Here is a 236,242-nt window from a genome sequence, read left to right as displayed (position 1 = left end):
CAGTGGTACATTTGTTACAATGGATGAGCCAACATGGATGTATCATGATCACCCAAAGTCCATAGTTTGTATTCGGGTTCACGCTTGGTGTTGTACATTCTATGGGTTTGAACAAATTTATGGTGACATATATCCACTGTTATAGAATCATACAGAGTGGTTTTACTGCCCTAAAAATTCTCCATGATCTGATTAATCATCCCTCCTTCCCACTAATGCACTTACTGATCTTTTAAATGTCTCCCTCGTTTTGACTTTTCCAGAATGTCATATAGTTGGAATCATACGGTGTGTAACCTTTTCAATTTGCCTTCTTTGGCTTAGTGATATGTATTTTAGTTTCCTCCATGTCTTTTCATGGCTTGATAACTCATTTTATTTTTAGTTCTGAAGAATATTCCCTTGTAGGATGTCCCACTATTTATCCATTCATCTACTGAAGGACATCTTGGTTGCTTCCAAATTTGGGCAATTATGAATAAAGTTTCTATAAACATCCATGTGCAGGTTTTTTGTAGACATAGATTTCAATTCATTTAGATAAATACCAAAGAGCATGATTGCTAGACTGTATGGTAAGAGTATGTTTAATTTTATAAGAAACTGCCAAACTGTTTCAAAGTAGTTGTACTGTTTTGCCTTCCCACCAGCAATGAATGAACATTCCTGTTGCTCCTCATCCTTGTCAGCACTTGGTGTTGTCAGTGTTTTGAATTTTGCCCATTCTAATAGGTGCGTAGTGGTATCTCATTGTTGTTGTAGTTTGCAGTTCCCGAATGACATATGATGTTGAACGTCTTTTCATATGCTTATTTGCCATCTGTAGATCTTCTTTGGTGAGATAGTTCCCTTTTTATAGTTAGGTTTTCCTCATGTCAAGGGGACTTTTCATGTCCAGTCCACACTTTTACATAGATTTTAGTTTCTAGCAAGCTGGTCTCTTTTCCTAAAATAATGCATTCTTTTTATTTGCTTGGTCAGCATTACATAAACCAGTATCATGTCCCCATTAAATATTGACCTGATCTAGCACTATTGGAACCCGTATATGCCTTTCTAGGCCCTAGAAGTGATAGGCCCCTTAAAGGTTTCAACTCCATGCAGACAAGGAGTAGAGATTGTATTGCCCAGCCTCCCTCTTTAGAACATTTGGCTAATACATCACCTTTCTACCTCTCCTCTCTCATCCATCCTAAAGTTGGTAGGGTTCTTACCGTTTTTCATTATAATTTGGCTATCTTACCATTTCACAACTTTCTCTTTTCTTTCTTAATCAAATAGAGACAAATGCATGCCGTATTTTATTAAATGTAAGATGCTATTGATTGTCAGCTGCTTCATTATTGTATGTGCCTCTAGGAAAGAACAAAAACTAATTAAACTATGCCACAATGTCTTACTGATAATCTTACATAGTTGAGGAATCAGTTAAAATAGCCTCTCATTGCTCTGAAATTTCTTTCTATGAGGGACTTGGACGTTTTTCCCATCTTCAGTTGTATTTCTTCACATGTAATAAGAATCTTTTTGCATGTATCTCTGTAACAAAATATAACATAGTTTCATTTACTGCAGGTAGCTTTCTTTCTAAGTCCCATAAAGCACTTAGTTGTTGCATTGGAAAAAAATATGGGAGATATGTTGACATTCCTCTAAAGATGAAGATTTGCCTCACTAATAGCAAATGTACATTCCGCTGCTCTGTTTTATTGCCTTTCTGTGTACATAATATTTCATTTCAATCCCAAAGTTATAGAGGAAACCTTTATTTTTAGACATTTTAAACAGTGGTTTAACTCATCTGTAAAATAACAAACAACAAAGCAGATTACTCAGCTTAAGTGAAGAGAATGGACAGCTGTTACCAAATGTGAACATGCTGCTCTCCACCCAACAGCAATTAAAAGGCCATCTACTGTAGAACCACCTGAATTTCAGAGGTGTTAAAATATGAAAAACAGCTGTCTTGGCCTGGTGCCATGGCTCACGCCTGTAATCCCAACATTTTGGGAGGCCAAGGTGGGAGGATCGCTTGAGCCCAGGAGGTAGAGACCAGCCTGGGCAACATGGCAAAACCTCATTTGTACGAAAAAATACAAAAATTAGCCGGGTGTAGTGGCATGTGCCTGTAGTCCCGGCTATTCAGAAGGTTGAAGTGAGAGGATCGCTTGAGCCTGGGTGGTCAAGGCTTCAGTAAGCTCAGATTGTGCCACCGCACTCCAGTCCTGATAACAGAGCAAGACCCTGTTGGGAAAAATAAAAAAATAAAAAAAAAAAAGCTGTCTTAGAATCAATAAGTGTGTATCTTATAATTTCTATAATTTAACTGTCATATATTTAATAGATGATAGATGGAACACCTATGAATGTCAACATTCTCCTATTTTTAGAGACAGGGTCTTGCTCTGTCTCCCAGGCTGGTGTGCAGTTATATGATCATGGCCCACCGTAACCTCTAACTCCTGGGCTCAAGCAATCCTCTCACCTCAGCCTCCCAAAGTGCTGGTATTACAGGCATGAGCCACCACACCTACCTATTAAAAATACATTTAAAGAATATAGCATATTCCATTGCATTCACCCTTATTTGACATCATAATTTCCTTTTGTTTTTTATTTACTTAAAATCTTTTTTTTTTTTTTGAGATGGAGTCTCACTCTATCACCCAGGCTGGGGTGCAGTGGCACGCTCTGACTGCAACCTCCGAATCCCGGGTTCAAGTGATTCTCCTGCCTCAGCCTCCCAAGTAGCTGGGATTACAGGCACCAGCCACCACGCCCAGCTAATTTTTGTATTTTAGTAGAAATGAGGTTTCACCATGTTGGCCAGGCTGGTCTCAAACTCCTGACCTCAACTGATCTACCCACCTCAGCCTCCCAAAGTGTTGGGATTACAGGCGTGAATCACCATGCCCAGCCCACAATTTCCTTTTTATATAAAATACGTAGATTTTTCCTTTTTGGAGTGGCTTACAGACTCAAGATTTTCAGATATGTAAATAATTTCAATTAGCCATAACTATCTTTTGTTTTGTTTTGTTTTTTTGGATGCTCAAATGACACAAAATGACACAAGTTGACCAGGCCTGCCTTTAAGCTGGCTCTTTTGTCCTTTCAACATTACTCTGATATTTTAAAAACATCTTTGCTTCCTGAAAACATTAAGATATTCTAAGTCTATCTTTATTTTTCTCCCTATCATAGGACATGGCATTAGCTACTTTTAATGGTTACTAGAATTTAAGACCAAATCTGGGCACACACTGGGGTTCCAACTTAGATGGTTCCATTTTAGTATCAGTGTAGCCAGGGCGATAGCACTGCTAGGTGCCAATTTAATGGCAGAGCTGGAAAAGGCATTTCTCTTGAAAATCTTGAGTTCATGTCAATTTCTTCATGTGTAATGGAGAAATATTCTAATTGAACTGTAAATCCCTTTAAATTCTGATCTAATCACAAGTTTTAAATTTGTTTTCTATACAAAATGCTTACTTAAATGTTTAACCTTTCACATATCCATAAGTTTATCATCTTTTCTTTTTTTTTTCTGAGATGGAGTCTTGCTCTGTTACCCAGGCTGGAGTACAGTGGCGTGATCTCAGCTCACTGCAACCTCTGCCTCCCGGGTTCAAGCGATTCTCCTGCCTCAGCCTCCCAAGTAGGTAGGACTACAGGCGTGCACCACCACGCCCAGCAAATTTTTGCATTTTTTTAGTAGAGACAGGGTTTCGCCATGTTGGCCAGGCTGGTCTTGAAATTCTGACCTCAGGTGATCCACCAGCTACAGCCTCCCAAAGTGCTGAGATTACAGTCATGAGCCACTGCACACGGCCCATCTTTTCTTTTATAATTCTTATATGTCTCATTGATCACCAACCTGTAGTAACTGTATTAACACTGTCAAATTTCCTCCGATGTATTTTGTATAAATTAACATTCTCAATGCTCATGCTCCTAGCAGCATTATTTACAGTAGCCGAAATGTGTTAGCCACCCAAGTGCCCATCAATGAATGAATGGATAAACAAAATGTGGTTTATACATGTAATGGAATATTATCCAGCCTTAAAAAGGAAGGAAATTTTGACATATTCTACAATGTGGATGAATCTGAAGGACATGACACATTACATAAGCCAGTTACAAAAAGACAAATACAATGTTATTCCACTTATATAGAGTGCCTAGAGTAGTCAAATTCATACAGACAAAAAGTAGATGGTGGTTGCTAGGGGCTGGGGATAAAGGGTATGGAGAGTTGTTGTTTAATGAGTATAAAGTTTTAGTTTTACGAGATGAATTCTGAAGACTATTTACACAAAATATGAATATACTTAACACTACTGAAGTATACATTCTGTATACCATAAAAATGGCTAAGATGGTAAATTTTAGGCTGGGCGCAGTGGCTCACGCTTGTAATCCCAGCACTTCGGGAGGCCGAGGCGGGAAGATCACGAGGTCAGGAGATTGAGACCACGGTGAAACCCCGTCTCTACTAAAAATACAAAAAAATTAGCCGGGCGTGTTGGCGGGCGCCTGTAGTCCCAGCTACTCGGAGACGCTGAGGCAGAAGAATGGCGTGAACCCGGGAGGCAGAGCTTGCAGTGAGCTGAGATTGCGCCACTGCACTCCAGCCTGGGCGACAGAGCGAGACTCCCTCTCAAAAAAAAAAAAAAAGACGGTAAATTTTATATTGTGGGTTTTTTTTAAAACACAATTAAACCTTTTTTAAAAATTATGCTCTCACCAAGAGGGCATGGGGATACTTATTTCTCCTAAAATTATATTTGCAGTAGAAAAAACAACTAGCTTTATTTTTAAAATTTGAAAGAAATTAATTGGAAGAATTAACAATACTTAACAATATATTAATATAGTGTATGTTCCCCCACCACTGAGAGAGAATCCATCGTTTACATCAAATTTTCAAAAACATATCTGACCCTAAGAGATGCTAAAAAACCATTCTTCTACAGAAATGGAAATTTTCAAGAAGGACTTTGGAAATTAGATCAATATTTTGTCCAATAAAACTATGAGAATGATATTTTTATGTGCCAGAATTAAGATTTGAAATAACTTAAAATATTGTTAAGTAGTCCAGATCTAACAATTTAACAGATAAATATAAAGTTCTGTTTTTTTGTTTTGTTTTGTTTTGTTTAAGATGGAGTCTTGCTCTGTCACTCAGGCTGGAGTGCAGTGGTGCAATCTCAGCTCACTGCAACTTCTGCCTCCCTGGTTCAAGCCATTATCCTGCCTCAGCCTCCCAAGTAGCTGGGACTACCGGCACATGCCACCATGCACAGCTAATTTTTGTATTTTTAGTAGAGACAGGGTTTCGCTGTATTGGGCAGGCTGGTCTTGAACTCCTGACCTCGTGATCTGCCCGCCTCAGCCTCCCAAAGTGCTGGGATTACAGGCATGAGCCACTGCTGTGCCTGGCTGGGAAATTCTTTTTTTTTTTTTTTTTTTTTTGATTCGGAATTTTGCTCTTGTTGCCCAGGCCGGAGTGCAATGGCGCGATCTCAGCTCACTGCAACCTCTGCCTCCCAGGTTCAAGCAATTCTTCTGCCTCAGCCTCCCAAGTAGCTGGGATTACAGGCATGCACCACCACACCTGGCTAATTTTGTATATTTAGTAGAGATGGAGTTTCTCCATGTTGAGGCTGGTCTCGAACTCCTGACCTCGGGTGATCCGTCCTCCTCGGCCTCCCAAAGTGCTGGGATTAGAGGTGTGAGCCACCGCGCCCGGCCTGAGCCAGGAAATTCTTATAGCCAAAAATTATTTATTGTTTGTCTGAAATTCAAATTTAACTGGGCATCCTGTATTTCATCTGTCAACTGTGTGTTTTAGGCATAGTAAGAACTCAATAAACATTAACAAAATCCAGTAACAGTCCCCAACTCCAGTTTCTACATGAGCCCCTCTTCCCTGTGCAAGGCAAATTGCCTAGATAGATAGATAATAGATATGATTGATGATAGATAGATAGATAGATAGATAGATAGATAGATAGATAGATAATAGCTGATAAAGTGGTCTTAGGCTAAGTTCATAGTCATAGTGGTGTCTAGACCCACAGAGCTGAGGTTCTCACTGCCCTCTCCAGTTGGTCACCACGAGCTGTAGTAAAGACCTACAGAGACCGTGCGTGAAGAGATATGACTTCAGGGTGATGGAACAGCTCCCTTTAAAGAACAGAAAACTTTAAGTGAAAGAATCACTGAGATTTCTTCAGAGTTGTACCAGAGCATTAGATGGGAACCAGGTGGAACCATTCCTTAGAAGCAGCTTTCAGCACAATATGAGGAAAATTCTCAATGGTTAGAGCAGTCTATAGAGCCAGTAAATGAAAACCTAAATAGTAGTGAGCTTCTTGCCAATTGAGGCTGGATGATCACCTATCAAATGTGTCATGAATGGGATTTCCTAGCTGAGTGGCTGGATACATGGCCCAGCTGTCCTCAAAAATGCTCTGAAGTGAGGTCGGGCAGTGTTCAAGTTGATAGTGTGGCTCTTACTAAATGGCAGCTCTCTAGCCAGTAATTTCAAAGATGCTTCATAATGATTGATGACAAAATATTAAGTGTAAATCTGTAAATAATGAGATAGCATTTCAATAGTAATTAATTAACAAGCATTGATAAAATGAATTTAAAATTAATCTCAAACATAGTCTGTGAGTGTAAAAACTTTTGTGATGAACTTAGGGTAAGGAAGACAGATAATATAAAAAATGGGATTTGATTCCGGGTGCAGTGGCTCACACCTGTAATCCCAGCACTTTGGGAGGCCGAGGTGGGTGGATCACGAGGTCAGGAGATCGAGACCATCCTGGCTAACATGGTGAAACCCCCTCTCTACTAAAAATACAAAAAAATTAGCCGGGCATGTTGGCATGCACCTGAAGTCCCAGCTACTCGGGAGGCTGAGGCAGGAGAATGGTTTGAACCCGGGAGACGGAGGTTGCAGTGAGCCAAGATTGCACCACTGCACTCCAGCCTGGGCTACAGAGAGAGACTCTGTCCCAGAAAAAAAAAAAGAAGAAGGGATTTGAGCCAAGTGCCTAATTTGACTTGTCAGGAGCAATTTTAAAATGATTTAGATTAATAAAAATAATACAAACTAAAATCTGATTGATCCTAATATATTTCTGATGTTAATTAAGACTTAAAAGGACCTGATATGAATCTCCTAAATAATTTGTAAAAATACAGATGGGGTCTCACTATATTGCCCAGTGCAGTGCTATTCACAAGTACTATCGTGGCACACTGTAGCCTTGAACTCCTGGGCTTGATCCTCCCGCCTCCTCCTCATGAGCAAATGGGATTACAGGCATGCACCACCATCCCCAGATTCCAAACAATTTTGATTTTGATCCAATTTTATTTAGCTTGCCTGAATTTTAAATTCCTAAGCTTAGGCCTACCTTAATGGATCCCAATACATTTCGGCAAGACTGTAAAATGTGGGCTGTGCAAGTCATTCTAACAGTTCAAAGAAAGGAACCATGGCTTCCAGATAGTTATATGATAAAAATAATTCCAAACTATTGTTGTTGCACAGACCAAAATTTTAAACTCCTTTAAGTAATGATATCACGCAACTGAAATTTAACAACACAGGATGGGGGGGTAGCAAAAACAAGCAAGGCACACTTTAAATAATGTAATATAACTGTGGAGTGCTGACAAATAGTATCTTGATGGGAGGGGAAAGTGGAAACCCCACGATTTCTATTTCTACCGTGTTTTCCAAAGACACAATTTGCTTATGTTTATATGTAAACAGGGCTTTATTTTCTAATAGTATGGGTTATGATTTAATCAGGGGAAAAAACTCTTGCTTGGCCTCACCTTCCAGTCTCTCACATTTATGCTAGTGGTTCCCTGTTCTCCAGAAAAGGGAACTCTTGAGTCATTGGCCATTATTGTAAGCCATGTCAAAGGTGTGCGCTCTGCTCAGCAGTTACTAATGATCTATTGTGGGATAGCTTGTTTTTTTACCTTACACTTGCTCTGTTGAAAATATCAACAAAATCTGAGTTTATTTGCTCACCAGTATTCCGTATGACAAAGACATGAAAACATCAAACATCATATTCCTTGATTTCTACCTTGCAGAAACTTTTCAGTAAATTAGGCTCTGAAATTTTCAGATTCTATTTGAATTTGTAATATGACCCTCCTCCATAATTGAAAAGTTTTTCCCCAGCAAAAGGGACCACTGGATTTACTACTTTGACTGTGCCCCATCCCAAACACACACTTACAGGAAGATCCACTGGCTGAGGGATCCCTCGAACTTCAGTCTGATTCTGGGCTTTAGGACTCAAGGCTCAGAGGCTCAGACAGACTCCGCGCTTTGTGGCTTGTTTCTGATTTTTTTTTTTAACCAGTTCTCACTCTGTCACCCAGGACAGAGTGCAGTGATGTGATCATGGCTCACCGCAGCCTCCATCTCCCAGGCTTAGGTGATCCTCTTGCCTCAGCTTCTCTAAAAGTGCTGGGATTACAGGTGCATGCCACCATACCCAGCTAATTTTTAAATTATTTGTAGAGATAGGGTCTCCATATGTTTCCCAGGCTGGTCTGTAATTCCTGGGCTCAAGCAATCCTTTCACCTTAGCCTTGCAAAGTGCTGGGATTATAGGTGTGAGCCACTGCACCTGATACTTTTGGGGAGTTTTGAGTTCAGAATGACCTTGGCATGATTTTATGGGCTAGCCTAGAAAACTGATCTGGCAGATACACATACACATTCCTAATATAATACTACTTTTAAAATAAATTACTTCCAAGCCGCAAACAACTTAGTTACAGATGGCTCTTTGGAAAACAATCCTTTCACTTTTTTGAAAAACAAATTTTGGGTACATGGTTCTTTCATTAGAAACTTATTGGATGGACAGGACTTGAATTTTACTTTTAATAATTCATGTTATATATTACCAAAAATGTGATTCTGGTGATGTCAAAGTCATGCTTTGTTCATTTGAATCTATTAAATAAAGTACTTATATGGGAAATAAAACTTACTTTAAAATTGATCAACAGGTAAATAGATAGGAAAGGTCTTAAATAATCATCAGTAAAGAACTAAAACAAGCAAACATTTGCTTTTCTAGATTGGAGGATAAATTTATCAGAGTCAGATTTTCCTCACCATGCAGAGTTTAAAGGCCGTTTATAATTATTCCTCATCTCCATCCTTTAGTCAATCAGGCCTCTTTTCTAACACGTCTTTGGATGCTTGTCTAACTTCCCACTCTCATCACTGCCAACCCAACCACCAACTCTATCTAGTCCCAGCTGCTCTTACAACCTGCTAATTGAATAGTTTTAATGGCTCTTTTATATATCTGTCCAAATCCACTCCAATCCTCTACTTTGTCACATTCATTCCTGGATTTTTTTCGTTGCAGTTTTGAATGGGCTAATATTTCTATTGAAAATTGTTCTACTCATCCATAAGACGCAAATATTTTACATTATTTTTCCAATTGAGATATAATGGCCATGTTGAACCATTGCTATTGCTTAAATGATGCCTCTAAGCAGAAAAGCTTCATGCTCTAATTAATCGAGCTGACACATTTATAGAATATTAAATGCGCTTACACATTTATATCACACATTAAATATGCACGTCAAATACATTTATAATGTATTTCCAGCTGGCCAGCCCACATTTCTTTGCCTTTATCATTTTTTTCTCTGTTCTTGCTTACCTCTGGTAACTACAGAATGTAGATGAATACTTTCCTTAGTAAATACTTGGATTTAAACTGTGATTAAGAGGAGAAAGACCATCTCCCCTATGCAAGTTGTTCATGTAAACATTTATTGACCATCTACTCTAGGCCAGAAACCAGGGTAGGTACTGAGGATACAAAAATGGACACATCATGTCTATCCACAAGAGACGTTGTCTGGTGCAGTTGTTTCATAATTTAGTGTTCTTATGAGAGTCATATAAGGGTACTAGCCAAAAATGCAGATTCTGGAACCCCTAGTTACCCCACATTTTAATTTTAGAAGTTTGGAGTAGAGCCCAAGCATCTGCATTTTAGCAAGTCCTCCAAGTGATTCTTTATTGTTTTTTGTTTGTTTTTGTTTTTGTTTTTGAGACAGAGTCTCACTCTGTCACCCCGGCTGGGGTGCAGTGGTGTGATCTTGGCTCCCTACAACTTCTGCCTCCCGGGTTCAAGCCATTCTCTTGCCTCGGCCTCCTGAGTAGCTGGGATTACAAACGTGCACCACCACGCCCAGCTAATTTTTGTACTTTTAGTAGATACAGGGTTTCACCATGTTGGCCAGGCTGGTCTCAAACTCCTGACCTCAAGTGATCTGCCCACCTCCGCCTCTCATAGTGCTGGGATTGCAGGCGTGAGCCACTGTGCCCGACCTGATGCTCCAAGTGATTCTGATGCAGGTAGTCCCTTGATAAGACTTTCAAAACATCACCTTGAATACTATTGAATGTTTTATATTTGTGCCTATAGTTCTGTATTTTATCTTTTGGGGGGTATTTTCGGGTTTTTTTGTAAAAAGCTATATAAAAGAAAATGTTATTTAACCAGTTTCCTTTTCCTAAAATGCTTTTTTCTCTTTCATTTTTAAATAAGAAATCTTTTCATATTCAGAGAGATTATCAGTCAAGTATAAGAAGATTGAATGTATGAGTGCTTTTCTAAAAACCTAGAAGTTTATCATATATTTTCCTTATTTTTTTCACCACCATTAGACCATAACACAAAACGTTAACACTGTTGCAATAATATTATTACTTTACAAAAGTTTAGATTTCAAAGTTTGCTACTGAGTATTTTTTTTCTTTGTACTTTCTCCACACTTAGGGTTCTCCTGCTTCCAGGAGGAAAGAAACATTTCGTTTTTCTGGTCCAACTAAAGGCCCAAATTATGACTTACGTGAAATGTAGCTTCTAGCTATATGACCATGAAAAAGACTATGAAAGTAAGTTTAAGCAAAGCAAAACATAAAATAACCTAAGTTTTTAGAGCTATATTCATATAGGCATAGTTACTTTTCTAACTAATGCTTAAGTTTGATGGAATAGTTCTCCCAATCTGTCAACTTTCTTTGCTAACTCACTGTGAAGTCTCTCATAGAACCAGGCTGACATTGACCTCCAGACTGCTGCCTTCAGATACCGTACCATTTTTTGTATTTCCCTTGCAAACTGCTTAGTTTTTAGAGCCCATTGAAGGGATGCCCAAGCTCACCATCCTTCTGCATTGACTTCTCTGTAACCTCTGTCCATGCAGCCGGGAAAGGGTTGCGAGAGCGGACAAAGAAAAAACATAGATACACAGCAAGCCAAGTAACCATGTCAATTTTTTGAGAACATTTTTAAAAAATCCCCATGAGTTTGATGTTTTCTAATTACCAGGAGACAATTATCCACATTACACTTAAATAAAATGAAAAGGTCACACCACTTCTGGCTACAAGGCCTGGTGTGGTGGCTCATGCCTGTAATCCCAACACTTTGGGAGGCTGAGGTGGGCGGATCACCTGAGGTCAGGAGTTTGAGACCAGCCTGGCCAACATGGTGAAACTCCATCTCTATTAAAAATACAAAAATATGCCGGGCATGGTGGTGGGCACCTATAGTCTCAGCTACTCGGGAGGCTGAGGCAGGAGAATCACTTGAACCCAGGAGGTAGAGGTTGCAGTGAGCCGAGATCATACCACTGCACTCCAGCCTGGTAGGCAGAGTGAGACTCCATCTCAAAAAAAAAAAAAAAACCAGCTACAATGTCCCTCCTTTACTTCCTTCCTTCCTTCCTTCCTTCCTTCCTTCCTTCTTTCCTTCCTTTTTCTTTCTTTCTTTTTTTTTTTGATACAGAGTCTCACTCTGTTACCCAGGCTGGAGTGCACTGGTGCAGTCTCAGCCCACTGCAGCCTCCACCTTCCAGGTTCAAGTGAGTCTCCCACCTCAGCCTCCCAAGTAGCTGGGACTACAGGTGCACACGAACATGGCAAGATGGGGTTTTGCCATGTTGGCCAGGCTGGTCTCGAACTCCTGACCTCAGGTGATCTGCCAGCCTCCACCTCCCAAAGTGTTGGGATTACAGGCGTGAGCCACTGCTTCTGTCCTACAATGCCTTTTAGCTCATTGGGATCTCAACAGCAAATCTTATAAATGTAATCATTTTAGGTGTTTATCCACATGCTCCACCAAAATGAGATGTAAGAAGACAATATTTTACAAAATGAACAGCGTTGATTATTTAGGAACAATATACTTAATTTCAGGAACAAAAGACAAGGACATATTTCATTATTTCCCAGTAGAAAATAATATATATTCAAATATAGAGCTTATCCATGGTGGATTATGTTTTTGTTTTTTTTATTTTTTTTGAGACAGAGTCTTTCTCTGTCGCCCAGGCTGGAGTGCGGTGGCGCGATCTGGGCTCATGGCAAGCTCCGCCTCCCGGGTTCACGCCATTCTCCTGCCTCAGCCTCCCGAGTAGCTGGGACTACAGGCACCCACCACCATGCCCGGCTAATGTTTTGTATTTTTAGTAGAGACGGGGTTTCACCGTGTTAGCCAGGATGGTCTCAATCTCCTGACCTCGTGATCCGCCCGCCTCGGCCTTCCAAAGTGCTGGGATTACAGGCGTGAGCCACCGCGCCCGGCCAGATTATGTTTTATACAAGTACTGTATTCTTCTTAGTGTCTGACATCTTGTTAGGAAAAGGGTGTTTTCAGTTGTGAAGAGTGTTTCACATCTTTAAGGTTGAGGGCTTGAAGGATTTCACTAGTTGAATCTTTACTGACAGCAAGTATATGAAAATGCATATCAGAGAAATTTTGCTGCTGACTTCAACTTGCCAGCCACAGACATTCTGCATTTTGAACTGACTGAGGAAAGGGCTGTGTTAGAAAAGGAGCAGTGAATGAGCAGAGTAATGATACGTGCAGTGATTGCCAAGAACCTTGTATTTCAATCCTCCCTCTTTTTTCTAATGTAACCAAATGAATTTTTCTCTTAATGAAAAATAATTACAATGGCTTTTACTTTTTTTTTTTTTTTGAGACAGAGTCTCGCTCTGTCGCCCAGGCTGGAGTGCGGTGGCGCGATCTCAGCTCACTGCAAGCTCCGCCTCCCGGGTTCACGCCATTCTCCTGCCTCAGCTTCCCGAGTAGCTGGGACTACAGGCACCCGCCACCACGCCCGGCTAGTTTTTTGCATTTTTAGTAGAGACGGGGTTTCACCGTGTTAGCCAGGAGGTCTCGATCTCCTGACCTCGTCATCCGCGCACCTCGGCCTCCCAAAGTGCTGGGATTACAGGCGTGAGCCACTGCGCCCGGCCCACAGTGGCTTTTACTTTTAATTTTTATTCAAATTTTATTTCACGGAACTTTTTCTCAACCCCAAAACTTTACTTTGTTTCATAAGAAATGGTGGGGAAGTTAAAGATACATAATAAATGATCAACCTTGCTCATGTATGAGAAAAAACATCACAGGATTTCATAAGATTTCTTTGCATTCCTCTCTTCTTCAGTCAATTTATCTCTGAAGGTATGGAAGATGGAATTACAGTCCGCATTGAAGACTGTTTATAGTTGTTTGGGTTGTGCAGTCCACAAACGGCACAATTATATGTAGCAACCCTGATTGCTGAGGCTCATTTTTCTACACTTCCTAAGTGTTGTGTTCACAGATTAATGTGAACGAGGATTAAAGAAATACATTTCTTCAATGGCGAGCCCCAGCGATGCCCTCCGTGTACTGGTGTGTAAGCCATTTGCTTTTAGCCTAAGAGGGAAAAATTTTTTGAACTAGACGTGCTAAGACAAGGGCAATCCCATTATTAAAACAAAAACAGCCGGGTGTGGTGGCTCACACCTGTAATCCCAGCACTTTGGGAGGCCAAGGCAGGTGATCACCTGAGGTCAGGAGTTTGAGATCAGCCTGGCCAACATGGTGAAACCCTGTCTTTACTATAAATACAAAAATTAGCTGGGCATGAGGTGGCGGGTGCCTGTAATCCCAGCTACCTGGGAGGCTAAGGCATGAGAATCGCTTGAACTCAGGAGGTGGAGGGTGCAGTGAGCCTTGATTTTGCCACTGCATTCCAGCCTGGGCAACAAGAGCGAAACCCTGTCTCAAGAACAACAACAACAACAACAACAAAAATGCCAGGTGCTGTGGCTCACGCCTATAATCCCAGCACTTTGGGAGGCCGAGGCCAGTGGATCATGAGGTTAGGAGATCGAGGCCATCCTGGCTAACACAGTGAGACCCCATCTCTACTAAGGAAAAAATAAAATTTAGCCGGGCGTGGTGGCAGCCGCCTGTAGTCCCAGCTACGCGGGAGGCTGAGGCAGGAGAATGGCGTGAACCTGGGAGGCGGGGGTTGCAGTGAGCCGAGTTCGTGCCACTGCACTCCAGCCTGGGCGACAGAGCAAGACTCCGTCTCAAAAAAAAAAAACAAACAAAAAACTAAGTGATAAAAGAAAACAAAAAAAAAACAAACAAGATTAACAGTCACTATGGAGACATATTTATGTCATCTAAGAAACAACGGCTTTGGTGAGGTTTATGAAGTCCTGGGGGAAGTGATTTTCTCTCCTCCTAAAGTAGACTTTTCATTCTCTCCCAGTATTGATATTTCTAAGTGTGGCTGCTGGCCTCATGTATTTGATTTATGTCAGCATATGGTTGAGCTCACAGATTGCTTTCTTTTACCAAATGTGTGGTTACCAATACTATATAAGTCTGTACCTGAGCAGAAGGTTTTAAAGAGCTAATTTCAACAAGATTTCTTGTAGTGATTTACACCAGCTTTATTGTTAACCAAGGAAAATTAGCAGGTTTTACACCATACTCGTTTAATAGATTCTGTAACTAAAAACTAAAATGTACATATGTTAAAGTATATTGATCTATTAGGCAGCTAATTCCAAATCTGAGAATAATAGCATGGAAACATGATCAAGTAACAACATTTTCCAGAATAATACTCTCTTGTGAACAGGTTCAAGACCCTTCTTATGAATGACTAGAACAATCATCAAGATGTTGGAATTTGAAGCATGTACAGATGGCCCCAACTCTTAAACTATCTCTAACCTTTTGGCCATGACACCTTAAAGTCCAGTGGTTCAGACTGATTTCTTTTGTTACCAATTCTTCTTCTTCTTCTTCTTCTCCTTCTCCTTCTCCTTCTCCTTCTCCTTCTCCTTCTCCTTCTCCTTCTCCTTCTCCTTCTTCTTCTTCTTCTTCTTCCTTCTTCTCCTTCTCCTTCTCCTTCTTCTTCTTCTTCTTCTTTTTTTTTTTTGACAGAGTCTCACTCTGTCACCCAGGCTGGAATCCAGTGGTGCGATCTCGGCTCACTGCAACCTCTGCCTTCCAGGTTCAAGCCATTCTCCTGCCTCAGCCTCCCGAGTAGCTGGGACTACAGGCACGTGCCACCATGCCCGGCTAATTTTTTTTTATTTTTAGTAGAGATGGGGTTTCACTGTGTTAGCCAGGATGATCTTGATCTCCTGACCTCGTGATCCAGCCGCCTCGGCCTCCCAAAGTGCTGGGATTACAGGCATGAGCCACTGCGCCTGGCTCTGTTACCGATAACTTCTAAATCCAAATGCCCTTTGGAAGGTTGCCACTTGTATTATGAAAATAATAATCGTCAGTCCCGGTGGCTCACGCCAGTAATTCCAGCTCTTTAGGAGGCCGAGGCCTGTGGATCACTTGAGCCCAGGAGTTCAAGACCAGCTTGGGCAACATGGCAAAACCCCATCTGACAAAAAATACAAAAAAATTAGCCAACATGGTGGTGTGCACCTGTAGTTTCAGTTACCCCAGTGGCTGAGGTACGAGGATCACCTAGGCCCGGGAGGTCAAAGCTGCAGTGAGCCAAGATTGCACTACTGTACTCTAGCCTAGGCAACAGAGTGAGGCTCTTTCTCCAAAATAATAATAATAATAAATGTGTGTTCATCTATTTAGAGCAAAAATTTTCAAAATGTATTCTGAGGTAAAAAGGATTCTGTGGTCAAATTAGATTGGGAAATGCTGAATTAAATCTGGACCTCTCAAAGCCTTGAAGATGCTATTATGCACTGGGAATCTTCAGAGAAGATTCCAGTATTCAGCATCTCCTCAATTTATTACATCAAAGGATCAGACTTTTTAAACTGATCACAGTTTACAGGACACATTTAGGAAAGTGTATTGGCCTTGCTGGGTAAACCCTTTCTTATGTCTTGGTAGAAAGACTGCTAATATAGGTCAATGACAAAAAGAGGAGTTCTTAGGAAGGCAGTGGGACCAGGGATTTTAGTTTTCAGTGGCAGAAGTAAGATGATTTAAAACTCAGTTTCCCTTTGCTTCCTCCCAAGGCCCTCTCCTGGCTGATGTGAGATGCCTAAAGATGACCTTCACTGAGGAAGAAAATGAATTCAGGGTGTGGCTCAGGAGAAAGGGGTGGGTATATCTGGCCAGTTCTGATTCTGACTTGAGACTCCTGGGGGCAACCAATCCTACTGCCCCAGTCCCTGCAGTAGCTGGGACTGTAGCACACACTACCATGCCCAGCTAATTTTATTTTTATTTTTTTAGAGATGTGGGCGGGGGGGGGGCGGGTCTCACCATGTTGCCCAGGTTGGTCTCGAACTCTTGGCCTCAAGTGAACCTTCCACCTTGGCCTCTCAAAGTGTTGGGATTAAAGGCATGAGCCACCACTCCTGGCTAAGATGGCTTCTTGGTAGGGTTCTTGAGGCATGAGGGCAGATCCTGATTTTATGGGACTTGAAAGTTACCCAATTTGGAGTTAGGGGGAACTTGCTGAAAAGAAGAACATGAATTTTTTTTTTTTTGAGACGGAGTCTCAGTGTGTCACCCAGGCTGGAGTGCAGTGGTGAGATCTCGACTCATTGCAACCTCCACCTCCTGGGTTCAAGCGATTCTCCTGCCTCAGCCTCCCTAGTAGCTGGAATTATAGGCCCGCACCACCACGCCCAGCTAATTTTTGTATTTTAGTAGAGACGGGGTTTCACCATATTGGCCAGGCTAGTCTTGAACTCCTGACCTCAAGTGATCCACTTGCCTCTACCCAACAAAGTACTGGGATTACAGATGTGAGCCACCACGCCCAGCCAGAAGAACACAAAATTAAGGGCAAAAGTGACTATTTAAAATAAGGAAAGAAATCACAACAAATTAGATTTTAAAAACTGATAAATACCATTAAAAAATCACAAAGAAAAACAGTATAAATTTTATAAACTGCCTGACATGTTCCTAAATTTTTGAAACTATTTTTTGCTGCATGCTTTTTGTTTGCCTCTTTATATGAAGCTTTCACATTTTGAAAGAACATTTTACATAGAATAGAAAGATAATCCAGGCTTTCCTCTAGCAAGTTTGTTTGAAATTTGTTTTTTTTTTTTTAATTGGTAATTTAGAAAACTTTCTTTCAGCATCATAAGTTTTCCAACTTATGATGTAATGTAAAATTTTAGGATTATTGTCAAACTTTGGAAAACTTTTACCTAGATTCTCTCATGTATCTGATTTGAGAGCATTTCAGATTTTCTTGTGAGTGACTAATGCAACTCCTCCTTGAATTGAAGACACTCATTTAACAGTTTGTCATCAATGTCCTAGTGTAGTGGCTTGACAGTAAGCTTTATGTTGAGCCCTGTACCCTCACATCATGGTGCCAGGTGAGTTAGCACCATGGGCAGCAGGAGTTTTCCTGAAAATGATTCTTATACCGCCATGGTTGGCACTAACTCAGCTATACACAAAAGTGACTGTGTACCTCCTAAATAGATCCTACTGAATTTCCCCTTAGCTTCATCTCCCAAAAACCCATGCCACTCCAGCAACACTCACTTTATGTTGTGAGGGTGGAGAAGTTCGAATGGAAAAGAAAAGTCATATTAATGATTGCAGCTAAAATATCTTAATTGTGCAAATTTGACAAAAATATATGACCTTGTGAACATGTTGCCAGGGTCTCTTCCTCACTGAGTGGAGATGTCTGATAGATCTCTTTCCATGTTTTAGCTGGCACATGCCTTCTGCCGTTTTTTTTTTTTTTTTTCTTTTCTTTTGAGACAGGGTCTCGCTCTGTGGCCCAGGCTGGAGTGCAGTGGCATGATCTTGGCTCACTGCTTTCTGACCTTTTGATTTTCTTCCTGCTTGGAATTCAAATACAATGCTGGAGGTGGAGCAGCCATCTTGTGACCACAAAATGACAACATGAGGGCAAAAACCATATACAAAGGGAAAGACACAGAAAGATGGAAGGCTCCCAGCTGATGTCACAGCCTATCTTCAGACTTCTTGGTACATGAAAAATATCTGTCATATTTCCTGTTATTTGCTAATGAATGCAATCACAAATTGAAATGCTTCCCATGACAGTGATTTTGAATTAATGATATAGGTAACAGAATTTCTTTTGCCACCCTGTGGGACTTTGAACATTTTAAAAATTGGTTGGCCTATGCAATAAAAAATGCATGTTGTTTTCTCGTCTTTCTCATACTTCTTATGAACATTTTAAAATCAGGAAATATTTGAAATATTAAAATCGTGTTATCATAATCCCAGCACTTTGGGAGGCCAAGGAGGGCAGATCACATGGTCAGGAATTCGAGAACAGCCTGGCCAACACAGTGAAACCCGTCTCTACTAAAAGTATAAAAATTTAACAGGGCATGGTCGCGGGCGCCTGTAATCCCAGCTATTCAGGAGGCTGAGGCAGGAGAATCGCTTGAATCCAGGAGGTGGAGGCTGCAGTGAGCAGAGATCGCCCCATTGCACTCTAGTCTGGGCGACAGAGCAAGACTCCATCTCAAAAAAAAAAAAAGAAATTGTACCATCAATATTTGAGTTGATCTTTCAATGTTATTTAAATTCCCTCTCTATAGTCTGGTTACATGGATATTTCACTTCAGATGTGATATTGATTTAAGATGATTTTCGTGGTTGACTTATAATTCTTATATGTTTACTTTGTCCTTTTGTAAAATGAAAATAATTATTGGTTCTTATTAAGCACAAAGGATGTAAATGAGTCTGTTGTAATGTCTTTGTATGCCATGGATAATGTATCAAACGATTCTCCTATGAGGTATTTTGCTTGAATCTTTTTTTTTTTTTTTTTGAGACAGAATCTTGCTTTGTCATCTAGGCTGGAGTGCAGTGGCCTGATCTCGGCTCACTGCAAACTCCACCTCCCTGGGTTCAAGTGATTCTCCTGCCTCAGCCTCCCAAGTAGTTGGGACCACGTGCCACCACGTCCTACTAATTTTTTTTTTTTTTTTTTGAGACGGAGTCTTGCACTGTTGCTAGGCTGGAGTGCAATGGCACAATCTTGGCTCACTGCAACCTCCGCCTCCCCAGGTTCACGTGATTCTCCTGCCTCAGCCTTCCGAGTAGCTGGGAATACAGGTGCACACCACCACACCTGGCTAATTTTTTTGTATTTTTAATAGAGACAGGGTTTCGCTATGTTGGCCAGACTTGTCTCGAACTCCTGACCTCATGATCCGCCTGCCTTGGCCTCCCAAAGTGCTGGGATTACAGGCGTGAACCATCGTGCTTGGCCTAATTTTTGTATTTTTAGTAGAGATGGGGTTTCACCACGTTGGCCAGGCTGGTCTTGAACTCCTGACCTCAGGTCATCCACGCACCTTGGCCTCCCAAAGTGCTGGAATTACAGACATGAGCCACTGTGCCCAGCCTGCTTAGGTCTCAATGCCCATATTAGGATCCTGTAAAATAGGATTTTAAGTGTTTACAGGATTATTGCTTAAACTAAGAGACTTTGGATTGTTTTCAGGGTACTACTTTAGAATTGATCATATTTTTGCTAAAAGCTTACCAGGTATTCTTCTCCTAGATCTGACATAAGGGATGAGTGAATTTCACTTGACGCTTGAACCATGTTCATGTGTTCCTTATAATTTAGTTATATCTATTTTTATATTTCATGTTTTGCATGTGGATTCCTGCTCCTTGCCCCTCCCATGACTTTGTAATTCAGTCCAGAGTTCATAATCTGTCATACAATCTCCCTTCCCTCAACATGAAGTTTCTTTTTATTGTAGAATATACCACTCTGTTCTTTTATTGGTATATAATTAAATCTCTACTTATAGTAAGTTACTTATTCATCCATTCATTCATTCAACAAATATTTAATGAATGCCTCTATATAACAAATAGAGTTCTAGGCAGTGGAGATGTAGTATAAATAAGGGTAACAAGGTTCTTGTTCTCATGAAGCTGACATTCTAGCAGACGCAGGCAGACAATAAACAATATTTTTAAACTAGTAATAGATCTAGGGAATGGTGGAGAGCTGGCTTCCTAAAAAATCATGTTTGGAGGAACTCAAAAGCCAGTAGCTCAAAAACTATCTCACACTTGACTGAAGTGATTTTGTGCCCCCTTCTTAAAATTCTCTCTAACACTTCAGCTCACGGCATCTGACATTGTTCCCTTAAAGACGAAGTGCTCATTAATAGCTAGAGTTAGAAGTAAGTTTAGGAAGGACTTGTGAAACTGTCATAGACTTTTAATGGCATTGAGTCATAGAATGTTAAAACTGCAAGGCAGATAGTTTAGAAATATTCTTTGGGAGTCACCTGAGTTATCAGGCCAAACAATTAAGACCTTGGACCCTGAAGGAATGAAGCATCCGGTTTACATATTCCAGCGAGGATGTCTATTTCCTAGGATAATGCTAAATTGAGGAGACTCCTAGGAGTGGATGCCAAAATGCAAAGAAGACTCCTAGAGATGGGTGGATTGATGGAAGAAAGTAATGAAGATGAACTTTGCTGTTTCTATTAGAATTACTCTTACCTGGACCAACCAAAAAAAATAAAAAGAAGTGCCTGGATTTAAAGACTTTATTCTTTTCTTTTCTTTTTTTTTTGAGACAGAGTCTCACCCTGTCGCCCAGGCTGGAGTGCAATGGCGTGATCTTGGCTCACTGCAGCCTCCGTCTCCCAGGTTCAAACGATTCTTCTGCCTCAGCCTCCCGAGTAGCTGGGATTACAGGCGCCCGCCACCACGCCCAGCCAAGTTTTGTATTTTTAGTAGAGACGGGGTTTCACCATGTTGGCCAGGCTGGCCTCAAACTCCTGACCTTGTGATCCACTCGTCTCGGCCTCCCAAAGTACTGAGATTACAGGGATGAGCCACCGCGCCCAGCCTAAAGACTATTCTTTTATCATTCATCTTTCATCAATTATATAAGAGACTAATATGGAAGTTACTATGAAAAGTGATTACAAAGTGATTATTTAAGCCCACACAACTTACAAAGTATGATGAGGTGTTCTGCCCACATTCCTTTGCAGTTTCAGTTCAGAGTGACTTTTAGTGCTGGGCTTCTCCTAGCCAATGGGAAATGGTTGAGAAATAAAGTCTGCTTCTTAATTGAGTCACTGTGGGCATTATGGGCAGGATAATTCTTGGTCAGATAGGACTGTCCCACACATTGTAGGATATTTAGCATCTCTGGCTCCTAGACACTAAATGACAAGGGCACTTCCTCCCATCATTATGACGAAAATTTCCCCAAACATCCCTCCAAGGGAGGGGACTGTCTCATCTCCCTGACTGAGAATCACTGGTAATCAGGAAGAGATTCTTAAATGCATCGCTTCCATGTGACATGGTATGTGTGAGGCTGGCTAGATGTTTGTGTTCATTGCTATAGGAGCACAGAGGGAGAGGTATCTCACTGAATCTGGTGTTTCCTATAGGCATTTCGATAGGATTATTCCTATCAAAATAATCCAACAATGCCATTCCTACTCAAAATATTTTAAAGCCTCCCCTCTGGGTTTACTTTTAGAGCCTGAGTCATATTCTTTTGAATTTGCTCAACGGAGGAAAGTTTCTTCCTTTGGAAGCATCCCAAAGTCACTTGTAGCCAAGCCTTGTGAGTAAGATGAGTGAACAAGCTGGACAATATTATTTTTAGTTAAAAACAGTTTCACAGAACATAAAATTATGAGCCAGCACTTAGTAGTTAGTGAATTATGAAAAGCACTTAGTTCAGGTTTTAATAAGATATACCACTTAGTTCATTATTTTTCAAACTCTTATTATCACAAGATTGTTAGCACTCTGTTAGGTACTGCAGATACAGAAATGAAAAACAATTTCTGCCATTAAGGAATTCACTATCTAGGGAGAGAGCAAGACAGAAAGATAAGTAAACCAATAATTGCAATAAAAATGTAAAAGTGTATGCTAGAAGGGGTATATTTGTGCTGCTATGGGAATACAAAGGAAGGGCACTAGCCCAATCTAACAGCAAAGAATGTGAACAGTTTGCCGCAGGAAGTTGGTGCTTTATCTGAGGTTTGAATGTACAGTGCTAATTGGCTTGAAGGAGGAATGGAAGATATTCTAGGCAGAAGCAGCAGCATATCCAAAGATACAAAGGATTGAAAGTGTGGTGCACTCTGCAAGCTTCAAGTTCTTTTGTGTCTGAAGCAGATGGTATCTATTAGGAGATGACACTGGTGAGATAGGCAGTGTCATATATCAATACCCTTTTTATTTGCCATACCAAGGAATTTGGACTCTGTATTGAAGATGAAGGGTGGCTATGAAGGACTCAAAGGGTAGAAATCTGATGATACTTGCATTTTTACATCATCCTAGGAACAGAGTGGAAAATGAACTGGAGGAGGATAAAATCAGAGACAGCAGTTAAGATGCTAGGATACACGGGAGAAATGATGAGGTCCCAAATAAAGAGGTAAGGATGGGGATTAAATGGAGAGGGATGATTCAAGACATTTAAAAACATAAAGTAACAGTGATTAAAACATAGTTATAGGCCAGGCGCGGTGGCTCACGCCTGTAATCCCAGCACTTTGGGAGGCTGAGGCAGGCAGATCACGAGGTCAGGAGATCGAGACCATCCTGGCTAACATGGTGAAATCCCGTCTCTACTAAAAAATGCAAAAAATTAGCTGGGCATGGTGGCAGGCACCTGTAGTCCCAGCTTCTTGGGAGGCTGAGGCAGGAGAATGACCTGATCCCAGGAGGCAGAGCTTGCAGTGAGCTGAGATCGTGCCACTGCACTCCAGCCTGGGTGACAGAGCAAGACTCCATCTCAAAATAATAATAATAATAATAATAATAATAATAATAATAAATGGTGAAAAGAGATCCTTTCTGATAAATGGATCAGGATAGAGTTCAGAAACCAACATTGAAAAGGCATTATACATACAGTAAGGATGACATTTTAATTTAGTAGGAAATAAATGGAATTTTTTTTTAGAGATGTTGGTTAGAAAGATATACTAGTTTTCTTTTTTTTTTTTTTGAGATGGAGTTTTGCTCTTGTTGCCCAGGCTGGAGTGCAATGGCGTGATCTCCGCTCACTGCAACCTCTGTCTCCCAAGTTCAAGTGATTCTCCTGCCTCAGCCTCCCGAATAGCTGGGACTACAGGCATGAGCCACCACACCCAGCTAATTTTGTATTTTTAGTAGAGATGGGGTTTCTCCATGTTGGTCACGCTGGTCTTGAACTCCTGACCTCAGGTGATCTGCCTGCCTCGGCCTCCCAAAGTGCTGGGATCACAGGCGTGAGCCACTGTGCCTGGCACTAGTTTTCTAATTATCAAATTATCAAAAACCTGATGGCTTAAACAATATAAATTTCTTATTGTTCAGTAGGTCAAAAACCTGACATAGGTCTTATTGGGCTAAAATCAAGATGTCAGCAGGGCTTTCTGCTTTTTGGATTCTCTAGGTGAGAACCTAGTTCCCTGCCTTTTCTAGCTTCTAGAAGCCACCCTCGTTCCTTGGCTTTTGGTCCTTTCCTCAGTCTCCAAAGCCTGTAACATCGCATGTCCCTGACCATTCTTCTGTAGTCACATCGCCCTCTGACCACAGCTAGGAAAGTTTCTCCACTTTGAAGGACCCGTGTGATTAGATTGGACCCACCTAGACAATCTGGGATAATCTTCTCATCTCTACAATCCTAACCATATCTGGAAAATCTCTTATGCCATGTAAGGTAACATATCCACAGGTCTTGGGTTTATGGCATGGACAACTCTGTGGAGCCATTATTCTGCCTACTACAGATGAAAAAAATGTTAATTTAGAGTCCTACCTCATGACATAAATGAAGAATAAATTACTGATGGATTAAAGATCTAAACATCAAAACTAACAAAGTATGAAAAAAATGTAGGAGGATATCTTTAAATAAGGAAGACTTTCCTGGATAGGATAAGAAACCCAATGGTCATCAATTAAACTATTGACAAACTTGGCCCAATATTTAAATTATTTAAAGCATCCATACAATGAAAGACAAACAAAAAGTTACAAAGTTAACAGGCAAGCACCAGACTAGAAGACAATATTTGCAACATATATATATATATGTTATATATATATATTATATATATTATTATATATAATTATATATTATATATATTATTATATATAATATATATTATTATATATATTATTATATATAATTATATATTATATATATTATTATATATAATATATATTATTATATAATTATATATAATAATATATATATAATAGACAAAGATAATATCCATAGTATATAAAGAGTATCAAAAAATCAATGAAGAATAAAACCAACCAGATAGGAAAGTAGACAAAGGATAAAACAGATGATTTAGAAAAGAAAAAATAAAAGTAACTAATAAACAGAGAGTAAGAAAGCTAAACCTCTTTCACTATCAGGGAGTATTAGGAATTTCTACATATGTGGTAAATCTTTAAAGAAAAGCAAGGAAATGATAAGATATATTCAGGATATATCTTATCCAGTTTAGAGTTATCTGTGGGTGGAGAGGAACACACTGGGAGCTTTAACATTATTGACAAATTCTCTATTTCTCAAACTTAGTAGTAAATTCATAGATGTTCATTTCTATTTTTAAATGTCATTAATGTACATATATTACACTTATTCTTTTTTGTGTATGTAATGTATCATGATTTTTAATATGGAAAAACAGGTTTTAAACTTTATTTTCAGACAACTTATTTGAAACAACTTGAAACTTACAGAAAAATTGCAAGAATTGTACAAATAACCCCCATAAACTCTTTGTCCTGAGACCCTATTCAAGTTTGTCCAGCGTCACAAATGTTCTTTCTTTCTTTCTTTCTTTCTTTCTTTCTTTCTTTCTTTCTTTCTTTCTTTCTTTTCTTTCTTTCTTTCTTTTTTTGAGACAGGGTTTTGATCTGTCACCCAGGCTGGAGTACGGTGGTATAATCATAGCTCTCTGCAGCCTTGACCTCCTGGGCTCGAGCAAACCTTCCTGCCTCAACCTCTGGATGAGCTAGGACTACAGGGATGTCCCCACCATACCTGGCTAATTTTTTAATTTTTTGTTGCGATAGGGTCTCACTGTGTTGTCCAGGCTGGTCTCATACTCCTGGGCTCAAGCAATCTTCCCGCCTCAGCCCCTCAAAGTGTTGGGATTACTGGTGTGAGCTACTGTGCCTGGCCTCAGTATATTCTTTTTGCTGTAAAGCAAAAGGATCCATTCCATGTGTTGTACCCAGTTAACATGTCTCTGTAGTCTCCCACCCTGAAATAGTTCTTCAGTATTTCCTTGTCTTCCATGGCCTTGTAGAATGTCTCTCAGTTTAGACTTATCTGAAGTGTCCTTTTGATTTGACTTAGATCCTGCTGGAACATCATAGACGTGAAGCTAAGTTCTTACTGCATTCTAATAAGTAGCACACAATGTCAATATGTCCCATTTCTGGTGGTATTAATTTGATCAGTTGATTAAGATGGTATATGCCAGGTTTCTGAGAAATTATTCTTCTATTCCTTTGTAATTAATAAGAATTTGGGGGAAAGTACTTTGAGACTGTGTAAAATTCTCTTCCTCATTCTACTTTCACCCACTAAATTAGCATCCATTGAGGCTTTTTCTGAATTTTTATTATGCTGATTGCCAAAAAGTGATTTTCTAATTCCATCTACATTTGTTAGTACAGACAGTGTGATTTCCATATGGCCCTATTCCCAGAGATAGTCATCACTAGCATTCCTTTTTGATAGTCTGATGTGGATTTTTCTCTACACGCTCAGGTACAGGAGTGAAAAGCCAGTGGTTGGATTGACCCAGAGTAGGTTCAGTGAGTGATCTTTCGAAGGAGTAAACAAGTTAATTGTCTTGGCAAGAGTAGGGTTGAAGAGATGGATTGTGGGGCATAGCTGGATAAGGAAGGAAGTAAAGCCAGAGGCAGCTGACAGATTAGGAGGAGATGGAGAGAGACAAGGACTGCCATAGTTTGAATGCTCTACCTCTTCGAATCTCACATTGAAATTTGATCCCTAATGTTGGAGGTGGGGCCTAATGGGAGGTGTTTGGGTCATGAGAGTGGATCCCTCATGAAGAGATTAATGCTCTCTCTGTGTTTAGAGAGGAATAGGTTATTGCTCTATTAGGTCCCTTAAGAGCTGGCTATTAAAAAGAGCCAGGTGCCTTTCCCTCTCCTTTCTTCCTTTCTTGCCATGTGATCTCTGCACACAACAGTTCCCCTTCACTTTCCACTATGAGTGGAAGCAGCCTGAGGCTCTCACCAGAGGCAGATGCTGGCACCATGCTTCTTGTATGGTCTGCAGAACCAGGAGCCAAATAAACCTCTTTTCTTTATAAATTACCCCCCTCAGGCATTCCTTTAGAGCAACACAAAATGAACTGAGATGAGGACGTAGAAACTCTTTGATGCTAATATGTTAGAAGGGAAGCTTTAGGATGTACAAAAAAATTAGAGCACTTGGGTCCTGGCTTGGTTTTTTACTTTGGATTTCTCAGATGCTTCAGAGTCTTTATATGGACACCTCATTGATGAAGCACATGGAATGATTCACACCAATTGAAGTTAAGAAACAAGTTTCACTGTTTCACTTGTGAGTCTGACAATTTTGGGGTCTTGGTGATGGTGTTTTACAACTACCAGCTTTGAAGTTTTGTTTCAAGATCATTAAAGAAACATTGAATTTTGTTTCAGCTACTGTTTCTCTTAATGAGACATTAATTCTTCCAGCTTCTGTTGAAAGATCAGAACAAATGGCAAACCTTTATTGTTTTTGTTCATTATACAAACAGAAACTTTCTTGTGCTCAAAGCTTTTTACAGAATGAATCTGTTCTAACTTTAACTCCTCAACCATCATTATCAGAGTTAATCATATTTTAAAGCCCCAAGTCTCTGAACTTTTTAACATTTGCATTAGACCTATAGTTTTACTTCTCATGAAGAGTCACCTTCTCCAGCTTTGAACATTATGCTAAAGTAAAAAAAAACAAAAAAAAAGCATCCTCTTAACATTACTTGTATGCCCATATAGTCCTAACATGTCAAGTGACTCATTTGCAGAATTTACATGACTGAAAACGTAGTCTCAAATCAGTGTCTCAGTAATAGTCACTCATTTTAAAGCGAATGCAGACAAACCTCCTGGACTACTGAAACTTTATAACATCAGCACAAAGCTTCAAACACAGCAAATACAAACTACGTCAGTACTCTGGAAAGAGTCACTCTAACCCAGGGCACTGAAGATGCACTGAATTATCCAATGCAGTAAAAAGTATATATAAAATTTAATAGTCATCAGTGTAAAAGGCCATAATACTTGAAGTAGTTAAAACATGCTGTAGTCTTCTCCGTTCTGACAGTTCCTCTTTCATTTCCGGGAATCATAAGGAGAAAACAATTGGTCTCCTTACTTTGTAGCACTCCCATATTGCTAATCTGTGATTTCAATTATCCATACTCAAGAAGAGCGATATCAATGTGGGTAAAACAACTGATAATATGCTAAGTCTTCCCTTCCTATCAGCTTAGGATCTGAATTTTGATGACAAATACTGCCTATTGAGACACAGGGACCCGGGGGGCAGTTTTTTTTTTTTTTTTTTTTAGACGAAGTCTCGCTCTTGCTCTCGCTCTGTCATCCAGGCCAGAGCCAAAGTGCAGTGGCCCCGAGTAGCTGGGATTACAGACGTCCACCCCTGTGCCTGGCTAATTTTTTTTTTTTTTTTGAGACAGAGTCTCACTCTATCACCCAGGCTAGAGCGCAGTCGTGAGATCTCAGCTCACTGCAACCTCTGGCTCCCAGGTTCCAGTGATTCTCCTGCTTCAGCCTCCCGAGTAGCTGGGATTACAGCCACATGCCACCGCACCCAGCTAGTTTTTTTTATTTTTAGTAGAAATGGGGTTTCACCATGTTGGCCAGGCTGGTCTTGAACTCCTGACCTCAGGTGATCCACCAGCCTCGGCCTCTCAAAGTGTTGGGACTGCAGGTGTGAGCCACCATGCCCGGCCTAATTTTTGTATTTTTAGTAGAGACCAGGTTTTATCATGTTGGCCAGGCTGGTCTTGAACCCCTGACCTCAAGTGATCGCCCGGCCTTGGCCTCCCAAAGTGCTAGGATTACAGGTATGAGCCACTGCACCTGGCTGCTCCTGCTCCTTAATGTCTCCTTTACTTATTCCTTATTTGTGAATAATGAAATTGATAAATAGAACAAATACCGTCTGCTTGATTGTCAGACCAAAAACTTCTTCCTTTTTCTCTTCTTCGCTTACTCCTTCTCTTCTCATAAAAGGAATAGAAGGAGCTAACTGCTTAAATGTCAGACTCATAGCAATAAAGAGCCTATCATGTTTCAAAACCTCTGAACGATCTCTAGAGGACAAATAGGGGGCATTGGGGAATCCACACCTTCTCTAACTTTTTTCTTCTCTTAGCCAAGATTCCAATTCATGTCTGTCTGATTCTCTTAACTGCTAGATTATGAAAAATTAGGTCTTTGAAATGAGAATGAGAAAGAAAAAAATGTCATCATGTATATTTATTTCATTTGGGAATAAAAGGGTGCCCTGTAATTTAGAATAAGAGACAGAGATGACTCATTACAACTATGAGGATTATTAAGGAAATGAATAAATCAATCACACCACTCCAACTGTACTTGTCATCACAGTAGCATTGCCAATTTCCCTATACAGTTGGTAATTGTTATTCCATATCTTCTTACATGGAATATAAGGCCCATTCTGGTGTAACAAGAAATATTAGAATAGTCTTCAAACCCATCATTCGATGAGGCTATAAAAAGCACTAACTAGAGCAGGTGCAAGCTACCTCAGAACCCGGGAAAGAGTCATTCAAAATTACAGCACCGAAAATGCACTGAATTATCCATAGTAATAAAAAGTATATATAAAATTTAATAGTCATCAGTGTAAGAGGCCATATACTTGAAAATTAAGACTGTTTTGATAATGTTAAGTTAAATTGATACCCCAAACCAGGAAAATGGTAGAATGCCTAAACTAACATTTAAATTTCTGTTTAATAAGTCTATAACTGCTTAACAAAAAGAATAAGAGCAATATATATTACAGCAGCTTTGTTTGACTCTATTTAGACAAGTAAAATCTTAAGCTTCCCTGTAGTTTTCCTTATAAAGCTGACTGATTCTCAGTTCATTTCAGCTAATGTTTTGCTTGATATGTCTTCATTGCTTTGGTTGTCAGGCTTGGAGTTACTTTTCCACTGCTGTTTTTGCCTGCTCTCTAGCCGAGGTTACTATTGTTGTTATGAGGTGTCTTCACCCAAGCCTATCTGTCTTATACTGAGTCAATGAAGAGAGAAGATGGAGGAGAAGAAAGGGTGAGAAGCCAAAGAGCTTCCCTTAGGCTCCTGTCTGTAACTGAAAGTTCCATGACATTCCATCCAGAAATCAAGAAGCATATCTGTGGAAACTGAAATAAAGGCCTATGCAGAACAGTTGAGAGCACAGACTTGGCCTCAAGCAGACCTAGGTTCCAATCCTGGTTTCTTCCCTTAATATCTGCATGACCTTGGACAAGTTCCCTAATCCCTCTAAACCTGAGTTTTACTGCTTAAAAAAATGAGGACAATATTATCTATCTTATAGAGTTTATTGATAGGAGCAGATTAAATAATGCATTTAAACATTCTGTACAGAACCTAGCATATATTAAGCATTCAAAAATGCAAGGCCGGGTGCAGTGGCTCACGCCTGTAATCCCAGCACTTTGGGAGGCCAAGGTGGGCGGATCACCTGAGGTCAGGAGTTTGAGACCAGCCTGGCCAACATGGAGAAACCCAGTCTCTACTAAAAGATACAAAATTAGCCAGGTGTGGTGGTGCATGCCTGTAATCCCAGCTACTTGGGAGGCTGAGGTAGGAGAATCGCTTAAACCTGGGAGGCAGAGGTTGCGGTGAGCCAAGATCACGCCATTTCACTCCAGCCTGGGCAACAAGAGCGAAACTCCATCTCAAAAGAAAAAAAGAATGCTAGATAGTAAAATATGGATGCTATTAATATAAAAGCTTTTTGTTAAAATATGCACTATAGTCTTGGTAGGAGATGCTCCCATATCCTTTTGGGGGCCTTATTCAGTAAGGACCTTGAGTCTAAAAATTGCTGTACTTCTATCACTTTGTTAGTTGAAAAAAGACAGGTTCTAAACAAAATGGTAAAGTATATCTTTGATGACCAGTTCTGTTCCTAATTTGGTTTCTCTTTCCAATAACCACGCCCTTCTCGCCCCTCAAGACACTTAGGATTCTGTATGCCAAGGTCTCTCACAAGGGCTTTCTGTCTTGAGGTAGCAGTACTTGTTCTGTTTGAGGAATAGCTTTAAGAAGACCAATGAGGTGGCTAACGCCTGTAATCCCAGCACTTTGGGAGGCTGAAGCAGGTGGATCCTTTGAGCCTAGGAGTTTGAGACCAGCCTGGCCAATGTGGAAAAAAAAAAAACCATCTCTACAAAAAATTAAAAAATTATCCAGGCATGGTGGTGTGTGCCTGTAGTACCAGCTACTCTGGAGACTGATATGGGAGGATCCCTTGAGCCTAGGAGGTCAAGGCTGCAGTGAGCTGTGATCGGACCACGGCACTCCAGCCTGGGTGACAGAGTGAGACCCTGTCTCAAAAAAGAAAAGAAAAAAGAAAAGAGGGGTCAGGCATACTGGCTCATGCCTGTAATCCCAGCACTTTGGGAGGCAGAGGCAGACACATCACTCAAGGTCAGGAGTTGAAGACCAGCCTGGCCAACATGGCGAAACCCCATCTCTACTAAAAATACAAAAATTAACTGGGCATGGTGGCGGGCACCTGTAATCCCAGCCACTCAATAGGGTGAGGCAGGAAAATCGCTTGAACCTGGGAGGTGGAGGTTGCACTGAGCCGAGATTGCGCCACTGCACTCCATCCTGGGTGACAGAGGGAGACTATGTTTCAAAAAAAAAAAAAACAAATTAAAAAAAATAGGCCGATGAGGTGAAGCAGAGAGTGAGCAAGGCAGAGAATGCTCAGAGAGGAGCCTGAAGATCTAGAACAGAGGCCAAGTCATTGTGGACGCTGAGGGCAATGTAGGGCAGGAATGCAGGAGTGGAAGTAGGGAGACTACGAAGTTATTGTTTTAGCTCAGTAAGAGATGATGGTAGCCTAGACTAGAGTGGTAGCCATGGAGAAAAGGAGAAATGGTAATACTAGAATATGCCTCTAATGCATAGCAGATCAGAACTTAATTATGTGGATGTGGAAAGTGTGGAATCAGACAATTCCTAGGATTTCAGCCTCAGCAACTACTAACTAATGGGGCCGTTTACAGAGATGGGAAAACTGGGGAAAGAACACGTTTGGGAGCAAAAATCAAGAGTTCCATTTTGGATACGTGAGTTATTAGACAGCCCAAGAGAAGCCGTGCTAGCCGAGGTTGGAGCTCAGAGAGTGGTCAGGGCTGGAGACATGTATTCTGAACTAATCTGCACAGAGATGGTTTTTAAACCCATGCAGTGTGCTGCTCAACACTGGTCCCAATTAGAATCACCTGGACTGCTTTAAAACCCTTGATATCCTGACTGGGCACAGTGGCTCACACCTGTGATCCCAACACTTTGGGAGGCTGAGGCAGCCGGATCACCTGAGGTTGGGAGTTCAAGACCAGCCTGACCAACATGGAGAAACCCCGTGTCTATTAAAAATACAAAAATAATTAGCCAGGCATGGTGGCCCATGCTTGTAATCCCAGCTACTCAGGAGGCTGAGGCGGGAGAATCACTTGAACCTGGGAGGCAGAGGTTGCAGTGAGCAGAGATCGCGCCATTGCACTCCAGCCTGGGCAACAAGAGTGAAACTCCATCTAAAAAAAAAAAAAAAAAACCTTGGATATCCTGACTCCAGCCCCAAAGATTCTGATACAAAAGGGGCCTGGATTTGGTATTTCTTTTTAAAAAGCTTATCAGGTGATTCTAATGTGCAGTCAAGGTTGAGAACCAGGGTCCATGGGAGGTAGTTGCGGCCATCAATGTGGGAGGATAGTGTCCCAGAGGTCAAATAAAGACAGAGGTTTAAGAAGGAGGAAGCAATCAGCTGAATCAAATACTGCTAGAAGGGCTAGTTAGATAAAGACTGAGAGGTAACTGTTAATTAGGAATGATGAAGTGTGTTACAGATAGAATGGGAGATAACAAATGGTCCTCCAGTTTTTCTTCATTGTGTATGTACAGTTGTCCCTTGGTATCCATAGGGGATTGGTTTAACAACCGCCTTCCCATACCAAAATTCATGGATACTCAAGTCCCTTATATAAAATAGTGTCATATTTACATACTCAAAAACTTTAAATCATCTCTAGATTACTTATGATACCTAGAACAATGCAAATGCTCTGTAAATAGTTGCTATACAACATTCTTTAGGGAATAATGACAAAAAAGAAAAGTCTGTACATATTCAGTATAGAATGCAACCACTACTATTTCTTTTTTTTTCAAATATTTTTAATCTTTAGTTGATTAAATCCCATGGATATAGATACCACGAATACGGAGGGCTGAGTGTACTTTTTTTGAAACAACCTCACTCTGTAGTTCAGGCTGGAGTGCAGTGGCACAATCATAGCTCACTGCAGCCTTGACCTCCTGGGCTCAAGCAATCCTCTCACATCAGCCTCCCAAGTAGCTGGGACTACAGGCTTGCACCACTGCACCTGGGGCTGATTTTATCCATTTTGTATAGAGACGGGGCCTTGCCATGTTGCCCAGGCTGGTCTCAAACTCCCAGCCTCAAGCAATCCTCCCAACATGTTGGGATTATAGGCATGAGCTACTTCACCCAGGCTTGATTATACTTATTAAGTGAAGTTGGGAGTCATAAGGCATTTTATAAATAAAAATCATTTAAAATGTTAAGGGTAATATTACTAAAAGTTATATTCTAAATCTTCTCATTTGAAAAAAAAAAAAAAAGATGGTGGATCTAAAGAATAAGTAGCTACAGAAAATTTGGGGAATTGAGAAAAGGAAAAAAAATGTTACCCAAAAGACTATTGTGTGAACACGATCACCATTCTTAGTCATTGACTCACTTTCATTTAGTGAATTCCTACTTTGCAGCAGGCTCTGTGCTAAGGATATAGAAATGAATATGACAAAAGTATTTGCCCTCAAGGAACTCAGGGCCTAGTGGAGGAGGTGGACATGCAAAAAATAATTATAAAGCAAAGTGATAAGTGATACAATAAAGATTATACTAGTATGCCATGGGAGCAAGGAGATAGAGAGCTTAATATTGCATGTTAAATAATAATTATGAAGAGTACCTTGGCAAATTAAAAAATTGCTCCGTTTTAATGTTAGTGATAAAAACAAGAAGGAGAAATAGTGTACCCCATGATGACAATCATATAACAATGCGATTCCCCAAAGGTTATCTAGCCAAGGAGAGGCTTGAGCTGCATCTTGAATGGTGAGTCAAGCAAATAAAATTAGGAAAAGGGTGGGGGAAAGAATAGGTAGGAGAAGGAAATTCCAAGCTGGAAGAAGGCAAAGGAAGTGAAACAGAGTGTATAACCTGTTTGGTCACTGTAATAACTTTGGTGTGGCTGCAGTGTGGGATTCCCATGAGAGAGTAACCAGATATAAAACTGGGAAGACAGGCAGGTGATAACAAGATTAAAAAGATGAAAAAGAATCACATAGTGCTAGAAAGACTAGTTGGAAAGTTTTTGGAATAATCCAGGAGGAAAAATAATAAAAGTTTGTACTAAGGCAATGGAAGAAGGATGGATGGATGGATAGATGAATGAATGGGAGGAGATGGATTCAACACACTGTTTAAGAGACACTGTAGTCTTAGGGAGTGGCAAGGGATGGAGGTATGGGAAATGGGGAGCTGGGGGGAAACAAGAATGACTCTCAGTTCTCTTGTTTGGATAACTAACTGGGTTCTTGTCTTGGTTCTTATTCCTGGTCCTGTTTCTACCCAAGATAGTGAATATAGGATGAAGACATTTGAGAAAACTGTGGAACAGGGGAGATGCATAGGGTGGATTCTGAACATCCTGGAGCTCAGGAGAAAGATGTGAGCTGAAGATACAAATTAAAGAGTCATCATTAGGCCAGATGTGATGGCTCACACCTATAATACCAGGCTTTGGGAAGCCGAGCGGGAAGGATGCCTTGAGCCCAGGAGTTTGAGAACAGCCAGGGCAACATAGTGAGACCCTGCCTCTGCCAAAAAAAGCAAAAAAAATTAGCTGGGCATGCTGGTGCACACCTGTAGTCCTAGCTACTCTGGAAGCTGAGGTGGGAGGATCCCTGGAGCCCAGGAGTTTGGGGCTGCAGTGAGATGTGATGAAACCATTGCACTACAGCTTGGGCAACAAGAGTTTGGGGCTGCACTGAGATGTGATGACACCTCTGCACTGCAGCCTGGGCAACAGAGTGAGATCCTGTCTAGCTGTGTACATATGTGATCCAGATGAGTCGCAAGAGTAGATGAGATTGGGCAAGAAAGTTGCATATATATCATTTGTGTGTTTTCCTTTTTAGTTATGTTATTCTAACTGGTATATTTCCTTAGTTATAATAATAGTGAGCATACAATTTTCTGTTTCCTTTTTCATCCTACATCATACCAAAAGCTTTTGTCGTGTTGCACCAGAGTTTTCAAAGTAGTCACAACTGGCTGAATAAAACTATACTAACAGGATATGCTATGGTTATAATTGACTTTGACTCTGTGATAAACATTTTTATTCATAGTATTTCCCCATATTTTGGATTTTTTTCTTAGGAAAGATTCTCAGAAATAGGAATATATGTATGTTATACAGTTAAAGTGGACTATACATATATCCAAATCACTTTCCAAAATGTTTGTACCAGTTTATCAACAAGGTATGAGAATACTAGCATATTAGTCTGTTTTCTCACTGCTATAAAGAAATACCTGAGACTGGGTAATTTATACAGAAAAGAGGTTTAATTGGCTCACAGTTCTGCAGGCTGTACAGGAAGCATGATGCTGACATCTGCGTAGCTTCTGGGGAGGCCTCAGGTAACTTTTAGTCACGGTGGAAGGCGAAGGGGAAGTAGGCACATCTTACATGGCCAGAATAACAGCAAGAGAGAGAAATGGGGGAAGGTGACACTTTTAAACAACCAGGTCTCATGAGAACTCACTCACTATCACAAGAACAGCAGGGAGGAGGAAATTCACCCCCATGATCCAATCACCTCCCACCAGGCCCCACCTCCAATACTGAGGATTACAATCCTACATGAGATTTGGGTGGGGACATAGATTCAAACCATATCAACTAGTTTAACTAGATACTTCCCATAATTTTGTATTGTGTGTGTGGTGTGTCTATATTTTTATTGTATATGTTAAACATTTTATTGAAGTATAACATACATGTACCAAAGTGTACAAATCTAAATGTATATAGCTTGATGAATTTCCACAAAGTAAACGTACTGTGTAACCTGAACCTAAACTAAGAAACAGAACATTACCAGTCACTCAGAAGCCTCCCTCCTATCCTCTCAAGGGTAACCACTGTCCTGATTTTTAACCTATAGAATGATTTGCCTGTTTTTAAACTTTATATAAATGGAATCACATAGTATGTAATCTTTCATGTCTATCTTCCTTTGCCCAACATTATTTTTGTATGGTTCATCTACATCATTGTGTTTAGTTGTGATTTGTTAATTCTCATTTCTGCATAGTATTGTATTATGTGAATATTCCACAATTTATTTATTCTGGTGAGTACTTAGTTTCTAGTTTGGGGCTATTACAAACAGTGCTGCTTTATGAACATTCTTGTACATGTGCTTTTGATGAACATATGTAACACATTTTTATTGGGTATATACCTAGGAATGAAATTGATGGATCACAGATATGGACATTTCAGCTTTAGTGGTTACTGCTACCAGGTACCAACATCCACTTCCACCAGTGTGTGGGAGTTCCCAGTGTTGCACATATTTACTGACTTTTCATATTTTTCATTTTAGCCTATCTGTTGAGTGGTATCTCATTTGCCTTATTTGCTTTGCTGTTGTTGACTAAAGATATTTAGCAATTTTTTTTTGCATTTGGTTATTCTCTTTTGTGAGGCAACTGTTCAAGTTTTTGTTTGTTTCTTTTATATTATCTATCTTTTCCTTAAAGGTTTTATTTGCTTTTTACATATTCTGAATACAAGTCCTTTGTCAAATATATGTATTGCAACTATCTTTTTCTACTCTGTGTTTGCCTTCACTGTCTTTTTTTTTTTTTTTTTTTTTTGGAGATGGGGGCAGTGCAGACTGATCTTGAACTTTCAATCCTCCTGCCTCAGCCTCCTCAGTAGCTAGGACTACCTACAGGTGCATACCACTGCACCCAGCATCCTTTCACTGCCTTTTTTTTTTTCTTCCAGACAGGACGACTGTGTCATCCAGGCTGAAGTGCAGTGGTGTGATCTCAGTTCACTGTAGCTTTGACCTCCCTCCACCTGCCTTGGCCTCCCAAAGTGCTCGGATTATAGGCAGGAGCCACTGCACCCGTCCCCTTCACTGTCTTAAAGCAAGTTTTTTGATGATCAGAAGTTCTTTATCTTAATATTGTTTAATCTATCAAATATATCCCATACGGTTAGCACATTTCATGTCCTGTATAAGAAACCTTTGCCTAACTTAAGATCATAAAAGTATTTTTCTATTTTTTAAGAGCTTTATTTGTTTTAATTTTCATATTTAGAGCTACAATTCATTTGGAATGTATTTTTGTGTTTGGTGTGACTAAGGGTCAAAGTACATATTTTCCCCTCTGGATATCCATTTGACCCAGCCTCATTTATTGAAAAGATTATTCTTTACCCCACTTCACTGAGTATTAATATTCTAAGTTTTTTTTTTTTTTTTTGAGACGGAGTCTCAATGTCGCCCAGGCTGGAGTGCAGCGGCGCGATCTCGGCTCACTGCAGGCTCTGCCCCCTGGGGTTCACGCCATTCTCCTGCCCCAGCCTCCCGCGTAGCTGGGATTACAAGCGCCTGCCACCTCGCCCGGCTAATTTTTTGTATTTTTAGTAGAGATGGGGTTTCACTGTGTTAGCCAGGATGGTCTCGATCTCCTGACCTCGTGATCTGCCTGCCTCGGCCTCCCAAAGTGCTAGGATTACAGGCGTGAGCCACCGCGCCCGGCCTATTCTAAGTTTTTCTTTTTAGTTTAATTGATGAAAAGTAGTACTTCATTTTTTAATTTAAATTTCTTGACTATTTGGGTGGTTTGTCCATTGCATTAATCAAGACAGGATAGGCTATGCTGTAATAGCAAATAAAGCACCAAACAATGTAGGTTTCTTTCTCTATGTGCAAAGTCTGGTGCCAACTTATGGGGCAGCTATGCTCCCTGCAGTGATTGGAAGATCCAGGGCACTTTCGCCTTGTGACTTCGCATCGTTATCTGGTCTCTATAGTCCCTACCAGAGGAGAAGAGAGAGTGTGATGGTGGCGCAATGACTCTTAAGTCTTTTGTCTGGAAGAGACACACCAGATGTCTGCTTACATTCCATTGTCTATACCCAATAATGTGGCCCCATCTCACTGAAAGGGGACTTGAAGGTACAGTTTTCCCATGTGCCCAGGAAGAAGAGGAAAACTGATACAGTGAGGTAGTGGTTCTACAACACTCCCATAGTTACCTAATTTGTTTTCAATTTTGTGAATTGTTGTGTCTATTGACATTTATCTTTTTGTGTATCTCATGTTTATATTAAATCAAAATAATCTTTAAGCTTTGAATTCTATTTTAATCTAATAATGCTTTTTCTAATTTATTGCAGGCTTGCTTACTACATATTTACCTATCCTTTGTAGTCTTTTTGTCTTATTTTATTTAGAAGTATTTTTTTATAAGCAGCAAAGTATTAGATTTTAATTTTTAACACAATCTGGGAGAATTTTTCTATTAATAGGGAATCTACATTTAATAACTAAACTTACCATGGTTAGTCCCACTGCTGCCATGTTTTTGTGCCTTTCTTTTCATGTGTGCATGCTGTTTCTTTTCAGTTTTGTCATTTGCTCTGTTGTTTGCTCTTATTTTCTACTGTGATTTTCAAAGATGGCCATTCCTCTGATTCTGCTGGTGGGTTCCTGAAAGCTTTCCACAAGTACTTTTAAAATCTACCTTTGCTTAATTGAATCAATAAAAAGCCAAACAATAGCTTTTAACTATCTGTGGAAAAGAAGGCACCAAACATTTTGTTTTTCTTCTAGCCCCTGTTAATCCTTCTTTTTCTTGGTCTTCATTAATTTAATCTGGGGTAATAAACTCAGTCATTTGAAAAAATACAGCGTTTTTTTTTCACCATAAAGTACTTGCTATTCCTATAAAACGTTTGGAAAATATTGAAAAGTACAAAGGCCAACAACAAAAATCTGCCATTATTTTACCACAAAAAGACAACTATTCTTAATACTTTGGTATATTTTCAACTGGGCCTGGTGGTGCATGCCTGTAATTCCAATTACGTGGAATAATCCTTGACCCAGGAGTTCAAGGCCAGCCTGGGCAAGATAGTGAGAACTGGTAATAAAAATATTTTGATATATTTCCTTTCATTCTTTTTGTTATACACATTTTATATGATTGAGACTATATTGTATATATATATTTTTTGTTGCTTTATTCACTGAGATGCTCTTATAAGCAAACTATTGCTTTTGGTTATTATAAAATCTTCACAAACATTTTAATGTCCTTATCACATTCTACAAGATAGATGAGCCATAATTTATTACCATATCCTTAATATTGTATATTTAGGTTATTTTAAATTTTATTGTTACTATAAATAATGTTGAATAGAGTTATCTTCGTGTACAAAGAGAAAAAGCACAGACACATTTTTTCTAATTTAAGATTGTTTCTTCCAGATAGATTCCCAGAATGAAATTAGTGGATCAAAAAAAATTTTTTTTTTTTTTTTTTTTTTGAGACGGAATCTCGCTCTGTTGCCCAGGCTGGAGTGCAGTGGCGCGATCTCGGCTCACTGCAAGCTCCGCCTCCCAGGTTCACGCCATTCTCCTGCCTCAGCCTCTCCGAGTAGCTGGGACTACAGGCGCCCGCCACCATGCCCGGCTAATTTTTTTGTATTTTTAGTAGAGACAGGGTTTCACCGTGGTCTCGATCTCCTGACCTCGTGATCTGCCCGCCTCGGCCTCCCAAAGTGCTGGGATTACAAGCGTGAACCACCGCTCCCGGCCTAATTTTTTTTTTTTTTTTGAGAAAGGGTCTCACTCTGTTGCCCAGGCTGGAGTGCAGTGGTGAGATCTTGGCTCACTGCAACCTCTGCCTCCCAGGTTCAAGCGATTCTCCTGCCTCAGCCTCCCAAGTAGCTGGAATTACAGGCACACGCCACCACGCCCGGCTTTTTGTATTTGTTGTAGAGACGAGGTTTCACCATGTTGGCCAGGCTGGTCTCAAACTCCTTACCTCAAGTGATCCACCCGCCTCTGCTTCCCAAAGTGCTAGGATTACAGGCATGAGCCACTGCGCCCTGAGCACACACTTCCAGAATAACTCTCATCATTATAAATAAAATCTCAATGTAACTATATTGTTGTGATAGTTCTATTAACATTTTAGACTTAGCATCAACTTATCCCCCGTTATTGGTGTTTATATTATCTTGTATCTATAGCTAAAGTCTGTTTTAGACACCAGCTCTTTCCAACCCCTATCTTCCAAACTATGAATTCTTTTTATGATTCAATGATTCATGGTTCATTGAATTATGTCAAATCCATGGGAGAATGTTCCTGATTTGCCCCCAAAGTCCAGGGATTACAGGCATGAGCCACCACGCCCTGAATACACACTTCTAATCAGCACCTGGATCATGGAACAAAAAAATCACTTGCAGCTCAGAATCTCCGCTCTTAACTTCATGGTGGCATTTTGAATTTTTTTTTTTTTTTTTAGGAAGAGGAGGAAGAAATTCTCATCAATATTTTACATTCCCATATTGTTTCAAAGTTTCTAAATACATATGAGGTTATATATGTCTCCTTTGCCATGTATCGAATTAAGAAAGATTTGGCATTTAGTTTTTATTTTCTAGGAAAGCATTAAGTAATTATGAAAATCTTTAAACTATGGTGTGGGAAAGATATTGTCAAAGATCAAAGAAGTTTGATATTTTTTACGAAAAGAAACTTCCATTTCTTTTGCCTACAAAAAAATTTATGCTGCAGAAACAATGTCCAGGGTAAGATTTTCGGCATTTTTGTTTTTCCCTCTAATGTGATAAATTTATATTTTGGTTTAATCAGTAAAATTTAGGATGAGTAAAGTGTAACACTAGACTATAATTATAAATTATAATTTATATATTTTTAAATTACTTTTCAAAGTTTCCTGCCTTGTTTAGAGGTACATTGTTGATTCAAAATTTGTAATATGAGCACTGTTTGCTTGTTGTACTTTGTTTTCGTAAACATTTCATAATACCATGTCCTTGGAGGATAGCTTCTAGTGCACTTTTGGGGGAGGGGATATTATTGTTCTGAAGTTGGTTACAATTTTTTAACCTCAGGTGAAATAAATCTAGTAATTCCAGTTTTTGTTTGAGAATCTAGTAATTCCAGTTTTTGTTATGTATAGACCAAGGCTTTTCTTTTTCTTCAAATGGATTGACAAATCTGAGAGAAAACATTTCTATCACTGGAGGGAGCAGAGGAAGTGTAATCTAGCCTATTATATACAAAAGCTTGGAACTATCTCTTCAGGATTTGGAAACCAAAACCTTCAAGTAGTGGTTTTGTGAATTGTACAATGAAGATAGAACCAACTTAATGAAATGAGAATTCTTCATAATCTAATGTAATGGAGCCGTTTGTCTAAGCAACTAATCAAAAAAACTATTGAGGGGGCGTGTTGAGATTGCAGGGTAGGCATTTAAGAGCTCTGATCTGTATTCATACCTTTGGACAAAGAAGGAAACAAAAATTTGGAGGTGAGTCCCGGCAGAGCAGGCCTTGTTGACATTTCAATTCACTCTTATAAAAAGGAAGAAGGCCCAATACTCCTCATTTCAACATTTGTAATGTAATAATTCATACATGTAAGAGTAGATCTAATATATACATGTAGTTTAAAGAGAAAGAATAAGACAAACATACCTCCGTACTCCCACCCAGCTTAACAAGTGGTGCTTTTAGCAGTGTTTTTGAAGTCCCTCTGAGTTCCCATGATCACATGTGCCGTTTTCCTTGAAGGAGGTAACTACTCTGATCTTGGCTTCTCATTTCCATTTTTTTCCTTGTAGTTTAATATATTCCTGAACAATATATTATTTAGTTTTGAATGATTTTGAGTATTGTAGAAGGAATCAAACTGACTTTGTTCTTCTGTAACTTGCTCTTTTTAATGAGCATTATATTTGTGAGCATTTTAATTGTTGTGTAGTATCCCACTGCGCAAATATACATATCTCTAATTTATCCATTCTCTTGTTGATGGACATTTGGGTAGTTTCCAGGTTTTGACTACTACAAACAGTAGTGCCGCGGACATTCTTGTTCTTATCTCCTGGTGCATAGCAGCAAGAATTCCTCTAGGATACATTCTTTGGAACGGGACTGCCAGGTCACAGAATCTTCGTCTTTCATAGATACTACCTTACAAAATATCTTTTTGCTTACTTCAAAAGGGCTTGGGTTGCCAGATTTAGCAAATTAAAATGCAGGATGCTCAGATAATTTGAATTTCAAATAAATAAAAGACATTTTAGGATAAATATAGCCTACACAATATTCACAGTTTAATCTGAAAACCCTAACAAGGTCAGTGAACTTTATCAAACCACAAACATTGGGCAATGGAGGATGAGTGTGAAGGGGTGGTGGGGCATTTGGCCTATTCTTCCCCTGCTAGATGGCCAGCCCAGATGTTTATGAGCAGGTTAGCTCAGGGGACTCCAGTGCTTATTAACCAGCTGTGTAGGTAGTTGGTTGCCTCCACAACTGTATGCCAGGCAGGTGCTAGATGTTGGGTATTAATACAACTGTAACCATTACAGAGAAGGGTCCTTGCCCTCCCTAGGCTTTCAGCCAAGAGGGGGAAATAGAGAACAGAGAACAGTACAGCAATGACAAATGTACGATGGGAGCAGTGGTGTGCTGGTAAATGCTTAATAACTGGCTCTGATGGGGAGAAGCAGCTCTAACTTGCAGCTTTTGCTGACCTAGGAGTTATAAGTATTCTCACCATGGCTGACTTCAAGCTACAATTGTAACATTACTGAATGTGGAGTTGGGAAGCCATGTACATAATCTTCTCCCAGGACATTATGAACAGGCTCCAGTATCCCACTGTATGGGAGTACTCAGAAAGTATACCTCATCCAGTCTCTGGACTCATTTCTTTTTTTTGAGGTGGGGTCTCCCTCTGTTGCCCAGGCTGCAGTGCAGTGGTGCAATCTCGGCTCACTGCAACCTCTGCCTCCTGGGTTCAAGCAATTCTCCTGCCTCAGCCTCCTGAGTAGCTGGGATTACAGGCATGTGCCACCATGCCCGGCTAATTTTTGTATTTTTAGTAGAGACGGGGCTTCACCATGTTGGTCAGGCTGGTCTCGAACTCCTGACCTTGTGATCCACCTGCCTCAGCCTCCCAAAATGCTGGGATTACAGGTGTGAGCCACAGTGCCTGGCCTCTGGGCTAATTTCTTGTTGGTTTGGGGGAAAGGGGCTTAGGTGGCTCAGACACTAATTTTTTCCTTGAATTTAGAAGTAATCAAATGTTAAGAGTATAAAATGCATTTTAGTATGTCTATAATATTGGATGCTTTGTAAATATTTTTACTATGGTATAGAAATAGAAAAGAGTCTATTAAACATAGTTATAAATTATGATCATCCTATAGATGGGGGCTCAGACCTTCACTTTTTGCATCTGACCTTCCATCAGGAGACCCTTGAAGACTTCTCCTGCATTGCCCTTTCACCTGAATCCCAGCTCATTGATCGTCGTCATTCATTAATTCCACAACATTGACAGAGCCCTTGGTCTGTACTAGAGGTTTAAGGCCCTGTCCCCATGGAGCACTCAGAACGTTCTCTCTAGTCTCTTCCTGATTCTTTCTAGGCAGGTTTACTACCTTTTACTTGCTCAGTTCATTTCTGTGTTCTCAAGCTGGCTTTCCCACTGGGAATATTCCTCCATGGAAGATTGCCGGAAAGCTTCCAACGATCTCTTCTTGCTCTTGAGATTTCTTCTTCCTTACAGAGTGACAGGTGTCTCCTTCTGTCTGAATCTGAACTCTTCTGACTTTTCTACATTTTTTCCTATTGTGTAATCTATCACTCTAGCCATCTAATCTTTTTCTTTTTTTTAAATAGAGATGGGGTCTCACTCTGTTGCCCAGGCTAGTCTAGAACTCCTAGGCTCAAGTGATCCTCCTGCCTTAGCCTCCCAAAGTGCTGGGATTACAGGCGTGAGGCACTATGCCCAGCCTTGATCTATTTTTTTATCGGACATTTTTTGAATGCCCATATACTAGCAAATTCAAGGTGTGGAGGAGCTTCTCCTTGCCATTTAAAAGTTTTCATTTATTTGACGTAATCATTTTATAAAATTATGTATTTGCACAACTTACGTCCAGAGGCCTTCTTTATGCTTCAATTACTTCAATTACTTAAAACATATTTATTGAACTTTTTCTGAATATAAAAAGAAATACATGATTTGTTTTACAAAATTTGGAAAAGCATACATAAAGAAATAATAACTGTGTAATCTCACAGCCCAATGCTAGTTATTATTAACTTTTTGGGGCACATCCTTCCAGTTTTTTTTTTTTTTAAGAGATGGGGTCTTATCATGTTGCCCAGGCTAGTCTTGAACTTTTGTGTTCAAGTGATCCTCCCACCTTGGCCTCCTGAGTACTTCCAGTGTTTTTGATGCATACTTAGGAATAAATCCAGATCATATCCATTTTTTCACTTACTATAGTGTGAAAATGTTATCTTCTTTGGTATTCTTTGAAGACATGATTTTAAATAATGGCATGACATTCCATTTTCAGGCTAAGCCGCAGTTTGTTTAAATAACTCCCCATTGCCAGTAGAAGCCTTTTTTTTAAGGTTGGTGAGTGCTGTCTTATCAAAAACTACATGAAGACAGGAATCAAACATTTAATTGTCCTTCTAAGGAAGTATCCACAACAAAAATATAACTAAAGTAACTTGATCATGTATATGCTATAATCCTCTAGTTATCATTAAAAATAAACATAGCCAATCTGCATTAAATATAACATGAGTTAGGCTGGACGTGGTGGCTCATGCCTGTAACCCTAGCACTTTAAGAGGCCAAGGGGGGTGTACTGCCTGAGCTCAGGAGTTTGAGACCACCCCGGGCAACATGGTGAAACCCCATCTCTACTAAAATACAAAAAATTAGCCGGGCATTGTGATGGGCATCTGCAGTCCCAGGTACTCAGGAGGCTGAGGCATGAGACTTGCTTGAATCTGGGAAGCAGAGGTTGCAGGGAGCCAAGATTGCACCACTGCACTCCAGCCTGGGTGACAATTAAAAAAAAAAAAGTAATATGAATTGGTATAAGCGTAACTTAAAAACTTGAAGCTCTGGAGAAGGTTGGGAGAAAAATAACCTACCATCATCAAACCTTTTTGGTTGGGCTTTGTTTACCATTTTTGAGAGGAACTGAGCTCTGTATAGTCTCAGAATTGGTAGGAGCTTTAAAAATCAGTGACTCTAACCTCTTTCTCATAGATGAGGAAATTGAATCAAGTTACCTGCTGAGACTAATACTCAGGTCTCTTAACTTCCTTCCTGTCCCATGTTCTTTTCACCGCAATCTGCTGACTAAGCTTACTCTTAAAAATACAGAAACAGCATACATTTATCAACATGTCATTACAGAAACTCTGTTCCTCTTATAGTGCATGTATTTAGGTATAAAAATCGAATGGCAAGATCCTGGGTATGTATCCAAGGGAAAGAAAAGCCTATGTCCACAGAAAGACTTGTACATGAATGTTCTCAGCAGCGTTATTCGTAACAGCCAAAAAGTGAAAACAATGCTAATGTCCATCAATAGTTTAATGGATAAACAAGTGTGGTACACTCATTCAGTGTAATACTACTTAAAAATAAAAACAAACTATTGATAATGCAACAATGTGGACGAATCTCTCAAAATGATGATGTTGAGTGAAAGAAGCCAGACAAGGCCCGGCACGGTAGCTCAGGCCTGTAACCCCAGCACTTTGGGAGGCCAAGGTGGGTGGATCACCTGAGGTCAGGAGATCGAGACCAGCCTGGCCAACACGGTGAAACCCCATCTCTACTAAAAATACAAAATTGGCTGGATGTAGTGGCACGTGCCTGTAATTCCAGCTACTCAGGAGGTTGAGGCAGGAGAATCATTTGAACCCGGGAGGCGGAGGCTGCAGTGAGCTGAGACGGCACTCCAGCCTGGGCAAAACAGAGCGAGACTCTGTCTCAAAAAAAAGCCAGACAAGAGTACAAATTGATTGGATTGCCTGCATTTATCTAAAATTCTATGAAATGGAAAGCTACCCATATGACAGAAAGCAGATCTGTCGTTGAAGAGAATGGAAGTAGAGTGCAGGAGGAACCACAAAGGGATAGAGGAAACTTTGGAGGGTGATAGATACACTCACCATCTTCCTTGTAGAAGTGGTTTCAGGGATGTATACACATCAAAACTTATCAAATTATACACTTTATTTTTATTTTTTTGGGACAGAGTCTAGGAGTCTCGCTCTGTCGCCCAGGCTGGAGTGCAATGGTGCGATCTCGGCTTACCGCAACTTCCGCCTCCCGGGTTCAAGCGATTCTCCTGCCTCAGCCCCCCGAGTAGCTGGGATTTCAAGCGCGTGCCACTACACCCGGCTAATTTTTGTATTTTAAGTAGAGACGGGTTTTCACCATGTTGGCCAGGCTGGTCTCAAACTCCTGACCTCGTGATCCGCCCGCCTCGGCCTCCCAAAGTGCTGGGGTTACAGGCGTGAGCCACCGCACCTGGCCATAAATTGTACACTTTAAATATGTGCAGTTTATTTTGTCAATTATACCTCAATAAAGTTGTTTGTGAGATGTCCCTCTTAAGTTTGAAAAGCAGACAAGACTAAAAACTCACTGAAGTATCTAAAGCACAAGGCAACTACAATTACTTCTGGAGATAATTGACAATCAAGGTTTTTTTCTAGTACGATAGTTTATCTGAACAAAACATTACTGTGAGAAATGCAAAGTCATAAAAATAAAAAATAGAAACGACATTTTTGTCCCCCTGGTAATCATGCCATTTCCTCATGTCTGTGCAGTAGCGCTATATCATAATCTTTTTAGTGCTCTATTCAATTTGGTTTTCTAAAGAGAAATAACCTTGTACTTTTCCTGAACTAGACTGCTCTTTTATGTACAAGAAGCCCAATCCCTGGTGTGAGTGTACTTGTGTGGGTCTGTAGAAAGCTACACTGTATCTATAAATTTTGGCAAATGCTGTCATTTATTTTGGGATTTTTGTAGTCGGGACTCAGCGGAGACACTAGAAACAAATTAGAAGTTTCTAGAAACCATACCTTCTACAAGATGAACGCTGTATAGTTTTCCTAAATGTGTGATTCAGTAATCACATTTTTCATTTAGATTTTCCACTTACTGTTTTAAAACAAAGAATTGCTAAACCATACAGTCTACAAAACTGGTAATTTTCAATTTCCTCATTAAAGATTCCTTCACTCTTTTTTAGAAAACACGAGAAAGTTTTATTTCCCAACTCTCCCACTACCCATGTTTATTTTCATATCTCTTTTATTCGGTCATTATTTCCATTCTGCAGACGGGGAGGCGCACATACGTTTTTCTGCACAGTACAGAGGGGCAAGAAAGAAGGAACTCAACTTTTCAGTTCCATTTTGAGAAACGATCACATTGAACTCCCGAGAAGCGGCAGCTGAGCGAAAGCAGCAGCATTTCTCCCCGGGTTGGGTGTGGGTCAGGAGCCAGGCGCGCTTCCGCGGGAGACAGCGGGAGTCAGGTGGCAGCGGCGCTGGAGCCCAAGCGGCGCGGCGGGGGCGCGCCTCCCTCCGACCGGCGCGGGGACGCTGCCCCCGCGCACGCGAGTCCGGCAATCCCGGGCTCCCGCGCCGCACGGCGATCCGCGGGTGCGGCAGGGGCGCCCCGGCGCTCTCGTCTCTTCCCTCGCGCGCTCGCTCCTTCCCCATGCCCCCACCCCCCAGCCCCTGGCAGGTCCCTCCCCCAAGCCTGCTCCCGCGGCCGCCGCTGCCGCCGCCGCTACCGGAGGCGCAGGAGCCTCGCGATAGTGTTTGCACAGGCGGCGCGTGACGCCGCCGCCGCCTGTAACTGATGCAGAGGTTACCCCACCGCCTCAGCCGCCACCCACAGCCCGCCGCCGCCGCCTCCCGGGCGACGCCGGGGGCCGACGCACTGCAGAGGTGCCGGCAGGTTCCGCCCGCGGAAGTGTCCTCGGCCGGCGCAGCCCGCGCTCCGCCCGCGCTCCTACCCGGGTCCAGCGGGCACCCCCTCGACGCCTCCGCCGCCGCGCTCCTTCCCTCCGCCTCTTCTCTGGCGCGCCCGCCCGCTCCCTCGCTTCTCCCCCTTTCCCTCCTCCCTGTCCCCTCTCCTTCCCTCACCTCTTTCCTCCCCACCTCCCCTCTTCTCGGTTTCCTCCCCCATCCCCTTGACTCTCCCCTCCCAGCCCTCGCTCTCTCGCTCGCCCTCAGCGCGGCCCCCGCCATGACGGAGGCGGGTGCCGGTGCAGTTGCCGCCGCTGCCGTCGCAGGGGGGGAGTCGGGTTCCCAGAAAGTAGCTTGATGAGTGTCCAAAGTAGCAGTGGAAGTTTGGAGGGGCCGCCATCTTGGTCCCAGCTCTCCACGTCTCCAACCCCGGGCTCGGCGGCGGCGGCCAGGTCCCTGCTGAATCACACGCCGCCATCCGGGAGGCCCAGGGAAGGTAAGCACCGCCGCGCCCGCGCCCGCTCGCGGGCCTCCTCTTCCGCGCCACGGACCCCCGCGCCCCCACCCCGGGACTCCTCCGCCAGACCCTGGGGTGGGGGATGGTGGCGAGGTGGACGCGAGGCTGCCCGGCTCCCCGGCTCTGGGGAGGTAGTGCCCTGGCTGTGGGTGGTGGTTTGCGGGTGGCGGAGGAGACGGACGAGGGGGTGAGCGCTGGTGGGGACGGGGCGAGGCGCACAGACTCGCCTGGGGTTCCTGGGAGCCAGTCCTGCGAGGGTGGGTGGGAAGCCTCCCCCCGGACGCAAGCCCCTTTCTGCTCCATTGCCAGTACACTCAGTACTCTTAACCTCCTGGCCTCCGGTCTCTGGTGGGTTTTCCCTCCCGCTGGAGCCTTCGTCCTCGAGCCCCCTCCCCTTCTCCCGCGCACTCCTCCCATAGAGGCGGTCCCCACTCTGCGAGCTTTGCTGCCCGGGACCTGGAGGATGCCCCTCGCTTGCAGAGTCTCTCCTTTGGGGAGAGACGCTGAAATTATCTAGGCAGACTTTGATCCCTTGTGTGGCCCCCTAGAGCAATTTAAACGACAGACTGACTCGTGGGCAGGCTTTTAAAACCGCTCCTCCAGATGGTTGCAACTTTCTCTCCTTCGCCGTTGCCTCCTGCGTGTTTGTGCGTTATATTCTCTGCTGCAAGTAGGCTACTGTTCTTCTGTGACAGGGTCGTGGGTTTTGTGGGAAATATCTGCGTAAAGGTTATTGCAGACACGCACCAAATTGGTTACAATTGTTTTCTAAGTTTTCTGGCTTCTTGCAAGCAAGTGTGCTGCCACCAGATGTAGCAGTTACACAGCTTGTAAGGCAGCGGCGTGCTTTTGACTAAAATTTCAACTTGCTGTATTTAAGTATACGACATAAAATGAAATTTGGGAGAAAACACATTTATGGGGAATGAATAAATGTGCATGGAATGTCTTTTAACGCTCTTTTGTCTGGAAAACGCTTAGCGGTATTCATCCGCAATTGGTAAACGGGCTGTTCACTCCTAGTTGTCGCACACGAGGAGATTGTAGGCACATTTTCAAATGTCTGGAAGTTCAACAGTCTAGTGAATGTTTTAAAGAAATCAAGAGCTTCGATTTATGTAGGAATCGGTGGGAGTACTTTATTTCGAAAATATCTGTCGATATTTACTATTCAGAGCCTTGACAATTGTTAATCAAGTGTTTTGTGCTCTGAATCCAGTGGTTCAGGCATAGCATTCTTTGTCATTTTGTTCCTGTGAGCATGTGTGAAAGTGACAATAGGCTTAAAGATTGGCATGAATATGCTCAAGAAAATTCACAGAAAGCTTTGATTTATGGGATCCATTAAACATGCGGAATACATTGACAGACGTTTCCCCCTTTCATCTTATCCCAACGCTGAGCTTTCATTATTAGAATGTAAAAGTTTATTTATTAAATGACTAGAAATTCAGTATATCTGGTGATTCTTTTGCACTTGAAAATTTCTAAATGAACGGTTTAAAATGTATTTCATAAATAGAGAAGTTGATGCTTTTGGCATGCTTTTACTTTTGTTTGTAGTTTCATTACGATGTTTAATGTTAGTGTTATGAGTTTAAAAAGACCATTTTATTGTTTCTTATTTAAGGCTATATCATCATTCATTCATTCATTCATTCGTTTCTCGAATATTTATTGAGCCATTACTGTGAGCCAGGCCGTGAACTAGATACTGAGGACATAGTATTGAATTATCTGTTGACATCTGTTATCAGTATTGGGAATTTGGGAGACAAAACATCTAGATTGTGAGTTTCTGAGGTTACTTCAACTTAAAAACATTTTGCACTTTTCGTGATGTTTGAAAATTTGGAGGGCTTGGAATCATTTAGCTTGAACTTCCAAATAACCATAATTTTTTCCGGCAGTTTAGATTACAGTGGGTTTTTATGTAGCCTAAAGTAGTGGGTTTCTGTTAATTCATGAAATCATAGGACAGGCTTTTGTGAAAGTTACACTTCACACCGAGTACCTGTATAGCTACAGGGGGATATTTCTTTTTGACCAACCAGCATGCAAGTTAAAACTATTAATCCTCTCTAGGGTTATATTCATTTTGAAGGTTGGCGATGTGTTCTCAGATTTCACTAACGCTAACAGGAATATGAAGGCCTGAGTATCAAAATGGAGATGTTTTCTGTTGAGCGAAATCTCAGTTTTTATTTTAATAAGTGTTTAGCACCTTTTCCAGGTGTACATGTTAGTACATTATATAAATTGATGAAGTTTTAGAAAGCTTTTTAACTGCTAGTTACTGCTAGTAAGAACCATTAATATTAATGGAACTTGAATGTATGTATCACGGTGAAAACTAACTTTGTTTCTTGAAAAATTGGGCCAGTTTAACATATAGTAATAGAATAATTGAAACAAAAGAGATATACATGTATGTGAACTTACATAAATATTCTATGTGATGAACTCCTTTTAGGCAAACTTAACTTTGAAAATGGGTTATTTTTAAAGATATGCCATAAGCATCTGTAAAAGTTACTTATTTTGAAGTTTTGACATTTGAAACCAAAAACCTAAGATTATAATCTGATTATTTTTGATGCTGTATGTTGTGGTTTTGTTTCTTTTTACCTTATTACCATTATCATATTCACATAGTTTTATTACAAATAAAGTACAGCTCTATAAGATTTGGGAATCTATTAGAATTTAGGAAATTCTGTGATAAATATGGTATAGATTTCTTTCCCCTGGGTCCCAAAGCTTTTCCCTTGTGGTTCTGTTTGAGGTGTTCAGCGATGTAGCTCTAGATTTTCTGTTGAATCTTTTAAACCTATAATCTCCATCCCATTTTGTCTTCTATAATCCTGTGATTAAGGGAGTGAGGAGTTAAAAAGGTTTTCAAGTAAAGGCCAGTTTTGCTTTGTTGAAGTCTGGGAACCTAGTGTCATATTGGCTAGATAAGTAGTTGGGTTTTTTTGTATATCAGTACATGGGTACTTTTGAATGGGTTATTGCTGAGAATCAAATGATTGATTATACAGAACACTTGCATTTTCTTTCCTGCTCCATCTTGCCAATTATAAATAATTTGCTTTACTTTTTTGTAAATAGTGAAAGCTTGGTCAGAAAGATTGTAAGATTGTATGGGCCAGGAGTGGTGGCTTAAGCCTGTAATCCCAGCACTTTGGGTGGCCCAGGCGGGTGGATTACTTGAGCTCAGGAGTTCAAGACCAGCCTAGACAATATGGTGAAACCCTGTCTCTACAAAAAATAGGAAAATTAGCTGGGCATGGTTCAGGAGGCTGAGTTGGGAGGATTGCTTGAGCCTGGGAGGTGGAGGCTGCGGTGAGCCTAGATAGCGTCATTGCATTCCAGCCTGGGTGACAGAGTGAGACACTTTCTCAAAAAAAAGATGGCATGATAGTACGATTAAACTGTAAACTTCCTCTGTTTCCATATTTAAAGACTGCATTCCTTAGAAGAATTAAAGTATTTGACTTCAGATGATTTAGTAATGAGATGTTAAAAACGAAGGTGTACCAGATGGCCCTGTAGGCCTTTAATTTTTTGAAATCACTAGCTGGAGGAGGACAGGGTTATATGTTTAAGGATTCTAGCTCATGAATAGATATGTGACAGATGTCTCCTTTACAATGGCACATTTACATATTAGAGGAGAGAGAGAAAAGAGAGAAACCAGAATGGAGGTTTGAAAATCTTATGAGAAATAGACTATGCTTTAGCCTTTTGGCCTCAGGGCCTCTTTACTCTCTTAACAATTATTGAGGACCCCAAAGAGATTTAGGTTTATGTAGATTATATCTACTAATATTTGCTCTTTCAGAAATTAAACGACAATTTCAAATATATTTATTAAACTGTGTTGTAAATATAATTTTTTATGAAGAATAAATGTTCTAAAACCAAAGAAACTAGACCAGTGGCATTGTTTTATATTTTTGCAAATCACCTTGATTTCTGGCTTACTTGGAGAAGACAGCTGGATTTTTTTGTCTGCCTTCAGTCTGTTGTGATGTTTGGGTTGAGATATGTGAAGAGAATCCAGCTTCATGTAGATATATGGTTGGAAAAGGAAAGAGTGAGTATTCTTCTTCGGTATTATATCAAAATTCAACAAGTGGCAGTTTTTTGTTTTTTGTTTTTTAAGTGACTGATAGTGTGAAAGTATACTGTATTCCAAAAATGCCTCTAGGACCTACAGGAAGTCTGTGGAACATACATTTAAAGAAGAGACTAACGGGTGGGAGACATGATAGCTGTCTCCAGGTATTTAAGAAACCTGCATTTCAGTAAATAGGATTTAAAAACCTGTTAATTTTAATAAATAGGAGGGAGAATAGATCCATTCTCCTGCTTTAGAAGGCAGACCAACAGGTGAAAATTAGGAAGACATTGAGGTCAGTCTAATTTTTTTACCAGAATGTAACTGTATGACAACTAGACTTGGAACAGTGGAACAGTGGAGCAACAATGGAACTCGCAACAACTAACAACAATGGAAAGAAGTAGTTAGTTTTGAGAATTTAAAGTGGACTACAGGGACATATTTTTTGGGGAGGTGGAGATAAATTCTGTAGATTCTTACGATGAGTGCTATTGGATTAGTGACTTAAGGCTTCATCCAATTTAAAAATGTAAACATTCTGTGATTTTTTAAAAATCCCTAAATATAGTTAAACTATACTTATATATTCATTAACGTTTTTGAATGTTCTTTCAAGTCAGTAGTATGAAACTACTGTTGTTGTTGACTTTATTACTATTTTGCATTTTTATTGTGCTTTTCCTCTGAGGATTTTTCTGTCTTTTCTCGTGTCAGCAAGATCGGTCTTCATGAAATCTTGCTAAATTCCCTGTGAAATATAATAAGCTTAAGACATTTTAGAGAACCAAATGCTGTTTATGATACAGTTTAGTAGAGTTGTAATATATTTCAGCACAGAATTTTAGAATACGATGGGGGCTGATTTTCAATTTTGTAAGAGAAACTATGAGCATAGTTTATATAGTCTTTTATTTGTAATTGTTTACGTGATTTCAGAAGTAATATGCTTAAGCTATTCTAATGTTTTTAAAGCTAGAGAGTCTGAAAAGAGGGAAGAAGAAAGAAAAGTGTTTAAATTGATCTCTTTTGAATTTAAAATGCATATTAAATATAACTAGAACATAAAATGAAGAATTTAAATTCTCATCTTATTCCTAGAATTATACCTATAATATGTATCATTACTTATAACAATTCATATTTTAATTTTGCATGGCACATAATCTCCTCTGTGAGTTGGATTTTTAGGTGGTGGAAATTTAAGCATAAATTCTCATAACTTTCTTGGGGTCAATTTAATATTAATAAGTGTAGTAAATAATAATACCCAGCTTGAGACCTCATGTACTTGTTGCATTTGGATTTAAAGCTCATTTCCTATAGAAGAGCTGTAGAAATCAGTCATTTAGTTTCATAAACTCCTTCATGCTTGTTAATAATTTTCAAGAATCTTAGAATAAATTACAGGAATATTGTTATGAGATAGTAGAAACAGTATGGTATAGGGGAGAAAGTGATTGTAGTTGGGATCTGAGGATAGTCTTTACTTTGCTATTAACTAGCTGTGTGACCTTGGGCAAATTGCTTATCTCTGCTTCAGTTCCATAAACTAAGAATTACAGAGCTGAACCGGATCTTGGAAGCAATCTAGTACAAACCTCTCATTTTACAGATGAGGAAGCAGATAATTTGCACAGGCTTTCACTGTAAGACAGTTGGGCCCAAAATTCAGTTTTCTGACTCTCAGGTTGGTTTTTTTTCCCCATTATACTTTACAGCCTCTTTTCATCTGTAAAATGAGAGCATTGGATTAGAGGCTCTCAAAGGTCTCTTCCAACTCAAAAATATTGTCATTCCTGTGACATTAATCCTAATATAATTTAGTAGGGGAAAGTTTGTAGCTTTTATTTATTGGTGAAAGAAATGTTTCTTGAAGAGGCAGTATAACCTTTGCAAGCTTATATTTTGGTTTTTTTTAAGAGAATATCAGGCCAGGTGCTGTGTCTCAGGCCTGTAATCCCAGCTTTGGGAGACCAAGGCAAGAGGATTGCTTGAGTCCAGGAGTTTGAGACTAGCCTGACCCTGTCTCAAAAAAAAAAAAAAAAAAAAAAAAAAAAAAGTTAGCTGGGTATGGTGGCATATGTCTGTAGTCCTAGCTACTGGGAAGTCTGAGGTGGGAGGATTCCTTGATTCCAGGAGTTCAAGACTACAGTGATGCAGTGAGCTATGATCATGCCACTGCACTCCAGCCTGGGCAACACAGTGACACCCTGTCTCAAAAAAAAAAAAAAAAGAGAAAAGAAAATATCTTCGTTAATACCAAAGGGTATTTAAGTTTATGAGCATGGTAAGTAGTGTGATAGGTAGTCTTGTTTTTTGTAAAACACTTATTAATATATTAACAGTATAAATTGCATAAATAACAATGTGATACCCGGAAGTGAAATAAGTAGGTGATTGTTTCTTAGAAAATATTGCTGGAGTTTATTTTATCTGGGACCCCTGTGTTTGCCCCTAGTTAAGTGCCTGTGTTGTTTAGTGTCTCATAGGATTGTCTGTTTCCATAGCATCTGCATCATGCTACTTTTATTACAGTTTTATTTATATTGTCTACTAGACAGAAAGGTCTTGAATTCAGAGACTATATTTTGTTCATTTCCGTATTTTCAGTGCACAGGAGGACATCCTCTACAGAGTTGGCACTCAACTAAAAGTTTTGTCGAAGGACTGTTTCACATACATCATCTCTCTATATGTCGTGGTATGCACATATTTCAGATCCAGGAAGATGCTTATTTTAGTAATTCTTAAGTGAACTATATTTTAGAGGGTGATATGGATAACAGTAACAGTAATAGCTAAAGTTTATTGTGTTCGCACGTTAATTCTTGTATCTCATAACTCTGAGTTACATATAGTTGTTATTCCCATCTTCAGATGAGAAAACTGAAGCACAGAGAAGTAAAGTGACTTACCAGTGTGACCTAGAGTAGTACATGATGGGGATTTGAACCAAGTTGGTGTATTTTAATCACTAGGATATATTGCCTAAAATATGAAAATTTGGTTTTTAGTATTTTAGTAGTTTTTCCTAAGCAAATTTTAACTTACTAATCAGTCTTCCAGGCTTATTCAGTTTACCTCTAAACTTTTGTTAATTTTTTTTTGCATGAGTTTTTATACACGTGTGAAGATAAGATTAAAAAAAATACAGAAACCCCAACCAAACAACCCAATTTAGAAAGCTGTACCAGGTGTGCAAATCTTACATTTCATTTTTTTAAGATAAGTTTTGTCCACTCATGGAAAATGTTGGAGATACATCAATGAAAAATTTTATTTGCATGTTAGATAATCTAATTTGTAAATCCATTTATCTTGATATTTTGGCCTCATAAACCCATTGGAGCCATAACAAGTAAATACTAGAATATGAACAAAAAACTTCCCACTGTCAGTATCGGAGCAGTCTATTTATTGTGGAGGCTTTTTAACCTGATGGACAAGGCTTTAAACTAAATTATAATACTTTAGTGGCAGATCTTTGACTCTGTTAATAGTATTCAGTATGGGCAAGGGGAAGAGGATGTGCAGTCTAGCTAATCTGTAAAAAAGTATTTAAAAAAATACTTAGTTTTAATTCTTTTATTGCTAACAACAACGATAACAAAACCTTTGGTAGCATGTATTATATAGCAAACCTAATTGAGAGGCAGGATTTGAATGGATTGATAGGGATTCATCAGTCATGGAGTGGAAAGATATGCAGAGCAGAGCAGATCCAGGTGGTAGGTTGTCAAACTTGAATTAAATTTTTCCAATGTGGCTTCATCATTAGGTCTGAAATTTAATGAATTTCAAGAAGGCAGTTTAACCTGTATTTAAATAAAAGTGATTATATTCTACGTAGATTCATTAACCAAATATAAATGTTTTTGGGGGATGACTTAAAATATTTTTTCCTCTTCATCTATATGGATTGTGAAGAATTGGTTATACTCATAAATTTGTGCCTTTCCTTGAAAACTAATTAGCTGGAGGAAATAAACTACTAGGTTTAAATTCTACTGTTAATATGATACGTTGTGTGACTTCATGATTCCCCACTGGACACTTAGGTAAGTGCTTCCTATCTGAGGATGAATGTAGTTCCTCTGGGGAAGGTCAGAGGGGTTTGTGTGAGGCTAATCATATTCATCTTGTCTCCTGAGACCAGAGACATGCTTTAGTTTTTTCCTTTTTTGATACTGTATATTTGCCTCATAAAAAATATAAAATTTCCCTTTTCCTTGCAGATTTCTTTTAAACATCTGTGTAAATATATAGTTTAGCTCAACTTTGTATACTACTCTGTTACTTATTTACTTAAAGATACACATATTTATTAATGCTGGACACTATTCCTGGCATGTGTAAATAGTAACTCATTTGCTTCTCCTAACAATCACATGAAATCCTGTTATTATCCTTACTTTATAGATGAGGAAATTGAGGCATAAAGAAGTTAAGTAGTGTATCCAAGGGCCAGGCACAGTGGCTCATGCCTGTAATCCCAGCATTTAGGGAGGCTGAGGTGGGCAGATGGCTTGAGCTCAGGAGTTCGAGACCAGCTTGGACAACATGGTGAAACCCTGACTCTACAAAAATATACAAAAATTAGCCGGGCGTTGTGGGGCACGCCTGTAGTTGCAGCTAGTTGGGAGGCTGAGGTGGACTGCCTGAGCCCAGGAGGTTGAGGCTGCAGTGAGCCATGATTACGCCACTACACTCCAGCCAGGGCAACAGAGCGAGGCCTTGTCAAAAAAAAAAAAAAAAAGGTAATGTACCCAGGCACACATAGAGAATATTTAGCAGAGCCAGGATTCAGACTGGGCTGAGTACATGCTCTTAACAGTTACACTATTCTGTCAATGTTATTTCCTTGAATGGATGCACTATAATTGGTTAACTACTCTTTAGGTAGGATGTTGGTCATACTTTTGGTTACACGTGATAACACAACTTCATTAAGTTAAAAAATGAGTGTATTGGTTCACATACTGGGTATTGTATGGGGAGGATGATGGAATAGCTTTGGAAACAGCTAGATCCAAGGTTGCAAGTAATGTCATTGGGTTTCTTTGTCTCCTTTCTGGGTTTTTCTAGCCTCTTGCTTCTGGAGCCCGAGACATACGCCTTTAGCTTAGCAACCACACTTGAAAGACAGCTTCTCTTTCCTGATGTCCACATGTCAGTTCTGTGTTGTTGGTAATCAATTCTGATTGTCAGTTCCTTAACCAATCATTGGAACCTGGGAGATGAGCTACAGCAAGGGCAGCCACTGTGGTGGCTGTGGTTAGGGTGAGTTGGGGAACCCACAGAAAGCCATGATTGACAGTCCCTTTGAGATGACAGACATGAATTGGATGAGGTGTAGTTTTCCTGAGGAAGGGATGATGATGAGCAAAAAACAACTATAGCGAATCATTTAGGTTATGTCTTTTTAACTTTATGACTATCATAGATAATGATACAGTAACTGAGTAAAAGCCTTTTTTTTTTTTTAAATACTAGATTTTCAGTGATGGAATTACCAGAGCAGAGTATAAAACAATTTTAGGGCTTTTGATAAATGTTGCCAGATTATTTTTTTGAAGGATACGTGTACTTAGCTCACATACCAACAGCATGCATGAGATGAGCATGTACTTTTGAACCAGGTAGGGTTCAACTCATCTTAGAAATACTGTACTGGGCTTAAATATTAACACATGCCTTGCACTTAATCAAAGGGTTGCAAACTTGACACTGAGCAAATATCTAATGCAGTTTATCAAATGTTTCATTGTATTTTATCTGGCTATTTTTTATTTTCATTAAAAAATTTTTATTATACAGTTTTCTTTCCTTCTTTCCTTCCTTCCTTCCTTCCTTCCTTCCTTCCTTCCTTCCTTCCTTTTTTCTTTTTCTTTTTTCTGAGACAAGGTCTCACTCTGTCACCCAGGCTGGAGCACAGTGACATGATCACGGCTCACTGCGGCCTCCAACTCCTGGGCTCAAGCACACTTCTTCATCGTAGCCTCCCAAGTAGCTGGGGCTACAGGTGCGTGCCACCATATCCTGCTGATTTTTTAACTTTTTGTAGAGACATGGCCTCCCGATGTTGCCCAGGTTCAAGACCCCCTGGGCTCAACCAGTTCTCCTGCCTCTGCCTCCCAAAGTGTTGGGATTACAGACATGAGCCATTGTGCCCAGTCTATTGTATAGTTTTAAACAACAAAACCAAAAGGCTAATAAATGGCACCCCTTTGCAAGCTCTTCCCCCTCCTTTCTTTTTCCTCCCAGTGTCTCCTACTTCTCTGACCTAGTTGACAGCATTATACTTTTCTGGATGTTGGTAGCATGTATAAAGTACATTATTACATAACAAGTTAATATAATAGTTTCAAGGGTTTTGCCACTTAATTATACTAAGTTACTTAACCTCTCAATGCCTTATCTGTAGATTTTGTTTTTGATAGGGTGGGATAGTAATAGTAACTACAAGTTTTCACAAGGTTGTGAAATTGAATGAGAAATACATGGCACTTTAACAAGTCACTATGGATTTTTTCATTTCTTTTCTTCGTCTCCTGCTGCTGCTTCTCCCTGCCCACCCCTACCCTTTTTTTAGAGACAGGGTCTTGCTATGTTGTCCAGGCTAGAGAGAAATATAATTTATTTACTCCCAGTAAGGAAAATCTTAGAAATGTAAAAAAAAAAAGTAATTCTAGGGATGAAAAATGACTATTTGCATAATATTTACCACAGTATTATATATAAGGATGAAAAATGACTATTTGCATAATATTTACCACAGTACTATATAGTGAGAAGAAATGAGACCAACAACTATGATTAAGTTTTGGTATACATATCAACTAAATCAACTAAATTAACGTGATATATGTATCATGATATATATATCACACATACACACACACACGCACATATATATATGTATTTTCTTTTTTAAGACAGTCTCACCCTGTTACCCAGGCTGGAGTATAGTGGCACGATCTCGGCTCACTGCATCCTCTGCTTCCAGGGTTCAAACGATTCTCACATCTCAGCCTCCTGAGTAGCTGGGACTACTATGCATCACCACGCCCGGCTAATTTTTGTATTTTTGGTAGAGAGAGGGTGTCACCATGTTGGCCAGGCTGGTCTCGAACGCCTGACCTCAGGTGATCTGCCCTTCTGGGCCTCCTAAAGTGCTGGGATTCCAGGTGTGAACCACTGCGCCCAGCCTTGTATACATTCACTTAAAAAATAATTAGGGGCTGGGCACGGTGGCTCACGCTTGTAATCCCAGCACTTTGGGAGGCCGAGGTGGGCGGATCACGAGGTCAGGAGATCGAGACCACAGTGAAACCCCATCTCTACTAAAAAAATACAAAAAATTAGCCGGGCGTGGTGGCGGGCGCCTGTAGTCCCAGCTACTCGGAGAGGCTGAGGCAGGAGAATGGCGTGAACCCGGGAGGCGGAGCTTGCAGTGAGCCGAGATTGCACCACTGCACTCCAGCCTGGGAGACAGAGCGAGACTCCGTCTCAAAAAAAAAAAAAAAAAATTAGGAAAACTGTGCAATATGGAAACCTGTACAAATGACAGAACGTTGCCTAAAAGTTACTTTTCAATGACTCCATAATATTAGCTTGTTTTTTGTTTCGCCTTTCTCTCAAAAGAAAAAATACACCACCAAGAGCAACAATGACAAACAACATGCCCAAAGTCACACAGATGAGAAGTGATTGAAAAAAGCATGCGAACCCAAGTCCACACTTCTAATCCCTATACCACACTGCCTATGTTCCCACTGGTAAACACACATTATTAGGCACCTAGTGCACATAAAGCACTCTTTCTCCTTGGTACTAATAAGAATACACAAAATAACACAATATAGGCACCTTTCAAAATTTGCAATATAGTGCTTTAAAGTATGCAACTGCTGCTGGGTGCAGTGGCTCATTCCTGTAATCTCAGCACTTTGGGAGGCCGAGGTGGGCGGATCATGAGGTCAGGAGATCAAGACCATCCAGGCTAACACGGTGAAACCCCATCTCAAGTAAAAATACAAAAAATTAGCCAGGCGTGGTGGCATGTGCCTGAAATCCCAGCTACTTGGGAGGCTGAGGCAGGAGAATCGCTTAAACCTGGGAGGTGGATGTTGCAGTGAGCTGAGATTGCACCACTGCACTCCAGCCTGGGCGACAGAGTGAGACTCCGTCTCAAAAAAAAAGGAATGACTGCATACCAATATAAAGTATAAACACTGCTAATCCAAATCTAGTGCTTGACGCTTAAATGGTATAACCATGTCTCATACATGTGATCAATTCTAAAGCCACAGAAAATTACAGGCACTAAGATGATGAAAGCAGCAATTTAGGATATCATTCGAAATCTACATCTGTGAGCTACAGTTCTTCAACAGGCTGGAGAAACAGATCATCTAAGTCAAGCATGCTGTGGCTCTAAGGAACATTTATTCCGATAGTATTTAGTCCCTATTCTTTGCCACATAATCAGAGAGGAAAACATTTAAATTCTAAAGTATCATTATATCCACACATAATAGTGATAGTTAAAACATAAGCCAGGTGCAGTGGAGCATGCGTGTAGTCCCAGCTACTTGGGAGGCTGAGGCAGGAGGATCATTTGAGCCCAGAAGTTGAAAGGCTGTACTGTGCTATGATCACAACTGTGAATTACTTTTTGTTTTTTACATTTTAAAGATTTGGCTTACTGGGCAAAGGGGGCCAGTATTTTTATGTCGTTTAATCTCTATTGTCACTGTTGTTTTCTTAGTGGGATAACTGGGATTTTAGTGTATTGTTCTCTGAGATGAATCAGTTGTCAGAGCTGTAGAGTTTTATAGAAACCTTATTGGCATAGTTTGTTCATTCAGCAAGTATTTTTGGACCTGAAGCCTAGTAATGAGGAAACAAAGATAAATATGATGAAGTTAGTCCTTGCTTTCTAGGAGCTTGGTCACAGTCTAGTGAAGAAGGATAATTTCTAACATTTAATTTATACTTTTGAAGAACACCTTGTGGGTTAGATAAAACAACCCAAGTTGCCAGTTTTCAGCTTCTGAGATAAGCTATATCAAGGTGTTATATTCGTTGGCCATTTGGTTGCTAGAAATTAACTTAAGCAAAACAGATTTATTAGTAGTAGAAGGTTATAGAGCTGGGTATCCCTTAGACCCCAGTTAGGAATTAAGGAGGCCTACTGAAGTAGAAACTGGAAATTTCAGGAATCACAGTATCGTTCTCTTGTGGATCATTGAGCAACTGTTTCCAGTGCTGTGAAATAAAGTTTTCTAAAAAGGAGAAGTGGGAAGGAAGGAAATTGTATTTCTGCCACAGAGGTTATGAATAAAGTACTCCCTAGAGAAGGGAGTTACACAGTTTTCCTCCAGTTTAACTGCTGTTAAATGGTATCTTGTTTCAGTTGGTATGTCTTGATTGGTAGTGAGATTGAACTTAATATTTTTATCAAGAGCCCAAAGTCAATTTTTCTTGACGTTTGTATCTTAGACATGAGAATATATGGTAGTGATGTTAATTCTTGTTACATTTGGTGAAACTATTTCCACCATCATATTTTTTATTTTATATATTTGAATGTTTTCCATTGTATAAAGTTTTATGCTTTTATTGAATTCAATACCAGTTTTTCTTTATATTTTATTTATTTATTTTCTTGTCAGATGGGTCATATGCCTATGTCATAACAAGGTTTGAGAGAGGCACCTCTGGTGTGTGAGCACCCAGTCATCACACTTACGAACTACAAAAGGATCACATTCTTCCAGAGTCTCACTCTGTTGTCCCGGCTGGAGTATAGTGGCGCAATCATAGCTCACTGCAGGCTTGAACACCTGGGCTCAAGTGATCTTCCCACCTCTGCCTCCTAAATAGCTAGGACTACAGGCACACTTCAGCATGCCTGGCTCTTTATGATACTTTAATGAGTATGTCTTTAAAAGTTACTGCTTTCTGAAGTTCAAGTACTCTAATTTTAGTGTGATTCAACTGATTTTATTTCTAAATTTTATATGATATTTTATCTTTCATATTGAAGCATAACACATACAGAAAAGGCGCACAAAGTAGTGCTCAGTAAGTTATTATAAACTCTGACCTGTGTAACGACCACTGAGACAAGAAATAGAATATTGCCAGCACTTCAAACACTCTCCTTCTCCATCAGTCACTACCTTCTCCATGCTCCCCAAAGTAACCATTATTCTGATTTAGTTATGCCTGTTTTTGAGTTTTATATGAATGGATCCATGCAGTATATATTTTGTATCTAGATACTTTTGCCCCACATATTGTTTGTAAGATTCATCCACATTATTTTCTGAAACTGTAATTTTCATTGCACTATATTACTTTGTGTGAATGTACTACATTTTATACTTTGTTGATTGGCATTTGGATTGTTTCCACTTGACAAAATATTAATAATGGTATTATGAACACGTATATACCTGTCTCTTCATACATTATATTTGTTTTTTTTTGTTTTTTTTTTGAGACAGAGTCTCACCCTGTTGCCCAGGCTGGAGTGCTATGGCACAATCTCGGGTCACTGCAACCTTCGCTTCCCGGGTTCAAATGATTCTCCTGCGTCAGCCTCCCGAGTAGCTGGGATTACAGGTGCCCGCCACCATGCCCAGCTAATTTTTGTATTTTTAGTAGAGACAGGGTTTCACCATGTTGACCAGGCTGGCCTCGAACTCCTGACCTCGTGATCCACCCGCCTTGGCCTCCCAAAGTGCTGGGATTACAGGTGTGAACCACTGTGCCTGGCCTTTTTTTTTTTTAAATAGTCAGTGTCTTGCTCTGTGGCAGTGGTGCGATTTCGGCTCACTGGAACCTCTGCCTCCTGGATTCTAACGATTCTCCTGCCTCAGCCTCCCCAGTAGCTAGGACTACATGCGTGCATCTCCACACCTGGTTAATTTTTGTATTTTTGTTAGAGACGGGTTTCACCATGTTGGCCAGGCTGGTCTCGAACTCCTGGCCTCAAGTGATCTGCCCATCTTGGCCACCCAAAGTGCTGGGATTATAGGTGTGAGCCACCGTGCCTGGCTGTAAGATGGTATCTGTGGTTTTAATTTTTTATTTCCCTGATGACTAAGGATGTTTACCACTTTTTCATAAAGTTTATTGGCCTTTTCGTTATCCTTTGTGAAGTGCTTGTTCAACTCTTTTGTTCATTTGTCTTTTGTGTTTGTCTTTTAAAAACCATATTTGAAGGCATTCTTTTTGTATTTTGGATGAGAAGTCTTATTTTTTATTAAAAACTTTTTCCCCCTATTCTGTGGCCTGCATTTGTCTCTTTATGGTATTTAAGAAGCCTTTTCTTATCTCAAGTTCATGAAAATGTTTTCCTATATTTTCTGTTTTTAATATAGGCATTATAGCTGTAAATTTCCCTCTAAGCACTGATTTAGTTCATTCTATAAGTTGTGATATGTTGCCTTTTTGTTTTTATTCATCTCGAGTATTTTCTAATTTTTCTTTTTATTTCATTTGACCCATTATTTGTTTAGGAATATGTTAATTTCTACATATTTGTGAATTTCCCGATTTTTTTTCTGTTACTGAGTTCTAATTTAATTCTATTGTGGTGAGAGAACATACTTTATATCCTTTTTGTCCTTTTCAGTTTGTTGATGCTTGTTTTATGGTGTAGCATAGATCATCTATCCTGGAGAATGTACCATGTGTGCTTTTTTAGAAAAATGTGTTCCTTGTGTTGTTGGGCAGAATGTTCTCTATAATCCATCTAGTTGATTATATTGTTTTTTCTGTTTCCTTGTTGATCTTCTGCCTAGTTGTTCTATTCGTTACTGAAAGTGGGCCATTTAGTTCTTCCAACTGTTGTTCTTGGCTTGTCTATTTCTCCCTTTAATTTTGTCAGTTTTGCTTCATGTAATTTGGGGCTCTGTCATAAAGTGCAAATGATTATAATTGTTATATCTTCCTAATAAATTGACCCTTGTTTTAAAATGTTTCTCTTGACCTCTCAAAACATCAGTTTTTAAAAGTTTGTCTGATACTAGTATATTCATGCCAGCTCTTTTGCATGGTATGTTTTTTTCCATCCATTTACTCTTATCCTGTCCCATTTGTATTTTTGAATCTAAAATATGTCTTAAGTAGACAGCATTTAATTGGATCTTATTCTTTTAAAACCCAATCTGGTAATCTCTGCCTCTTGAGTGTATTATTTAATCCATTCACATTTAGTGTTACTGACAGGGTTAAATTTGTCTGCCACTTTCTGTTTTGTTTTCTATAGGTCTCATTTTTCTTTTGTCCTCTTTCCCTCCTCTACTGCTGTCTTTTGCATTACATGAGTATTTCCCAGTGTAACATTTTAATTTCCTTAATCATTTTAAAACTATATTTGAATTTCTAGTGATTACTGTAGGGTTTACATTTATATATCTTAGCTTGTCAGAGTCTACTTCATAGCTACATTAGTTCCTGCAATATATAGAAACTTTAGTCCTGTATAGCTCTACTATTCCATCTCCACCCCTTCCCCCCCTCTTTTTTTTTTTGGAGGTAGACTCCCATTCTTCTGCCCAGTCTGGAGTGCAGTGGTGTGATCTTGGCTCAATGCAACCTCTGCCTCCTGGGTTCAAACAATTCTCATGCCTCAGCCTCACGAGTAGGGATTACAGGCATGTGCCACCACACCCAGCTAATTTTTTGTATTTTAGTAGAGATGGAGTTTCACTGTGTTGACTGGGCTGGTCTTGAATTCCCGACCTCAAGTGATCCTCCCACCTTGGCCTCCCAAATATATCTTTTGATGAAACTGAGATAAGGAAAATACATACATCTTATAGTTTTTGTACTAACCTTACTTGTCCATTTACCATTTGATATCATTTCCTTACTTTCAGTAAAGTTTGTCACTACTGACCCCTTTGTCCATTCGTGCCTTCATTCATTCATTCATTCATTCAGAGACAGAGTCTCGATTTGTTGCCCAGGCTGGAGTAGTGGCATGATCTTGGCTCACTGCAACCTCTGCCTCTGGTTTCAAGTGATTCTGGGTTCAAGCAAATCCTTCCCGAGTAGCTGGGATTACAGGTGTGAGCCACCATGCTCAGCCCTGATTTCTGATTTGACTCCGCTCTAGTAAGATTTAAATCCCTAAGACTTAAGTTCTTGGAAATTCGAGACTTGCTTTATAGTTCAACATATGGTCTTTTTGGGTAAACATTCCTTGTGTACAACAACGAAATATTTATAGGCTACAGTTGTTAGATGTGGTATAATATGTTCTATCAAGTTTGTTTCTGTTTTAAATTGTTAGTGCTTTTGCATTTGTTTGCTCCTATTCAAAGGTTTGTTAAAATATCCCCAAATGATTATAACATTTGTCTGTTTCTCTGTTTAATTTGTCAGTTTTTGTTTTATATATTTTGATTATGTTAAAGTGCCGACAAGTCAAGGTTTTTTTAAATCTACCTGGTGAATCAAACTTTTTATTATTGTGACGTGTCCCTCTTTATCTCAGTATTACATTTTACCTTGTAGTGTTCTTAATCTAGTGTTAAGACAGATACACTAACTTTCATTTGGTGTTTGCATGCTACAGCTTTTTCCATTCTTTCAGCTTTCAAGTTTTAGCCATATCTTGTAAGTTGCATATATTAGTTTAAAGAAACTAGTTTGACCATGTTTGTTCTTTAATTGGAACATTTAGTACATTTACATTTAATATACTTGCTGATATATTTAGGTTTAAATTGATATTCCTAATAAATGATTTCTGTTTATCCTGTTTGAACTTTCTCTTATTCTCCTTTTCTGCTGCTTTTGGGATTATTATTATTTTTTGTTCCAAATACCCCCCACCCCCCAACTTGGCTTAATAGTTAGACCATCTTTTTTTAAATTTGTTTTTAATATTTATCCTAGAGATTACAATATGCTTCCTTTCTGTGTTAAAGTGTGATATAAGTTAGCACTTTTTTCTCTTTCTGGTCAGTGCAGCAATGTTAGAAAACATTAATTGTACATTTCCCTCTCCAGAATTATATACTATTGTCAGATAGTTTAGTTCTCTATTTTAACTCCCCACAAGATATTATCATTATTGCTTTATTCAGTAATTATACATTTAAATTTGTTTATATACTCAGTTTTTTCTTCAATCTTTAGTGCATTTCCAGGCTTCTAGCTGGGTTGATTGTCTCTCTCTGAAAATACTTTCTCTTTTTTTTTTTTTTCTCTATTTGGGCCTATCTGTTGAGGAATTCTTTTTTGCTTATCTGATAATGCCTTTTTTTTCATTTTTATTCTTGAAGGGGTTTTTTTGGGGAGAAGGAGCTGGATACAGAAATCTTGGTTGGCAGTTTTTTCATTTGTCATGTTGCAGCTGTGCACAGTGCCCTTGAGACCTGATTTCCAGAGTTTCTGTTGAGAAGTCAACTATCAGTCTTATTGTTGCTCCTTTGACTGTAATCTAGCTTGTAGATCTCTGGTCACTTTTTGTTTTTGTCGGAGTGGGGGTGTTTATATTTGGTTTTCAGCAGTTTTACTGTGATATGTCTAGGTGCAATCTTTTATTTGTTCAGCTTGGTGTTTGTAGGACTTCTTATATCTGTGACGTAGGACTGCACTGCCCAGTGCCAGCCACTAGCTGCATGTAACTATTGATACCAATTAACATTTAAAAAGTTAAAAATTCAATTCCTCACATTTTAAGTTCTCAGTAGCCAAATGTTTCTATTAGTTACTGTATTGGCAGATGGAGAACATTTCCATCATTCTATCAATAGAATAGAAAGTTCTGTTGCACAGGACTGATGAGCGCGTTCGTGAGTTTTGGAAAATTCTCAGACTATATCACTTCAGATAGTGCTTCTGTCATCTTCTTTCCTCCTGGTACTCCGGTTATACATGTATTAAACATTCTTAAATTTGCCATATGTTTCTTACATCCTTTTTTGTATTTTTTATCTTTTTATTGCTGTGTGCATTTTTAAAGATAATTTTTCTGACCAATCTTCCAGTTCATTAATTCCCTTAGGCTGTGTCTAATATGCCATCAGACTCATACACTGAGTTCTTTAGTTTATTTTACTTTTTGGTTCTAGAATTTCAATTTTATTCTCTTTAGTTTCAGGTTTTCTGCTAAAGTTCTCAGTCTTACTACTCAGCATACTTATTTGAGAGTCTGTGTCTGATAACTTAATTATCTAGATCCCTTTGGGTCTTGTTCCATGTTTCATTTGCATTTTATTTGTGTTATTTTCTTGGATTTCTGGGGTTTCTTTTTATTGTGTATGAGACATTTGATGTGAAAAACTATAGAAATAATTTGAGGCCTAGAATAATGGTAGTCTTCCATGACATAAAATTTACATTTAATTTTGACAGAAATATAGGGGCCCTATAAATCTGCTTTTCTTAATTCACTTTTAAGGATTGAGATTATTTGAAGCTGGGCTTTAATTGTATTTCTTTTGCTCTGAGGTTGAGATCCCAACCTAGAGTTTGGGGGAGGCTCAGGGTCTCATTTTTGTCTGGCTAACCCAGTGAGGCTGTCAGATGTTTTGCTTAGCTTCCCAGCCTCACAGTCACTGCTTAAATCAGCAGATGCCTGTAGGGGAGAAGAAACCTGGTATACCAGACTCACTTCTGGGGACTTAGTGAATTCTGGCCCCATTTCTTTACTGCCTGATCTCTAGAAGTAGAGTTGTCTTTTTTTAAGCTTAGTTCAACTTTTCACGTTTCTTCAGCCAGAAGATTGGTTTGATGACCTGATCACCATTACTGGAAGGAGAAAGTCCTTGTTTGCTTTTATTTTTAATACTTTAATTGGCTTTGAAATTTTGGGTGAATTTGAATCTTTTTCTCCTCTTAACCATGCTCTTCTTCTCTCACTCTCTTTATCTTCCTTTTGTTTAAGTTATCAGTTGGTTATATCAGGGGTCCGCAACACCAGGGCCGTATACCCGTACTGGTTGCTGGCCTGTGAGGAACGAGCCACACAGCGGGAGGCCAGTGAGCATTCCCGCCTGAGCTCCACCTCTTGTCAGATCATCCGTGGCATTAGATTCTCAGAGGAGCGTGGACCCTATTGTGAACTGCACATGCGAGGGATCTAGGTCGCTCGCTCCTTGTGAGAATCTAACTAATGCCTGATGATTTGAAGTGTAACAGTTTCATCTGAAACCATCTCCACTCCACCCCACCCCACCCCACCCTACCCCTGGTCCATGAAAAAATTGTCTTCCATGAAACTGGCCACTGGTGCCAAAAAGGTTGGGGACCACTGGGTCATATACAGAGTTTGAATAGGACCAACTTGTGAAGCAGTTAACCATCTGGAATTGTAGGTTTAATTGAAAGCAGAACTATTTTTGCCTTTGATGCCTTGAAGATAACCGGTTTTTTTGTTGTTGTTGTTGTTTGTTTGTTTTTGAGACAGAGTCTCACTGTGTTGCCCAGGCTGGAGTGCAGTGGTGGGATCTCGGTTCACTGCAACCTCTGCCTCCCAGATTCAAGCGATTCTCCTGCCTCAGCCTCCCGAGTTAGCTGGGACTTGTGTGCCACCACGCCCAGCTAATTTTTGAATTTTTAGTAAAGACAGGGTTTTGCCTTGTTGTCCAGGCTGGTCTCAAACCCCTGACCTCGGGAGATCTGCCCGCCCCTGCCTCCCAAAGTGCTGGGATTACAGGCGTGAGCCACCATGCCCAGCCAGATTACTGTTATTTTAAAAGTTTTTTTGGCAACTGGCTAGTACCAATGTAAGTTAAGTTTGGATTCAAATAAAATCTTCAGAGCATTACAATATATTTTTAAAAGACAGCTTTTCATGAAATAACATTATATATAATGTGTGTGTGTGTGTGTGTGTGTGTGTGTATATATATATATCCTATTTCTTTAATGCTGGGTATTTTCTCAGCTCTGTACTCAATTCTTTGTCCTGTAAGTAAAAATGTGATACACGTCTTTAGTCACTTTGCTTCTTTTAAATTATAACCCTTTGAGCAGTAGTTTAATATAAAAAATGTTTTAGCTTTCGAAACAGACTTTTAGAGTTGCTCATACAGTATAACACCCTTTATGCCTTTGGAAAATTTCATCTTATGTATTGTAGTTACTGTTTCAATTTATTGATTGAGTTATTTAGTCAAAAAATATGAATGTCTTTATAGATGTTACTGTATTGTACGAGTTGTAACTTTAGAGTGCCACTAGCAACATACATACGAATCAGTTTAATGGAAACATTACTGCTCTCATAGTATTTTTAGGAAGTGTTTGGCTTGTTAAGTAGGGGTGGTATTACATGTTATTTTACTTACTACATATATTTGATTACCAAGAGATTAAGCAGTTTTCCACGTGTTTGTTACTGTTTCTATTTGTGACTTGTTTTAAAAATTAAAACAATCTTAAATCTCATCTTGGACTTGTTACTCCTGCTCATTACTGCCAATGCTTACTATAGTATTTACAAACCACAAGGAGTGTGATAGTTTTTATGTTAAGATTACTGAAATTTCTTTGGACTAATTTTCTTCTCTAGCTTGAGAAAAAAATGATTGGGATTTTTAAGAGGGATTACGTTATTTCATACTGTCCTCCAAATGCTGCCATCTGAAATTTGAAGGTTTGCAATATTTTTTAGATAAGTATACCTTGGTATGGTAGCCTCTTTGCTAGGATCAACTTATAGTAGTTATCTACTCTCTGTTTGCTATTATAAAGCCAAAATAAATATATTAAATATGTCGTTTTAAGTATATTAGTATTTAGCAAATTCTGTTCTTCCTTAAATTTTATGTTAATAAGTTAACTGGCTAAAACAAACGTACATGGCCAGTTAGAACACTGTCTAAAACTTCTTGATTTAAGCAAGCATTTTAGTTATCTTTGAAAGCTCACATGATAGATTACAACCCCTATCTCTACCCCCTTGAGCTTGCTTTTAAGAAAGTGATAAAAGTGATGCAAACTTTTTATCATTAGTTCTCAATAATTTTATTGTATAATTTAACTTTTATAGGATGCCTTTTCTAAATTGTATGAAGTAAAAATAACTTTCAGTCCAGTTATTTGAGAAGACAAAGCTGTATAACTGAATAGTTGTATAAATCCTATGTTTATTAAGAGTGCTCAAAGAGCTTAATAACTAATGAAAGTTTATCTTTTTTTTTTTTTTTTTTGAGACAGAGTCTCACTCTCACCCAGGCTGTAGTGCAGTGGCGCGATCTCGGCTCACTGCAACCTTCACCTCCTGGGTTCAAGCATTTCTCCTGCCTCAGCCTCCCAAGTAGCTGGGACTACAAGCACACGCTGCCACACCTGGCTAATTTTTTGTGTTTTAGTAGAGACGGCATTTCGCCATGTTGCCTAGGTTGGTCGCGAACTCCTGAGCTCTGGCAGTCCGCCTGCGTTAGCCTCCCAAAGTGTTAGGATTACAGACGTGAGCCACTGCGCCTGGCTGAAAGTTTATCTTAAAACTGAGGCTTACTCCAGATACTAAAGGTATTAAACAAGGCATGTGTGCATGTGCCTGGGTGTATATGTAGATGGCTTGGGGGTAGAAATAAAATAAAAAGGCACAGAAAAGTCTATGGCTTTTTATTTTAAAAAAATCATTGAATCAACATTTTAATTTGTTGGTATTCTTTTTTGAATTTACTTCATTTTATTTCTGCTCTGCATCTAATTCCTTATTTTGGGATAAGATATAGAGCATGAGTCAGCAAACTTTTTTTTTTTTGAGACAGAGTCTCACTCTGTCACCCAGCCTGGAGTACAGTGGCATGATCTCAGCTCATTGCAGCCTTGACCTCCAAGCCTCAAGCAATCCTCTCACCTTGCCTGGCTAATTTTTATAATTTTTGTAGAGATGGGTTTCACCATGTTACTCAGATTGTTTTTGAATTCCTGAGCTCAAGCAATCCACCAGTCTTGGCTTCCCAAAGTGCTGGGATTACAAGTGTGAGCCACCACACCTGGCCTAAACTGTTTTAAAAGAGTTGTCACAACTATGACAGCTGCTTGTGTTTGTGTGGTAAAGTGCAGCCATAGACAATATGCTAACAAGTGGGATGACTGTGTTCATTAAAACCTTCCTATGGACACTGATATTTGAATTTCATATTGATTTTACGAATCACAAAGTGGTCTTTTGATTTTTTACCTTATAATATTTAACAGGGTAGTCACTGCTGCCCATCCTTGTATAGAGTAACTTTCCTTGAGGAAGTTCAACCCTTCTAGTTACCCAACTATCGAGGTAGTTTTTGAAAGTTTTAAGTTAAAGAGCAGATGTTTCTCTGACTTTTCATAGATCAAGAAAAGTCAGGGACCAAAATTGTTAGCTGTGTACATACGCAAACATTTTAGCCATTTTTTTTCAAAATTGTAATTGTGGTTAAAAAACACACAACATAAAATGTACCATCTTAGCCTTTTCTTTTCCTTTTGTGTCCTGTCCTGTCCTGTCCTTTTTTGAGACAGGGTCTCCCTCTGTCACCCAGGCTGGAGTGCAGTGAGTGGTGCAACCTCCGCCTCCCAGGTTCACTTGGCTCAGCCTCTGGAGAAGTTTGAATTACAGGCATGTGCCACCATTCCTGGCTACATCTTAGCCATTTCTAAGTCAGTAGTGTTAAGTGTATTCCTGTTGTTGTGCAACTAATCTCCAGAATGTTTTCATTTTGTCAAACTGTAACTTTACACCCATTAAACAACTTTCTAATTCCCCTCTGCCCCTAGGCCTTGCAACCACTATTCTACTTTCTGTCTCTGTAAGTTTCACTACTCTAGATACCTCACAGAACTGGAATCATACAGTATTTGCCATTTTGTGTCTGACTTCCTTCAACATAATGTCTTCAAGGTTCATCCATATAGTGTCATGTTTCAGTGTTTCCCTCCTTTTTAAGGCTGAATAATATTCCACAGTATGTGTGTACCACATTTTGTTTATCCATTCATCTTTTGATTGGACACGGGTTGCTTCCACTTCTTGGGTATTGTGAGTAGTGCTGCTATGAACATGGGTGTGCAGCTATGTCTTTGAGATCCTGCTTTCTATCTAGCTGTACCATTTTACATTCCTACCGACAGTACACAAGGGTTCCCATTTTTCCATAATCCTTGACAACACTTTTTTTCAGTGTTTTTAATGGTAGCCATTCTAATAGGTGTGAGGTGATATCTCATTGTGTTTTTTTATTTACATTTTCCTAATAATTAGTGATGTTGAGCATCTTTTTCTTTTTTTCTTGTCGCCCACACTGGAGTGCAGTGGCGCGACCTCGGCTCACTGCAGCGTCTGCCTCCTGGGTTCAAGCGATTCTCCTGCCTCAGCCTCTGGAGTAGCTGGGATTACAGGTGCCCACCACCACGCCTGGCTAGTTTTTTACATTTTTAGTAGAGATGGGGTTTCACCATGTTGGCCAGGCTGGTCTCGAACTCCTGACCTCAGGTGATCCACCCTCCTTGGCCTCCCAAAGTGCTGGGATTACAAGCATGAACCACCGTGCCTGGCCATCTTTTTCTTTTTTAAGAGATGGGATCTTGTTACATTGCCCAGGCTGGCCCCAAACTCCTGAGCTCAAATGATCCTCCCATCTCAGCCTCCAGACACTATGCCTAGCTCAATTAATATTTTTAATTGGCAAATCATAATTGTATACATTTATGGGGTACAGTGTCATTTTTGATATATATGTATACACACACACATAATGTGGAATGATTAAACCAAGCTAATTAACATATGGTCACCTCCTTTAATTTTTCCAGCAAGACATTTGAAATTTATTCTTTTAGCTATTTTGAAATACATGTCATATATCATTATTAACTATAGTCACCCTGCTGTGTGATGGATCTCGAAAACTTATTTTTTCTGTCTAACTCAAACTTTGTATCCTTTGACCAACATTTCCTCATTTCTCCCAGCCCCTGGTAACCACTATTCTTTCTGCTTTTGTGAGTTCAAATTTTTTAGATTCCACATATAAGTGAGATTATGTGATAGTTGTCTTTCTGTGCCTGGCTTATTTTACGTTGTCCTCTAAGTTCATCCATGTTGTTTCAAATGACAGGATTTTCTTCTTTTTTAAGGCTGAATAGGCCCGGCTCAGTGGCACATGCCTGTAATCCTAGCACTTTGGGAGGCTCAGGTGAAAGGATTGCTTGAGCTCCACCTCAAGCACCCCTTGAGGTGTGAGCCGTGATGGCACTACTGCTCGCTAGCCTGGGCGATAGAGCAAGAACCTGTCTCAAAAAAAAAAGCCAAATAGTATTACGTTGTATATATACCACCTTTTTTTTTTCCTATTCATCTGTTGATGGACATTTAGGTTGATTCTGTATCTTGGCTATTGTGACTAGTGCTGCAGTGAACATGGAAGTGCAGATATCTCGTTGACATTATGATTTCAGTTTCTTTGGATATATAGAAATGGGATTGCTGGATGTGAGCATCTTTTCATTTGTTGGCCATTTATATATCATCTCTGGAGAAATGTCTGTTCAGATTCTTTGCCCAATCATTAGTCAAGTTGTTAGCCAACTATATTTTAATAATACTTTCTTTTCTCTCTTGCAGTGTGTCACAAGTACAATTAAATAAGAAATTAACATAATTTAATCATTACTCACAAAGGTAATATATTGCAAGAATGAGGGGAACAGTAAGGGGAATTTCTGATTTGCTAAATGCCTAATAGAGAAGCTGACCATTCCATAATTGTTTTTAAAGTACATTAACAGCAATCTGAGAGGATGAAATATATATATATAATGTGACTAAAAAGGATATGGGATTGATTTTTATGTGTCATATAGAATTAATCACACCTTGCCTGTATATTATAATCAAATTGTCTGTTAAGCGGATAAATTTAGAGAACCGTTAGACTGCATGGCATTTAGGTTTACATGGTGAGGAAGAAAAAAACTTGAAATGATTTTGGCTGGGCACATAACAATGAATTTTATGGATAAAAAAAATCATCCAGGTATGGTGGCGCATCTCTGTAGTCCCCAGCTACTTGAGAGAAGGTGGGAGGATTGCTTGAGCCGGAGATTGAGGCTGCAGTAAGCTGCGATCATGCCACTGCACTCCAGCCTGGGCGACAGCCTGACACCATCACAATGTATATGAAACATAAATAAATTTTATGCTTAGACTTGGGTCCCATCCCCTAGATACCTCATTATGTACATGCAAATATTAAAAAAAAAATTGGAAGTCTGAAACATGTTGCTCCTGGGCATTTTGGATAAGGGATACTCAACCTGTATTCATCATTGTTCATAGTTAGACACTGTGAACTATTAGTGTCTAAAGCCAGAAAGAAACCATTCCCTTTTCTTTTTTAAAAAAAGCTTATTTTATATTATTTTAGACAGGGTCTCACTCTGTCTCCCAGGCTGAAGTGCCGTGGTACAGTCTCAGCTCACTGCAACCTCTGCCTCCTGGATTCATTCAGGTGGTTCTTGTGCCTCAGCCTTCCGAATAGCTGGGATTACAGGCACCTGCCACCACTCCCGGCTAATTTTTTTGTATTTTTAGTAGAGACAGGGTTTCCCCATGTTGGCCAGGCTGGTCTGGAACTCCTGACTTCAAGTGATCCGCCCGCCTCAGCCTCCCAAAGTGCTGGGATTACAGACATGAGCCTGCGCCTGAATTCAGTCTGTCACCAAATCTTGTTTTTTGTCTCTTAGATATTTTTCTGATCCGTCACTGGTCTAGTTTAGGCTCCTATTTTCTCTTAACCTGGATGGCTGCCTAACATGTCTCCATGTTTCCCCTCTGGAATCTACTGTTAGGCAAAAAGGCAGAAACTACAGTACTTGACAAGTAACAATGTTTAATTTTCAACTTGACTAAAGTAGCTCAGCTTGTGTCCCTTTTATTTTTATTATTATATAGTTTTACATATTGAGCTCCAAGAAATCATAGTTCCTTGGTTTTTAAATAAGATCTGTAAGAGGAGTTTAATCCATATTTAGTGTTGTGTTAATCTTCAAGCCAGTAAGTTAGACATTTATTCTCATTTTACAAATAAAGAAATTGTTGCTGAGTTAACTGTGTGGTGGAGTTGAGATTTAGATTTAGTGTTTTGTTTTGTTTTTTTGAGACAGTATCTCACTTTGTTCCCTAGGCTGGAATGCAGTGGCGTGTTCATAGCTCACTGCAGCCTTGATCTCTGGGGTCAAGGGATTCTCCCACCGCAATCTCTTGAGTAGTTAGGATCACCACACCCAGCTAATTTTTTGATGTTTTGTTGAGATGAGGTCTTACTGTGTGGCCCAAGCTGATCTTGAACTCGGAAGCCGTAGCACCTGGCTAACAGCCATCAGTATTAAACACAAAAGTTTAAGTGTCCCTTTTAGGCTTTTAATTATCTTAGAAAACAGCTATTTGTAAAGAAATTTTAAAAACTTTTACTAAAATACCACTACGCTGTATTATTAGAGTACTAACTAATATGCAGTGAACTTATACAAATACGTAAGTTTATAATTTATCTGAAACTTGTGTTGGGGGGGGTAAGTGTAACTTTATGAGTTTCTGGATATATGACTACTGTTGATATGGTTTAGCTGTGTCCCCATCCAAATCTCATCTTGAATTGTAGTTCCCATAATCTCCATGTGTCGTGGAAGGGACTCGGTGGGAAGTGACTGGATCATGGGGGCACTTTCCCGCATGCTGGGTCTCCTCCCGATGGTGAGTTCTCACAAGATGTAATGGTTTTATAAGTGTCTGGCATTTCTCCTGCTTGCACTCATTCTCTCTCCTGCTGCCCTGTGAAGAGATGTCTTTGGCCATGATTGTAAGTTTCCTGAGGCTTCCTCAGCCATGAAGAACTGTGAATCAATTAAACCTCTTTTCTTTATAATTACCCAGTCTCAGGTATTTCTTCATAGCAGTGTGAGAACAGACTAATACAATGGTAAAGAAAAACAAACCCAAACTGAGAATTGGATGGTTGGAGATTTGGATGGTAAGATCTTTCATTTAGCAATACGTCAGCTAATGATAAACATATCATGTGATGAACTTTCAGGATTTTGTACACATTTTCATAATTGTAAATGTAAAAGCATCTTTGAATGCCAGGGGCTACCACTGTATAAAATGTAATCTCAATTGTTGGGAAAAAAAAAAAAAGTGTGTGGGGAAAAAAGACTGGAAGAAAATAAGCCAATGTTGACATTGGTTATCTTTGGGTGGTAGGACTATGAGTGGGATTTTTTTGGCTCTAATTTTTTGCATTTTTCCATTTTTCTTTACCATGCGTTCATGACTAAGGGTAAGAAGGGAAAGAAGTGAAATTGCTTCTTTCTTGACAGTTTTTTAGGAAAATATCCTTTTGTTCATAAGGCAAATAAATTGTCTTGGGGAAGAAATATGAAGTCAGAAATATTATAATTGAAAGAAGTCTTGGTATAAGTCAGTATTTTTAAGTGACTGTTTGCTGGAAAACTATGGTGTTAATCTGAGGCCAACCAGGCATTTGACTATAGGACTTTGCATCTGCCACTCTGTTTTGGCAGCTTTTAGAGTAATACAAAAAAGGTACGAGAATGATGTGACCCACAATTTATTTGAATCACTAAATACTGTCCCACAATGGCAGTTACAGTAATTTGTGAGGACACTAGGGGATCTGATTATATCATAGGCCATTTTGGTCATTGAGTATTAGGTTGAACCATATGAACCTATTTTATAGATTAAAAATGGTCGAGTGTCTGTAACTTCCTGTGATTTAACCTGTTAAAAATAGTTTTTCATCCTTCATTCAAATTTGATTTACTTAGCTTGTATTATATATGTATCTCTGTTTCTATCTATATATCTCTGTATCTCTCTCTATATATATAGATATATAGATCTCTGTGTCTATATATATAGATACAAAGATATATAGTTATCTATCTAAGTTTACAGGTTGATATGTCCATTAAGGTTGCAGATAAAAGAAATTAGAATCTTAAAATTTTGATTTTGAGGTGATTTGGTCATTGGAAATACGTCTTTCTAGAGGACCATTATGACCTTAATGTGGATTATGTGCTAATTTATGTATCTGGATCCCAAAGCTGGCATTCCCTGGAGTCTTGATAAGCACATGAGAGTTGGGAGTGATGGTTAAAGATTGTTTTAGTTTTCATCAAGCAGGATAACTCAACATGTCTACGTGGACTTGTAGAGCAGGTAGGAGCCCTATCCTACATAGGCTAGCCTGTTTTATTGGAAATCTGGTGGATAAAATTTATTTATTTTTGTTCCTTATTTGAAGGTTTAGGCTAGGTGAGCAGAAAGTAAGTGAGTAGATTGGAATGCTAATATGTTCCTTCTGTTGCTTTCTCTTCTCACGTGATTTACTTTGCATGCATTTTTGGGCAAGTTGCTTATTTTTCTGGGACTTAGTAAAAATCATTTAGGCTGTATGGTCCAGGAACCTGCCAAAACCTTACATGTATTATCTCATTTAACTCACCTTATGGATTAACACTGTGTCCTGCCTGTGAACAACCCTGTGATGGACATAGTCATTACCAAGATTTTTTTTTTCCCCGAGACGGAGTCTTGCTCTCTTGCCCAGACTAGAGTGCAGTGGTGCGATCTCGGCTCACTGCAACCTCTGCCTCCTGGGTTCAAGCAATTCTCCTGCCTCAGCCTCCTGAGTAGCTGAGACTACAGGCATGTGCCCACCATTTCCAGCTAATTTTTGTGTTTCTAGTAGAGATGGGGTTTCACCATGTTGGCCAGGCTGGTCTTGAACCCCTGACCTTGTGATCTGCCCGCCTCAGCCTCCCAGAGTGCTGGGATTACAAGCATGATCCACTGTACCCAGCCGTTATTACCAAGATTTTATAATAACCAGGTCACTACATGGCAAAGCTGGGATTTGAACTCAGGCAGTCTGGCCACAGAGCCCATGTTCTTAACCTTACAGCTGGCTATATTACAATAAATGTCCACAGAAATCCATTTTAGGAATCTTACGACGATATGGTAAAGATGATGTTGATGAAATAATAGGTTGAAATCACTGTATGAATATTTAGAATATTTAGAATTTTACCCATGTTATGTTATGTTATGTTATGTTATGTTATGTTATGTTATGTTATTTTTAGTAACCTATCTATAGCCCAGGCTGGAGTGCGGTGGCGGCATCTCACAGCCCACCATGGCCTCTACCTCCTGGGCTCAAGTGATTTTCCCACCTCAGCCTGGGACTATAGGTGTGGACTACCATGCCTGGATAATTTTTTAGATTTTTTTGTAGAGATGAGGTCTCTTCAGGTTGCCCAGGCTGGTCTCGAACTCCTGGGCACAAAGGACCTGCCTGCCTTGGCCTTCAAAGTGCTAGGATTACAGATGTGAGACACCACTCCTGGCCCCTTGTTGATTTTCATTCATTGCTTTCAGTTGTGCTTTAATATGTAGATTGTATTGAACTTGGACTTCTTACAAAAAGTACTTGCAGCCTCCTTTTTGGTCAGGGATTTACTTACCTGCTGTAAAGGGACTTTGAGAAACACTGTTCTGTGGCCCTTCTTTCACCCTGTATTATTGGGATAGAAGAACAGGCCAAGAAGGAGTACTGTGGAGCAGTAAATCATCACTGTCCTTTTTAAGGTTCATAACAATTGGTTACCTCTCAGGAGTGGGATTTTAGGAGACAAGGAAGTATTGGGACTTTTTACTTTTATATTTTTGTATTTATTTCAAGAAGCACTTATTACTTAGTAATGGGGGAAGGGATGAAACCACAAAAGAGTCTTTAGTACTTAGGTTAGAGACAAGATACCAGTTTACTTTCTGGTAGTGAGGAGAGGGTAGTTACCAGCTCAAGTTTTACCAGATTCCTGTTTTGGAGTTTTCTTAGAGAACATTCCTTCTTACTGCAGGATCAAGTACATGCTCTGTTTTTCTCTGTGTCTTTGTCTGTCTCTGACATGGACACGTGCACACACACATACACATACACACACATACTCTTCCTCTGGACCCTTCTTTTGGGACAGAGATGCTTAGTTGAGTGGATATAAACTGTAACAAAAGGGAGTATAACTTAACCTTTCAGTGTCTCAATTTCTCTATTTTTAAAATCAGGACTATATGTTAATATAGAAATGCAGTCTAGTATAAAATACATCTATATGTGAGTATGTGTATATACATTTGTATGTATGTGTGTGTATATATATATACATGTACATGTATATACACAGTATGAGAGATTGATTTTAAAAATAGCAGATTGTTAAAAGTTTGAGACTAGAGGAAGAGGAACTTGGTTAGTTGTGTTACTACTATATTAGCATAAAGAAATTAGGCATGGAAGTATATGTCATCCTATTACACTTAGCAGGAACTTCTAACCCCAGGAAGAAAGCTAGAAGGGGGCTTATTACATTATATATGCTAATATTTATTGAGCACTTATATTTTAGCATACATATATGTTCACATTTATTGAATGCTTTCTAAGTGACAGATTTAGTTCAGAACTATTCATATAAACTTATATTACTTTAACAACTCTATAAGGTATGTACTTTTATTATCTCCATTTTCTACATAAGGAAGCTAAAATAGAGAGAGATTAAAGAACTTGACCAAACTTTACACAACTTATCGACCTACGTATGTTTTTGATGAAAGAAAAATTAGTTGTCAGAGATTTTTTTATTAGTAAGAATAAAATTGAAATTTAAATTATTTTCATTTTTTAAGGTCATGGCAGTAGAGAGAAGCAGAAACCCTATGCTTTACCTCTGATGCAAGCCATATCTCCTTATATGAATTATTTGGTTTCAGAGTATTTGAATTCTTTGCTGTAAGAGTTGCAACAAAAGTGTTTAAAAAGACCAATTATGTTAAAAAGATTAGGTGAAGCATTACTCTGACTTGGAATGATTCTAGATTAGACCTGTCTTCTCTACCACAGGCTTATATAATTGAACATGTAGACCTAGATTCAGGGAGCTGACACTCTATACTTACTGTTGGCAGACATTTGGGTGAAATCTTTGGGAAGTGTGTGTCTGTGTTTATGTGTGTATGTGCAATACATACATATCTATATATGTAGATAGATGGATAGATAATATGACTCAGAAACATATAGTTTAGTGAAACTATTTAGTGAATAAAGTACAAAACAGACTGATGTTTATGGAATGTGATAACCAGAGAGGTATTTTAAATCAGTGGGAAAAGGTTGAATTAGTGAGAAATTGGGACATTTTCCTTTGGAAAAAATTAGATATATTATATATCTATATATAATTCTAAATGGATTGATGTTCTAAATGTTAATATCTTAAATCATTAGAAAAAAATGTAGGAAATGTGTTTATTGAATTCATGTGAGAGAAGGGTTAGAAAAAGAAATTGGGCTGGTTTTGTGATAGCTCATTTAACTAACATGTTCATTTAACTGCCAAAAAATTAGAATATTTGGTTTTAAAGTAGGGAATCAAACTGTGGAATAAATAATGTAACGTAGTATAGCCAACAAAAGTTATGGCTAAATATGATACAAAATAATTGTCAATGAAAATAGATATGTTCTATTTATTAACCATGTTAAAATGGATGTTTCAAGACAAGATTCAGAAGTAATTCCAGTGTTATACAATATAGACTTCTTGAATTCTTTTTCTTTTTTTTTTTTTTTGAGACGGAGTCTCACTCTGTTGCCCATGCTGGAGTGCAGTGACATGATCTCAGCTCACTGCAACCTCTGCCTCCTGGCTTCAAGTGATTCTCATGCCTCAGCCTCCCAAGTAGCTGGGATCACAGGTGCGCACCACCACGCCTGGCTAATTTTTGTATTTTTTGGTAGAATTGGGGTTTCACCATGTTGCAGGCTGGTCTTGATCTCCTGACCTCAGGTGATCCACTCACCTCAGCCTCCCAAAGTGCTGGGATTACAGGCGTGAGCCACCATGCCCAGCCCAGACTTTTGAATTCTTTTGCTTACGATACTTTCGGGTGCATTAAAAAACTAATGAAAAGGAATTATTTAAGTGGAATATTTTATCTTGGAGAAATAATTTCTTCGTCATAGTGTTTATTTTTAATAAAAGGAACCTCTGCCTTATCTAGTATAATATGGAAAGTATTAATAGAAGAAAAGCTTTAACTTATGTATAAATCAGCTTATCAAGTGTAATATGAAAAGTAGCAGTTAAAATCTGGAGTGAATTAAAATATTTTTAGACTTCAGGAAGTTTTAAATTTAAAACTAAGGTCATGGCTCAGCAGCAATTGAATCTACTATTAGAAAGCTCTTAGTGAAAAAACTCTTTTTCGTCTTTTTGGTAACCAGTATTAACCTTTTAAAAACCTACATTCTAGGCATTTGATTTTATTATGACTGTCGTCAAGGAAGATGAAGACTTAAGGCAACTAAAAAATTATATAATGAAAAAATGATTCCTTGTCATAAATACAGGTGATGTAACTATCATATAAAGTTATGTTGACTAACCGGAACTATTAATATGTTCTAATATATCACCCTTGGATCCTTGGGAGCCCATACTTCTACAGTAACCAACATGTATTGAGTTTATGAGTGTGTGTGTTTAAAGACACAGGGAGAGAGAGAAAACATGTTTATTAAAATGAAACATGACAAACTAATGGGTCAGATTGTGTTCTTTATGTTCCCTAAAATTTTTCTTCATCGTATTGAATGTGATTGATCTCTAATTTGGGTAGTGACATCCCTTGTTATATGTTTTATGTGGTTTTGGATTTACATTTGTAAATTTTGGGAAACAGGATAGTAAGAAGAGTAGCATAATTAAAAGACAGGTCGTTGTGTTTTGAAATGGGCTATTCTTTAAGAATGGTACAATCTTTATAGTGGCTTTTGTCATTTCTTTTTCAAAATTATAAACATTTATTGTAATAAAGAATTTGATGGATTATAGTGAAATTACTTTTTTTCCAGAAAATTTCCCTCTTGAGGACAGAATTTTTTGTTAAGGGTCAAAAATGACAGTTTGAGTCCATAAAAGATTGAAATCTTTGAAATGTGCTTTCTAGAACAGGAGTAAGCAAACTTACTTATTTTTACATGGCTAAAAACATCAAAAAAGAATAATTCTTTCGGTGATGGGTGCCCCAAAATCTCAGAAATCACCGTTAAAGAACTTATTCATGTAACCAATCACTACTTGTTCCCCCAAAACCTGTTGAAATAAAAAATAAATAATTCTTTGTGACATGTGAAATTTGAATTTCATTTTCTATTCATAAATAAAGTTATTGGAACACAGCTGCTTTTGCTTTATAATGGCAGAGCTGAGGAGTTTTGACAGAAACGGTATATGGCATTCTCATTACTTCAAGCTACTGTTTGGTGTACCACAAATTTCAGTGCTGCCGTTATTGCTTGACAGTGTTTTGAGTGCCACATCTGTGACCAGATTGCAATTTTTTATTTTATTTATTTATTTATTACCACTATATATCCATCATGTCAAAAAAAGGAAAGAAGAGAAAAATAAAGACATGCTTTTAAGGCGCATTGGAATGTGGGTTATTTTGTTATTGAATTTAATAGCAAACATTGCTCTTATTATGAAGTGACACTAGAGCTGCAATAGAAGAGTACGATATACATGAAAGTAACTAGCCTAATATACTACACTATGTCTAACTCTCAGGAAAGCAATAGAAAACTTACAAAACTTAAAAATGGAATATCTCATCACAGCATGATTTCTTCATAAAAATGAAAATGAGGCTGCCACCAAAATAAGTTTCCAAGTGGCTTATTTGCCAAGCAAGGAAAGCCATTTACTGATGTTGAGTTAAATTGTATTTTATTGAAGCAGTCAAAAAAATTATGTCCAGAGAAAATAAACTTGTTTTAGGCTATTAGCTTTTTGGCAAGCACAGTTGATTTAAGAGTTGGGGACATTTGAAGCAACATCACTAGTCAATTAAAAAACAAGGCAAATGATTTGGAGTGGTTTTTCTTGGCTCTTGATGAGCCGGCAGATGTTATTGATACAATTCAGTTGTTCTTTATTCAAGGAGTCAGTGCCAAGTTTGAAGTGGCAGAAAAGTTGGCCTCTGAATAGTCTGTGCAGAAGAACTACAGGCAAGAATATTTTCAAAGCTGAGAAAACACTAAGTACAATCTGAAGTGGAATCTGCTAGGATGTGCTGCAAGCAGTGGTGATAGAATACATACGGAGCAGAAAAAGGCTCAGTTGGACTAATTTACAAAGCTTGTAAAACTGAGGAGTTCATAGTTTATGGTTATTCATTGTTATTCATCGGCAGATACTTTGCAGAAAACATTTCCATCTATACATGTGTGTTACTGAATCAGTACTGTCAACTGTGAAGTCAGTTTGCTCTTTTGGACTTAACTAGCATCAGCTGCATTAATTTTTGTTAGAAACAGAGGACGAATATCCTGACTGGCTTAGAAGTGGTAAAGTATTTTTTCGCAATTGTTTGAGCTAAAGGCTGAGATTGAAATTTTTTTTAACAAAGAGACCTGCCCTCAACTGCTATTAAATACTAATTAGCTTTGGAAATTAGCTTTTTGTGAAGATTGGGTGATGTTTTTAAAATGAATTTAACCTAAGATTTCAAGGCAAAATAGTGCCTATATATGAAAGACTGTGGTAAAGTCATTTCAATGGCAACTGATATTCAAATCCCAAATAATTTCAGGCTGCTTTATATATTTCTCAAGCTGTCAAAGAAGTTAGATCGTCATTCCCACATAAATATGGGTGGACGTATTTTCTAGTCTCAAACTGTAGTTCCCACAGCATTTTTCAGAAGTTGACACAAATGCACAGAAAGTTCCATATTTCAAAAATTTGTTTAATTTTGCATTGGAGAAACTTTCTACCTAACCTTGAATTGGAAGTAATTAATCCGCACTGTGATGACATACTGAAAGGCAAATATCAAATGAAGAACCAATGGATAACTGCCTTCCCAGTAATGAATATGCTCAATTAAAATCATGCTTGTGGGTTAATATCAATATTTGGCAATATCTGTTTCTGTTAAAAGACATTTTCATAGACAAATACATACAGTCTCATTACAGATCAATGTTTTTTTGTTTGTTTGTTTTGAAGCAAAAGTGCTCTCATTCTGTGCCCAGGCTGGAGTACAGTGGCACAGTCATGACTCACTGCAAGCCTATACCTCCTGGGCCCAAGCGCTCCTCCTACCTCAGCCTCCTGAGAGCTGGGACCATAGGTGCATACCACCACACCTTAGGTTTTATTTTTTTAATTTTTGTAGAGACGGGGTCTGCCCATGTTGCCCAGGCTGGTCTTGAACTCTTGGGCTCAAACAATCCACCTGTCTTGGCCTCCCAAAGTGTTGTGATTACAGACGTGAGCCCCTGCGTTTAACCTACAGATCAATATTAACAGATGAGGCCAGGCGTGGTGGCTCGTGCCTGTAATCCCAGCACTTTAGGAGGCACAGGTGGGCTGATCACTTGAGATTGGGAGTTCAAAAACAGCCTGGCCAACATGGTGAAACCCTGTTTCTACTAAAAAAAAGATACAAAAATTAGCCAGGCATAGTGGCATGTGCCTGTAATCCCAGCTACTTGGGAGGCTGAGGTGGGAGAATCTCTTGAACCTGGGAGGCGGAGGTTGTAGTGAGCTGAGATTGTGCCGCTGCACTCCAGGCTGGGCAACAGAGCAAGACTCTGTCTCAAAACAAAATTTAACAGATGAGTATTTGTAATAGATTTTGATGATAGGAAACCCCAATTAAGTGAGGTGCTTCTTCTCAAAAAGAATTTCATTTTTTTCATTAGCAAATTTTTGTTTAAAAAAAAGTGTGTGTGTGTGTGTGTGTGTGTGTGTGTATTTATTTATTTATTTATTTATTTTGTCATATAGGGTCTTCTCTTGTCACCCAGGCTGGAGTGAAGTGGTGTGATCTTGGCTCACTGCAACCTCTACCCCCTGGGTTCAAGTGATTCTTGTGCCTCAGCCTCCTAAGTAGCTGGGATTACAGGCACCCACCACCACGCCTGGCTAATTTTTGTATTTTTAGTAGAGATGGGGTTTCACCATGTTGGCCAGGCTGGTCTTGAACTCCTGACCTCAAGTGATCCGCCCTCCTCAGCCTCCCAACATGCTGGGATTATAGACGTGAGCCACTGCACTTGGCCTATTATAAAATATTCTACTCATTATTGTATCTTGAATTTTGTCAATAAAAAGTTTTTAGAAATTGTTTCTGTATCCAGCCTGGGTGACAGAGTGTCTCCAAAAAAAAAAAAAAATTGTTTCTGTCTTGTTATGTAAGTATCTATATGATTTTGCCTATTGGCCAGCAAAGACTAAAATATTTGTGACTGGGCCCTTTACAGAAAAAGTTACAGATCCATGTTCTACAGAAGTACTTCTGAAACATGAATGTATATAGTAATTACTGGGGATCTTGTTAAGATGCAGATTCTGGTTTGGTTGGTTTGTGGAGGAACCCATGATTTTGCATTTCTTATAAGCATCTTGGTGATACAGTTGCTGCTGGGCTCATGCACTGTAGTTTGAGTGGCAAGGCTCTACTGTTTAGGATTAACATTTGCTAAGCACCTGTTATGTGCCAGGAATTACACCAGGGGCTCTTGAGTATATTGCCCTTTAAAATACCTTATTAGGGCCGGGCGCGGTGGCTCACGCCTGTAATCCCAGCACTTTGGGAGGCTGAGGTGGGCAATTCACGAGGTCAAGAGATCGAGACCATCCTGGCCAACGTGGTGCATCCTGGCCAACATGGTGAAACCCCGTCTTTACTAAAAACACAAAAATTAGCTGGGCGTGGTGGTGAGCACCTGTAGTCCCAGCCACTCAGGAGTCTGAGGCAGGAGAATCACTTGAACCCAGGAGGTGGAGGTTGCAGTGAGCCGAGATTGCACCATTGCACTCCAGCCTGGCGACAGAGCAAGACTGTGTCTCAAAAAACAAACAAACAAAAAGTAATTAGAAGGTGTTAAGAATTAAGGAGAGATTGTGCTTTTAAGAGTTTTTGGTTAGAAACCCATTTGTTCTTGGGTGCATAATTTCCTGTAAGACCTCATGAAGAGGGTTGAGGTCCTAGAGGAAGCTATATATCTGAGAAAATAGGAAACAAAATATATTATTATTTACCGATCTAGGTCAAAGCAGGGCCCCATGCCCTCATCTTCCATGGTAAATTTCAGTGTGCCATCAACCAGTTACCAAGTCAAAGAGTAGGCTTAGTATATAGCACATATATGCTTTATAAATGTTTTCTTCCAATCTGTTGTTTGCCTTTTCATTTTGTAACCATGTTCTTTTGAACTAGCACCATTTTAAATTTTTGATGAAGTCCAATTTATTGAATTAAGAACTTGTGAGTATTATTTGAGACAGGTTTTCGCTGTGTCACCCAGCCTGGAGTGCAGTGGTGCAATCTTGGCTCACTGCAGCCTCGACGTCCTGGACTCAAGCAGTCCTCCCACCTCAGCTCCTTAGTAGCTGGAACTACAGATGCTCACTGCCACACCCAGCTAATTTTTGTATTTTTTGTAGAGACAGGGTTTTGCCATGTTGCTCAGGCTGATCTTGAACTCCTGGACTCAAGTGATTCTCTTTGCCTTGGCCTCCCAAAGTGCTGGGATTATAGGCAGGCGCCACCACACCTAATTTTTTTTTTTAATTGTGGCAAAATATAAAATTTACCATGTTAACTATTTTTAAGTGTAAAGTTCAGTGGTATTAAGTACATTCATATTGTGCTACCATCACCGCTATTCATCTGTAGAAATTTTCCGTCTTCCTCAGCTGAAACTCTGTACCCATTAAATACTAACTTCCCATTCTACCACACCCCCAACCCCTGGCAACCACCTTTTGTGACTGGCTTATTTTACTTAGCTTAGTGTCTTCAGAGTTCTCCGTGTTGTAGCGTGCACCCATATTTTCTTCATTTTTCAGGCTGAATAATATTCCATTGTATGTAGATACCACATTTTGTTTATCCATTCATCTGTTGATAGCCACTTGGATTGCTTCTACCTTTAGGCTAATGTGAATAATGCTGCTGTAAATGTGTTTGTACAAATACCTGTTTGAGCCATTGCTTTCGCTTGTATTGGTTATATACTCAGAAGTGAAATTACTGGATCATATGGTAATTCAGTGTTTAATTTTTTGAGGAACCGCTATACTGTTTTGCACAGCGGCCGCACCATTTTATGTTCCCACCAGCAATGCACAAGGGTTCCAATTTCTCCACATCCTCACTAGCACTTGTATATTTGGGGTTTTAGTTTTTGATAACAGCCATCCTAGTGGGTATGAAGTGGTATCTCACTGTGATTTTGATTTGCATTTCCCTCATGATTAATGTTGAGCATATTTTCATGTGCTTATTGGTCATTTGCATATCTTCTTTGGAAAAATTTCTATTCCAGTCTTTTGCCCATTTTTTAATTGTTTTGTTTTTGTTATTGAGTTGTAGAAGTTCTTTATATATTCTGGATATCAGTCCTTTATCAGATATATAATTTTCAGATATTTTTTCCATTCTGTGGGTTGCCATCTCACTCTGTTGATTGTGTCCTTTTAGGCACAAAAGTTTTTAATTTTGATGAAGTCCAACTTACCTATTTTCCTTCCTTCCTTTTTTTTTTCTGACGGAGTCCCACTCCGTCATCCAGGCTGGAGTGCAGTGGTACGACCTTGGTTCACTGCAGCCTTTGCCTCCTGGGTTCAAGTGATTCTCTTGCCTCAGCCTCCTGAGTAGCTGAGATTACAGGCACACACCACCATGCTTGGCTAATTTTTTTGTATTTTTTGTAGAGACGTTTAGTAGAGATGTTGGCCAGGCTAGTCTCGAACTGCTGACCTCAAGTGATCTGCTGGCCTTGGCCTCCCAAAGTGCTGGGATTTCAGGCATGAGCCACTGTACCTGGCCCTATTTTTTCTTTAGTTGCCTGTGCTTTTGGTGTTAGATCAAAGAAACCATTGCTAAATTCAGTGCCACGAAGCTTTATCCATATGTTTTCTTCTAAGAGTTAGAAAGTTTTAGGTCTTATATTCATGCATTTGATCCATTTTGAGTTAATTTTTTTTATATGGTTAAAGTAAGAATCCAGCTCAATTTATTTGCATGTGGATATCCAGTTTTCCCTGCACCATTTGTTGAAAAGACTGATCTTTCTTCACTGAATGGTGTTGGTGTTCTTACTGAAAATCATTTCACGTGAGGGTTTATTTTCTGGTCTCCCTGTTTTATCCCATTGCTCTATATATATGTCTGTCTTTATGCCAGTATCATATTCTTATTTTTAAAATGTGATTTAATGTTTTCAAAATAGTCCTGTGCCAGGGAAGGATTGATAGTTTTTTTTTTTTTTTTTTTTTTTTTTTGAGACGGAGTCTTGCTCTGTCACCCAGGCTGGAGTGCAGTGGCGTGATCTTGGCTCACTGCAAGCTCCGCCTCCCGGGTTCACGCCATTCTCCTGCCTCAGCCCGGAGTAGCTGGGACTACGGACGCCCGCCACCATGCCCGGCTAATTTTTTGTATTTTTAGTAGAGACGGGGTTTCACCGTGTTAGCCAGGATGGTCTCGATCTCCTGACCTCGTGATCTGCCCGCCTTGGCCTCCCAAAGTGCTGGGATTACAGGCGTGAGCCACCGCGCCCGGCGGATTGATAGTTTTTTATAAAGCAAAACTTCAATAGATTGTAAGTTTCAGTGCCAAGCTTAAGACTTTGCAGACCTGGCATATAATAGGTGTTTGATTTGAGAATCATGTTTGAAGCCAAAGGAGATCTGAAAAGAAAACAGAAGGCCGTGGGGAATATTTGCAGTTAAGAGAGAACAAGAAGGTGGTGGGGGGAACAGGTGTAGCTGAATTATGAAAACTAGAACTGTTGATGTTTTTGCTTTGGTTTTTCCTCTCAATAAAGGAATAATACACAGTTTCTGATGTAATAGCAGGAAGAGAAAAAATGAAGCATTGATGATACTAAGGACGATATGGTTATAAACCAGTTTAAGGGAAGAATTAAATGATAGTACAGTAAAATTGAAGCTAAGGTAGACTTCTAAAAAGACATAAGTGAGGGCAGAAGGAGACAAGGAGTGAGTAGATGCCAGAGAGGTAGGGTACTTGTGAATACAAGATTTCTTGGATGTCAAGAAGGAATGAGGTCAAAAGCAAGTGTTAAAAGGCTTTAGCTTTTTAGAGGGATTTACCTCTTTTTTTGAGCTAGAAGAAGTAGACAGAGGAAGGTGTATTTTCAGGTACAGGGATCCAAATAAGCATGAAAGAGTGGCCAGCATCCATCTAGTCCTCTGTCCAGGTGAGGATAAAAAGTAAGACAAGGAATTTCAAAAGATAAGATCTATAGGAGTAGTTGTTAACCTTTAGGAGAGGAATGTCAGGATGTGTGGAAGGAGCTAGTATAGTTCAAAAATGTTCCCCAAGTCATTCTGGATTCTCGTAATATCCTTACCTGCTCCCTTTGAGAGCCATTCATTTATGTCACTTCTGGGGTTTTTGTTAGAAGAGAATTAGCAGACATAGATAAAGTAATTTTTAAGAATTTGTTTGAACTTCATCTAGACTTTGGAGTGCTTTAGTCTACATAATAACAATAACATCAGGGTGTTAAATTTTTCCCCTTAATTTTCAAGGTGGTTTAATAATAGTGTTACTTCAGTCATCTGTGTGTATGGTAAACGTGTCTGTGTTTCATTTACCTGTTGGAAACTATCAACCGTACAAAAAATCTTAAGGATTGTGACAATAATAAAACAGTTCTTTATATTTAAAATGTAGTTAGTTATATAAGATATACATAAAATAATTAAGTGGTAATGTCGCATAGTTACAATTCTGGGTATGCTTAGAATAGGGAGATTACATTAGGAGAGTAGTATTTTTTAAACTATGGACCCATGGTCCATTGTTGGTTTATGAAATCAATTTAATTGCTATTTACTCGTGTCACCTCACCCTTTTATAAGTGGACTAGAATAGGCTAGAAAATAGATGTTGTACAGGACTCTTACTACTGCATTGCAGTAAGATTTGGTATTCTGTGAAATTTTTAAATATATGAATGTTTGTAACTGTGTACTAAATTAGATGGAAAATATATTTCTTTCTGTGAGTTGCAGCCAAAAGTGTTGGAAATCCATTGTAGAATGTTTTGATAAGTTGATGTGTACATTTAAAAATAAAGTCTCTCAATTTTGTCTGCTTGTAGCATTCATTCCTAAATTTTTAACATCTTAACTAATCACATATATATTTGTGTAAGTATAAAGTATACACACATACATATATATGTGTACATATATATTTTTTTTTCTTAATAGGTGCAATGGATGAGCTTCATAGTCTGGATCCAAGAAGGCAAGAGTTATTGGAAGCTAGATTTACTGGAGTTGCAAGTGGGAGCACTGGAAGTACGGGCAGTTGCAGTGTTGGAGCTAAAGTGAGCAAAATTCTCGTCTTTATTTGACAGTCTTTCTTTCTATTAAATGATCTAAAATAGTATGTAAAGGATTCCTAAATATGTGCTTAACAGCAAATGTAACTTTTATAATGTGTAGAATAAGATCAGTGTTCATAAATGCGTTTTTAATGTAGTATACCATATTTCAGGGGCGTTATAATACAGCATAATATGTTTCAGGGATAAAAAGGAGTTTGGTAGATTGTACTGCCTGTCTCCCACTATGTACTTTCTTATCCTGCCTGCCCTTATTATCCGTGGTCCTATCTGTACATCTAATCCACTGTTTCTAACTGCTGCATAAAACTTTAATAGTGTATATCTTTTAGGCCAGGAGTCCTCAACCCCTGGGCCAAGGACCAGTACCAGTCCTGTTAGTAACCTGGCCGCACAGCAGGAGGTGAGCGGCAGGAGAGTGAGCATTACTGCCTGAGCTCCACCTGTTAGATTCGGCAGCGTTAGATTCTCATAGGAGCATGAACTCTATTGTGAACTGTGCACTTGTGAGGGATCCAGGTTGTGCACTCCTTATGAGAATCTAATGCCTGATATGAGGTGGAACAGTTTCATCTCTAAACCATTCCCCACCCCACCTCCACCTTCCCTCTTTTTTCATGGAAAAATTGTCTTCCATGAAACTGATCCTGGGTGCCAAAAAGGTTAGGTATTGCTGTGTTCAGCCTTTCAGTGATAGACCCAGATTGTCTACCTCAAACTGTGATGAGTTTTCATGTACCTGGGCTCTTATAGACCTTTGTGACCGTTTATTTAGGATGTATTCCCAAGAGCACAGTTGCTAGATCATAGAGTATGTATAGACTGAAATTGGATAAATACAAGGTTGCTATTCAGAACAGTTGTACTAATCTGCATTTTCAGCAGAGTGCATGAGTATTTCTGTATTTCCATGTCGCAGAAACACTTGACACCATCCACATTCCTCATTTAAGTATAAAATATCTTCTTGTTTTACTTGTACCATCAATTATTTTGAGCATTTCTTCTTTTTTTTTTTTTTTGAGGGAGTCTCACTTTGTCACCCAGGCTGGAGTGCAGTGGCACAATCTTGGCTCACTGCAACCTCCGCCTCCCAGGTTCAAGCGATTCTCCTGCCTCAGCCTCCCAAGTAGCTGGGATTACAGGTGCGTACCACCACGCCTGGCTAATTTTTGTATTTTTAGTAGAGACGGGAGTTTCACCATGCTGGCCAGGCTGGTCTTGAACTCCTGACTGCAGGTGATCCACCCACCTCGGCCTCCCAAAGTGCTGAGATTACAGGCGTGAGCCACCACGCTTGGCCTATTTTGGGCATTTCTTTGTATGCCTGTTAGCTTATTGGGAGTCTTAGAAATTATTTTAATTCTTTGTCTGTTTTTATATTAGTATTACTTTCTTTTTTGAACCGATTTTCCCATGTTCCATGTATATTCTACATGTTGATTTCTTGTTGACTTCATACATCGTAAGTAATTTCTCCCACTTTGTCATATGTCTCTTACTTTGTTCATGGTCTCTGTTGAACTGGAGTTGTGTGAATTCATAGCACATTGAACTCTCTAAATTTGTTGTAATCAGTCTCACCAATTTTTTGCCTTACGGTTTGTATCTCCAAAGTTTTGACTAACTCTTGGTATTTAACAAAAATAAGCATCACCATTAACCATTTGGGTCAAATAGACCTTCTTGTATTTTTATATTTATAAGTTATTTTACTACTAATTTATAGACACAGGAATGAAAGTATTATGAAAAACAACTTTATTAGATATTTTAATAAGAATTACATTGTACATCTCTTTGTATCAAGTAAATTTTGGCTCACAAACATAAAAGATGAAAGAATACTGTGATGTGTCCTTTGAGCATAATGAGGTCCAGAATATGGTTGCAGAATATTATATAATGCAGTCCTTACTGTGTTTTCTTTTTTCCTTAGAAATATATTGTTCAATTCATTGATTGTTGAATTTGAGAAAATTCGTCTAGCATTATGTTACCTGATTATGTGAGATTTTACAAATAGTTATCACCACCATCAGCTTCAGAGTCTAGACATGCTACTGTTGGTGTTTATATTTTCTGATTCATCTAATAATTGTAAGATGTATTCCTCTGTCATTTTCTTCTCTTGGCCATCGTGGGTGGAAAATGAAAATTTTTGAATTCTTAGGTGGAGTCAGTGAAAGCTAACATTAGACTACAAAGATGGTATTCTAGTCTTTCAAAAAGATTCTTAAAAGGCCGGGCGCAGTGGCTCACGCCTGTAATCCCAGCACTTTGGGAGGCCGAGGTGGGCGGGTCACCTGAGGTCAGGAGTTGAAGACCGGCCTCAACATGGAGAAACCCTGTCTCTACTAAAAATACAAAAAAAAATTAGCCAGGCGTGGTGGTGCATGCCTGTAATCCTAGCTACTCGGGAGGCTGAGGCAGGAGAATTGCTTGAACCTGGGAGACAGAGGTTGCGGTGAGCCGAGATTGCACCATTGCACTCCAGCCTGGGCAACAAGAGTGAAACTCAGGTTCAAAAAAAAAAAGTCTTAAAAGATGAAGCAAGATGAAAGATGATGCAGTACTTGAAGGATAATGGAAGGCAAGAAGAAAACTGAAAGGTGATTTTACTATTGCACCATCCTTTTAGGTTATTAAATCTGTATTTTTCTGTTGTTTCCGTAACAAACTAAGTAAACTTAGGAGTTTGAAACAACACAAATTTATTACAGTTTTGTAGGTTAGAAGTCTGTTACTAGTTTTATGGGCTAAAATCAAGGTGTTTATAAGACTGTAATCCTTTTTGGAGGCTCAAGGGGAGGATCAGTTTCCTTGCCTTTCTTAGTTTCTTTCTTCTTCTTCTTTTTTTTCCCCTCTGAGACAGGGTCTCACTCTGTCACTCAGGCTGGAGTGCAGTGGCATGATCTCGGCTCACTGCACCTTCTGCCTCCTGGGGTCAGGTGATCCTCCCACCTTAGCCTCCCCAGTAGCTGGCAGTACAGGTGCATGCCACCGTGCCTGGCTAATTCTTGTATTTCTAGTAGTGAAGAGGTTTCACCTTGTTGCCCAGGCTGGTCTTGAACACCTGGGCTCAGGTGATTTGCCCACCTCGGCCTCCCAAAGTGTCGGAATACAGGTGTGAGCCACTGCACCTGGCCACTTTTTTAATTTCTAGAGGCTGCTGTATCCTTTGGCTTGGCTATTCCTCCAGTTTCAAAGCCAGCAACAGCCCATCTCCTTGACCATTCTTCCAAAGTTACATCTCCCTCTGACAACAGTCTGGAAAGGTTGGGCCTCTACTTTTATGTACTCATGTGATTAGATTAGACCAACCTAAATAATCTGGGATAATCTCCCCAATTCAAAAGCCTTACCCCTAATCAATTCTGCAAAGTCCTTTTTTTGGCCATGTAAGGTAACATAGTCACAGGCTCTGGAGTTTAGGGCATGTGTATCATTGGGGAAATTATTCTGCCTACCATACACCATCATTCTTCATTTTTTTCTTTGATTTTGTATTTTGTTTTTTAGTATAGTTAGGAATAATTGATGAAAATAATAAGTAATGATGAAGTAATTCCTAGTATGTGATAAATTCAAAATATAGGAAAAATAAGATCTGTAAGATTCCATAATATATTTTAGATTTATGAAAGGGTCCATTTGACATCTGGTAATTGCAAGATGGAATGAGTTTTATTCTATTAACAATAAATATAATTTTTGTTTTTTTGGGTGATCCCTAAGAAAGAATAAAAGTCCTCAAATATCAGTCTTTACAAATAGTTAGAATGGCTCAAAAAAGAAATTCAAAAACTAGAGTTTGATCTCATAGACCTTGATGGTATTCTAATTGTTAAATACTGCTTCTCCATCCCTGGGCCATAAAGATATTCTGCAGTTTCTGTTATTAATATTATAGGTTTACTGTCATACTTGCTCTTTAATCCATCTAGGGTTCACCTTTTATATAATATTGGTAGTGATCCAGTTTTATTTTTCTCCGTCTAGTGAACAAGTTTTCTCCACAGTGCTTCTTAAATCATCTTTTTTTAAAATTGATTTGTGATGCCATCTTTATCATACATATGACTTACATAATTAACACATATATGATCTACATATATATGATAAGTATATGTGGGCCGGGTGTGGTGGCTCACGCTTGTAATCCCAGCACTTTGGGAGGCCGAGGCTGGTGGATCACTTGAGATCAGGAGTTCAAGACTAGCCTGGTGAACATGGTGGAACCCCATCTCTACTAAAAAATACAAAAAATTAGCTGGGCATGGTGGCAGGTGCCTGTAATCCCAGCTACTCGGGAGGCTGAGGCAGGAGAATTGTTTGAACCCAGGAGGTGGAGGTTGCAGTGAGCCGAGATTGTGCCATTGCACTCCAGCCTGGGTGACAAGAGTGAGACTCTGTCTCAAAAAAAAAAAACAAAAAAAACAAGTATATGTATGTGGTTGCCATGTATATATAGTATGTAGGTTTGTCTCTGAAATGTCTCTGATGTTCCAGTGATCTGTGTTCTTGTGCTCCAATATCACATTAAAAATACTATCATATTTTGGTATGTATTTTTTATATGGTAGAGTAAAATCTCTCGTTTACTCTTTTTCTAGGGTTGACTTTGTTCTTTATGGATCTTTAGTCCTTCATAAAATTTAAGCATCTCTATATTCTTGATAGCATTTGGGAATTCTTCTATTATAGCTTTTTTTGTGTCTTTTTCCTTAAAATATTCAAATGTAATTTTAATTTTGAATGCATTGAATTTGTAGATTAGGTACTACTAGCATCTTTGTAAGATTAGGTTATCCTATTTAAGTACATGAAATGTCTCCCTGTTTATTCAGTTCTTCTCCCCATGGACTTCTTAGGAATTTTCTGCTGTTAGATCCTTTAAAGTTTGTTGTTAATCTTTTTAAATTATATTTTCTAGTTGATTTTTGCTGGCTTAGGATGCTTTTAATTTTTATAGTTTGGTCTTGTATCTGGCAGTCTTGCTGTTGTTCTCTTTTATTGGTTGTCATGGTTGGTTCTGTAGATTTAAGGGAAATAATTATCTTCCAAAAATGATAGTTTAATCTCTTATATCTTAAATACATATTTTTTCCTTATCTTGGTCATGACCCTTGAATGCTATGTCTTTTTCTTGCTCTAAAAGAGAAATTGTCTAAGGTTTCTTCATTAAGTGTAAGGTTTGCTCTGGGTTTCGAGTATATAACTGTGCCCAAATTAAAGAAGAGCCTTTCTATTCCTGGTTAGTTAAGGAGATTTTGTTTGTTTTAAAAATTATAAATAGTTTTGAACTTGTGAAAGTCTTTTTTCAATGTTGATTAAAAGACTCAGATTTTTCTCCTTTGGATTATTAATACGATAATTTGATAGATTCTTAAAATGTTGAACCTTGTTTGTATTTCTGGGATAAACCTTACTTGATATGATATACTATTTAAAAAACATTTATCAGGCCAGGCGTGGTGGCTCACACCTGTAATCCCAGCACTTTGGGAGGCCGAAGTGGGTGGATCACGAGGTAAGGAGTTTGAGACCAGCCTGGCCAATATGGTGAAACCCTGTCTCTAGTAAAAATACAAAAATTACCTGGGCATGGTGGTGTTTGCCTGTAGTCCCAGCTACTTGGGAGGCTGAGGCAGGAGAATTGCTTGAACTTGGCAGGCGGAGATTGCAGTGAGCCAAGATCACGCCACTGTACTCCAGCCTGGGCCACAGAGCAAGACTCTGTCTCAAAGAAAACCAAAAACAAACAAACAAAAAAACCCTACCATTTATTGGATTTAATACATGATAAATTATTTAGGATTTTTACATATATGCTTTAAGAGAAATGAATGTGCCAACTGGAAGAATGTAGTTCAGTGAGTTTTGACAAATGTATATACACTCATGTTATCTACATTCCTCTTAAGATACAGAACATTTTCATTACCCTACCATATCTTTTATAATTCACTATCACATTAGCCTCACAAAATGAACTGGGCCCCTTTCACTATTTGTAGTTTTTTCAGCATCCTGTATATGATAGGAAATGTTCATGAGTATATGAGTAGACATGTAAAACTGTCTTGGCCTGGAGCTTGTTTAGAATGGTGCCTTTTTTTTTTTTTTTTTTTTTTATGGAATGCAGGGTCTCACTTTGTCGCCCAGGCTGGAGTGCAGGGGTGTGATCTCAGCTCACTGCAGCCTGTGCCTCCCAGGCTCAAGCAGTCCCTCTATCTCAGCCTCCCAAGTAGCTGGGACTGTAGGTGCTTGCACCACGACATTCAGCTAGTTTTTTGTTGTTGCTGGACTTTTTTTGTGGAGACCAGGTTTTACCATGTACCCAGACTGGTCTCAAACTCTTGACTCAAGTGATCCACCTGTCTTGGCCTCCCAAAGTGCTGGAATTACAGGTGTGAGCCACTGTGCTCAGCCGGAGAGATCTTTTACTGTGATTTTAATTTCTTTAATATTTAGTTCATTAATTCATTTCGTGTAAACTTTTAAACTTATTAGTATATAGTTACAATACTTTAAAAACCTCATTTGTTATTTTCTTTCTTCATATTCCCTTTTTCTGTTCATCTTGCCAAAGCTTTGTTTAATGAATATTTCAAATAAACAAATTTTTGTTTTAATTTTTTTCACTGTTATTTTCTTCTCCCTTTTCCCCAGTGATTTCAGCCTTCATAATTTACTTGTTATTTTGGATTTGCTTCTGTGGCTCTTCTTCCAGCTATTGAGTTGAATGTTTAGTTTATTTACTTGTATATAGAAATAATTAACATACAGTAAAATTTGTAGCTCTTATGTGTTCGGTTATGGGACTTTCTCCCCATGGTTTTTATTAAGGTATAATTATCAGTTAGTAAAATTACCCTTTTTTACTATATAGTTCTGTTGTAAGATTTGATAGATGTATATAATTGTGTAACCACCATCACAATTAAGGTATTAAATAGTTTATTTTGCCAAAAGATTTTCCCCATACCCCTTTGTAGTCAACTCCTCTAGGTTGCCTCTGGCAACCACTGATATGTTTTCTGTTCTTTTGGTTTAGGTTTTTAAGAAATGCTATATAAATGGATACATATTGCAATATGTACCTTTTTGAGTCCGGCTTCTTTTAACTTAGCATAATACATTCATTTGAGATTGATCCATGTTGTTGGATGTTTGACCCTTTTGAATGCTAAATAGTATTCTGCTATATGAAGATAACCACTTGTTTTTAGTCCATTTTCTGTTTATTTATTTTTTGAGACAGAGTCTTGCTCTGTCACCCAACAGGAGTGCAGTGGCACAATCTTGGCTCACTGCAACCTCCACTTCCCAGGTTCAAGCGATTCTTCTGCCTCAGCCTCCCGAGTAGCTGGGATTACAGGCATGTGCCACCATACCCAGCTAATTTTTGTATTTTTAGTAGAGAAGGGGTTTCACCCTGTTGGTCAGGCTGGTCTCAACTCCTGACCTCAAGTAATCCGCCTGCCTTGGCTTCCCAAAGTGCTGGCATTACAGGCATGAGCCACCACGCCTGGCCTTTTTAGTCCATTTTCTAGATGAGGAACATTTGTGTTGTTTCCAGTGTTTTGATAATTAGGAATAAAGGTATTATAACCATTTGCGTATTCCCCCCTCTTAGATTTGGAAATTGTTTCGTGTAAATACCACACAAAACAAAATATAGAACACTTCCATCCCTCCAGAGAGTTTTCTTCTGCCCCTTTCCAGTCAATTCCCTCTTGTCAAACCCTTTCCCCCAACCCTTATCTAATTTCTGTCACTACAGATTAGTTCTGCCTGTACTTGGATTCCATATACAATAAATGAAAGTATGCAGTATTCTTTTGTATCTGGCATCCTTTATTTAACATAGTATTTTTGAGATTTATCCAGGTTGTTGCTGTTTTAGTAGTTAATTCTTTTTGTTGCTGAATAGAATTCCACTGTATGGATATACCACAGTTATGCATTTAGTAGAGTGGTATTTGGATGTTTTCATCTTGCCTGTTATGAGTAAGGTTACAATAAACATTTTGGTACAAATGGTAACATGTTTTCATTTCTCTTGGGAAGGTACTTAGCTGGATAGATGTATATTTTGCTTGATAAGAAACTGCCAGATTTCCAAAGTGTTTGTACCTGTATAAGAACTTTGATTGTTCTGCATCCTCCCTGACATTTTGTTGTGATTCTTTTTCATTTTAGTGTAGTGGGTGTGAAGTAATACCAGCTCGTTTATTTTAACTTTTCTTGTTTCCTGATTAACGCTGTCCCTCCAAGAACTGCTGTAACTTTTCCATAAGTTTTGATGGGTACTATTTTAATTAATGTTCAGATCTGTATATTTCATAATTACCTTTGTTTCCTTTTTAACACAAGGGTTATTAATATAGGATATTTTGAGCTATCTTTTTGTTGTGGATTTTCAATCTGTTGCATTACAGTTGGAAAGTAGTTTGTATGACATCAGTCCCTGAATGTGCCTTATTTTAGAAACATTTCATATCTAATAGCTCTTAATTGTATTTGTTCAGATCTTAGATATCTCCTTACATTATCAGCTTGGTGTATCTTTTTCTGAGAGAGATGTATTAAAATATTTAACTGATGATTTATGTATTTCTACTTGCTGTTCATTTGTTTTTGCTTGATATATTTTGAGGCAGTATTTTTACATGTGTATCTCTTGTTCTATTCTTTTTATGACTGTATACTACTTACTGTTAATTTTAGCTTTCTTTTTGTTTATATTTGTTTTAGGTATGTGGTTTTCTATTTTATTTTTGCTCTTTTTAAATGCGTTTCTTGGGGCTGAGAGTAGTGGCTCTTGCCTGTAATCCCAGCACTTTGGGAGGCCGGGGCAGGTGGATCACTTGAGCCCAGGAGTTCGAGACCAGCCTGGGCAACATGACAAAACCCTATCTCTACAAAACATTAGCCGGGCATGGTGGTGCCCACCTGTGGTCCCAGCTTCTTGGGAGGCTGAGTTGGGAGGATGACGTGAGCTCAGGAGGTTGAGGCTGCAGTGAGCTGAGATCATGCTACTTCACTCCAGCCTGGACGACAGAGTGAGACCCTGTCTCATTAAAAAAAAAAAAAATTTAAATGTTTCTTGTAGACAGCATATGTTTTTTGATACAATAGGAGCATTCGACTCTCTTAAATGGTGAGTTTTGTTTATTACATTTTTTGTAATTATTGTTATTTTCTGACTCGGTTCTGCCATCTATTGCCTAATGTCTTCTTCTTGTACTTTACGTGTTTTCCATTGGACAAATGAATTTTTTTCCTGATGTTTTAAAGTTACATATTCTATCGTAGTGTTATAATGGCAGTATACTCAGTATAGTGTATAGTAGATGAGTATAGAGTGTCATTGTAACACTAAAAATGCTCTCTCAAACTGCATTCCAGTGGGTTTTTTCACCTTAAAATTTTTATTACTTTTTACTTTGAAAATAATCTATACCTATAGATAAGTTGAAAATGTAGTACAAAGAATGCCATCATATTCTTTACCTAGATTTAAAAGATGTAAACAGTTTTGCTTAATTTGTGTTCATGTGCATCTTTACCGTCTCTCTCTGATATTGCTGTGGTCTCCTGGCTGCTGTTGTCGTTTTTTTTTTTTTTTTTTTTTTTTTGAGAGAGGGGGTCTCACTCTGTCACCCAAGCTGGAGTGCAGTGACACAATCTCGGCTCACTGCAGCCTCTGCCTCCCAGGCTCAAGTGATCCTCATGCCTAAGCCTCCTGAGTAGCTTGGACTATAGGCAAGTGCCACCATGCCTGGCTAAGTTTTTTGTATTTTTTTTGAGATGAGTCTCACCATGTTGCCCAGGCTGGCATTTAACTCCTGGGCTCAAGCAGTCCGCCTACGTCGGCCTTCCAGAATGCTGGAATTACAGGCCTGAGCCACTGCGCCTGGCCAGCTCCTTTTTTTATTCAGTTGTTATAATTCATTACTGTCTTTGAAATTCAAATTGTCCCGGATTTGGCCAGTGGAAACTCCTTCACATGGTCACTTTAGAGATCTTTTATCAGTCTTTGGTTTTCAGATACAAGACATTTCTGGCTTACCTCGTCCTTTTCTGCATTGAATATGAGCAGACATTTTCCAAGGATTCCTGGTTCATTTTAATGAAGAATGGTACTTAGGAACCAACATCTAGTTGCTAGTTATACCTGTTGTTATAATACATAATAGTCTCTTAGAAGAATGCCACCTAATGTAGAAGCAGAACACTCACCATTTGACATCCCCAATATAATTACTGATTAAGGCAAGGATCCTATGTTTTCCATTGGACATTTACATTTAGTAAAATGTTTTCAAGAGCAGTATACTTACAGAGTCCTAATGTTTTACCCCATAGATCAGTTATTACAAAAGAGAAATGTGTTTAAAATGGACACCATTTCTCACCACCATAATATGCAAGATCAGACTTTTCATTGGCATATTATGTCAGAGAATCTGACATTGTATGTGCCTCCTAAGGTGGTGCAGTAGGAGTTACACAAATCACCTCTGTTTTTAATGCTGGAAATATTTGATTTGAATTTAGTCATAAGACAATACTCCTGGGACACTGCTAGACAACTGGCCTAGACTCATCAAAGTATTCAGTGTCTTGAAGAACAAAGAGAGGTAAATGGAATTGTTATAGATTGGATGAGGCCAAAGAGACATAGCAATCAGATGTAGTGTGTGAATCTGAATCCTGGTTTGCACCTGGACTGGAGGAAAACAGTTATAAAGGACATTTTTGTGACAATAGGGGAAATTCAAATATAGGTATATGTTGGATGAAGATACTGAATTAATGTTGGTTTTACTCTTTTGTCTTTTGAGTAAGTTGTAATTTTAAAAATTCATTTAAGAACAAATATAGGTGAAGCTACAGAATGTATGACAGTTGTGACCAATGACTCCTGTTGTTGAGAGTGATGATGATAATGTGTTTGTGAGATGCAGTATTATTAGGTAGGCAAATTTTAATGATAGTAGCATCAAGAGTTTGTAATTTGGAAGTAAAAACATTCCAAGGATCAAATTGCTGGTAGCGATGGTGCTCTAGCAGAGAGGGGTGGGGAGAAAGGTAAATACATTATCTAGGAGTATTGATTTATTTCTAGAGAAAAATAGAGCAGTATATTTGCCAAAAGCAAGAAAGTAAGCACAAGCAACAGATACTGTACATACAACCTTCATTTTTTGTTTTTCTGCTTTTATTGTTTTTAATTGATAGAGTAATTGTACATATTTATGGAGTACAGTGTGATATTACATGTAGAGACAATGTATAATGATCATCAGATCAGGGTATCTAGCATATTTGTCACCTCAAACATTTATCATTTCTTTGTGATGGGAACATTCGAAATCTGCTCTTCCAGCTATTTTAAGATATACAATAAATTGTTGTTAATTATAGTCTTCCTGTAGTGCTATAGAACACTCTTCCTATCCAGCTGTACTTCTATATTCATTAATCAACTGTTGGCTGTCCCCTCCTGCCTACTCTTCCCTACGTCTGTTCTGCTCTCTACTTATAAGATCAGCCTTTTTGGTTTCTGCATATGAGTGAGAACATGCAGTATTTATCTTTCTGTGCCTGGCTAGTTTCACGTAACAATGTCCTCCAAGCTCATCAGTGTTGCTGTGAATGAGGGAAATTTTTTTAATGGTGAAATAGTATTCCATTGTGTATGTATACCACATTTTCTTTATCCATTTGTCTGTTGATGGACACTTAGATTGATTCCATACTTCAGCTATTATGAATCATGTTACAGTAAACATGGGAATGCAGACATCTCTTCAGCATACTGATTTCCTTTCCTTTGTATATACCCAGTAGTAGGATTGCTGGATCATATGGTAGTTCTATCTTTTTTTTAAGGAACCTCCATATTTTTTTCCATAATGGCTATACTAATTTGCACTTCTACCAACAGTGTAGGAGGGTCTCCCTTTCTCTGCATCCTTGCTAGTATTTGTTATTTTTTGTCTTTTTTTTTTTTTTTTTTTGAGACGGAGTCTCGCTCTGTTGCCAGGCTGGAGTGCAGTGGCGCAGTCTCGGGGCTCACTGCAACCTCTGCCTCCCGGTTTCAAGCGATTCTCCTGCCTTAGCCTCCTGAGTAGCTGGGACTACAGGCGCACTCCACCACACTCATCTAATTTTTGCATTTTTAGTAGAGATGGCATATCACCATGTTGGCCAGGCTGGTCTCAAACTCCTGACCTCAAGTGATCTGCCCACCTCGGCCTCCCAAAGTGCTGAGATTACAGGCGTGAGCCACTGTGCCCAGCCAAGCATTTTTTAAATATACCTGTTAAAATTTGTGTGGTTTTTGTGTGGTTACTTCTTTCAAGAGATGTCTTTGCCTATTTTTAGATTGGATTATTTATTGTTTTGCTGTTGAGTTGTTTAAGTTCCTTGTAAATTCTGGATATTAATCCCTTCTCAGATGAATAGTTTACAAATCACTTTGTTCCATTCTGCAGGTTGTCTCTTCACTCTATGATTGTTTCCTTTGCTGTGAAGAAGCTTTTTAGTTTGAGAAAATACCATTTGTCTATTTTTGCTTTTGTTACTTGTGCTTTTGAGATCTTCTTCATAAAATCTTAACCTAGACCAATGCCCTGAAGTGTTTCATCTAAGGTTTTTTCTAGTAGTTTCATAGTTTTGGATCTTACATTTAAATCTTTAACCCATTTTGAGTTGATTTTTGTATACAGTGAGAGATAGGGGCTAGTTTCATTTTTCTGCATATGGATATCCAGATTTTAATGTTCCCAGTGCGTTTGTCGAAGATTAGTTGGCCATAAATGCATAGATTTATATCTGGGTTCTATTCTGTTCCATTGATCTGTGTCTGTTACACAAAATCAACATACAAAAATTAGTAGCATTTCTATACACCAACAATGAACTAGCAGAAAAAGAAATCAAGAAAGCAATCCCTGGCTGGGAGCAGTGGCTCATGCCTGTAATCCCAGCACTTTGGGAGGATCACTTGAGGCCAGGAGTTTGAGACCAGCCTGGCCAACATGGTGAACATTGTAGTATATTTTGAAGTCCAGTAGTGTGATGCCTCCAGTTTTATTCTTTTAGCTCAGTATTGCTTTGGCTATTCAGAGTCTTCTGTAGTTTTGTATGAATTTTAGGATGTTTTTTCTCTTTCTGTGAGGAATGTCATTGGTATTTGGATAGGAATTGCGTTGAATCTGTAGATCACTTTTGGTAGTATGTCATTTTCACAGTATTCTTCCAATTCATGAACATGGGGTGTCTTTCTATTTTTTATGTCCTCTTTAATTTTTTTCTTCAGTGTTTTATAATTTTCCTTGTAGAAATCCTTCACCTCATTGGTTACGTTTATTTCTACTTTTGTTTGTTTGTTCTTAGTTCTTATAAATGGAATTTTTTTTTTTTTTTTTTTTTGTGACAGAATCTCACTCTGTTGCCCAGGCTGGAGTGCAGTGGTGCAATCTCGGCTCACTGCAACCACTGCCTCCCAGGTTCAAGCAATTCTCGTGCCTCAGCCTCCCAAATAGCTGGGATTACAGGCGCCCACCACCATGCCCAACTAATTTTTGTATTTTTAGTAGAGACGGCATTTCACCATGTTGGCCAGGCTGGTCTCAAACTCCTGGCCTCAAGTGATCCTCCCAAAGTGTTGGGATTACATGTGTGAGCCACTGCTCCCAGCCAGGGATCGCTTTCTTGATTTCTTTTTCTGCTAGTTCATTGTTGGTGTATAGAAATGCTACTAATTTTTGTATGTTGATTTTGTATTCTGCAACTTTACTGAATTTATCAGTTCTAACAGCTTTTTGGTGAAGCTTTTAGGGTTTTCTATATATGAATTTGTGTCATCTGCTATACATAGAACTTTTAAATTACTGGAATAGAATGTAGAAGGAGGAATATAAAGAAATGTAATTCAACAGAAGAGAAGGAGAAAGAAAAAAAAAGAAAATATTTCATTTTTATCTGCTATTATATAAGATGGAAGCAATAAAGCCAGGCATGTAATTACACAATAAATGAGACTCCATCTACAGGCTGTTAACAAGAAACATCCCTTAAAAAATGATGAACATTGGAAATACCTGGAAAGAAAATATCTCAGATAATCGTGAAGAAAAATAAAGTACAATTAAATATAAATTTGAGGCCAGGTGCGGTGGCTCACACCTGTAATCCCACCACTTTGGGAGGCTGAGGCAGGCGGATCACTTGAGGCCAGGAGTTCAACCCTATCTCAAAAAATTAGCCGGACATGGTGGGACGTGCCTGTAATCCCATCTACTCGGGAAGCCAAGGCAGGAGAATTGCTTGAATCCAGGAGGCGGCGGAGATTGCAGTGAGCCAAGATTGCGCCACTGCACTCCAGCCTTGGTGACAGAGTGTGACTTATGTCTCAAAAAAAAAAAAAAAAAAATATATATATATATATATATATATATATATAAAAATATAAATTTGAGATCAATTTTTTTCTTAACTCAGAACCTTCCCCAAAGTTTCCCATTGCATTTCAAGTAAAATTCATTATGTTCACTGTGCCCCGCACAGATCAGAAGGCCTTCCTCTAAATCAGGAGGCCTTTTGATCTAGCCTTAGGCTAACAACTGCCCCACCACGGCACCCACACTGTCTTATTTGCCACTTGCCTCAAACACACTTCACGCTGACTTCATTCAAATTTCTCCTCTTCAAAGAGGCCTTATCTCACCGCTGTATGTAAGGTAATACCTTTGTCACTGCCCCGTAGTTTTTCCACTTCTTTTTTCTAATACTACAACTTATTGATTCTGTAGGTAATACTAAAATTTATGTGTTCGTTTATATTCTCTTTCCCTTTTCGTAATGGAAACTCCATGAGCACTTGGACTTGAGTCTGTTTTTTTCACTGCTGTATCCCTAGCATCTACAACAGAACCAAGGCCCTCAGTGAATATTTTTGAATGCATGAATGAATAGCAAAGCATTCTTCAAAGGCAAAAACCTTGAATGGTGTACTGATAGACGTTTTTTAAGGACTAAGTCTCTACAAAGAAGATAAGGCAGTTAAAATTTTTATGTATCAAACCGTTTTAGAAATAACGTAATGAATTTATTAAAACCCAGTTAGAATGAGGGATTTTAAATAATTCTTTTAGATTTTGACTATTGTTTTACCCTAAGCCTGTTTCACCTGTTTATTTACTTGCCAGACCCTGATAGCATATGAATTTGTGACTCTCAGATAGAAAGAAGGGTAAATGTTATAAACTGTAATTATGTAAACTTATTGTGTAGTTGTCATGTTGGGAGAAGTTAAGGATATATTTTCTTATTTTACATAATGAGGAGTCATTACACACAGTTTGAACTTAAAAATTATATTTAAGGTAAGGCAACCATTTGAAGAATTAAAAATAAAAATATAACCAAATGTGTCAGAAAGAAGGAGAAACTGTGATGCTAGATAAATTCTTCATCTTCCATGGCAGGGTCAATTGAGGATTTACTACAATCTGGTACATACTCACCTGTTTGAAAGAAAGGAAGTAAAGAAAAAAAGGAATGAAGAAGCTATCTATGTTTTGATTTGGAAATGTCTCCAAGATACATTAAGAGAAAAATATGCAATGCAGTCTGTGTAATGTTATCTTTGGATGAGAAGGGAGGAACCAAAGAATATATATTTAATTTGCTTGTATAGAAATAGAGACTCTAGGAAGACAGTAAGAAAGAAACCAAAGTAGCCTGTTTACATTGCCTATTCAAAAATTAATTAAAAACATTTTTTAAATAAGTCATTGCCTCTCAATAGTGGGACTGATGTGGGAAGGAGAAATTATCTTTCTGTAATGATTGAAATTCTTCTTATGTGCCTGTGTTGCTTTTATATTTTTTAAAACAATGTCTCATGGGTGTTTTTTAAAACAATCTATTCTTTTGAGGGCTTCAAGTCTGTGTATGTGTGCTTGCAGTGGAACATACTATATGAGTGTTTGTATGAGTGATTATATACTGTATTTTGTTGAGCTTTTTTCCTTCTGATTTCCCTCCACTAATGTGAACTTTTAGAATCACTTTTATTGAGATATAATTAACACACCATCAAAATGACTCATTTAACGTATTTAATGGTTTTTAATGTATTCACTTTTTTATGCAACCATCACCACTGTCGAACTCTAAAACATTTTTATTACCCCAAAACTGAAACACACAAACATTAGCAGCAACTTTCCTTCTTCCCTAGCCTACACTGCATTGCCTGGCAACCACCAGTCTACTTTCTGTGTCTCCGGATTTGCCTGTTCTGGACATTTTATATCAATGGAGTGATACAATATGAGTTATTTTGTGCCTGGCTTTTTTTTTTTTTTTTTTGAGACGGAGTTTCGCTCTTGTTGTCCAGGCTGGAGTACAATGGCGCTATCTTGGCTCACTGCAACCTCTGCCTCCTGGGTTCAAGTGATTCTCCTGCCTCAGCCTCCTCAGTAGCTGGGATTACAGGCATGTACCACCATGTCTGGCTAATTTTTGTATTTTTAGTAGAGATGAGGTCTCACCATGTTGGTCAGGCTGGTCTCGAGCTCCTGACCTCGTGATCCACCCTCCTCGGCCTCCCAAAGTGCTGGGATTACAGGTGTGAGCCACCGCGCCTGGCCTGTGCCTGGCTTTTAAAACCTAGCATAATGTTTTCATGGTTCACAGATGTTATAATATGTATTGTACTCATTCCATTATATGACAGACTGTTCCATCATATGGATGTGCCACATTTTGTTTGTTCTTTTGTAAGTTGTTGGACATTGGGTGGTTGTTTCCATTTTTTGATGCAAATGTTATGAACTGTTAGGAACACTGTTAGAAATTTTTTGTAGACATATGTTTTAGTTCTCTTAGGTATATAGATAGGAGTGAAATTGCTGATTTTATGTTAACTCTGTGTTTAATGTTTTGAGGAACTGCCAAACTCCTTTTCAAAATAGCCACACCATTTTATATTCCTACCAGCAATGCATAAGAGTTCCACTTTCTCCACATCCCTGTCAACACTTATTATTGTCTTTTTAAATTATAGCCTGTATGCATCTGCTTGTGTTGCCATAACAGAATGCCAGAGACTGGGTGATTTATAAAGAAAGAGGTTTATTTAACTCTTGGCTCTGCAGGCTGAGAGGTTCAAAGATATGGCCTTGGCTTCTGGCGAGGGGTTTTATACTGCCTCATGTTACAGAAGGTCAAAGGGGAAGTGGATATGTGTGAAGAGGGACTGCGGAGGGGGAACCTTGCTTTATAACAACATGCTCTTGCTGGAACTAAATCCAGTCTTGCCAGAGTAAGAACTCACTCATTACTGCAAGAGTCACACCAGGCCATTCATGAGGGAGATATAACACAAGCACCTTTCACTAGACCTTACTTCCCACACTGCCACACTTTGGACCAAATTTCAACATGAGTTTTGGTGGAGATGAACAGACTATATTCAATCCATAGCATAGCCATTCTGGGTGATATGTGAAGTGGGATCTCATTGTGTTTTTGGTATGTATTTCCCTAATGACTGATGAGCATCTTTTCATGTGCTTATTTTCCTTTCATATCTCTTCTTTGGTGAAGTGTTTGTTAAAATCTTTTTCCCATTTTAAAATTGGGTTGTTTCTTAAATCTTGAGTTATAAGAATTCTTTATACTTACTGGGTACTAGACTCTTATCAGGTACACTATTTACAGATTTTTGTCTCATTCTGTAGGTGTCATATCTAAGAAATCATTGCTTAATCCAGAATCACATATTTATATACCTATGCTTTCTTCTAAGGAGTTTATAATTATAAGTAATTCTTACATTTAGGTCTGTGATCCATTTTGAGTTAAATTGCATATATGGTATGAGGTAGGGAATCCAAAATAATTTTTTTGCATTGGACCATTTAGTTGTCTCAGCAACATTTGTTGAAAAGACTGTTCTTTCTCCCATTGAATTGTCCTGGAACCTTTGTCAAAAGCTAATTGATTGTAAATATATGGGTTTATTTCTGAACTCTTAATTCTGTTCTGATGATCTGTATGTCTATCTTTTTGCCATACCACACTGTGTTGGTTAATATAGCTTTGTAGTATGTTTTGAAACTGGCAGTGTGTATCCTCCAACTCTGTTCTTTTTTCAAGATTATTTTGGCTATTCTGGGTCCCTTGCATTTCAATATGACGTTTAGGATCAATTTGTCAATTTCAGCAAAAGGCCAACTGGGATTTTGTTAGGAATTTTGGTGAATGTCTAGGTTAATTTGGGAAGTATTGCCATCCTAATAACATTAAGTCTTCTAGCATATGAACACAACTGTCAGTACATTCATTTAGGTCTTCTTTATTTTCTTTCAATGATGTTTTTTAGTTTATACTGTATAAGTCTTGCATTTGTTTTGTTAAATTTATTCCTAAGTATTTTATTTTTTTGATAGTATTGTAAATGAAGTTTTCGTAATTTGTTTTTCACATTGCTCATTGCTGTTTTATAGATATACATTTGGTTTTTGTGTGTTAGTCTTGTGTCTTGCAACCTTTCTGAACTTATTAGCTTTAATAGTTTTGCTGTTATTACTGTATTTACCTTTAGTATTTACCTTTTATTTTTTTCTTGCCTAATTTTCATTGACTAGAACATTCAATACAATGTTGAACTGAAGTGGTGAGAGCACATATATTGTCATCTTAGAGAGGAAAGCTGTGAGTGCTTCATAAGTGTCCTTTCTCAGGTTGAGGAAGTTTCCTTTTATTTCTAGATTGCTGAGTGGCTCTTTTTTGTTTCCTTTAAATCACAAACAGGGTGCTGGGTTTTGGCAGATATTTTTTCTATGTCTGTTGATGATCAGTGGTTTTTATTTTTTATTCTATTAATATAGCTGTTGTATGTTGAACTAACCTTGCATTCCTGGAATGAATACTGTTTGCTCAAAGTGTATAATCCTTTTTATATGTTGCTGGATTTGGTTTGCTAGTATTTTGTTGAGGATTTTTGCATCCATATTTGTAAGGGATATTGATCTATAATTTTCTTGTGATGTTTTTATCTGGTTTCACTATCAGGTAATATTGTTTTTCCAGAATGAGTTGGTAAGTGTTCCCTCCCTTCTGTTCTTTGGAAGAGTTTGTGAAGAATTAGTATTAGTTCTGCTTTACATATTTGGTGGAAATTACCAGTGACACCATCTAGGCCTGGGCATTTCTTCAAGGGTAGATTTTTATTTTCTTGTTTTAATTATACTGCTACTATTTCTTTACTTGTACAGGACTATTCAGATTATTTATTTCTACCTTTCTACCCCAGCTTTATTGAGGTATGATTGACAAACAGAAATTATATATATGTGAGGTGTATATGTGATGTTTTGATATACATATACATTGTGACATGATTAACACTATTAAGATAATTAACATGTTGATCACCTCATGTAGTTTTTTTGGTGCGGAAAACATTCGATATCTATTCTCTTAGCAAATTTCAAGTGTACAGTACTATATTATTAACTGTAATCACCGTACTGTACATTAGAGCTTCAGAACTTACTCATTCAGTATAACTGAATCTTTGTACCCTTTTACCAAAATCTCCCCATTACCCCTACCCCCTAGTTCCTGGCAACCACCGTTATACCCTCTGCTTCATTGCTTCATGAGATTCTACATGTGAGATCAGGCAGTATTTAACTGGCTTCTTTTATTTTTCTTTCTCTCTTTCTCTCTCCCCACCCCACCCCTTTCCCCTTTCTCTTCCTTTCCTGTCCTGTCCTGTCCTGTCCTGTCCTTTCCTAGTGGAGTCTTGCTCTGTCACCCAAGCTGAAATGCAGTAATGCGATCTTGGCTCACTGCAGCCTCCGCCTCCCAGGTTGAAGCGATTCTCCTGCCTGAGCCTCCTGAGTAGCAGGGATTACAGGCACCCGCCATCACACCCAGCTAATTTTGTTATTTTTAGTAGCGATGGCGTTTCACCATGTTGGCCAGGCTGGTCTCAAATTCCTGACCTCATGTGATCTGCCTGCCTCAGCCTCCCAAAGTACTGGGATTACAGATGTGAGCCACTGCACCTGGCTGCCTATTTTTAAATTAGGTTGTTTTCTTGCTTTTGAGTTATAATATTTTGGATATTAAGCTCTTATCAGGTACATGGTTTGCAAATATTTTGTCCCATTATGTAGATTGTCTCTTTACTGTGTTGATTGGTTCTTCTCCTGTGCATAAGCTTTTTAGTTTGATGTAATATCATTTGTATATTTTTACTTTTGTTGCCTATATTTTTGGGATCATTTTCAAAAATCATTGCCCAGACCAATGTCAAGAAGCTTTTTTTCCTGTGTTTTCTTCTAATATTTTAAAAATTTCATATCTTATGTCTTTAATTCATTTTGAGTTGATTTTTGTATATGATATGAGATAAGGGTCCAGTTTCCAACTTCTGGATGTGGATTACCAGTTTTCCCAATGCCATTTATTGAAGAAACTATCCTTTCCCCATTGTGTGTTCTTGGCACTTTTGCCAAAGATCAATTCACCCTACATGTGTGGATTCATTTCTGGGCTCTCTATTGTGTTCCATTGGTTTATATGTCTGTTTTTATGCCAGTACTGTACTGTTTTGATTATTATTACTTTGTAGTATATTTTGAAATCAGGTACTGTGATGCCTCCAGCTTTGTTCTTACTCAGTTTTGCTTTGGCTCTTTGGGTTCTTTTGAGGTTACACGTAAATTTAGGGTTTTTTTTTCTATTGCTGTGAAAAATGCCATTGGAATTTTATTAGGATTACACTGAATCTGTCGATCACTTTGGGTGGCATGGACATTTAAACAATATTAATTCTTTCAATTCATGAAAACAAGATATCTTTCCGTTTGTATTGTCTTCAATTTCTTTCAACATTTTATAGTTTTTATTTTATAGATCTTTCACCTCCTTGGTTAATTTTTTTTTTTTTTTTTTTTGAGGCAGGGTCTTGCTCTGTCACCCAGGCTGGAGTGCAGTGGTGCCATCTTGGTTCACTGCATCCTCTGCCTCCTGAGTTCAAGTGATTCTCCTGCTTCAGCCTCCTGAGTAGCTGGGACTATAGGCACCTGCCACCACGCCTGGCTAATTTTTGTATTTTTTGGTAGAGATGGAGTTTCACTGTGTTGGCCAGGCTGGTCTCGAACTCCTGGCCTCAAGTGATCCACCTGCCTTGGCCTCCCAATGTGCTGGGATTACAGGCATGAGCTACCGTGCCTGGGCTGATTAAATTTATTCTTAAATTTTTTTTATGGTATTGTAAATGGAAGTGTTTTCTTAATTTCTTTTTCAGATCATTAGTATATAGAAATGCAACTGATTTTTTGTGTGGGATTTTTTAAAAAGTTTATTTTATTTTTTATAGAGATGGGGTTTCACTATGTTTATCAGGCTGGTCTTGAACTCCTGGCCTGAAGCAGTCCTCCCATCTTGGCCTCCCAAAATGCTGGAATTACAGGCATGAGCCACCATGCCCTTCCACAACTGATTTTTGTATGTTGATTTTGTTATCTTGCAACTTTACTGAATTAGTTTAGCTAACTCTAACAGTTTCTTCGTGGAATCTTTAGGGTTATCCATATATACAGTTATGTCATCTGCAAATAAGAGATAATTTTATTTATTCTTTTCTGACTTGGATGGCTTGTATTCTTTTTTTTTTTCTTTAGCCTGATTGCTCCGGGTAGGATTTCCAGTACTATATTGAATAGAAGTGGTGAGAATGGGCTTACTTGTCTTGTTCCTGATCTTAGAGGAAAAGCTGTCAGCTTTTCATCCTAGAGTATGAAATTGGCTGTGGGCTTATCATTTATTGCCTTTATTATGTTGGGTACATTTCTTCTATACCTAGTTTATTGAGAGTTGAATCACAAAAGGGTGTTGAAAGTTTTTTTTTTTTAATCATGAAGGGATGTTGAATTTTATCAGATGCATTTTCTGTATCTAATGAGATGATCATATGATTTTTATACATTCTGTTAATGTGGTGTATCATATTTATTGACTATGTATGTTGAACCACCCTTGCATTTCAGGAATAAGTTTCAGTTGATCTTGGTGTATGATGATCCTGTTAATATGTTGTTGAATTTGGTTTGCTAGTGTTTTGTTGAGGATATTTTTGTCTTCTAGAATCATTTTCGGAAGCTTGTGTCTTTCTAGGAATTTGTCCATATCATCTTGGTTATCTGATTTGTTGGCATAAAACTTTTCATTATATTTTCTTGTAATTCTTGTTTCTGTAAGTCAGTAATAACATGAGCTCTTTCATTTCTGATTGTAGTAATTTGAGTCTTCCTTCTTTTGGTCTTGGTAGGACTTGCTAAAGATTTGTCAATTTTGTTTTCAAGGATCCAACTTTTGGTTTCGTTCTATTGTTTTTCTATTCTCTATTTCATTTGTTTCTGCTGTGATATGTATTTTCCCCCCTGCTTGCTTTGGTTTTAGTTTGCTTTTCTTTTTTCTAGTGTTTTTTGGGTGGACGGCTGGGTTATGATTCAAGATCTCTTTTTAAATGTAAACATTTACAGTTACAGTTTTCCTTCTAAGCACTGCTTTAACTTTATCTCATATGTTTTGATATGCAGTGTTTTTGTTTTCATTCATCTCAAAGTTTTTTTCTAATTTCCTTTGAGATTTGTCCTTTGACCTATTGGTTATTTAGGAGTGTGTTGTTTAATTTCTACATGTTTGTGATTTATAACAAATCTTTATGGCAGTCATACATAAACCTGTATCTGCTACCCTCTTCTCCCCCTTTAGAAAATTTAGTTTGAGGCCGGGCGCAGTGGCTCACATCTGTAATCCCAGCATTTTGGGAGGCCGAGGTAGGCAGATCACCTGAGGTCAGGAGTTCGAGACCAGCCTGACCAACATGGTGAAACCATGTCTCTACTAAAAATACAAAATTAGCCGGGCATGGTGGCGCATGCCTGTAATCGCAGCCACTCGGGAGGCTGAGGCAGGAGAATCGCTTGAACCCGGGAGGTGGAGGTTGCAGTGAGCCAAGATTGCGCCATTGCACTCCAGCCTGGGCAACAAGAGCAAAACTCTGTCTCGAAAAAAAGAAAAAAAGAAAATTTAGTTTGAGGGTATTGCTTGCCCTTACAGTGTCAATCTCTTAAGCATTCTTGAATACATGCTGCCATGTTTTGAGTTTGCGTGTCTGAAAATGTCTTTCTTTTGCTTTCTCATAGTATCTCAGTAGTTTATAGGTACTATTTTTGATGTCTTCTAGTTTTTAATTTTTCTTCAGCTCAGGGAAGTTTTCTTTTTAATATTTGATTTATTTTCTTGATTTATTTCCTCCCTTCTGAAAACCTGTTATTTTCATAGTAGATCCCTAGATATGTCCTTTGTATCTATTGTTTTAACTCATGATTTTAATTTCTTCATATTTTGATGTTACAGGATGATTCTACTTCATTTTCTAGATTACCAATTTCATTTCTAGCAGTGTTTCTGCCCCTACTCTTTACTGAATTTAAATTTTTGCAATTGCGTTTCACTGTCAACTCTTTTATTTCTAATTATATTTACTTTAAAATTCAAATAATATACTTATAAAAGATCTATTTCTGCTCTGACCTTAATTTCTCCTCCAGTTAAGCCACCTATTCTGTGTTTGACTAGGGCTCTCCCTTGCAAGCTAATTAGGCTCCTTAAATTACCTGTAAGATTTTCTTGCCACAGCATCCATTCTGGTTAGGCTGGTGATCTTCTGAGTAGTGGTAGATTGGTTGGTGGTGAGGTTTACAGGTGTTCCCTTCTCTTACTCCTGGTGTTGGCTACAATCAGATGGCGTCTAGAGCAGCATGGGACAGGTGGGTAAGGGGAGTCTTCTCATTATGCAGAAGTGATCAACTTAAGTCTCTGTCAGATCTACCTTTATGTAGCCCTACGGACATTCTTCGCCATAGATTTGAACAGAAAAGCAGGTCTGATCTTACTTACCTATTCTAAATTATTGATTCTCCTAGCCTTCTTAACAGTGGCGTTAAGAAGGTGGTGCTTAGAATTTTTTTTTTTTAAATGGTTTCACATAGTTTTTAAGTTGAAGTTCAAATTACCTGACATTTTTCGGATTCCTACCTTACCACTGTAGCCCAGTTTCATGCCCCACTTTCCATCTTTTCTTCACATTGTACTTTGCTCATAACAACCTATTTGTGGTTCCCTAAATGGATATGGTTTTTCACATCTTTCCTTTGAACATACAGTTCACTTTGTTTCAGATGCCCATATGCCCTTTCTTTTCATCAGATGCATCACTCTTTGAATGTCAAGGTCAGATCAGGTATCACTTTAAGGATGTTTCTCTGATTACCTCATTCCATCTAATTGCCCAAATCCAAATCTGGTGGACCTCCTGTGTCCCTCTTCAACACCTATGTGTACCTAGACAAAATTTTTCCCATCACATTTTAATTATTTGTTTCTTACTAGACTACTAAGCTCTTGAGGACAAAGGACTGTGTGGCATATTTTAATAATTTTAATGGTCTCAGCACTTAGCTCTGTGTCTACTCTTTAGTTGTGTCCTCAATTTTGGGGGAATGAAATACTTTTATTAAAAGAAATCAAAACAGTGTATCCTGATTCAGAAACTTTGGAGACTCAGGCAGTAGGAGGCTAATTTTGAGACTGGCATATATTTTTAAGAGTACTGGGGGAAAATTTTGAATTGCATTTAGAGTTTACATTTTTTACATGGAGTCATGTGGTCCTTCTGGACTTGCTTTAATATTATGTTCTTAGCACTGCCCAATATCAGCAAGCTCTTTGGAACTGAAAATAAGGCCAGTATCTGTTTATTTTACTAATTTTCCTAACTTCTAACCTGTTAACATCACATTAAAAAAAGTACCCATCTAGTTGCTTCATTTCCTCAGCATATATTTTAAAGTACTCATGTAAGCTTCCATTTAGTGTCCTTGGTTTGTAGACAGAGGACAAAATCCTTGCCCTCAGATGCTTTTAGTCTGTTCTAGTAGTAACCACAGCACAGCAAGCATAGTTTGGTAACTTCTAGGTGGACATATTCATCATTTTGTCCATGGGGGTAGGAGGGTGGTCTTAACAGTTTGCAGGTTGAACCCACATTTCAAAAAACATGTTAAAATATGAAACGTTCTAATTAAATCTATTGGCACAGTAAATGGATATTTTGGGATATTAGTGAACTAAAGAGATATGTGGGGAGATGGCAGCTACAAGCTAAAATCTGAACACTTTGATTAATATTTAGAATTAATTGACAACTACAGAGAGCCAGTAGTAGTGGTGCTGATAAGAATGTGGATGGTAACCAAAACTTAGTCAGTTTTACAGTTTTGCCTACAGCTGGTCATAGTGAAAATATGTAGTGTGAAAGTGAATGTCATTGATGGACAAGTCTTCTTTAAGACATTTGACTTCGTTTTCTACTTTTGTCCACTCCAGATTTTTTGCCAAAACAATTTGCGTTTTTTTTCTTTGGCAGAAAAAAACCCCAGCTCTCTAGCTACCTTGAGCAAAGAAGGGAGGTTATTGATCGAATATCAGTCAATTCACAGAATGATTTGGAGGCCTGGAAAACCAGAGTTGTACAGGAACCAGGGCAACCTTGGGTGATGAAGTAACAGAAACTGCTCATCCTTTTGATTGTGGGATCTCCAGTGGATTAAAAAAAAAAGACGGCCGGGCGCAGTGGCTCATGCCTGTAATCCCAGCACTTTGGGAGGCCGAGGGGGGTGGATCACGAGGTCAGGAGATTGAGACCACGGTGAAATCCCATCTCTACTAAAAATACAAAAAATTAGCCGGGCGCGGTGGCAGGCGCCTGTAGTCCCAGCCACATGGGAGGCTGAGATAGGAGAATGGCGTGAACCCAGGAAGCGGAGCTTGCAGTTAGCCGAGATCACACCACTGCACTCTAGCCTGGGCGACAGAGTGAGACTCCATCTCAAAAAAAAAAAAAAGAAAGAAAAACACAGCCCCTCCATCCCATGCTTATTATATCATTCCTTTGAGATTCAAACTTCTGGGGAAGAGAGTTGATTAATTTTCCCCTTTGTTTCTTGATTATAGGTATGGGTAAAGATTATGTATGGGAGAAGGACCCTCCTTAGAATTTCTATAGTTGCTGGGCAGGTTGATTTCCAGTCCTACCAAAAATACAAGGACAGGATGGTTTTCTAAAAAGAAACTATGTTGCTGTCATGAAATTGGAATGGAGGTTGAATACCTAAAATGGGAAATGTTTACTGTGTTCTGAATCATAAGACTTGACTTTCAAACCCCAAATTTAAGACAGTCAATGCTTTTTAGGGATACAAGGAATGTTTATACTAGATTGTCTGGTTAGTTGGGGGCATGTATTGTTGAAATATAATATTCCCTCTTAACCCATTTAGCTCCTCTCAAGCATTGAACTCAAGCACTGATTTTTGTGATTTTCATATGGTCTGTAGCAGAGGTCGGCAAACTTTTTCTGTAAAGTGCCAGGTAGCTAAATATCTGTAGGTCATGTGATCTCTATGAAAACTACTGAACTCAACTGTGCCATTTTAGTACTAAAGCAGACATATACCATATGTAATCAAATGAGTATGGCCTTGTTCTAGTAAAACTTTATATAAAAACCAGGCAGAAGGCCATAGTTTGCTGACCCCCTATCTTATAGCAACTCTGTCCAATAGAAGTTTCTGATATGATGGCCATCTTTTGTATCTGTATGGCCTAATATGTAGCCACTGGCCACATGTGGCTACTGAGGGTTTAAAATATGGCTAGTGCGACTGAGGAAATTAATTTTCAATTTAATTTTAATAGTTTCTTAGTAAAAAACTATTGTGTCTGCTAGTTTAAATATTGTTCTTTTTACTAAACTTTTGGCAACATTACCAATAAAAAGCCTTATAAAGTGGAGTTATAGTGGAGCTAGGAAAGATATTTTTATTGATAGAGAATGAATTCTGGCATAAAAAGCGTTAAGAATAAATGAGTGCTCATCTATGGGGAAATATTACCAGCTTTAGTCTCCAAAGAATCAATACTGAAATTTAACCTTTTTAAATACATGATTTTAGAAAATGAATACCTAGGAAAATCCCAAGGATTTGATGACTTTGTAGCAAAAAACCGTTCAAATAAATAGCATAGGCGATAAGTAGTTCTCTTCCTCACTATATTTAGAATAATACACAAATCATAAGTACACTCAATGAATGTTCACAAACTGAATACAGTGATGTAAGCAGCACCCATATCAAGAAATAAAGATTATCCCCATAACATGATTATGGCCTACAGAAAAATCACAAGGAATCTACAAATAATTAAAACTAATAAGTAAATTAAAGTCATTAATTATAAATCATATTTTAAAACCAGTTATATTTTCTGCATATCAACAACAAATAAGTAGAAAGTAGAAAATGAAGTTTTAGAAAGGTACCATATACAACAATATTAAAAATTGTTAATATAAATGTTACTAAATATTTATAATAAAAATATAAGTTGAAATAAATCTGACAAAAGATACTCAAGACATCTTCACTGAAAACTGTAAAACAGTGAAATCAAAGAAGGCCTTAATAAATGAGATGCAATACTCAAAAATTGGAAGACTCAATGTTATAAAGCTATCAGTTCTTACTAACTCGATTTATAGCTTCAGTGCAATACCAATTAAAATCCTAGCAGGATTTTGGGGAGCATGGAAATTAACAAGCTGATTCCAAAATTATATAAAAATGTAAAGACCAAGAATGGTCCCGGCAGCCTTAAAGGACAATAACAGAGCTGGGAGAATTATGCCACTAGATATCAAGAATGTTTTTGATATTACTGATAAAATTAAACCAGGCACAGTGGCTTGTGCCCATAATCCCAGCTACTTAAGAGGCTGAACGAGAGGATCACGTGAGCCCAGGAGTTTGAAGGTGCAGTGAGCTATGATCATGCCACTGCACTGCACTCCAGCCTGAGTGACAGAGCAAGACCTGGTCTCTTAAAAAATAAAGAGAAAGTTAGTTATTAAGTCAGTCTGATATTGACATGGATAGAAAAATAGACCAATGAAAGAGAATAAAGTCCAGCAGTAGACCCATCTGTAAGTAGTAACTTGATCTATGACAAAGGTGATATTGCAGTGCAGTGGGAGAGTTGGTCATTATAATAGATGTGCTGTATCAATTGGATATCTATAAGGGAAAATAAATAACTCTTCACTTTGAACTCTTACCATGATAGAAAAATCACTTTCAGGTAAATTGTAGATTTAAATGGGAAAGGTAAAGCAATAAAACTTTAATAAAATGAATAGACTGTCTTCATTAGATTGGCAGAGATTTCATAAATAGGTTCCAAAAGGCAGTAGCCAAGAAGAAAAAACATTTGATAAATGTAACTGTGTTGAAATGACACAGTAAGGTGTGAAAAGGCAAACCATAGATTCATGTGCCAAATATGGAAAGAATTCCTACAAGTGAAGAAGGAAAAGACACACAATTCATGTTCATAATTTCAAAAGCCAGACCAGATGTGGTATCTCACTCCTGTAATCCCAGCACTTTGGGAGGCCAGGAGTTCGAGATCAGCCTGGCCAACATGGTGAAACCTTGTCTCTACCAAAAATACAAAAAGTAGCTGGGCGTGGTGGCACATGTCTGTAATCCCAGCTGCTCAGAAGGCTGGCTGAGGCAGAATCACTTGAGCCCGGGAAGTGGAGTGTGCAGTGAGCCAAGATCATCATAGGATCAGGGAGACTTTTGTGTCTGTCCTGTGTTTGAGCTATTTCCTGTATCCCATATCTTCTCTTTCTTGGTTTATTTCTTTGTTTTTGGTGGAGCAGATTTTCTGGTTGCTTCTTGAGGAAAGATATATGGGGAGTGAAATTTTTGAGATCTTGCATATTTTCCTCCTCCCACTTTGTTTTTAGTGTATGTGACGGGTAGAATTCTAGGTTGGAAATCATTTTCTTAGAATTTTGAAGGCATTGTTCCATTGTCTTCTAGCTTCCAGTGTTACTGTTGCACGCTCCAATGCCATTCTGATTCTCGATTCTTTGTAAATACTCTATTTATTCTTCCCTGGAAGCTTTTATTTAGGAGCTTGTGTTTGTCTCTAGAATTTAAAATTATTTATTCTGATGTATCTTCGTTTGTTTTTCTTTAAGCCATTGTGCTTGATTTTTTAAAAATGTGTCTTTCCAATCCAGAAACATGCTTTCCAGTTCTGGAAGAATTTTTTGAGTGATATTGGACTTTGTTTGTATCTATGCATTAGGCACTTAAACACTTACTGGAAACTGTGTAACTAGGCAAGGTTTACTGACTGATGGATGGGCTTTGTTTTTTGGGGTGTTTTTGATACAGGGTCTCACTCGCCCAGGGTGGAGCGCAGTGACACTATCACAGCTCACTGCAGCCTCTATCTCCTGGGCTCAAGTGATCCTCCTACCTTAGCCTCCTGAGTAGCAGGGACTACTGGTACATGCTACCACATCTGGCTAATTTTTTTTTCCTCTGTAGGGACAGGGTTTCACCATGTTGCCCAGGCTGGTCTCAAACTCCTGGGCTCAAGCCATCCGTCTACTTCAGCCCCCCAAAGTGCTGGGATTATAGGTGTGAGCCACCATACCCAGCCATGGATGAGTTTTGCAGTAGGATTATCTAGTTAAGTCATTTCTCTGAGGGACTTATAAAATCTCCCAGGGAGAGATTTTATCATCTCATACCTGTGGAGTAAAAGCTTGGCTGCTAACTTTTTAGAATTGAGAACAAAAAAGGGGCCTAAGGGTCTCATTAGTGTAGACTTTCTACTTAACCTTCTCTGTTTTCTCAGCTGTGCCTTATGCATCTTAGTATAGAGTTCTTCTAGCTCACTATTTGCAGAGAGTAAAGTTGGCCTCCAGCATTTATGATGACAAGTCAGCAGTTACTTTTACCCTTTTTTGTTCTCATGTGTACTTTCTCCAGCTGCTTTCAAGATTGTTTTCTTTATCTTTGGTTTTTCAGCAGTTTGACTGTGATGTGCATAGGTGTGGTTTTCTTTGTACTTATCCTGCTTGGGAGGTTGAGTGAGCTCTTCAATCTGTAAATTAATGTCTTTGCCAAATTTTGGGATTTTTCTGGCTGTCATTTCTCCAAATTTTTTTTCTGCTTATTTTTCTCATTTTATGACTCCAGTTACATGTATATTAGACTGCTTCATGGTGTCCAACAGACACTATTTTTCAATATATTTTTCTCTATTCTTTAGTTTGAGTAATTTCTCTTGACCCGTCTTCAGTACTGTCTTTTTCCATTCTTCTGTTAAGCCCATTCAGTAAGTTTTCTATTTTAGAGAGTGAAGTTTTCAGTTGTAGAATTTACGTTCAGCTCTTTTTACGGTTTTTATTTTTCTGCTGAAATTTCCAATCTTGTCATTTGAGCTACTTACATTAGCTGCTTTATGTTATTTATTTGCTGATTCTAAATCTGTGTTACTTCATGATTAGTATCTATTGATTGTCTTTCCTCTTGAGTATGGGTCACTTTTTCTTGTTTCTTCATATGATTACAAATTTTTGTTGTATCCTGCACACTGAATGACACATTACAGTGACTTTGGAGACTGTTTTTTGTTTGTTTTTCTTTGTTTTAGAAGGCAGTTAACTTGGCTAGACTGAAATTTAAACTATGTCTCCCTGCAGAGGGCAGCACTCACATCCCTGTTAGTTGTTTTAGTCTTATCTAGGCTGCTTATCATCTGCTCCGTTTTTGCATAGGCAGTTAATACGTAGAATTTGGGACTCTCCCTTTGTGGAGCTTTATTTTCCAGCATATCCCTCCTTACTTTGCAGCCTCTTTGGAAGCTTGAAACTCTTGTTTTTCAAGCCAGTAAGACTAAAGATTTTGATCTAGGTTTCAACTGCTGTCTGTGCAGCTCTGATCTCCGGGACCTTCCCCTCAGCAAAAGCTGTAAAAACAGGAAACCTACCCAGATCTATTCCCTTCTTCCTCTTCCTCTTCTTTTTTTGTTTTTTTGAGATGGAGTCTTGCTCTGTTGCCCAGGCTGGCATACAGTGGTGCGATCTCTGCTCACTGCAACCTCTGTCTCCCAGATTCAAGCAATTCTCCTGCCTCAGACTCCCTAGTAGCTGGGATTACAGGCATGCGCCATGACACTTGGCTATTTTTTGTATTTTTAGTAGAGACAAGGTTTCACTGTGTTGGCCAGGCTGGTTTTGAACTCATGACCTCAAGAAGTCTGCCCATCTTGGCCTCCCAAAGTGCTGGGATTACAGGCATGAGCCACTGCACCCAGCCTCTGTTCCCTTCTTCTAAGTGTTGTCTTGTACTTACATTCTGCCTACTTTTGGTTCATGTAGTGGCTTTTTTAAATCTTTTTTTTCCAGAATTTATATATAGTTATATGTAGAAAATAAGGTATTCTGTTTTTACTGGTGGTGGAATCTTATTCATCTACCTACCTACTTATATTTTTATTGTTTATTTTAAAAGATAAAAATATTTCATGAATTTTTATTGCTATTTCCAATTCAAACTCAGGATTATAAGGTTTTTTTTATATGCATCTTATACTGTGAATTATGATTCTTGATATAAAGCAGAGGATAGAATTGGATATCCCTTAATTATTTTACTTTATTCTGTATTTCACACACATAGCTGTCTCAACATTAGCACAGTGAACAAAGTGGGTACTGAAAACAATTATTTTGTATATGCTTTCGATCCCCTAGTTTTAAAAATACTGTACTATTAACTTTGCATGCATTTAGTCATTAAATATTATATCCTCTCCCTTGTCATTATCATTTAATCTTGATCAACAATAAGTCATATTATTGCTTGCCTTCAGTTCTTAGACTGGTAAACTATTCATTTTGGTTGTCTTAAGCTTGTTCTGTAGTAGATTCTTTAGGAAGGGCTCATGGGAGCAGGGTTCCCTAATTGCTTGCATTTTTGGTAACCGTTTATCTATGCTTTCCATGTGTTTAAAACGGAATTTACTGAATATAAAACACTTTGCTTTTATTTTCGTTCCTTGAATAGCTTATGTCACTCCATTTTTGTCTGGCATAAAGTGTTTGCCTTTGATGTTCGCTTTCTGGGTTGTTATTCTTAGGTGTGCATGGTGCTGTGTCAGTAATTTCAATTTTTTTAATTGAACATTTAAAAAAGAACAACTGACAACAAGAGACTGACAACTGAAAATGTCAGAGACATTTTTTTCCTCTTTTTTTTTTTTTTTTTTTGAGATGGAGTTTTGTTCTTGTTGCCCAGGCTGGAGTGCAATGGTGTGATCTTGGCTTGCTGCAACCTCTGCCTCCCAGATTCAAGTGATTCTCCTGCCTCAGCCTCCCAAGTAGCTGGGAATTACAGGTGTACACCATCATGCCTGGCTAATTTTGTATTTTTAGTAGAGACAGGGTTTCACCATGTTGGTCAGGCTGGTCTGGAACTCCTGACCTCAGGTGATCTGCCCGCCTCGGCCTCCCAAAGTGCCGGGATTACAGGCATTAGCCACTGTGCCCAGCTGTCAGAGACATTTTCTTGAATTACAGTTTTTACTATTTTCTGGCTTTAGTAGTTTTTTGGGTCTTCTGTTATCTGTATATTGATCTTTGTTGCTTCATCAGCTGTTGCTTACTCTCAAATCCTTTTTATCTCTTCATTTCTTTTGATTTCAAAAATGTTCCTGTTTTTTGCCTTCCAGTTATCTTAAAGCATTGTCTACTGTATATATTTGCTCTTGGGTTCGTTCAGATTTACTTTTTATTTCTGAAACTTTTTCTTTTATTTTTAATGCTTTCTTGAGTTCTGTTACCTTATTTCTGAGTTTTTTGAAATCTGATTTATATAGTTGTTTCATGTCTTGAGTCATTTTTGTAATATCTTTTAGTTCATTTTAAAATAGTAGGTTACAATTTGTACCTATTTTGTAGATGTGTGTTCCTGGTATGCTTTTATTATCTGGATGTTATTCTGTATCTTACTTTCTTTTTTCTTATACCTTTATGACCTGCATAATTTTCTTTTGCCTACTTTCATGTGAAATTGGATTTCCTGAACACTTAAATAGTTGGTGTGGTTCAGGATGGCTTTTCTTACAGGGCTTTCTCTACTGCTGTTTTTAGGCATGCTTCAAAACTGTGGCATTTGCTTTCTGAGATTGCTAGGCTGCGTTCCCTCCCTGCTTTATCTAAATATTCTCTTTCCATTGTTGTAATTGTACCTATATAGTACTCAATTTTCATTCCACACCCAGTAATTTGTACTCATTGTACCACCCTGTTATGTAAAGATCCCTTTCAAGGATTCATAGAGGCTAGACTGCTCTCACTTCTTAGATGTAACCGTGGACTCCTCCCACTTAGTCACTAATTGAAAGTGCAAAACCCTTCTGTACTTAAGTTAAACTAGCTTCTCTGCCTAACTTGTTGGCTGTTTTAGGTGTCTTGTTCTCGGTTATCAGACATCTGTTTCTGTTTCCTCCCATATTGATAATGATACCATACATTATCTATGGTTGTTGTTGACTTGTTTCCATCTGATGTTTTGAGGGGGATTCATGGAGATTCTTGTCACCTAGTTTTGTTATAAATATTGTCCGTGGGTTTTTGGTTTACTATTTAGTTTTATACATTTTTTTGGTGGGTATTTACAGATGCTCACTTTGCCACTGCCCTTATTGTCCCAGAATCTTTCTAATGTATTAGTTCTTAATTGCTGCTGTTTCAAATTTGATAGTCTTGCCATAATTAGATTATAACTTATTCCAGGTACTACTTAAATTGTAATTAGTTCAAGTGCTATCCTTTGTTGACAGCAGCTTTTACAGTATCCAGCATAGTACTAGGCATGTATGCAATTGCTCAGAGTTGTTACTTTGGAAATTAATCTAATTTCAGTTATATAATTATAGTCTAACTTGCAACCTGTTAATAGTAAGATTAGCAGCCACTCCTGTTACAAGTGGAGGTGAAACATGAGGATATCAATTGGCTTTCCTGTATGTAATGTTAATTCTTGCATCATCTTTGACATATATGCCATAATCCGTCAGCCTCCTGGTCTAAGCATTTCTGGAAGACTTTGATCTGATGTACTCATGGTACAAAAAAGTCCACAAGATAGTAAGTATCATAGAAGCGTATTGGAAACAAAGCAGACATCATCCTACAGAATGTTAGCTCTTTTTTCTTTGTTACAGTTCAAAAATATTGTCAAGGAAATGGAGAAATTCTTGAGCAAAGCAATTAATTAAAATGGTCAAGATGGTCAGAGATTTTTTTGAAGAGATCGAGTTAAAACAAATTAAAAAAAAAAAAAGAAAAACAAGACAGTTTGTTAATACAGAGAAAGGCAAAGAGGTGTGTTTCAGACATGATGGAATTTGATAATTGTGAAGCGACCTGAAGAGCCCAAATAATACTTTCAGCCAAAGGTAGCATTAGTTTTTAATACATTGAGTAATAATTTTAGGGATCTTGTCATCCTAACAATGGCCCAGTTCCTTTGCTTTTGAACTGGGATTTAAAAAACCAGCTAATAGAAGTCAGTTCCTAAAACACAGCATAACTTTATTGACTTGATAAAACTTTTCAAAGTATAGTGTTAAGAATTTAGTATTTCTTATTTTTACCTCATTTGGCTTCCTTGTTTAAAGGAATTATACTTTATTTATTTATGAAGATAGATTATGTACTTTGTAATATGTTTGTTTAAAATTATTCCCACTGTTTTAAAAAAATTACTCTTAATTTTTACCTTTTAAAAAATCTTTAACAGGCCTCAACAAATAACGAAAGCTCTAATCACAGTTTTGGAAGCTTGGGATCCTTAAGTGACAAAGAATCAGAGGTAAGTAATTTCATTTTAAATATGGTGCTATTAAAGTAAAAGCTGGAATCACTGTTTTAATTAGTATTTTGTTTCTTCATCAGTTCTTTTGCTAAAGGTTAATGCTTTTAAAGTTTCTTATAGGAATGTTTTGTTCTGCCTTATGAAGCACAACATTCAGATTGAAGACTGCATTTGGCATTAGAAAGAAAATATAGTTTCTTTGGTTATGTAGCTGAACTTGTAAATGAATGATATATATATATTCTTACTGGAGACAGTTATTAGCCATTCATAGTTCTGTGAGAGGAAGGTGGTTCTTAAGTGTGTTGGGTTTCCCAGTTTTCTGTTATTTCTCTTTATTCTTTCCTTTTAGTTTGATCCTTAGTAAGAGTTTGTGTACTTTCTGAGATACAGATACACATTTTTTCCCTCTTTTTAGAATTTCTTATGGAATCATGCTGCTGGTTTTCATTTTTTGTATTTTAAAAAATCTGAAGAATTCCCTCCCCTCTTAATCCCTCCCCTTTTTACCCACTTACTGATCCCACCAAGAAAATATCTCGGATTTTACAAGCAGGCATTTGGATCCATGGTATAATTTACTCTGAGCATGATATACTTGATGACATCTTTTAAAAATGGGTAGACAGGAAGTTCCGTGGGTTTTAGCATTCGTTTGTTGATGTTACAGCTTGACTCTTGTGGATATAGCCTTTTCTCTCCTTGGATGATACAGGTCTGTCGGGTGTGTGTGTGTGTGTGTGTGTGTGTGTTTGTGTGTTTGTATGTGTATTTTCCCTGTCTTATTTCTACTTGACCCATTTTTGTCTTTTTTCTACTTGGTTAGTATAGACTTTTTTCTACTTGGTTAGTATAGACCTATCACCTTGATAATACCAGTAGTTCATTAGCACTCAGAAACTCTTAGGCATTTTGTTTCACTGTTCAGAGGAAAGGGAACTTCAAAGGTGGCATCTTTTTAGCTCTGTGTTATTGAAAGCATCTAGAAATCTCTAGGTAGACAGTTTCGTGCAGTTCTGTGCAGGCACCCTGACACTGCAAAGGAGTATGGCATAGGGCTCTCACTCATCAGGCTTTCCCTTCCACAGAAACAACTGGCAGGCAGCTGAAAGGACTGTGCAAGTGACGGGACTTTATCTGCAGTAGGTTCCCTTGAGGTAAGCGTTAGTAGCCCCTGTAGCATCAGATTATCAGTTTAGTTTTAAAAAAATTAACATACTTATACTAAGCCTTTGAAAATTGTAGGTTTAGCTTAGTCAAAGTTTTTTAAAAACTATATTAAGAATGTTCTCAGTTTCTATTTCCTGGACTTTGGAACATTTCTTGATATTTTCCCAGAATTGGGAATATTTAGTAATTTCACCTGCCTCCTGTTTCATAGGCATTTGTGTTATGAAGACCAAAAATAATTTTAGATATTTCTGTTTTCTGTTCACTAAATATGATATTTTTGATAGATATTTTTTAAAAAGCAAAACATGGTGAAAGTTAGATCACTTATCACAGTTATACGTTCTTTATAGGTACCCATATTCCAAATATAAGTTATAGATTTAGTATTTGGGTTTTTTCAGAGGAATTAGTCTATAAGAGAATTCAACTTCCCTTTAAAGATCCCAGGGATCACTTTTGGCTATATTTTTAGTTAAAACATGTTTTTGTTTCTTAAAAGACCATACTGACATTTGCAATGAAACACAATTTGGTTAATCATTAGATATACTTAGCTTTATCTGTATTGAAGTTTTGACATTTGGGGCAGAAATAGAAAATCTTGAAAAATCTTTTGGGCCATGTACGGGGGCTCACGCTTGTAATCCCAGCATATTGGGAGGCCTAGGTAGGATTGCTTGAGACCAGGAGTTCGAGACCAGCCTGGGCAACATGGCAAAACCCCATTTCTACAAAAAACACAAAAAATTAGCCAGGTATGGTGCCATGTGGCTGTAGTCCCATCTACTCGAGAGGCTGAGGTGGGACGATAACCTGAACCAAGGAAGTCGAAGCTGCAATGAGCCATGATTGTGCCACTGCACTCCAGCCTGAGCAACAGAGTGAGACCCTGTCTTAAGGAAAAGAAAAGAAAAATCTTTTGACTTTTGCTGTTCTGCATTCTCTGTCTTGGATTTTTACAAATTAATGGTTAAGTCTAGTGGCACAGAAATGACTACAGATTATACATTGTCCTTAAGATTCAAAGAAATAATTACTATTACCATTATTATTAATATTATTATTTTAGTGTATCTTTCCATTTAAGGAGTTGCTTATCTGGAAAATGATTTCCAGGTTTTATCTGTATAGTTGATACCTTAATTAAAGAATTCCTTTGGGGTGAAATTTTATATATATCAAAATACAGATATTTATAGATCATTAAGTAAACATGAGAAGAAACAGTTGCAGGATAGAAGTACTTTTGTTTTTCCTAGTACTCCTAGTAGTAAAGTTTATGAAGTATTTCATTGTCTTCTGATGTCACTATTCTTTTGGTAATCCATTCTCCGATTTACTACAGTTTTTAAAATAGTAGTTTTTGGTTTTGGGAGCAAATAGTACTGGAAGGTTTATTACTTTTTTGTTTGTTTGTTTGTTTTGAGACGGAGTCTCACTCTTTTGCCTGGGCTGGAGTGTAGTGGTGCGATCTCATCTCACTGCAACCTCTGCCTCCCAGGTTCAAGCGATTTTCCTGCCTCAACCTCCTGAGTAGCTGGGATTACAGGCCACTGTGCCCAGCCAGTTTATTACTTTTTAAAAAACAAAATTGCTTTCTCATACCACCCTTATTCCACCCTGGATTCCTGAAATTTATATCCATATTTTAATATAATTAATATGCATACCGTATTATAGTTCACTAATTGGACATTTTCTGTTGAATCCCTCTTAGGATTTGTGATGGTTTTAACTCACTACAATCCCTTTTCTGTACTTTGTTTTCTCCTAACCAGTACTCTTTTTCAGACATCCAGAATCCTCTTGTTTTCTCCTACCCTTACTATTAAAACTGGAAAGCATCCAATTGTCATTCTTAAGTTGATTAATCTACTTCAAATGAAATTTTTATTTCAGTTTGTATGCGGTTTATTTTATATATTAATCTGACTTTTTTTCTAAATGTGGAATTAAATAGAATGAAAAAGTTTTTCCTCGTGTAAATAAAAGAAGATGGTAGATAGGAAGGTATTGTTTTGATTTTGTTTTATTTTACATTACTCCTGGTCTATTCAGCAGGCTCCAAAAAATTCAGGATATTTTCAGTAAACATGTATTGCATATCTATTAACTCCTAGTCTCTGCCCAGTCACAGAGAATATAAAGATGTGTAGGATACAATCCCTGCCTTCAAATGAAATCAGTGTTTAGTAGAACAAACATTTAGACAGTCTGCTTCATGACAGTGTAGGCTGTGCTGTAACAAATACAAGCACAAGATACTATGGAAGCAAAGTGCAAGAAACCACCAATTCCATTTGCCTGTACGGGAAAGGAAGCAAAGAGGTCTTCCTTCAAAGAAGAGATGATAGTCGAGTTTTTAAGAGAGGCTGTGAATTCATCCCATAAGACAGAGCGAAGTATGAAAAGAAGGTATACAGAGGGACTAGGATATGTGTTTGCTTTTATGTGGGAGTATGACAAGTAGTTTGGTTTAAGAGAGGACAGTAATTCTCAGCCACTACTGCTCTTCAGATCTCCAGAAAAGCTTTAAAAAATACCCAGCTGCTTCGGTGATTCCACTGGTTTTCAGACTTCTGGTAGAGGGAGTATATGCAGGAATGGTGAAAGGTAGGCAGGGGTCAGGTTTTGAAGACCCTTGTATTTCATAGTAAAGAATTTGGACTTCAGGTAGAGAGCCATTGAAACAGGGGAAACAAAAGACAAAGTAGAGGTGAAAGGCTCCCACAGATGGAATGTAGAGGATTGCATTGGAGGGACATGAAACCCAAGTTAGGAAGATCACTTAGTTAAGGAATACAGCCTTCTTTATAAAACTCTAAAACCTTCAAGGTTTAATATTAGGAGGAAAAACTTGAGATAAGAGGACTTCTAATTAGCATTTTCAAGTTTGCTGTTTGGGCTCTGCCTTCTTCGGATTCTCTAGCTTTGGTTACTGAGACTATCACCACCCAAGGCTGTGGTTCTCAAACTGTTCTGTACGAATGAATCACTTAATGTTTATGACGGGAGGTCTCGGGTAGAATTTTGCATTTCCAACAAGCTTCTAGATTTCATTAGTTTTTTTTTTTTTTTTCTTTTTGAGACGGAGTCTCGCCTGTTGCCCAGGCTGGAGTGCAGTGGCGTGATCTCAGCTCACCACAACCTCTGCCTCCCAGGTTCAAATGATTCTCCTGCCTCAACCTCCCAAGTAGCTGGGACTACAGGTGTGCGCCACCATGCCCGGCTAGTTTTTGTATTTTTAGTAGAGACGGGGTTTCACTATGTTGGCCAGGCTGGTCTCAAACTCCTGACATCATGATCTGCCTGCCTTGGCCTTCCAAAGTGCTGGGATTACAGGTGTGAGCCACCGAGCCCAGCAGATTTCATTTGATTTTTAAAAAGTAGAATCAGTAGGGTTTGATGACTTGGAATTAGCATAAAGAAGAAAAGGGAGGAGCCTAAGATGATTTAAAGGGATCTAGCTAGAGTGCCTTTGATTGAGATAGGCATCACAGAGGAAGATAACAAGTGTAGATGGCACAGTAGAAGATATCTGGAACTCAGGAAAGAGGTCAGGCTAGATAAGAAGAGCTAGGGGTCTTTGGCATAGGTGTTAATTAAAAAGGCTTGGTTGTAGATAAGCAGATCTCAGAGTGTGGTTTGAGGATTCCTAGGGGTCCCTTGCGATTCTTCCAAGGAGTCCACAAAGTCAAGTGTTTTTTATAAAAGTGCTAACACATTATTTGACTTTTTAACTTTCATTGTCTCATGAATTCACAATGAAAATTTCCAGAAGCTGTATAACATGTGATGTCATCACTCTGATTTATTCATTTTTATTCTTTTACACTTGTATATTCTATTGTTATAATGTTTTTGTTTAAAATCCTAAAATAGTAAATACTATTATACACATGTAAATAAAAGCTCTTTGGGGTCCTTAACAATTTTTTAGAAGTTATAGAGGGCTCCTGAGACCCGAAAGTGATAGTAAGTAGAATTAAAAGTCATAGTAATCAGTTAAGATAGTGACTGTAAAAAGTGACTAAGAATTTGACACTTAGACTTAATTTTAGTAGATTAATGGGAACAAAATGTCAGATTGTAATTAATTGAGGAGAAATTAGAAAGTGAGGAAATAGCGACAGCAAATATTGACTGCTTTTGGCAGAACCTTGACTATGAAGGAAAGGAGACAGTATCTAGAGTCAAACAGGCTTGACATATCGTGTGCTAAGGAAAGAGTCATAGCAGAGCTGTGATGGAGACAAAGTGCTGAAGAGAGAGGAAAAGAGAAACAAAACCACACATTTTTTCCTGGAGGAGGAATGAATGGGTGAAATCCAGACCCTGGGTGGGCAGGGTTATTCATAGACAGGACTAGGAACACCTTTCCCCTGAGTTGGGGTAGATGAACTTGCATATCTGATAACCTTTTCTCTTACTTCACAGTGAAAATAGGTTATCAGCTGAAAGGAAAGAAACGTGAGTGGGTTGTGGATTTGAGGGCTGATAAAAATTTTATGGCAGGACCAGAGAAGAGAGTTTACCAGGGTGATTCATCCTTTGTTTAAATTTTTTAGAATACCTGAAGGAGTTAGAAATATGGTCATGTACCTAACCTGCTGGCTAACAGCCCACATTATTTTGCGAAGAGCCTGTGTTTCTTGAGTACCAGTGTTCTTTTTTTTTTTTTTTTTTTTTTTTTTTTTTTGAGACAGAGTCTTGTTCGTGGCCCAGACTGGAGTGCAGTGGCGTGATCTCGGCTCACTGCAAGCTCTGCCTCCCGGGTTTACGCCATTCTGCTGCCTCAACCTCCTGAGTAGCTGGGACTACAAGCGCCCACCACCACGCCTGGCTGATTTTTTTTTTTTTTTAAGTAGAGATGGAGTTTCACCATGTTAGTCAGGATGGTCTTGATCTCCTGACCTAGTGATCTGCCCGCCTCAGCCTCCCAGAGTACTGAGGTTACAGGCGTGAGCCACCACACCCTGCTTAGTGTTTTCTGTTTTAAAACCTGCCTTGATCCACCTATTTGCAGTTCTTCTTGTAGCACTTTCACTATCTAAACACAATGATCTTGTGTCTTAGTTCATTTTCTGCTGCTCTAACAGAATATCACAGACTGGGCAATTTATAATGAACAGAAGTTTGTTTGGCCCTTGGGTCCAGAGGCTAGGAAGTCCAAGAGCATGGTATCAAGCATCGGATGAGGATCATCACCCCATGGTAGAAGATGGAAGGCAGAAGTGAGCGTGTGAGACAGAGAGGGAGAATTGGACTCAACTCATCCTTTTAATCAGGAAACCACTCTGTCAGTAGCAAACCCATCCCCACGATAATGGCATTAATCCATTCATGAGGCCCCTACCTCTTTTTCTCTCCCCCATCCCCCGAGGTGGAGTTTTGCTCTGTTGTTCAGGCTGGAGTGCAGTGGCACAATCTTGGCTCACTGCAACTTCCGCCTCCTGGGTTCAAGCGAGTCTCCTGCTTCAGCGTCCTGAGGGATTACAGGCGCCTGCCACCATGGCTGGCTAAGTTTTATATTTTTAGTAGAGACAGGGTTTCACCATGTTAGCCAGGCTGGTCTTGAACTCCTGACCTCAAGTGACCTGCCCACTTCATCCTCCCAAAGTGCTGGGATTACAGGCATGAGCCACCACGCCTGCCTCCCCCCAGCCTCTTAATATTCTTACTACAGGGAGTAAGTTTCTACGTGAACTTCAGGGCACATAGTCAAACCATAGCACCTTCAGATTCTGTACAGTTGCTGTCTCTACCTAAGCCCAAGATGCCAAGTTAGATTATGTATCTTCTAGTTCATTTGGAATTCATAATGATTATTAAAACCGTAACCATTTTTCCTCTTCTCGTTTTGGATGCCCTAGGATACATTTATCTGCTTTATTTATTTATTACTGAAGTTGGGATACTTGTGACTGAACATATCATTTAATTACATCATTTTTAATAATGTTGGAGCACAGTTATGTCTGTTTATACGTGTGCTTATATACAATATACTCCATAACATTCGTGTTTATAAAGCAGACGTATATCAAATTATTCTATTTTTCTCAATTTAATCCTTAATATTCATCTTTCAGAATACTTTTGTATAATCTAAATCAGATTTGAACAAGTTAAAATATATACTATCTCTATAACCAAAGTAGTTTTCCACCCTTTTTCCTGGGTAACTGCCAAATCTTAAGCCTTTATCCACTGACCTTAAATTACTGTGTATTTTTCATCAAAGTATATTTTGGGATTTTTGAGTTATGAATTTTAAATTATATGGATATGTGGAAGCTGGGACAGTTGTTGCATCTAGAGCATTTCCTGATTTAACCTTGTTTTATATACATACCCACCTCCACTCTCTCATACCTTCTTTTTTGCCCTCTTAATAATGCTTAGTGCTTAGCTAGTTCTTAGTGTGATTCTAAGCACTAGTGCTTAGCTATGATTCTATTTGAAAACAGAGGTAGTGCTGGCCTTAAGTTTTGTTAACATTTTCATTAAATTTTAATTTATCTATATTTATTTGCTGTGACCTGGAGAAATCTTTTTTTTTTTTTTTTTTAAATGCCTTACTCTGAGTACCTAGTAAGAAAGAAGAGAGACTTTAAAAATCGATTTACTGTTGGATGGGATAAGTATCACTGAAAGTTACATTTTTAGGCCTTTTACCCCTGAATAAATTACCTTGCTTTTGACTTACGCTCTTTAAATCTGTTCTGCTTCTTAAGATGTTAGACATCTATCATCAATTTTAAGAAATACTCTATCTTGCTGCCTATTTTCTAAAATATTTTAGTGTGATAAATGATGATGTTTGTGGTGTTCTACTTGTTGACCTCCTCTGTCTTTTATTTATCTTCCTGCTTGTATGTTCTCACTTTGTTCTTACCAAAAATCTTACTATTTTTATGTCATTGGTTTTTTCTTCTTTCTTCTTTTTTTTTTTTTTTTTTTTTTTTGAGGCAGAGTCTCACTCTGTCACTCAGGCTGGAGTGCGATGGCACGATCTCTGCTCCCTGCAACCGCCGCCTGCTGGGCTCAGCAATTCTCTGGCCTCAGCCTCCCAAGTAGCTGGGATTGTAGGCACCCACCAGCCTGCCTGGCTAGTTTTTGTATTTTCAATAGAGACAAGGTTTCACCACGTTGGCCAGGCTGATTTCAAACTCCTGACCTCAAATGATCTGCCTGTGTTGGCCTCCCAAAGTGCTGGGATTACAGGCGTGAGCCACTACACCTCCACCTCTGGCCTATGTCATTGTTTTTACTGAGGCATGATATGCAACAATGTTGCTATATACAATGAACAATATGTACAGTAATGATGTCTTGAAGGCAAGTACTCTTTGTATGCATGGAAAATGGTATTATTTTGTAACATAAAAAATGGGGAATGTGGCCGGGAGGGGCGGTTTATGCCTGTAATCCCAGCAGTTTGGAAGACTGAGGCAAGCAGATCACTTGAGGTCAGGAGTTCGAGACCAGCCTGGCCAACACGGTGAAACCCCATCTCTACTAAAATACAAAAGTTAGCTGGTCGTGGTGGCACATGCCTGTAATCCCAGCTACTCAGGAGGCTGAGACAGGAGAATCGCTTGAACCTAGGAGGCCGAGGTTGCAGTGGGCCGAGATTGCACCACTGCACTCCAGCCTGGATGACACAGCAAGACTCCGTCTCAAAAAAAAGAAAGAAAAAAAAAGCAGGGGGGAGGGGGAATGTTAAGTTTATTCTCTTCTCTGTTATTAAGACAAATAAACATGAATTATTAGACTTAAAAGTTCCTGTGAAACACCTGAAGTTACTTTGTAACTTTTTTTTTTTTTAAAAGAAAACAGTATTTAATTCACCACTGTATACTGAAGGACACAGTCTTTTAGAGACCTATATTCAGGCAGAAATTAGAGTATCTGACACTAAAATATGTTAACCAGGTTCATAGCAAAGGCGGTGAGTCCTGCTTGAATATGTTCATGCTTATTAGTCTCTTGGAAGGAAAAGTGAACTGGAAACCAAATGTGAGTCTCGTCCTGGCTCTATACATCTGTTTCCATAAAGGTAGAAGAATATGTATGTCAGAATTCTTCAGGAAGCTTTTTTTAATGTTTAAGTAGCCAGGCTCCCTGCTTGGAAATTCTGATATATTCTGTCTAGTTGAGTTCTTGTAGGTCATGAAATCTTGAAATGGTTCTGTAAGCTATTTAGCAAGCAGACAAACAGCTGTTAAATATTACCCTTTAAAAAAGTATATTTGATGTGGTTCAGTGGTTGTTTTTTACAGTGAGAAATTTCTAAGGGAACACAACAAGGGTGCCCACCTTCACCACTTATTCAGTATAGAATGGGAAGTCCTCGCTAGAGCAGTCAGACAAGAGAAAGAAGTAAAGGGCATCCAAATTGGAAAGGAAGAAGTCAAATTATCCTTGTTTGCAGATGATATAATCTTAACATTTGGAAAAACCTAAAGACTGTACCAAAAAATTATTAGAACTGATAAATTCAGTAAGTTGCAGGATACAAAAATCAATATAAAAAAAGTAGCATTTCTATATGCTAACAGTGAACAATCTGAAAAAGAAACCAAGAAAGTAATCCCATTTACAATAGCTATAAATACTATGAAATATGTAGACATTAACCTTTTTTTTTTTTTTTTCCCCCCAAGACAGAGTCTTGCTCTGTTGCCCAGGCTGGAGTGCAGTGGCATGATCTCAGCTCACTGCAACCACCACCTCCCCGGTTCAAGCAATTCTCCTGACTCAGCCTTCCGAGTAGCTGGGATTACAGGAGCGAACCACTGCACCCAACATTTTTTTTTTCTTTGAGATGGAGTTTTTATTCTGTTGCCCAGGCTGGAGTGTAATGGCGTCATCTCAGCTCACTGTACCCTCCGTCTCCTGAGCTCAAGTGATTCTCCTGCCTCAGCCTCCCCAGTAGCTGGGATTACAGGCGCCCACCACCACGCTTGGCTAATGTTGTTTTTTTAATGTATTTTTAGTAGAAATGGGGTTTCACCATGTTGGCCAGGCTGGCCTCAAACTCTTGACCTCATGTGATCCACCAGCCTTGGCCTTCCAAAGTGCTAGAATTATAGGCGTGAGCCACCGCACCCAGCCTACCCCGCTAATTTTTTTGTACTTTTAGTAGAGATGGGGTTTCACCATGTTGGCCAGGCTGGTCAAACTTCTGACCTCCAGTGATCTGCCTCCCTTGGCCTCTCAAAGTGCTGAGATTACAGACGTGAGCCACCGCACCCGGCTTTTAGACATTACTCAAAGTAGTAAAATATCTCTACAATAAAAACTATAAAACATTGATGCAAGAAATTGAAGAGTATGCAAAAAAATGGAAGGATATTCCATGGTCACAGAATGGAAGCATCAATACTGTTAAAATGTCCATTGTACCCAGAGCAATCTATAGGTTTAATGTAATCCCTGCCAAAATACCAATGGCATTCTTCACAGAAATAGAAAAAATAATTCTGAAATTTGTATAGAACCACAAAAGACCCAGAATAACCAAAGCTATCCTGAGCAAAGAACAAAACCAGATGAATCACATTACCTGACTTCAAATTATACTACAAAGCTATAGTAATCAAAACAGCATTGTACTGGCATAAAAACAGACACATAGATCAGTGAAACACATAGACCAGTGGAACAGAACAGAGAACCCAGATAGAAATCCATATATCTGCAGTGAAGTTATTTTTGACAAAGGTGCCAGGAACAAACATTGGGGAAAGGACAGTCTGTTCAATAAACGGTGCAGGGAAAACTGGATATTCACATGCAGAAGAATGAAACTAGACCCCGTCTCTCACCGTATACAAAAATCAAATCAAAATGGATTGAAGACTGAAATCTAAAAAGACCTCAAACTAGGAAACTACTACAAGAAAACACTGGGGAAACTCTCCAGGACATTGGTCTGGGCAAAGATTTCTTAAGTAATACCCAACAAGCACAGACAACCAAAGCTAAAAGTGGACAAATGGGGCTGGGCACAGTGGCTCACGCCTGTAATCTCAGCACTGTGGGAGGCCGAGGCAGGCGGATCGCTATGTCAGGAGATCGAGACCATCCTGGCTAACACAGTGAAACCCCGTTTCTACTAAAAATACAAAAAATTAACTGGACATGGTGGTGGGCGTCTGTAGTCCCAGCTACTCGGGAGGCTGAGGCAGGAGAATGGCGTGAACCCGGGAGGCAGAGCTTGCAGTGAGCTGAGATTGTGCCACTGCACTCCAGCCTGGGCGACAGAGCGAGACTCCATGTCAAAAGAAAAAGGACAAATGGGATCACATCAAATTAAAAAGCATCTGCACAGCAAAACAATCAACAAAGCGAGGAGATAACCCACAGAGTGGGAGAAAATATTTGCAAACTATCCATCTGACAAGGAATAAAGAACTAGAATATATGAGGAGCTCAAACAACTCTATAGGAAAACATGATAATCCAATCTAAAAATGGGCAAAAGATTTGAAGAGACATTTCTCAAAAGAAGACATACAAGTGGCAAACAAGTTGATTAAAAGGTGCCCAATATCATTGTTTATCAGAGACATGCAAATCGAAACTACAATGAGATATCATCTCACCCCAGTTAAAATGGCTTTTATCTAGAAGGCAGGCAATGACAAATGCTGGCAAGGATGTGGAGAAAAGGGAAACCTCATACACTGTTGGTAGAAGTGTAGATTAGTACAACCACTATGGAGAACAGTTCAGAGGTTCCTCAAAAGGCTAAAAATAGAGGTACCATGCGATCCAACAATTCTGCTGCTAGATATATACCCAAAATAAAAGAAATTGATGTATCAAAGAGATACCTGTTGCAGCACTATTCACAATAGCCAAGATTTGTAAGCAACCCAAGTATCCATCAACAGATGAATGGATAAAGAAAATGTGGTACATATACACAGTGGAGTACTATTCAGCCATAAGAAATAATGCAATCCTGTCATTTGCAACAACATGGATGGAACTGGAGGTCATTTTGTTAAGTGAAATAAGCCAGGCACAGAAAGACAAACTTCACATGTTCTCACTTATTTGTGGGAGCTAAAAATTAAGACAATGCAACTTACGGGGATAGAGGGTAGAAAGATGGTTACTAGAGTCTGGGAAGAGTGGTGGTGGTGGGGAGGGGGAATGGTTAATGGGTACAAAAATAGAAAGAATTAATAAGACCTAGTATTTGCTAGCACAACAGAGTGTGTATAGTCAAAAATAATTTAATTGTATATTTAAAAAAACCTAAAAGTATAAGTGGATAGTTTGTAACACCTTTGTGTTACAGTTGTTTGTAACAACTGTATCAAAATATGTGCCCCATAAATATATACACCTACTGCGTACCCACAATGATTTAAAAAAAAAAATTTAAAAAGGAACCTTCTAAGCTGATTGGTGGAAACGAGATTGGAAGAGAAAAATGGCCTATTACTGTAAGAGTGAAGACATTCTTTTAAAGTGGAACCCAGTATAGTTCTTTACCATAATAGGTGCTCAGTAAATAGCTGTTGACTGGTAACATGACAGGGTAACATCACTGTCTACCCACCTCGTTAATAGGCTACTACTTATTCTCTAGCATACTCATCTCACTTGCTAGCATTTCCTAGTATACGATCAGGGTGAGTGTATCTACAAAAGCAGTTTTCAAATTTTGGGTCTCAGGGACTGCTCTGTAACTTTAAAAATTGAAGGACCCTAAAGAGCTTTTGTTTATGTTGGTTAAAACTATTTGGTATTTACCATTTTAGGATTTCAAACAAAATGTTGTCACCCTAGAATTCACAAATACGTAATCCATAAATCATCCAGTGAGATGTCATCACATGTCATATAGCCTCTGGTAATTTTCACTGTATACTCAGAATGAAAGTAAAAAAGCACACCATACAGTTAGTTTTATGTACCAACTACAAATGATTCTTAATGTATTCATCAAAGCAAGTTTTCTCACCCTTAACATTATTGACGTTTTGCACTGGATAAATTTTGAGGGGTGGGGTTCCTGTCCTATGCAATGTAGGATGTTTAGCAGCATCTCTGCCTCTGTACAGTAGATATCTACAGCCTTGTTACCCCCATCCTCAGTGCGTCAACCAAAAATGCCTCTAGGTAGTGCCAAATACCATCTCTCCTGGTTGAGAACCAACTCATTACTGGAAGGAGAAAAAAGAAAGTTTTTATAGCATGTTACCCATGGAGCTAGATTGCAACTTCATAAGTTTTACATGTCTAAATTTAGAAACAGGTGCTCAGAGTAAATACTTTGTCCATAGTCACACAGATACAAGTTAACAGAGTCAGAATTTGAAGCCCAAAGTATGCCTTATTTCAAAGTGATGCTCTCAACTACTGTGCTATTATAATCTTTCCATATAACTAAGATAGTGTATAACTTGTTATATAAATTACCCTGATAAGTCTTGGACAAAAATGGTACTCTTTGGAAATATTTAGGTTTCAGATAACTTATAGTAATTACCAAATTTGCCAATCTAAGATATACCTGAGCTAACAGCACTTCACAAATGTTTAATCTGATAAATGTTGCTTTTAGACCGGATTTTTAAAGCATTGAGCACAAGTTGACATTACTGACAAATTTCATTTCAGAATTTTATTCTTTAGTTTAAAAAATATTAGAAAGATGTATTTTTATGTCAGTAGAACACCGTGAATGTTCTACCAATTTTCTTTAAGATTCTCATTTTTCTAAAATAACCGAGTAACCATGACAACCCATTTGGCTTTTTATAACCTAATTAGTTTTCTGCTCTATGTAATAATTTTGGTCTTTAATATGGAAGACTGTAAGGAATAACATTCTTAATTTTAGAGATACTGTAAAGTGGAGTATGTGGGAACTATACAACTTATTATTTTATATATAAACCTAGATAGACAGACTGTTCCTAATCCTGATGATACATAACATCACTTCTGGACCTTTTTAAAATTAGTAATTCCTTTGATCTTTTTCCAGAGATGGTTAAATTTGGACTGGAGATTCCAGCATAAGCTTTAAGTAAAAGCTTTAAATAAAAGCTTTATAGATGATTGATGTATAGTCAGCATTGGGAATCAATGCTAATAAAGATATGATAGAGCAATTTAAAAAAAGAACAAAGAAGCTGGGTATGGTCACATGTCTGTAGTCCCAGGTATTTGGGAGCCTGAGGCAGGAGGATCACTTGAACCTAGGAGTTACAGTCCAGCCTGGACAATGAAGGGAGACCCCATCTTTCTTTTTTTGTTGTTTGTTTTTGTTTTTGAGGCGGAGTTTTGCTCTTGTTGCCCAGGCTGGAGTGCAGTGGCGCGATCTTCGCTCACTGCAACCGCCGCCTCCCGGATACAAGCGATTTTCCCGCCTCAACCTCCCGAGTAGTTGGGACTACAGTCGCTCACCACCAGATCTGGCTAATTTTTTTGTATTTTTAGTAGAGGTGGGGTTTTGCCATGTTGGCCAGGCTGTTCTCGAACTCCTGACCTCAGGTGATCCACCCACCTTGGCCTCCCAAAATGCTGGAATTACAGGCTTGAGCCACCATGCCTGGCTGGTCCCATCTCTTGGAAAAAAAAGATCACTTTTTTTCTGATTAAAAGTGTTGTATTGGCACCATGGAATACTATGCAGCCATAAAAAAGGATGAGTTCATGTCCTTTGCAGGGACATGGATGAAGCTGGAAACCATCATTCTCAGCAAACTAACACAAGAACAGAAAACCAAACACCGTTATGTTCTTACTCTTAAGTGGGAGTTGAACAGTGAGAACACATGGACACGGGGTGGGACGGTGGGGGGTGCTTCACATAACAGGGCCTTTTTTGAGGTGGGGGCTGAGGGAGGGATAGCATTAGGAGAAATACCTAATGTAGATGACAGGTTGATGGTTACAGCAAACCACCATGGCACGTGTATACCTATGTAACAAACCTGTACGTTCTGCACATGTACCTCAGAACTTACAGTATAATAATTAAAAAAAATGTTGTATTGGTATAGAGAAAAATAGTAACACTTTTTTACCCATCAGATCTTAAAGGATTGGTGAGTAGTCTCATACAGTGTTCATGTAAACATGTCAATTGATATTGGCTTTGAATGTGCAATTTGGCATTATCTTTAAAAATCTAAGTGTGTGGCCGGGCATGGTGGCTCATGCCTGTAATCCCAGCACTTTGGGAGGCCGAGGCGGGCGGATCACAAGGTCAAGAGATCGAGACCATCCTGGCCAACATGGAGAAACTCCGTCTCTACTAAAAATACAAAAAAAACAAGCTGGGTGTGGTGGCGGGTGCCTGTAGTCCCAGCTACTCGGGAGGCTGAGGCAGGAAATTGGCATGAGCCCAGGAGGCAGAGCTTGCAGTGAGCCGAGATCGTGTCACTGCACTCCAGCCTGGGTGACAGTGTGAGACTCCATCTCAAAAAAAAAAAAACTAAGTGTGCATATTCTGTGATACAGCATTTACATTTAAAAGTATGTATACCAGAGAAATAATTGTACAGACCTAGGGATTCATGTTCAAAGGAATGTTTGTAGGGGTATGATACAGGAGTATGTTACTGTATGTATGGAGTATGTACTCCATTGTGAGTGTCACAATGGGTCAAAAGTTGTGAGACCACAGCTCTGAATTTGACTATTATAAGCACTTTCAAAATGCCAACACTTCCAGAATAAATTATCTGAAAATGTTACTTCCCAACCCCCACCCTTCAGCAGTTGTTCTAAATGGCTGTTTTATTCTTGTATGATTTGAAAACTACTGGCAAGGTAATTTGAGTAGGGAGAAAGTTCAACTTTATTCTAATTTTATAGTATGTACTGTTTAACAAATAAAGCCTTAAAGGGATAGCCAGAGAAGGGAAAATGCCAAGAAATAGACTACGTAAGTGATAAGAAAATAACAGACAAAATAATTTTCATCAATATTAAAAACTTAGTATATTCCTTTAAACATGTATGAATGCAGTGGGTCCAAGTGATAGGAGTTTAGGAAGTCACAATGTGAGGATGTCAAGTTAGGTAGTTGTTAAAAATTGAGCGTAAAAGTAATTGTTTTAATATTACATTTCTTTAGAGTACTGATACAGTTGTGAATGCAGTACATGTGTAAATAGAGAGTCCTTCAGCCTTTACAAAAATGTATGAGGTGACATACTTTAAGTATACCTGTAAGACAGCACATATTTTAGTTGGGTGGTTACCCAATTTCTTCTTATTGGTGTTCTACCATCTTTTATATTACATGTTATTAAACAATAAAGGCAGTACAGCAGAAAATATACTACACTCCAAATTGCTGATATGATTTTGATTTACTTAGAACTACAAGGAAATGCTTTTATTTGATGATAGGCTTCCAGAATTTTACATACATAATTTTTTTATACTAAATATTAAAATCAGCATTATAATAGATATCTTCTTTTAGAGGTCAAAGGTTCAAGTAAATATTTACAGATAATAGTTATCAATATTAAAGTTTTACCTCTTGGGCAGAGACAGACTATGTGAATTTCAGGTCATACCAGCTCAAAATCATCCTTGAATTCAGATGTGCATATTTCATGGTAACGTTTAAATGTAAATAGGATACAAAGCAGCAAACATTTTCCTGTCTCACATCTAGTTCAACAAGTTTTGCCTAGAAATGTGGATAAAAATTGAACATTGTTTTACCAGCTGCCAGCAAAAAGGTTTGTCATGCCATTTGTTCAAATTATAGTACCCTTGAATTTGGTACCCAAGTATGAATCATTAGAATATCCAGTGAGGGCTGGGCGCGGTGGCTCACGCCTGTAATCCCAGCACTTTGGGAGGCCGAGATGGGCGGATCACTACATCAGGAGATCGAGACCATCCTGGCTAACATGGTGAAACCCCGTCTCTACTAAAAATACAAAAAAATTAGCTGGGCGTAGTGGCGGGTGCCTGTAGTCCCAGCTACTCTGGAGGCTGAGGCAGGAAAATGGTGTGAACCCGGGAGGCAGAGCTTGCAGTGAGCGGAGATAGCACCACTGCACTCCCTCCTGGGTGACAGAGTGAGACTCCGTCTCAAAAAAAAAAAAAAAAAAAAAAAAAGAATAGCCAGTGAGTTGCAGTTTTGAAACCAGTCTTTGGCTGAATGGATCTATCAGAAAAAAATTCATGCTGTCACGTTTGAAGATCGGATATTTTGTAAGGATACTATTTAATATTAGAGTAACTTTTGTTTCTGTTTTAAAGTATTTTCTTGTTTAACAAAAAAATGAAATATTCTGTGTCTACTAACTATAGTGATTTTATTAGAGATGTTGATACCTGATTTTTGTTGTCTATTCAGTCAGGCCCAAGGAAGAACAAACTTTAATATCCACTCCCTCTTTTTTTGTTGCCATTAAAATATTTTTTTGTGTACTGTTAAAATTTTCTGTAATGCATTTATTTCCATAATTTTAAATCTCTCTCCAGTTTGAGGCTTATACAGGTGGTTATCTGTTTTCATGGAATAATTCATATTGATTTCTGTCCCTCATACTGTAACAGCATTGAGATTCATGTGTTCTTATGTTTGGTCTTATTTACATTAAAGAACGACTCATTTATATTTTATTATAAGATAAAACCAGCAGGCTATGTAATTAGATATAAAAACCCTGATTAATAATCACTGACCTAAGTTCCAAGTAAAATTGGAGGATTAGTTAAATTATATCACTACACCTCTTGAGTCCTTTATGTTTGTCTGTGTGTTTTTTCAACAAACTTTCAACTGGTAGAAAATACTGTGTAAATTCACACTAATATCTTGGAATCTCTAAATGCCAGAGTAGTCATTCAGGTTTTGGTATGATTGCAAATCTAACATTTACACAGCTAACTTGATTTAAAGTGTACTAGTCTCTCCTTTCTTCATTTTCTCCTAATGACTATTTCACTGTATATTGGAGCTCTTTGGCCTTTTATAATTACTGCATACTTTTCATCTTTACTTCAAAGCCAAATCCTATTATTTTGCCTTCCATATTAATCTTTTCTTTAGTGGTCTATTTATAGTAGGATAGTTAAGAAAAAATAGAGAATAAAAGAAAGAAATGACAGCATTATTAGCAAGAGCAATCTTGAAAATGTTCTATATAAAATGTTTAATATGTGCACATTGTATACCTTAGCAAAGACGTAGGTGGCCTGGTTGATGTCCTTTGGATTTCCTCAAGGAAATCATTGGTCATGATCAGTAGCTTTTTTTAAAAGCTGACGAACTATTTTTTCAAAGGAAATCTCATCTGGAATCTCAATATTGAAATAGGAGATGCTGTGTTTGCAGATTCAGAGTAGAGGTAACATAGGATATGTCTCTGGTAGACTAGAGCCTTAACTCAGCCACACACTTCCTTCCCTTCTCCTTTCCCTTTAATAACTTCTGGGGCACAACAGTCTTAAAATTAATTTTAGTCCTGTTACCCTTTTTCTTCTCCATCTGTAAATTCTTCTCTGGTTTAAAGGAGGTAAACTTGTTGCCTTCTTTACTATGATTATAATGCATTCGTTTGCATTTCGGTTGGTTTAATGAAAAGACATTTTTGCCAATGGACTGTCCCATACCTCCACACTAGGAAATTCTGCCTCAGAGGAAAAAACCTTCACTAAGTAATCTATATGTTAAACAACAAAACAACCTTAAATATCCTAAAGTGCATATCCAGTGAGTATTTAACGAATGTTGTCTCAAATAAGTTTTGCAAATTTATTGTATCTTCCCACCTCATCCCTCTTTTGGAGATAGCCAGTGCACGTTAGCATTTTGATGGTTCTGAGAAGCCTTGCAGTAAAGAAATCTAATTTTGTTTACCCCATTTGAACTCACCCCTTTTCACCCTCATTTAGAATATAGCCGTCTCAACCTACCATTGAACACTAATTCCTTAGGATATACTTTAGAAAATGATACAGAACCATTTTGAACTTTACATTTTATTTTGTTTTCTAGCTAGAAAATGCTGTTTCCAATATAACTGTTTCAGAATTATAACCTTTTGTATGGGTTTTTTCCCCCCTATTTTTGCCTGTTCAAGAGTACCTAGTCAAGATTTAAGATGGAATTCGAATAGGATCCTGCCATGCTTAAAAAATTAGTATAGCATTAAAGTATTCTGAAAAATTATGTTTTCTTGACTTTTTTTATATATAAATTTAGGAAGGTTATGAATAAATTATTATTTGGGGATCTTTTATTTTAACATAGACTTGGGGTTCTTTTGTTTCTGAGATGGAGTCTCGCTGTGTCACCCAAACTGGAGTGTGGTGGTGTGATCTTGGCTCACTGCAACCCCTACCTCCTGTGTTCAAGTGATTCTTGCGCTTCAGCCTCCCAAGTAGCTGGGACTACAGGCACGCACCACCATGCCCAGCTAATTTTTATATTTTTAGTAGAGACAGGGTTTCACCGTGTTGGCCAGGCTGGTCTCAAACTCCTGACCTCATGTGATCTGCCCGCCTCGGCCTCCCAAAGTGCTGAGATTGCAGGCGTGAGTCACTGCACCCGGCCGATTTAGGGTTCTTAATAAATGTTAAAAGAATTTTTAATGTAGTGATATTTTTATTTCTGGGAAAACAGAAGATTGATTATTGTTTGAGTTTGGTAATTTTGACAATGAAACAAAAGTAGTAAACTACCTGCCCAAAATTGCTGGTACATCAGTTTACCTCCCAAGTAGATGGCCAATTAGGGTGGATTTCTTTAAGACTTGTGGTTTGTGAAATGAAAACATACTGGCATTTCATTGGACATACTGAGTTTTATTTATAAACACTAAAATTCTGAAATATTTTTGTATAGTAGATTCATTTAGTTAGTTCTTGATGTAGGATATCATAGAAAAAATAAAGAACATTTAGGTCTTAGAATTATACAGAACCGAATTTAATTTGAATCCTGGCTCTGCCACACTGGTAGTGTTACCTTGAGTAAGTTACTTAATATTCATTCATGTATTTATCAAGTAATAACTGTATGCTAGGAGTGGGGCAAGAGGGTGAGGTAGGGAGAAGATGTAACATCTGTTTTTAAAGAATTGAGAGGCTATGAACATTCGGTCCAGTTTCTCTGAATCTGTTATCTTGTTGGCAAAATGGAGGTGAGAGAACTTTAAATACTCAAGATGGTACTTAGAGGAACAATATGTATTCAATAAGAATTAGGCTGTGTATTGTTACTCATATTTAATTGTAGGCCCACTCAGAGACATAAAAATACGGATTAAGTCCCTTCCTTGTTGGGGGACCATGATGCTTTTAAGAGATTTATTTTAAGTTGTTTAGTAAGATTCATTCATTCATTCAGTCAAATATTAATGGAGCTCTTGTGAAGTTCAGGAATTTTTCTAGCACCAGAGGTGCTTACCAAGTTTCTAGAATTTGAGGGCCTGGTGCCATTGCCTGTGCTTTTGCTCTTGGTTTTAATTTTTAACTAAGCAGGAAAGTTTGTCAAACTCCAGAAAAATTACTTGTATTAGTCTAATGAAAATACTTCCTGTCTGTTATAGGAGCACACATGTCATTTGGAACCAGAGCCACCATCTAGAGCAGGGATCTGTTAACTTTTTTTGTAAAAGGCCAGATGTTTGTGACTTTATGGGCCATTCCAACTCTGTTGCAGCTACTCAGCTCTGCCGTTGTAATGTAAAAGCAGCTATAGACAATACCTAAATGAAAGAGTGTGGCTGTGTTCCAGTAAAATTTTATTAGGAATACTGAAACTTGAATTTATTGTAATTCTCACACCACAAAATATTCTTTTTGTTTTGAATTTTTAAAATTTCAAACATTTAAAAGTGTGAAAGCTATGGTTCAATCATACAAAACAGGTGACCAAACTGATTAGGCCCATAGGCCATAGTTTACTGATCCGTTATCTAGGGCATAATCTGTGAATTGGCTATAATTTTTGGATAATAATTGCCAGGCATTTAAGTGAATGGTTCTTTTTAGTAGGGATTGTGTATATCAGGGTTTGTGTTCTGCCCCTTTTTTCTCATCCAAGTTTGCTTTTATACACTAAGTATGTTTGAGTAGTAGGAAACTAAGGAAAAACTTAATAGGAAAAAACTCATAGGAAACACTAAGGTGATTTTTTTTTTCCCCTCATCCAGTTAAGCATTTGGTCATCTTTTAAAGGCTAATTACTCTAGGATTTTTCATCCACTTCATGTCAAATTCTGTAACTGAATATCAGATAATATGTACAAGGTCTTCTCTACTTGGAATTTTAAAATTTATACTATAGGAAATTTTATCTTTTAAATAAATTGTGTGTAAATAACAGTATATTAACATCTGTTGAGCACTACTGAATGCTATTTTTTTGGTCTCGAAACATGGTTTTATATTGACTGTGATAATTTTGTATATTAAAACTGTCATTTAAAAATCTGTTATCTTGTTTTCTGTAGACACCAGAGAAGAAACAATCGGAATCATCCAGGGGAAGAAAGAGAAAAGCAGAAAACCAGAATGAAAGTAGTCAGGGTAAGCACATAACATCTTCCTTCAGAGCCTAGTGGACACTTAAAATTAATTGTTTTAATTTTTAACCAATTAATATTCTAATTGTAAAATAATATGAAGTTGTAAATCTTGGTGTGTGCACAGGTAGTTAGTGTATAATGATTGTTTTTAGGCTTTTCAACATTGCCCTTATTGTTTTCATTTGAGTCCTAGAAAGACAAGTATCATGTCCAAATCTGGCAAGCATTAACTTACGACTTTTCATTTTTCATTCTTTATATGTATCGTATTGAAATGGCTTGTTTTTGAATTAAAAACTTCAATCTCACTTTAACAGAACTACTCAAATTTCTCCCATTTATTTAAAAAAAAGGCTATCAAAATAATTATGAGAGACTCTAGTTAAAGTATTATCTGTTTTTCTTTCCATTCTTTCTTGCATACCTACCTTTTGTGATATGAACTAAGAAAATTATTTTCATTTAACTAAATATCTTATAATGAATAGAAAAATAGTACTGTCATTTAATTTGAGCACTCAAAATTAAATATAATAAATTGGGCTCTTAAGTCATGTATAATGATGACTTTATACATAATGTTACATGCGTTGGAGCCAATCTTTAGCCATAAGATCTGTGGCTGTGAACCCATGACTTACTGGTGTATATAGGGCACTAGAAGCAAGGAATATCTTTGCAGCAACCGTCTTTATGGAAGGAAGGAGTAAGTCATTTTAGTGCCTTTTCTGAGGTGTATTGTATTTTGTATCTCAGTTTACACTGAGCTCCTTTTTGATCTTAGCGTAGCTCCCCCAAGTTGTAGTTAGTGGACTTGGAGCTTTATTTATTGTAAAGATATAAACTCGAAAATGAGGCTTCTGGATTGGTTGAACCATGTTTTTTTCCTTTGTGGTCTGCCATCTACAGAATTGTCTGATTATCTTTGTTTTTAGGATGGTTGCCTAAATTGTTTTTTCTCGTTTCACCTTCCTCACTTATATTTGCTTTAGTCTGGCTTTCATTGTTTTTTCCCCCTTCCTTTGGGGTAAACTTGACTTCAAGTCCAAAGCAGACCTCTCCTCTCATCTTCTGCAGGGTTCCCCAACCTCCTGGTCTTCCAGTTCTTGGCCTATTGGGAACCGGGTCGTACAGCAGGAGGTGAGCAGCGGGCCAGTGAGCATTACCGCCTGAGCTCTGCCTCCTGTCAGGTCAGCGGCAGCGTTAGATTCTCATAGGAGTGTGAACCCTGTTGTGAACTGCACATGCAAGGGATCCAGGTTATGCACTCCTTTATGAGACTCTAATGCCTGATGATCTGAGGTGGAACAGTTTCATCCCAAAACCATCTTCCCTACTCCCTGCAGTCTGTGGATAAATTGTCTTCCACAAAACTGGTTCCTGGTGCCAAAAAGGTGGGCAGCTACTGATCTTATGGACTAGAGTGGTCATATGTCCATTCCAAAACTAGTTATGACCAACAGAGGTACTATTGCCTTAAAAAAAAATCAGACCATCTCTAGGTGGATAGTGTCAGAAATTTAAAAAAAGAAAAAAATCGGGGCCATCTTTGAATGTGGAAATGGAGTTAAGTTCTTAAACATACAGCCTGTATGGAGAAGGGATGATACTAGAACAAAATTGGATTTCTAATAAGAAGGTGAGAAGGGGACCTGGAAGTGGAAGTTGTGTAGGAGTCAGCTTCCTCTGAAGTTACATGTGCCATGTAGGGTGAAGGATGTTAACAGAACAAAATTTTCATTCAGTTAAGGAAAGAGAATTGGGGAAATAGCTTCTGGAGTAGGCAACCAAAACCATCTGTCTTCATTAAAATATAGTACCTCTTTACAATCTACAGAGAAATTATTACGGACAGAAGGGAAGTCCCTTTAGTATAAGACCTTTACAGTCATCTCTGACCTCTAAATAAATCTATGCAGAACTAATGTCCAAAATTTCTAGGTAGCATTGGTAGTCCTGAATACTTGTTTAGTTTTTAAAAACTCCCCCCACCTTGTTCCAAGAAGGATTTAAAGTTGTTGAACTTTTAAGAATACTGTTTCTCATCTTAGTAATGCCTGGCACATAGTAACCACTTAAGAAATATTTGTTAAATAAAATAAATGAATCATGAAATAAGTCTGCATTGAATTAATAAATATATGTATGTTTATATTAAGCAAAGCTTTTGACTTTGTCATATCACTAGTTGTAACTTGAAGAACTTGTGTATTCTGTATAGTTCCAGTCAAGGATGGCTACTTCTCCCCCAAGAAAGCATCTCTAAACACTATATTTCCTAGCAAGTTCTTTTAAAATTTAAAACTTATAGGACTGATGAAGAATCCATTTTAGAGCAAAATATTTAAAAAATAGCGTGATCTCTAATGAGCTGGTTCACTTTGTCAGTATGGTCATATATGAGCAATATTTACAATCTAGTTTTTAAAAGACATTGTATTTAATTTGGGAATGCTCTTTAGAAAATCAAAATACATTTTACAAAATAACATTCCTATTGAAGTGTGTTACTGTCAGTTTGACAGGATTTATGTTATGGTTTGTATAATTAAAGCTGTTTAATTATTATTTACAGGTAAAGGTTAGTTTGTCAGTGATGTAGTCGCTACTTTTTAATTTACTGATTTGCTTTTCTGAAATTAGTTATTAAACAGTATTAATAATGTAGTTTTAAAACAGGACATCACTTACATCATTTATTTGTGTGATTCTCCAATAACTGGAACTTTTAAAAATTGGCATGTCTCTATTGAAATGTCATTTGATTTTCATATTTGTGAAATTGATAGCTGATGTCCTGCGGACTCTTAATATTTTCTTGATGCCCATCACTACCCTACTAACATCATGCGCTTCTTATATTTTAGGAAAAAGTATTGGGGGACGTGGCCACAAAATTAGCGACTATTTTGAAGTAAGTTCATTGAGGATTGTCTCCAGTTCCTAATTCAGTACTATTCTGCTCTGAGCTAAAAATAATTTCTTAGAAGCACAAGGTCAGCTTTTGATTACTTACTTGATTAGAGCAGAGCTTTATTACTATGTGGTATCTTTCTAGGAAAATTAGATTTACATTTACATTGGGTTGCCGTATCATTTTTTTCTAAATACTTTCTCACATAGTTGTTTATAATAACCTGTAAGATAGGCAAAATACGTATTAGTGTTTCAGTTTACAGATGATGAAACTGAAGACCAGAAATGTAAAGTAGCCTACATTGTAATTTTTTGAATTTTTGCAGTCAGACCATGGCAGCAGTGACCTTGAGCAATAATAGAACACTAGGCATAAATGGGTTAACCCATTTAAGGCAAAGTCTGAATTGAAGAGTAAAGAATAGAAGTTAAAGTTCACTGAACTCAGAATTCTTTCTACTATCAATACAGACTTCATCACATTACAGCAACATTTGAGCCCTGTGGATGGAGATTAAGTATTTGATAGAGGCTTGAATCTAAGAGTGTGTGAAAACAGTAAATTTAGATTCTTACCCAATCTGGAATGTTGCCTTACTTCTATATAGAAACACTTTTGGCTACCGTTTTAAATTAGAAAATTTTTAAGTGTAATTATTAAAACAAACATGGTCTACTCAATTGAAAAATATTTATGTTTACTTGAGAGAGCAGAATTGGCTGATTAAGGGAAGGGCTGATTTTTTTTTCCACCACTGCTTTCTTTCTTGGGTTCGTAACATCTGACGTAAAGCAGTTGCTGACCCTGAGATACTTAATGCTGTTTGGTTGAGGTCAGTCACTTACTGATAGCATTAATTAAGAACCTTTGCCAAAGGTATGATCAATTCAAATAAACAAATGTCTCTTGAATGCCTACTATGTGCTAAATTTTATGCTAGGCTCTATTGATAAAATAAATAAGTCAAAATCCCTAGGTTGCAGGAAGTTGTTTAATGAACATGCTAGGAAGTCCCTATCTGTGCTGTTCATGTAAGTAAAGTAATTAAACAAGAAATGATGAAATGGACAATAATCTACACCCCCAGAGGAACTTTGCAGCAGCAAGTTATTTTCCTTTCCCATCCTTCATATGTAAACTTGAAATAGGAGAAAAGATAGCTGTGGAACAGATCAGTTGGCTTCCCTTCATATGCAGCTAAGTCATGCACTTTGTACAGAAGAATTGATTTTTTAAAGATTTTGTGCTGTTAGAGGAAAGGGACCTATTATAATTATTTTTATATAGTGCCATGAACACTTGGATATCTTGAGAATGATATTCTGTTTAAAATAGTTGATTATGTTCACTAAGGTCTATGTGTAAACATTTTGAAATTTCTTGGGATTAGGGACTATATGGCTCAATAAACATTTGTAGGGGACCTGTGCTAAGATTTGAGGGGAAAACAAAATATGTTTATTGCTTTGGAGGAATTTGTCTTTGAGTTGACCAAAATAACAGATTATAGTCAGAATATAGAGTAATAAGGATCTTTATAAAACAGTCTTGTCATGTTCTTGTGATCAGTAGTCTCTCAGTCTTTTAGGACGTGGCTGACCTTAGTGTTTTTTTGTTCTGGACCCATTTAAATGACTACTTATTTTAAAATTAGGTATATTTAGATTAATTCTTAATGTCATATCTGAAATAACTGTCTGAGCCTGCTTTAGTAAATAATAATGCTTCCGTTTTCTTTTACTCAGTACCAGGGTGGAAATGGCTCAAGTCCAGTAAGAGGCATACCTCCTGCAATCCGTTCTCCTCAAAATTCACATTCACATTCCACTCCTTCCTCATCTGTAAGTCATCTTTCAAGTTTTTCATGCGTAGTCTTTGGGAGGTTATGTACATTGAATAAGTTTTATAATTTGTTGTTTTTTATTGAGAACTTCTATATAAATAAGTTAGCATTTATCTTTTAATACATTATTTCTGTGACATGAATTAAATCCTTTTAAATTATCTGGTGCTATTGGAATTTTATTTCTGGAAGTGAGTCTCTTAAAGATTTTCTGAATTAATTATATCCAAGAAGCATTGTTTATATTAAAAGAATGCCTGCTGAGTCTGTGGGACTAGCATGAGTACTCATGTATCAGTCTGTGTTCAGTTGTTGATTCCTAATTTATAACTTTCTTAACAATTGAATTTCTTAACCACTAAAATGATAGCATAATTCCTTTCTGGGAATCCTTAAGAAAAAGGCAGGGTATGTAGTTCAGTATAGGAAAAGAATCATGGACTTAAAATTATCTTAAACTTTTTGTTTTTTTCGTAACATTTTAGATATAGTTCTTTTATATGCATTGTTTTGCATATTGGATTTCATTTTTAAATTTACTTTCATTGTGTGAAAGTTCAATAACTAGAAAAACAATATTGGTTTTCAGTAATTTAAAGAGGAATTAAAGATTTTTAAAAATCAGAGTTTCACTTATTTATTCAAGCACTTTGTTTTTATTTCTTGTGTCCCCTTCTTGTCCTTGTCTTTAGACATACTTGGTTTTGTCTTACTCATTTTGTACCTTTCAGGATATCACATTGCTGTGTATAAAGTAAGGCATAAGATTCAACAGTAACTAAGAGTTATAGTGATAGCATTGATACAATGTTATCATCTGCTTTCAGTGAGTGTATTTTTGAACTAGTGACCAGATAAACTATGAAATTCATTAATAAATGGATATTAAACTACATATGGGCATGTATTATTGTCCCTAGTAAGTTTATTTTTTCAACTATCATAATCATTGTTTAATATTTTTCAGAATAATTTATTTGGCCTTTTTATTTAACAGTATGAAAGCATTGAGAGTTATGGCACTAGAATGTAAGCTCTGTGAGGGCAGGGAATATATTGTATTTCTCACTGGGTCTTATGTGGAAGGTACTTAATGAATGCTTGTTGAATAAATGGTGATTAAAGGTTTTTAAAAGTCAATTATGTTTCAATTTAGGTATTATTCTGATAGAAACTTCTTCAGAAATGTTAAGTAATTGTTGCTAATTAGAAACCTGGTTTTTTTTTGTTTTTTTTTTTGTTTTGCTAATATAAAAATTTTAATAATTTCTTTAGGTTCGACCGAATAGCCCTTCTCCTACTGCATTAGCATTTGGGGACCACCCTATTGTACAACCAAAGCAGTTATCCTTTAAAATTATTCAGGTAAATGATAATTAAAATGTATTTTTCTATGGCTTCTAAGAAACCATTGACTAACTTACTAACAACTGAGATGTCTGTTTGTTTTATACATAGTCATAAAGCAGAATTACACATCAAGAAAGATAACTTACTAAACAAAAACAACAGAATTTGTAGGAAGGATTGAGAAACTGAAACACACAATTTACTAACAGCTTTTTAAACAACCGTAACATGTCAGTTCTGTTTACTGATTCTTTCTGAACTGAATTTCCAAGTATATGTAATTGATATTTTGTGAAACTGCTGTATTTTTTGTAAGTGGACATTAAAGTTGCTCATTTGACTGTACTTATTAAATACATATATGTGACAGATTATAAACATTATTTGAATTATTTGTATATTTTCTACACTTAGTTTCATGAATTTTGAGCACTAAGTTTTTCATTTTAATTTTTTACATGTGACAGTTTCTGAATGGCACTTTCTCAGACTGGGGTTTGGGAGAGTAGATCTTATCCTTCAACCTCAGCTTGCCAGTTTATTTCCATTAGACTTTATTTGTGAGGTCATATCCAAACTGTTGTGCATGTATCAAAACCTCTTTCTTCGGATGATCCTGAGGCTAGGATTACAAGTACGTTCCTTTCAGCCACTGAGTAGATCATGAAAGGTTTTGCTGCATGAGATGTTGGTCAAAGGACATAAAATTTTAGTTAGAAAGAATAAGTTCAAGGGAACTATTATACATCATAGGGGCTACAGTTAAAAACAGTATTTTGTGTATATGAAAATGGCTAAGAGAGTAGATTTTATTCACACCACAAAAAAAGATAGGTGTTAAATAACTTGATTTAGCCGTTCTACAATGTATACATATATCAAAACATCGTGTTGTGTACCATAAATAGATAGGTTTTTGCTATCAATTTAAAAAAGGTTTTGCAAAATTCAAAAAAATCAACTAGAGGAATGTATAGCACAAAGCAGCGGATATATTGAATTATAATGAGGAACATTAAGTAATTGACCTTTCTAGATGTTTCTTGGTAAGTCTGTAACATTTATACACTTGAAGTTATTAAAACTGCACTAAAACTTTTTCAGATCCACTTTACATATACACACAAATATATTTTTCTTTACCTTTTGAATTTGGAGTAAAATCTAGTTTTATGTTTGCTTGAAACAACATATATAATGGAGATAACAAAATAACTTTTTTTCATTTAGACTGATCTCACAATGCTGAAATTAGCAGCATTAGAAAGTAATAAAATCCAGGACCTGGAAAAGAAGGAGGGACGTATAGATGATTTGCTCAGGGTAAGTAATGAGTCATAGAGGGGAAAAAATTGAATAAATTATTTGGCAACAGTCAAACTGTTCGGAAAATACTTAGCATTGTAAAAAAATCTGTAGCTAGGCCAGGCACGGTGGCTCATGCCTGTAATCCCAGCACTTTGGGAGGTCGAGGCGGGTGGATCACAAGGTCAAGAGATCAACAGCATCCTGGCCAACATGGTGAAACCCCATCTCTACTAAAAATACAAAAATTGGCTGGGCATGGTGGTGCGTGCCTGTAGTCCCAGCTACTTTGGGGGGCTGAGGCAGCAGAAATGCTTGAACCTGGGAGGCGGAGATTGCAGTGAGCTGAGATCGCGCCACTGCACTCCAGCCTGGCGACAGAGTGAGACTCTGTCTCAGAAAAAAAAAAATTCTGTAGCTAGAACTCAATAAGCTTTTTCTGTTAGTTTAAGTACATGTTGAAAATACCAATTTTAAAGTGAAATATTTTATTAGATCTTCAATAAATTGGGAATTGAGGAACTGCTGGAGAACTGGAAGTTAATAACATTTATATGACCAACTACCATAACACAAATAACCATTTCATGTTAAAAGTTTATTGATTTTATTATATGCCTGACATCTGATACCGATAGGGTGAAGTAACTGCTGCAGTTCTGTAGGATTTTTAATGGAAGCTTTATTTAAAAATACATCTAGAAGTATACTTAACAATGTAAGGGTTTAAAGCAGCAGTTCTTACCCCTTGATGCTCCTTGGACTCACCAGTTGGGAAGGGTGAAAGTACTAATGCCTGAACTCTACCCTAAGGGGTTCTGATCAAGTTGATGACAATGTAGGTCTTGGACATTGGTAGTTTTAAAGGCTCTCCCAGATAATTCTAATTTAAGCCAGCATTGAGAGCTACTGGCATAGAAACTCGATAAAACCAACACCTGTGATCCTACTGTACTTGACAGTGTCTTTAAAACATCCATGTGTCTTTTTCCTGATCCTGTCATACTTACTTTCTCACACCGATTTACCATTTAACCACTATTTTAAATTTTGTATTTGTCATGCCTTGGTGTTTCTTTATGGTTGTATTAAATATGTGCTTACATTCTTAACAACATATTATTTCAGTTGGTTTTTGAACGTTAAGTGAAATTTTCCAGTATGGACCCTTTTGCCCAGCTTGTTTTCAATGAATGTTATATATCAGAGTCATCCACTTTGATGAGTATAACTGTAGTTTGTTCATTTCACTGCAATATTGTAAGGTGTTACGAGTATACCATAATTTCTGTATCTTTTCTGCTTTTAGTTGACATTTTATTTTTACTTTTTCTAATATAAACAGTTCTAAGAACATTCTTTGTACATGTCTTCAGGGCAAATATGAAAGAATTTTTCTATGGTATATGTTTAGGAAAGACATAGCCAGAGTACAGGGCATACACATTTCCCATTTTACTGTATAATACCAGTTATTTCTCAAGGTTTTTTGGTCTGGTCTTTTTTTTTCCCCCCTAAGTGACAGGGTCTCACTCCGTCACACAGGCTAGAGCACAGTGAGGGATCATAGCTCACTGTAGCCTTAAACTCCCGGGTTTAAGCAATATTTCTACCTCAGGCTCCCAAGTAGCTAGGACTACAGGCTCGTGCCATCACTCCGGGCTGATTTTTTTTATTTTTTGTAGAGCTGGGAGTCTACAGGCTGGTATTGAACTCCTGGCCTCAAGTGATCCTCCCACCTTGGCCTCCCAAAGTGCTGGGACTACAGGCATGAGCCACCATGCCCAGCTGATCTTTCAATATAAATTATTAGTCTTACTGAAATTGGTTTTTGGTATGGCATGATGTAGGGTTTCATTTCAATTTCTTTCTATGTGGGTAACCAGTTGTTCATCCCCATTTAATTAAAAGCTCATTCTTATACTGCCAGCTCTATCATCATAAAATCTTGTTTCCAGTATACAAGTGGATCTATTTCTGTGTTCTATATCATGTTTCCTTGTTCTGTTTGTGTCTCTACACAAGTACTGCAGCATCTTTTTATCATTGTTGATAAAACAATTTTTATCAGTTGTTTTTGGCTGTTAGTAACAGTGAACATAAATAACAGTACTTCAAATGAGATAGAAGCTTATTTTTCAAGAGAAGAACAGAAGTGAGCAGCTCGGATATTATTACTCCTCAGTATCATAAGGGACCTTGTCATTATTAGTTCATGGCTTGTATCTCAAAGGTCACATCAAGGTTCAATATATCTATTAGGGTCGCAATTATATCTGCGTTCTAAGCAGATAACAGGAGGGAGGATGGGAGCAGAGAACAAAAAGCACAATTCTGTATGCAGCCTTCTTGGATATCTCATTGAACAACTTCTGCTTGCATCTAATTAACCATCCTTCGCTGCAAGGGAAGCTGGGAACTGTAGTCTTTTGGCTAGGCAGATAGCAATCCAGGATAAAACATTGAATTTCCATTATAAAGGAAGGAGGAGTCTTGGGTGATCATAATTATGTAGCTTTATGTTAAGTCATGATACATGGTTAAACAGATATCCTCTTCTTCATTTTCGCTATTTTTGGCCCTTCACAGTCTTAGAGAAATTTTAGAATCAGGTTTCAAGTTGCATATGCATCATACACACACAGTGTTGAGATTTTGTTTGAATTGCTGAGGGTCTATTGGTGCTAAATTCTGTTTCCTCTTCCCTGAAAAACAATTGTGTTGGGTATCTAATTTTAGGTTGGCAATTGTTTTCTCTCAGCACTTTCAAGATATTGTGCCCTTGTCTTGTGGATTCCACCATGGTTGGCCTAGACTTCTGATTCTCAAAGTGTGATCTTCAGACCAGGAGCATCAGTATTACTGGAGAACTTAATAGAAATGGAAATCTTCAGGTCCTTCCTGAGACCTGATTCAGAAGCTCTGGGAATGGTTCCCAGTAATCTCTTGTAACAAGCCCTATAGGTTATTCTCTTAGCACTGTACTAATCAGACTCATCTTTTGATGTTAGAGGGAGGCCTCTTCTCTGAGCATATGGCCACCTACAAAGTGAACAGAATTAGTATCCTATTGCTAAGGAAGAATGGTGAGGACAGTTGTTGGGTAGGCAACTTGTGTATGTCATTTATAAGTTCAGTGGAGAAAATATTTTGTTAGTTGTAAGAGAGAGGAAAACCCACATTTAATTTGTTAATTATAAGAGATAGAGGAAAACTCACATTTATTTTTAAGTGATAGACACTTTATATACCATATTTTAGTTATTTTTAACAAAGTGAGGTAGATTGTGTTGCTTCTATTTAGAAATAAGCTGAACTAAAGTTGTTATAACTTAGCCAAAGTTAACCTTAGAGTATGGATTTGAATGTATGGATGTGGATACAAATTTCCCTGTATGTACTTTCCACTGCACACTTAAGTAATATTTAACAGTATTATCTCATGGTTAAGTAGGCTTTTTTTTTCTTGTATCATACTCAGATATTTAATATTATTAGTCCTATCTGTATATAATTTATTTAGAACATTAAAACTATTTCTAAGCTTTTCATATTCCCCAGTCTAGACCTCTTGCATTTTCTACTTATGTCATAGGCTAACTGTGATCTCAGACGGCAAATAGATGAACAACAAAAATTACTTGAAAAATACAAAGAACGATTAAATAAGTGCATATCAATGAGCAAGAAACTTCTTATTGAAAAGGTAGGCTAAAAGTTGGGTAAATTTTCGCTTTCCCTTCATTAGACCCCTTTTGCTTTGTATGCTCTTATAAATTAATGAATAAAATTGATGATTTTTTTTTTCTCCTCTTTTCAGAGTACACAAGAAAAACTGTCAAGCAGAGAGAAGAGTATGCAAGATCGATTACGCCTCGGGCACTTTACAACAGTTAGACATGGGGCTTCATTTACTGAACAATGGACAGATGGTTTTGCATTTCAGAATCTTGTGAAGTTAGTCATTCTTAACATTTATAAGTTTTTAGTATTCGTTTGGGTTTTCATTACTTTAAAAGATTATAGATTTGTAATTATGCTCTCCAGTTCCTCACTACTGTGAAATCATAGAATTTAGTACATTTGAAAGGGATATGAAACCAAGAGTATTACAGTTTTAGCTTACTAATTTCTTGATTAATCAGCAGTCATCTATAGAATGTAATATGTTATTCTAATTCTGACCTTCCGAAATATTAATTGAACCTTTAGCTTTACAGATGATATTTTGAGAGGGAAATTGTTGAAAATTTGATTTTCACTGGAGGATTTGTGTATGTGTTTATCTCCTAGGATTTTCCTACTTAGTTTTTTCCCATTCCCCAATCCTTACGTGTTAATATTCAGCACTTGCCTGCTCTCTATTCCTAAGGAAAAAAAACTTCTCTTTTGCCTCAGATATAATAACTCATTTATCAGTTAAACTGAACATGTGGCTTTAGCGTTTCTGAGGTAAACTCTATTTATTATTTATTTCAATTTCAACTTTTATTTTAGATTCAGAGAATATATGTGCAGGTTGTTATAGGGGTATATTGCATGATACTGAGGTTCGGGGTACAGTTGAACCCATCACTCAGGTAGTGAGCATAGTACCCAGTAGTTTTTCAATCCTTGCCCCTGTCTCTGCCTCCTTCATCTTTGTAGCCGCCAGTTTCTATCATTCTCATCTTTATGTCCATGTGTCTCCAATGTTTAGATCCCACTTATACATGAGAACATGCGGTATTTGGTTTTCTGTTGCTTTTCAGATCAAACTTTAAAACAGAGAAATTATAGTTACCATATTTTCTTGAGTTCAGACGGTGGTAGATAAGGATTTATTGGCTGTTTATGTGTTAAGGAGTGCTAAATATGCTACTCCTTTTTTGGTGGAAAATTTTGTTAAACCTGAAAATGGGGAGTAATGCCGGCATGAACATCAGCTTTTCCAGAGTATCCAGTTATTTGAAATAGAGGCAAAACTTTCTTTCACATGGTATCACACCAACATTGCTGTTCAAACACTGCCTCCTAGGACTTGCCACAGAATGGCCTTCTCTCTCAGCAGATTTATTCAATTTTTCTTCAACATAGCTGTTCTAGTTATACCACAGTGAAACAAAGGATAATGTCCTTGTGATATTAGAGAGTTTGGGTTTCAATTCTGCAGATAATGGGACTTCTTAAAGGTTTACATATATAGTGTACGTGATTGGAATGATATCTACAGTGATAGTTGTAGAATAATAACTGATGGTAATGTGAAAATATTATTAGAAAGAGGATGAATGTTATTGGTAGTTAAGATGGAGGGGTATCCAGATGAAAGGTGATTAAAGCATGAACTAACATATCAACAGTAAAGTGGAAAGCAGAAGATAATTTTTTAGTGTTTTATGAGCAAGAGGCTCTGCTACTAAACCCAGACTGGCAATTGTCCTGCAATGAATAAAAGAGATGGTGATATAATTAATACGAATGTTCTAAGATATAAATTCTACCAGTAGTTCCAATTTCTCCACTTAACTGTCAAAATAGAGGCCAGGTGCAGTGGCTCACGCCTGTAATCCCAGCACTTTGGGAGGATCACCTGAGGTTGAGAGTTTGATACCAGCCTGGCCAGCAGGGTGAAACCTTGTCTGTACTGAAAATACAAAAATTAGCCAGGCATGGTGGTGTGCACCTGTAATCCTAGCTACTCGGGAGGCTGAGGCACGAGAATTGCTTGAACCTGGGAGGTGGAGGCTGCAGTGAGCCGAGGTCATGCCACTGCACTCCAGCCTGGGCAACAGAGTGAGACTCTGTCTCAAAAAATAACTGTCAAAAAAGAAAATAATTACTTGTTTGTCCTGACTTTCACTAATAAGCATTTATTGGGGACCTACTGTGTGTATATCAAGTCGTTTATAATCAGTGATATAACCCAGACTGGTTAGAAGATGAGAAGAGAAATAAAGTAATAATATTAATCTCTAAACTGTATAGTCATCCCTGTTTAATCAGCTATTAATATCTATTCCAGTAATTCTTTACTTTCCATTAATATTTTAATCATTAGGATTATTACTGCTTATTTGCATTTATACCATCTTGATTGTGCCCTAAAATAGCCTTAAGATTTACTTATTAAAAATTGAAATTTATTCCTGCTTCTAAATGAAAACTGGAGTAAAGTCTTGTTCTCACTTTGCTATTCTTGAGATTTTTCTCTACTCTTTTAATCTTCTACCTAGGTTCTTCTTTATTTTTTTCACTCCTATCATATTCTGCTACTTTATCACTAAAACCATAGGGAAGGGGATGTGTGTAAGGTCAATTCTGCATTAGCAAAGTAGGAACCCTTTAGTTGATGTCAGTGGTTGGGGAGAGGAGGGCATGAAATATTTGACTTGCTCTAAGTATTGTAACCATGTAGGATTTGAAAATTTTTTATTGGCATAGTGAGGTGACCTGAAAGAGAACATGGTTACTGTTAGAATAAGCTTAAGGTATTATATGATAAGTTGGTTTTAAAAAGCTTCACTCTCTGCTCAAACTGCTAAAATATCTAATCTACATTTTAATAATAGACATGGTATCTATTAGTTTTTAGAATTAGGGAGCTATTTGCAAAATTGTTTCAGTTTCTTGAATGGGAAGCATTAATTTTATTTTTGTTACTTTCCCATTTTTCAGAGCCATGCTAATTTTTCTTGCTATTTTCTTGTCTTTTTTCCCTTAAATTATCAAAAAAATTTTTCTCATAAATTTCTTACATTAAGTTTAATTTGTTTCATTTCAAAACACCAACTTCCCATTACCTATTTTTTTAACAAAAGTAGATTTAGAAAATAACTCTCTTCATATTAAATTCATGTTTGCCTTTTGTAAATTTGTGTGCAAATACTGTGGTGAGATGCATGTGTAACATGTACCCCATACTTTAATAGTTTGGGGGATTGTTTTATCTCATTTATTTCATTCAAGAAACATTTATTGAGCAACAGGTAAGTGATGATCACTACACTAGGTACTAGGGATACAACAGGATACTGTATAAATCGACACCATCTCTGTTCTTAGGGAGTGATGTCATCTAACTGGATACTTTCTGATGAAGTATCTATAGGAATGATATTTATTAGAAAGAGTGAGGTGGGGAGATAGAAATTCCGATGAAATTATATATGGCAACACATCTTTCCCTAATCTAGGGGTTTAGAGAACACCTCACTTAAAAAAATTCTTTCAAATGAGACCTGAAGGATAAGTACAATTTGGTTCACAAGAGCGGAACCAAAAGGTTACGAATGTATATTATATGGTTTTTCATGTTTCTTATGCGTTTTTTTTTCCAATTTTAGCCTTGAAAAGTAATGGAAGGTTAATATGGTTTTATTTGTTTATTTTTACACAGGCAACAAGAATGGGTGAATCAGCAAAGGGAAGATATTGAAAGGCAAAGGAAACTTCTAGCCAAACGCAAACCTCCCACAGCTAATAATTCTCAGGCACCCTCTACCAATTCTGAACCAAAACAAAGGAAAAACAAAGCAGTCAATGGAGCAGAGAATGATCCCTTTGTTAGACCAAATTTACCACAACTGTAAGCCTCCATTTAAAATTTTTCTTTTTTAAAATTGTTGCCAGTGAGCATGAATGTTACTAATGGATGTTATTTATAATTAATACTTAGATAGCAAAAATGATTATGACCAGGAAGGAAGGCAGTATTGAAAATCTAGCTCTAAATTAATAGCCCCAAATATCTGCATTCTACCTTTTTAAGCAGAGATTTAACAATTCTCTTTTAAAACAGAGACTGAGGTAGCTAAGAGGTTACCAGAATTCACCCTTTCTTCTGTGTCTGAATCGGTTAAGAATCAATTAAAAGTTTTGGGTTATTCTAATTCAAAGTTTCCATTCACATTCCTTTGAGAGAATGAAGTAATGTAACTGCCATTTATATGTTTTCTCAACCTGTGAAAGCAGTTCATTAGTGGGTTATAGGTATTGTTTTTCCCTTTCTGTGTTTCTTTGTTTTCTGGATTTTCTTTGTTAATGAATTATTCTTTATAATTTAAAGGACAAAGACATTTTTTAGAAGAAAATTTGGAAAATAGGACAAGAATAATAAAATAATATAGACTGTGATCCCATTTCACAGAGAACACCATTGTTAAAATTTCAGTATACAGATGTATCCAAACTTATATAAATTTTCTGTTCTAGAAGAACTTATGTAAACTCACGCAAGTAGAAAATACATAGGCTGGGCACGGTGGCTTATGCCTGTAATCCCAGCACTTTGGGAGGCCAAGGTGGGCGGATCACCTGAGGTCAGGAATTCGAGACCAGCCTGGCCAACATGGTGAAACCCCGTCTCTACTAAAAATACAACAATTAGCCGGGCATGGTGTCAGGCACTTGTAATTCTGGCTTCGCAGGAGGCTGAGGCAGGAGAATTGCTTGAACTCGAGAGGCGGAGGTTGCAGTGAGCCAAGATCTTGCCTGGGGGACAAGAGTGAGACTGTCTCAAAAAAAAGAAAAGAGAAAATACATATACCCTCTAATGTCTTGTATGTCATGTATTCTTTTCTCCTCTATTGAAAGATTGTCTGTCATCCATGCTTTGAATCCCATCCGCAGCTGTATCAGGAACCTCTTCTGTTGATACCTCCTTTGTGCTCTACTTATTACTTCCCTTCAGAAAACATGTAAGCAAAACCATTAAAAAACTCTGCCTCAATTACAAATCCCTTTAGTCTCTATATTCTGTATGTCCTCTTCATAACTAGGCTTCTTGAAAGAGTTGCCTGTCCTTGTAGTCTCTTCTGCCTTGTCTTCCAGTCTCCCTTTCTTAACTGAAATTGTTCTTAAGGTTATCTTCCTGATGCTAAATGCTGTAACATTTGGGTCTTTAACTTATGTGGCAGCACTGAATATTGTTGACTTATTTTTTTCCAAAAAGACTCTCTTAGTTTTGAAGATACTCAAGTTTCCATTTTAACTCATCCGGCTGCATCTTCTCAGTCTCTTTCATTTACTTACCAATCTGTAAAATGTAGATGACTTTTAGGGATATGTCCTAGGCCATCACATTTCTCACTCTGTGTATTCTCCTTAAGTAGCATCTACTCTTAGGGTTTCGGTTACCATATACATCCTGCTGACATCAAAATTACCATCTCCAGCCCACTTTTCTCTCTTGAGTATCAGATACTTCTGTCTCAATCTTGAATATCATATCCTGCTTAGTTGCTATCAGTACTTAAATGTCTCACAGGAACTTCTAATGCAGCCTGTTCAAAACTATATTTACTAAAAACAAACAAAACCTTGTATTTACTGTTATATTTCCCATTCAGTCTGTCTTTACACACACATACCTTGCCCCTTTTCTGTGTTCTGTTAGTGAGTGGCACTACCACTACCATCCTCTCACATGTAAGAATTCTAGTTGTCACCTTTAACATTTTAAGTACAGATTTTATTTATTTTTATTTTTTATTTTTTTGAAGAGATGGAGTCTCCCCATGTTGTCCAGGCTTGTCTTGAACTCCTGGGCTCAAGCTGTCCTCTTTACCTTGGCTTCCGAAAGTGCTGGGATCACACGCATGAGCCATTGCACCTGGCCAGATTTTGTTGATTTTTTCTTAATCCATTAGTGATTAGATGGTGATAGTATTAATCCTTCAAAGTCCATCTCAAAATGTACTTTCTTCTTAAAGCCTTTCTTAATTTTCTTGAGCTGTTGTAAGTTACAGTTAAAACATTTTGACTGTCATTAATTTTTTAAAGGAACTTACTTTTTGCAAGTTAGTAAATTTGTTTAAGAAAAAACCAAAACCTAGGTGAATGACTGACTTGGTGGGTGATTGTATTAAAAGAAAGTGTGGGCTGGGTGGGATGTCTCACACTGTAATCCCAGTGCTTTGGAAGGCTGTGGTAGGAGGATCGCTTGAGTCCAGGAGTTTGAGACCAGCCTGGCCAACATAGTGAGACCTTGTCTCTATTTCTTTAAAAGAATAAAAAAGGGAAGTATGTGTTAGCTTTAACTCTACCCTGTAGATACCCAGTCCTGCTAGATACCAGATACGTCCACTCATCCTTTATGCAAGTTCCCACTAACACCATTCATTCTAACTCAAGTTAATGCTGTCTTTTACTTGGGTTATGTTTATAATCTCTCCCTCTTCTCGCTTCAATTTTGGTCTCTTCCTGCAGTCTATTTTCATGTTGTAGAGTCATTTTTCTGAAATAAAAACGTGAGCCTTTCATTCTCTTCCCTTTAACCCTAACAAAGCTCTCCAGTACTTGAATGATATAACCCAATAGTCCTAATATGGCTTATAAAGCACTTTTGATCTGGCTCCTTCTTCGTTATCTAGCCTCATCGTTGCCATCATTCAGTACTTCTACTTCACTGCCAACATTCAGACTCTTCCCCATTGTCTTAATTTCTGTTAATCTTTTAAGTCACATGGTAGTTATTGCTTCCTCCTGAAAGCTTTTCTTTAATACATGAAAGATGGGAGTTATTTATTACTTTGAGGTATCACCATAGTAAGTACCCTGTCTCTCTTCAGTCACAGCATCAATGTCCACTCAGGTAATGACACTAGGAATCTGCCTGTCATCTTAATGTTTCCCTTTCCCTCATTCTCTGTGTCTGTTTCCATAACATTTTCATGTTTGCGCCATTCTTCATTTTCACGGTCACTGTCTTAGTATAGGACCTTGGTTTTTTTTTTTAACCTAGATTACTATTTTTCATGTCTCACCATGTTTAATCTCTGTCAGTGGCTTTCTAGATAAAATTCACCCACATGAAGACCCTTTATGTAAACCTTATTTCTTACTTTAGCCTCATTCTCCAGCATTTGCCCTATGTATATCTTAAGTTAAACTTTTTCAGTTCCCTAAATGGACTGTGCTTTCTTGCTTCTGTGACTTTTATCTTGTTCCTTACCCTTCTTCATTTGTCTCATTTCCTGTTTATCCTTTAAGACTTGGCTTAAATGCTATCTTCAAAAGGAAGTTCTCTCTCACCCTTTTTTTTTTTTTTTTGGCCAGTTTCTCCTATTGCCTCTCATGTTAGGTGCCATGATATTTTGTGCATACTTGTATGTATTGTAGCATTTATTTCACTGTTTCATCTCTGTAGTCCCAATGCCTAGCACAGTGTTTGGTGGATGGAAAGTGGTCAATAATAAATTACAATACATAAGCATTTAGGCTGGGTGCAGTGACTCATGCCTGTAATCCACTGCTTTGGAAGGCCAAGATGGAAAGATCACTGAGGTCAGGAATTTTGAGACTAGCCTGGGCAACAGAGCAAGACCCTATCCCTACAAAAATAAAAAAAAAAAAATAGCCAGATGTGGTGGCATGTCCCTGTAGTCCCACCTACTCAGAAGGCTGAGGCAGGAGGATCTCTTGAGCCCAGGAGTTTGAGTTTACAGTGAGCTATGATCACTCCACTGCACTCCAGCCTGGGTGACAGTGAGACCCGGCCTCAAAGGGAAAAAAACAGAAAAAACACATTTGATCGAATTTCATTTTCTTTTTGATAGATCATCTTTCTGGTTTGTCACAGGTATTTTGTTTACTAGTTGTCTTCCAAGATGCTAACAGCTTTAATTATAGTCTAATAGTCATAGTCTTCTCTTGTTTCTATCCCATTTTATTCCATATGTTGACCTAAAACTAACTCTGTGGCAAATGAAGTGATGGGTACTACATAGCAATTTGATTGCATTCTTAAACAAATTATAGGTTTAAATAGGGCAAAAGGCCACAGAAGCACTTTGATTCATATATACTGCAGTGTGAATAATGCTTTTTTAACACAAAATGTCACATCTCTACTTGGCAAACTATCTTTTAAAACTTCTTTTGAATTATTGTTTAAGAAAAATGGCTTTGGCTTGTGTGCATAATATCTAGTATAATTAGGGGACAAGTTATGAATCTTTAGTTATCAATTGTCTATCAAGAAATTAACATAGAAAATGAAGTTACCATTATGTAGTATAGTAGTCCCCAACCTTTTGGCATCAGGGACCAGCTTTGTGGAAGACAGTGTTTTCATGGACCGAGGTGGGGGCTGGGGGATGGTTTTGGGATGAAACTGTTCCACCTCAGATAATCAGGCATTGGATTTTCATAAGGAGCATACAACCTAGATCCCTTGCATGCGCAGTTCACAATAGGATTTGTGTTCCTATGAGAATCTAATGCCACTGCTGGTCTGACAGGAGGTGGATGGAGTTCAGGTGGTAATGCCTGCTGGCCCGCCGCTCACCACCTGTTATGCGGCCTAACAGGCCATGGACAGTACGGGTCTGAGGCCCAGGGGTGGGGAATCCAGATGTGGTGGGTAGGACTTTAGGTTCTGTAGTCAAACAGATGTGGATTCCAAACTTAACTCTCCCGGATTATTTTTAGTAAGTTATTTTACTACTTTGAATCTCCATTTTCTTGTGAAAGTATCTACATTATACTGTTGAAAAGATGGTAGGAGGTAATGCATGTACTTGGCATGGTTTTTGGTTCATAATTTATTTTTAACTATTAGCAAGAGTCAGTTTTTTAGGTAATAACTTGTAATTTTAGTTACAAAGACTTTTTATTCAGAATAAATAGTTTGGATAGTTAATACTATCTCTAGATAAAGTCTGATGACACTTGCATTGATTTTCCTTTATTAATACATTTTAACCAAGATTTTTACTTAAAATGTATTTCAAATTAAGCTTTGGTTGTATCTGTTAGACTTACATGTTGCATGTTTCACAGAGGATGACTGCAAAGTTAAGAGTAAGTAATATTTTACCTCATATATTATTGAAGTTTGAGAGGTCATTGCTTTTCCATTATAGCTTTAATTTTAAATTAAGAATGTATTTCAGGCTGGGCGTGGTGGCTCAGGCCTGTAATCCCAGCACTTTGGGAAGCTGAGGCGGGAGGATCACTTGAGCCTAGGAGTTTGAGACGAGCCTGGGCAACATAGCAGGACCCCATCTTTACCAAAAAATAAAAAATTAGCCAGACATGGTGGTATGTACCTATAGTCCCAGCTTCTCACGAGGCTGAGGCGGGAGAATTGCTTGAGCTGGGGAGGTCAAGGCTGCAGTGAGCTGTGATTGCATCACTGCACTCCACTCCAGCCTGAGCAACAGAGGAAGACCCTGTCTCAAAAAAAAAAAAAAAATATATATATATATATATATATATATATTTTGTATAACATTAAGTTATTAGTAGACTACTTACCTCTTTTTAAAATTAATGAACTTATTTTTTAGAGGAGGAGGAGGGCAGTAGTACAGCAGAATTGAGCAGAAAGTACAGAGTTCCTATATACCTAACCCCTGTCCCCACACAGGTACATTCTCTTCTACTGGCGACATCCCACACCACAGTGGCACATACGTTACCTGCATAGACACATCGTTATCATCCAAAGTTACATTAGAGTTCACTGTTGATGTTGTAGCTTCTGTGGGTTTTGAGAAATGTATAACTGATTTTTTTAAAAATCCTGTCTGAAAAATCTTCCTTTCATTGGAGAATTTAATCTATTTTTCAATTCATGTAATTACTTATTGAGGCTTAAATTTGGTCTTTCTTTATGCTTCTGTTTATCCTACTTAGTCTCCCCCTTTTTTCTTTTTTTCTCACCTTTTATTGCATTGACCAGTTTTTGTTTATTTTATTCTTTTTCTCTATTACAGTATGAGCATGTTTCTATACTCAGACACACATATATACACACGTCTACCTATAGGACATCATTATTGTCTTGAATAGTCAGTGTTCATATGGACTTTATCCACATATTTATTTATTTTTTGCTCTTTACTTATTTCTACACCTCTCACAAGACTTTTCTGCCAAGAATACCCTTTACAAATTTTCCTTTGTAAAGGAAAATTACAAAGGGGTCTGTTGGTAGTGACCAGTTTTTGTTTGTCTGAAAATTATTTTGCCTTCATTCTTTGGATATCTTTACTGGTTTTAGAATTTGGGGTTGGTAGTTACTTGAAGAGATTATTTTTATTGTCTTCTGATTTACATTATTACTATTGACAAGGTAGCTGATAGTCTTTAGAGAAACAATCCTGAATGCAGCATAAGCAGTATTTGGAGATGAGATAACTAAGAGTATTTCAAAAACAGATGAACAAGATCAGTCTACAGGTTCATTAAGGCCAGCAAATTCCAGGGGATGTGAATAAAAAGAAATACTCATCGAGGCTGGGTGCAGTGGCTCACACCTGTAATCCTACCACTTTAGGAGGCCGAGGTGGGTGGATCGCTTGAGCTCAGGAGTTGAAGACCAGCCTTGACAACATGGCAAAAACGCATCTCTACTAAAAATGCAAAAATTAGCCAGGCATGGGCCTGTACTTCCGGCTACTTGAGGGGCTGAGGTGGGAGGATCGCTTGAGCCTGGGAGGCCAAGGCTGCAGTGAGCCATGTGCATGTCATTGCACTCCAGCCTGGGTGACAGGGCGAGATCTCTGTCTCAAAAAACAAAACAACAAAACAAAACAAAGCTCATCTATACACTTCATAGTGAAATTTCAGAAAATTAAGACAAAGAGAAAAAAATTCTTAAGCCGCCAGAGGGAAAAAAGACATACTGAAACAACTGTTTAGAAAAGATAGGCAAACACCACCCAAAAGAAAGCTATATTAAATCAGACACAGTAAAATTTAAGGCAGAAAACATTATTAGAAATGAAGTGGTTGTTATAAAAGGTTGAAATCACTAGGAAGCTATAATCTAAATTTATATAAATATGATAACATGGCCTCAAAATAAATAAAAAACTAATAATAGGCAGATCCACAAATCATAGTGTGAGATTTAAACACATTTCTTAGAAATAGAACATGTAGATAAAAATAAAGCATTACAAAACAAAACACACCAGTGCATGCAAAATTAATGGGATTGGCAAACTTGAACCAATGGACATATATAGAATACCTCCCAACATCTGCAGAATACATGTTCTTTTAAAAATATTGACTATAAAAAAAATTGATTATAAAGCAAGCCTCGGCAAATTTCACAGGATTGAAAGTTTATGTAAGAGTGGTATTCTTTCTCCCTTAGTCATTGGTAGAACTCCAGGATGAAAATGATTGAAATCATTATGTATGTTCCCTGACCACAATGCAATTAGCTAGAAATCTGGAACTAAAAGGTAGTGGAAAAGTGCCAATGGAAATGAGAGAAAATTTTGAAATGGAAGATTTCAAAATATTTTGAAATGAATGTTAGTGAAAGTGCTACATAACAAAATTGGTAAAATGTATCTGAAACAGTATCTAGAGAGAAAATTATAGCTTTAGTTATGTGTGTAAGAAAAGAAGAAAAACTAAAACTTTACAAACTAAGCATCTATTTCAATAAGTTAGAAAGAAAATGAGCAAGAGAATTAACCAAAGAAGGAAGAGGGAAAAGATAGCAGAAATTAATATAGGAAACACACATACAATACAGAGAATAAACTAGTTTTTTAAAAATAGCGTTAAAATTTTTGTAGGGGAAAAAACCTGATAAGATTGATATGACTGATTTTTAAAAAACCACAGCCATCCCCAGGAATGAAAAAAGGAATATTACTACTGTGTCTAGATATTTAAAGGAAACAACACATTATAAATTGCTTAAATTTGAAATCTTTGTGAAGTTGACAAATTTAAAGAAAAATACGGTGGAACCAAAACTGACAGTAGAAGAAACAAAATCCACATAGTTCTGTCACTATTAAATAAAGTGAATCTGTAATTTAAACATTTATTCAGAGAAAAACTGCAGGTCCAAATGACTGCATCTAAGAATTCTGTCAGCCATTTAAGGATGAAATAGTGCCAGTCTTTTACAAACTTTTCTGAAGAACAGAAAAGGTAGATATGCTTCCCGCTTATTTTCTGAGGCCAACATAATCTTGATACCAAAACTCAACAAAGATTGTACAAGAATGACAGTTACAGGCAAATCTCACTTGTGAAAATAAATGCACAAATCTTCAATAAAATAGTAACACAAACACAACATATAATATATAAAAATGCTAATTTATGAAGACCAAGTTGGGTTTATGTTGGATGTGCAAGATTGGTTATAGATGAGAAAAATATATATAATTTTTCACATAAATAGAAAAATCACATGACTATCTTAATAGATACCAAAATTTTTTAAAAATTAGATAAAATTAAACATTGATCTGTGACTAAAACTCTTAGCAAACAAGCAGAAGATACTTCCTTAATCTGCAGTTTGCATTCCTTTTTACTTTTGCTTGAGTATCTACATGCTGTCATGCTGTATTCCTGGGTCGTCATGCCTCTGTTTTTTTTTTTTTTTTGAGACGGAGTTTCACTCTTGTTGCCCAGGCTGGAGTACAATGGCACGACCTTGGCTCACTGCAACCTCCGCCTCCTGGGTTCAAGTGATTCTCCTGCCTCAGCCTCCCGAGTAGCTGGGACTACAGCCATGCGCCACTATGCCTGGCTAATTTTTGTATTTTTAGTAGAGATGGGGTTTCTCCATGTTGGTCAGGCTGGCCTTAAACTCCCGACCTCAGGTGATCTGCCCACCTCAGCCTCCCAAAGTGCTTGGATTACAAGCGTGAGCCAACACGCCAGGCCCATCATGCCTCTTAACACCCCATTTCTTCTTCCTGGCCTCCTGATGTTGCTTCTTTTTAATTTAGTTCAGATATTACCTTTTCTGTGACTTTTACTAGTTTCCTGCAGATAGAATGTATATTTTTCTGTGCTCTGTGTATTCGTAGCTGTATTATTCAAAGTAATTATCTTAAAATCAGCTGATGAGCAACCGTGATCCCATTTAAATCTAGCTTTTTTCAAAGACTAGGATATGGCATTTTTGGGAAAACCATTATTCTGTTTACTGACCCCCAAAGATTCACATCCTTTCCACACGCAGAGTAGGTTCACCCTATCTCAACATCCCCATTACAGTGTCAGCACAAAGTCTAACATCACATCTAAATCCCATAAGCTCAAAGTTCCAATTCTCATCAAATAAATCAGATATGAATGAGACTTGGGGTATAATCCACCCTGAAACACAATTTTTCTTCATCTGTGAAACTGAAACTCAAGAAGCAAGTTACCTCCTCCCACAGTATGATGGAAGGACGGGTATCTGATGACAGTTTAGAGACATTTCTGTTCAAAACAAAAAGCAGTGGAAGGAAATTCCTGCAGAATTTCAAAATCCATTCAAACTCCTTTTGGATTCAAGGTCTGGGAATAATCTTTTATGATGATCTTCTGTGCTTCTGCCTTTTGGGCACAGGGTTCTGTCCTCTAGGTTATCCTTTCTTTTTGATGAAGTTTAGCCTGCAAACAATCTGTTTAAACTTTTTAGAAATTATGCTTTTGGTGGGGGCGGGTAGCAGACAGAGTCTCGCTCTGGGTTCAAGTGATTCTCCTGCCTCAGCCTCCCAAATAGCTGGGATTTACAGGAATCTACCACCATGCCAGGCTAATTTTTGTATTTTTAATAGAAACAAGGTTTCACCATGCTGGTCAGGCTGGTCTCGAACTCCTGACCTCAAGCAATTCACTCACCTTGGCCTCCCAAAGTGCTGGGATTACAGGCGTGAGCCACTGCGCCCAGCCTTTAGAAATTATGCTTCTTAAAATTCTAGCCTCTGTCCCCTGCCCAGTTCCAAAGCCACTTCCATGTTTTTAGGTATTTATTAAAGGAGCATTCTACTTCCAGGTAAGAATATCTGCAGTAATTTCTTATGGCTGCTGTAACAAATCACACAAACTTAGCTTTAACCAACACAAATATTACCTTACCATTTTAGCGATCACAGATCTGAAATGGGCTTCATCTGGGCTAAAATCAAATTGTTAACAGGGCTATGTTACTTCTAGAGACTCTAGAAGAGAATCCATTTCCTTGCCTTTTCCAGCTTCTAGAAGCTGCCCACATTTTTTGGTTTATGATCCCCTTCCATCTTCATAGCCAGCAGCGGCCAGTCAAGTGTCTCACCTGTCACATTACTCTGATTCTGACACTGCCGCCCCTTCCCCCTGGGCACACATGGGTAATGCAGAATAACTCCCTGTTTTACTGTCAGCTGATGAGCAACCTTAATTTCACCTGCTACGCTTAATTTTCCTATTCTTTATAACCTGACATATTGACATGTTTCAAGGATTAGGATATGGAAGTCTTTGGCCATTATTTTGCATATCACAGTAGTACTTGGTATATAAGTCATTGTATTAGTTCGCTTTCACGCTGCTGATAAAGACATACCCGAGACTGGGCAAGTTACAAAAGAAAGAGGTTTAATGGACTTAACAGTTCTGCGTGGTTGAGGAGGCCTCACAATCATTGCAGAAGGTGAAAGCCACGTCTCACATGGTGGCAGACAAGAGAAGAGTGCTTGTGTAGGGGAACTCCCCCCACCCCCCCTTTTTTTTTTGAGATGGAGTTTTGCTCTTGTGCCCAGGCTGGAGTACAGTGTCAAGATCTCGGCTCACTGCAACCTCCGCCTCCCAGGTTCAAGCAATTCTCCTGCCTCAGCCTCCTGAGTAGCTGGGATTACAGGTGCCTGCCACTATGCCCGGCTAATTTTTTGTATTTTTAGTAGAGACGAGGTTTCACCATGTTGGGCAGGTTGGTCTGGAACTCCTGATCTCAGGTGATCCGCCTTCCTCGGCCTCCCAAAGTGCTGGGATTACAGGCATGAGCCACCAAGCCCGGCCGGAAACTCCCCTTTTTAAAGCCATCAGATCTTGTGAGACTTGCTCACTATCATGAGAACAGCATGGGAAAGACCTGCCCCCATGATTCAGTTACCTCCCACCAGGTCCCTCCCACATCACATGGGAATTCAAGATGAGATTTGGGTGCGGACACAGCCAAACCATATCAGCTATTATACTTATGCTAAGTATAAGTAATTGCACTTCGATTTCTGTTACGTTGTAAACGTTTGGACTCTTCAAAGGAAGACTAGTTTCATCCCTCCCACAATCACCTATTTTTTTTTCCTAGTGATAACATTTTTTAATTGAGGTTAAATTCATGTAACATACAAATAACCATTTAAAAAGGTACAGTTCAGTGGCATTTAGTACATTCACAGTGTTGTGTACCATCACTTCTCTCGTTTCAAAACTGTTCCCTTAACCCAGAGGAACACTGTGCACATTAAATAATCACTCCCTAGCCCTTTCTCTTCTCACCTCCAGTAGCAAATAATCAGTTTTCTTTCTCTGTGTATTTGCAGCTTCTGAATGTTTTATATAAAATGACTCATACCTTATGTGACCTTTTGTGTCTGGCTTTTACTTAGTATAAGTTTTCAAGGTATATTCATGTTGTAGCATGTATCAGGACTTCATTCTTTTTATGGCTGAACAATATTTCGTTGTGTGATTATGCACAATTTGTTCACTCATTCATTGATGGACATTTAGGTTGTTTCCACCTTTGGTTATTATAAATAGTTCTGCTAGAAACACCTGTCTACAGGTTTCTGTGCGGGCTTGTTTTGTTTTCTTTATCTGTCTAGTACTGAGTATTATGGTAATTCTGTGTCTTAACTTGTTCAAGAACTGCTTATTTTCCAGTCTGCACCGTTTTACATTCCCACCAGCATGACAATTATCCCTATTTTTCTACATCCTTGACAATACTTTTTACTTTCCCATTTTAAAAATCGTAACCATCCTAGTGGGTGTAAAGTGATATCTCACCGTAATTTTGATTTGCATTTCCCTAATGACTTAATGTTGTTGAACATCTTTTAATGTGTTTGCTCATCTTTGTATATCTTGTTTGGAGAAATGTCTATTCAAGTCTTTTGCTCATTTTTTCACCAGACTGTTTGTTGTTTTGTTGTTGTGGGAGGTTTTTTTTTTTTTTTTAAATATATTCTGGATACTAAACCCTTAACAGATATATGATTTGCAGGTATTTTCTGCTATTCTGTAAGTTGTCTTTTACTTTTTTGATAATATCCTTTGATGTACAGAAGTTTTTTATTTTTATGGGTACATAGTATTAGGTTGGTGCAAAAATAATTGTGGTGTTTGCCTACTTTCAATGGCAAAAACTGCAATTACTTTTGCACCAACCAATGTGTGGGGTACATGATATATTATGATACAGGCATACAATGTGTAATAATCACATCAGGGTAAATGGGGTATCCATGACCTCAGGCATTTATCATTTCTTTGTTATAAACATCCCAGTTATACTCTTTTGGTTATTTTAAATGTACAATATATTTTTGTTGACTGTTGTCATCCTCTTGTGTTACCAAATGTTTTTGCACCCATTAACCAACCTGACCTTTTGCCCCCTTCCCCACAGTCCTTCCCAGCCTCTAGTAACCATCATCCTACTCTCTATCTCCATGAATTCAATTGTTTTAATTTTTAAGGTTTTTAATTTTTATGAAATGTATTTTGTTGATTTTTGTTACTGTTGTTGTTTATGCTTTTGGTGACAAATCTAAGAATTTATTGCCAAACTTATAGTCATGAAGATTTACCCCTGCATTGTCTTCCCTTTGTTTTGTTTTGTTTCGACACAGGGTCTCGCGCTGTCACCCAGGCTGAAGTGCAGTGGCGCGATCTCAGCTCACTGCAACCTCTGCCTCCCGTGTTTAAGCGATTCTCCCGTCTCAACCTCCCAAGTATCTGGGATTACAGGTGCCCACCACCACGCCTGGCTAATTTTTGTATTTTTAGTAGACAGAGTTTCACTATGTTGGCCAGGCTGGTTTTGAACTCCTGGCCTCAAGTGATCCACCTGCCTCAGCTTCCAAAAGTGAGCATGAGCCACCGTACCCAGCCTCCTGTATTGTCTTCTAATAGTTTTAGTTCCTATATTTAGGTCATTCATGCATTTTTAGTTAATTTTTGTACATAGAGTGAGGTAGGGTCCTGCTTCATTATTTTGCATGTGGTTCCCTAGTTGTCCCAGCATCATTTGTTGAAGAGATTATTCTTTCCTCATTGAGTGGTCTTGGTGCTCTTGTCAAAAATCAACTGGCCATAGATTTTTGGGTTTATTTCTGAATTCAAATCTATTTCATAGGTATATATGTGTATTCTTATTGGTGGTACCATACTTTTTGAAAGTCTCCAGTCTGTGGACATAGGATATCTTTTCATTTAATTAACTCTTTTTGAACTCCTTAGCAATATTTTGTAGTTTTTAGTAGGCAAGTCGTTCACCTCCTGGGTTAAATTTATTCCTAGGTATTATATTCTTTTGGATGCTATTGTAAATGTAATAGCTTCCTTAATATCCTTTTCAGGTTGTTCATTGCTGGTGTATAGAAGTAACTGATTTTTGTGCATTGCTCTCATACCCTGCAGCTTTGCCAAATTTATTTATTGTTCCAGTGATTTTTTTTCTTGTGCATTTTTTGGGGATTTTCTAAATATAGAGGCATGTCATCTGCAAATATAGTTTTATTTCTTAGCTTACAATTTAGATGCATTTCATTTCTTTTCCTTACCTGATTGCTCTGGTAGGACTTCCAGTGCAATATTGATTAGTGGTCATGAAAGTAGATGTCCTTGTCTTTTTCCTGATATTAGGAGAAAAACTTTCCATTTTCACCATTAACTGTGATGTTAGTTTGCCTGGGTTGTTGTTGCCTTTTGTTGTTGTTGTTGTTGTTCTTTTCTTTTCTTGCTCTGTCGCCGAGGCTGGAGTGCAGTGACACAGTCTCAGCTCACTGCAACCTCTGCCTCCCAGGTTGAAGTGATTCTCATGCCTCGGCCTCCTGAGTAGCCGGGACTACAGGCGTGCACCACCACATCTGGCTAATTTTTGTTTAAGTGCCTCCAACAGTCTATTTACCATAGCTCGTGTTCTTTGAGGCTTCAGGTTAATTCTCTGCTTAAACAGAATGTCTTTAAGACATTGAATACCAAATTTGTTTAAAATGAGTATTCCCTGTTTTTGTTATTTGTACTAACTTTTTAAAATACTGTCACCCCATATTTCTGTTAAACTATTTTAGAACACTTTTAAAATTAAAATTTTCATTTACTCAGACTTAGTATGGAAGATTATCAGGAGTCAAGTCTTATGTTTGGGGTTTAAATTTGTTAACTTTTTAAATATTATGTGTGCATAATAAAAATAATACATTGTTATGTGTGCATAATAAAATATTTTTATGTTTGTGTAATAATATTAATAATTTAGCTATCAGATATGAGTCTATGGGAAGAGATGGACTATATCTTTGCCTTATCTATGAATAAAAGATTTGCTAAGTAATTTAACCGACTGAATTGTTTGAGAGAGCAGGTTCTTTTAAAAGCATCTTACACACATAAAAGTATTGATAATTAAAAGCCACTGATGTGAACATTATCCTAGCTTAGCTCTTTTCATTCTGTGTCTAAAATCCTGTTTCTTTAAAGAAGGTTGTTCCCAGTTTCTTTTATCTAAATACGTAGATTTCTTTAAAAGCGTTTGTGATTAATACAAATGGACAACAGAGATTATCGAAGAAGCTACAATGTGTCAGGTATTAATAATCCCTAATACTTCCTAGTAGGAAGATGGAGAGAAAATGTAAGAAATGACTCTTTTGTCACTTGGGGGTTTGCATTCTAACTGGCAAGACAAGACCTTGGTAGAGGAACTCTTACTGAGATTTGTGAGTCCCAAAATTATATATATGTAAAATTTTCTGGAGAGAGTATTTATAACTTCCTTCAGTTTTTTTTTTTGTTGTTTTTTTTTTTAATGATTGTAAAATGGTAAGAATCACTGCCCTGGAAAGTGAGTAGCCTAACAACACACAACAACAAAATACCATTTCTCCTAAATTGCACAAAGTCTAGCCATGTGCATGTGTAGGAGCTTTGCAGTTATACATGATAGCCAAACCTCTTGGTAGGACAAAAATTTCAAGTAACTCAAGTCATGTACTATTTTTGGTTTAAGATATGCCAAATTTTAGCTGTTTTGTAATTCAGTAAAAATCAAAGTACAGAATTTCTATATAGAAACAAAACAAATTTAAATATCTTTTAAAAATTAGTTATGAGCCCATCCTATGGCCTACTAGTGGACCTAAAACTATACTTTAAGAATATGAATTTATGATATACTGTTATGCAGGCAAACTTCCACCAGTGGCATAAACCTGTACCCATACCCAGAAGCTTTTTGCTAACATTCCTACATCTTTTCTAGATTAGTTGAGATATTATACATTTTAGTTTTCGAACCTCATTTTCTTTAGTATCACATTCCTCCTCTTCCCTCTCTCACTTTATCTACATTCACACTCCAACATTTAATTCTCTAAATTTACTATAAGCAACTGCTACAGCTATCAACTATTGTTATATTCAGTGTAATAAAATCCAGTAGTTGTGTCACCCTAAGACTGGGTAGAGAGATTTAATTTAAAATGTTAATTTTTTTTTGGCTCTTAAGATGTTGCGGGTGGAATACTAACTGAATTTCTTGTTTTTGTTTATTTCCTTTGAATACTGCTTTTTTAGAATTAGTAAATTCAATTAGCATCTAGCTAAAGGGAAATGGCATTTATACTAAATGTTGCTGAGGGACTGAAACCAAACAGATCACACCTGAGTTAGGAGCTTAATGAAATAACCTCAGAACACATAAGTAAATTAACAAACAAGGGCTTGAATATGATAGATAAGAGCTATTCTTTTAAAGCTGGGGTATGGGCCGTTTGTGGTGGCTCACACTTGTAATCCCAGCACTTTGGGAGGCTGAGGTCAGTGGATCACTTGAAGCCAGGCATTCAAGACCAGCTTGGCCAACATGGCAAAATTCTGTCTCTACTAAAAATACAAAACTTAGCTAGGCATGGTGGCATATGCCTGTAGTCTCAGCTACTCTGGAGGCTGAGGTAGGAGAATCACTTGAATTTGGGAGGTGGAGGTGCAGTGAGCCAAGATCGTGGCCACTGCACTCCAGCCTGGGCAACAGAGCGAGACCCTAGTAAGTCTTGCTATGGTTCTGCATATATTAAACTGATTATTTTTCAAAGTTAGGTAAGAATATTTGAAATAATAAGATAACCATGAAGCACTTTCAAGACTTAAAGTCCTGTATCTATTTTTAGTAAGATTTTGAAGTAGCTAGGCATGGTGGTGGACACCTGTACTCCCAGCTACTTGGGACACTGAGGCAGGAGAGTCACCTGAGCCCAGGGGTTCAAATTCAACCTGGACACCAAAGCAAGACCCTATGTCTATATTTGGAGTATAAGAATTTAGTGCTTTTTTGGGGGTGAGGGAGATTGAGACGGGGTTTTGCTATGTTGCCCAGGCTGGTCTGGAATTCCTGGGCTCCAGTGATCCACCTGCCTCAGCCTCCCAGAGTGCTGGGATTATAGGCATGAGCCACTGTACCTGGCCAGAATTTAGTACTTTGACTAAAGTTTTAGCATTTTTTAATCTTGCTTATTTACTCCCAACACACTGAAGCAGGGAAAGGAAAAATGTCTTTGTTTTTTTCCTCTTTTTAAAAACTGCCCAAACTGGACTGACTCCCTTTGCAGTGATTTCCCATTACTCTTAGAGTAAAACTGAAATTCTTTACTTTGCCTGCAAATCTATACATAGTATGTCTCCCCAGCTTGCTTCTCCTACTACTCACAACCCTTTTGACTACATCTGATTTACTCCCATTTTTTTCTCTTCTATTTATATGCCAAGACTATTTTCATCTTAGAGTTTTGAACTTTCTGTAACTCATGTTTAGAATATACTCCCCAGAGTCCTCTCATGGTTGTCTTTTTGTTATTTAGATGAAGGTCACCTCCCTAACACCCAGTCCAAATTAACATAATGCAATTAGTCATTACCATACCATCCTTTTTTGCCTTCTTCATGACACTTACTGTTACTTAAACTTATTTATTTCATCACATGTGTTTTTTTATGCTTGCTTACTTCCACTATAGAGTGTAAGCTCAAACTAATATGTAAGGAGAAATTCTCTTGTTTTTCACTGTATCCTTAGGATATAAATTCTAGAACATCACTTGATAAATGGTACTCATTAAATCATTGTGGAATTAGTTAACTGTTTCATCTAAAAGTGTTAAATATATTCTGAAGAATATCTCAAAGGATTTTTGGCTCATACATTTTGGGCTTAAAGTTGCCCACATTTTAGTATTTCCACTTGATTTTTATATTTTGCTAGTTGTTAATAAACTAAGTGTTAATCTCAATATGTAGAATTAAAATTTCATTTTTGACAGGTTGACTTTGGCAGAATATCATGAACAGGAAGAAATTTTCAAACTTAGACTAGGACATCTCAAAAAGGTATGTGAAACATTTGCTGCATTTTTAGTTCAATTTGCTACCAGAATTTGTGGGAAGTTGTGTTATAAGTCACTTATTTTAAAAGCCAAAATTTAAGAGAGTAAGATTTCAAATTAAAAATTTTAGATTAAAAAGAGATGCATTAAAGTTACTTTATTTTATTATTATTTTTATTTTTTGAAACAGTCTCAATGTCACTCAGGCTGGAGTGCATCAGCACAATCTAAGCTCAGTGCAACCTCCACCTCCCTGGTTCAAGCGATTTTCGTGCTTCAGCCTCCTGAGTAGCTGGGATTACAGGCATGCACCACCACACCTGGCTAATTTTTGTATTTTTAGTAGAGTGAGAGTTTCGCCGTGTTCGCCAGGCTGGTCTCAAACTCCTGGCTTCGTGTGATCCACCCGCCTTGGCCTCCCAAAGTGCTGGGATTACAGGCATGAGCTGTCGCGCCCGGCCAAAATTACATTTTTATGTTGAGTATATTAAAGTAACATTCCTTTATCTTGTGTCAACTTAAAAATCTTGAGATGGTGATATACCATGTCCCTATAGTGGAGGAATGATTCTTGGACAGATCTCCAAGGTCTTTAGATTACTCTATTTAAGTACTACCTTTTGGTAAAAAATACTTCATTTTAAAGATGAAATCTAAAATTCCATATTGTTTATGTTCATTTCATAATGAAATAGCAATTGTAAATACAAAACTTATTTCTTTGGCTTATCTTTTAATTTGTTACATGTGTGATGTTTCAATTAGAAGATGTACATAGGAAAAAGCACTTAGTATAAAGGGATAAAACTGAGAAAAAATGTTGCTATGTGTTATTGTCGTAAACTTTTAAATAATGTGTATCTTCCTACTTGTTTGTAAACTCTGAAATTGTAATCAGTTTATTGTTTTTACAGGTCTTAATTTTAGTTCAAATGATTTCAGAGAAGTAGTAATAACAGAGTAGGCTTTTTCCCTCAAAATTAAGTTACTGACAGACATAAAATTCTTTTTCTTTAACCCAATTTTTTGTGCTTTCTGCTTGTCAGGTTCTTTAAATTTTTTAAATAGGCTGAATTATAGGTAAAATTGAATGAGTGAACTAATTGGAGATAGTATCTGTGAAGTTGTCTCCATGGGATAGGGTGAGGTAGGATGGAGAAACCCATTCTGGTAGCAGCTACTATTACACTGCATACTAATTTGTTTTGGAAATGTTATTAATATGCTGGGGACTCCTACCATTTATAGGGAATAGAAAATTATTGTATATAATTTGCATTAGTATCCTTTAATATGCTATATCTGTCTATGCTAACTGCCCAGAAAGCTTCAACCTAAACTACTTGAACAGTGAATTAGAAAATTATTTATTTTGGTCTTTTTGTTATTTAAGTAGTTCTATTCTGTTCTATTGTAATTGTTGACTACTTTTCCTGCGCTTTGAGACTTAGTTGACAACTTCAGTCTATTCTCTATAATAGATGGAGCTATATAACTATCATAATAGTTCTGTAATAATGATAGTACCGTATAAAGGAACTATGGAAGGGAAAAGGGAATTTTTAGTACAGGATGAGTCATAAGTATCTGTGTGCCCACTTAAACTGTTTTGATAATGAATTCGTAAGGGCCTATGCTTTACGTCTCATATAAAGATTTACCAGTTATTTTCTAACCAGCCTATAGTGATAAAGGAATACTTATTTACTTAGTTATAGTGATTCCAAGGTGTACTTGAGAGTTTTACTGAAGGGTTATTATTTTCACGTGTAATACCAAATTTCAGATTACTCTTTCTAAATGATGACATTTTACATGTGCACCTTAGTTTATGAAAATCTGTTATAAAATCCGAAATTTTAGAGCAGTTAAATTAGGAATTGGCTATTTGTATTACAAAAAGTACACTTTGAAAAGGCTTCAAAGGAGGGTTTGTTTTTGTTTTTGGTTGGTTGGTTTTAAAGCTTTCCTGGTACTTTGAAAATACTGGTTTCTGTGAAAAACACTTTTCTAAAGTAAGGTATACTTAGTGTCCAAATATTATATAGACATTTGTAAAATGTTGTAGAACACTAAACCTTCTAACCTTCGTATTTTCCTCTTTCCCGGTTTGACTTCTATATTTTTCATATTTACTTACTCTTTCCAATAATTATCCCTTCCATAATCTTTTTCCTGCTTTTTTTTCTAGCTTTTACCAAATTTACTGAGCAGTCTTAGATTTCTAACTTTATCTTCTTTTTAACTAATTTATAACATAACTTTTCTTTTCTTTGACCTTCATCATGGAATATTTTGGGGAAATGGATTAACAATAATGCTGAAACATATTCTCATGTCATGAGTACCCATATTTTCTTCTGAGAGACTATTTTGGGTGAGAAGAATGAGTGTATTTTAAAGAAAGTGGCCAGTAGTACGTACAGGGAACAAAATTAAGCAAGTAATGTCACCTTAGAGCATAAATAGCAGTTGCCTGCTTAGAACTGAGTATTAATTTTTGAGTTATACAGTTAAAAAATAAGCAATAAGTTACATGTATAAAAATAAGTCATTTGGCATTCTGAAGCACAGTTGGAAAATAGGTCATTCTGTTTTCTAAAAAAGATTGAACAGACTTTTAAAACACGCAGGACAGGCTTGAGTCAAAAGAAAAGATGTTATCACTTCTGTCTTATCAGCTCCCTATGCTCCTGGGTTTATTAAGCAGACATGAACCCCAACTTGTAAGTATACAGCTTCTACCATAGGCTGGATCTGAATGTTTGATGCCCCTTGTATCCTGCACAGGACATATAACCAGTCAGTTTACGGTTTAGATTTGGAGCCTGGCATACTCTTGCATTAACATGGGTAACTCTCTTGCCCCTTTCTCCCTTCAGTAAATTCTTAACATTAAGCAGAACTAATTATTAGACTAACTTTCTTAGCACTGAAGGACAAAAGTTCATTGAGGAAGCCCATGGCATATGGACATAGGAGAATAGAAAGGCCTGTTTACTTTTTCTTGAAGTGGATAATTTATGACATGCTTTGTGTTTCATAATGATAATCACTATAATTGAAAAGCTAAACTAAAATATGAAAAAGTATATTTACCTTTGAATCAATCATAAAGTTTTGTTCATATTTTATGCTGTTCTTCAGGGTTAGAAAAATAATAAATCCAAAGATAGCCTTACTCTGTTATCCAAAGCGTGATAGAGTAAGGAATGAGAGTCAGGCAGAGAGTCACGCAAAGAGATTAATTTCTTATCTTTAAAAAGTTGTTAATTTGAGGCAAAGCTTCTAAATGATCCTATTTTATCTACCTGTGCCCATGTGGAATCGTGGGTTCAAGGAAACCAACCAAAAACCAGTTTGCTCTTATAGTTGATCAGGTCTTGATACATGTCTCTGATAAGTTCTAATTATGGGAAAACAATTTATCTTTGTGATTCAGAAGCTCTGCTAGGTTGATGATATAGTCAGATCTTTATTCTGGAGTTGAAGAAAATGGTGTGGATTTGCTTTCAAGGATTGTCACTAAATTAACACATAAAACTAAAAATAAAATACAATCCCTGCAAAATCAACTTCCTTGAAATGTCCATATTTTTAAAAAGATACAAGTAAATACATGGCTAAAATAAATAGGTGTTTCTAGTTACTACCAAAAAGTAAATGTAAACTTACTTATGGGCTTATTAGTTTTCTCTTCTGAGATTAGGAAAATCACAGCGGAGCATCACTTTTTTTCCCCCAACTGTATCAAGAATTCTTTTATCTAATATTTATTGTTATAGTTGTTCCCAGTTTATGCAGTCATTGCTCACCCATTTATTAGGTGATTTATTGCCATACTCTGCCTGACACAGGCATAATTCAAATTCCCATTTTAACGGAATTACATAATATTACTTTTTATAGACTTTGAAGCTTTCACCATTTTTGAGTGAAAATTAATTACACCTTTTTGAATGCCCAGATCTATATATACTTCCTCTGGAGTAATACCACCAGTAAGTGACAAAGCCAAAACTTGAACCATTCCCACTCCTATTTCAGTGACTGTACCCATGTAGTTAATTCCTAGAATTATTTTGTTGTAGTAGTAAGTTGATTCTTTGTATTCAGAAAAATTAATTCATTTGTGGCTTTCCTTGCATCTCTATTAAGTACTGGACTGTTTGCTCTTCCTTAAGTTTTCTTTTGATGTGTGGCGGGGTGAACGTGCTATTTCATTTTCATTACAGATAAAGGAGAACAGTTTCAAGTTAATTATTTTCATACACATTCTTTTTCATTCTCCTTCACACATTTTCTTCCTTGGGCATTGTGTTACTGACTGTTGAATCAACTACAATATTTCTTTATTATTAACTAATATATTGATTTTTCACTCGATTTACTTTTAAAGGTCAACAAAGACCTTTTTAAAAAGCACATTTTTAAATAAAAACTCAAATAATTTTAAAATATATCTTAAGGAATTCTTAGAACTATGTAATAAAATATATGGAGACTATAGAAATTATTCCTGAAACTATTTCAAAAGGAACAAGTAACTTTTTTGGTTATCATTAATTATATACAAACTTCCCCAGTTATTACTTAATAAAAGCTTGTAGTCGCAAAGAGATTAATTTCTTATCTTTAAAAAGTTGTTAATTTGAGGCAAAGCTTCTAAATGATCCTATTTTATCTACCTGTGCCCATGTGGAATCGTGGGTTCAAGGAAACCAACCAAAAACCAGTTTGCTCTTATAGTTGATCAGGTTTTGATACCTGTCTCTGATAAGTTCTAATTATGGGAAAACAATTTATCTTTGTGATTCAGAAGCTCTGCTAGGTTGATGATATAGTCAGATCTTTATTCTGGAGTTGAAGAAAATGGTGTGGATTTGCTTTCAAGGATTGTCACTAAATTAACACATAAAACTAAAAATAAAATACAATCCCTGCAAAATCAACTTCCTTGAAATGTCCATATTTTTAAAAAGATACAAGTTACTAGTCATAATACCCCAAACTGATGAGTAAATGAGAATTTTGAAAGTTATTAGGTCCAGTAACTATGTCTTGAGACTGCGGTTACTCAAGTTTGTGATACGAACAGCATGTGGGTATGTTACTCTTTATTTTCTTGTCTTCAAGTTTTTTTGTCTTCTCGATTTTAAATATTTGATTAGTTGGAGAGAATGTGTTTAGAAAGTGTGACATCTCAGTATGGAGTATTAAATAGTGTAGTAGGGATTGGCTTTAATGTGTGTGTTTTGGTATGTGTGTGTGTGTGTGTGTGTGAGTGCATTTGACTTATGAGCCCTGAATATAAGTGCCAGAAGTTTTATTTGAAAAACATAACCAATTTGTAATTGAAACAGGATTAGTCAAGAATCATCAGCACCAACACAAATGTATCTTTGCAGACCAAAGGAATCAGCTAAACAATTTACAGTCATCTCAATCTCTACTAAAACAAAAATCACATCCAACATGCCACCTGACACCATTTCTTTCTCTCTCTCTCCTTTGCTCCTTGCGATGTGGCATTCATCTCTCCTTGTGCCTCCGTTCTGAAGAGATAACAGTATAGCAGCAACTCTGCCACTGAAATCCTGTTCTCTGACCGATATTGGCACCTGCAAAGAGAAACAACCAGTAACAGGCAGCAGCAGCATCAGTATTAATCTTCCATGATGAAATCTTTACAGGTCAAGAACAAGTACACAGCTCTTTTCTCATTCCTTCACAGTGGACCATGCAACTAGTTGAAATGGAAGACAATGGATTGTCTACAAGCCTTTTGAACAGTGGAGAATACAGGGCGTTGGCTTTAGGTGAATTGACCCCCAAATATTCTTGAAGTTTGATGTCCCCTTTGGTCTTTCTTTCTAGAACACCATTGTCATCTGACTTATCAAACCCTTAGTATGACCACAAAGAATAAGTTTGCATATGTGACATTTTTTGTCACTTTAGGTTTGAATGAAAATAATGAGCAGTCTAATGCTAGAGGGCTTAATCTTTAAACCTGTTGTTCATCTTTATATTTATAGCCATGACTGGAAGAAATCTTCTAGGAATTCTCTCAGTTAAAGCCAACTACATTGTACATGATGTTTCTGTAGAACCTGACACAAGATGCTGCTTGTGTAGGCAGTAGTTTTCAGTGGAATTCTGGGAAAAGTACACTATGCTGGAAAAAGTTGTGATTAAGCCCATGAAGAATGTTAAAAGATTCCTGATTTCTTGGAGGGGGTGGTGTGTGTGTGTGCAAGAAAGGTGCCAAGAAGAGTGCTGGAATTCTAACTTTACAATTTGTCCTTACTACTATTTTCCCTTTAAAAATGAGTAGTTGTCCCAAAAAGATGACTGTGGTGAGAGAACATGGAATTAGCTGTAGATGGGAAAACTCAAGTGTTTACGTTCTTAACTCTTACTCACATATGGACCTGCAAACTATCCTGGCTCTATGTTTCCATATTTATAATCACACAACCTTAACTTGGTAGTAGATAATGTTCAGCTACCAAAATGAAAATGTAGAGGTAAAAGGTGTTTTACTTCCCCAGTGTGTGTGTGTGTGTGTGTGTGTGTGTGTGTGTGTGTTTTCACCCAGGCTGGAGTGTGGTGGCATGATCGGCTCACTGCAGCCTCCATTTCTCAGGTTCAATCAATTCTCCTGCCTCAGCCTCCTGAGTAGCTGGGATTACAGGCGCATGCCACCATGCCTGGCTAATTTTTATATATATATATATATATTTTAGTAGAAACGGGGTTTCACCGTGTTGGTCAGGCTGGTGTTGAACTCCTGACCTTGTAATCCGCCCGCCTCAGCCTCCCAAAGTGCTGGGATTACGGGCATGAGCCACCGTGGCTGATCCACAGTGTTTAATATTAATCTTGTTGTTATACAGGCAATGGAATTTAAAACATTTTGGAAAGAATCTTAGAAGTCATGTTAGCCATCAGCAGGGTTTGTAATTAATTCAGATTTGTAAATTCAGTTCAGAGATAACTTTCACAAAAAAGAGAAAACAGTTGCTTGGCTACCAGCCCTTCCCAATCATAACTGTAAATCCATGCCATATGCATAATGAACATGTAGAAGACTAGGTTTAAAAGGAAGCAGAGGCCAGGCATGGTGACTCATGCCTGTAATCCCAGCACTTTGGGAGGCAGAGGCCAGAGGATCGCTTCAGCCCAGGAGTTGGAAATCTTGTCTCTACCAAAAAAAAAAAAAAAAAGTTGGGGCGGGAAAGCAGAAAAGAAAACTGGGAGAAGGACTGCAGTATACTATACGAAGGCATCGCAGCTGTGTGTGCTCAGGCTTGATGTCAGCCCCTTGGTTAGTGTTGAATGTTACAGAATTTCACTTCTATAACAACAGCAGCTGTAAATATTTTTAAGACAAGTGTGCTAGATATTTAAATTTTGCCTATTAGTTGAATTCTTAAACATTTATTTGATGCTGGGGAGGTAGTTTTTGTTTTGTTTTGTTATAATAGAGGAACTGACAGAATTAAAACCTGCCTGTTTTAACAGTCATTCCAAGTTACAGGTATTAATGTATGTATTTATGCATTTGAAAGGAGAATAAACCATTACCCCTCCACACACACCCAGAAAAACAGGAAATGAAGTATGTAGAGAGCAAAACATTGAGTAAAGGTACTAAGTTAATTATCTAAGCTAGTTGAACACACCTGAGGTGATACAGCATGCTCTCATCAGTAATAAGCCACTTTACTGATTGGGGATGGGGGTGGAGGGAACATTTATATAATTAGGAAAGAAAGCCCCCAATATTTAATGATTTTTATCTTTTTTCCTTCTCCTACCCTTCTCCCCAATCTACACAATTATTCTCAAGCAAAAATATGATTATGGTGCAGTAGTTTCAAAATTCAGACCTGCTTTGTCTAGGTGGCTATTTTGGTTGGTTGGTTGGTTGGCTTTTATTTTCGTTGGTTCATATCTCACACATTCATATTTAGGATATGGGAAAGCATATAACATGGTGACATAATAAGGATAAATTCGAAATAAATTGGAAATTTTCTCCTTGTTTTTTTGCACTGCTCTTCCTTTTAATTAGCTTTTTTTTTTTTTTAGACGGTCTCGCTGTGTCACCAAGGCTGGAGTGCAGTGGCACAATCTGGGCTCACTGCAACCTCCGACTCCTGGGTTCAAGCTATTCTCCTGCCTCAGCCTCTCAAGTAGCTGGGACTACAGGCTCCTGCCACCATGCCTGGCTAATTTATATGTTTTTAGTAGAGACGGGGTTTCACTATGTTGGCCAGGCTGGTCTCAAACTCCTGACCTCGTGATCCGCCCACCTCGGCCTCCCGAAGCACTGGGATTATAGACATGAGCCACCGCACCTGGCCCTTAATTAGATTTTAATAGTTCCTTTTGTTAATTTCACCTTTCCCTTTCTTGGTGGTAAACTTTCAGAATGGCATTATGAATAGTTTGTGAAATTAAAATTTAATTTTTTTAGGACTTAGAGATGTTAACTTTTAAGGGATTAATAGTATTCACATTACTAAAGTGAATTTGGTGTTAAATTTTTTTTTTTTTTTTTTTTTTTTTTTTTCTTTTCCTGAAACGGAATCTCACTCTGTCACCCAGGCTGGCTAGAGTGCAGTAGTGTGATCTTGGCTCACTGCAACCTCAGTCTCCTGGGTTCAAGTGATTCTAGTGCCTCATCCTCCTGAGTAGCTGGGGTTATAGGTGAGCGCCACCACGTCTGGCTTATCTTTGATATTTTTAGTAGATAAAGGGTTTTGCCATGTTGGCCAGGCTGGTCTCGAACTACTGACCTCAGATGATCCACTGGCCTTGGCTTCCCGAAGCGCTGGGATTATAAGTGTGAGCCACCTCACCTGGCTGGTGTTAAAACCTCATTCTGAACCGGTTTTCTTAATCAAGTAGTGTTGTTACGGTGGATAGACTGTTCCAAGCTATATTCTTCTACCAACTCCCGTAGGTTATAGGCATGCTGAGAATAATACATCAAAATACTTCCTGTTTTATCTTGGCTTTATGCGAAGGCAGTTCTCAGAAATTGAGTTTTTTGGTAGAGAGAATATGTAACATATATGCGGGATTTGCTAAATAACTTTAAACTAGCAAGTTTAATTTTTTCAGGAAATGTATTGGTTTTACATATAAAAATGTATTTTATAACTTTTTAAGCCTTATAGTTTTAATGCCTACCATATTTCACCTTTTAATAATTGCCTTTTGAAAAAAATGCCATTATGAGAAATGCTCCAAAATACTCCAGATTCACCTACCATTTTCTTTTCTTTTTAAAAAATATCTCCTTCACATAGGAACCACCTATCATTTTTAACCTGGAATTTTACAGAAATTCTGCATTGCTACAGCCTACATTTGGCTTATAGACTTGAGCCAAAGGAATATTAAGTTGCCATAAGATACTTTGATTACAAATAGAAAGCATTTCTATGCTGAAGATCTGGTGAGGGACAAAGTCTTTTAGTGAAGTTGCTGTGGGAATTATCCATACACATTTTTAAAAAATTTTAACTGTTAGAAGGTAGTGTTTTTTGCAAGTTACTTAAACAATGAGACAGTGTTGAGATCTGTTGTATACCTGTCTGACTTGTTTTTTTATGAGTGAGAGTATTAGATTTTATTTTAAAATACTGTTAAAATAGCTATAGTATGTACTGTTAAATTTTCCATTGTAGTTTTTGTTTGAACAGAAAAGAGCCATGTCCTTTTATTGTGTATTTAATTGCCAAACTTACCTCTCTCTTTAATACAGTCTGTTCTTATTTATGTTTCTTCTTCATTGTAATAGCCTATAGAGACCAGTTCATTTCTAGAGATGCTATTTGTCTCTTTGTTTCTTCTAGATTTTCTCTGCTTTCATTAACTGCTCAGCTAGTGTATGAATTCAGGACTGAAACTTGGTGTTCTTACTAAGCACAACTTAGCTGATTGGATTGTCTCCTTTCAGTCTACTCGTCTGGCCTAGTTTTGCTATGAGTTTGAGGATTCTATTCTGTGATGAATTCAGATCAATTTTGAGCCTAGTTAGTCCTGTCTTCTCCTGAACCCTTGGAAAAAGATTAATTCTGAGGATGGCCTAGAGGTTAATGTCAGTCTCAGGCAAGGAGAATGTAGCCTACTGGATAGATCTTTGGAAATGATCTGTAGCAAAGATAAATTATTCAAACTGTTGTACCCTGAGCCAAACCAAAACTGGGCTTTGCCCCATTCTCTGAGGACAAGGTGCTAGACAGTATTGCCCTAGCATTTACCTACAAGTATGTGTGTTGGCCATAACAAAATACCAGACTGGGCACCTAAACAACAGAAATTTATTCTAGAAGTCCATGACAAGATCAAGCAGAGTTTAGTTTTGGGTAAGGGCTCTCTTGCTGGTTTGCAGATAGCCACCCTCTCACTTTGTCCTCACATGGCCTTTTCTCTGTGCTCCTTCGAGGGAGGGGTGAGGGAACCTTTCTTCTCATAAGGCCACTAATCCCATCATGAAGGCCCCATAACCTAATCCAACCCTAAGTACCTCCCAAAGGCCTCATCTTCAAATGCTGCCATATTAGGGAATAAGGGCTTCAATATATGAATTTTGAGGGAACACAGACATTCAGCCCATCACAATACAGGTACTTTTTCTTAGGGGAATTTTTAGAGTAGCAGAGTTACCTTTCCCCCAGAAGTGTGTCAATTTGCTTGAAGTCCAAGATACTGTGAAATACTAAGTTACAAGATGAAAGACAAAAGTATTTCACTGCGTATGGTGGGTTTATATCTATCTATTTAAGACATAGTTTCTTCCCTTGACATTTCCTTCTAAATACCCAGAATCCATCTTTTTTTTCTCTAGTGCTACTGACATTTTGTTTTTCTTCCAGTAAACTTAACAATTCAAATGGAACGAAACTTGCTTGTGCTTTTATATTGTAAGATTTTTATGGGACATATTTGTCATGTTTTTAGAGGCAAAAAAAAAAAGTTTGCTTTAATTTGCTGATACAGACATATTTTACTTTAACAAGTATTTATTTTGTAATATTGATTACTACCATTGTATAGACATCTGAAGATTATAAAACAAATGTAATTATGTTCAACAACCTATTTGAATCTTATATATTTATGACTCAGTAAAAATTAGCTTTTATAAATTCACTGTTGAAATAGTCTCCCCATGCCACAATTTCAAATAAAAGTTAAAACAAGTATTTATTCTAATAGGCTTTTCACAATTTTATCAGATTAAACTTTCACCAGCCTACCAAATGTTGAGTAGCTTCCTACACGTGTGACAGTCAAATTCAGTTTTTAAGCAGCAAACGTTAGTAACACTAAGGGAGTCATTGCTTTCTAGATTCTAGTCTAGATTAAAATTGAATCTAGATTCTAGATTTCTAGTGTAAATTAATTTAAATTCTTTCATACTCCTGGGTAAACCTGTATGGCCGGTTTCTTATCTGTTTTACATGGCTAAACTATGATAACTAAGCTATGTTTTGAGTTTTTTGTCTCAAAGCTTTAAAATTTACTTCCTGTTTTTATAGTGAAACTTTGATTATTGAATCTCCTAGGATATCACTTTACTTTTTAAAATTAAAAATATATGTGACTGAAGCTGTTAATGAGGAAATTTCAGTTAAATTAAGAGAATCTATGTAGTGTACCTATTGTAGAAAATCTCCCAGTACTTGTAGAAAGATTTATCTTCATTTGAATTTATTTTGAAATTTTCTATTTGCCATGTAATATCAAATCTGCATTAAATATCTCTGCAACAAGTCGTGGTTGAATTTCATTTTAAAATAATAAAAATAACCTTAGGAGTAATGTGAAGTACAAACAACATAATCTTTAGAGATATAATTTATTTTTTCTCATAATGCTTAAAATACTCCTCTGAATTTCTGTCTTAGGTACCGGTGTAATAAGCTTTATACCTCTGTTATCTGTCTTTGAATGAAATGATATATTTATATTTTCAAAGTAAATTTCAGAGTTATATTTTGAGGTAAATAATTTTTTATATCGAAAGATAAATTACTAAAAAGAAGCAAAGGAGCTGATGAAATATTTAAATGCATTATTCAGAAAAAACTTCTGTTCCATGTGGTCTAGATTTATAATTCTAGTGGGTACACATTAGGCCAAGGTGATCTGTATTTCTTTACTTCAAAATTATATACGAAAAATATTCTGAGCCAGGCATGGTGGCTCACACCTATAATCCCAACACTTTGAGAGGCTGAAGCAGGAGGATCCCTTGAGCTCAGGAGTTCAAGACTAGCCTGGGCAACACAGTGAGACACCATCTCTACAAAAAAATAGCCAGGTGTGGTGGCTCATGCCTGTGGTCCTAGCTACTTGGAAGGCTGAGGCAGGAGGATTGCTTGAGCCTGGGAGGTCGAGGCTGCAGTGAACTGTGATCATGCCACTGTGCTCCAGCCTGAGTGACAGAGTGAAAAAAGAAATTGGGCTAGAAATTTTCACTGAAACCTGGCACAGGCTTATCCTTTTTTTTTTTTTTTTTTTGCTAGCAGTGGCGGTGGGCTGGAGAGTGGGGATGGAGTTTCCCTCTTGTTGAAGAGGGAAGTGCAGTGGCACGATCTCAGCTCACTGCAACTTCCACTTCCCAGGTTCAAGCAATTCTCCTGCCTCAGCCTCCCGAGTAGCTGGATTACAGGCATGCCCCACCACGCCTGGCTAATTTTGTATTTTTAGTAGAGACGGGGTTTCTCCATGTTGGTCAGGCTGGTCTCGAACTCCCAACCTCAGGTGATCCGCCCGCCACAGCCTCCCAAAGTCCAAAGTGCTGGGATTACAGGTGTGAGCCACTGCACCCAGCCCTAGTCTTATCCATTTTTTAAGTAGTATTCAAATTTGTATAGACAAAGGGGTATGGGGGTGTGGGTGTGTGTGTGTGCGTGTGTGTGTGTGTGTGTGTGTGTGTGTGTATGAATGAATGACATGAGTGATATGTGTACTTGTTTTGGTGGCTAGTCTAAAAGTTGTATATTTTAAGACAAAACTATTTATCAAAATATTTATATCGATTATTAAATTTCTTTAAGATTTATTTACATCTGCTTTGATACCTTAGGGTCTACTACAGCAATCTATAAATTTTTTGTTGTAATGTATCTTTAGGATTGCAAGTGAGTGGTCAATTGTGTGTGTGTGTGTGTGTATGTATGTTTGTATTTGTACTCCAAACACTGTAAGGTGTAGGAAGAATCATTCTGCTTTTTTCTTTCTTCCTTTTTTTTTTTTTTTTATTATACTTTAGGTTTTAGGGTACATGTGCACAATGTGCAGGTTTGTTACATATGTATCCATGTGCCACGTTGATTTCCTGCACCCATTAACTCGTCATTTAGCATTAGGTATATCTCCTAATGCTGTCCCTCCCCCCTCCCCCAACCCCACAACAGTCCCCGGAGTGTGATGTTCCCCTTCCTGTGTCCATGAGTTCTCATTGTTCAATTCCCACCTGTGAGTGAGAACATGCGGTGTTTGGTTTTTTGTCCTTGCGATAGTTTACTGAGAATGATGTTTAACTATTATAAAATATTTTCATTTTATTTGTTTTCTACTAGTAAATTATTCCTTCTTAAATTAAAATTTGCATGGACTAGAAATAGCTCATTTTATGTTATGTCAGTTTTCAACTACCTTTCAGTATATACATTATAAAAATAGATTTCTTGTAGTACAGAATAAAACCCAGCATCTCATTAGGTATAGATTTTCATGTGGAGGATGGTTTCTTAAAATAGGTTTTTGCCTTATCTCTTTCCATCTTTTGGGCATTGAAAAGAGCACTTTGATCTTTTAACTCAGTGGTACTTTGTAATATACTATTCTTCCCATCACTGTAAAAAACTGATGCATGGGTAAAAATATCTTTTTTATATCGCAAATAAATTGAGCTTGTTATAGTCCCCTCTCTTCATTTTCAGGAAGAGGCAGAAATCCAGGCAGAACTTGAACGTTTGGAAAGAGTCAGAAATCTTCACATACGTGAGCTGAAAAGAATAAACAATGAAGATAATTCACAGTAAGTCATTATTTGCATTTCACAGTTTTATATTATTAAAACTACCCCCCCGGCCCCCCCGTATAGAACATAAACACAATATTTCCTTCTTGGGTTGTCTCATCATACTTAGAAAAGATCCAAATTCCTTCCCATGGCTTGGAAGGCCTTTTATGATCTGGTCCCTGGCCACCTCACTGTCCTCACTTCTCTTAAACATGTCAAGAGCATTCCCATCTCAGTGGGCTTTTGTGCTTACCATTTCCTCTGCCTAGATGTTCCTTCTCTAAACACCTAATTGGCTTAATTACTTATCTCACTCCAGATGTTCTTTAGAAAGGCCATTCTTAGATCACCCTATTTAAAATAGTAGTCCCTAGCCAGGCCCAGTGGTGCTCACCTGTAGTTCCAGCTACTCAAGAGGCTAAGGTAGGAGGATTGCTTTGGCCAGGAGTTCAAAACCAGCGTCATCAACATAGTGAGACCCCCATTTCTTTAAAAAAAAAAAAAAAAAGCAGTCTCTGCTTCTTCATTTCCTCTTTTAATATCATTACCTTGCTTAATATTTTCTGAATGTTGATCACTATCTGGAATTATAAATTTATTTTTTAGTTATTATTTGTCTCCTCCCTCTAGAATATAAGCTGCATGAGTGCAAGGACTTGGTTTTGTTCTTGCTGTATCCGTAAAGCCTAGACCAGTGCCTGACATATGGCAGGCACTTAATAAATATTTGAATACCAAAGTTAATGTTATGGTAGTGAAGGAGCAATTATTTCAACCAAAAGTATTTCAGTAAACCATGTGTCCCACATTATGCAAGAACTGGGAGAGAAATGGAAAAGTACAGGTTACAGTCTGTGTTCTTAATCGGTTGTCAGAATGAGTGCCATAGATAGTATATGTTGAAGCAGTTGAAAGAAAAGAAAATATCTGTGGGCTTGTGGGAGCTTCATGAAAAAGAAATTGAGCAAGACGTAGAAGTAGAAATTAAGCAAGGTACTACTTGGATTTAATTGATGTAAAAGAGAGGAAAGGTTTCTGTTTACACTTCATCTTTGACTGTTCATGTAGTTTAAAGCTTCGTGAGTTAATACAAGTATCAGAATAGGAAGTGGCCAATTTCTGTGTGAAATATGAAAATCTTGCTTAGAAAGGCCTTCTTGTGATGTCTATGTATGTATAATTCATAAATACACAGATCATTGTGTGAAGAGAAAGAAATAATATAGTTATGGAATAACCTAAATTATGTCAGATTAAAATTCTAATGAAAGCCAGATGTGCTGGCTTACACCTGTAATCCTTGCACTTTGGGAGGCCAGTGCAAGCAAATCACTTGAGCCCAGGAGTCGAAAACGAGCCTGAGCAAGGTGGAAAAACCCTGTCTCTACAAAAAATACAAAACTTAGCAGGGAATGGTGGCATGCACTTGTAGTCGCAGCAACTTGGGGACTGAGGAGGGAGGATCGCTTGAGCCTGGGATGTTGAGCCTTCAGTGAGCCTAGATCGCACTCCAGCCTGAGTGACAAAGTGAGATTTTGTCTCCAAAAAAAAAAAAAAAAAAAAAAAGTGAGGGGCCAGGTGTGGTGGCTCATGCCTGTAATTCCAGCACTTTGGGAGGCTGAGGTGGGCAGATCACTTGAGGTTAGGAGTTCGAGACCAACCTAGCCAACATGGTGAAATCCCATCTCTACTAAAAGTAAAAACACTAGCCCGGCGATGTGGTGGGCACCTGTAATCCCAGCTACTTGGGAGGCTGAGGCAGGAGAATCATTTGAACCCGGGAAGCGGAGGTTGCGCCACTGCACTCCAGCCTGGGCAACAGAGCAAGACTGTCTTTAAAAAAAGAAAAAAAAAAGTGAGACTCTGTCTCAAAAAAAAAAAAAAATCTAATAGAGCATATGGTACAAAACTAATTTAAGACTAACTGTTCCGAAAATTACATTTCAAATTTTGTGGATCTGACTTACAGTGATGAAAATAAAATCAACTGTTAAAGCTTTACAGTGTGGCTTGAAACTAAGCAGAAATTTCTTATATCTACAAGTTTCTCAAGAAAAAGCTTAAATTACCAAATCTAGAGTCAATTGATCTTGAAAAAAATAATAAAATACAATGTATTTTGGCCAGGCATGGTGGCTCACACTTGTAATCGCAGTACTTTGGGAGGCCGAGGCAGGCGGATCACAAGGCCAGGAGTTCGAGACCAGCCTGGCCAATATGGTGAAACCCCGTCTTTATTAAAAATACAAAAATGAGCTAGGCATAGTGGCACGTGCCTGTAGTCTTAGCTAATCGGGAGACTGAGGCAGAAGAATCGCTTTAACCCGGGAGGCAGAGGCTGCAGTGAGCCAAGATCGTGCCACTGCACTCCAGCCAGAGCAAGACTCTGTCTCCAAAAAAAAAATAAAAAATAAAAATAAAAAAATACAGTGTATTAGCATTGCAAAGCTAACATTTTTTTTTTTGAAAGTGTACATTTTGGAACCACATTTTTCTGCTAAGTCCTGCCTTTTATTAGCTGTTAAGCAAGTTACTTTACTTTTCTCTGCAGCAGTACCTTCATTTATAAAATAGACATAGTTATAGGACCTACCTGATAGGGTGGGTTGAAAACTAAATGAGTTAATACAGGTGAGAGCATAAAACGCACAAGTTGAACATCCCAATGTTGGAAATCTGAAATGTAAACTGCTCTAAAATCTGAAAATTTTTGAGCACTGACATGACATTCAAAGGTCATGCACAAAGGAAATGCTCATTGGAGCATTTCAGGTTTTGGATTTTCAGATTAGGGATGCTCAGTTGGCAATATCCTAAAATAAAAAAAAAAAAAATCCAAAATCAGAAACACTTCTGGTTCCAGGTATTTCAGTAAGGGATACTCAGCCTATATATGGCAAATACAGTAAATTATAAGTAGTAATAGTAGTAGTATTACCTATGAGTGTTTTTTTTTTAATTTTAAAAAATCTTTTTAAAATCGGTGGTTGATTTATTTTACGAAAGTCCAGAGACAGTAAAATTTAATGATGAAGTCCAGTTTATAATTATGTTTAATCATATGTCAATACTGTAAAAGCTTGATTATAACTCCCAATATAAAAGTCCGTTTTTTTCCAGAGAAGTGATTCCTGCTGAGTACATAAAGGATTTTATGAAGCTCTTGGCAATGCAGTAATTGTTAGGTCTTTGTGAGAGTGCTATAATTGGTCATTGATCCTGAATACTGAGCTATAAAAGTTTTGTGAGCACCAAAGCCTTAAGATGGGTGGTAGTCATGCAGGTAGACTGGTAGAGAATGAAAAGAAATATTTTTTTTTTTTGAGACAGTCTCGCTCTGTCGCCCAGGCTGGAGTGCAGTGGCGCAGTCTCGGCTCACTGCAAGCTCCACCTCCCGGGTTCACGCCATTCTCCTGCCTCAGCCTCTCCGAGTAGCTGGGACTACAGGCGCCCGCCACCACGCCCGGCTAATTTTTTGTATTTTTTAGTAGAGATGGGGTTTCACCGTGGTGTCGATCTCCTGACCTCGTGATCTGCCCGCCTCGGCCTCCCAAAGTGCTGGGATTACAAGCGTGAGCCACCGCACCCGGCCAAGAAATATTGAATGAAATTTGAAATTAGCAGTGGAGTAACTGAGAAATAAATAGCTAGGAGGAGAGTAAGAGAGTAGAACTTCAGTGTAGAAGGAATTTTTGTGTGTGTGTTTTAATATGTCTGTTTTTTGCCCTCACCTCTAAGGTTCAAAGATCACCCAACATTAAATGAAAGATATTTATTACTTCATCTGCTTGGTAGAGGTGGCTTTAGTGAAGTATATAAGGTAATGTATGTTTTATTCTGTTTTTTTACACTAATGTAGCAAGGATATAGGAGTATGTGGTTAAGAAGTACTTACATTGTCTGGGCATGGTGGCTCACACATGTAACCCCAGGGCTTTGGGAGATGGGAGGGTGCCTAAGGCCAGAAGTTTGAGACCAACCTGGGCAACATAGTGAGACCTCGTCCCTACTTAAAAAAAAAATCAGCCAGGTGTGGTGGCGCACACATGTAGCCTTAGCTACTCAGGAGGCTGAGGTGGGAGTATTGCAGAGTCCAGGAATTCATGGTTGCAATAAGCTATGATTGCACCACTGCACTCTAGTCTGGGTGACAGAGCAAGACCCTGTCTAAAAAAAGAAAAAAAACAGAAGTACTTGTCTTTTGTTTATTGATTATATGTCCTCATTATAAAAAAGGGTTTGTTGTGGCTTCTGTTGTCTTATTTCCAGAATCCAAAGACTGTCCTTGCCACCTGCACAGTTCCTGTGATATTTGACACCTAGTCACCATTAACAAGTCCAATACAAAGAGTAACAGCTATTTAAATCAAAATAGGCAGGTAGCCATCTAATACAGTACACTTATAGAAAGATTGTACCCCTTAATTTAAAAATGTCTGAAGTATTAACGTCCTGAATTTATCCAAATTTCTACCTGCGTCAAGTCCCTTTCTCAAATGCGTATGTATAAATGTAGCATTTTTACTCCCCATGTTCACTATTTTATGCCTTTCTTTTTTTTTTTTGTACTTTACGTTGTATCTTTTAGCCTAACCTTTAAACACTGGATTCCTAAGGTCTCTTTTATCATTCTGTATTCTCCCTTAAGAAGGTTTTTATCCTCTCTCATTCACTGGGTTATCTATTTGGTGTCACCCCCAGGTGATACCTAGCTCACACTTTCTTTCTGAGTTCAGTACCTCAAAGTGTGTTTGTATACATTACGTACCTCATGTGGGTGCTTCATAGGTACTGGAAACTCACATTTGAAATAGAAGTTATCTTCCTCTCCTCTAAAATGCCTTTTAACACTGCTTCTGACTTCCCTGACTTCAGTATATAATATTGCCATTCATCTGCCTGGTCCCTCAAGTGAAAAAACACAAAAACCATGGTATGCTCTTCCTTTCCCTTTGTTCCCCTCCCCTCACATAAGTCCCTAGTTCCTGCTATTATTAATGTCATTAAGTTCTCCTAAATTCAGCCATGACCCTTCCCTTGTGTCTCTTAGCTCAAGGCTTCTTCCGGAACCTCATAGCTGATTGTCTTCTTTTGGGCATTGCTTTTCTCAAGTCATTCTGTACACTGCAACTAGAGTGAACTTTTTATAAAAGGCAACCTGATCATCTGTCCTACTTGAAAGCCCCAGTAGCTTCCCATTTGCTCTTAGGATGACGTCCTAGTGAAGGGTATATGCTCATCTTTGGTTCCTCTAAACAGCTTCCCTGACCCTCTGCATCTTCTCAGATAGATTTGGTGTGCCTTTTTATAAGCTCCTTGTAATACTTTGTGCTTCATTACGTACTGGCGTAGTTGGTTAAAAGCTTTGGTTCTGAAGCCAGACAGCTAGGTTTAAATCCTGACTGCTATTTACTAATTTTGTTAATTTGGGCTTCTTATTTAAATCTCTGTCTGACTCATCGCCTCCTTCTGAGAATAATAACAATACCTACATTATAGGGTTGTTGCAGTGATTAACTGAGTTCACATGTAAATCATATAGAACATAGGTGGCTAAGATAAGCTGATAAGATTATTAGAAATCCTGCTTGTTGGCCATGGCTCACACCTGTAATCCTAGCACTTGGTGGGGCCAAGGCAGGCAGATTGCCTGAACTCAGGAGTTCAAGACCAGTCTGGGCAACATGGTGAACCTGTTTCTACTAAAAATACAAAAAAAATAGCTGGGCATGATGGCACATGCCTGTAGTTCTAGCTACTCGGAGGCTGAGGCATGATAATCACTTGAACCTTGGAGATGGGAGGTTGCAGTGAGCCAAAATTGTGCTACTGCACTCCACCCTGGGGGACAGAGGGAGACACTTTCTCTCCAAAAAAAAAAAGAAAAGAGAAAAATCCTGACTGTTGCACGGGACAAAGACTATGCCCTTCTCGTTTCTGCTTCTGACTTGGAAAAATTATGGGATTTGAATTAGAACTTCAGTTCTGGTATCAGTTAAACCATGCACTATTTTTTGTTATTTTGTTAACTTAGATAAGCATTACACGTCAGGGTCCTCACCTTCCTCATTCATCAAAAGTGATCTTTGGGCTCTCTTCCAATTCCCGTTTCTCTGATACTAATAATAGTTTATCCTTAAGCACTTAATGGGTGAAGTAGGCTTACCATAAGGTAGAAAAGATTATCATGGTAGTTCAGCTGGGAGCTAAAAGTCACTAAAAGTGCAGTTAGCATTAGCATGGCCTAAAAATTGTTGAGCTTATGAACTTACCATGAGCCTTCATAACAACCCTCTGCTACTGCCTGGTTGTATTTTAAATAACTATTTTAGCCTCATAGGTAGGACTTTTTTAGAAGAGGCTTACATAGAGATTAGAAAGTGCAGATTGGGGCCCAGTGACTTGAACTTTCTATACTGACCTAAATACTAGTGACATCATTCTCTAAGCCCTTTAAAGCCCTTTCATGATTGCCAGGTCTGTCGGGAAACAACCAGACAAAAAGCAGATTGTAAGTAAAAAATAAAGAGTTGTATTTTATACCAGGATGGGAGATGTTGAGTCAGTTGCTGAGTGATTGCCATATTAACCTTATGGAAAGGTATACTTCTTCTCACCTGAAATCTTGGGAGGAAGATGTGTTATATATAATTTATTATAATCAGTATACTCTGATAATAACTTTTTATTGCTTGCTTAGTTTTTTCTTCAATTATCCTTTACTATGATTGCCTTTGAATTCTTTATAGATTTGTTCTGCCTTGTCCCTTACATAAACTTATTTTTATTCTTTTCAGTTTCTTTACACTTAACCCTTAATAATAATATGTAATTAGCTAATGTTTCTTGGCTGTACCATGTAGTATTCTAAACACCTCATATGTTTTACCCCCATTTAATCCTCTCAATAACCCTGACTTTTGGGGCTCAGAGAGGGTATTAGCACAGAGTCACTCAGCTAATAAGCTAATCTGATTGCAAAGAGAATGCTATACTATATCTGATCTCATAATTTTATAGTTTTGTACCAAAGTAGTCACTTTACTGCTTATCCCCTCCTGCTTATTTTTAGGTTGAATTGATGGCAGGGAATGGGGACCTTCTTTCTAATAAATACGTAAACTTTTAAGTGAAAGGGGTACCTTTGTGTATAAATCACAATAGAACCAAAATTATTAAATGTCTCTTTAATGGTATTCATTGTTTTTTAAAAAAACATAAGGCATGTAAAGCTGTTAAAACACTGATCATTCTGTGTTTTTAAGAAATAGGCTGGTGATTTGAACAAGTATAAATTATTTTTGAGACCACCAGGGAAAATTGAAGACAGGTTAGGTATTAGATGAGATTAAGGAATTATTACTGATGTAGTTAGGTGTCATAATGGTATGTGGTTATTTTTATTTAAATACTGATGTGTTTACTGGGAGAAATAATGTATTTGTTTTAATAATGCTCTGGTTGGGGAGGGTGGGATGCAAGGGTACTAGGGAATAAATGAAACAAGAATGGCAAAATTATTGATAATTTTTGAAACTGGATGGTAGGGGCATAAGGGCACATTATAGTAGTCTACTTGTGTATATGTTTGAACAGTTTTATAATAACTGTAGAATTTTTTTCAACAGAAAAATAACTGTTAGGAACTTTTTAATTTTTCTAAAAAGTGAAAAAGAAGTAGGGGATTGCTAGGAAAAGATAGATTTAAAAGGTTTTATCCAACCTACAAAAAAAGTGGCACAGTCATCTGTTTTCCTGGCTGCTTACTACTAGTATACAGGAGTAAGTCCATATTAAAAACAAATAATAGGCCGGGCGCGGTGGCTCATGCTTGTAATCCCAGCACTTTGGGAGGCCGAGGTGGGCGGATCACGAGGTCAGGAGATCGAGACCATGGTGAAACCCCGTCTCTACTAAAAATACAAAAAATTAGCCGGGCGTGGTGGCAGGTGCCTGTAGTCCCAGCTACTCGGAGAGGCTGAGGCAGGAGAATGGCGTGAACCCGGGAGGCGGAGCTTGCAGTGAGCTGAGATTGAGCCACTGTACTCCAGCCTGGATGACAAAGCGAGACTCCGTCTCAAAAAAAAAAAAAAAAAAAAAAAAACAAAAAACAAAAAACAAATAATAGCTTTATTGTTTTATTTTTATTCAGTATATTGGCATTTATAAAATTTAATGTGAAAATTCACATTAAGGTTTTCTCTGATTTATTACCATGGAATTTCTGTCTTCTGATAATAAAAGTGTCATTGAACTATATATAGTCTTAGCGGAGAAGATCATTAATAATTGTAGGGTTTGTCCTAATTCCATATTATTGCAAAAATTATCACCAAAATAAAAAACATCTCTTCAGCTATTCAATTTCTCTTTCATCTTAATTGTTTTTGACTTGAAATCCTAGGCTTTTGACCTTTATGAACAAAGATATGCTGCTGTGAAGATACATCAGCTTAATAAAAGCTGGAGAGATGAGAAGAAAGAAAACTACCACAAGTAAATACTAATACTTTATGGTTTTTTAAAGTTGAGTATTTTTTGAACGATCATGGAGAATTAATACACTGTCTTCTCGTAGACATGCCTGCAGAGAGTATAGAATACACAAAGAACTGGATCACCCCAGAATAGTTAAACTCTATGATTATTTCTCCTTGGATACAGATACGTAAGTGAATATTAAGGTTTAATTTTTAAGGAAAGATATGCTTGCTTTCTCTTTCCTCATCCTGTGTTGATGATATAAATACTCTCCATTTCCCCATTGTGATTCTGAATTCTTGGATATTACTTATGTCTAATTTTTTTCTCTTCCTTGTTGTAGGTTTTGTACAGTGTTAGAATACTGTGAAGGCAATGACTTGGATTTCTATCTGAAGCAACACAAGTTAATGTCAGAGAAAGAAGCTAGGTCTATTGTAATGCAGATTGTAAACGCACTAAGATATCTCAATGAGATCAAACCCCCTATTATACATTATGATCTTAAGCCAGGTAATTATGAAATTTGTCTAATTTTTTTTAAACGAGTATAGTTTTTAAAAGTCATTATCTGAAAACATGTTTTTTGGTTTCGCTTTTAAGACATCAGTAGAATACTAGTAAAATTAGAAGTTATTAAAGTTACGTTTTTCATGTATGTATCATTAAAAGAATCTTATATTTTATTCTTAGGAAACATCCTACTGGTAGATGGAACAGCATGTGGTGAAATCAAAATCACTGATTTTGGTCTGTCCAAGATTATGGATGATGATAGCTATGGTGTAGATGGAATGGATCTAACTTCCCAGGGGGCAGGCACTTACTGGTAAGTGTGTTACTAAAAACATCAGAATGTCTAGATGAGTGCCCAGTGCTTTTATGATAATTTAGTGTTTTTATTTCCATGTAGCCATTAAGATTACTGTGGTAAAGGTACTGATATTAAAGCTCTTAGTTGAGAGGGAGACTTCCGTGGTCATTCCTCTTTTCTCATCTGTTCTTAACTGCAAATAACAGCATACTGGAGAGAGAATGACCTGGCATTAACAAGTGACTTTAGTACCTGCGAGTCAGAAACTCCTAACAGGAAGAATTCATTCATGGGTTTTCTTCTACAATGTTTGTTAGGGTGATGTTTATCATAAATATACTTATGTTAATATAATATTTTAACTATTGCAAGCAAAAACTGCAAGCATCAAGCCCTCTCTATGGAGGTTATATGGTAGCAGGGATCTTCGTTTTATTTTGAGACAGGGTCTTGCCCTGTGCAGTGGTGTAATCTTAGTTCACTGCAGCCTCAAACTCCTAGGCTCAAGTGATCTGCCCACTTACTCTTGAGTAACTGAGACCACAGGTACGCACCTACTATGCCCAGCTAATCTAAATTTTTTGTAGAGACAAGGTCTTAATTTGTTTCCCAGGCTGGTCTTGAACTCCTGGTATCAAGTGATCTGCCTCTCCCAAAGTGCTTGGATTACAGGCATGAGCCACTGAACCTGGCTGGTGGTTTTTGTGGAAGATGGATGTTTTGTTGGTTATGAATGGAAGATAAATTTGGCATATTCTTTGGACTTGACTTTCAGAAATCCCTTTTAAAGACTTGATATGTATAGATTTAAATTTAGATATAATCACGGATTCATAGATACAAATCTAAATGACTGTCATCCCCTCAGTATACCTACGTGTTAACAAAAACTACTTCAGTATGAATTTTCAAACTTGTTAAATTCACCAAAGTGGAGAACATAAACTATAAAATTTCAAGACAAACTTAGTTCTCAGAGAAAATTAGTTTAGCATAAAGAGTGACATTTTAATGGGAAGAAAGATAACTGCGTTCAACTTCACTGAAACAGGATTGTGACTACAAACATAAATGTGACTTCAGGTTTTCCAGAGCGGTGTTCACACAACCTGAGCACATCATAACCAGTTACACACGATGCCACTGTTTGTATAGATTTCACTTTTAATGAACAGGGATTAGTCATCTTCGTGTATTCTTTTAAAGCCACTTTAAAATTTTAAATTTGGCTTGTGGCATTTCCTAGGAACATGGATAAGATAATAATGTCATGAATTTTTTCTTCATGTTTTAAGAAAACTATTCAAAAATCCTACAAGAAAACCTAGGCAATACCATTCAGGACATAGGCGTGGGCAAGGACTTCTTGTCTAAAACACCAAAAGCAATGGCAACAGAAGCCAAAATCGACAAATGGGATCTCATTAAACTAAAGAGCTTCTGCACAGCAAAAGAAACTATCATCAGAGTGAACAGGCAACCTACAGAATGGGAGAAAATTTTTGCAACCTACTCATCTGACAAAGGGCTAATATCCAGAATCTACAATGAACTCAAACAAATTTACAAGAAAAAAACAAACAACCCCATCAAAAAGTGGGCAGAGGACATGAACAGACACTTCTCAAAAGAAGACATTTATGCAGCCAAAAAACACATGAAGAAATGCTCATCATCACTGGCCATCAGAGAAATGCAAATCAAAACCACAGTGAGATACCATCTCACACCAGTTAGAATGGCCATCATTAAAAAATCAGGAAACAACAGGTGCTGGAGAGGATGTGGAGAAATAGGAACACTTTTACACTGTTGGTGGGACTGTAAACTAGTTCAACCATTGTGGAAGTCAGTGTGGCGATTCCTCAGGGATCTCGAACTAGAAATACCATTTGACCCAGCCATCCCATTACTGGGTATATACCCAAAGGACTATAAATCATGCTGCTATAAAGACACATGCACACGTATGTTTATTGCGGCACTATTCACAATAGCAAAGAGTTGGAACCAACCCAAATGCCCAACAACGATAGACTGGATTAAGAAAATGTGGCACATATACACCATGGAATACTATGCAGCCATAAAAAATGATGAGTTCATGTCCTTTGTAGGGACATGGATGAAACTGGAAACCATCATTCTCAGTAAACTATCGCAAGGACAAAAAACCAAACACCGCATGTTCTCACTCATAGGTGGGAATTGAACAGTGAGAACTCATGGACACAGGAAGGGGAACATCACACTCCGGGGACTGTTGTGGGGTGGGGGGAGGGGGAGGGACAGCATTAGGAGATACACCTAATGCTAAATGACGAGTTAATGGGTGCAGGAAATCAACATGGCACATGGATACATATGTAACAAACCTGCACATTGTGCACGTGTACTCTAAAACCCTAAAGTATAATAAAAAAGAAAAAAAAAAAGAAAGAAAACTATTCAAACTGGTAACCCCCTGAAAGTCAATATTCTCAAAGTCTTTGGATTTTTTTTCTTTTAGCAACAAGGCTCATTTTTTTTTTTAACAACAAAATCTTATTCTAATAAAACCAACAAAAACAAAGCATCTTGGTAGAATCTTAGATTCCATGGAAGATAGCTTGAAAACCATGTTCTAAATAATAAATTTTTCTTTTGAGAATGTCTCTGCAGGACATTCTCATTATTTGTTTCTCTCTCACTCTGGCTTCACTAGTATAGGGAAGGACAAGGAAATTTCCCTTTTACAGATGGTGGAGGGACAAAGAGCTTATGTTTCAGGGGCTGTACTGGAAGGAGATACAATAATGGCATTGTTATATAGGAACATGGAATGTATTTCTCATGGAAATCTGTGGTCCAAAAATTGGTTTATGTCTACAGTCATATTAGTTGTTTAGCTATGTACAGCTGACCTTGAATAATATGGGTTTGAAATGCATGGGTCCACTTTTATGTGGCTTTTTTCTTTTTCGATAAATAGATTGGAAAATTTTTTGGAGATTTCCAACAGTTTGAAAAATCTCACTGATGAACCATGTAGCCTAGAAATATTGAAAAAATTGGTTGGACACGGTGGCTCATGCCTGTAATCCGAGCATTCTGGGAGGCTGAGGCAGGCGGATCACTTGAGGTCAGGAGTTCGAGACCAGCCTGGCCAACATGGTGAAACCTCGTCTCTACTAAAAATACTAAAAGTACAACAGTTAGCTAGCTGGGCGTGGTGGTGCATGCCTGGAATCCCAGCTACTCAGGAGGCTGAGGCAGGAGAATTGTTTGAACCCAGGAGGCAGAGGTTGCAGTGAGCTGAGATCACGCCACTGCACTCCTGCCTGGGCGACAGAGCAAGACTCTGTCTCAAAAAAAAAAATACTGAAAAAATTAAGAAAAAGGTATGTCACGAAGGCATGAAATATATGTAGATACTCGTCTGTTTTACCGTTTACTGCCATAAAATGTACACAAATCTATTATAAGAAGTTAAAATTTATCAAAACACGTATACAAACACAGACTGTACCTGGTGCTATTTGCAGTTGAGAGAAATGTAAACAAACGTAAAGATGCCGAATTAAATAATAACTTCATAAAATTAACTGTACCACATACTGTGTACTGTAATAATTTTGTAGCTACATCTTGTTGCTATTGTAAGGAGCTCAACTGTTTTGAGTATCTGTGATGCTAATCTCTTCCACGTGAGCAATTAATCTGTCCAGTAAAAGGCCTATTGCAGTAAAAAGTAATCTCTCGTGATTCTCAAATATTTTTCATCATGTTTAGTGCAATATTGTCAACCTTGAATAACAGCAATAATGATGGAAGTGCTCTCAAGGATCAGAGAAAAATCATGACATTACAAGAAAAAGTTGAATTGCTTGATATGTACCACATAGATTGAGGTCTGCAGGTGCAGTTGCCCACCATTCCAAGATAAATGAATTCAACAAAAAGATCATTGTTAAAAAAAGAAATTTGTAAAGCTGTCACTGCAGCTATGTCAGCAGGCACAGAAACCTTGTACTTTTTTTTTTTTTTTTTTTTGGAGACAGAGTCTTGCTCTGTCACCCAGGCTGGAGTGCAGTGGCGCAATCCCGGCTCACTGCAAGCTCTGCCTCCCGGGTTCACACCATTCTCCTGCCTCAGCCTCCCGAGCAGCTGGGACCACAGGAACCCACCACCACGCCTGGCCAATTTTTTGTATTTTTAGTAGAGACGGGGTTTCACCATGTTAGCCAGGATGGTCTTGATCTCCTGACCTCATGATCCACCCGTCTCGGCCTCCCCAAAGTGCTGGGATTACAGGCGTGAGCCACCGTGCCCGGCGAAACCTTGTACTTTTTGCAAAATACCCTTTTATCTCTAATTGAAAATGCAAGCCGTGCACAGTGGCTCATGCCTCTAATCCTAGCACTTTTGGGAAGCTGAGGCAGGCAGATCAGATCACTTGAGCCTGAGAGATGAAGATCAGCCTGAGCAACATGGAAAAACACCATCTCTACATAAAAATACAAAAATTAGCCAAATGTGGTGGCACACACCTGTAGTCCCAGCTACACAGGAGGCTGAGACAAGAGGATCATCGCTTGAGCCTGGGATGTGGAGATTGCAGTAAGCCCAGATTGCACCACAGCACTCCAGCCTGGGTAACAGAGTGAGAACATGTCTGTTACATGAACTACACGCCTGTAGTCCCAGCTACTCGTAGTCCTAGCTACTCGGGAGGCTGAGGCAGGAGAATGGCATGAACCCGGGAGGCGGAGCTTGCAGTGAGCCGAGATTGTGCCACTGCACTCCAGCCTGGGTGACAGAGCCAGACTGTCTCAAAAGTAGAAAAGAAAAAGAGATTATATGACCATTTTAAAGCAAAAGGAAGGTGAAGGATCTAAAGCTGGAGAATTTCATGCCAGTAAAGGATGGTTTAATAATTTTAGAAAAAGGATTGGCTTTAAAAATGTCAAGATAACAGGAGAAACAGCTCCCGCCAACCAAGAGTTCCCAGATGCTATTAAGAAAATAATTGAGGCCAGGCGTGGTGGCTCACGCCTGTAATCCCAGCACTTTGTGAGGCCAAGGCGGGCGGATCACGAGGTCAAGAGATTGAGACCATCCTGGCCAACGGTGAAACCCCATCTCTACTAAAAATACAAAAATTAGCTGGGTGTGGTGGTACATGCCTGTAGTCTCAGCTACTAGGGAGGCTGAGGCAGGAGAATTGCTTGAACCCAGTAGGCAGAGGTTGCAGTGAGCAAGATCACACCACTGCACTCCAGCCTGGGCAACAGAGCAAGATTCGGTCTCATGAATGAATGAATGAATGAAAAAGAAAAAATACTTGAGGAGAAAGGATAGCTGCCTGAACAGATAATTTAATGCAGACAGAAGTGCCCTATTCTGGAAAATAAAAATGCCACGAAGGACATTTATTTGTAAGGAAGAGAAGTGAGCACCAGGATTTGATGCAGGAAGGGACAGACTAACTCTACTGTTATATGCAAATGCAGTTGGGTTTATGATCAGGACTGCCCTTATCTATAAAGCTGCTAACTCTGGAGCCTCAAACAGAGAAGATAAATACCAGCTGCCAGTCTTTTGCCTATACAACAAGGAGGCCTGGACAATTAGAACCCTTTTTTTGGATTGGTTCCATCAGTGCTTTATCCCTGAAGTCAGGAAGTACCTTGCCAATAAGGAACCACCTTTTAAGGTTGTTTTGATACTGGACAATGCCCCTGGCCACCTAGGAGCCCATGAGTTTAACACTGAAGATACTGAAGCCATCTACTTGTCCCCAAACACAACAATATCTGTAATTCAGCCTCTAGATCAAGAGGTCATAAGGAACTTTAAGGCCCATTACACATGATACTCTATGGAAAGGATTGTCAGTGCTGTTAAAGAGGACCCCAGTAGACAGAACATCATGAAAGTCTGGAAGGATTACACCACTGAAGATGAAAAAGCCATGAAAGCCATCAAACCTGAAAGAGTACATTCCTGCAAGAGAAAACCGTGTCCACATGTTGCATATGACTTCACAGGATTTATGACAGAGGCAGTCAAGGAAATCATGAAAGAGACTGTGGATATGGCAAAGAAGGTGGGGTGAAGGGTTTCAAGATACGGATCTTGGAGAAATTCAAGAGCTAAAAGACAGTCCTCCAGAGGAATTAAGGTGACCTGATGGAGATGAGTGCTTCCAAACTGGTGCCAGATGATGAGAAACTAGTAGTAGAAGAGGCACTGCCAGAAAACAAGTTGACATTAGACAGCCTGGCAGAAGGGTTTCTATTAGTCAAGACATTGCTTTTGACTTTTATGATATGGACCCTTCTATAATACAGGCACTGAAACTAAAGCAAATGGTGGAAGAAGGATTGATACTATATGAAAAAGCAAAACAAATTATGATGTCTGTAAAGTTGCACTGTGTCTGCCTCCCCTGTCATCTCTTCTCCCCTATCACCCCTGAGACAGCAAAACTAACCCCTCCTCAGTCTACTCAACCTAAAGATGACAAGGATGAAAACTTTTGTCATAATCCACTTTCACTTAATGAATAGTGATTTTCTCTTACGATTTTTCTTAATGGCAATTTTTTTCCTCTAGCTTACTATAAGCATTTAGTATATGATACAGCATATAAAATATGTGTTAATTAACTGTTCATGTTATCAGTAAGTCAACTTCCAGTCAACAGTGGGCTATTAGTAGTTAACTTTTTTTTTTTTTTGACAGAGTTTTGCTCTGTCGCCCAGGCTGGAGTGCAATGGCACGGTCTTGGCTCACTGCAACCTCTGCCTCCCAGGTTCAAGCGATTCTCCTGCCTCAGCCTCCCAAGTAGTTGGGATTACAGGTGCCCGCCACCATGCCTGGCTAATTTTTTTGTATTTTTAGTAGAGACAGGGTTTCTTCATGTTGGCCAGGCTGGTCTCGAACTGCCGACCTCGTGTTCTACCCGTCTCAGCCTCCCAAAGTGCTGGGATTACAGGCATGAGCCACCACGCTCAGCCTAGTAGTTAACTTTTTAACTTTTTAGGGAGAGTCAAAAGTTAGACATGTGGCCAGGCACAGTGGCTCACTCATGCCTCTGATCCCAGCAGGAAGACCACTTGAGCCCAGGAGTTGAAGACCAACCTGGGCAACATAGCAAGACCCTGTCTGTATAAATTGTTTTAAAAAATTAGCCACACACGGTGGTGTGTGCCTGTGGTCCCAGCTAATTGGGAGGCTAAAGTGGGAGAATCGCTTGAGCCTTGGAGATCGAGGCTGCAGTGAGCCGTGATCGCACCACTGCATTCCAGCCTGGGCAACACAGTGAGAACTGGTCTCAAAAAAAATAAATAAAAATCATACATGGATTCTCAACTGCATAGGTCAGTGCCTCCAACCCCTGTATCATTCAAGGGTAAACTGTATTTGATATATTTGGATAGCACCATAAATACTCATGTATTTTAGAATACACATATAATATTGCTCTTATAAATTACCTTTCATCCTCAGAAACTTGAAATATTTAGTTTTGTCTCTCTGGTCTCAAATTCACTAAATCCTGGTGGACATCTTTTCCCAAGTTACTTTGATGTCAATTTCTGTGGTTGCTCTCCTTGCATACATACCCCTCGTACCTGGAGAGAGTATAGCTTAATGTTTACAAGCCATTCCTGTTTCAGTTACACACATAGACACCTGCATAAAATACACGCTTTTATTGATAAATCTAGCTTTTTACTGCATTACAAATGAGTTATTGGTTATCTTTGGTGGTTTTACTTCACGGAAGTTTCATGTGTTTTTTAAGAGATCTGTCAACATCCTGCTGAAATCTTAATGATTTTAGCATAGTGAATACAAAACTGCATTTAAAAAAAAAAAAAAAAAAAAGTAAATTCCCATTTAGCAGCATTATTCCTTTTGATAATTTTATCTAAATTTTTGAGGTGTGAGATACTTGCATCCCTGTGATGGATCTTATAACTGGAGATGACAATTTGACTTTTACCCTTCATCTATTAAAAATTATGAACTGGCTTAGTGTGGTGGCTCATGCCTGTAATCCTAGCACTTTGCAAGGCCAAGGCAGGAGGATCACATAAGTCCAGTAGTTCGAGACCAGCTTGGTCAACAGCCCAAGACTATCACTACAAAGAAGAAAATATTAGCTGGGTGTGCTAGTGCACGTCTGTAGTCCCATCCGTTTGGGAGGCTAAGGTGCGAGGGTCACATGAGCCCAGGAGTGTGATGCTGCAGTGAGCTATGATCGTACCACTGTACTCCAGCCTGGGTGACAGAGTGGGACCCTGTATCAAAAAAAATTATGAACTTATAAGTAGGACTTAGATATTTTTAAAATAGTAATTTTGAATACCCATTGTGTGTCGACACTGCTAGTGCTTGAAACTGCACAGTGAATAAGAGTTCCTTGAGCTGCTCACAGTCTGGTGTGATTGTAGTTTAATGCCATAATAGAGGCATTGCACCATTGTGCAGTAACAGAGAAAAGCAGAGCCACCTGGGGAGAAGCAAAAGGCGGCTTGTGGGGGTTGGGTGGGTCTTGAAGAAAAAAAGATGCTAAGTAATTGGAGTGATTAGGGAAGGCAGTAGTGATTGTCATATTCAAAAGCTCAGAGGATAAAGGAGAGCCAAGTGGGGACGCAAGTGAATTGGTTTTGACTAGGCAATTTGGCAGGTTAGGGTGGGGGAAAATGGTGTATGCAGATTTTGAAAATGTATGTTGTTGCTGGATTAGCATGGGTCTTGTGTTACAAACAAGAGATACAAGGTCTTGTTGGCAGTAAGTACTGTCGAAGTTGTTTGAACAAAAGAACCACGTGATCAGGTATATATTTTAGGGAGAGAAGTGCCTACAGTTTGAACAGTGGTTAAAGAGGATGGGAGAGGATTTCTTCTACTATTATTAGATACTCTAAATTAGACCATTGTAACCTCTTTAAGTTTTTGTTTCGGTAGATAAGATAGAGATAGATAGATAGATAGATGATAGATAGATAGATAGATAGATAGATAGATAGATAGATAGATAGATAATGAACTTTATCACAATGTTGTATGTGTTGGTTCTAGAGTTAAATGATAAAAGAATGTAAATGCTCTAGAAGTTCAGTTGATGATTTTCACTGATGGAAGTCCTAGAGTTTATGTATGAATAAAATTAGTGGTCTAAGATTGTACACTTAGAAGATTTTAAGTTACAGATTGTCAGTAGTAACCTTTTTTCTCTCCCACAAAACTTACAGGTATTTACCTCCTGAGTGTTTTGTAGTTGGAAAAGAGCCACCAAAGATTTCCAACAAGGTTGATGTATGGTCGGTTGGAGTCATCTTCTTTCAGTGTCTTTATGGTAGAAAGGTAAATTGAATTCTACCAGCCTTCAGCTATACAGAGATAAATTAAGTTGAATTTTTCCTTCTTAAAAGCAAAATTTCACTAACTTAAGGTCAATTTAGATCCTTCTAAAGAAAGCCAGGCTTCTCCTCTATTTCTTCCTAAAATTTCCATGGATCAGAATTATTTTAATGTCACACCAGTTTACTTGACCTACTTTTTGCTTTCTTTCCTTTTTTAAAGTAACTATCTGTTAACATGCTAATATTTGTCTACTATTGGGAATACTGGAATCAATACTTTTCATTATCCACCATTCACCTGACCTCCTCTTACACCCCCCACCCCACCCACACACACAGTTTGGCCTGGGTGGGCAGTTTCCCCCTGTTGCTCATCAGGGAAATACCATCAAACTTAGTCTTATTTCCCAACTTCTTTTTATATTGAAGTTGGAAGTGCAGGTTACCATAGATATTATCTAGCCCACATCCCACCCCATCCCTTCATCAATAGGGGAAGAGAGGTTAAGGGATTTGTGTGGGATCCAGAGCTCTTTCGTTTGAATTTGCCTGTGATGCACAAAGTATTTTATTCTTTGGAAATTGTCATAGACATTTTCATTACTACTTCATCTCTTCTCTAACTGAACTTCATTGTTTATTCAGAATAAAGTTTTAAATTTCTTTTTATGTTTTTATCTTATATTGCAACAGCATTATTTTCTTCTTCTTACAGTGTTTAATCTATGTTGAAGATCTATTAGATAGGCTTTCTTGGCCTGCTATCAATTATACCTTGTTTGTATGAGAATTCATCTCAGGTTTCAAATAACTGAGGAAGATTTTAGAACACAAAATATTTGGATTTTGGGCTTTGGGAATTCACTTAAACAGAAATGATATCTGTGTTTAAATATTTTGTGAGAAAAGTATCTCAACGTTTAATTTTTTTTTTTTTAAAGCCATTTGGTCACAATCAATCTCAACAAGACATTCTTCAAGAAAATACAATATTAAAAGCCACAGAAGTCCAGTTCCCTGTAAAACCAGTTGTAAGCAGTGAAGCCAAGGTATTAAATTTTTGTAAATGAGTTTTGTGAAGTAACTTTTCTTTCATCAGTTGTGCTGACAACAAGGTAAGTACTTTCCAGTAAGTAAAGTCACAAGACTCGCTGCTGCAGGGGATCTGTCCAGCAGGGGCTGGTGATTTACTTTCAGAAAAGGAGTTGCATCAGCCTCTGGTTGCTATAGTTTTTATTTTTTAAGCACCCAAATATGGTCTCTGATTGTTTATGTTCATCAGCTGCTACTTTGAAAATTAGGGAAAAATCACAAGATCTGGGCACATCATTACCTTTTATGTATTATTTATCTGCTTATGTTAATACTGAGATATATAAGTATATAAGAAATATTAAAAGTAATAATAAGGCTGGGCGTGGTGGGCTCACACCTGTAATCCCAGCACTTTGGGAGGCCAAGGCGGGCAGATCATCTGAGGTCAGGAGTTTGAGACCAGCCTGACCAACATGGTAAAACCCCGCCTCTACTAAAAATAATTAGCCAGGCATGGTGGCACATGCCTGTAATCCCAGCTACTTGGGAGGCTGAGGCAGGAGGATCACTTGAACCTGGGAAGTGGAGGTTGCAGTGAGCCGAGATCATGCCATTGCACTCCAGCCTGGGTGACAGAGCGAGACTCGGTCTCAAAAAAAAAAAAAAGAAAGTAATAAATACCATTTATTTTAGTGCTTTTATATACATTATCTTGTAGCAACCTTATGAGGTATAGGTACTTTTGTTATTCCCATTTTATAAAAGAGGAGAACAGCCATGCCATGGCAAAAGGACCTTGTTCAGGATCATACCAGCTAGTAGGCAGCAGAGCTGCGGCTCACAAGTATCTACTCCTCCAGACTCCAAAGTCCATAGCCTTGACCTCTATGCTGCTCTGTATTAGCTCTTGAGAGCTAATCCAGTATACTCCATATGTCTGTGTAATAAAATTACAGGAAATAGCTATTTCTAATTAATAGCAAAACTTTTTTGGTGTTCAATATCTTCCTGCCTTCATCCTATCAGCCTTTTGTGTTTGTGTTTTTATTACTCCTCTGTCGCACTCATCACAAAGCTCTTTTCTCTGTGGCTTGCTGTTGTAGTCTTCTCTTTTTTAAACCTCGTCAAATTCATAAGACACATGAAGCTCCTATTTTTTTCTGGTGTGAATAGTTCAGGCCATAAGAATAATTCATAAACAGACACTATATAGTTTCTATATTCTGTTATTCTTACATAGTGCAGATAAATACTGCGAGATGTTTGGGGTCATAGTAACCTACCTAATTGAAAATATGCTGGGTTTTGTGTAATCTGATTGTGTTTATTAGAACTGTCCAGCATTCCATTTTGTCTCTTATATCTTTATTGGTTTTTTGTAAATTATGTGAATGGTGGTTAAAACATTTTGACAATTAAAAAGATAAATATAGGCCAGGCATGGTGGCTTACATTTGTAATCCCAGCACTTTGGGAGGCCAAGGCAAGACGATCACTTGAGGCCAAAAGTTCAGGAACAGCCTGGGCTGTAACATAATGAGACCCCATCTCTTAAAAAAAAAAAAAGAGGCTAGGCTTAGTAGCCATATATGGCTATAATCTCAACACTTTGAGAAGCAGAGGTGGTTGAGCCTTGGGGTTCAAGACCAGCCTGACCAACATGGCAAAACCTGGTCTCTACCAAAAATACAAAAATTAGCCAGGCATTGTGGCACACATCTAGAGTCCCAGCTGCTTGGGAGTCTGAGGTGGGAGGATCACCTGAGCTCATGGAGGTCAAGGCTGCAGTGAGCCATGATGATACCGCTGCACTCGAACCTGGGGGGACAGAGTGAGACCCTGTCTCAAAAAAAAACAAATAGGCCAGGCGTGGTGGCTCACACCTGTAATCCAGCAATTTGGGAGGCCCAGACAGGCAGATTGCCTGAGCCCAGGAGTTTGGGACCAGCCTGGGCAACATGGTGAAACCCCATCTCTACTAAAAATATAAAAATTAGCCCGGTGTAGGGGCCCCGTGCCTTTAGTTTCAGCTTCTCGGGATGCTGATCTGGGAGGATCGCTTGAGACCAAGAGGCAGAGGTTGCAGTGAGGTGAGATTGCACCACTGCACTCCAGCGTGGGTGACAGAGCAAAGACCCTGTCTCAAAAAAACAAAAGAGGGGCCGGGCGCGGTGGCTCATGCTTGTAATCCCAGCACTTTGGGAGGCCGAGGCGGGCGGATCACGAGGTCAGGAGATTGAGACCACGGTGAAACCCCGTCTCTACCAAAAATACAAAAAATTAGCCGGGCGTGGTGGCGGGCGCCTGTAGTCCCAGCTACTCGGAGAGGCTGAGGCAGGAGAATGGCGTGAACCCGGGAGGCGGAGGTTGCAGTGAGCCGAGATCGCGCCACTGCACTCCAGCCTGGGTGACAGAGCAAGACTCCATCTCAAAAAAAAAAAAAAGAGATAAATATTCTTATTCTAAAGCAAAGTGAATTATTTTTGTAAGATAAACATGACTCCTTTAAAAATATTTTAACTGTGCTAGCATCTAAATCTTATTTTCTGTCTATAGCCTCATTGAGAACAGAAATTAAATGAATTTAGTTGACGCAAGATCGTTTTTTAAATACTGACCGAAAAGACGAGGAGGAGTGGAGTTGCCAAAGGCAACGTCTCATTTAGCCATTCTTGGTTCTCTCCTTAGGCTCTTGTAGGCGCCACAGTCACCTTCTTGAGATCTGGAATCCAGGAAGGGTTAAGGGGTTGTTGGGGGGATATAATATTAATATGATACAATTATATAATATTAATATTTTAATGTAATATATAATATCTCTATATTCTGTATCACTACAGAAGATACCTTTGCCAAGTACTTTCCCTGACTTGGTGTGGGCATCTTTAAGTACATTATTTGTTGCAGACTTCTTAACCTTAACCTTGCTATTGATAGCCTTTCCACCCCTCAAACTCTAACATATCAGTCTTGATGTTTTTTCTCCCTCTTAATCATTTTTCAAAGTGATCTCTGAAACTTTGTTAAAGATAAAAAAAATAAGACCTCTAAGGGATCCGATCGACTTCCAATAAACAGTAAGCTATGGTAAAATGAGAATAGCTAGGTATATTTTTAGAGAAAAATATACTTCTAATGAATTTCAAAGCAAAGAAAGTGCAAAATAGTTTTTAATGTGATTATACTTCTGTTTAATGGTATATATTAATTTCTAGTGTCAGTAGTAAGAAAGGGAAACAATTACCAGTTACCTCCTGAGAATATCTGTTCCCTCCCCTCAAAAAAAGGATGAACCTCAAAATTTAATATTGAGTGAAAGAGGCCTGGCAAAGGAGAACATAACTTACAATTCTATTTATATAAAATTCAAAACAATCAGAACTCAACTATGGTGTTAGAAGTCAAGATAAAGGTTACCCAGGTTCGACTGGGGACAGAGCCAGTGCCTGGAACCGGGCATGAGGGAGATTCAGAGGTTCTTTTTCTTGATCTGGTTGCCAGTTACATAGATGTATTTACTTTGTGCTATGCACTTACAATTTGTGTGCATTTCTAAAAATGTGTTACACTTCAGGAAAAGTTTTTTTTTTTTTTTTGTAAGAGGCTATTCTCAAAGAAAAACTAAGTAAAATTGGTTTGAGAAAAAAAAAGAGTGATTATGTTCCATTTATTTAGCTTTTCCATGAGTGTAATGATGCATAGGGTTAACCTGGGAAACAGTGTCCCTAATGGAAGTGTCACTTCAGTGATCTCTTCATCTAAAGAAAGTCTTTATGCCAGTAGGAAAAAAAATAATGGCTGAAAATGGCGTCTTACCCTTTGCTAAACTGAAGTGATAACAAAATGGGATGAGGGTGGGAGGACTGTTTAGCAGAAGAAAAATTCTAGAAAAAGAGGTCTTCAGAATTTCATAAGCAGAAACAACTTTCCAGTAAAAGTTCAAATGGTTGCAATAGTAATTTAGAATGTAAAGTGAACCGCTGCAGGGGCTTCAAGCGGTGAGTTGCATTTGGAGTGAGAATTTTATAGCTACAGAATTTTTTTTTAAGGTTTGAACTTCCAATAAAATGAGATTTACTTATGTCTTAAATGTGTCCATCCTTCTGTTGATTCAGTTGATTGATATTTAGAAGGGAAAAAGATCATTAATTGCTGACATTTTCTTTCTCTTTTTGAGGCCTTTATAAGACGCTGTTTGGCATATCGAAAAGAAGATCGATTTGATGTGCACCAGCTGGCAAATGACCCATACCTTCTCCCACACATGAGAAGATCAAATTCTTCAGGAAACCTACACATGGCTGGGCTGACAGCATCCCCTACGCCCCCTTCTTCAAGCATAATTACTTACTGACTTTCCTCCAAGATTGGCATGATATCTTTGAATTGCTTCCAGATGCACACTTAAGTTTGAGAGCATTTGAGTGTTTTTTTGTTTTTGTTTTTGTTTTTTTTACACAAGACATGGTTAAGAACTGTTTGTGAACTGAAGTTCCTCATAGTGTCATTTGTATGAGAGTGGATCATGGACAATGAATAAATGCACACTTCTGACTATAATTTTGAGCAGTGAAGGATGACTGCCTGTTACACAGAAACAGGAATACCATGTTAAGATAGAAGAAAAAAATTTGTTTATTTGGGGGAACACTGTAAATAACGTTTATAATACTTAAATACATTTGGTTGTTACTAGAGAGTTCTAATATGAAGGGTAGTTTTTCATTATTTAAAAACACATGGAAAAATATGAGACATATTTCTAACATACGAACTATAGTGCCTGGGTACATTCTTCAGCATTTGGCAGTTAATCTGCTGAAACCAAAGTAAGAACTGAATGACAGTGACAGTTGTGTTTTATAGTAATAGAATGTGAGAGTTAGAATCCTTGGACAAAGTTAGGCTTTGTCATTTGCCTATTCAGACTTTTACCAAGTTGTACCTCGAGATCACATGTCCGTTTTCTTTCACTGGTTATATTAAAGGGAGAGCTATTATTTCTAAATACTTTACACCTTTGACAAAATGAGCTGCTTGGTTTGAAATCAGTTGAATTCACTAAATTATAATATTGCCAATGTTTTCAACACGTTAGAATTGATAACAGGTATTTTTCTTTTGTTACCAGGCCTTGTTCATCAAAACAGGTGACAGTATGTAACCAAATGCAGACCAGTTCTATGCAGGATAATGATAAATTCCCTTCTAGCGCTATTGTAAATTGTTGTACAGATGTCATATTTCAATTACTAAGTTTCAGCAGCTTATTCTTGTACAAATGTTTAAAATATGGCTTTTCTAATTGGATACTGTATTTTTTTTAAGTCTTCTTGAAGGCGCTCTAATTGCTGCTAAATGTTGCTTCTTTGCTAAAAAATTAAATGACCTAGAAGGTGCAAGTTGACTACATCATAGATACTAAAAAGCAGACAGTCATCAACAAGATGTAAAAGTGATCCATGTTGGACATAATTGAGTTTTTTAAATCAGTTTATTGGGTTCTAGGGCTATAGAACACATAGATACTAGATTTTTAATTTGTTCATGGTTATTCTACATTTCTAGAAAGTTCTTATCAGCAAGATGGTCCCATAAACAAATTTCTTGTGGTTTGTACAGATTTGTTAAAATGTGAACATTTTCTAACTGCCTTGTAGGGTAGAAACCAGTATTTTTCAGGATGCTGTATTTCACTCCTGTAAGGACTTTTTCTTTATTGTCACATTCATAATGCTGATACTTACATGTAAGTTGTTCATGTTGCAGAAAAAGGTTATACTTACCACGGATTCTCTTTAATATTGTACAGTTAAACTGTATTTCTGATGTTGCAAGCCATTTTGTTTTTTCCTTGTACATAGACACATTGTCTCTTTAAAATGCTGCTGAAATTGTAGAGAATATAGCCAAAACAGTAATAAACAATGACAGTTAAAATGTAAAGACTATGAAAATTACATTGGAAGGGAGCTTTCAAGATGGTAGGATATTGACTGAGCTCCTTTACTTAAAAATCAGCTGAATAAATTCCTTAAGTATACTTCAAGACAAGTGTAAATTGTTTCAAGCTGGTAAAGTTAAACCTAATAACCATTATCAAGGCAACTCCTGGGTAAGTAACACTTAGAACTATCAAGAGTGGTTTAAGGGGCTGGCTATACCCATTCCTCTGTAGAGCAGAGAGAAATCCTATTAAAAAAAATGCTACACAGTAGTGAAATCTTAGCATTGATTGAGTGCTTTACGTGCTGCCTGCAAGTTTTCAGCTTTGTTTTTGGAGTTTCCGTCTTTATGAATTATAAAGTACTATGTTCATAAAGTAACATTTAAATTCCTGAACTAAAAGAAAATGCCCATTTTCCTTAAAATTTTGGGGAGATACGAAGTGAGTGTGTAAATCTAACTTTGAAGTTCAGTAAGTTAAGTAGTGCAGACCTAGAGATCACTGCTTTGCCATTTTACTTTCAAATGAATGAGAGCGACTGCTAGTGGCAGAACGCAGAAAAAGGGAAAAACAAGCCATGAAATGAAGTTGCTTTCTTGACCTGGGTTTAGGTCATCATTTTAAAATCAAAGATGTGTAGGAGATGAATCAACTTATAGACCCGTATTTTCCTTCTAAAAGTTACCCAAAGAAATGTTACAGATTTTGAATAACATGCCAGTGACCCAGCAGGCCCAAGATGGCTAATTGAGCCACATTGAATAACTTTTTACCCTTACATGGAAAGTTGGTATCTATTGCTAAATGATTTCAAGGTCACGCTAACAGTCTTTGACACTATTTTTTTTTTTTAGGGTTTTATCGTTTTCTGGTCTCCTGGTGTCTGTCCTCAGAATTAAAGCATGTCCTACATCCCTAAGATGATAGCCAAGGCCTCTCTTTTAAGAGTCAGCACTGATGTAGGGTAAAATCTACAGTTTTTGTATATGAATTTAAAATCTTTCTTTGATTTGAATTTGCTTTAGTGTGTGCATGTTGAGAGGAAGTAAGTGTAGAAACCACCCTAATTTGTAAGTTGGGAGTTGGAGATACTTGGTGGTTTTTCAAAAATAAAGACTCAATCTTTTTTTTTTTTTTTTTTTTAAACACTCACTGCCATCTCCTTCTAAAACAACTCTTGTCAGTTTAAATGGCATATAAAATGTGAACAAACACCTCATTACATGAAGTCAAAATGAAGAGCTTCAGTGAAACATCTAAAGAGTATATTGTGTGTTGTTTTGCTGTTCATCATTACTTATTAAATGCAGTAATGTTGATTGCCCTCATGCTATTAGCTGTGTTTTAGTTGTACAGTACAGTTCACCTAGATTGTTAATTTACTCTTAAAATTTAATTACATTACTGTTTGATTTTTGTGTGAATGTTTTAACCTTACTTACACATTTAAAAGCCCATTGACAGGTCTTTCTTTAATTCTGCCTTAAGTTTTGACCTGTTAACTGATGATTTTTCTTCTACATATACTAAATTTCAATGTTCTGAAGATTTAATCTAATTCAAAAAGTGCTTTTAGGCTGGCAGTGATGGCTCATACCTGTAATCCCAGCACTTTGGGAGGCCAAGGCAGGTAAATCATTTGAGGTCAGGAGTTGGAGACCACCAGCCTGACCAACATGGTGAAACCCCATCTCTACTAAAAGTACAAAAAAATTAGCTGGGCATGGTGGTGCATACCTGTAATCTCAGCTACTCAGGAGGCTGAGGCAGGATAGTCACTTGAACGCCAGAGGCCCAGGTTGCAGTGAGCCGAGATCACACCACTGCACTCCAGCCTGGGCGACAGGGTGAGACTCCATCTCAAAAATAAATAAATAAGTGCGTGCTTTTAGCAGCTAGTTTTAGAATTAAATTGGAATTCTAGTTCCTGTGTTTCAGTTCATTCTTCGGCAGTTTTAGAATTTATATAACTTGTTTTTCAATTTAAATGAGATGTATTTCCTACAACATAAACATCTCCATTTACCTTCCCCTACTTTCCCTTCATTTCTCTTTTTTGAGGATTACCCCCCCTCCCCCCGGAATTCTATAATTTTTGAAAAGGAAAGATTTGAGTAAATGTGTTTAAATCAACTTTTAAAGTTATTTGCAGAGAGCCAGAGAATGTGGTAGAAGAGTTATAGTTAGGACAAAAATGCATGGCTTTCACCTGGAAATCTTCATTTGTCTAAAGTAATAGGGATGTGGATTATCTACACACATATGACTGGTTTTGTTTTTGTTTGAGACGGGGTTTCACTCTGTCACCCAGGCTGGAGTGCAGTGGTATGATCTTGGCTCACTGCAACCTCTGCCTCCCAGGCTCAAGCTGGGACTACAGGCGTGTGCCACCATGCCCAGCTAATTTTGTACTTTTTGTAGAGATGGGGTTTCACCATGTTGCCCAGGCTGATCTCAAACTCCTGGGCTCAGGCGACCTACCTGCCTGGGCCTCCTAAAGTGCTAGGATTACAGGTGTGAGCCACAGTGCCTGGCCCATATGACTGTTTTAAGAAGGTCAATAAAATAGGTTAAGATCTCAATTTTTTTGAACCAGAGTCTTTGGATTAAAATGTTGACTAACATTTACTACCTGTGCTTCTGGTTCCTCATCTGAAAATTAGGATAATAACTACCCATCGTGCAGAGTGGCTGCAAGGAAGGAATAAGTGAATTCACGTATGTAACACACTCAACCTTTACTTATATGCCCAGCTCATAAGTAGGTACTGTATATAAGCTGCTATTGTCATCATCGCTTTTTAAAACTCAAAGAAAGATTATTCTATTAGCCCTATTTATAAAATTCTGTCTGCTTTGCTTCCTGCAGTAATTTTAATTATTTTAAGAAATACTTTCACAGTGCTTGACTCAGGTTTCAAACAAGTGATGATTAGATGGTCTAGAAATGGAAGGTGAGGAAATGTAGCAATTTGAAACAAAAAGTAGTAGCTGTGTATGTGAACTAATTGCCAAAAAGATCATGCCCTCGTGATGCTGTTTCATCACAGATACCTGTCATATTTTCCAGAGTTTCCTTGCTAGTAACAACTGATTGAGGTAGGACACATCACAGTATCCCTGTTTTACAAAGGAGGAAACAGATTTGGAGGGGGGAATAACAGTAAAGCCACATAACTGGTAAACACAGATTTTGGAGTCTTGGAGCAAGGTTCTCTGTCACTCAGGCTGGAGTGCAGTGGTGCAGCCTCAGCTCACTGCAGCCTTGACCTGGGCTCAAGCAATCCTCCCACCTCAGCCTCCCAAGTAGCTGGGGCTACAGGTGCATGCCACCATACCCGGCTCCTTTTTTTGTATTTTTTGCAGGGGCTCACCATGTTGTCCAGGCTGGTCTCAAACTCCTGGGCCAAGTGATCCACCCACTTCAGTCTCCCAAAGTGCTAGACTTACAGATGTAACCCACACCATGCCTGATGTAAGAATTTTTCAAGTGTTAGATGAAGAATGCCATCTGAGCTGAGTCTTGTTGGCTGTGAGTCACTAGAGAGCAGAGCCCTGCCACAGACCCATTCTAGGTAAGATGGAGAGTGGGCTGCACCTTTTCTGTTCTTACATCTTTTTCCCTTGCCTTTTTAAGTCAAAGATCAGGTCCATCGATGAGCTACCCCATTCTACCTGTGTTACAGAAAGCACCTCATAGAGGTCTTCCTCTGCCCGCTGTCACAGGCACAGAAAGTACACCTGGTTCCTCTCCCTGCAGTGGTACCAGTTGGTCTTTAAAAAAAAAAAAAAAGGCTGGGCGCAGTGTCTCATGCCTGTAATCCCAGCACTTTGGAAGGCCGAGGCGGGTGGATCACCAGAGGTCGGGAGTTCGAGACCAGCCTGACCAACATGGAGAAACCCTGTGTCTACCAAAAATACAAAATTAGTCGGGTGTGGTGGCACGTGCCTATAGTCCCAGCTACTCAGGAGGCTGAGGCAGGAGAAACGCTTAAACCCGGGAGGCGGAGGTTACAGTGAGCCGAGATTGTGCCATTGCACTCCAGCCTGGGCAATAAGAGCAAAACTCCGTCCCCCCCACCCCCCCCCAAAAAAAAAAGTTTAAAACTGACTCTAGTAAGTCAGTAACTCCTCTAAAGGAAGCCCTGAAACTTTGGAGAGATTTCACTAATTAACCAACTCACCAATATATAGCCCCCGAACATTGTATCTCGAAGTCTTCTAAATCTGATGAAATTACCTATGTGTGGTGTTCTACCACCAAGATCACAAATGGGTACTTCTGATTGCATCAAGTGACTTTACTGGGGTTTAAAATTGCTGTATGTAATTATGTTTAAGATTCTCTCTGTGATCCATTTTCACCTGAAGGACCTTAGATTGTTCTCAAAACTATATGCCTTGGGCCAAACAGTATATGTGCATGACCAGCATCCCACCTGTTCTTGATTGGGTGTGTGGTATGTCACAGGGGTACTAAGGTCTTATTTCCATTATATGACAGACATCAAACTCAGATACTAAAATTACCTGATCTAAAGAATGAGCATGGCTGATTTGTTACTAATATTAGTCATGTTTTTGGTGTTTCAAATGATCTTGTGTCATATTGCATCCTAAGAGCATCTCTTTATGTCCGCTACTTCCCAAATTCATAGCCTCCATTTAAGGAGATATTTAGAAGGATGAAAGTGGAAGAAAGCATGGGTTTGGAAGTCTGACCTGTCTTTGCCTCCCAGCTTTGTTACTTGATAGCATATGACCTTACAGAAATCGCTAACCTTTCTGGGGTCTTATTTTCCTTGTCTGTAAACTTTCTAATAGCACCTGCCTCATGGGAACCTAGCATCAAGAGTGGGGTTCAGAAGTTTTCCCAACTGATAATGGCATGGGCTGCGACAAAATGGAACAAATGCCACAAATGCAGAAGACAGATTCAAGAGGCCCCTATCAGAGGGTCATTATGTGTTTTGTATTTTTTTGGGGGGTGGGCCTGAGAATGGTTGGGAGATGTGAGGAGGAGTTGCTCAGGAGACCTGGCAGCAGTCTCCTACCTACTGGCTTGGAAGTTTTCTGTATTTAACCCATATCTGTGCATAACTGCTTAGTCTGAGCCCTGCATGCCTTCTTGACTGTGGCATGCTCTTTAATGCCTCCTTTTCCCACTCCAGTACACACAGCTATTGTGGAAGTGTGTGCGTCAACACACACAGGACTGCTGCAGGTTGGAGTCCCAACTGATCTGTGTTTTCATCACTTTTGGGATGCTGTTTAGATCTCAGGAGTGTTTATGTTGAAACCACTATGAAAATTAACACTATTGTGGTTTCTGAACTAATGTAACAAAATTTATTGATATTTCGCTTTGACAATGAATTTTAACTTCATTAGTAGGAATGAATGAATATATATATGCTTTTTTTTTTTTTTTTTTAGATGGAATTTCGCTGGAGTGAAATGGCATGATCTCAGCTCACTGCAACCTCCGCCTCCTGGGTTCAAGTGATTCTCCTGCCTCAGCCTCCCAAGTAGCTGGGATTACAGATATGCGCCACCAAGCCCAGCTAATTTTTGTATTTTTAGTAGAGATGGGGTTTCACCATCTTGGCCAGGCTGGTCTTGAACTTCTGACCTCGTGATCCACCCACCTCAGCCTCCCAAAGTGCTGGGATTACAGGCGTGAGCCACTGCATCTGGCCATAGTAGAGATATTTTTAAAGTTTAATTTCTGTGAGCTTCCTTCCCAGAAGTAAAGACTATGTATGTATATAGCTTTTAGTGAAAAAGCTTTAAAAGAAATTAAGCTTGAAAGAATGAGATCATGCATTATTCTAGATGCAGAATTAGCCATATAGCAACAAAGTTTTTGTAAGATGAGAAACTTTAAGTACACTTAAGCAACATGAATAGGGTTATTTGTCTTATGTCGATAGCATTTTAGTATTCAAACATACCCTTACATTTGACTAAAAGAATATGTGCTTTATAGTTTGGGGGAGCAAAATAACCTTTAGGGGACTGAAGCTATGCTAAAGTGCAGTTTAAGATGTTTCTTTGCTGATTTTTAAAAAATTACACAATAAGGAAGGTGGTAACCTTTAATTGTAAATTGGCATATTTGTGACCAAGACTTAGAAAAAGTGATAGACTTTCCAGTGGCAGATATGGAAGATATTCATTCCACTAATGACCACAGAAATTGCTTAAGCCAAGTTTCATGTTCTGCAGCAAGTGTCCCCAGACCCCAAGCCACAGACTGGTACTGGTCTGTGGCTTGTTGGCAAACTGGCTGCACAGCAAGAGGTGATGGGCTGTTGAGTGAGCATTACTGCCTGAGCTCCACCGCCTGTCAGACTAGAGGCGTTACGTTCTCAGGAGCACAAACCCTACCGTGAACTGCTCATTCAAGGGATCTAAGGCTGGGCGCTCCTTATAAGAATCTAATGCCTGATGATCTGAGGTGGAACAGTTTCATCCTGAAACCATGCCCTCAACTCCCATCCGAGGAAAAATTGTCTTCCACAAATTGTCTTCCATGAAACCAGTCCCTGGCGCCACAAAGGTTGGGGACCACTGTTCCACCGCAGAAATTCATTGTATAAAGTTTATTCCTCCCCACATCTCTGTAAAAAACTATATTCAGAGATAAAATTTAGAAAAGCAGAGTTCTCACTGCCACGTTAGTTAGAAGGAACAGCATTCCCCCATTTACTTATTGGCCTGGCACTGCAAAATAAAAGTGGCAACAAAGTGACTTGTTTTGAACTTGTAATATAAACACTTCAAAAAGCTCTTTCCTTTTGGCTGGGCGCAGTTGCTCACGCCTGTAATCCCAGCACTTTGGGAGGCCGAGGCGGGTGGATCATGAGGTCAGGAGATCGAGACCATCCTGGCTAACTCAGTGAAACCCCGTCTCTACTAAAAATACAAAAAAAAAAAAAAAAAAATTAGCCGGGCGAGGTGGCAGGCGCCTGTAGTCCCAGCTATTGGGAGGCTGAGGTAGGAGAATGGCCTGAACCCGGGAGGCGGAGCTTGTAGTGAGCCGAGATCGCGCCACTGCACTCCAGCCTGGGCGACAGAGCCAGACTCCATCTCAAAAAAAAAAAAAAAGCTCTCCTCTCACAAATCAACCATCTTGGCACTAGAACTGTTTCCTTCACTGGGTCACTGAGTTCAATAAGATCATGTTGAAACATTGACAGCTGTAGTAATTTGCCATTACCACACAATTTAAAATTAAAGCCTGATCCTGGTCTCTACAAGAAATATACGTAGGTTACAATTACTCTTCTGGCCTGGGCGAGGTGGCTCACGTGCCTATAATCCCAGCACTTTGGAAGGCTGGTGGGAGGATCGCTTGAGCCCAGGAGTTTAACACCAGCCTGGGCAATATAGGGAGACCTTGTCTCTACAAGAAATGACTATTCTGTGTCCGTTTACCCTTTTCTGATAGACGAATATTGTACCATATAAAAGTTGTTTAATAAATTTTAGTAAATACTGTTTAATTGACAAAAAGCCAAACATGGGCTCTTTCTCTCCATGTACCTTTCTCAGCTACTTCCCTAGACTGCATCGTGAACGTGTTGTTACGTGTTCTTGTTTCATTGTTTTTTCCAAAACTATGAAATCTTCATGGTCCCCCCCGCACCCCACATCTAAGTGTGAAATGAAAACAGGATAAGCTACAGTAACAAATTTACCCCCCCAAAGGTTTGTTTCTCAATTATGGAAAATCCACACTGAGCTTGGTAACTCCTAGGCAACTTTACAAGACAACTCTTCTCCAGGTGGTGGCTGAGGCATCCAGGCTGCTTGCATCTTATGGTTCTATTCACATCAATCTGTAGTTACAGGAGAGGAAGGAAGGAAAGGAGGGGGCATCCTAGTTCTTAAATGCCTTGGTCCAGAAGTATTGTCTTTCCTTGCTAGAATTGAGTCGTGGCCTCAAATCAGCTGCACAGGAGTATCTCTGTCACCATCAAGAATTTGCATGACAATCCAGAGTTACATGTAACCTGCTTGTACCTTTTAAAGGGAATCTCCACTTCAAGTACATACATAGCTAGTCTGTGATTCATGAGTTTTGCCAGATTTTGGGAGCTGTGTGGAGCAGGAACCTGCTTAGCTGAAAACCTCTCATCGGTAGGAATCCACTGAGGTAGTTACAGATGCCTGAGGCTCAGATGGGAAGCCCTAGAGGACCATACCCAAGAATAGGAGCAAACCAGCTCAACGCCATGCCCTCTGCCTGGTGGTTCATTTTGATTGGTTTATTGTGTAGATATTGAAGAAAAACAGAATATTTTAGGTTGACATTTTTAAGCCAAAAAAAAAAAAAAAAGATTCTGGAAAAAAGCCAGGATTATTTTAGACCCAGTTAATTATTTGAGATTCTCTTCCAACAACTCTACCACAGACTATGACTTGGAATTACAAAGATGGAGAAAATAAACATTTCACTTGAGCAGGGGTATGTGTTTAAGGAAAGACTAACAAGGATAATTTGTCGAGCACTTATGGTGTACCAGTCACCGTAACCTACATTTCCTTGAATCCCCAAAAACAGCCCTATGATTATGCCATTTTGTAGGTGGAAGAGGAGAGGGGTGCATTGGAGAAAGAGAGATTAAGTTGTTTGCTCAAATAGTGAAGTAGCAGGGATGGGATTTAACTCGAGCCTGGCTGACTCCAAAACTCAACTGGATTAGACATCCCCAATTCTATAATCGATCAGCATCTTTTAAAAAATAAAAGTAACAAAGTGAGGCTTAATAAGTTTTAAATGTCAAATTTTCTTACAATGTTCTTGTGTTTTGAGAGTCTGAAATCCCCAACCCACTATTGAGAAACTGTCAGGCCTCTAAGCCCAAGCTAAGCCATCATATCCCCTGTGACCTGCACGTACACATCCAGATGGCAGGTTCCTGCCTTAACTGATGACATTCCACCACAAAAGAAGTGAAAATGGCCTGTTCCTGCCTTAACTGATGACATTGTCTTGTGAAATTCCTTCTCCTGGCTCATCCTGGCTCAAAAGCTCCCCCACTGAGTACCTTGTGACCCCCGCTCCTGCCCACCAGAGAACAACCCCCCTTTTTCCTTTACCTACCCAAATCCTATAAAACAGCCCCACCCCTATCTCCCTTCGATGACTCTCTTTTCCGACTCAGCCCACCTGCACCCAGGTGATTAAAAGCTTTATTGCTCACACAAAGCCTGTTTGGTGGTCTCTTCACACGGACGCACATGAAATTTGGTGCCATGACTCAGATCGGGGAACCTCCCTTGGGAGATCAATCCTCTGTCCTCCTGCTCTTTGCTCCGTGAGAAAGATCCACCTATGACCTCAGGTCCTCAGACCAACCAGCCCAAGAAACATCTCACCAATTTCAAATCCAGTAAGCAGCCTCTTTTTACTCTCTTCTCCAATCTCCTTCACTATCCCTCAACCTCTTTCTCCTTTCAATCTTTGCGCCACACTTCAGTCTCTCCCTTCTCTTAATTTCAATTCCTTTCATTTTCTGATAGAGACAAAGGAGACACATTTTATCTGTGGAACCAAACTCTGGCGCCGGTCATGGACTGGGAAGGCAGCCTTCCCTTGGTGTTTAATCACCGCAGGGATGCCTCTCTGATTATTCACCCACGTTTCAGAAGTGTCAGACCACGCAGGGACGCCTGCCTTGGTCCTTCACCCTTAGCAAGTCCCACTTTTCTGGGGGAGGGTCAAGTACCCCAACCCAACTCCTCTCTCTCCGTGTCTCTACTCCTCTGCTTTTCTGGGGGAGAGGCAAGAACCCCTCAACCCCTTCTCCTTCACCCTTAGCGGCACGTCCTGCTTTTCTAAGGGGCAAGAACCCCCAATCCCTTATTTCCAAGCCCCAACCTCTTATCTCCGTGCCCCAATCCCTTATTTCCGTGCCCTGACCCCTTATCTCCGTGCCCCAATCCCTTATTTCCGTGCCCTGACCCCTTATCTCCGTGCCCCAATCCCTTATTTCCGTGCCCTGACCCCTTATCTCTGTGCCCCAATCCCTTATTTCCGTGCCCTGACCCCTTATCTCCGTGCCCCAATCCCTTATTTCCACACCCCAACCTCTTATCTCTACACCCTGATCCCTTATTTCTGTGCCCCAACCTCTTATCTCTGCGCCCCAACCCCTTATTTCTGCACCCCAACCCCTTTCCTGCTTTTCTGGAGGGTAAGAACCCCTGAACCCCTTCCCTCCATGTCTCTACTCTCTATTTTCTCTAGGCTTGCCTCCTTCACTATGGGCAACCTTCCACCCTCCATTCCTCTGTCTCCCTTAGCCTGTGCTCTCAAGAACTTAAAACCAGGAGGTGGAGCCAAGATGTCCCAATAGGAACAGCTCCGGTCTACAGCTCCCAGCATGAGCCACACAGAAGACGGGTGATTTCTGCATTTCCATTTGAGGTACCGGGTTCATCTCACTAGGGAGTGCCAAACAGTGGGTTCAGGACAGTCGGTGCAGCGCACTGTGCACGAGCCGAAGCAGGGCAAGGCATTGCCTCACTCGGGAAGCACAAGGGGTCAGGAAGTTCCCTTTCCTAGTCAAAGAAAGGGGTAACAGACGGCACCTGGAAAATTGGGTCAGTCCCACCCTAATACTGCACTTTTCCGACGGGCTTGGAAAACGGCACACCAGGAGATTGTGTCCTGCACCTGGCTGGGAGGGTCCTATGCCCACAGAGTCTTGCTGATTGCTAGCACAGCAGTCTGAGATCAAACTGCAAGGCGGCAGCAAGGCAAGGGCAGGGGCACCCGCCATTGCCCAGGCTTGCTTAGGTAAACAAAGCAGCCAGGAAGCTCGAACTGGGTGGAGCCCACCACAGCTCAAGGAGGTCTGCTTGCCTCTGTAGGCTCCACCTCTGGGGGCAGGGCACAGACACACAAAAAGTCAACAGGAACCTCTGCAGACTTAAATGTCCCTGTCTGCAGCTTTGAAGAGAGTAGTGGTTCTCCCAGCACACAGCTGGAGATCTGAGAACGGGCAGACTGCCTCCTAAAGTGGGTCCCTGACCCCCGAGCAGCCTAACTGGGAGGCACCCAGCAGTAGGGACAGACTGACACCTCACTCGGCCAGGTACTCCTCTGAGACAAAACTTCCAGAGGAACTATCAGAAAGCTGAACTTGCGGTCTCACGAAAATCCGCTGTTCTGCAGCCACTGCTGCTGACACCCAGCCAAACAGGGTCTGGAGTGGACTTCTAGCAAACTCCAACAGACCTGCAGCTGAGGGTCCTGTCTGGTAGAAGGAAAACTAACAAACAGAAGGGACATCCACACCAAAAATCCATGTGTACATCACCATCATCAAAGACCAAAAGTAGATAAAATCACAAAGATGGGGAAAAAACAGAGCAGAAAAACTGGAAACTCTAAAAAGCAGAGCACCTCTCCTCCTCCAAAGGAATGCAGTTCCTCACCAGCAACAGAACGAAGCTGGACGGAGAATGACTTTGACGAGTTGAGAGAAGAAGGCTTCAGACGATCAAACTACTCTGACCTACGGGAGGAAATTCAAAACAATAGCAAAGAAGTTAAAAACTTTGAAAATAAATTAGATGAATGGATAACTAGAATAACCAATGCAGAGAAGGGCTTAAAGGAGCTGATGGAGCTGAAAGCCAAGTTTTGAGAACTACGCAAAGATTGCAGAAGCCTCGGTAGCTGATGCGATCAACTGGAAGAAAGGGTATCAGTGATGGAAGATGAATGAAATGAAGGGAGAAGGGAAGTTTAGAGAAAAAGAATAAAAAGAAACGAACAAAGCCTCCAAGAAATATGGGACTATGTGAAAAGACCAAACCTACATCTGATTGGTGTACCTGAAAGTGACGGGGAGAATGGAGCCAAGTTGGAAAACACTCTGCAAGATATTATCCAGGAGAACTTCCCCAATCTAGCAAGGCAGGCCAACATTCAGATTCAGGAAATACAGAGAATGCCACAAAGATACTCCTCGAGAAGAGCAACTCCAAGACACATAATTGTCAGATTCACCAAAGTTGAAATGAAGGAAAAAATGTTAAAGGCAGCCAGAGAGAAAGGTCGGGTTACCCACAAAGGGAAGCCCATCAGACTAACAGCTGATCTCTCAGCAGAAACTCTACAAGCCAGAAGAGAGTGGGGGACGATATTCAACATTCTTAAAGAAAAGAATTTTCAACCCAGAATTTCCTATCCCGCCAAACTAAGCTTCATAAGTGAAGGAGAAATAAAATACTTTACAGACAAGCAAATACTGAGTGATTTTGTCACCACCAGGCCTGCCCTAAAAGAGCTCCTGAAGGAAGCACTAAACATGAAAAGGAACAATCGGTACCAGCCACTGCAAAAACATGCCAAATTGTAAAGACCATTGAGGCTAGGAAGAAATTGCATCAACTAACGAGCAAAATAACCAACTAACATCATAATGAGGCCGGGCACGGTGGCTCAAGCCTGTAATCCCAGCACTTTAGGAGGCCAAGGCGGGCGGATCACGAGGTCAGGAGATCGAGACCATCCTGGCTAACACGGTGAAACCCCGTCTCTACTAAAAATACAAAAAAAAAAAAATTAGCAGGGCATGTTGGCGGGTGCCTGTAGTCCCAGCTACTCGGGAGGCTGAGGCAGGAGAATGGCGTGAACCCAGGAGGTGGAGCTTGCAGTGAGCCGAGATTGCGCCACTGCACTCCAGCCTGGGTGACAGAGCCAGACTCCGTCTCAAAAAAAAAAAAAACAAAAAAACAAACAAACAAAAAAAACCATCATAATGACAGGATCAAATTCAGACATAACAATATTAACTTTGAATGTAAATGGGCTAAATGCTCCAATTAAAAGACACAGACTGGCAAACTGGATAAGGAGTCAAGACCCATCAGTGTGCTGTATTCAGGAAACCCATCTCACATGCAGAGACACACATAGACTCAAAATAAAGGGATGGAGGAAGATCTATAAAGCAAATGGAAAACAAAAAAAGGCAGGGGTTGCAATCCTAGTCTCTGATAAAATAGACTTTAAACCAACAAAGATCAAAAAAGACAAAGAAGGCCATTACATAATGGTAAAGGGATCAATTCAACAAGAAGAGCTAACTATCCTAAATATATATGCACCCAACACAGGAGCACCCAGATTCATAAAGCAAGTCCTGAGTGACCTACAAAGGGACTTAAACTCCCACACAATAATAGTGGGAGATTTTAACACCACACTGTCAACATTAGACAGATCAACGAGACAGAAAGTTAACAAGGATATCCAGGAATTGAACTCAGCTCTGCACAAAGTGGACCTAATAGACATCTACAGAACTCTCCACCCCAAATCAACAGAATATACATATTTTTCAGCACCACACCACACCTATTCCAAAATTGACCACATAGTTGGAAGTAAAGCTTTCCTCAGCAAATGTAAAAGAACAGAAATTATAACAAACTGTCTCTCAGACCACAGTGCAATCAAACTAGAACTCAGGATTAAGAAACTCACTCAAAACCGCTCAACTACATGGAAACTGAACAACCTGCTCCTGAATGACTACTGGGTACATAATGAAATGAAGGCAGAAATAAAGATGTTCTTTGAAACCAAAGAGAACAAAGCCACAACATACCAGAATCTCTGGGACACATTCAAAGCAGTGTGTAGAGGGAAATTTATAGCACTAAATGCCCACAAGAGAAAGCAGGAAAGATCCGAAATTGACACCCTAACATCACAATTAAAAGAACTAGAAAAGCAAGAGCAAACACATTCAAAAGCTAGCAGAAGGCTAGAAATAACTAAAATCAGAGCAGAACTGAAGGAAATAGACACACAAAAAACCTTTCAAAAAATTAATGAATCCAGGAGCTGGTTTTTTGAAAAGATCAACAAAATTGATAGACTACTAGCAAGACTAATAAAGAAGAAAAGAGAGAAGAATCAAATAGATGCAATAAAAAATGAAAAAGGGGCTATCACCACCGATCCCACAGAAATACAATCTACCATCAGAGAATACTACAAACACCTGTACGCAAATAAACTAGAAAATCTAGAAGAAATGGATAAATTCCTCAACAAATACACCCTCCCAAGACTAAACCAGGAAGAAGTTGAATCTCTGAATAGACCAATAACAGGCTCTGAAATTGTGGCAATAATCAATAGCTTACCAACCAAAAAGAGTCCAAGACCTGATGGATTCACAGCCAAATTCTACCAGAGGTACAAGGAGGAACTGATACCATCCCTTCTGAAACTATTCCAATCAATAGAAAAAGAGGGAATCCTCCCTAACACATTTTATGAGGCCAGCATCATCCTGATACCAAAGCCTGGCAGAGACACAACCAAAAAAGAGAATTTCAGACCAATATCCTTGATGGACATTGATGCAAAAATCCTCAATAAAATACTGGCAAACCGAATCCAGCAGCACATCAAAAAGCTTATCCACCATGATCAAGTGGGCTTCATCCCTGGGATGCAAGGCTGGTTCAACATATGCAAATCAATAAATGTAATCCAGCATAAAAACAGAACAAAGACAAAAACCACATGATTATCTCAATAGATGCAGAAAAGGCCTTTGACAAAATTCAACAACGCTTCATGCTAAAAACTCTCAATAAATTAGGTATTGATGGGACGTATCTCAAAATAATAAGAGCTATCTACAACAAACCCACAGCCAATATCATACTGAATGGGCAAAAACTGGAAGCATTCCCTTTGAAAACTGGCACAAGACAGGGATGCCCTCTCTCACCACTCCTATCCTACATAGTGCTGGAAGTTCTGGCCAGGGCAATCAGGCAGGAGAAGGAAATAAAGGGTATTCAATTAGGAAAAGAGGAAGTCAAATTGTCCCTGTTTGCAGATGACATGATTGTATATCTAAAAAACCCCATTGTGTCAGCCCAAAATCTCCTTAGGCTGATTAGCAACTTCAGCAAAGTCTCAGGATACAAAATCAATGTACAAAAATCACAAGCATTCTTGTACACCAATCACAGACAAACAGAGAGGCAAATCATGAGTGAAATCCCATTCACAATTGCTTCAAAGAGAATAAAATACCTAGGAATCCAACTTATAAGGGATGTGAAGGACCTCTTCAAGGAGAACTACAAACCACTGCTCAATGAAATAAAAGAGGATACAAACAAATGGAAGAACATTCCATGCTCATGGGTTGGAAGAATCAATATCGTGAAAATGGCCATACTGCCCAAGGTAATTTATAGATTCAATGCCATCCCCATCAAGCTACAAATGACTTTCTTCACAGAATTGGAAAAAACTACTTAAAATTCATATGGGGCCAAAAAAGAGCCCGCATCACCAAGTCAATCTAGAGCCAAAAGAACAAAGCTGGAGGCATCACACTACCTGACTTCAAACTATACTACAAGGCTACAGTAACCAAAACAGCATGGTACTGGTATCAAAACAGAGATATAGACCAATGGAACAGAACAGAGCCCTCAGAAATAATGCCACATATCTACAACTATCTGATCTTTGAAAACCTGACAAAAACAAGAAATGGGGAAAGGATTCCCTATTTAATAAATGGTGCTGGGAAAACAGGCTAGCCATATGTAGAAAGCTGAAACTGGATCCCTTCCTTACACCTTATACAAAAATTAATTCAAGATGCATTAAAGACTTACATGTTAGACCTAAAACCATAAAAACCCTAGAAGAAAACCTAGGCAATACCATTCAGGACATAGGCATGGGCAAGGACTTCATGTCCAAAACACCAAAAGCAATGGCAACAAAAGCTAGGATTGACAAATGGGATCTAATTAAACTAAAGAGCTTCTGCACAGCAAAAGAAATTACCATCAGAGTGAACAGGCAACCTACAAAATGGGAGAAAATTTTTGCAACCTACTTATCTGACAAAGGGCTAATATCCAGAATCTACAATGAACTCAAACAAATTTACAAGAAAAAAACAGCCCCATCAAAAAGTGGGCAAAGGACATGAACAGACACTTCTCAAAAGAAGACATTTATGCAGCAAAAAGACACATGCAAAAATGCTCATCATCACTGGCCATCAGAGAA

At 38.3% G+C, this 236,242-nt stretch overlaps 2 protein-coding genes and 1 pseudogene across 6 annotated transcripts; 2 read left to right on the top strand and 1 right to left on the bottom strand.

Moving 5' to 3' along the window:
* The first annotated feature begins 47,347 nt into the window (after positions 1 to 47,347).
* On the top strand, positions 47,348 to 220,260 carry TLK1 (tousled like kinase 1). 5 transcript variants are annotated; one of them, XM_063644687.1, is made up of 22 exons: positions 47,418 to 48,413; positions 90,946 to 91,064; positions 125,930 to 126,001; positions 147,646 to 147,721; positions 148,798 to 148,860; positions 150,588 to 150,634; positions 152,383 to 152,478; positions 153,756 to 153,845; positions 155,061 to 155,153; positions 158,731 to 158,841; positions 158,956 to 159,092; positions 162,514 to 162,702; positions 180,404 to 180,470; positions 194,440 to 194,537; positions 198,261 to 198,342; positions 202,927 to 203,018; positions 203,101 to 203,190; positions 203,347 to 203,516; positions 203,697 to 203,832; positions 213,066 to 213,177; positions 214,118 to 214,225; positions 218,389 to 220,260. In XM_063644687.1, the coding sequence occupies exons 1-22, from the start codon at positions 48,275 to 48,277 to the stop codon at positions 218,563 to 218,565; spliced, it is 2,364 nt and encodes a 787-aa protein (XP_063500757.1). In that variant the 5' UTR covers positions 47,418 to 48,274; the 3' UTR covers positions 218,566 to 220,260. The 5 variants fall into 5 exon arrangements, with proteins under 5 accessions (XP_055145659.1, XP_063500757.1, XP_055145660.1 ...); XM_063644688.1 differs by lacking the exon at positions 47,418 to 48,413 and adding an exon at positions 48,861 to 49,104; XM_055289684.2 differs by lacking the exon at positions 148,798 to 148,860 and having other exon boundaries at positions 47,348 to 48,413.
* On the top strand, positions 55,268 to 88,931 carry LOC129488042 (uncharacterized). Its single transcript, XM_055289715.2, is given in 3 exon segments — positions 55,268 to 76,556; positions 81,938 to 84,811; positions 84,814 to 88,931. Coding segments are annotated over 2 exon segments (495 nt in total). The 5' UTR covers positions 55,268 to 76,556; positions 81,938 to 84,537; the 3' UTR covers positions 85,035 to 88,931.
* On the bottom strand, positions 62,232 to 62,329 carry LOC129489077 (uncharacterized; annotated as a pseudogene).
* Positions 220,261 to 236,242: the final 15,982 nt, after the last annotated feature.

The sequence above is a fragment of the Symphalangus syndactylus genome, chromosome 8, assembly GCF_028878055.3.
Source record: "Symphalangus syndactylus isolate Jambi chromosome 8, NHGRI_mSymSyn1-v2.1_pri, whole genome shotgun sequence".
Classification (NCBI taxonomy): domain Eukaryota; kingdom Metazoa; phylum Chordata; class Mammalia; order Primates; family Hylobatidae; genus Symphalangus; species Symphalangus syndactylus.
The sequence above is the reverse complement of the archived record's forward strand: the minus strand, read 5'-3'. Positions and strand labels throughout refer to the sequence as shown.

Excerpts from the sequence above, each read along its gene's own strand:
- TLK1 (XM_063644687.1), top strand. The coding sequence starts at position 48,275 with ATGAGTGTCCAAAGTAGCAGTGGAAGTTTGGAGGGGCCGCCATCTTGG. Across the intron at positions 48,414-90,945 it reads ATCCGGGAGGCCCAGGGAAG|GTGCAATGGATGAGCTTCAT; the intron begins GTAAGCACCGCC and ends TTTTCTTAATAG. Across the intron at positions 162,703-180,403 it reads AGACCAAATTTACCACAACT|GTTGACTTTGGCAGAATATC; the intron begins GTAAGCCTCCAT and ends CATTTTTGACAG.